Source organism: Lissotriton helveticus, chromosome 7 (genome assembly GCF_964261635.1).
Source record: "Lissotriton helveticus chromosome 7, aLisHel1.1, whole genome shotgun sequence".
Classification (NCBI taxonomy): Eukaryota; Metazoa; Chordata; class Amphibia; order Caudata; family Salamandridae; genus Lissotriton; species Lissotriton helveticus.
Window position 1 is genome coordinate 164,136,845 of NC_136068.1, and position 288,358 is coordinate 164,425,202.

At 43.7% G+C, this 288,358-nt stretch overlaps 1 protein-coding gene across 3 annotated transcripts; it reads right to left on the reverse strand.

Annotated features, from left to right (window-relative positions):
- Nucleotides 1–23,338: 23,338 nt before the first annotated feature.
- On the reverse strand, nucleotides 23,339–217,408 carry LOC144768293 (somatomedin-B and thrombospondin type-1 domain-containing protein-like). Of its 3 annotated transcripts, XM_078651850.1 has the most exons (8): nucleotides 216,767–217,395; nucleotides 174,836–175,027; nucleotides 145,045–145,123; nucleotides 127,788–127,964; nucleotides 44,494–44,682; nucleotides 44,276–44,336; nucleotides 44,053–44,151; nucleotides 23,339–23,594 (listed from the first exon to the last, which is right to left on the reverse strand). In XM_078651850.1, the coding sequence occupies exons 1-7, from the start codon at nucleotides 216,987–216,989 to the stop codon at nucleotides 44,095–44,097; spliced, it is 978 nt and encodes a 325-aa protein (XP_078507976.1). In that variant the 5' UTR covers nucleotides 216,990–217,395; the 3' UTR covers nucleotides 23,339–23,594; nucleotides 44,053–44,094. The 3 variants fall into 3 exon arrangements, 2 of the variants coding, with proteins under 2 accessions (XP_078507976.1, XP_078507977.1); XR_013598522.1 differs by lacking the exons at nucleotides 23,339–23,594; nucleotides 44,053–44,151; nucleotides 44,276–44,336; nucleotides 44,494–44,682 and adding exons at nucleotides 121,588–121,876; nucleotides 121,988–123,007 and having other exon boundaries at nucleotides 216,767–217,402; XM_078651851.1 differs by lacking the exons at nucleotides 23,339–23,594; nucleotides 44,053–44,151; nucleotides 44,276–44,336; nucleotides 44,494–44,682 and adding an exon at nucleotides 121,588–123,007 and having other exon boundaries at nucleotides 216,767–217,408.
- Nucleotides 217,409–288,358: the final 70,950 nt, after the last annotated feature.

The window sequence follows — 288,358 nt, forward strand, 5'->3', positions numbered from 1 at the left end:
GGCAGAATAAAGGTTAGAAATGAGCAGAAACAGGACATGTAAAGGTCAGCAACGAGCAGAAACAGCCAAATAAAGGTGAGAAACAAGAAGAAAGAGGCGGAATAATGATCAGAAGAGAGCCAAAAGAGGCAGAATAAAGCTCGGAAATGAGCTCAAAGAGGAATAATAAAGGTCAGAAACCTGCAAAAAGAGGCAAAATAAAGGTCAGAAACAAGCAAAAAGAGGCAAAATATATGTCAGCAATGAGCAGAAAGAGGCAAAATAAAGGTCAGAAATGAGCACAAAGAGGCAGAATAAAGGTGAGTAACAAGCAGCAACAGTCACAATAAAGGAAATAAACAAACATTAAGATGAAAAATAAAGGTGAGAAACAAGCAGAGACAGGCAATATAGAAATCAGCAATGAGCAAGAGAGGCAAAATAGAGGTCAGAAACGAGCAGCAAAAAGCTGAAAAAGGTCCGAAATTATTATAAAGAGAGAAAATAAAGGTGAGAATAAAGATGTGAAAGCAGAAAGAGGCAGAAAAAAGGTCAGAAATGAGCAGAAAGAGAAAGAATAAGCATCAAAAATGTTCCGGAAGAGGCAAAATAAAGGTGAGAAATAAAAAGAAAGAGTCAAAATAAAGGACAGCAATGAGCAGAAAGAAGCAAAATTAAGGTGATAAATAAGCAGAAAGAGGCAGAATAAAGGTCAAAAACCAGCGGAAAGAGGGAGAATAGAGGTAAGAAATGAGCAGAAAGAGGGACAGTAATGGTGAGAAACGAGCAGGAAGAGGCAGAACAAAGGTGAGAAACATGCAGAAAGAGGCAAAATAAAGGTGAGAAATAAGGAGAAAGAGACATAATAGAGCTCACCAATGAGCATAAAGATGCAAAATAAAGGTGAGAAATGAGCATCAAAAGGCAGAATAAAGGTCATAAACAAGCAGCAAGAGGTAAAATAAAGGTGTGCAACAAGCAAAAAGAGGCAAAATAAAGGTGAGACACCAGCGGAAAGAGGGAAAATAAAGGTCAGCAATCAGCAGAAAGATACACAGTAAAGGTGAGAGACAAGCATAAAGAGACAGAATGAAGGTCTGCAAAAAGCACAAAGAGTCAAACTAAAGGTCTGCAACAAGCAGAAAGCGTCAAAAAAAGGCCAGAAACATGCAAAAAGAGGCAGAATAAAGGTAAGAAATGAGCAGTAAGAAGCAGAAAAAAGGTCTGAAACTAGCAGAAAGGTGGAGAATAAAGGAGAGAAACGAGCAGAGAAAGGCAAAACAGAGTTCAGCAATGAGCATGAAGGGGAAAAATAGAGGTCAGAAATTAGCAGAAAGATGCTAAATAGTGGTAAGAAACAAGCGGTGAAAGGCAGAATAAAGGTCAGCAACGAGCAGAAAGATGCAAAATAAAGGTGAGAATCAAGCAGAAAAAGGTAAAATAATGATCAGAAGAGAGCAGAAAAAGCAGACTAAAGGTCAGAACCGTGCAAAAAGAGGCAAAATAAAGGTAAGCAATGAGCAGAAACAGACAAAATAAAGGTGAGAAACGAGCAGAAGAGGGAAAATAAAGGTGAGAAACGACTAGACAAAGGCAAAAAAGAGGTCATCAATGAGCAGAAAAGGCTAATAGAGTGCAGGAATGAGAACAAAGAGGTGAAATAGAGGTCATAAACGAGCAGTAGGAGGCAGAATAATGGTCAGCAATGAGCAGAAAGAAGTAAATAAAGGTGAGAAATGAGCAGAACAAGTTAATATAAAGGTCAGCAATGAGCAGAAAGAGGAAAAATAGAGGTCCGACACGAACAGAAAGAGGCAAAATAAAATTTAGAAGTGAGCAGAAAGAGGCAGAATAAAGGTCAGCATTGAGCTGAAGAAACAAGCAGAAAGAGGCAGAATAAAGGTGAAAACGATCAGAAAGAGGCAGAATAAAGGTCAGTAATGAGCAGATACAGGCAAAAAAGTGAGCAAGAATCAGAAGGAGGTAAAAGAATGATCAGAGGAGAGCAGAAAGAGGCAGAATAAAGGTCAGACACGAGTAGAAAGAGGAAGAATAAAGGTCATAAACATGCAAAAAAAGAGGCAAAATAAAGGTGAGAAACGAGCATAGAGGCAAAATAAAGATCAGCAATGAGCAGAAAGATGCAAAATAAAGGTGAGAAACAAGTAGAAAGAGGCAGAAAAAATGTCAGAAACAAGCAGAAAGTGCAAGAATAAAGGTGAGAAATGAGCAGAAAAAGCAAAATAAATATGAGAAACGAGCTGAAAGAAGAAAAATAAAGGTAAGAAATGAACAGAAAGAGGCAAAATAGAGGTCTGAAACAAGCAGAAAGGCAAAGTAGAGGTTAGAAATGAGCAGAAAGAGGCAGAATAAAGGTAAGAAACAAGCAGAAAGAGGCAAAATAAAAGTAAAAACAGAGCAGTTGGAGGCAGAATAGAGGCCAGCAGTAAGCTGAAAAAGGCAAAATAGAGGTCAGAAACTTGCAGAAAGTGACAACATAGAGGTCAGAAATGAATAGCAAAAGGCAGAATAAGGGTCAGCAACGAGCAGAAAGAGGTAGAGTAAAGGTCAGAAATTAGCACAAAGGGATAAAATAAATAGAGCTCAGAAACGAATAGCAAAATGCAGAATAAGGGTCAGCGACAAGCCAAAAAAGGCAACATTATTATGAGAAACAAGCAGAAAGAGTCCAAATAAGGTAGAGAATTAGCAGAAAGAGGCAAAATAATGATCAGAAGAGAAGTGAAAGAATCAGAATAAAGTCAGAAAAGAGCAGAAAGAGGAAGAATAAATGCCAGAAACGTGCAGAAAGAGGCACAATAAAGGGGAGACACAAGCAGACAGAGGCAACATAAAGGTCAGCAGTGAGCAAAAAGATTCAAAATAAAGGTGAGAAACGAGCAGAAAGAGGCAGAATAAAGGTCAGAAATGAGTGGAAAGAGGTAGAATAAAGGTGAGAAACAAGCAGAAAGGGAAAATAAAGGTGAGGAAAGAGGAGGCAAAATAAAGGTCAGCAATGAGCAGAAAGAGCAAAATAGAGGTCAGAGCAGAAAGAGACAAAACAGAGGTCAGAAATGAGCTGCAAGAAGCAAAAAAAAGTCAGAAAGAGGCAGAATTAAGGACAGCAAAGAGCAAAAAGGGGCAAAATAGAATTGAGAACCGAGCAGAAAGAAGCAGAATAAAGGTCAGAAACAAGCCAAAAGAGGCAAAATACATGTCAGCATTGAGCAGAAAGAGGCACAATAGAGGTCAGAAATTAGCAGAAAGAGGCAAAATAAATGTTAGAGGTGAGCAAGAAAATGGCAGAAACAAGGAGGAAAACAGCAGAACCCACTCAGGCAACAGTTGAGGTTCATGCCCCCCAATGACCTACAGAAGCTAAGGGGACTTCATCCCAAACCAGTAGTGCGCCAGGAAGCCCCTTTGTAGTGTGGTTATGAAAGAGGGCGGGGTCTCCCGTGAGGTCTCAGCAATCCCACTGTGGGGTACTTACTTCTGGTAGCAATAGGGGTTCTTGGCCCCCAAAGACACTCAGCGGCCAAGGGGAGTTCATCCCCCAACCATTAGTGTGCCAGAAGGAGCATTTGCAGAACTCCAACGAGGTCTCTGCAATCCTATAGTGGGAGACTTACTGGTGTTAACAGGAGGGGTTCTTGGCCCCTAACTACTCACAGCATCTAAGGGGACTTGATTAGGGGTGGCAGAAAATTTGGCTCTGCCCAGGTCCAGCAGAAAAAGGAAAAATAAAGGTCAGCTACTAACACAAAGAGGCAGAATAAAGGTCATAAGTGAGCAGAAAAAGGCAGCAAAAGGAGCAGAGCCCATGCAGGCACTCATGCACCCACTCACAGAACAGCTCAGATACTCACACATCTACTCACACACCCAGTGAGATACTCACGCGCTCATTCACACACCCATAGAGACACTCATGCACTTACCCATACGCTCACTCTCAAATGTTACAGGTTACAGTTAGGAAATAACATTAAATAAACATACAAAGCCACTGAAAAAGCTAAAGGTTACAGGGACATTATAGTTAGGAAACAGAATTTTAAAAAAACTTGGAAATTCATTGAAAAAAGACAAAAAGTTACAGGGAGGTTATAGTTAGGAAATATAATTTAAAGCACCTTAAATAAATCACTGAAAAAAACAAAGGTTACAGGGCTGTTATAGTTGAGTTCAGATTTCCCTCATACAAATCCATAGAAATTCAGCAGTTATACTTGCCTAAGCTAACAATAACTTAAGCCCCCGCAATGCACACTTATAACGTACACATATTACATCACTCATGACATGGTCAGTGACATCACAGATGACATCTCAAATGATATCACTGATGACATCATCCACAGAACCACACACATACCTACTCACACCCCCTTGCAACATTTCATACACACCTGTGGGAGCCATTTATCTGTGTAACGCCATAGAAGAGTTGACACACACACAGGGACACTAACAGGGAGATTGAGGAGGTAATGAAGCAGCAGCACATTTTCGAGCTGCACAGACCACAACATAACCAACAGACTGTGAACACCTGAGCAGGGGAAGCGGTGTGCGTAGTCCAAGGATGGGACTATCTTCTTCACACTTTTCGGTGAGTACCCGTCTCTGCTGAGTATGAGTATGAGTTTGAGGATTTCTAGACATGTGTGGCATTAATCAGCCGTAAGCTGTACTGTGGATACCGTTGGGATGTGAAATCAACGAATCTTTAACGGCAGCCATACATTTTGAATCCAACAGAGCTGACATTGGACTGTAAACGCTGAGCGGTATTATTATCTCTGAACTGCACCAATACACTTAATGCAGCATATCCTGTCTTGAGAGTTTTCCCTGTGGCATAAGGGAAGGTGCTTTACATGTGGCCTTTCTGAACAGATTGGCCTTTTACCCATTTACATCCTGCATGCTATCCTATGGCATAGCTCTTCTCACAAGTGAGACTTTGCCCAGGCAGTGTAACAGCAGTACACAATTGTGCATTCAATCTCTCAGTGTGGGCAGTACACGAGCCCCAACCAACATCCAACTGTATTATAAGTTAGAAAAACCTCTAAAAAAGGAGACCTCTAAATGCTAGGAGGCTGCCACCATTAAGAAGTCTCTCGATTGTGGCAGAATACCCAGAGACCTCAGAATCCTTACTGTTCCATCATATGAGCATCCAAACCCAGAGCTGTTGAAGGAGTGGGCAATACATCTATGTGAATGCTCCAACAGGATGATGAAGACTCTAGTCAAATTTGCATGACTAGAACAAGAACAAATGTTGAAAGTAGTTGAATCTATCAAGCAGGTTTTGCATCACAAAGAAGGCACAGAGGTGTTTGAGAAAACAATGGAAGACATTGGACAAAGAATCAGTAAACATGAAGATGAAATACAATTGAAGTTCCTTTGGGACCAGAAGGAATATAAGGATAGTAGGATGTCGACCTTCAGCCGAAAGTATGATGACATCAAAAGAAACTGGAAAACATCACAGAATCTGGCCACCCTGGATTGTGACAAGTATGAAGAAACAAAAGGTTCAACCAGCAACTTTAGTGAGAGTGATGTTTCTGATGTTGGTTCCAATGCTCAACAGGATGTGCCCACAGCCAAACCTGAAAATTCCTGGGAGGATCTCCACATGCTGCAACAGGAATGGAACCAGCAAAACTGAACAGAAGGACTGAGGGAGAGGATGGGGAAGAGAAAGAGGAGGCAGAGTCAGATGAACAAAATGACAAGAAGAGGAGGTTACAACGCAAACTCCCATGGGAATGACAATGAGTGTACAAAAGATAGAACAATGAAGAACACACCCAACAATGTGGTAAATCTCCTGAATTGCTCTTTATCTCCTACAGAAGTCAAAGTCTTAAAGTTATGGCTTTTCTTTAGCCCAGTCAATGAGTTTGATTATTCTCAAAGCAAGGTGGAGCTGTTCAACTTTACTAGGAGATTGAAATTTAATGGTTTTGCTCTCAAAGGTAACAGCCCACAGGTTAAGCCTGACAGCAGATCCACTTTGAGCAGTTTCGATATTGGTGATTTTAACCTACTCTCCACTCTATGAGTACCACTTGTGGTGACAACTACTTATATCTGGAGGGTCTTTGGATTGATTTTGATCTGAATGATCCCAGCACGTTTAAAACTGAGGCTATGTTTAACCCAACCCTCCCCCATGATGCCATTGTCACTTTTGAGGACTTTGTGAGCCGAGACATCAAGACTCTAGCCAAACACCAGAGATGGCATTATGATAATTTGAGTAAAGAAGAAAGAGTGGCTGAGAGGAGCCTCCAGGAGGACCACAGCATTGTCATCCACCAATCTGATAAAGGCAGGAATGTTGTGGCTCTCTCCAGAGCATCATACTTGAAGGAGAATGTTAACCAGATGAACAATGTTGACTGCTATGTATTAGTTTCCAAAAATGATGTTAAGGATTCTAATTCAAAATTCTATGAATTACTTATAGATTGGACGGAGCGTGACCTGATTGAGAGGGAGGAATATCAGTTTCTTTTAAACAAATTTCCCAAGATACCTATCCCCTATTTTCAACCAACAATTCACAAAACCTCCAAACGCCCCAGGTAGATCTATTGTTTCTTCCTGTGGATCCCTTCTTGAGAATACTTCTAGATATATTAATGTTTTATCTCCGCCCCTTTGGCACTTACCTTCAATTCTATATACAGGATAGTAAGGATTTCCTGAGGAGAATCTATGACATTCCTTGGGAAGAGGAGTATCTTCTCATCACCCTGAATGTATGTAGTCTTTATGCAAGCATTAAACATGGTGATGGCATCAGGGCATGCAAACATTTTCTCAGGGCAAGATCCCTTTCCTTTCTTTTCCATACAGAGATAATTCTTACCATGGTTCCGTTCTGTCTGGAGAACAACTTTCCTGGCTTAACAACTTATACCGCCAGACACAAGGTATGGCTATGGGCACCTGTTTTGCTCCCAACTATGCCAACCTTCTTATGGGTTGGTAGGAGCAGCAGGTGGCCAGTACCAACATTGCATCTTCAATACACATGTCATTTTCTGAATCAGGTATTTTGTCTGCATGTTCCTTGTTTGGAAGGGGAGCAAGGAAAAGGCAGCAGAATGTATCATCAAGCTTAGGAGAATAACATTAATCTCAGATTTGAGGGGACCATGAGCAATACCAGTATAGGCATTTTGGATGCCAGAGTGACGGTGGAAGACAACAACATGACATCCAAAGGCCCATAATGCTAACAGAGAAACACTCTTAGCAGAGAACTTAGGGCCACAAGTTTACTGTACAAACTGTGTGACAAAAATTACGATATTAACATCCAAGATTATGTAGAATTTAACCATTTAGTCATGGCCGCCAGAGATATGAAATTGAAATCAAGACAATGGTAGACCTTTCTTGTTGTTCATTAACATCTCTCCAATAGGAGCACATCAACTGCTGTGTTGCGATATTTGCTGCAAGTGTCATAATCAGTGCATGGTGAAGGCGCAAGTTACAGTTTCTTCAGTTAACCATAACTGGTGTATTTCAGTGCTTTTTAGATTAAAATGTTACATTTTAACTTACATGTTCAGCTAACTATACCGACATATTCAGCTGTTATTGTTATTGTTATTTTAATTTTATATCGCGCCTAATCACCTGCAGGTCTCTAAGCGCTAGGAAAGATGATACAAAACAATAACACAACGGGATAGGAGCAGAGAGGAGACTGAATTATGCTATGCTCAAGCTTCTCCTGAACAATAAAGTTTTTAAGCTCTTTCTAAATCTTAGAAGATTTCCTTCCTCACGCAGCGCTCCAGGCAAGCTGTTCCACAGCTGGGGGACTAACACTGAAAAGGCTCTCCCTCCCTTCGTCGCTAGCCTATAGCGAGGACAAGTCAGAAGCTGCAAGTCCGAAGACCGAAGTGTTCTCACGGGCAGTACAGCTGCAGGCGATCTTTAATGTAGGCTGGGGCCTTACCATAGATTGCCTTGTGGGCTGTACACAAACTCTTAAATTCCACTCTTTCTTTAATTGGAAGCCAATGTAGGCTTTGTAATAAAGGAGTGGCTTTAGACCTCCTCGGGAGTCTAAAGATCAACCGGGCAGCATCATTCATTAAAACCTGAATCCTACTAGTAAGGGTTTTGGGTAGGCCAAGGTAGAGAGCATTCCCATAATCGATTCTGGAAATGATAGTGGCAGCCACTATTGATCGCATCATAGGCTGTGAGAGGATAGGGGATAGCTTCCGCAGTTGCCGAATGATATTTGTACAGCTGCCCACAACCGACGAGATCTGAGGAGCCATCGACAGATCACCGTCCAACTTAATCCCCAAGCTTTTTACAAACGGGCTTGGTTTTGGGGCAGGGCCTAACTCCATAGGCCAGTAGAGATCGCTCCAAGGTGAGGTAGTGGATGGGATAACTAGGACCTCGGTTTTATCAGGGTTGACTTTTAAAAGGTTATCCGTCATCCATTGCACCGTGAACCTCAAGATGTTCTGGGATTGGAGTTGTGCAGCCGTGGTATCGTTTATACTTAACAGCAACTGCGTATCATCCGCGTAGTTAAAGACTTTACAGCCCATAGTGGCCAGCAAAGCAATCAGTGGTTGCAGGTACAGGTTGAATAGAAGCGGGGACAGGGCAGACCCCTGCGGTACCCCACACTCTAAAATCCCCATCTCAGATGTTTCATCCCCCAGTTGTATCTTTTGGGTCCTTCCCGTAAGGAAGGATTTCAACCATTGGAAAGCTAAGCCCTTGATCCCAAAGTCCCTTAATCTATCTAAGAGCAAGGTATGACTGACAGTATCGAACGCCGCTGATAGATCTAACAAAATCAGGGCGCTCGATTTCTTACAGTCAGCCCTGCCTCTTAGTTCGTCCAGCACCGAGAGCATCACCAACTCGGTGCTGTGATGGGCTCGAAAACCTGCCTGTCGATCATGGAGTAGATGGTGAGATTCCAGATAAAGAGACAGGGATTGTAGGACATGCTGCTCAAGGATTTTTGAGAGAAAGGGCAGCTGGGAGATAGGTCTGTAGTTCTTTAACACCGCAGGATCCGACCCCGGTTTTTTCAATAAGGGTCTTACCCGTGCCTCCTTAAGTTCAGCCGGCAGATATCCCGTATCTAGCGATCTATTGAGGAGAGAGATGATACAATCCTCTAATAGAGGGCGCGCAACACGAAAGATCTCATGTGGACATGGGTCAGCTGGGGAGCCAGATTTAATTTTGCCCATCAGCTGTTCCAGGATTAGTGCATCCATCTCCGGGAACACTTCAAGAGAGCAATCAAACACGCTTTTAGATGTTAGAGCGGTGAAAGTCCCTGTTGCCGCCCCGTTCTCTATCTCCTGGATAATGATCTTCACCTTCTCCAGGAAATAGGCCTGGAAGGTGTTACAATCGAAAGGGGCCTTAGCGTTGTCAGGTTTTTTACTCAGTTCGGCCAATACTTTAAAGGTTTCTTTCTGGATGTTCGCTGCCTTGCTTAGACGGGACTCAAGGTAATCCGCTTTCGCTTGAATCATAAGTTTTTTATATTGATGAAGGGAGGCCTTATAGATATTCCTATCCGTGTCCTGCTTGGATTTCCTCCACGTTCTTTCTAGCTTTCTTAGCTTTGTTTTAGTTTCCCTTAAGAGTGGCGTGAACCAGAGAGCTTTCCCCGCTCCCTTTATTTGCTGTACTCTCACTGGCGCTATTTGATCAATAGCCCGAGTCATACTTCTCGTTAAATCAGAGTATTCTCGGTCCAGGTTGCGATCCAACTCTATAACCTGGGGAGATTCCAGAAGTGCCTTGGTCAAAGACATAAGATTGACTTCAGCCCATTTCCGGGTTTTTCTAAAGCCATGTGAGTTACGAGCAACCCCGCTATTGAGGGGGACCTCACAGGAGACCAGGCAGTGATCGGACCAGACACAAGGCGCTACCTCACTAAGGGTTAAAGTGGTATCTGTGGTCCACATAAGGTCGAGAGTGTGGCCTTTTACATGTGTTGGGGCGTCCACAATCTGTTTAAAACCCAGTGCAGACATTAATGTGTCTAACTGGCGCGTGGGTAGGTCCCATTTGGGCATATCCCAATGTAAGTTAAAATCACCTGTTACCAGGATTTTCGTATATCTTGAACTAAGGTCAGATATAATAGGGCAGAATAGGTCAAAGAAGAGTGGAGTTGACTTAAGCGGGCGATAGACGGACAGAATCACCCAACACACATTGTGTACAGTGACCTTCACCCCAAGCAGATCAGTCAGATCAACCGTCTCTGTTAGTACCTTTTCAACTGTCATAGTCTTCCTATAAAGGATAGCTACCCCACCCCCCCGTGAGCCCCCTGGGCGGTTGTGCCACATAACATCATATCCGCTTGGAACGGCGGCAATGATATCAGGCATCGAGTTCTCATCCGTCCAGGTCTCCGAGAGAGTCAGGACATCGATGTCACTGTCCTGAAGCATATTATATACCTCCAAATGATGGCAATGGAGCGAGCGAGTGTTGAGGCTAGCTATTTTTAGAGTAGGATGTTTACCCAGGAAAGGTGTAACCCTAACAGGGCGGGATATGCCGTGGTTTTTAAGCAGCAGCAAGACCGCCTGGTCGACCATGGGCTCACCTCTATTCAAGGATTTAAGCTCCTCCGGGGAGTATATGCGACGCTGACCAGTCGTCCCCGCCCCTGCGCCCGTTCGTGCGCGGACGGGCGCAGACGGGCTGGACTCTGGCGTGACTCCGGCGCTGCTCCGGCGAGCCCGCAGCGCGTGACCGCTGCGCGTCAGCATGGCCAGTTTAAATAGATACCGGTCTAGCGTCCTTATGACAACTAGACCGTGCAAGCTACTCGGCGCTTCACCCCCAACCCAAGATGTCCGCCGTGATGCTGCCTAAAGGGGAAGGGACCCGCGCTAACACAGTGGAGAACAATTATTGTGCAGGTGAGTGGGCGTTTTAAAAACAAGGTATAATAAACAATAATATTTTAAACAGAGATGAAAAAACGGGAAGCTTTAAAATCGCGAGTTGTTTTCTCCTGAGAGCGCAGCGCTCTGTGCAGCGCTCTGCCTTACTCCTTGTCGTGTAGGTTTCCAAATGACAGGCCGCCTAATTTGCCCAGTTAAATAGATACCGGTCTAGCGTCCTTATGACAACTAGACCGTGCAAGCTACTCGGTGCTTCACCCCCAACCCAAGATGTCCGCCGTGATGCTGCCTAAAGGGGAAGGGACCCGCGCTAACACGGTGGAGAACAATTATTGTGCAGGTGAGTGGGCGTTTTAAAAACAAGGTATAATAAACAATAATATTTTAAACAGAGATGAAAAAACGGGAAGCTTTAAAATCGCGAGTTGTTTTCTCCTGAGAGCGCAGCGCTCTGTGCAGCGCTCTGCCTTACTCCTTGTCGTGTAGGTTTCCAAAAAACTATACCGTCAGTTTAACATTTTGTTTTTTTCAGGGAATTTCTGAGATTTTTTTAAATATAAAGTAATATAGTGTTACCATACCTATTATAACCTCACTTAACCTTTGTGTTTTCAGTGAACTTCTAGTTTTTTTTTAACGTAATGTAAAATTTTATTTTCAGACCCAACATTGCCAACCTGCTTAGCACACAGCTATGATCGGTGAGTGGGTGGCCTGGGGCAGACCAAACCTTGCATTCAGCCCCCCCCCCCCTGGCGGCCAACCCCAGCTGGTCGCAGGGCCTCGCCATCAAAATACAAGGGGGCATCATTATAAATAAGGCGAACTACTGGCTTTGTGAAAGAGTCATGTTGGTTATTGGGTTACTGGTTGAAGGGGCTGAAATGCTACTGAAGCAGCAACTACAATCTCTGTCAGGGTGAAACGCAAGCAAACCCCAAGTTAACCTGGGTTCAAAACTCTGGTAGCTTGGCACAACCACTCAGGCTTAACTTAGAGGCAAAATGTAAAGTATTAATGCAGCATTTCAAACAGTAGTAAAGTGACCACGCCACACAAGAAAAAATCTCTGACAGTATATAATAATAGAGTATAATGTAATAAATGATTTGGCACAAAAATGACAAACTTCCAATCAGTAGAACCTGGGATATGCCATTTTAAACATTTAAGTAAAAATTGTGCACTAAAGCACAAGGCGCCAACATTGGTTATGTGGTCATGCTGTAACAGAAAAAGTCACAAGGTCAGGCCGACAGTGATGGAGCAAGGGCTTGATACAGGGACCAAGTTAGGCCCTCTGAACAAGAGTACCTGAAATCCTGGTTGTGAAACGTTGCGAGATCCATCAACTAGGATGCATCTCACAGCAAAGGCGATGGAAAGTCTGGGTGTGGGGATGCGTCATGCAGCAGCTGTTCAGGGAAGCTGCAAGACTGCTACGCGAAGTCCTGCATCATCATCGAGGATCCTGTTGAGGTGGGGCTTGCATTGCAAAGTCCTGTGCCGAAGATGGGTTGTTGACTTGCATGTCCTGAATAACTTGTGGGACTTTGGTTGCAGGGTCCTGCGTCATCGTCGAGGATGCTGTCAACGAGGGACTTGCGATGCGAAGACCTGTGTCAAAGGATGTGTCGCACATCGATGGTTCCGATGAGCTGCGGGGCATACCCAGTTTTTTCTAATTAGGAGTACGGTCATAGGAGGGAGAGGTCACGAGGTTAGGGTGAATCATCGAATCAGTAAGAGTGATTGGGTACACGTGGGAGAGAACATCTCATTATAACAGCAGAGGTGGAGAACATTTGATTGACGAATTGCAAGTTTAGTGTATAGGGAAGCTAAGACTGCTGGTTATGGCGGTTAAGAGGTAAAGTGTAGATACTTGTAATTTAGGAGTGGGATACAGGCGAAGGCGGGTTGGAAAGGGACGTGGGGTGACGGTATTGAGGTAACATGTAAAATAGTGAGTGGGTGTGGAGTCACATCAGTAAATGGTAAGTTTAGTAGGGATTGGTGATATCAGAACTAGCACTTTCTTACACACAGAAATAGTTTTATGTTAGGATGGGGGCGTCTACTGTAGGATGGGCAAGTTGTTTTAGTTTGAACACTAGCATGTTGGTTACGATGAGGTTGGGGTAGGGAATGATGGTGAGGGTGGAGGCAATGGGTGAGTAAGTGGTTAGTTGAATGTAACATGATAGCAATAATGCAGCCATTTGAGTCGTGTTTCTATTTGTTTTAATGAACCTCTGAAGAAAAGCTGCATGGCTCGAAATGCATTGGGTAGTTGAATGAGTTCATTTTATGGAAGCGTGCTGTGAAAAGCCTGGAATGGCAGCAGGAGGCATTTGAAATTGGTGAAAAAAAGAAATCAAAGGAAACATTGCTGTCTCTGTGATCCTTTATTATTTAAGAAGAGCAAAGAAACAATTGATTGATAGAAAGAGGAACTTGAAAATAAGTGAAAAATGGATTACGTTTGGTTTACTTAACCACATGGGTGCTGCTGACGAGCTCAGCTCGTCATGAGGCGCAGCGGAGCTGCATTCATGACGAGCTGAGCTCGTCACGGCCGATGGAACATTCGCACATGGGGCTAATTTCCCCGCTGTGCTGAACGTTCTAAAAACGGGAGTGGCCGTGACGAGCTGAGCTCGTCACCAGCACGGCGGCGCAGTGCGCGCCCCCCCTCCCCCCGCACAGCGGGGGGGAAACACCCCGCAGCAAAGGGGTTAAAGGATTAATTTCCAACATTCTAAAAGTGGTATTTTCAGAATTGTGACATACAATCCATTTTTACCATTAAATAGGGCTTTGTATTACAATTCACTAGAAACCAAAAGCAATATTCGCACCTAGGCCTCATATAGTAAAACAACAATTTAAGAGTTTTTCAGTACCAAGACATGTAAAACAATAAAGTATATACCCATTTTTTAAATACACTGCACCCTGCCCTATGGGCTATTTAGGACCTACCCTAGGGATGACTTTTATGAAGGAAGGTTTGGACCTGGCAAGAGGTTTATCTTGCTACATTGAAATGGCATTTTAAAACTGCACTCACAGGCTGCAATGGCAGGCCTGAGACATGTTTAAGTGAGTGCTACAGTCCCCCTATTAGCATTTTATTTATAGGCCCTTGGCACATGTAGTATCACTTTACTAGGGACTTAGAAGTAAATTAAATATGCCAATTGGGTGTAAGCCAATGCTACCATGTTTAAAGGAGAGGGCACAGACACATTAGCACTGGTTAGCAGTGGTAAAGTGTGGAGAATCCAAAACCAGCAAAAACAAGAGTCTAGAATACAAAAACATGGGGAAAAAACATGTGAAGGATATCAGGTCCAACATGTGTCCTGCCCAGCTGAAAACAAGGAGAACTACCCACCCTCACTGGAGTTCTCATCGATAAGGTGGAAGAACCTGCAGAAACCATCAGCATTGGCGTGGTCAGTTTCTGCGTGGTGCTCCACAATAAAGTTCATTCCTTGTAGGAAGATAGACCACCTTGGAAGTATGGCATTCTCACCCCTCATCTGCATTAGCCATCTGAGGGATATGTGGTCTGTCTGAACCCGGAAGTGAGCCACATACAGGTATGGTCTTCACTGCCCTGGCCATTGCTCTATTGTGCTACACCTCTGTTCCCTGGAAAGTAACCTTCTGCTAATAAAGGCTACTGGTTGATCTAGGCCATCTTTGTTTAGGTGTGAGAGCATGGCCCTATGCATGCTCTGAGGCATCTGTCTGCACGATTAACTCCTGGGAAATTAGGGGCCTTGAGCACGGGAGCCATGCCCATGGCCTTCTTCAGCGTGTGGCACACTTCCCTCAAGCTCACATGTATGGGCTGCTACTTTGAATTCAGCTCTGTCAAGAGACCAACAATGGTGCCATACCTCTTAACAAATCTCTTGTAGAACACAGTGATGCCCAGGAAGGCCTCACCCCAGTCTGCGTCTTGGGGTGGTTAGCAAACCAGAATGGTCTGAACTTTGGCCTTGAGCAGCTGCACCTTGCCTCCTCCCATTTGTTGACCTAAGTAGACCACTGAACCCTGCCCTATCTGGCAATAACTGGCCTTGGTAGTCAGGCCTGCTCTCTGCAAAGTCTGAGGCACTTCTTTGGGGTGTCACAGGTGCCCCCCCATCTGGAACTGACAACCATAATGTCATCTAAGTAAGCAGCACTGAAGTTCTCCAGTCCGGCCAGGATCTGATTGGCCAACATCTGGAAGGTGGCAGGTGGGTTCTTCAACCTGAATGGAATCACTAAGAACTGGAAGTGGCCTTTCGGGTAGAAAAGCAGACCTCTCTTTGGCCCCCTCCGTTAAGGTGATTTGCCAGTATCCAGACATGGGATGCTGGCTGAGAAACTTAGCAGCCCTTACCCAATCAATGAGCACATCAGATCAGTTGATGGGGTGCATGTCATTCTTAGTGACTGCACTGAGCCACCAGTAACCCGCGCAGAACCTGAGCCTTGGTGACCTTGGGGACCAGCACCACTGGACTGGACCAACAGCTGCTTGAGGGCTTAAATAGCCCTTGCTCCAGTATTGTGGAGATTTCCTCAATTATGTTGGCTCTCACTTTGTCAGACAGCCTGTAGATCGTATTCTTCAAAGGCATACTGTCCTGTGTCAGTATCGTGGGTACTCCATGTAGTGAGCCCTGAGGTTAGGGTAAAGAGAGAGGCAAAGTGTTGCAACTCTGTTGCTCCAGGGTCATGGTAGGGGAGAGGTTGAAACCCTCCACTGACCCATCCTGCTCCTTGAAAGAAAGGAGGTCGGGGAGAGGTTCACTTTCCTCCTCCACTCCATCATCTGTGATCAGGAGCATGGTATCCTTGGACATCTCAAAGTGGGGTTTGAGTCGATTGACATGAGCACCTGTAGAGGGTTCCTGGGGGTCTTGAGGACCATCAAGTAGGGGGAATCCCTCTTGCGCTCCTTCACCTCCTAGGGCCTACAAAATAGGTCTTGAAGGGCCTTGGACTCCACAGGCTCCATCACCCACACTTTCTGGCTATGCTAAAACTCGAACAGTGTAGCCTTCAGGTCATACCACTGCTTTTTAACCTCCTGGCTGAATTCCAGATTCTACTTTGCCTTCTTCCAGAAGCACTGGATGGATCTGGGTGTGAAGGGCCAGCATGAAACTGACCACGTCCTGAAAGGCTTTCTTGGGAGCTTGCTCCCAACCCTCCTTCATCATGTTGAGAGTAGGCCTGGTCGTAGTTGGCATAGTTTTGCTACGCGGAACTCCGCGAAGTTACAAAAAACCTACGCAAAGTTCCGCGAGTGGCAGAGTGCAGTGCGAACTGCAGTTTGTGCCGGTTCTCCTGCTGCTTGGGTAGAAATTCTACCAGAGCGGCAGTTCGCGCTCGTGAACTTAAGGTTTGTGATCGCGAGCGGGGAAAAAACTCCGCTGTACATTTCATAGCTGAGTTTTCTGAACTCCGCGATCTCCGCGAAGTGCGGAGAGCAGAAAACGCCGCAAACGGAATGAAGTTCACCGCCCAGGCCTAGTGGAGAGGCCCGCTGACAGGGTGCCCATACAAAAGTTCAAAGGGGCTGAATCTAATGCCCTTCTGCAGTAGCTCCCTGTACACAAACAAAAGGCATGGTAAGAGGACATCCCACTTTCACCTCAAGGGCTCTGACAGGTACATGATCATGCCTTTAAGGGCCTTGTTGAATCTCTCAGCAAGCCCATTGGTATGGGGATGGTAGGATGTGGAGAACGTGTATGTTGCCCAACACTCGCTCCACATGGACTTCATGTACGCTGATATGAAGTTGGTACCCCGGTCAGATACTTCCTCCTTGAGGACCCTACATGGGCAGTAGTGTAACACTAAATGACAACCCCCTGCAGAATGTGATGAGGGGCATCTGAGTCTCAAAGGTATCACAGATACAAGTACAAATTACATACATACATATTCAATAGGCTTTGTCTGAATGTGGCACCTTTGCAGGGTTGGGCCCCTAAAGGATTGGGGTTCCCGCTGTACTACAGGGCTGCAGGGGTGGATGTTACCCCTCTGCATATGGGTAAATATCCAAATCAGTGTCCTGCCCATTGCTGGTGCAGTCACCTTTCTCAGAAGTATAGCCTCTGGGCATGGTCCACCAAGATAGGTTAAACCTGTTGCCCATGGTTGTCTTGGGTTCAGATGCCCAACAAGGTCAATGCTCACCCTTTCAAAGGGGGTGCCAATGGCTGGAAGTCAAACCAAAGGAGCCTTGTGTTTCCCTCCTAACTTCCCAATGGTCTGACAGGTGGGACATGACCTGCAGCATCATCTGTGGCCATCTTCATCCTGGGCCAGTAAAACTCAGTCATAAGACTGCCAAACGTCTTAACTTGTCCTAGATGCCCGTTCCGGAGGAATATCACGAGTCAACTTCAGTAGGAAAGCCCTGTAACACTGGGGGACCACCCACACATGGATTGCCCCGCCTCAGGAACCTTAGGCTCGCTATAGAGGTGATCACCAGAGGTGTTGCCAGCTCCTGAGTAGGGCACTCCTTCTACACTCTACAGAGCTCCTCCCTGAGGTACTTCCTTGTTTCTGGCAATTGGTCACTTCAGGTAAGTCTCCCAAGGAGGCAATGTCCTCCCTTGTAAGTTCCAGGGCTTTGCCCACGGACTCCGCCTCCTCCCAGATTGTTGGAGCTTCAGGAGCGGGTTTTATGAGCTTCTTACCCTTTCTCTTCTTTGCAGCTACCTGGGCCATTCTTCAATGCTCCAGGTCCTCTTGACGAGGCTCACGGGTGGCCAGGCACACCCACTTACGAAAAAGTGACATCTCCAGGTTGGACCGAGCTCCACATCTTACCAGATGGTGTGCTCCAGGTCAGTGCTAAGCAGACAATCAATAGGTCTGGATTGACTCACAACTACCCTCAATGAACCTGAGACACCCCAATCAAAGGACACCAGAGTCACTGGATAGTGACTCTCATGGTTGTCAGCAACAACAACCTGATGGACTCCATTAGGGACTACCTGTTCTGAGGACACCAGATTACACCTGATGTTTGTCATGCTGGCTTCTGCATCTCTCACAGTGTCCACACTCTGCCCATTGATGGTGACCCACTACCTGCACTTTTTAGTGCTGCTAGGCATGATTGGTCATTGGCATCATCTCTCCATCATTAGGCACTCTAGGATAAGCTCTGCACTACCCCCCATACTAACTGGGGCAATCTCCTCCCCAAGCGCTACACTAGTAAGCCCCAGTTTCTGTCCACCAGTTGGGGGCAATGCCTGTTTGGGACTCTTGGTATCCCCCTTGAAAAACCAAACCTGTTGGCAGTCACAGCACTTTGGGTATGCCTTCCTACTGACTTGTCAGTGAACCATTTCTTCATCTCAGGCAGGGTCAAGGTTGAAGTGAGAGCACAATGCGTGTTGAGTACAACAACTGAAGGTCATTTGTAGGGAGATGTTCGCACAGAGGGGGTTGGGAGGAAGGTTTGGTCAAAGGCCATGCAGAGTAGGACTGTCTGCATGTGAAGAGATGGCCATTGGTTCTATTTAGAATGCAATTAAATATCCCACAATTCAATGAAAAAACAAGTTTAAAATTATTTTACTGTGATGATAGGTTCTAAGACCTTAATTTACATTAAAAATACAAAACTTCTCTGGAAAAACAAAGGTTTAAATGACAATATATTTTGGTGCTAAAAGTAGATATGAGCTTACATTTAAAAAATATTAAAAAATATGCAAATTATAGTTTAGACAACTATACATTCCATCCCCATCATTTCAAGAAAGGAGGCTGCGTTTAAAAAAAAAAAGTTGACTTTATTTAAAATGCAATCATAGATGGTTTGGTCTGCTGACCCCTGCAGGCCACCATCTTTTTTTAATGGGATCCAATCATAGTGAGTTGTAATTTATAACCTACCTGATAAATATTGATGCGGTTGGTCGGATTGCAACTTACGACTATTCACAATTTAGTCAACGGTTCCATTAGTACACAGGTCAGTCCACAAAATTCTTTCCAAATCGAAAAAATTTCAGTGCACACTTTTGGCCTCATTTATGAAAAGTGTTGCATCGCTGGGGGCAAGACACCAATGCGACACTTATCATAGTGCCATCCTTGCGACACCATGGATTAGCCGTATTTACTGTACGGAGCTCTATTTCGCAAGGATTTACAGATATGTCAATTTTCCTGACGTATTTCTAGGCGCAAAATTAATCCATTGCTGGAGTGTGTCTGACAAGAAACGCAACTCCAGCAATATGTCCTTTCACATGGGACAAGACCCATGTGAAAGGGCCTGCGTCAGTCTTACGCCTGCTGTGAGGCAGGCGCAAGGATTTGACACAGTGGCGTCCTAGAAGTGGCGTAGTGAAATCTGATAGATTTCACTGTGCCACTTCTAGGAGCCTTTTTTGGGGGGGGACGCCCACCCTGCATACATTATACCTGACTCAGGTATAATGTAGGGCAGGGGTTTACAAAATGAAGCATCTGCTTAGATGCGTCACTTTGTAAATATGTCGCAGTGTGGTGCATATTTTATGCCGTCGTTGCGTCACAAAAAGTGGCCCACAGGCGGCGCAAGGGGCTACTAGCTAAGCCCTTTTGTGATCACTTTTTGTAAATGGAAATTTCGTACATCAGGTCTTAGGGGCCATATGTATACATTTGAGAAATAGCAATTACCTAATTGGGATTTTCTGGGATTCACAATTAGGAAATTATTATTCCATGGGACCACTGCCTGCTCTTACAAAATATTTGTATCAAAATTCACAAAGAGGAAGATCTGTCCATTTGCGAATGGTTACCACCTCCTCTGAGGTGCTGCTACCCATGTTTGAAGTGGGGACCCACCTTTACACCTCCAATAAACTGGTCTAATGCTATGAGGTGTTGGTGAGTCAATGTGCAGAATTCTTTATCTCCCATATACACAGATTACATAGGAAGTGAAATCACAGTGCCACCACTGGTGGCAACACATATCACATCACCGTTTAGTGTGATATGTGAATCTACTGTCCCGATTATAACCTGAAGTGACAATACAAATCACAATAACTTTTCGAGAAGCGGGTGATTGCTCGCTTGATTTTCATGAGGAGATGAGTGAGAGGCAAATGATGTAAAATGTCAGTTTGGTCATCCTAACCTCAGAATCAGGTGTAAACCATGTATACATTAAAACGGTAATTAGACGGTGTGGAATTTGCACCTACGTTTGCGAAGGAGTCCTTATCAGGGTCTACATGGGCTAACCTACATAATGGAGCGCCTAAAAACCAATCATCTGGGTATTTAAAACCTGTTGCCTTGAGGTGGTAATGATAGAGGCTCCCCACCAAATTGTCTCATTGTGTTGTTTAGCTTCCAAGCTCCAACAGCACCAAGTGAGAGCTAACTAAACTTGATAACCACCTCCAATTTGATGGAGGTGGTTTAGGCTCTGCATCCCTGGGGACTGGGAAAGCACCTGAAGATGAAGGCCTCCTTGTGGAGTTATTTGACTTAAATATGATTTTTGGGTTCCTTGTTGCTCACGGCATGTAAGCAAGGACCCCAAATGCAGTACTTGTGATCTTATTCATGGGGTGCTAGGTGGCATCACAAATGTCACTAGTGACATGACATATTACCGGGAAACATCCTTTACAACGCAACTTTTACCACGCAGTGCCTTTACGACGCAACTTTTACAACGCAAACCATTACAACGCATTGCGCTAGGGGGCGCTCTAGGATAGGGAATAGGTTTAATTTACTATCCAACACCTTCCCTACTATCCACGGGGACTGGAGTTGGAGTAGTAAATTAAACTATTCACTATCCAGCGCCCCAAAGCACTATGCGTTGTAAAGGCATGCGTTGTAAAAACAGCGTTGTAAAGGCATGCGTGGTAAAAGCATGCGTTGTAATGTCATACATCCCATATTACCTTTACAGTGCCATTATTGATGACGTCACAATGGCAGCAGCGTCATTCCGTTTTGGGTATTTGTTCTTATTCAATGACATTGCTCTGTTAAGCCCTATTATTTATTGATATAAATACGGTAAGATCACTAACATTTCATTTGGGGTGTGAGTTGTGCTTTCAGTAAAGGTGTGGTCCAAACTATGGGCAAAGGGCGATACATTATCGCCGCTTTTATCAGCAGGAAACTGCCGCTAAAGCGGCGATAATGGGCTTGATAATATGCCCTTGTGAATTCCCATGGAAGCCCAGGTTAACTCCTGCCGATCAAAGCTGCGATAATGTATCGCCCTTCCTTGATAATATGGCCCGTTGTTCCCAAATTAGGAAAGCAGACCTTAAAACAGACAGGGACATTGGGTAAATACCCTGCAATCAGTGTTCAAATCTTTGTCCTTTACCCCAGTGTGCTGTAAGCCCTTGCAATGAATGCAAAGCATGGACGAAGGCCGCACCCCATTGCCCACAGAGCATGGTTATTGGACATGTTCTGGAGATACACACTGTATGGACACTAGGGAGTACCATGGCGTGTGTCATTGTCCTGCACTCAGTAACTGCAGGCCATTGTTAAAGGTCCTGAGAGCACTTATATGAGGCCCAGGACATACTTTAGGCCACGTAGTGCACCAGGTGCAAACGGGACATCCCATGCAAGTATTAAGGACATGCATAATAGGGGTAGGGGGTGGCATGGTCTATAGATTTTAAATCTGGAAATGTTTCATGTTAAATTCCCGGCATCAGGATATTTATGTAAGAATCCACTTAATTTTACTAGAATGATACATCATTTCTCAGTATCTACTCCTTACCCTTTTTAAATAAAGGATTATTTTATATATAATATCTGTCAAACTGAAACCACACTTTAACTTGCGAGCTTGATTAAAGTATGTAATGAACATATTCTGCTTTCTTGGCTTCTGGCTCAGCTATCATTTTCACTACGAACATTAATTTGTTTTACTAAAGCAGCAGGAAGTATTATACCAGCAAAACATTTTGCAAACCAGATTGAACATTTTTTAATGAAATCAGTGGAAAATGTCAAACCAGTATTATAATTCTTGCTTACTGTGCAGAGACCTTGATTTATATCCATCGTTATTCTCCTTATTTCATTTATCTATTTAGTAAGCTCTGTTTACAATAACAATATGTTTAGACAAAAAACAGAAGACTTGAAATGTAGACATAAAATGCAATGTCTCCTTTACTCGGTTCTTGCTTTAATTTACTGATGATGTCAATATGGATGTCACAGAACGTGCTTGCAATACAAACCATAAACCAGATTTTTCGCTGGGCTTGCGTCACAAAGTGACTCAAACCTGCAGAAAAAGGTATTTTTGGATTTACTTTCCAACGCAAAACTTGTTTTGTGCTGCAAATTGGTCTCAAAGTAAAGCAAAAAGTGCTGCAATGTGTTACTGTGCTTCAAGGGAGTGATCTAGCGGTGTACCAACAACAGATACTCCACTACCATATACTCACCTGGGCCCATAAACACACACGATTGAGTAAACTGCTGGAGTCAAAGTTTATATATATTTTCTATAATTTCCATAATAAATTAGGATTCGTTTTTTAGTACCTCTGTTCATCTCAAACTAACCCTTTCACTGATTAAGAAGTTCTTTCCTCTGGTCGATGGGCCTTTAGTTGAACTAGTTGATGGTGACAATGTACATAAGTCTAATCTCTTCTAATTCGGAATAAACTAATCACAAACTCAGAAAGGTTTAAAATATGTATCTAAATTACAAACGCATGTGAACCATCTCAAATACACAGTGCAATCACCATCATTCTTAGGAGAGAAAATTCAATTAAGTCATCGAACAAATATAACACGGATTTACTCAATTAGCAATGTCTAAGGAAAGGAGAGGATAGAGAGAAAAGAACATCTGCGAATAACGTGAAAAAATAGTTAATAAGATTGGTGTGAAAACCAACCCCTTGGCCAAAGGGCTGGTAAGGGTCCCCCAGGATAGGGCAGGAGACAAAGACTTCAGGAAAGGAATCAGGACAGGATAGATTACCTTTTCAGAATACCGACGGTTGCGCGCACCCCTCTCTGACACTCTCTTCCTCCTCGAGATTCTTACGCGATCTTCTTATCTATCCCAATTAAGTAGGATAAAAGGTTTTGCATTCGGTTCTTCATCATCTTCTGACAGCATCTCTGCATCGATGGCTCACAGCATCTGGACTTTTTTTTCTAACTAACTAAAGCTATCTCAATTATACCTTTCGTTCTTCATGTTCTACCCACTAAAGTTTCAATATCGTAAAAATTCGAAAACTAATTGGTCAGGCAAGGGGGGGAATATCATCACACTATGCTTACATGTCAACGAAATCAGTCCAACTATTGTTCGCAAACCCATCTCCTTAATTTTTATTCAAAATTTTAGTTCACACGCATTCACATTTTACTTGCAACAATTTTTATACAGTCTGAATGTGAGTCCACTTCGTTGAACTCTTCACCATCCGTTCCCAGGGTATAACACTTGTGACCTTGGCTCCCGTTCAACTTATTAAGTCATCATTCTGGGTTAACATTTCAGTGGACATGCTCAGTGTTCCCTTTATTCAGCTTACTTCAGTTATACATGAGAGGCTCAAATGTGCACTAGTAATAAAGTCAGAAAGACAAATATTAATTTTACAGACAAAATGGTTTCACTGTATACCACCCATCTCTACTTTATCCCCCTTTACTTATTAATACTTTCCCCGCATTAACATTAGTAAAATTGCTTGTTAGTATTCAACTAAATGGATGCCATGCATGCGAGTCTACAAGACTCCATTTTAGTGTCTTCTGCTCATGCACAAGAATTTCCCTCCAAGCGATAGCTCGTCATACTGCGTAGATGCAATTGACGCATGCGCAGATTAGATTTCCTGTTTAAAACGGTTATAGTCCTTCGTTCATGTTATTCACGTTAGTAAACACATAAGCAAGCTTCACTAACCCACATATTCATGTAGTGCGCATTAGTTTTACACAAAACATTTTTTACAATTTGTTAGTGAGTTAAAGGAGCGGATTGCTTCTGGGCAAGTCTCTTTTCCACGAGTCCTTGCTCCATAAGGAGTATTCCATACTTTTGTACATGGGCGTTCCCATGCAGCCACCCAAGGGTTTTGACCCAAAACCCGATCTACTAACAATGGCAGACTGGGGTTTGCACCCAAAAAAAATTCCACTTTGAAGCAGGCATAAAAAAGAGAAGTGTTTTTATTTCTCCTATATTTTCACACTTTGCATGTGTGTTGCACTGTACAGAACACATCTAAAGATGGAGAAGTACTAAAGTTAGCCTAACCATACTATTTTGTACTGAATAGGTACCCTTCAAATGCTAAGCATTTGCTAGACATGCTGCAGACACCTTTGCACTATGGTGGCGCTATGAAGACTGATTGAGCACCAGCGCTAGGAAGAGTGCAGGACAGTGCTGTATGTTAGTAGTAGATATGACGCTTTCCTTCTCTCTCCCTCTCGCAGTACATAGTGCAGCAACTTTTGTTTGCTGCTCTGCATTGTGTGACAGCTGCATAAATCTGGGCCCACGTGTTGATATAATGGAACTCTTTGTGCCCACTTGCATGCTTTTCTTAACCCTTTTAATAATGTACCATGCCGACCGTTGGTCAAGAAGCCAGTGGTGTGGGAATAACTTTTTATTGCTCGGCACCCCACCTCTCATCTATGCGGCATACAGTACCAGTTGAAGGTTTACATGGATTGTGCAAAGCACCTGATTTGGCGAAGAGCCTGGTAAAATGAGGAATGATCCTGCTCTTCTTCACAGGGATTGAGGTAATCCCAAGCAGATGGCAGCTGGGGGGCAGCCAAGAGGAGGATTTCATAGACAAAGAGACCACAACGAAAGGAGATCTAGAAAGGGCAGTCACTGAGATGAATATCAAAACAGCAGTAGGAGCGGCACCAATAACCATGGGAAGAAAGGGCATGAGTAAACAAGATGGCACATAGGTTCCAGCATAGTAGTTGGGCAGACCAGCATAATGAGACTAGAGAGATGAAGGGAGACACAGACTGGACTGATACAGACTCGTTAACTTTGAGGGGCTCTAGTTGGACGACTGAGACAAAAGACATCTGCGAATGGCATTTTCCCACTGTTAGAACTGAAACTGAGAGGTGAATAAAATTGAGCCATTACTCAGAGGAGTCATACTTGGCAGTATCTCAAGGGTCACGAGTGAGATGGTGCAATGTAGTGTATTGCTATGACCCAGTAACTAAGGTGAGCTGCAAAAGACCAGTCTAGAGTGGCATAACTGTCAGCTGTTTGGGTCAAATAAAAGCGGTGACACTAGATTAATGAAAGGAGAGAGGTGGTAGGGCAAAACAATATAAACATACCGCTATGCATGAGAAACTGGACACTCAGTAGATTAGTGGCAGATGGTGCTGCTAAACCGAGAAAGATGAAAAGTGACTTAGGCGGTATGCCCATAGCATAGGATTACAAGGGGTTCAAATGTGATGGAAAAGCCACCATTCACTCAGAGACAGCAATTGAAACCGGAACAAATCCCAAGATGATGGACCACTGCAAACCACAACAAAGAGCAAATGATGCATACCTTTGTTATCCTGTGCAAAAGGATCATCCTGAAGGACTGAACAGTGAACACAAAAATGTCAAAGTCAGGAGAAACTCTTAGCAAAGATAACCTGAAAACTGCTTGTCAGGACTCAAACTAGATTTTGAAAAGTCTCTCACTGACAACAGAGCAAAACCGAAAGCTGAAATCCCCAAAGACATAGTGGAGATCAAAAGTGACATGCAAAGACTCAAAAAAAAATTCAAGCTGAGGAAAATCAGGTCAGAGTATCTGCCAAATCACCACCACCTCTTTTTGTCATCTGGAATCACAAACCAAATGTGAGAACCTTGAGAACAGGTCCTGTCCTGATAATATATGCATCTGGAATTTCAGGGGAAAAACTGAACGCAACAGCATGACAGCCGGCGCGATGAAGCTCTTCTATAGCATCTTGAAAGAACCACCTGAATTTCAAGAAGGAAATTAACAAACACCTAAAGTGGGCAGAAGACAATAACAATTGTCCAAAAGATAAGGATGTCTAATTGTCCAGCCTCACCTGAAAGACCGGATCACTATGCAAGCTTAAGTACTGTAGATATACCTGTACGTATATATTCACTGTGAAAACAAAAGGTTACAAGTAGGTTAGAGTTAGGTTCCGATTTTACTCGTACAAAACTATTGAAAGCCAGCAGTTATAGTTTACTGAGCTAACTATAACTTATGCCCCCACAATGCACTGCTTATGACTTCACACATGATATCACTCATGACATGGTCAGTGATATCACTGATGGCATTACTGATGACATCTCAAATAACATCACTGATGACATCACCAATGGCATCTTCCAGTGAGTGTAAGATTTTTGTAAACATTTCTGAGACTTAAAGATATATTCTAAGCTAATTCATAACATAAATTACTAATCTTTCTGTACCACTAATGAGTGATACTATTTCTAACATATGTGAAATGAGTGGTTGTGTGAATATCTGTAGCCATGTGTGAGTGGCTGTATTGGGTGTGTGAGTGGGTATGTGAATAGCTGTATGGGTGTATAAGTGGGTTGTGAGTAGCTATGTGGGGGAGTGAGTGGCTGTATGAGGGGCTGTATTAGTGAGTTAGTGGTTGTGTCCGTGGCTGTATGGGTGAGTCAATGGCTGTGCGAGTGGCTGTATGGATAGGTGAGTAGGTGTGCGAGTGACTGTATGGGTGACTGAGTGGGTATCTGAATGGCTGTATGCGTGAGTGACTGGGTGTGTGAATGGATGTATGGGTGAGTGAGCAGATGTGGAAGTGCTTGTATGGATTTGTGAATTTGTATGTAAGTGGTTGTGTGGGTGTGTAAGTGAGTGTGTGAGTGCTTATATGGGTGAGTGAGTGGCCTGAGTGCTTGTATGGGTGAGTGGCTGTGTTGAGAGACTGTATGGGTGAATGAGTAGGTGTGTGGTTATATGTGTGAATAAGTATGTGTGTGTATATGAGTAGCTGTATGGGTGACTGTGGCTGTGCGAGTGCCTGTATGGGTGAGTGACTGCTTGCCTGAGTAGCTGTATGGGTGAGTGAGAGGTTGTATGAGTGGCTGTGTGAGTAAGTGGTTATGGGAGTGGCTCTATGGATGATGAGCAGTTGTGTGAGTACATGTATGGGTCTGTGAATGGGCATGTGAGTGGTTGTGTGCATGTGTGAGTGGGTCTATGAGAGGTTGTATATGGGTATGAGTGGATGTGTGAATGGTAATGTGGATTATGTGATCAGATATGTCATCAGTGATGTCGTTTGAGATGTCATCAGTGATGCCACTGACCATGTCATGAGTGATGCAATATGTGATGTCATAAGCAGAGCACGGCAGGGGCATAAGTTACAGTTAGCTCAGGCAACCATAACTGCTGAATTTCAATGGTTTTGTACTAGTGAAATCCAAGCATAACTATAACGTCCCTGCAACCTCTGGTTTTTACAGTGAATTTCCACAGTTTTGTAATGTTGTTCCCAAACTATAACATCCCTGTAACTTCTGTTTTGTAAGTGAATTTCTAAGATTTTTCAATTTTATTTCCTAACGGTAACCTTTGAGAGTAAATTTGTGAGTGGGTCTGGGAGTGGCTACATAAGTGTCTCACTGGGTATGTGAGTGGGTACATAAGTGTCTGAGTAGGTCTGGGAATTGGTGGCAGAGTGTCTGAGGGGATTTTCACGTGCCTCCATGAGTGTGAGTCAGTCTGTGAGTGAGTGCATACATGTCTGAGTAGGTCTGTGAGTGGCTGTGTGAGCGGGTGCCTGAGTGGATTTATGAGTTGGTGTGAGAATGTCTGTCTGCGTCTGTGAATGGGGGCATGAGTGTCTGAGTGGATCAATGAGTGCATGTGAGACTTTCTGATTAGGTCTGTAAATGGATCTGTGAGTGGGTATGTGAGTGGCTGTGTGAGTGGCTGACTGTGTGAGTGACTGGAACACAAAGGAACCACACCTGCCCCTTTCTCCAACAAGAGTCCACAGTTTTTGCACAAAATATCTACCCAAGTGGAGTACATTCTACTGGTTATTTACTAAGTGATATCTCCTTGGGTAAATGTCCAGCACATATTCCATACTACAGCTGCATTATGGAGTACGAAGAAAGAAAGTTGCAGACTCGGAGGAGCTCTCACCAGTGAACTTCTGTGTGTTTTGGCACTGTGATTGTTCCTGGCGTATCTCAATCCAGAAATATGTGATAACGTAAATCCTCCTATAGTGAAGACAACAACATTACAAAGATGTAAATCACCACCAAACAAGGGCCCTTCTTATTAACTACAAGAAGTAAGTGCTTCTTTGTTTGGTGGAGATGTTCTCATATTTCTCGACATCAACAACTGCTCCCAAATTTCCGCAGGAAAAACGCTGGGGCACCACTACTTAAGCTGTCCATCATTCTTGCAAAAGGCAGGAAGTCCTTTGCATACTACTAAGGTGGGTGAGGCCAAACAGCGAAGCTTCCAAGTGATTAGTACATTTAAATACTCATTGCAATTGAAAGAGAGAACCATGGACTCTGCTCTCACCAGGTAAGGACGTGAAAGAATGCACTGCACAGTCACCACAGACTGCACCCCAATAGATCAACAATGCATTCACCTGCACAAAGCATTCCAGATCATCTTTCAATGTGGAATTGCAGAGAAAATACACTAGCTTTGCCTTCTCTAAGCCCAGGAGTTAGGCTCGTTTGTCTTTTCTAGAAGTGGAGCTTCAGCTGGGGCTCCAGTTGTGTTTATATTTGTAAGTGCATTCTGTTGAGCTTCTGGGCAAGAACAACCCAGGGGAACCCATCTCCCTGGGCCCACCTCCGACTTAATGGGAGAGGGGGGACCTGCGAACCCTTCCCCGGGCTGATTCTAATCCCGTGGACCCTATTCCCTGGGCCTGCCAAAATTCAATCAGGGAGGGGGTCCGCGTGGCCTTGAACGAGTGAAATCTGAGCCTAGTTATAAGGTCCCCGCAACCTTTTGTTTTTTAGGTGAATTGCAAAATTTAAAAAAATTCTAATTTCTAATTATAATGTCCCTGTAACCTATGACTTTTTCAGTGAATTTCTAAGGCTTTTTAATTATAATTACCAACTATACCGTCCCTGTAACCTTTGTTTTTTTCAGTGAATTTCTAAGGTTTTTTAATTCTATTTCCCAACTATTTGAGAAGGTGGCCGAGGCCTCCCACAAACTCTCCGAAATCCCACTGTGTGGGACTTACTGGAGGTAGCAGGAGGGGTTCTTGGCACTCCAGGACCCTCACCATTAAAGGGGCTTCATCACCAACCAGTAGTGCACCAGGAGTCGCATTTCCAGAGTGGTGGAGAAAGGGGGCGGGCTCTCGGAGGAGCTCACAGCAATCCACTATGTGGGACTTGCTGGGGGTACGGAAGGGGGTTTTGGCCCCAAGGACCAATAGCAAGGACCAAAGGACCAATAGCATCAAAGGGGACTTTATCCCCCAACCAGTAGTGCACTAAAAGGTGCATTTGCAGACTGGTGGAGATAGGGGGTGGGGTCTTGAATGAGTGCTCAGCAATCCGGCTGTGTGGGACTTACTGGAGGTAAAAGGAGGGGTTATTGGCCCCCCCCCCCCCAAGGACTCTTAGCAGCCAAGTGGACTTCAACCCCTAACCAGTTGTGCACCAGGAAGCCCCTTTGCAAAGTAGTTGAGAAAGAGTGCAGAGCCTCTGCAGGGGCCGGCCTTTTTTTTTAATGAATTTTTATTAGGGGGGCTGTTTTGTCCAAGGGAACCTATCCCCTGGGGCCCGGCCATTTTAAAAATATATTTTTATTAGGGGAGGTGGGAGGTGGGACACACGGTCTGTCACGGTCTGTCCCGGGGCTGATTTTGGCCTCGGGGACCACACCTCCTGGCCTCTTTATACTGGGTGCCCTGGGGGCACCCAGAGACCTCTGTTGGAGATCTCGGAGGAACCTCAAAGCCCCTGTGGTCCATGCTGGCTACCCGCCTACTGCAGGGAGGCAAGATTGCTCTGACAGACAGGGGGCTTCTGAGAGGTAGCTCCCTGTCTGTCAGAGCAAATGTTTTTATATAATTCACTGCATGTATATTTGGAGACAGGGAAAAAGAAAAAAACTCTGCTTTCTGCAAGCCGTAGCGCCCACCAAGCAAAAGCAAATAGCTACCTTCTGAGGGTGGGCACTTCAAGAGGTAGTGGGTGCTGGCCCTGTGGGGTGCCGGTCTCCTGGGCCATCCATGGCTCCATGAGGGGGGAAGAGCGCCAACACTCTATAATCTACTCCTGGGAGGTGGTGGTTCCCAGCTGGGGGTATACAATGGACCCCCTACATTAATACATTTTAGTCCCCTGATTTTCCCCGGGGAGGTGGCAGTCCCTGGCCCGGCAGAGGGGATAACGTGGGCCCACCATATTATTTGAAAATAATCCTGAGGAGATGGCGGTCCTCGGGGTGTGGACGGGCCCTGCAGGCCCATCTGCATATATTTTAGCTGTCACAGGGAGGTGGCGGTCCCCAGGTTTGTGGGGAGACCCAGCAGACCTGCCTGCATACATATTGTATTATTGTACATATTGTTAATTGCCCTGGAAAGGTAGAAGACCATGGGGCTGCAGGGGGCCATACATTTGCTCCGGAGATGTGGAATTCCCAGGGGTGCGAGAGGCGTGCGTGGGCACCCCCCACATTCATAAAAACCATTGCCCTGGGGAGGTGGAGGTCCCCAGAATTTTCATAAGCCTCCTATTTCACTGGCATACCCCCAGGACCTGGCCCACTCAGAGGTTGATTAAAACAAGCAGGCAGCCTGTGCTTCTTTATTTATTTTTACAGAAAATTCAATAACATCGCGATTTCGGAGCATTTTTTTTATATGCTGTTTTGGCCTATTGAGGTCCAGCTTTATGGGGTCAGGGTATTCCTACCCTGCCCCATTTTCTTATGGCCAAGGGGAAGAACAGGAGAACCCTACTCACAACGGAACCAGAGTACTGGGTATATAAAGGAAACAGCGGTTCCTGTGGTCTAATGCAAATGATTCACGCAATATATAGGCACAATGGCAATATAAAAGGTACAGTAATGTCAGAGGGCAAGAAACCATTTGCACCGAAGGTCAATATACCATATTTTATGATTTTATGTACATTTTTTACAAATTCAAAATAAACTAAGATTTGTACATTGTGTCCCCATGTGAAAAATGGAACCTAAATGTGAGTTACAAAGTGACCAATTATATACAAGGTTTCCATAAGTTCTAAGAACGACCATTCATATATCAGTTTTTCGCAGCATTAGTACACAATGATTCATGCTGGGTAGTGGCTCGTTCTTTGTGCTTGTCAACGGCGTTTCGCCCCTTCTATTGATGCGGGGTCTCTGCAGGACTAGAGATGCATGAACATCTGTATCGGTATATGCGCAGCCTTGGTGAATGTGATGTGCCACAGTGAAGAGTGAAGAAAAATAAAGTGACTCACATGAGGACCCAGCCGGGTTCTCTATGCGAGGCAAGGCATGCACTGTTAATATTAATGGGCCACAGGCTCCTCCAAAAGCACGCGACAGCTGTAGGGGTGCATTCGTTACCTGGTATGGTTCAGTAGTGATGTACTGTATTGTCCGGACCGTGATTCTTCCAGAGCGATCAACGTATCTGGTGAAGGAAGCGGCGTGTGTCAGCTTCTATCAGGCCGCATGAGTCAGCTTCATGGTTCAATGAATTGTAAAAAATGTACATAAAATCATAAAATATGGTATATTGACCTTCGGTGTAAATGGTTTCTTGCCCTCTGACATTACTGTACCGTTTATATTGCCATTGTGCCTATCTATTGCTTGAATCATTTGTATATATATATATATATATATATATATATATATATATATATATATATTCACTATGTGTTTAGTTGCATTCCCGAGGAAGCAGCTGCCATATATCCTGTCCCAATGCCTATTGCTCAAATTGTTTTGATCGGAGATATCAAAGACGGGGCTGATGCGAACTATCAGCCTGATTCATGTAGGTAAATTGCACTCGCAAAGGGCCAGATTCTGAGAATCTGGCCCTTTGCGAGTGCGATTTTTGCATTTGGTATTCATGATACCAAATGCAAAAATCGCTATGTAAGAATTCGCATATTTGCGTGGAATGGCATTTAAGGAATCTCTAATAGAGATTCCTCAAATGCTATTCATGACACAAAACAAAATAGCGATTTTGGACTTTTGGGGCCGCTATTTACCGACAGGTCAGACCTGTCGGTAAATAGCAAAAACTCAGAAAAATGCTTTTAAAAGCATTTTTCAAAGTTGCATGTAGCACACACACATGTCCTTTGGACATGTGTGTGCGCAACACCTGTCCAAAAGTGCATTTTAGGGGTGCTACAGGGCGTCCTTTGGACACCCCTGGCACCCTTAAAATCGCTATCTTAGTTGCAAGTAGCAAATTGCTACTCGCAAATCCCCATTCATTCCTATGGGCCTCTTGGCCCATAGGAATGAATGGGGAGTATTTGCGAGTAGCAATTTGCTACTCGCAAATAAAGAACATGTAGGAATCGCTATTTAAGTAGCAATTCCTACATGAATGCCGTTTTGCGTGTCCTCAATAGCGAATCGCTATGATTCGCTATTAGGGACACGCAAAACGGCATGTACATGAATCAGGCTGTTAGTTCCCGGAATACAGGTCAGAGGCCAAATGCTGGTGGATCGGTTCCAGGCGTTTACACATTTTCGCATTTGAGGTTCCAATTAAGTGACTTTGGAAGGGATACTCAACAGCATGACTCTTTTAAATATACGCAAATCATTTTGATTGTTATGTTTTCCGGTGATACGCAATGAGGGTTTTGGCAGCGCAAAGCATATTTAATCAAATTTCCGACCAGGGCAGAGAGCATGTTTAATATATATTGTGAAATAGACATGCAATACAGTGGAATATTTGCACTATGCAATGTATTATTGAATGCATTTAATGGTTACACTGTTAACATTATGCATAGAAATTTTGTATAGGTAGTACAGGGTTTTCACTGTGATTTTGTGTCTTAAAAGTATGCTCTCTATGTCTATTGAAGCCTTAGGTGGAATGAGCAATATAGACTGCTGTTGTAATGGCACCAAGCAGATTGAAAAAGGCTTCGAGCAAGCCGAAACCCATCTCTCTTTTTTATTTTTGGGATTGAGGCTGATCTGATCAAATGAAACAGATGCCGTATCCTAACTGCCTGTTGTTCGTGTCGCCTTCCATGGATCTCGCTGTGGGAGTTGGTTGTTTGTGTTTCATATATACATACATATATATATATAATATATATATTATATATATATAAATATATATATATATTTATATTCTCCAGCCCGCTCCCCTCGGAAAGGATTTGAGTCGCACACCTGCAGGTGATCACTTGGTATTTTATTTGTTAAAACGATGATTCTTCTTCCTAATGCATTTCGGTCATGCTGTGACCTTCTTCAGAAGTTCGTCACGGCATCTACAGGTTCACGTCTCACTCACAAGCAATTGCTCCATTTTATAATTATTTTCTGCCCCCTGGTATATATATATATATATTCACTGAAAAAACCATAGGTTTAAGCCACGTTATAGTTAGGAATTAGCATTTAAAAAACCTTAGAAATTCACTGAAAAAACCATAGGTTTCACACGTGTTATAGTTAGCTGGACATTTCACTCATACAAAACCATTGAAATTCCCCCGTTATAGTTAGTTCAGCTAACAATAACTCGCGCGCCCGCAATGCATTGCTGATGACATCACATATTACATCACTCATGACATGGTCAGTGACATCACTCATGACATCACTAATGACATCTCAAATGACATCACTGATGACATCATCCTTGTGAAAGACTGGCAGACCTCCTCTCACCCTAATATTACCTTTGATACACACATTCAAAAATAGAAATTAAAATTTTCAAAAAAATGGAGATACCAATACCAGTTACAACAACCTATTCAGTAATTCCAACATCTACATACACCTGTACACGGAATTCGATTTTTACCTGTTGGACTAGTTAGCCGCTAGGGGACCTCTGGATTGAAGAGGAATTAATTACCCAACTTAAAACGCGCCACAGGGCATGTTTGCACTCATATCACCTCAAGCCCTGCCCCCTACCTTCACCACTGTGCAAGCGCGACCTGTAGCGTGTTCTAAGTTGGGGGATTAAGTCCCCTTGCATATTGGGGGTCCCTGGGGGCCAACAAGCCCACCAGGAACCTCCAGTATGCGCCAGGGGGCTGCGTTGCAGAGAGGTGTAAAAAGTGGCATGGCCACATTACATCCTTCTGCAACACAGTCCTCTGGTGCGTTTGCAGAGGGGGAACTAATTCCCCTTGCATACTGGGGGTCCCTGGGGGCCAACTAGCCCACCAGGAACCTCCAGTATGCGCCCCATCTTCTTTGAGAATTTTGTGAAGATTTGGGAACTGGCGCCAAAGTTATTCCAAATAGAATGTTGCGGATTTCCTATGGAAATTAGGTCCTAACTATAACTACCTACTGGCGACCGCCAGTTGGTAATATATATATGTATATATATATATATATATATATATATATATATATATATATATATCATCTCCAAACTTGATATGTGCTGGATATATAAATATATATATTGCTGACAATCCAAAAGGCATGTTTTCAACAGAAGTATTGGTTCCCGACTCGAGCTGATGCTCAAATGATATTCTTTATTGCCATACTCAACTCTGCCAGAACGCATTTCGGCCTCCACTGACTGCCTTGGACGCGTTTGCACCATCATTTTGACGCTTTTATATACCATACGTCATCATGGAAACTCACAACAGAACACACACACTTAACCATTTACTGTCCCAGTGTGATCACCCCAATAAATGTGAAAAGAAATTCATTTTTTTAATGAAAACAACATGAAATTCTTTAATAATTTAATAAGGTTCTACAAAAGGGAAATCATTATTTGATACTCGTTTTTACATTGTTGTGTGGGTTCACATATGAATTGAATTCAGTGCACCAGTATAACCCACCAGAGTTAATATCTGTGCACCCTTGCCTAATATTTTCATCATGGTGATGACATTTATTTCTCAACATGATTGCTCACAGAATTAAGCCCCAAGTCGGCAGTCATTACTTAGCAGGAAATACTTAATTACTTGTGGTGTTTAAACTCAGGTGGGTGTACTTAAACTGGCATACTTTGCACACTATGTTATCTAAAGATTTTAAATTGGATAATTCTTAATGCCCTGCAGGAGAAACTTTATGTTAACCATGATACTTATTATATAATCACATTAAATTAAGTGAAATTTTAAATGAGACAAAGATAACTGAGCAATACACACATTTTTGTGCACTTAATTCATTGTCGTTCTACAGCTAAGTGGTTAGCTGCTCATTTTCGTTAAGCCTGTTAGGGAAATTTGAATCTAGGTCAAGGATATACCTGTCTCTAACCTCCTTTGAGCTGTAACTCGCTCTTCTCCCCATCTGTTTGGTGGCAGAGTCAATGGCAACATATTTCAAGTGCCTCACATCGTTTTTATGGAACTCTAGAGTGTCTCACCCCTAGATATGTCTGGCTGTCAATCGAAATTGCCTGCATGTGTTGCAATATTTGTTTGTGGATTTGTAGAACACTGCTCCCTACATATCGCAGATTGCAGCAGCATGTGAGTACATACACCAAAAAATCAGTTTTGCAATTAAAAGTGCCCATGATTGATTTTGAAGGGAATAGTGTCCATGCTCTTTTTGTGTACCACCTCCTGTGTTCTCTTTAACAATTGTACACTGTATCCCCTCTGCCTGAATCTGCCAACCATCTCCCTCTGGCACACTATGGCATCTGTGTTCACACTCCAATTATGACTAGTGCGCAACATTTCACCATATGGGATACTAGTTATGAGGTGTGAGGGGTGAAAGCTGGAGGCATGCAAAGTAGTATTACCAGCAGTCTCTTTTCTGTGTAGCTTAGTTTCCAATTTGTTGTTTTCACAGAAAACCTCAAAATCCCAAAAATATACCTTAGATCTGCTAATTTGACTTGTAAAGTGTAGGTTCAGATCCTTCTTGTTAATGTCACCAACAAAATTAGTTACACTCCGAACAGACTCTCTCCACACCACAAATAAGTCACTGATAAAGCAGATCAAGACAAAAATATGTTTGTCCCATGCTGTTTGTGACATACGCAGAGCACCTGTTCCTCCTACCAGCATATGTGAAGACATGCATAGCTAGGAGCAAAACTGGTGCCCATCGCTGTGCCGCACAATTGGTGGAGCAGTTGACTGTCAAATAAAAAATAATTATGCTCCAGGCACCACCTTTTAATCTCTAGCAGCATCTGAGTATGTTTGTACAACTTTAGTGCTCAACTTTGCAAAAAATGCTATACAGTATTCAACCCATCATGATGATGAATGCTAGCATAAGGAGCTGTAACATGAAGAGACATTAGTACATAGTTCTCATCCCATAGCACCTCGTATATCAGCTTTAGGAAATTCTCAGTAACTTTAATAAACAATGGTAAACTCCTAATGAAGTGCTGTAAAAAATAGTCAATATACTTAAACATATTCTCAAATAGACCCCCAATCGCCAATATTATTACCTGGTGGTGACACTGGGTCTTTATGTACTTTGGGTATTAGATACATGTTTGGTGTCCTTGGGTGATTGTTACTCAAAAAATATATGCTCATCCTGGTTGAGCAAACCATTGCCCCTCCATTCCATCAGTGTCGACTTGAGCAGTATGTATACACCCAAAAGACAACAGGAATAGTTTAAGAAGAAATGTACTATGGGAAGGAATGCTAATATAGAAAGCGACCAGAACTTAGGAAGTTAAGCGCACAGCTCACACAAGACTAAGGCAATTTCCAGAGGTTCAGAGCATTAATCACTGATCAGTAACAAATGTATACTTACCACTATCTCCATCCCATGTAGACAGACTTCTCCTTGTACCAGCAGGGACCTGAGTCATACACCATGATTGCCTGCCTTTTTTGTATCTAGTTCTCTAGTAAATTGCAGAGGGCACATTTAGGGTTGGGGTATGTCAACCATGGGACCGTTCCCATCTGAGCATAGAATGGGGAGAAGAAGAGTGACAGAAATTCTCAGGGAGAGGGAGACTGCATACCAAGATACTTTGGGATTCTGTCAATAGAACTGAGGTGCGCCAGAGGATACAAAATTATTTTATAGAAAAAGACCTCGTAGACACAGCTCTCAACACCTATTGGGACGCATTTAAGACAATGTTTAGAGAGGTAACCATGGCCCTGTTGGTGTTGGTTACATATAGAAAAGAGGAAACGCTCTTGGAATCTCAACAAAATGAAGGAATTAGAGCAATAAGGCAATTTCCAGAGGTTCAGAGCATTAATCACAGATCAGGAACAAATGTATACTTACCACTATATCCATCCCATGTAGACAGACTTCTCCTTGTACCAGCAGGGACCTGAGTCATATACCATGATTGCCTGCCTTTTTTGTATCTAGTTCTCTTCTTAGTAAACTGCAGAAGGCACATTTGGGGTGGGGGGTATGTCAACCATGGGACCGTTTCCATCTGAGCGTAGAATCTCAACAAAATGAAGGAATTAAAGCAACGGGAGAAAAAGAATAAACAAAAAACTGACATGGAACTAGCAGGAAGAATGTGATGGTAAGGGGCCAGCTTTAAATTCTGAGAATGAATAGGGCAGTACTTACACTAATACGTATAAAACAGATGTTCTACAAAAAGGGAAATCCGGTGGGTGATAAGACTGACAGCACAGAGATCTAGAGCCCATGTCAAAGTTGAGAATCAAAGACAATGTGCAAAGAGGGACTTATTCATCTCTTTTTCCAGAGAATTATAGACTGAAGGCATTAAGAATAAGGAAAGGATTTCAGAATGCTTGAACCCAGTTTAGACGGTTTCACTCCTCTCCAAGTGGAAAGAGGAACTAGATAAGCCTGTCGAGAAGCGATAAGTCCTCCTAGTCATAATGAACATGCATCCAAATCAAGTCTTAATTAACAGGCTGAACATAGTTCTCCTATTTCTAGAATGAAATCAAGCGGGATGTCTGCAGGGAAGCAGGGCAACAGAATAATATCTGGGAAGTCACCCACTTGCTAGAAATGTTCAGTCCAGGGCAAGGACATCCTTGTGCTTCTCATAACTTTAGATGCAGAGAAAGCCTTTTTCGTGTGTGAGCTGGGGCTTCCTTGAAGTAATGAGGAGTAAACTACATTTGTGTCTGAAAATGACTGGCTCATTATTTGCAAATAATCATTCTTCAAAAGCTCAAATTGGGATGAATGGAGCACTCTCCGAAAGTCTGGGTCTCTGGAGAAGAACTCAACATGGTTGCCATTCATCTCAGTACATGTTGCTCTAGTTATAGAGCTACTGGTACCCCATAAACAATTAGACACTGAAATAAAATATATCAATGTTGGTAATATACAACACAAAGTAAGCATTTTTGTGGATGCTCTGCTATTCACCCTTACAGAGGCAGAGACCTCACCACCAGAAAATTTAGCCTCCCTAGAGCACTTTGATGAGATCTCCAGGTCTAAAATTAATATAGACAAAAGTGGGATCATAAACATATCCATCTTACATGAGAGGCAAGTAACACTGAAAGAGATTGCCTTTTTAAATGACTAACACCTAAATCAGATAACAGGCAGTAAATATTACAAAGAAAGTGGGAGCAGGTGGATGGGTGCTGCAGGAAATTGCCCTTTTTGTATGGTCACTCCCCACTTTTTGCCCCATTGCTAATGGTCATGACTCTGAACAAGCACTGAGGCCTGCTGCCCAGGCCCAGGTGTCAGAGTTCTCTCCCTAAAACTGATATATGTGAATTGGTAACCCCAATTGGCAACCCCCCAATATGTCCATGGTAAATGGTACCAGTGGTAACCAGGGCATGGGAGTTAAAGGGGTCACCAAGGCCTGAAGCACTGTTTGTGCAACTGTGAGTGACCCAAGTAAACATATGACATCAGTCCTACCATTGCAGACTGTAGTGCAGTGTAAACTGCTCAAACTTGACCATGTGTGGCAAGGTCAAAGCACTATTTTTTTATATATGCCAGTCACCTCTAAAGTAGGCCTCCTGAGCCCCTGAGGCAGGGTGCATTATATTAAAGGTGTAGACAGGTATGTGCAAGCTTATATGTCCCTATAGTGGCTTTTTCCGTTAAAGACTACTATAAGTGATCAGTGGTCCATAGGATAATACAGGTTGCAACGCGGGCATCCCCGAGGTTGCCAGCTCCATTATGGTATGCTGAAATATTTTGTGTTTGATATCAAACAACGTGTCTCACTACCCCTGGAATGATTCTCATGCCCTAGTCTTTCCTGTGCTCTGGCTGGCAGCCTGCAGTTGATTCCACCAAGGCAGACATCTGCTACCTTGCTAGGAGGTGTGAATAACTTCAGGGAGTCAGAAACACAGGCCTGGATGGGAAGGAGGTGACACTTCCCTTCCTGACAGGATGGCTAGTGAAGGGGCACATCAACTAGTGAAGTTGCACCCAACATTCTATTTTTTTTTTTTTTACTTTATTTAATAATTTTCAAAAAGATACACAACACAAAATATACCAAGTCATGGTTACAATATTCACTAGTATATAAATCTAGGTCAAGACGAGATAACATTTATAAACAAAAAAACACAAAAACAGGGGAGAAAATACAAAGAGTTAAATCAATAAACCTTATAAGAAAATAAGATGCATAATCGAAAAAAGGAGACAAATATCAAATATAGAGATTTTTCACAACTTGGACCACTGCTCTAGAGGAGCCCAAATCTTAGAGGCCTGCACACGCCTTCTTCTCCCCCTTAATAAATACACAGAGGACTCCAGATTATACCAAGCTAACATCCTAGCTCTCCAATTGGAAAATGTCGGAGCTTCCGTACTTAGCCACTGCGAGGTTATACAGAGCTGTATCATTGCTATGGCTATAAACAAAAATGCACTAGTATATCTTGATCGTTCGATAATTCCAGGGTATTCACACCCCATTATGACCAACACTGGTGAGATCTCCACCGGAATATCAAGCACCTCATTGATAAAGACCTCAATATCACCCAAGAAGTCCCCCAAATTTGGGCACGAATAGAACATATGGATTGTGTCTGCCGCTTGGAGTCTTCACCTGGAGCAAGAGTCTCCCTTTCTCCCCCCATTCAGAAATTTTAGCAGGAGTGAGATATAAGTCAAACATAGCCATATAACTTTGCGTCCGTAAGATGCCAGATACTAGGACATAGCTAGCTAATTCCAGCGCAGGTCGCACATCCACTCCTGCCATACCGAATTTCCCCGCCTACTTAATATCCTGAGCATCCAGATCGTCAGGAAGGCCTGATAAGAGATATTGGTAGATAGCACCTATTTTGGCCCTCCTTTTAACAAGTTCAATTAGAACAATTTTATCCTAAATGGTGGGAGTGTTATGATGATATTTATCTAAGAAGCTCCTAATTTAAAGATATTTGAAAAAATCTGTAGTTTGCATATGGAACTTTTCCCTTACAGAGGAAAATGAGGCCAGCTGCCCATCAAAACCTAAATGCCCAATATAATTCAGGCCCATACTCTGCCATATAAAAGTGATATTATCCTGAAATATATATGGCAACACCCCTACTGCATAAAAGGGCATATAGAAATTAACCTTCGAGACAGTGAGCTTATGATGGATTTTCTGCCAGACTGAAAACATAGCGCAGATAATTTTGAAATAACTAGGCTCCAACACACGCATTAAGATGCCGTTAGCAGCTTTCCCCAGGGCTATCTCGCATATGGGTGGCCTAGTACATAGGGGAACATCTGCCCTATCACCCAACAATAGAGACCCAAAGTGTTGTAACAGGGCAGACCAATAGTAGAATAAAAGGTTAGGGACCGCCCAGCCCCCTCGATCCCTGGGGAGGCAAGTCCACTTGGCCGCTCTTCGTGCCCGCCGGTATCCCCAGAGGAACTGAAGACAGATCCTCTCAGACCTGGCCAGCGTTGTCTGTGAAATCTCCAGAGGGATAGTCCTGAACAAGTAGGGAAACTTTGGAAGGACTAACATTTTCAGAACATTACAGCGGCCATACAGTGACAGGTGCAGATGACCTAGCCTCTCCAACTTAGTGTTGAGGGAGTCAATAACCAGGAGGAAGTTTAAATCCGAGATTTCAGCAACTACAGAGGAAATTTTGACACCGACATTTGTTGCTTCCGTGACAACAAACACATCAGAAAGGGGCATGGCTTCCGACCGAATGACCTGAGTTTTTGCAATATTTAACTTATAGCCTGAAAGTGCCCCAAATTGTGCGGCACGCGTCTCTAAGGCGGGGAAAGCAGATCCGAAATCATTAGTTAAAACCACGATATCATCGGCGTAAGCCAGTGTCTTATACTGTACCTCCTTAACCCTTATCGGACAGATGGCTTCGCTCGCTTCAATTTTGCCAAGAAAGGGCTCAATATACAGGGCAAAGAGCAGGGGCGAACAGGGGCATCCTTGTCTGGTTCCCCTGCTGATGTTAAAGTACCCTGACTCTTGCCCAGAAATCCGTATTGTGGCCACTGGAGAGATATATAATGACTGGAGGGCCCGGATGACCTCGGGGCTGAAGCCCTTCCAGCACAACACAGCCCACAGGAACCCCCAGGAGACCCAGTCGAACGCCTTCTCGGCGTCCAACAGGATCACACCAAGGGGGGATCCTGAGGTCTGGGCCCAGTCCAGAAGTGCAATGACTCGACGGACAAGTCTAGAGGATAAAATTCTAGAATAGATTTTACTATCGGTGTTTATAAGTGAAATTGGACGATAGAAAGAAGGATTTAGCTCAGGCTTTCCTTTTTTTTTTAAACAATACCACTGTAGTTTGACTCCAGGAGTCCGGTATCACACCGCCCTGTGCGGCCCTGAATACTGACAGCATATCCTGGCTGATCAGTGCCGAGAACATCTTGTAGAATTCTAGAGGAATAGAATCCGGGCCGGCGGCCTTCCCTTTAGCCAGAGATTTGATTGCAGACGCACCCAACATTCTCCCATTGCGAATCTCCAAACTTTACATTACAGCATGAGCTCAGCTTTTGATAATATTCTTCTTCTAAAACTGCTTGCATTGAGAACCAATTCAAATGGCAATAAGTGGTACACAAATTATCTTTATAAACAAATTTGACAACTTGAGATACATTGGCACAACTGATATGTTAATGAGGCACACCTGTCCAACAAGACCCAGCTGAACACATATATGTCTTGGATATATTAACTTAAAAAATACTAACCCCCTCCGCCGAATCAGTCAAGCTGATGACACTTCTGAGGACACGTTTTGTCATCTTTGTCCCTCCCAATGACGCAAAGGTTGACCCTTCAACTGACCTCTGCTATTTCTTATTAGTTTATTTTAAAGACAATTCTGAAGAAGTATACCAACCATTTGCTTTCCAGAAATGTTATCTTCTGACTTTAACTATGAAATCCTAAACATACTAGTCTGCCCAGGGATGTTTGTCTAGCAAAATATTTAACACAACTAGTTTCAGCTATAATTCTGCCAAAATAGATAACAGCTCCTTTACTCACGGTTCATTCCTCCAGAGCTAAACTTAATTTCACTGTTAAAAAAGCTACATTTGACTCCTAATTCTTGAGTAACTATTACCCGATTTCTAATTTGCCCTCTCTAGGAGAAATAATTGCAAAGGTGATTTTCTTGAGGCACGTTAAGTCTTATATCCTTGACAGGCTGGGTTCATACATTAGCTGCCGTTTCAGTGTTTTTGAACAACCTGCACTTGGTTGCTGAGGATCATGGATATATTATATTGGTGTTGGTCAACTTCTTAGCAGCTTCTGATACAGCCAGCCACCAAGCATATTAGCATCCTTAGGCACTAGAGGTTTATTTAGCTCTAGAATGGATACAATCCTTTTTGGTTGGATTATCCAGTCAGAGTCTCATTCTAATTTTTAATCAGAAATGTGTTCTCTGACCTGCAGGGGTCCACATATTTAATAAAATTGACCTTTACTATGCAATCTAAATGTACTACCTGTGTAACACCTTACTGAGTTGCCTTGTTTACAAACACTTACATATGGCAGTGGTACAGAAACCTTTTCAGGCTTGATGCAACCAACTATGGCAATACAGCTCAGTTGAAAAATTACTTACTAACCATACTTGAGATGATGCAGAAAAACTGATTAAAATGCAATAGCAAGTAAACTAATGTATTACTGTTTGGTGAAGATACAAACATCTGATCCGACAACCTCTGGATGGACTGCCTAATCCTCTATACTTATGTAAAAAACCTTCAAGCTATTAATGGTTCAGAAGATTCTCTTGGCCCACTGTCAACTCAGTCATCAAGTTTTGTCATTTCCATTCAATCTAACTTTTCTCCAGAAAGTGTTCTCTCTTTTGAAAGACCATTTTACAGCAAGTATAACCAATGCAATAATTAATTTTAGACTTAACTATTGCAATGGAATATATGCCCGTCTGCCAGAGTATCAACTTCAGAATGTTAACAAATCCACAACATGGCTGTTCAGAGCTCAGAACTCCTACCATCACCACTTTACCTGTGTCCACTGCAAATAAGGACCAACATTTTTGAGTGAATGTTTAACAACAGTTGTGTCCAGCTAGGCCGCTAGGATCATGTGAATACTGTTTTTTTCTAACTAGAAGAAACCCAACAAGGCTAGATTCAGTGACAGAACTTTATCCTGTATGCTAGTGAAGCTGTGGAACTCTATTCTACAAATCCTAAAGCTACCTGGAGACATTCTGAACTTCCGAAAGAGATAAAAAACTAGTTTGTCACTTGCAAATCAGATTCATTAGTTCTAGAGGACCTTCCCTCACCTCATCCAGGTAGCCTTCTGCGTTGTAGGCTTCTCACGAGTCCTACCAGGTCATCAGCAGTGAGAAGCAGCAGGTGCCGATTAAGCACTTTATAAAAACCTGTAAAGTAACATGCTAGATGAGGCTGGATCATTTGGGTGACTGAAGTTTGAGCAGTAGAAGGACAGCAGATGAGGCTGAAGAAAATCTGACAGGAAGACTTGGATTACATTTGTCAATTTACCTGCTTACATTTGTGAATCTCTGTCTCCACCTCCAATGGAACCAGGGCACTGGTTTTGTATCTTAGGGACAACATAAGAAGAAACATAAATAGAACATTTAAAAAAACAATGCCATAATAATAAAATCAGCTAATCCATTCATTATATCAAACCCTGGTTCCCAACGCTGCAGAACCTGAAGGAGATTCACGAATAATCACAGTATATAAAATCATACCTAAATCTGTTTTCCAAATGTTTTGTAGTATTGGCAGGGTAGGCAACAAATGAATCCATCACCAGATTGTTGAAAATCAAGTTCCAGTTTCTTCTTTGTGCCTCAACAATATATCTGCAACCAGCATCTGGTGTTCTCACAGACACTTCTCGTCTTTGTAAATATACTGTATACTTGAAACTCAATCCCCTGGAGAAATCAAATCAAACAATGATGTGTCTTTTTTATAATCCGAAAAAGCTTATGTGATAGCAAGTGAATAAATGCATGAATGTTACTTTTACAAATACATCTTCTTTCTACGAAGCAGTATACTATGTATAGCTCCCTCAAATATGCAAATCTTTAAACAACATTTAAATGTAAAAAGTAATACTGTGATTTTACTGATATTGCTTTTCACATGGTCAAAGAAGTATTGGAATTACCAAAACAAATACAAATTTTAACCAGGACAGTATCACACAAAGTGAGCACTGGGAGTGCTAAGTCAGGATTCAGGGGCTGATTTATATGTTGGTGGTAAGGATACTCAGTCGTAATGCCAATGGGGTATCCTTACCACTAAAGTAATGGTCCGCCCACCCGATTTAGATACGCGCAAACCATATGCTTGGCTAAAGTGGTGACTACTCCATTATCTCTATAGCAAACCTCTCAGATGGTCCAACTGAGTTAGGATGGGAAGACACATAGCCATTTGTTTACTGTTTGCGCGGTGAGGGACAGTAAATGGCTAATAATGTCCCCTCGCCATGTGAGTTGACTCCCATGGTGAGGGGGAGGCATTACAGTATTTATTTTCAAAAAGAAAATCCATATTTGAGATTTTCTTTCAGACAATAAAAAAAGAAAAGTGTTTGGTGCAGGACTGTGTCATGCTGATGCAGCCCTGCACTAAACAGCTAAACGCATTGGCAGGAACTGAAGTAATGGCGGTTCCTGACAATGCGTTATAAATGAGCCCCTGCTTGGTGGTCATTTATAAATGTGGCAGGTGGTTCCTGCATCAGGGGGACAGAGTAATTTACTCCATCTTCCTGGTGAATTGACGGGTCATCCGCAAACATACAAAGGAGTCGCTTAGAGTTTTGAATACTGTTTAATGTCTATTACGGCGACAGAGTACTTTACTCCGTTTCTTTGCCAGACATCCCATCCACCAAATCTAGAGATGTCGGTCGGCTTCATGGACATCTGTATATATCGAAAGGAACTGCCATCATGGCAGTTCCTGTCAATTTAGAAAAAGTTTGGCGGATGGTACCGCAAGACATTACAGCTGGTGGTCAAACTTTTCCAAAGTGTTTTTTAGTTTTTTAAAGAGTGGGAGTTTGTTTTTGAAAAATAGAAAACGAATGCCCCCACTCCCTGCAAGTTTTTTTCCAAAGTGTGGGGGTAATTTTTTTATTTTTACTGTCCCTCACCGCCAGGCATTACCTGGTAGTGACGGACAGTAAAAAAAGCGCACAAAAAAGGAGATGGGAGGGTGCTTACAAAAAGTTAATCACTGGCAATTGCACAGGGTAGCATTCCAACCAATCATTCTTTTTCCCATCACACTACCTCAGATTAGACCCAGCAATTTGCAAATCAGTCTCAACCCTGCTCCAATAGGTACAGTCCAGCCTGTACTGCCAAGTCTGGTCCTTTCGGAACCAGAACACATTTAACCCAAGACCAGTTTCGCCCTCAGTCAGGTTTTATTGGGGTCCAGAGGCACAGTGAGCAAGGGACCCACATTTGGGCATACCCTTGGATTCCTAGAACAAATACATCAAATAAACAAAGTAAAAGAATGCCATCGAACCATCCACTCTAAATTGAGAGGGCAGTCGGAGGGCTTACCTTCTACAGCACATACTCCGTCAGACTGTTAGAGGAGTATGTAGGCAACGAAGCTTGAGTACTCTCTCTCGCCAGCATAATGCTGGTCCAAAAGCCCAAAATTGGATGGACAGACTGAGAGTTTGGCAGAGAGGGTACGCCATCACTGTTGAGATGGAGTACCATCTCAACTAAGCTCTAAATTGCCAATCAGTTTCTGCCACAGTTTTGGGCTGATTTAAGTCATAAGTAGTTGAAAAGCTGCAACAGGGCTATCTTAACACCTTACACAATGGTAAATGTTTGCTTGCTACAGGAACTGTAAAGGCATGTGTTGCTTCAGGCTGGAAATGTAGCAGCATTTGTTGACAAATGTAAAGTAAACAACAAAACATAACCAATTATTATACACAAAACAGCATACCAGGGCACATCACAATAAAACCGCCAGAATGCAACATAACAAATGCAGTACAATGCAACAAAATCACTTTATAGTAATGCAACACAAGCACAGAGCAGCACATAAAACAGCAGAACAAATCACCACCACAACACAATGCTACACAAAAATGTTATGTTATGTTGTGCAGATTTGTACAGTGCATTATCACCCAGGAGAGTATACTGCCGCTGAGCAGGTGTGAGCACCCAGGGCCTAATGGGACTACTCAAAAAGGCAGATCGTCAGCTTCTTGCAGAATTCAAGAACAGAGGAAGAGATTGTGTGGAGGCAGGAAGTTCCATGTTGTGGGTGCGATAGGAGTAGACTCGACCGCCAGATCTGGTTTTCCGTATGCATGGGGATTCTGCAAGTAGGAATCCACAAGTGGTGTCTCAAAGGTTTGGGAAAGCAGATGCAATTGTTGAGGTATGCTGGACCAGTGTTATGTAGTGCCTTGAAAGTGTGGGTGAGGAGTACGAATTGTGCTCGTTTGTAAATGGAGAGCCAGTGGAGATCCTTCAGGTATGGGATGATATGAATGTGCCATGGAATGTTGAAAGTGATTCTGACCGCTGAGTTCTGAATGGTCTATAGCCTTCTGGTGAGTTTTTTGTTGATCCTGGCATAGTGCGTGTTCCCATAGACCAACTTGCTAGAGACTAGGGCATTGGTGACGGTTTTCTGGGAACTATTTGAAAACCCTCCTTATCATCTTCAGAGTACGGAAGAATGAGGCGGTGGCAGCATTGACTTGAGCGGTCATGTCGAGTTTTCTGTTGATGATGATCCCGAGGTTCTTGGCGTGAGTTGGGGGATGGGTGTTGGTCCTAGCTCTGTTGGCCTCCAGGTGATCTGCTCTTCCCGAAGATCATGATTTTATTCTTGTCAGTTTTCAGCTTTAGACAGTTGGTTTCCATCTAGTACAAACATAATGAACTCCAATATTCTGTTTACATAATATGGTAGTTAAAAGTGTTTGGAGCAAGCATTGCCTTAAATTACCTCCAAATACATCAAATAGCACCAGTCAAAAATGTTTTGTGATCCAGCCCATCACTTACAAATGAAAAGCATAATCTTCACATATTATTTACTAAAAAGATGTTTCCCAGTACATGAACACATTTTTTTCTACACGTCTAAAAGCAGAATTTTGTTGTTGACCTTTACGCTGTTTTGTACCACATTAAGGTGTCAGTGGTGTAGATCTTATTTATTAATATAATCACTGCATGCAGAGTTTACAGGCACTACCATTTAGTGACTAGAGAACTAGTGGCTTTTCTTGAATGAGTTTTGAAGGTCTTAAGGATGTAGGACCATCCATGGAATCAGCAATTAATACTACTTCTTTTGCTGTTCCGAGTTGAAAGCTTGTGTCTGCATTTCGATTTTCAAGGTCAGGTTCTTCCCTCAGGCTGGTGCTCAAGGTAATCCAGAGCCTTGTCCCTGACTTCCCAGAGATCAGCTCCCAAGCATTACGGGGCAGATTTACAATAACTGGCGCATCCCTGCATATCTGCAGGGATGCGCCAGTTATTGTGGGTGACGGCTCCGCCACCATGGATGCGCCGCATTTACAATGCAGTGCACCATGGGGCAAAAATGGACAGATGCGTGACGCATTTGCTGCAGTAAAGGCGGCGCATTGCTTGATTTTTGTCAGAAGTGCGACGCAGCTCCAGCAAGGCCCGAGGGTGCCCTATCCTTACAATGCTCCTTCAATCCTTACACCTGCTTCAAGCAGGCGCAGGGTTTTGACACAGTATGGCCTTAAAAGTGGCTGAGTGAAATCTTGTAGATTTCGCTCAGCCGCAGGACAGCCTGCATGTGGCGCAGGGCTTTACAATGTGACGCATCTCTCAGATGCGTCATGTTGTAAGTACCCCGCACCATGGCGCTGGATTTGCGCTGTCGATGCATCACAAAAGTGACACAACGGCGGCGTAAAAGAGGCGCAAGGGGCTTGTAAATCTGCCCCTTTGTCTTTTGGACCATTATTGTGAAGATCAATGGAACTGTATGGCCAGCCCCGCATCTTTAGGAATGCTGCTCTCTAGTTACAACATGTTTTTAAATACTAAAAGAGAAGGCAGATCCGTTTGTTCATAACGTAGCTAATGTGCTGTAAGAAATTGGGTTATTGGTTGTGTCTGATGGAAGCCCCAATCAGCCAACAACCACAACCCTTGTCGGGACAAAACACAACAGTCACTAAATTAATCTGTGCTTAACCCTCTGGCAGCTTGGCACAAAGCAGTCATACTTAACTTAGAATCAATGTGTAAAGTAAGAAAAATAGATACATTTCAATAAATACAATTATACCAGAACAGCAAAAATCCACTCATTAGGCAATAAAGACATTAGATTTAAATTTTTAAGTAAAAATAACAACTAAAAGCACAAAACGCTACTCATGGCCATCTGGTCACGCTAGACTGGAAAAGTCACAAGTTCAGGCTGAGCACGATGGAGCACAGGTCAGATACAGGCACTAGGTTATCTCTACTGAAAAGTTACTTTCTAAGTCTGGCATAAAGAGTTCCTTGCGCCGTGGAGAAAGCTGGGCATCACGGGTGGTCACTGCAGTAGCGTAAAGAGCAGGTCTGTTGTCCTGGGGGGGCATTGCTGTAGAGAAAAGAGCTGGTCAGGTGTCGGGGATGGTTGTTACCTTAGCATTGGGTTGCGGTCGTTCTGGGCTGTTGTTGATGCAGTGCGAAATGCAGGTCTGAAATTGCTGGTCGTTGCTGATGGTCACTATCAGTGTGAAGAGCAGGTTACATAAGAACTTCTCATTGGCAGTATTCGTGTACTGCAGAGTCTTGGCATGAATGGGTCTTTTCGTGAGGAAGCCAAACATCTGGATTTTCACCTTTTCTTCAGATGCAATAATCTTCGATGCCAGCCAAGGGTCCAGGACCTGAGCAGCCACTTCTTGGCTTTTAGGAACTCACTCCAGCAGAGGCCAGCAGGACTCAGCCAAGACCCGTTGCAGCACATCAGCTGGGCAGTTGCAGCAAAGCCTCTGAAGCTTGCTGTGTCTCTGCAGCTCACACAGGTCAGCCAACAGACTCTTGGATTCATTCTAGTTAGCCTGGGATGATAGGCAAGGAGGTTCAGTCTTTCTTCTCAGGCAGCAAGGAAGTCCTGCAATTAGCAAGGCAGCCCTCTGGCAGCAGGACAGTCCTTCTTCTGTAACTTTTCACAGGTCCAGGAGTATTCTGACTAGGTGCTCTGGGGGTCCAATATTTATATCTGGTGCCAGCCTTTGTGTGGGGGCCTTCTGTCCTATCCCCACCTCCACATCTGGGTCTGGAAAGTTCTTCCTCTTCTACTGTAAACTCTGTACACTGTCTGTGAGTGAAAAAAGGCAAGGCAGGTCTGGTGCCAGGTTCCTTTGTGTGTGCAGGAAGCAAAAACCTTTGAAGTGTAAGTGAGGCTGGGTACAGCCCCTACCGATTCACTCTGCCAGGATGGCCCAACCTGGCCTTACATAAGCCCCTTTATGTTACTGTCTGAGAACAATACATAAACCCCAATAGTAGAGCAATTCCCAATCATGTGACCCAGGACACTGACAGAAGGCACTAATGGTTGAGACACGAAAATTACATTTTCTGACTTGTAACTTAAAACCAGGCTTTACCATTAAAAAGGATTTTAAAGTACAATTAATTTAAGGGTAAACATGACATCTCTATCTGCTCCCAATCGAATGTTAGCAATTATTAAATATAATAAGGTAACCCAGTGTTAGTCAATAGGAAAGTTAGGCCTTATGACAATGAAAAACAGTTTTAGGATGTATTCACTGCCAGAATATGTAAAACCTAAGTACTCATGTCCTACCTTTTAAATACAATGCATTCTGCCCTATGAGCCTTAAGGGCCTACTTTTGTGGTGCGATATAAGTATTTAAAAGGAAGGTTTAGGCCTGGCAAAAGGTTTATGTTGCCAGGTTGAAATGACAGTTGTAAAACTGCACTTCAGGCTGTAGTGGCAGGCCTGAGACATATTTGAAAAGCTGCCTTAATGGGTGGCACAAGGAGTTCTGCTGCCCATTAGCAGCATTAAATGTACAGACCCTAGGTACATAAATTACCATATACTAGGGACTTGCATGTAAATTAAATGTGCCAATTAGGTGTAAGTCAATTTGACCATGTTTTATGGAGAGAGCATAAGCACTTTAGCACTAGTTAGCAGGGGTAAAGGGCACATAGTCTTAATGCCAGCAAAAACAGGTTTAGCAACAGAAGGCAAAACAAATCTGAGGGAACCCCTACAAAAAGCACCAGGTCCAACAAGTGACAACCCACTTGTTGTGCCAAATATGGGTGTATATTTATTAACTTTTAGCACTGTGTTTGCGTAACAAAAGTGATGCAAATTGATCCTAAATCATTTTTACTAATTTACTTTCCAGGGCTAAACTTGCTTAGTTCTGGAAAAGCACATAGCTCTGCTTTGCATTACATAGCGCCAAGGGGGCATACCATGGGAGGTCCATGGGCACCCCCATGCAACCACCCAAGGTTTCTGATGCTAGGTCCTATTTATTTAAAAAAGTAGACAGGGTGTAGCGTGAGAAAATAGTGCCCATTTCAAATAGGCACTGTGTAGAAGAAATGCTTTCATTTCGCCTTCTTTTTCTGACTTTGTATGTGTGGTGCGCTGTACAGCACACATACAAAGTGTGAAAAAGTTTCAAGTTAGTCTAAGCATGGTATTTTGTATTCGAAGGGTTCCCTTCCAGTACAAAACCTATGCTAGATTCACAGAGACACCCTTGCACTATGATGCGAAGGTGTGCTCGTGGCACCCGGCAGCATATTTCTGCACCAGAGCTCGGCAGAGGGGAAAACCATATTTCTGTAAATATGGCACTCTCCTTTTTTTTTTTTTTTTTTTATTTATTTGAGTTTTATATAGAGCTGGCTAGACCCAGAGGTATCAGAGCGCTTTACATAAGGTTCCACAAAATTACAAAATTACACCAATTACAAGTTGCATCAGTTACAAGAGAACATTTCAAGAGCGTCGGAAGATGTAATAAATGGAGCTTAGAAGGGTAAGGAGGTGGGGTAAGATGTAGGAGGGAGAAAGGATGGAGATAGGATGGATGGAGAGACGAAGGAGAGTCCGCCCAAAGTGAGGCTGGGTAGGTGACGGCCGAGGGGGATGTCCACAGCCCATCTCCTCTATAGCTATCAGGTAGCTCCACCCGGCGTCAGTCAGGCGGCTAGGTCTCAATGAGAAAACAATTAGAGAGCAAAGAGGAGGGATAGATGGAGTATAAAGGAGAAAGTGGGTGAAGTAAAAAGGTATGAGGGAGAGTGCGACGGAGAGACAAAGTAAGGTCTGCACAATGTCCAGCTGGGTAGGTGACGGCCGAAGGGGTATCCCACTGCCCATCTCCTCTATAGCTATCAAGTAGCTCCACCGGTCATCAGCTAAAAAACTAAGTCTCCACGGTCTGAGGCAGGTTCACAGATTTAGTATACTCATGGGTAGGCCGGATGGGGGATGTGTTCGAGGTCTGGATGAAGTGCATTTTTTCTCAGAGGAGTAGCTCGATGTGATAGGGAACACTGTGGCAGTCATCTTGGGGTCAGGCAGTCCAAATGAATTTAAACAAGTGATCTTACGATTGAGACGGGGGGCTGGTCGTCATCTCGTTGCGCTTCTGCATCATCGCTAGAGGGCTGTTTCCGCGCTGAGAATTGCAGTTTCGGCTGCTTACCGTCAGTACGGCTCATTGTTCTCCTCCCTCCTTTAAGCTTGATTAGGTCCCATGTAGCAAACAGTGATCTCCTCCAGTAGCAACAAGGACAAGATTGCAAAAGAGTCACAGATAGGCAGAAAAGGGATGATTGTGCTCTCTGCACCAGAGTCTATGTGGTGCCACGCATCTGCCCATCACTCGCAATCATGGGACTCATGGGGCGCAAAGCATATACTGCAGTCCACAAGGTTCACAGGACGTTATCATGCAGTTTGTGAAGAGTTAGTGTGAGTCTTCTGCAGAGAAGGGTTCTCCCATGTTTTAATGACACAATTTGGAAGGTGCAGATGCAATTGGTTATGCATTAGTGGGGTCAACGGGCACTCCCCACAATCCACTGTCGCTGTGCTCAAATCGTGACATGCACTGCTGCCGACACTCGTACCATTAGTCTTGTGAGGTGTCGCCTGCATTCCCTGCACTCCACACCCAACGTAGATCCGCAGTTGTAAGCAGGCTCACGTTTCTGTAGTATGAGCCGGGAGCCCCTGCCCACACAAACACCATGGAATGTCTTGCAGGGGTCTCGGGCCGTTAGTCTATGAGGTAGCACACCACACGCGCTGCTTTGAAGAAGCTGCCTAACTCCGCAATTCCGATGCACTCACGTGTTAGTCCGCAATTTACTTGTCAGATAGATGTGTCCCCCGGCCTCACCAGGCAGAAGTAGCACTGTATGTGGGCGTCAGAGCAGTCACCCCCGTGTCTGCTCCACCAGGAGCGTAGCAGCATTAGGTTGGGCATTCACCCGCGTGGTGGGTCCTGCGGGCAGCGCGTCTGTTTCCTGAGCCTCTCTGCAGGAACCACGGCGGCCGCTCAGTACATCTTCATCTCAACCAGCACAGTATTTGTGGCTGCTGCACTGCGCGTCAATCTAGTAAATCTGTCCCATGGTGTTTTCATATTTACGAACCACAAAACTTTTTGCACCCATCCCCACCAAATATTCTGATATGCTTGGCTGGCTGGCAGTAGATTACTGGATAGAATATAGGGGCATATGTATCAAGCCCTTTTCCCATTTGTGAACGGGAAAAGGCCTATTGTGATGTATCATCCCAAAAGTGTACCGCAAATTAGAGAATAGCAAAATTTGCGATTCTCTATTTTGCGATTACATTTAAGGAATCGCAAATTGCGATTCCTTAAATGAAATGTATGAAGCACCTAATTTGTGCGAATTTGGCATAAGATATCGCAAATTACCACCAACTGACAGTTGTTAATTTGCGAATTCTTTGAAAAAAGCACTTTTTGCTTTTTTCAAAGTGCCATGTGCCACACATACATGCCCTTAGGGCATGTATGTGCACCACATATGCACACATACATATTTCAGGGGTGCAACAGTGTCTCCTTTGGACACCCTGGCACCCTTGAAATTGCATTCTCAATTTTGGCAATTCTCAAATTGCGATTCGCAAATTGAGAACGTCTTCCCATTCATTCCTATGGGCCTCCTAGACCATAGGAATGAATGGGAAGGTATTCCTTAATTGCAATTCGCAATTTGCTAATCGCAATTGAGAAGGCCAAGAAATTGCAAAATATTTGCGAATTATTTATTACATACCGTTTTGCGATTCTCAAATAGCGATTCTCTAAAAGTCGCTATTTCAGACTCGCAATGACGGTATTTGATACATATGACCCATAGTGAGTTGTCAAATTTTTGCACGTATGGTGGTAATTTGCACCAGTAAGCATGGCAAAGAGTATTTTGAATTTGATTTGCCCACATCTGATGTGAGAATGGAACCTCAATAATTTACTGAATCACAATAATCTAGACACCCCAATTTTGACCTCAGGTAGTTTGGCTCTGTGGTTCCTGTTGATCTAGCAGCAGGAGACACCACCCTCCATGACATTAAACCTACTGAATAGCAGAGTAGAAATCAAACAGAAACTGGGACCACTCATTAACTGAGTTCTAGAGCAAACTAAGCTAAGAAAGGTTTTGTACAGAATCCTTAATATAAGCAATACAGAAATATGCATTGATTGCCATAAAGGCTCAGATAAAGGGTATAGTAATCTGAAAAATCTAGAACAATAATTTCTACTTATGCAGTCAAACCTCTCCAAACTCAAAGTCTCAAACTCATGAGTACTGACAGCATTCTAACGGAGGAAAGGACGTCTCAATTAAACCGGACAGAGTCTTGAGAGGAAAATGAGAAATTACACCCAAACCTTCAAAACTAGGGGTTTTTATACACATTTTATGCATAACAAACAGAAAAACTGCAAATTCATCATGACGTGATCATGGTTAGCTCAACAACAAAGCAGAAGCAACAATGAAATAGTTAAATCTCTTAAAATCAATTTCTTAAGGTGAATGAAATCTTCTGCTTGCGTCCTCAGCAACTGTACTCTGGAGAAGAGCAATACAGTATGAAACATTTCTCACACAAAAACTTATAAAACCATGTTTTTCTGCAGGCCTACATCAAAACTTCCAGTGGAAGAGTTTCAAAATAATACATATGGAACTCAATGGAAAGTCTAATTCATAATACATGGTTTTTAAAACAGTTGCCATCTAAGTCAAAACACTCTGTGCTCCATTGAAAATGTGGGGAGAGACGTCTTGCAGTGGGTCATTGATTGGGAGGGGGAAATCAGCAGGAGCAAGATCAGCAGAACACTATAAACTGCATTAATTTTAATAAAATGGCATCTCACATGAAATGGGGCATAACTATACCTCATTATTTATCACACTTCTAAACAGTATAATAAAGTTGTTTCAAGTGCAACATCATTACTTAATCGGTTATGTCCATATGCATCATCAAAATTACTAATTCACACAACTAATTTGTCACCTAAAATAACATATTAACAAAAACTGGTACAGCCTCCGCTCTCTGATTATTTTTAAATATTCACTAAAACACCATTAAGAAACGTTATTAATCAGCCATTAGTTAGTAGACGTTTAGATCTTCTTAGGTAGTCAAACACTTCTCTCCATCATTCTTAATTGATAATATACTCGATCTTTATGATCTTCCATTTCCAAATAAAGTGATCTTTTCTTTATTCTTGATGTATTATTTTAATTCTATTATTATATCTAATAATTAAACACTCCAACAATTTTATTAAAAGAAATAGAATAATTGCAAGAATCATTTTGATGATTATAGGAGTTAAAACTGACTGAAGAACACCAACACCTACAGTACATAGGCACTCATCAACTTCACCAAAACACTTTCCCAACTCACTTAAACAATTAACCTATAGCTTACCATAGGCCAGGATCCTCAAATAATCTAATCTCATGAGTTAAATTAGGCATGTTAGTGATGAAAACGTCAATAGCTCTACTATTATCAGGAATATAAGTACAACACCTATTAGCCTTATAGGGAGTGCTGCAAAATATTGTGATATTTTGCAGCTCTCCCTATGTTGGTTAGAATTGTTTCAAAAATAGGCAGGATTCATGAGCAGAAGGACCCTATGAGGTGAAGCGCTATTCTTATAGATATAGACTATCACTTGTGCGGTTGTAGGGGGCTATTACTGCTCTTCGTGGGGTTTGGACCCTTTTAGCCTTAATTACCTTTCAAACTCCATCTTCTCACGCTAAAAAAATATCTAAAGCAAGGGAAATTTGCATAGCCATACCCTAATTGCTACCATTTCTACATTTCTACATTTACTAACTTAAAAGAACCTGCCGTATTTACAGTAATTCTATCTACTACTGTAAATAACCTAATAGTTATATCATTCATTTCCGCTCCCATAGAAGAAATAATAGCCCTAAATATATCTAAAGCTACTTGCACAAAACTTCATATACCTCTTCTCAAATTATTTTCATCACTCAGCTCATTCACATGATAAACTCTAGAGAAAACTAAACCCAAATAACATGAACCTACCCAATTCTTTTGGCATATTAAAATAAGCAGTCTTCCCAAAGACATAATACATTTCTCCTATATAGGCTCTCCTGCAAACAAAAGATTTCCACTAACTTCTTGTTCTTTTCTATAGAACTGTGGGGTACCACACACATCGCACCTTTTCTTTCCCTCTCCATATTCAATCTAGGATGCAAATCTGGTAATCTAAAGTCTTCTTTCATTTCTTCCAAAGCAATGTCCTGCTCTTCTAAATTCCTTACTACTTTCACTCCTATTTAGTTGTATTCGCTAATAAAAGCAGGCTCCACACTACTAAAAAGACACAAATAATTTGTAACAAAGTTAGCATCATACCGGGCTTGTGTAATCAAACACAACAACTCCCCATACCTGATTTCTCTATAGACTTCATTAATAAGCAAATTCTCTAAAGATACATTAAAATCAGTCAAATAAGGAGAACGAAATTCATCATGATTAAATATTACATTACAGTGCATATGAAATTGCCAACTGGACATAAACTGAACCCTCCCCAGCTAATATAGGAAGCTAAGTGCAAATATAACACTTACTAACCTTCATTATATAGCATACTGCTTAATCATTTTAGTATACACATTATCCTTAAAACCACTAACTAAGGGCTCTCCATGTTCTGGTGTGGACTGTATAAAATCATTATGATCAGTTACTTCTTCATCATTGTATTAATATGATCTTAAACATATCCCACAGGAGTAAGCACACCAACAGTCCAACTAACACTAATAGTGTCATAAACAACAGTGTCATCCCTACAATTTTACAGCATCTGCTGTTTCACATCTTCTATTGAGACAAAAGGAAAATCCTTATTGTGGTAAAAATTAAATGTCAATAATAATCAAAAACAATTTCTTTAAAACAATAATATTTTTCTTTTCTTCTAATTTCATTAAAACACAAATCAAACAAAAAATCAGAGTTAATCTTCTAAGTTCTTTTCAAAGTACACATATTGGGTTTGAAACAATTGGTCAAAAAATTGCACACAAAAAAAATGCTGGTCTTTTTATCAGATTTAGATTCACCTTTTATTGGAAAACGTTTCTGTTTTACTTTCAAAGTATTTCTTCCTCAGTCTCAGTCGTCTTGAGTCACTCTCAAACTTGAATTTGCACTTGTTCATTAAAGAATAATCCTCCTCAAATTCACCTGCTCTTTTTCTTCTGATATTGTGGAAAAATACACCCATTCAGGTAAAGCATATTTTTGATTTTGGAACTCTCCTCCTGGTTGATCTTTTAGAAACTGGTGATTCAATCCCACTAGTTTCAGAATTCAACTGTCTCTCTGAATCTCTTTCTGGTTCACAGTGCTTTTGTTTGTTAATTCTTTTCCTTGGTATATCTTCAGCCTTTAATCTTTCAACAATAGTCTTTATTTCTCTGACTCAAGCTTAATCCTAAACTCTGACTTGAACATAAATTTGCACTTTCATGAGTTTTGTCTTTGTCTGCTCCATTTAGAGTGAACTTCTTTCTTCCCAAAGGGGTCTTTGTAATTTTAATTTTCAACTGTAGTGTGTTACTTTTCTGATCAGCGACTTCTTCCTGCTGCCACTAATGCCTCAATGTTTTGCACTGTAACAGCTCTTCACTGTGATCACTCTGAAACTGGTCTTCAGGAGTTTTAGGTTCTTATTCAGAACTTTCGCTTACATTAATGTCTTGCTTTTGCATTTCATCTTCACTAGTTACAGAAAAATCTTCACCCCCTCTGGATTTATGATGCGAACTCGAGCTTGACTTTGAGCAGAGTCTCAGGAGGAAATGGAGAAGTCGCCACTGAACCTTCAAAACTACTTGGTTTTTATACACATTTTATGCATTACAATTAGCAAATCTGCAAATTCAGCATGACATAATCATGATTAGCTCACATTGGACAAATGAAAAGCAATTCATAAAAGTTAAATCTGTTAACACTAACTCATTTCTTAAGGTAAAAGAAATCTTCTGTTAGCTTCCTCAGCAACTGTACTCCGGAGATGTAGAATACAATATGAAACATTTCTCAATCAAAAATGTATAAAGTTATGTTCTTCTGCAGGCCTACATTAGATTTTATAGCAAATGTCTTTCAAAATGATACACAGAGAACTCGGTAGGAAGTTTCAATCAGAACACACACTGAAAAAGTATCATATGGCTAGCAGTATATCTTGCTTTTTTATACAGACGATTTAGCTTGCTCAAATTGTGTCCTCATACACATCATGTATAAATGTTTACTTGGTTCAAAACAAACACAGAACATACGTTTTTTTACATTTTCTTTGTTACCACTCTGTGATTAGATTTACAATGGAACATCTATATGCCTTATTCCTTGAACATACTTTATAAAGTCTCTATTGGAAGGACAAAAGGTAGAGGAAATGAGACAAAAAGAGTGGATGTTATTTCAGTAGTAGAAGATACTTTCTCTGTATATATTTCAGTATGTGTGATGTTACCTTTTATGGCAAATGAGAGTTCTATTCACAGTGCCAATTCCTTTGTTAAATGTGCTTACCTGCAATTAGATATAAAGCCAGGCGTGGAGACCTCATCACAAAAATCAGTTATGATATTACATGATATACGCATGATATTAAAAATTAGATCACTTCATCATTCTAACCTGTTCTTTTCTATCATGCCATTTCTTTTTTAAATAATCTAGACTGATAATGCACCAACTGGGTGTAAACTCAGCAACTGACCAATATGGTTCATATGACTTAATTTATATAAACAGTAATGTCACAGATCACATTTTCATAGAGAGAAAGAACTTCAAAGCACTTTCTGGCAACCAGATAGTCAAAGTCAAAGGTGCAACTGTGGGGTTTGCTTCGAAAATGACTCACTGGTTTCTCTTATTATTTTATGCAGTATGGCTAGGACCATTTCTGGATGTGTAGGCCAGCTGAATGAGTTTATTTTGGAGTTTACCTCCCATAAAGCTAGGAATTCCATTTGCCTCCACTGAAGCAGAATTAAAGTAAATTGTTCGGAACTCAAAAGCATTATGCCATTTAATAGTGTTTATACTATTTCTCCTTACATTTTGATATTTTTATTGTGTCAATGATCAACTCATCATATAGAGATTATATTGCCTTACTCTTATATATACTATTACATGTTCAATCAGTGTAAGGGTTGATGGTTTATTCTTGAGGGTATCTCATTTGTGAAGACTCGTTAGTTCATGTTCAGTAGAGACCTTCCATTGCTATCCTTGTTTTATCTGCTTTTCATTTTTTTTCTCCATTTTACAAAAAGTGTTTATGTACGTTCAGACGATTACATTGTGAATTTCAATAGTGTATATGCTACTCAAAGACATATGAATAATTACATGCTTACATATATGTATGTTACAACATCAAACTACTGTTGTTCTCCTTGCTTCAGAAAACTATAGCAAAGAATCATTACAAAAAAATCAAATGTGACCTTCGGAACTGATTATAATCTGCCAAACTTTTCTAACATGTGGGACACTTTTATAGATGGCAATGTATTTGAAAACAACATAAAAGAAATGGAAACGTTGGTATTCTGTACACTTCTCATCCACAATGATCTCTTCCCTCATCTACATTTCCTCTCCATTGCCCTACATCTGTTTCTCTCATCCATAAGTTTAAGCAGCAATTGAAATCCTGCTGTATATCTGTGACTAATAGTGTGTTTACATCTAATTCAATATCCTAATATGTTGTTGTTATTTGTCAATAACTGTAGGGCCTGATTGTTTGTTTTGGCTTGTACTGCACAAAGGAGAGATGGGAAGAGTCATAGCACTTAGGGCCAGATGTAGGTCGCCAATTACCGGTCGGTAACGGCCGATTTCGGCCGTTACCGACCGGTAATTGGTTTTCGAGATGTAGGGGCATATATTTTACAGATTCTGTAAATTTACCGAAACGGTAAATTTACCGAATCTGTAAAATACCGAATTGGTAATTTTACCGATTCGGTAAAACCCAGATGTAGGTAGCACTGTTGACAGTGCTACAGGCCTTCAGAATTCGGTATTTTACCACCCAACCCAATTGGGTGGTAAAATACCGAATACAGGTGTGCATGCACATCTGTGCATGCACACCTGTGCCATGTGACACACAGACATGCTCTTAGGGCATGTCTGTGTGCCACATGGCACACATGCCTGTATTTGGGGTGCTAGAGGGTGTCAAAGTGATACCCCCTGCACCCTTGCTGAAATCGGTATTTACCGAATCTGTAAATACCGATTCGGTAATGCCCATTGATTCCCATGGGCTTCAATGCCCATAGGAATCAATGGGCATTACCAAATCGGTATTTACAGAATCTGTAAATACCGAATCTTAACGATTCGGTATTTACCGAATCAGAAATACCTACATCTCCCCCCCTCTATTCTACCACCTCTTAAATACCGATTCGGTATGAATCGGTATTTAAGAGGTGGTAAATTAAAATTACCTACATCTGGCCCTTAATCTGCTATGCAGCGAAAATGTGAAGGAGTTTGAGATTGGAGGCTAAAAGTTATAGTTCCAAGCACCACATTCCAGTGGGCCTTGAACCACGACCAGTTGGAGGAAATCATGATACAGACTAACACCTTTGCTTCCATGCCCGGGAAGGGGGGAACAATGCACTAAAACGAGGTGAAACAGAGGGGTCGCCTGTTCGAATATTTTGGTAGAGATTTAAAGAAATATCATGCCCTAAGCGTCTCTGGGTACTAAAACTCTGGGATACTTCCAAAATGGATGATTGTTGCACTGCTATCCTTAGGCAGCTCAGAGACAGCACATGTAAAGAGGAAAAAGCCTCCATGGGTTGTTTTTGTGCAGGAAGGTAACGCTTCACCAAATTGTGCGCTGGCAAAGGCTGAAATGACAGGAATTCACCATATCTAGTAAATACGGTGCATTCCTGCCCTTTCAAATTGGCATTGGTTAGTGCAGCAAAAATGCTTGAGGCGCTGCCCTACGCCAATTCATTGAGGGTCTCATGTACAATGAATTGGCGTAAGGCAACGCTGCAAGGCTTTTTGCGGTGCTGCCCTACACCAATTCGAAAGGGCAGGAATGCACCATATTTACAAGATACAGTTCATTCCTGTTCTTTCTGCCGGCTCACAATTTGGTGCCTAGGGCCAACGCAGGCAACCTTGCAACCTGGTGTAAAGGGGTCTGCGTTGTTGGCAGGATTATTTGTGTGGCAGTAGGGACGCTTTCCTGCACAAAACCTATCCTTGGAGGCTTTTTACTCTTTCTACTTGTGCTGCAGAATGCAGCACACATAGAAAGAGGAAAAAACAAGGAGAAAGAGAGATATTTCTATTAGTTACGCCTCCCCTCGGGAATCGTACAGTTTTAATGGATTCTCAGTATTACAAATCTGAGAACGTGTCAAAACCCATGAGTTTTACGTGGGTAAACACACTGCAATGCCCCCCTGCTGCAGTGTAAGGCAATGCAGCGACTTGCGCGGTGTTGCCTTACACCATATCTTTGAGGCCATGGAAACCCATGTAAAGTGGCTTGGCGTTGGCCTCGTAGATATGGGTCTGCACTCTGCGCCACAGGAGCGTCATAAAAAGTGACAAACCAGCAGCTCAAGGGGCTTGTAAATAAGTCCTTAAGTGTAAATCTGGAAAACGACAACATTTAATTAAACCTTTTATTCTTCCTAGCAGCTTTAGCTAATTTAAATCTTTTGACTAATTTTCTCATTTTTGTAAAGTTCAAAATGCTGGATATATTTTGCCTGAAAAGGTCTGGTCTTGTTCCATTTGCAATTATGATAATATTGCCCTTTTCAAAATGCACTTGGGTGTAAGTATTCATTTGGGAAGAGACAATAACTTGTTCTCAAATCCGAATACAAAGCAAAATAAGAACATACTGAGATCTTTGCAGTAAAAGCAAAGAACAGATTCATATTTAAATTACATCTTCACTATCCTTTACTAATTACAATATCCAGAGTGGTAAACCCTGATCTCAGTTCTTAGTAATCTGAACCCCCAAACTCAAATAGTCAGCTAGTTTCAGTAGTTAAACTTTACCAATCATTATTTTTAAATGTCATTGCTGATTTGTAAAATTGTGTTCATGGTGTTATTACTAAAGTGCCTTGACAATCAATGTCCGCCCACAAATGATGCAAAGTAGCAAACGGGAACCAGTAAAAACGGTTTCATTATAATTTTAGAAAGCACAAAACTGCCCACTTAGTTCAATCACAATCTAGCCACAAATCCTGATTTCAGGCCAACCTGCCCCAGGTATTGTAACTCCCAGTACTTCAACATCTGTGACCAGACTATATGCTGTGCACTGACGTTTGTGCAAAGCATTCACATGGATTTGCGACATTTTTTGCACTACATTACAAGGTGGACAAAATGTGCATACGCTAAAAAACACAGACAAATTTTGCACACTAAAAACGTATTTGTGGTTGCTTATCAAAGCTGAGGTTTAAAAGAATTTGTGTCTAAGGCACTCATTAAGATACCGGTCGGACAAGCGTCTGACCGACATCGTATCAGGATGGAGAACGCCCGACACATAGTCAGTGGCTCCAACCAATTAATTATGATCCGACTGCCTTTAAGGCGGTCGGAAACATGCATTTTTTAACCCCTTGCATGCTGATGACGGCCCCCAACCGTCATGCACTGCGGTGCTCATGTGCTGATAACGGCTGGGGGCCGTCATAAACCCGCCCACTCACGATTTTGCCGCAAGGGGTTAATTGAGGCTAGTGCTGCTGCCCTGAAAAGGGCCGCAGCACAAGCCCATTTGCAAATGGCATGTTTACAGGCATCCCTGCTTTGTGTGCCAAGCACCATGTTTTGCTTGGTACAGGGTACTGAGCAGGCACCGCTCCTAATGTAGGGATTACAGTCCCACCGCTCCCCAGACAGGCTCCTTGAGCCCGTTGGAAAAGTAGAGGTCGGTCCCTCCGCCCCATGCTTCGGACTGCCAGATCATGACACGGCAGTCGGACTGCTTCTGCAGATGCTGGTGGGCTCACCATTAAGCATGGGCGAATTTTGCGAATCTGGCGTTCGCGAATTTGCGAACTCGCAATCCGCAAAATCCGCGAACTCTCGCGAATTTGCGGATTTTTTTATTTTTTTTTGTATTCGCAAGGGTTTCTGCCAGTTCGCGAGGGTTTTGTACCAGTTCGCAATTGCGAACTTACTCGTCGGCTCGCAACGGTCGCGACTTTGTTGTTTCTACGTCTGGTTCATCATCACAGGTTCACAGCACCCTCTGTTTCACCACTGCCACCCTCTGATTCACCCATGCCACCCTCTGGTACATCACTGCCACCCTCTGATTCATCACTGTTGATTATGGGGGGGGAAAGCAAGCACACCTGCCCTGCTTCAACTGACATGAATTAATTTCTGGTTCATCACTGTAGATTATGTGGGGGGAAAAGCAAGCACACCTGCCCTGCTTCAACTGACATGAATTAATTTGGGGTTGATTAATGTGTCACTGAATTTAAACTTCCTGTCTGGCACCTGCTTCCTTATCTGTAATTTGCTTTCTGTTGCAGTTCAATTCTTTTCCCAGGACCTTTTTGGCCTACTTGTAGCTATTCTATGAGCCTGCTGTGAGGGTCAGAGCAGGGTCATAGAATAGTTGCAAGTAGGCAACTGAACTCTGGAGGGGCCCCTCAGGAAGCACTACAGGGAATGGTTACTAATGATGTGTTTGAACTTTTGCACCTGCTGAGTGCTTTCAGTTTTGCAAAACTCGTTTTTCTGCAGAACAGCAACTGTAATGCCCCAAACAAACTTACTTGTGAAAGTTGATTTCTAATCCAAAAGTGATCCAAAGAAAGTCAAAAAGGCCTCAAATCCAAAAAAGTGCAGGCAAATGTCATCATTTTCAGAAGGTTTATGCTGCTTGCTGGTGGATTTCTTGTGCAGAATTGCAATTTTTTTAATTTCGCGAGTGCGAGATTGTTGCTGCCCGCCGCATCTACATGTTTGCAATTGCGAACTCTCGCGATGCGTCGCCAAACTCCCGCGGGATCCCGCAGCAAGATCCAAAATGGCGCAGCACTCGCAAAATATCGAGAAAAACAACTCGGCAAACGCTGAATGACGGTAAGTGAACGCCGCAAGCCGCAATATTGTACCACCAAGCAAAAAAATCCGCTGCGTGCGAATTTGCGGATTTTAGGTAAATTCGCGAGAGTTCGCGGATTGCGAATTTACCGAAAATCCGCAAAATCCACGAGCGGAACGGATTTTACGCTCATGCTTACTCACCATCGACGACTTGTCGGTGGCGGGCCCACTAACACCATTATGTTTAACTCTTAAAAGTTTTGCATTTTGGCATTCAAATCTTAATTTTAATGCCTCAGTGTTGTAAGCTACTAGCTCCCCCCTATCCCGCCCTCCTGACTCCTCCCACCCACCGCGTCATAGCCTATTTAGGCTCCGCCCACTTTCTTCCGTGTGAAGTCTGAAGCCCGGTGGCAGAGGGCTGAGGGCTTGCGCGCTGAGCGCAGAAACTTTGTTTTTTAACTTACCTCCTCATTGCTGCTGACTACGAGCAGCCCTACACCTTGCCCGTCCCGCTGAGTACGAGCGGCGAACGGTAATTTAAATTTTATTCACTCCCCCCTATCCCGCCCTCCTGACTCCTCCCACCCACCGCGTCATAGCCTATTTAGACGTCCCCCATGTGTCAGCGCAGCGGACGAGCGCAGCGGGCGTGCCGTAGTCGCGCCGGAGTTGCGCCAGAGTTAAGCCGGTCTGCGCCCGTCCGCGGCCGACCGGGGCTAGGGGCGCGTAACTCTGTCCCTCTCCTTACGTATTCCCGTTCCTCCCTTATGTTATGTCACAATCCCGCACTTCCCCCACCCGAGTCCACTCCCAGGTTGGTCTCATTAGGCTTGCTCACCACCCGTAATTCTTTTCCTGAAATAATAACGCCATGTTCTACTCCCAGGCCTCAGGCTGCGGAACCCAGACCCGGCACCCACTCATCGGCAATACCCTCCCACCCCGCTCTCTCTGTGTCATACCTTAATACCCGATCTTTGGTCAGTCACCAACTAGACATTTTTCATCTATTGGAGTCAGAGCAACCGGACATCCTATTCCTGACCGAGACCTGGTTAACAGATGATTCCTCTCCTGATATCTTGGCTGCCATCCCCCCTGGATACTATATATTACAAGCCAACCGTGCCTCTGGCAAGGCTGGAGGGGGGGTCGCCGCTGTTATTAAGCACCCAACTCGCTTTTCTATAGTGCCTACTACCAGCATCCCTCTGATAGATTGCTTGGTACTTAGATTGGAATTGCCAGGGTCCTCTCTTATATGCGCTCTGATCTATTGCCCCCCTCAACCTATGCCTAACTTTCCTGCCCAGTTTGGTGACCTCATCTCCCAGTTTACCATTAACAACTCTAACGTTTTGATCCTGGGAGACTTTAACTATTGGCCATCGGATGCCCACGAATCCCCTAGCTCATTGGCATTCTCAGACCTCATGTCAGGCCTGAACTGCACACAGCATATTCATTCGCCCACGCACATAAAAGGGCACACTTTAGACCAGGTGTGGACATCCTGCCTGGATATATCCGCCCCTCTCGCCCTGCCATGCCTATGGTCAGATCATTCTTTAATTACTTTTACGCTGGGGATACCCAGGCTTACCATCAAGCCTCGAGAAACCAATTTTATGGCCCGTAATTGGAATAGGTCAGACCTAAACGTTTTTAGTTCCATCCTTAGCTCCTCAGTCCCTCCCATCTCTGATCCACCTGTTTCTATTGACGCTCAGTCGTCAAATCTTACTCGTTGGCTTACCTCTGCTGCCGATGTAGTAGCTCCTTTAAAACTAGTTAGAGTCAGACGTTGCCACGATGCTCAAAGGTGGTTCACCGAGGACCTGAGAGCTTTAAAATTAGGCCTCCGCCAAGCAGAACGGCGATGGCGCCGGGGGTACTCCCTTGAGACTAAGGAGGTATTTTCCTCTTTGCTCAAAAAATATAAAACTGCCATAGTCTTGGCTAAATCCACTTATTTCTCAAATAAAATCATGGACTCCACAAATAAATCGAAGGACATCTTTTCAATTGTAGAGGAACTATCCAATCCAGCTAGACTCACATTAGGGCCCCTTCCCTCCCAACTCCTGTGTGATTCCTTGAATGAATTCTTTATCAAAAAAATAGTTACAATCAAAGCTAGCATCGCTGCCCAAACTCCGTCTGTTCACCCCCTGACTATTGAGCTTCCTAAATACCTTAATCCTCATACTCTCACCTCGATCCCCCCCATCTCGACTGTTAATTTCTCCACACTTCTGCACAAAACTTCCTCTGGCTCCCCTCGTGATTGCTGCCCTCCCTCGGTCCTTCGAGCAGCCTTCACCTCCTGCCCTGAACTCCCCCTGGTCCTCATAAACAACTCTCTGGCCACTGGGGAAGTCCCTTGTTCCTTCAAACAGGCCGAGGTGGTTGCCATTCTAAAAAAACCCTCGGCAGATCCTTCCATTTTGAGTAACTACCGCCCTATATCCCTCCTTCCCTTCCTCAGTAAAGTCCTGGAATCGCACGTTACGCAAACACTCAGCTCCTTTATTGAGGACTCGTGTGTTTTAGACTCTAAGCAGGCAGGGTTTAGACCTGCGCACTCCACGGAGGCTGTCATTCTCTCCGTGATGGACGAACTGCGCAGAGGGGCTGATGCTAACACTCGACAAGCCCTCGTCCTTCTGGATTTATCGGCCGCCTTCGACACGGTCGACCATGGGATCCTGGTCGACCGTGTCGGAGAGGCCGGCATCCATGGGACCGCCCTGGACTGGGTTCAGTCTTTCCTGACGGAACGACAACAAGCTGTCAGGCTGTCCCAGTTTTCTGCCACCCAGGTTGAGCTGTCCTGTGGTGTCCCCCAGGGTTCCTCATTATCCCCGCTCCTTTTTAATTTGTATTTAGCCCCGTTACTCCATGCCCTTCGCGGGTTGAGCGTTACCGCGTTCAACTACGCGGATGATATCCAGTTGATTTTTAACATCGACTCCTCCGAGGATTCTATCTCCACCTTTCAAAACACACTCTGCTTCATCAGCAACTGGATGAGCGTAAACCACCTGAAGCTCAACCCCGACAAGACTGAATTGATCCTTGTCGGGGGAGCCTCCAACCCTTGGCAGCCTTCCATCTGGCCTGCCAGTCTTGGAAGCCCTCCCTCTCCAGTCAACTCTGCTAAAAGTCTGGGCGTCATTATCAGTAATGACCTCTCTATGACCCCCCAGATCAGCGCAGTGGTGTCCGCCAGCCATTTCCAACTCAGGAAACTCCGGAAAATCTCCCGCCTTCTTACTACCGAAGCGCTCACGTTAGCACTCCTGGCGTTGGTGATCAGCCGACTCGATTATGCTAACGCATTGTATGTCGGCATTCCTGAGTACCAACTGAAAAGACTCCAGCTGATCCAAAATCAAGCTGCTCGCTTGATTTACCACCAGCCGAAAGATCAGCACGTTCGTCCACTTCTAAAGAGTCTTCACTGGCTGCCGGTATCCGCTCGCTGCAAATTTAAGCTAGGCGGTACTATTTTCAAGTCCCTTTCCGGTCAGGGTCCTTCCTTTATCTCTTCCCTTCTCCATTCTTATATTCCGTCCCGTAACTTACGTTCATCCCAAATGGCCCTGCTATCCGTTCCCAGGTTCAAGAGGAAAAAACACGGGGGCCTGAGGTTTTCTTTTCTGGCTCCAGCCCTCTGGAACTCCCTCCCACTTCCTCTTAGACTTGCACCCTCATATTCTGGTTTCAGATCACTTCTCAAAACTTTCCTTTTCACCACTTCATACCTTTAGATTCTGCTTCACATTCTTTTCACCACTCCTCAGCACAGCGCCAAGAAACCTAATGGTGTTAGCCGCGCTTTATAAATTAATTTAACATAACAATTTAACATAACATTTCTTTTAATAACAGTATCTTTCAGCATCTCACAGTCAAGGTGAGCTCTTAGAAAGTACATTTTGAAGGCCAATTGGTTTGCTTCTGTGAATGTGGATTGTTATACATTTTTGAAAATTTCGTGAAATAACCTATGTTTATTAGCTCAGGACAACTTAGGCCTTTGCAGCCATCTTTATTTTGAAGTTTCAGTCTAACAAGAGATCAGAGCTTCTGTTTATTCTGCGACATAATGAAGATTTGTAGATCTCACAAGCCAAAGAAATAAACTCTAATCTCTATGTAATCAGGATGTGCCTATCCAAGTACAAGAGAAGCTGTGCCAGACTGTACAATTTACTACAAAACATTTCCTGTGCTGTGAATAAATGCTGAGAACACTCGAATTCCATGTATTTAAATCCTGAGAATATCTTCAAATGTATTCTGTTGCAACTGTTTCTTCTTACTTAATTCCTATTGGTTATGACCATGAGAACTGTGTACTAATGTAGCAGATGTGTGAAGCCATTGTCTAAAATACTATGAAAGAGTGTGATTTCTCCACATGAGGTGGAGACTCTTTCCCCAATCTATGAAGGCGAATCTATGCTAGATTTGAAATTGAACTTTGCAAAGCCATACATTCATTGATTTCAATGCCTACTGATGCTAACATTGATGGCCCAGCTTTCTGTAGTTTATATTTGAATTTAATGGAGTAAAGCCTTAAACTAAGACCCTTGGCTGTCATTGTTTATGAGAAATGCTCTGCTCTGGTCTGCTGCGCTCTCCTACATTAGCTAAAGAAGAGGGACTGATCCAGTTGGAGCATTAAATCTGGTACGGACTACACCGCTCGTGGTCCGGAGCCAGCGTGGTAAAGAGAGTAAATAAATGTATGGGTTTGCACGCTGACACTGCACCAGTCAAGAAAGCAATAGGAGTGATCACATTATTGCAATACCAAATCAAGAGGTCACTGCATAGCTATTTTGGCTGTTTGAACTTGCCATTTTGACCTCAGCAATCAAAAATATACCTACACACATACCATATAACCCACGATATAAAACAAAATACCCATATCTAACAAAATCACTGCAACGCAGCTCAGATTTAGGAAAGAGTTGAACATGACCGTTTCTAAAGAACACTACCACACAACGCATTAACCATCCACCACCCAGCTAGGTCCCCTATCACTCGCTCCGTTTATGCTCGTCTTTGACCCTGTACAGCTCCCTGCTGACTTTTGGCTATGTTTGTGTGGTAGAAACACTATATACATGCAGAACTATTTATGAATCATTGAACAATTCCAAAACCACTGATGCTGGATCCTCTTCCAACCTCACAATATTCACATTGAAAGACCTAACAGTTAATGTTTCCTGTCATTGCTATGTCTTACATTGATCTGGCCTACAATTTTCATTTTCTATTTCAGTCCGGAGACCATTTTTGACCATCTGTTTTTATAAACACTCCACTGGACCAAAACTGTTAAGTAAGTCGGAGTTTCTTTGTGAATTTTAATAGTCAGAATGGGGTTCGTAGGGCAAACTTGTCCCCAACTGATTTATTTCGAGCAGACTTTTGCAGTTAGATGTAGAGAAAGGGATGCTTAAGAAATTATGATCCTGCACTCAATTTTTTCCCTGGCTGCTTGACCTTCAGATCAGTCACTCCCACACTCATGTAAGTGTTTTTGAGTAGAATATAAATTGTTTTATAAGAAGTGGCTGTAGACAGATTGAAATATGATTTTCTTCTCATCTTAATTCTATTACATTTTCCTTTTTCCTTTTTGTATTTTATGCCACTAAGGTCCATTTTAGAAGATGGCATTTAAATGTATTGGTCCTGATAATGGTTCAGAATGTCAGAAGCACTGTAACCTAAATATAGAAGATTCATACTGGAATTATCTTGTATTGGGAAAATTAATTTTCAGCACAAGGTATCATGTATGTAGACATGAAATTATATGTGTGCCAGAAAACCAGTCAATCTAGTAGGTGTTTTCATGTTCATGAATATGTGTTTGATTTAAAGCACTCATTCTCTGTCCCTCCAATATTATTTTACTAGTTTCAGCAACTCGTGTGAAAGTTGTGACCATTGTGAAAATAATATTTATTTTCTTACCTTTGAATCGGATATTTGTATTTACATGTTCTCTATTTTCTTTACATCCAAGCATGGTCCAATCCTTTAAAAACTAAGTTGTTCCTTAATGATAGGCAATTTAATTAACATCCCTTTGGAGATCTTTATCTAGGATTCAAACCAACTGTGTAGAACAATTTAAGAAGCCTTGTAAATTTAATTCCCCTGTGGGATAATTAGCTTTGAGATCATACATGTACCAATATCCCCTTTGGTGGTATCAAGATGTTCCATAATAGTGTGACTCTTCCAAAGATTGGCCTAAAAAAAACACGATCCACTCAAATTTTAGATCCAAACCTGTTAATATTATCATAATGAAAAAGCTTTTTAAACGCATGCGCGCTAGCGGTTTTCCCGCTGTGTGCTGCGATTCGCAAAAACCCGCGTTACATGACGAGCTCAGCTCGTCATCAGCGTAGGGCAGGTTACGCTCATGACGAGCTGAGCTCGTCATGAGCGCCGAAGGGGTTAAACAGTGCAATCTTTCTAAACGTAATGTCAACACAGTCCCCTTCAACTATGTTTGGTGAATGTACTATCCAGGCAGTACGCCTCACCACTGCCATATCTTAGACCAGAAATCTCTTTCCACCCTTGTTTTCTTGCGGCCTTTGTGCTTCCTTACATAGTGTTTATAAGTTCTCTATTTCACATTCGGTCCGTTCCCTTTCTCTGAATTGGTAAATACCCAGAACTATGGAGGACATGCAGACTCCGGCTGAAGGTCCACCTTTCTGTAAAGCGGTGGAGGCTTCGACCTACCCCCTCCCTAGCAGAGGACCATTCACCCTATTTAGGGTTCTGTGCTGTAAAAGGAGCCACTATGCCACCCACAGTACCCTCCACACCACTGAAGGTATGCCAAGCGAGCACTATATTTAAAGCACCCACTCAGCAATGTTTTTTGTTTAGAGAAACAAACTCCCAAGGCAGGAGTTGTTTCCTCGAAACAAAAGAACAAATAGCCCCAAAACACAGGTGTTTCTCCCTCATGTTGGGGCCATTCTGCATTTTCTTTGCCTGTGTCCATCATATGGTGAATACAGGCAGGGAAAGTAAGCAACAGTTGCTGGGCCCACAATACCGTGAGGTGACCATCACTGTGACCTCTAGACTCCTTGCTGGGCATGCCACCAGGTCAGAGATTTATATCGGCGGAGCCAGCAGAGTCTCCATTGGTAATAACCAGTGGACTCAATGTAGATCAAGAGAAGACCAGGTTACGAGGGACTGGATCAGTGCTGATTTACACTACTGCTCCTGCTCCGCTAAACTCTAAATAAAATCCTATGCTTTCCAAGGCTACAGGGACAAATTGCTCTTTCTGCTTCCTCTCCCCAAACAATACAATTGCCTGTGGAACTCAGAGTTGGAGAGAGAATATGAAGGAGGAATAGATAGAGACTTATGGAAGACATGGACTTCAGGGTTTTAGGCAGTTACCTTTTTTCGGAGTGTTAATGGACAGATGATGGCAATCTATGATCTTAGGGCTACCAGCCCTACACTGCTAGAGTTTCTCTTCTGGTGATGTCACAGTTTTTCCGATTGTGTAAGCTCGATGAGGACTGTGGACCAATGAGGGCTGTGAACAGATGCAAGAGAATTATAGGTGCAGTAAAGGATGCAGGACACAGAATTATGCTGATTTCACTTCCGAATATTTGCTAGAAAAGTAGGCAGTAACGGAAACTGTGAATCTCAAAGGCAATGGTCTCCCAAACACACACAACCCACCTGGGGCCCTATTATGTAGGTATGCTGTGAGCAAACAGGGAAGGTGTACCCTATTGAGTTGAATGCACTGCCCTCAGGGCAGCCGCAAACTTGTGCTGCCCCACGGGCAGTGCATTCAAGTGAAAAAAGGAGCTGCTGCTTCAAAGCCGTTTTGAGTTTCACTGTGCAGGCAGCATCCGTCTGTACTTGAAAGAGGGGAGGAGATCCCCTTGCAGGTGTGAGTGACTGTACACACCTGCAAGGGAAAGTCTTGGGGGGGTTAACAGGAAACGCTCAACACCGTACAGAGAGCTGCCATCAAGGGGCACACTGACAGTGCCTCACCTTTGTGTGGCACACTGTTAGTGTGCCTCCTGACTGCTTTTTTTAGCTCTGTGCCTGTGTCCAGGCACAGAGATAAAGAGATTCCCTCATTTGCATGGGGCCATGCCTACATATAAATGAGTGAACGCTCTATTGAGATAGCACTGGCGCAATATGTGCACCAGCGCTATTTGTATTACAGAAGGGGCCGAACAAGCATCTGTGGAACCTTCCATAATACCAAAGTTGCCATGGGGCACATTGAGTGGGCACAAATACCCATTGCGCCCCGAAGCACTTCTGTAATATGGGCTTTGGGTGTGAGGACTTCTCCTCAGTGACAGACATTAGTTAAATGGCCTACTGAGAAAAGATGCATGCTCTACGGCTTGAAAAGGCATTGGGTATATGTAGCTATTTCTCCCTTCTGCAGGAATTTTCTATGCCTCTCCTTCTGCATGTAAACATGGTGTATTTATTCTGTTTCCAAATCTGTTTTACAATCTGCCAATGTATGTTGTTGACCTTACCACAGATATTTGTTGATCTTATCCACTGCATTGGAAAGAAGATGTTCATTGCACAGCTACTGAAGGGTCTGTTCATTAATGTAATTTATTTTAGGTCCATTCCTCCATCTACTGATTTTTTGTTTGAATGTTTTTATTGGGTTTTAGCATTCTTTACAACATTATTAAATTCATACAGTGGTGCAATGTTACAAAGGGTATTTTTAACAACAATTCCCCAGTCGCAGATGCCATGTAGAGGTATTGTACTGTCCAACCATGATTGGGATGATTGGTCCACGCACACAAATTACACGTCACTGTACTGTCTATGTCGTGTATTGCGGATGGAGTAGCCACATCCCCTTCGTAGCTCCGCTGTAGTTCCGCGTCGCGGCTCTGGGTGTTATTCGTCGCTGCGGGTGCACCTGGCGGGGTTCCTCCATCTACTGATACCATGAATGAATACATGCTCTTGGCGCAGGCTACATGCCTGCCATGAAGCGGTTACTAGTTTGCTTTATGGGATCAATAGCATGTTCTCCTACATATGATCATGACATATGAAGCCATTGCTTGAGTGACATACGCATACTAATGTTAAGTCCTTCATATCATAGGAAACACATGGTAAGCAGTCTGCATTTTCAAAAATGCAAATCAGCATAGTCTTAAAAATGTCTCACCTTATAAATGAACACCTGGATAAAAAAGGAAAAAGTGATAATAGATCCCACCTCTCACAGCAAGTTGTGGGTAGAAGAACCAATTAGGATATATTGTTTTATTAGAATTAAGTCCCACATTCCTGGTGATAAATACTTGACTATAATTATCATTAGAACATTGGAATGTGGAGAGCTCCATTGAAGACAATGAAGTAGCTCCGATGACTGGTATATGCCTGGAGCTCCGACATTCCAATTTTGTCTTCGTGTTTCTCTGTTTTTTGTTTAGAACATTCTACCCTTAGTGTGTTGATAGTCTAATAGCCTTATAGCCCTTTTGCCTCGGGCTATCCCGATTGTTAAAGGCCCTCACCTTTCTAATAGGTCCTCGCCTGGGGCTCGGACTGTAACTCAGCTTCAGGGCCTTTAACAACCGGTATAGCCCTCGGCAGCAGACTATAAGGCTATATTAAGCTGAGCAGTAAACTTCTTGAAGATGAGAATGTAATAGTATTTCAGGAGGCATGTGGCTATGCAGGATAGGTACAGGCTATTTACACAGGCATTGTCGATTACACTATTTACAGGATTTGAAGTACAGTTATTCTGTATAGTACTTTAGTACAGGTTCACACACATTTTCATGGTTTGTATTTTACAGATCACAAGTTCGATATTATTTTTCTGAGATTATAAGCAGAGATGTGAGCTGAGGTTGATACATGCTGGGGAAAGTCCATGATACGTAGTTATGGGGGAAACAGAAGTTGCCACAGTAGCAATGTTTTTAGATATTTTCTGGACTTAATTCTGTATTTCATTGATAAATTCTGTGGGTCTAAATAGTAACATAAATTGGAGAAGGAATAGGAATGCACCTATATGTAGCGGGAGGTCTTCCCAAAGTGTACCAACACTAATAGACAGTTGATATTTTAGAGGCTCCATGATAGAACTATGATCTTTGAACAAAACCATGTAAAGCTTCAAAAACAAAAATAGGAGGAATGTTGTATGCCTGCTTTGGCCTTCATCCTGATCCAGAGCATTACATATGTTTACATTCCTGCAGGACTCTCTCTTCAATTAAAACACTTCGTTGAGGGCATCATTCTATAATAATAATTAAATCTTTATTCGGACAAAATAAATCCATAAAAGCACAATTCAATCACAGTCAAACAGAAATTTCAATGGTAAATTGTATAAAAAAAACACAATAAAAATGAACAATGTCATAGGGTAACATTTTAAAAGCAGTTGGACGGGCAATCCAAGACATCATTATTTAATAAAGAGCGAAAGTGTAAACAATGTTGACCACATAGTAGGTATAGGGTTGAGTATGAATATAAATATCAGCAGCAGCATCAGATAAAAATAAAGTGCAATGTAATTGTAAACAGTAACCGCAACATGGTGCGTAATAGTTATTTTACTTGCCTCCAGACTTAAGCAGGGCAGCCTTAGTAATGCTCAGATGAGGAAATAATAATTACAGGGCGTCATTACAAAGTCCCTGGTAATGGGACTGGTGATTCCATTCCCCAGAGTCACTGTTATTGGCTGGTAGGGTAACTCCAAGGGAGCTCGAACACTTTGTGCTGCTTAAGAGCAACCAATGTCCACAAGGGAGACTGCCAAGCCTGCAGTGTTTCCGCATTTCTGGTAATCTAAATAAGACTGGTAACTCCCATTACCAGGTACAACAGAGATTATGAGTACCGTGTAACGAGGGCCTAATCGTCATTAATTTATTTGATGCATTTCACCCATGTGAAGCATCATGTAGATTACTCTCTGGAAAGCTAATACGTTATTAATTTGATAGTATTGTTTATAAAATATCGTTGAACAATGTCATCAGGTGAAGTATATCCTCAAAGTACACAGTGAAAAGCCATTTAGCAATCGCAAACATTGTGATTTAGCAAATCGGAGGGTTTGTGATCGCTAAATGGCATAGTAGATCTGAAACAATGTTTTTCAGCATTATATGGAATAAAGTACCCCTCTTTAATAAATACATATCAGTTAGCAGTTCATTGGTGGCGTAGAACGTTGGGCTTTCAGAGGTATGCTTTCAATGGGACAGGACTCCTTTTATTACAAATGTACACGAAATTTAATATCAACTCAGAAACAGCATTATCTTTTTACAGAACATTAGTGTCTAACTCAGGAGGTTCTCAATATATAAAATGAGATTTTACATTCATAATGAAAGTCACAGTACAAAATTAAATGAATATATGCCATTCTTAGCTTATGATATTATTATTTCCTCCTGAAAAAACTTCAATTATCTCGCTGATTGCAGTAGAGCAAACAGACACTGAATTATTTCTGAGATTTGCTCCTAAAGTATTGATGGGCTGGTAGATCAAGCTCTACAGAGTCTATCATACAGTTAGCTATTACTGGAGGTAATTACAATAACTGTACAATCATCTGCAAACATGAGGCAACTTGCCTGTAATGAATAGTGCCATTAACCTTCGTAACGCATCAAATTACAGCAGGAAGGTCACAAATGATGACATAAGTGTATTTCATGCACTTAAATGTTGGGAGATGGAGCTGGAAACAGAAGTCACACAGCCAATGCAATTCTTGGCTGGTGGCAGATTGGCACTTTACTGATGTGCTGCATCATTGCTGATTTAAATAGCTAAAGTACCAGTGTGCACTTCCTCCATCTTACATCTACTGACCTATCTATGCTGCTCAGCCACAGTGCAATATAAACAGGACTATACAGTTTCCATTTTTTTTTTAAAGTTTGATTTATTGAAGAAAAGAAGGAGGGGGGGAGGAGAGGGGATAAGAGTTACAATAAGTAGACGGATGAAATAAGCAAACAATAATAATTTCATGAGAAATAAGCATAACAAGCATGAAAAATTATGAACATATCAAGTGAATACAGTTTCCTATTTTTGATTTCAGTATTTTAGAGCAAATCAAAACGAATCTTCATTTCTGTTTCGCCAGCACTACTAAAAATAAAACAGAATTTGATCAACCAAATGGTCTTTGGTGTCTTCCCATATGTGAGGAATTGATGGACCTTGTGCATTTTCTCTAGGTGACAGGTCCATAATAAGCTAGCAATTGTAAATATTTTCTTGTGCTTGTTTTTTCTCAATAGCTATCACAGGTTCACCACAACAGGTATGGAACCTTATGGATAACAAAGCTCATACTCACTACTAATTTGGTCAGAGCTGGTAGCGTCCGAGTGGTGCTACATGCTGCACCTGTTTCTACTCTATTTGTCTCACTGTGTTTGTGATTAGTTGTGTTTACACAGTGTTGTGCCGTATTTTGACGTACTTCTTTTTAAACTTGCTCACCGCATTTTAAAATGCTTACTTTGTGTCGCTTTCCTCCCCGGTCCACCGCAGCCCGTGCTGATTGTGTGGAGGGGTTCTTTGCGACTTACCCTCCCACTCTCCTCACTTCCGGTGGCACGATTATTGACGGCCATCTTGGAAGGGGCGGATTAGTCTTTTTCTTTGCTGCACAACAGTATAAAAATCAAGCTATGGTGCCGCCACGCAGTGGACGTGCGCAGTGGGAGAGCCGGCGCTGCGCCAAAGGCAAGCCCATCTGTGCCCGTCCACACCAGTTCGACGCCAGACATGCTGCCTTTTTTAGGATGGATATTGTTACTTGCACACGGGAGGACTTGTTGGAGCTTAGGTCTTTGGGGAAGGCTGCGAGCAGGCCGGTGGGTATGTCGCTGAGGCCCCTTTTTGCTGTCTATGATGTGGCTTTCAAGCTACATATACCTTGTCCCTGCATCATCGTCCTTCTAAGTCTAGGAAGCATACGAGTATATTCAGCCTTAACTGTCGCTTGTTAGCTAAACATCACGCTGATATTCTTGATTTGTTAAAGGAGACTTCCCCGGACGTTCTTTTTCTTACTGAGACATGGCTCTCTGATGCCATGACAGCTGAACCAGGCCTTGCGCTTCCCGTGGGCTACAGCATTCTCTCACTTAATAGAGCATTCAGAGGGGGGGTGCCTAGCGATAATTTTTAAATCTTGCTATCCATGCTCTTTTATTACACAGGTCATCACTGGTTGTGAGAGTGCACATTTTAAGGTCCCCTTGAGCCTGAACTATACTATGTCTGGGCTCCTAGTGTATCGACCTCCAGGGCCATCCCCAGGTTTCAGGGAGGCCCTTGTATATACGGTCAATATACTGGCAGTTAATACCGCTAACTTTACGGTTCTGGGCGATCTGAATCTCTACTTGGACAATACTGAGGACACTGATACGGCGAGTTTTGTAGCCGACCTTGCAGCTTACTAACTGCTACAGTTGGGCATAGGCCCTTCGCATAATGCGGGGCATTTACTAGACCCTGTTTTTACTAATATACCCCACATTATAATGCATGGACCCATTAGGATGGGAGGGACGGACAACTTTATGGTATCAATGTCCTTACATGGAGTAATTCCTGCCCAGACTGAGGGTTGCTCGACCTCCTTGAAATTGCCCTGGTAGAAATTCAATTGGGATCATTTTGAGGCTTGTGTCTTGGCCACCCGTCCATAATTTGCCAGGGGACTCTAACAAGGCATACAGGTTATTCTCAGAATGGATAAGGCATCCATCTGACAGTCTAATCCCCATGAAATGGTCAGTCAATCGTAAGACTAAAATAAGACCTTGGCTTAAGAATGAACTTTCCGACATGCACAAGGGATGTAAGAGATTAGAGTGGATATGGAGAAGAGACTTCTGCCCGGCTGCCAATGACATCTATCGGGCAGCAATTAAAAGATATCATAAAGCCATATGTCAGGCACGAGCTGATGTTCTCTCCAACCAAATCCACTAACCCTTTTAAGAGCACGTTCTCAATACTTGCCAGTCTGCAATCCCAGCAAACCAGCGCTGGGTCAACCATCAAGTCCAATAAGCAGTGTGAGGACCTGGCCACCTTTTTTGTTAAAAAGGTGGATGATATTTACAGTTCCTTCCCGACCACACAAAGTAACATGCCGGTGGCACATTGTTGTCAACGACCAAATACTCTTCACACCTTTCCGGCGATCTCGGCAGATCAGTTGCTAGAACTCTGTAGTAGGATCAAGTCGGGGTCTCCCGCTGACCCCCTCAAACCGGATCAATTCAAGAAAGTACTGCCAACAATCTTACCTTTCCTTAATCAGGTGATCAATGGGTCCCTCAGTACAGCCACGGTGCCCAGGGCTTGGAAACAGGCCATGGTAATTCTGCTACTCAAAACAACGGTGCTTGACCCAACCAAACCAGAAAGCTATTGTCCCATCTCTCTGCTTCCCTGGGCGACAAAGATCACTGAGGCATATATGAACTCCCTTCTGTTGGATTTTTTTCTCCCTAAATGATATACTGGATCTCTCCCAAAACTGCTTTAGGCCAGGTCACAGCACCGAGTCAGCCCTCCTGGCCTTGACAGAACATCTTAGGTCAGCTTTGGATGGGGGGCAAAGGTCAGCGCAGATCCTGTTGGACTTGAGCGCCACGTTTGACACAGTGTCTCAAGACATACTGTTGAGACGCCTCGTGGAGGTAGGAATCACAGGTCTGGCACTGGAGTGGCTTGCCTCATTCCTTCATGAGAGGTCATTCTCAGTATCTGCTCCCCCGTATGCTTGTGGCAAACATTGCATCAAACAAGGGGTGCCACAGGGCTCCTCCCTCAGCCCTCTGCTATTTAACATCTATGTTCAACCTTTGGCTGCGGTAGCCATTAGCAGGGGCTTGACCATGGTCTTCTACGCTGACGATACTCAGTTGGTGGTGGCACTCTCTGATAACACTGGGCAGGACGCCCTTAAATTCCGGGGCAACCTTGTGGCAGTGGCCGAGTGGATGCCTGCCTCCAAATGATTTCTAACAAGTCAGAGGTGCAGTTAGTAGGTAGGGACCATTGTCTTTGGAGTGATCGCTGGTGGCCAAACAATCGGGGAAAAAATCTCGGGGTCTGGTTGAACTCATCTTTAAACTATCGAGTCCAAACCAAAAAAACAGCAGGGACCTGCTTTGGACTTCTACAGGGTCTCAGACCATTTCAGGGCTTCTTTGACGCCTCTGCGAACCCGGTTATCATCCAGGCGATGGTTTTGTCCAGACTTGATTATGCCTGTTCCCTCTATCTAGGGTCCAATAAGACGGAGGTCCTGAGGCTACAAAGGGCACAGAAGGCAGCATCAAGAACACTTCTAGGTCTGCGCAAGTTTTGCTCTGTGTCCAGCGCCATCCGTCATCTTCATTGGTTACCTGTGGTCAGGAGTATCGAATTTAAAGACCTATGCACTTCCTTTAAGGTTTTGAAATCCGCCACCCCTCCTATTCTGGCCAACCTTCTTTCGCCATATGCCCCATTACGACTCCTTCACTCAGAGGGCCAGCATTTGGTAGTGGTTCCCCAGATACGGAGAGTTCGCGCCAGTGGCCGCTCCTTTTGCTATAGAGCTACCACTTTATGGAACACACTCCCTGTGCAGATCCGTGGCCTCAATAATTATTTAGAATTTAGGAAGGCCATCAAGACTTTTCTTTTCCCTTCAAATTAGTCTGTGTTAGCTCTGCGGTTATGTTAGTTCTTTCCTACCAGTGTCGGGACAGCTGTTGCGCTTTATAAGACACAATAACATAACATAACATAACACAGGCAAGGTGAAGGCCATTCTGGTCCCTGGATGGAAACAACAAGCCATAATTGAGATACAACAGACCCTTCACACACTTCACCTGATGCCACCGTGCCGGCTTTTTAAATGATTCCTAGTATTGTTGTGTGTGCCAAAACTGACCTTCCCAATCATTCATGAAGCCTTCGGAGACCCATTGTTTTTCATAATGTCTCCCAGGGCCTGCATTCCCGAGGGAAATGACACAGCATTACCACACCCTGAATTACCGATGTTCCAGGGTACCAGTGGTGTAACACAGGCCCCCACAGCCCCCCTCCGGTGTGGGGTGCCCCGAACACCAGGGGCCCCCCTCAGCACTGTAGCCTGACTCCTGGTTAAGTCCAGAGGGGAGGTCCTCCACGGACCTTGCTGGGGGACCCCCTCAAGTTTCGTTACGCCCCTGCAGGGTACAGTATTCCCATGTGACCGATAACTACTTCATTATTAGTTCTGATGCCCAGAATGAGACCTCACATGTGGAAAAGGAGATTTGCATAATGATTTCTGTGGATTTTGCCTATTTTCTAGTTGTTTTCTCTGTTCACATGTCTTCAGATTTTCTCGGTCTAAACATGAACGTCTAGCAATCCTGATTTGGAGGAATCTTCCATTTATGCCCAAATCTGGAGTACAATGGGACTCGGAAAGAGCTCACTGGTGTCCAGATTAGTACCTGAGGTGCAGATATTTGCAGAGTAGTCTGTAGTCATAGGATCAGGCTCTATAGAGTCCTTTGCCATATGATAGTGACTAGCAGTGTTGGACTGGGATAAGACAATCAGGCAGAGCCCGACAGGCAGGTCTGACAGCAGCGCAAGACACGGACACGATCCACACCACATATCACCCCGCACCACCCTTTCCACCCGCCTCACCACCTCTTTATTGTGCCGGTGCGACAACAGTCAGAGTTCTCCAGGACTGTCTCCCATGACTCCCAGCTCTGTCACTGCAACCCCTTGACCTCTGATGACTAGCTAACTTTTAAAAGAATCATTTATTGTTCCAAGTGGTATGGATCGCATCCGTGCCTCCCGCTGCTTCTGAGCTCGAGGAGGGAGTAAGAAAGAAACTTAGGGGAGAGAAGAGGATGTGGCCTCACAGCCAGAGCTACCGAGTTTGGAGCTGAAGGACCAGGTTCGAGCCTCAGTGTCAGGATCACCTCGGCATCCTGTGATTTTGCGCAAATCACTTAGGGGCAGATGTATCAAGCGTTTTTTTGTCGCAAACGCTGCGATTAGCAAAATAGCAGCGTTTGCGACAAAAAAAACGGGAAATGGTATGTATCATTCAAAAAACCTCGCAATATTAAGGAATTGCAAGTTTTGTGATTCCTTAATATTGCGAAGGCATTTAAGAAATCGCAAATTGTGATTTCTTAAATGCTATGTATTAAGCATTTTAGTTTTGAGAATTTAGGCTAAGAAATCGCAAATTACCACCAACTTGTAGTTGGTGGTAATTTGCGAATTCTTTTACAAATGCACTTTTTGCAATTTGTAAAGGTTCCATGTGATGCTCATACATGCCCGTAGGGCATGTATGTGCGCCATATGCGCACACATGTCAATTTCAGGGGGTGCAGCAGGGTGTCCTTGAGACACCCCTGCACCCTTGAAATTATTCTCAATTTACGATTAGCAAATTGAGAATTGCAAATTGAGAATTTTTTCACATTCATTCCTATGGGCCTCCTGGCCCATAGAAATGAATGGGAAATTATTCCTTAATTGCGATTAGCAATTTGCTAATCACAATTAAGGAATTTTAAGAAATCGCAAAAAAATAGCAAATTTCTACATACATACCATTTTGCAATTCTCAAATAGCGATTCCTTAAAAATCGCTATTGGAGAATCGCAAAAGGGTATCTTGATACGTCTACCCCTTAATCTCCACGTGCCTTCCAAAAACATGGATGTGTGCTTCTGTAACTGGTGCTCATGTAAAGTGCTCCAATACCTTTGGGTTGAGTTTGCGGCATATAAATCTGAAAAAAAAAGTAGAGAGAAGGTAACAGTAAAAGGCTTTGAGGTGACATATGGGTAAAGTAATGAAAGGAAGAAGACACTACAGAGAGATGGGTGAGAAATCAAGAGACAAACACAAGGATGTATTTTTGAGAAAGACAAAGAGGGATGAAAGAGACACCAAGAATACTGCGACATAGACAAGTGAAAAGGGATAGATAAGGGAGTAGGAGAGGAGGGAGAAAGGTGAAATAGAGTGGAAAAAGACACAGAACAGTTGAGAAAGGAGATCAGTGAGAGAGGGGAAATCATGTATTATAAGATCAGTGAGAAAGATACATTGACAGGAGAGTCAACAACAGTCAACAACGGCTGAGAAAGACATGACACAATAGAAAAGTTAGACAGATCACAAACAGCTGAGGGTAGGGTGATAGCGTGTCTAAAGTCATATAACATCACTTCCTGTGATGTCACTGAGGTGAAAACATATGATGTCACTTCCGCTACCATTGGCATTTTGAAGATTCAGCACCCATGTTAATTTCCCTGATATTATGACAAACATTGCCTGAGGCAAGCTCCAATCCAGCCAGTTTTCCACACCTCGCAGAACAATTGTACAATATTTTACAAGTTCAAAACTGCCCCATATTTGCAAACATGGTTCGGTTTTCCAGCTATGTAATTCACTAATGGAGGGGCACTTTAATTTTGACACCTGAACCTAATTTTCTGTCTCAGTCCGACCGGTGACTAGTCATGCCTCCACTGGCCATCACGCTGCCAGGATGAGACTTCGGCTTGGGAGATGATGGTTCACCTCAATTCTGCACTGAACCCTTCTCCACTGTCTGTTGCCCTTTAAATATGGTTATCTCCGGTCATCTTGTAGCAAGTTAAACACAAACTAAAAAGTTGAACTGATAACTATTCTCAGAAACTTTTATTCTTTACACAGTTTAACTGTCTTCATGTCCTTAACCTGGCTGCCCCCAGCCTAATTTTGCAGTAGATTAAAAACACATAAATTCATTCCATAGAAAACAAGGAGAATGTCAGTTTCAATCTAAATCCATGAGGCATGATAAACTAGGAAAGACAAGTAATTTTAGGCACTAAAATGTCAGCCTAAATTTGGTGGTTTATCCAGTCAAAGGTGTATATTTTCAAAGATTTTGCCGTGTGTTTACATCACTAGACTGACAAAAAATATTTTCTTCCAATTATTTCTGCAATGTTTAAGAAAACACTTGGATTTTTGTGCAGGTCTAAGCCCCTGTTGTTTATCTTCCGATCATCGGGACCCTCCTTGGAGTAGCTGTGTACACTATAAATAGCATCTTCATCATAATTTCCAGCATGAAACTTGTCTTGCACTGGAAATTCACTTGAAAGTTGCGCAAAGCATCTTCTAGTACTGCTTTACTTTGCACAGGTGCACTGTCCTGCTCTCTACTTCCCATTCAACGCGTCGCAGCATTTTTGGCTGCTGTGCTGCGTGGTGTATGAATTTGGTAAATAGACTCAAAATATTCACCCTCAGGTTTAGAGGTTTTTCCTGGGAGACAAACATTTCTAGCTAGGCAAATCTGAAAGTTGAGTCTAAAAAATACTCCAGGTAGTAAGAAAGATTGATCTGGGAGACTTGCATTAGTCTAAACCTTTGCTCCAAAAAAATCACAGTAGGATAAACTATGTTCTGGAAGTAAGTAGATTCAATACTTTTGATGACTTTCCAATGGTCAATTCACTTAATATGAATACTTTCAGATCTTTTTCAATTCAGAGAAGAATGCCACACACTTATACCCGAAAATGGCTCCCGTGATCAGATTGGCTTCCTGCAAGGTACTGCTGGACCCTCGATTTAGTCAGTAACGTCATTTGGGAGTAGTCAGGGGTCGCAGCTGTGACCTGAAGCTTGCTTCCTGCTACTCCTGGCACTTCCTTTGCGACCCCTGGCCTCGGAGAAGACAAACGTGTTGTCCCCCCCTGAGGCCAGGGGTCGCACAGGATGTGCCCGGAGTAGCAGGGAGCAAGCTAGAGGTCACAGCTGCGACCCTTGACTACTCCCAAATTACATCCATGGATTTAGATGTCACAGATATAGGAATGTGAAAATTTCATAGCTAAACATGCAGCGTTGTGTCTTTATTGGGATGTATGTCATTACCACGCAAGTTTTCCAACACAAGTCGTTACAATGACTTGCGTTGGGGGGTGCTGGATAGTGAGTAGTTTAATTTACTATTCCAACTCCAGTCCCCGTGGGTAGTAGGGAAGGTGTTGGATAGTAAATTAAACTATTCCCTATCCTAGAGTGCCCCTCAGCGCAAGTCGTTGTAATGACTTGCGTTGTAATAGTTGCGTGGTAATGGTATGTCGTTGTAATAGTTGCGTTGTGATGGTTGTTCACCCTTTATTGGGTAGGGTCTAATTAGTTTTCCAGTGCATGATATTTGATCTTTCAAAGTTGAATGCTCTAAAGTCAGTTTCTGCAGCATTACTACCTTGAAGTAATTACTCACATCTTCAGGCCTGGATCCAGCAACCAAACTAAACAGTGTACTAGAAAGTCCAGTGGACTTGTGAAAAGGTATTCTCATACACAGGCAGCTCCCTCTTTTCCAGGACTTTGTGAACACTCAGAATTATCAGGAGATTGTTCCACAGGGACGTATGGGATATTCCGGAAGGACCCTGCCACCTTTAAGGCATGTGCAGGATATTCTAGCAGGACCCCCTGGCACTCTTATACTAATGGGCATAACGCTGCCAGGGTCCTACCTTCAAGCAAGCCTTTAGGCTGAAGGTTGAGACGGGCTCTTAGCTTTCCTCGGCCGGCAAAGTCAGAATGGAGATTCTCTCCTTTCCGAGAAAGTGCTGAAGGAAAGCGGCGTCTACAGTGTACCTGCCTCACACTCACCGACATGTAAACCCTACCCAGTCCCTACCCAATCTCTAGCCTTTTCGCACACTTCCCAATTCCTCAACAGCGCGATATCACCCAACTTTTAAGAAATGTGAGTTCATGTAATCTGGCAAGAATATTTACAATCCCTTTTTTAATGTCATTAAGCTAAAAGGTAACCACACACCCATAATTATGCCACTTCAGAGTTATATAATGTAATTATCTTTGCTGTTGAGAATCTCAACCATTGGTCTACAGGTTATTTTTTTTCCAGCTGAAAAAGTTGTATTTTTGTGTCATGTCCTTCTCATATAAAACTCTTTTTTTTGCCGGTTGCTGACACGTCACTTGTTCTTTAAAAAGCAACGGTGTTACACCAGACTAAAATCACATTCAGCAGATTAACATTCATTTCATTTTCTTTAGGCAGTGCTTTTACTGAAAAATGGTTAAAGTTGTGCTATACGCAAATAAGGTAGTAAGATTTTCACTTACGTTATACAAAACTTGAACATTCACTAAGAAAATAAAGGTTAAGGTGGAGCTATATGTTGGTCATCTCATAATAAAAAGCTACAAGTTTTAAAACAAAAAAAAACACTGAAATTCACCATCTGACCATAACTGACCTAAGTATAACTTGCAATGCTATGATGCACTCATTTGTTTATAAAATAGTAGATTTTGAAGACCTATGCATAACTTCACTTTAACCTTTTATTAGTAAAAAGGTAGGTAGACAGACAGACAGACAGACAGACAGACAGACAGACAGAAATATAGATAGATAGACAGATAGACAGATAGATAGATAGATAGATAGATAGATAGATAGATAGATAGATAGATAGATAGATAGATAGATAGATAGATAGATAGATAGATAGATAGATAGATAGATAGATAGATAGATAGATAGATAGATAGATAGATAGATAGATAGATAGATAGAAAAAACAGCAGTACAACAAAACAGCAAGTACCCAAATAAAACATTAGTTTACATGAGTGCACCAAAAATAGTCATAATTAGGGGTGGGCGTAACTCGTGTAATTCTATGTAGCCTAATCGTGCAGAATTACCTTAAAATTCTCCAAGATTATGCAGAATTATGCAAGAAGTGTAATCGTTCATTTTCTTAGCGCATATATACCCCTTTGCATCCAAAATGGAGGCGAGGATGCATTTAATGCTGAGATATAGCACTGAATGCAACAGAACACGAATAGCAATGCAAGCAACCACTCGCACTCACGAAAAGTGCTCTTGGGGTAGGGGTTTCCCCACCACTTACTCCAGGCATTTAGCACTAGTTTCTTAGCACAAAATGCACCCTCATGTCCAAAATGGATACACAGATGCAATTTGTGCTAAGGAAATGGGACTAAAGACAACATACCATAGACAGGAGAGCGAGCAGCCACTCATTCTCTGTCGATGCGCCCTCAGTCGTTTTTTCCCCCATGAAATACTCTTACTTACGCAAGCGGAAGTAGGCACGTTATTAGTAATTCTGTTTCAGAGACAAATGCAGAATTACCTAAATTACTCCAGTTACCCCGGTGCAATTACAATTACTATCAGGGATAGTCAAAATAGCTATAAATAGTTGAAGTCAACATTAGTAAGGTACATGAAATACATATGGTTTGCAGTAATCACTTGTCCAATAACAGGGAGTATGAAGGACAAGCATGACCATGAACAGCATTTTTTTCCTCGATAATGAAGAAGAGATGGTGGACACTAGAAGAGTACTGATGGAAAGAACAGGAGGTTCCTAATGGCGTCCGCTTCTGCCCTTTGCGACAGCTTTGACATAAGGCATTGAGTGCACTTGCAAGGTAGAAGACAGAGCCATCAATGAAAGGTATTGACAATGCCTGGTTAAGTGAAAAACATTCTGTAAAGACACACTTCCCTTCCTACCTTGTCAAATATATTTGATCAGGAACTGAAAAGTTGGGAGTGACTGTGATTCTGCAATGCACTCTGAGAGAGTTTAATGTTGAGTGATGTCCAATAATTCAATATACCTAAGCGAGCAGAGTTAAAAAGCTCAAATAACCTTTTGTGGATGGTCATGATTAGCCAACAAGGAAACGCTGACCACTACTCTTCGAGAGCAAAAATAACATGCAGTAGCTTTTAAAGGATTCATTGATTTTTGTAAACCTTTTCGAATTATTATCTGCTTTGATTTAAAGCGTTGGCTGTGCGCCCAAAAACATTTTACGTGCATGTTTTATTTTAATAGAGATGAGCCAGCATTTAACAAATGGACTGTGCTCAGAATGTTCTGAGTAAAAATAACGCCAGAATGTTATGTGTTTTTTCCGAGGGCCGTTTTCAAAATGGAAGTCCATTACATAGCTACCAGCTATTCTCGTGCTAACAGTTGAAACTATACGCAGAATAAATAATTGCGGAAGTGCCTGGCAATTTTGCACCAATATAGTTTAATTTTGCAGCAACGTTTGTATCAATTTACCAGTGCAAAGATACATTTTGCCCCAAACGGCAGCAGAAATGTCAATATGCTTACAATCAATTCTTGTAGTTTGAGGAATTTTAAGATTTTTTCTCTAGTTTTTCTCTTCCTGGCCAAGAATTCCAAAGGTGTCTGTGGGAATTTCAACTTGACCGTAACCCACGATGATTTTAGTCAAATTATACTCATTGGAGGATGGAATCATGGAGGAGACAGACAAGATGGATGAATGGATGTAATGGATGGGTGGGTGGGCTTGATTTGGGTGGGTGGAAGGATGGATGGGTGGATTCACCTTATGTTTATTCATAAATTAGCCAATAGGTTGGCAGTATGCCATAAGTAATAACCAGTGGAAATTTGCAAGGTAATTGATTTGTATGTCTGTCGAAATTGATTTAACAATTTCATTCATTCATTCATAAACTTTATTCGACAGTTAAGTCATAAAAGTACAATATACAAATACATTTTTAAAACCAATTAATAAATATTTAAGATGCAATTAAATCATTTAATAACTATCGAATATTAATAAAATAGATTCCACTAGTTCGCTAAAAGTGTGTTTAAAAAAAATCAGTAATTCATTATACAATTAAAATTGTAATTCGAGAAGGGTGCCAAAATCTGACGCTGCTAGGGGAAACACAACACGTAACACTAATAGGCAAAACATCTTATAATACAAAGTCATCATAAAGCTTGGGGTATTATAGGCAGTCAGTCGCTGGCTACTTGGGACAGCATTTTCAGTCGGATAGACCATGCCCAACTCAGGAACTTCGCCACAGCAATAGCGATGGAAGGGGCGGGGTCTGAGCACAGGATTCGCAGGGCAACGGCATATCTTCTAATGCCCATTGCCTGACAGATAGGCTTTATCCACATACTACGTGGTGCAGTATACAGTGGACAAAAGAATCGTATGTGGCCTACTGTTTCACGTTGTTCTGGACACTTGCCACATCTGTCAATACTAGTCCCCCCCCCCCATTTGCAAGTGTATTCCCGTATTGGAAGAGTACCCACCCTAATTGAAAATACAGTTTACGGTCGTAAGGTTTCTCAATCAAGTCCCAATACTTCTCCAACACTGGAGAGGACTTGAATTCGAGAAAGCGACCAGTAAGATGGGTGGAAAGACCTTGGGAACTCACTGCTGTAAATACCAGTTCCCAATACCTTTCTGTCAGGGTTTCCTTAGAGGGAAACACTGCATTTGGGGAGTCATCCCAAAGCTCTGACATCCCGAGCTTCCCTAGCAGGGATCAAATCTCCTTTAGCCATTTAATTCTATGGAATAAATCAGTTTTCATGACATCCAAAAGACCCCCGGCATAATGTGCAAGTTCCTCCGTACACCATAATCTACGCCAATATAATAGAGGGCGAAGATTCGCTAGGTATAACACAGGCTTTTTACCAAGATCCAACAATAATGGTCTGAGGGGAGTGCTTTGGGGGAGATTTGTGACCTTGTGTAAGAACGCATTCTCCAGCAAGGTCAAACACTTCAAATTTTTGAACCCCCACAACTCGGCTCCATATAGCGCCGAGCTTAGGGCCTTCATTCCGTAAATATCCAAGACTAGGCTAATTGGTTTAGTTAGTGAAGTCTTAAATTTTGTTAGAAGGATTCCTGCTTGCTGCTTATGCGTCAAAACAGCCCGGTCAAGTTGGCTGTTCCAACGCATATCCTACTGTAAGGTAACAACCAGATATGTAAAAAACTCAACCTGTTCCAGGGGTAGATTATTCATGTACACTTTACCTCTGAATGATTTATGTTCATTAAAAGACATAAACTTGGTCTTGGCAGTATTTACTTCTAGACCGCGCTGATTGCAAAATTCTTTAAATCGCTGGAGGGCCTTCTGAAGACCACTCGGAGTCTTTGAGATTATTAAAGTATCATCCGCGAACATGAGGATGGGAATATGTGTACCTGCCAGCACCGGAGCGTCCGTGGGGGTCAGGGAAAGATAGTCAACCACCCCATTGACGAAGAGTGAGAACAGGGTAGGCGCCATAACGCATCCCTGTCGCACTCCCCTGCCAACAGGGAAGGTTTCCGTCACTTCACCCTATACCCCCCACCGGACCCGGGCAAAATTATCCTCATGTAACCGGATGATAAGAGACAACAACTCTGGGGCCATCCCCATCTCTCCCAGAACTTGCCATAGTTTATTACACGGAACTAGGTCAAAAGCTGCCCTTAGATCAATGAATACAGCATACAGGGCCCCCTTTCCTAATAACACCGTCCTCCAGTGCAAAGTGATAAAACGAAAAACTTGGTCAATCGTACTGGTTAGGCGGCGGAATCCAGCCTGCATGGGGCTCAGAATATCGTTGTCATCTATCCAGGTCTGGACCTTACACAAAACCAATCTCCCCTTAATCTTCTGCACCGAATCAATTAAACTGATTGGCCTATAATTACCTGCTACAGACTTATCGCCCTTTTTAAACACTGGAACGATTCCTGCCCTCTTCCACGATGGTGGGACATCAGCACCCTGAGCAATTGCGTTTGCAATATGGGCAATATATAATTGGCAGGTTTGTTTATCGTTAACAAAGACATCTGCCGGGATGCAATCCATACCCAGCGCCCTACCCCCGGTTACCGCATCTACTGCCCTGTCAACATCTTCAGGAGTGAAGACCACCCCGTCATAATAAATATGTGTGAGCGGTTCATAGAGCTCATCGTCACTACTCTTAGCACACTGGGGCTTAAAATGATCAACCCATGAATGCTGAGCCACATTGTTCTGGGGACGATCTGGGCAGCCTCCTCTGTCCCATTTAAATATATCCCAAAACTGCTTGGGGTTTTTAGCCACGCAGGCGTCTTTAAGTTCCTTCCACTTCTCCCCATCCCAGCGCTTTTTTGCCTCCAGCTGAGTTTTCCTATAGCAGACCCATGCAGCTCTTACTTTGCATATATCCCTCATTTGTAGGGCCCTGCCGAGCCTAACCCGAGCTAGTCGACATGCCGCATTATACCATCCCTCAGGTTTACCGCCCCTTTTAATCCTACCTGTGCTGGGCTTACAAAAGTACGTTTTTAAACAATCAAAGAGTTTGGTATGGACATCGGTCACAATGGAGCGAGAAACCTCACTAACAATACTAGACCCCAGCACGGCTAATACGTTAGTTACATCTTTGTTAATTGCGGCTAAAATTTCAGGATGTTCAACGATTCTACTCCATTTTAAATGGCGCATATCGTTGGCTAAGACAAGTTCAGGCGCTATTACATCCTGTGGGACTGGTATACCCGCAGCTAGAGACAGGTTAAAAATAGAAGTAAGTGGATTATGGCCACTCTCTAAACGGTTGGTTACCACCATATCCTCAAGATAGGGCCACAGTCTTAAGTGGACAAGCAGATAGTCTATACGACTAGACATGTGGCCATTATCGTAGGTGTTAATTCCTAATCTATCTGATAGAGTATGCCCATTAGCTGCCCTCAAATGGTTACCCATACACAGTCTTTTCAGCTGAATGGCCGCCTCCATCCATTTTTTTATAGGGGCCACCTCGAGAGAGGGGATGCCCCACCTAGAGTCATCCTCTTCTGTAAGGTATTGATCGTCATGCCCTAGGGGCTCAAAGGTTGTATTAAAGTCCCCCGCTACGAGTGGCAAGATATTCGGGGGCGTAGTTGCTAACAGCTCTTCCAAAATAGTTACAACCTCAGATTTTTCCCCCCCTGGGTGACCTCGAGCATAGACATTAAAGATATCTAGGCTGATACCTGAAGGAATACTAAATCTCACTACAAGAATATCACTGTTACATACTGGACATTGCTGAATATTGCATCCTAGTCCCTGCCTGGCCCATATAATTAACCCCCCGGCCGGGCGACCCCTATCTTTTTTTATTGCTGGGACATAAAAGTTAAGGTAACCTACACGGAAGACAGGGTCACCAGACCATGTCTCCTGAAAGAGACAAATGTCAAATTTTTCTATCAAATCGGACCACTCCGGTGAAACTAGTTTTGGACCCAGGCCCGCTAGGTTCCAAGATATCATCAAAGTAGTCCCATTTCCATGAGACAAGCCTCCAACAGGGTCCAGCCTTCCTGGAGGATCACATTGACTATCCATATTACCAGGACCAGATGGAAGGGTCAAGGTTGTTTCCCCCATAGGCAAGTATAGCGGTGTTTCTTCGCATGGATGGGCTAGATTGCTATTGCCTAATTCTAGTTCTATATCAATTATGTTAGCGGCTAGTGTTTCAGTATCGCCATTAGTACTACCTGCAAATGAGTCACTTCCCCTGCTTGAAAGACCCTGGATGGGCTCTAGGCGATATACCCCATCTTTGGGCGGGAGAGACTGTCAATCACAATCCTCCAATCCAGACAGCCTGTCAAAACCATTATACAACCTTATACCTTCTTCACTATTGCCCCTGCACTCTATACCCCTTGCTAGTAACATATTCCTAGTGGGCTGTTGTAACGCTCGATAAAAGTAAGCGAGGGGTAGGGAACGTATTGTAGTTGCTGAACTTGCCACGGGCAATCACAAATATGTTCTGCAGCCCTTCTGTCCCTGAAGTTGATAATTATGCAATCTCCCTCAATAGACTTTTTTTGAGGACCCACCCAGTCTACACACCTTGCAAACAAAATTTCGGCCGATACCTTCACTGGCAAGGGACGATTAGAGTTAAGCCAGTGGATACACTTAACAATTTCAGTGGCACAGCTGCGGCCCGTGCAGGTAAGAGCGGTGGGAAAAAATGTATTATTTATTTCATTATTCCCTCGTGGTCATCTGTCGAATACCCCCCCAACCCAGCCCCACCGCTCTTACCTGCACGGGCCGCAGCAGCAGTGGTGGCTGGCATGGATCAGGGGTGGCGGGCGGAGGGGGTAAAAAAAAAAAGTTACCTCCTCGCCGTGTCTTGTCTCTCCTCTGAGGTCTCTTCACATCTTCCCTTGGCTGGGCCTGAACAGGAAGCAATCAGGCTCCCCTGACCAATCACAACGCTTGTTGGAAATGGGATCCCCGGCTGGCCAGGGCTTTCGCCAAAGTCAGTCAGAGACCACCACACCCAAGTCAGGGCAAGGGAGTTACACGCCAAGATAACCCCTACTCACCCTCTAGGTAACGTGGCGCGAGCAGCAAGGCTAAACTTGGAGGCGATGTAAGTTAAGTATTTGCGCATGCACCCCAGCAATAACTCCCAGGGCCCACCACAAAGGAAACTCCACACAAGGTTATATAAAAATAGCCTTTGTATTACACCAAAACACATTAGATAAAACACACACTTTACAATGTGCCAGAGGCACGGGCAGAATTTACAAGGGATTATTTACAAGACAGGGCCACCTGGACCACTGTCAGGAATCAGAAGTAGCACTTTCAGAAATAGCACTTAGTACATAGAATATAGCACAAAATAGCACACAACCAGTAATCACTGGTAACCAGGACCTCACTAGCACCACCTGTACTAGGGAGAAAACAACCACCTACACATCACAATACCTGTGGGGGTGGAAGCACATACCACATGATGCAATGCATAACATTCATTCAGAGGTGTAAGGGAGGAAAACACATGATGCATCACAATACATTCAGAGGTGCAGAAAAAGTACAGTTGCGCCAAACTCACGTAAGTCACCACCTGTGACTGTCCCTAGGCCAACTGGCCTCTCTGGGGCTAGGACGCCCTGTGTCCAAAGTCAGGGGGGCCTAAACGTAGCAGTTGCCCACAAAGTGCTGGGCAACTGGTGCAACAATGTTTGAGCCTGCCAGGGCTCAAGAACAACAGTGGGGGCTCAAGAGCCTCTCTGGGCCCTTCACAACCACTTTGGCGCCTGGAGCCTCTCTCCGGGCCCTAAGAAATAAATGTGGCCCTCCAGAGCCTCACTGGGCTCTAAACACGAAATGCTGCCTTGGTGGAGCCCCTCACGGGGGACTCAACTTTGCAAATGCCCCCTAGAGCCTCTCTGGGCTCTTAAATTGAATGGGCCAGGGTGGGGCCTCTCTGGGCTCCTTCTTCCACTCTGCTCCCGAGCCTCTCAGGGCTCATGACCAAAGAAATGCCCCTGAGCCTCCGTGGCTCTGGACAAACAAAAGGGGCGGCTTGTGTAAGTCCCTCGTGGACTTGCATAAACAAAGATGCCGCCAGGAGCCTTGCAGGCTCTACACGAGGGTACCCTCGAAGGCTCTACATGAATGTGGCCCCAGATGCTGGAGTCCCCCCTCCGGGGACTCGGAAATCAAACTGGCCCTCGAGCCTCGCTGGGGTGGAGAAGTGACCCCGGGGGCGCCCGCACTCACCGGCTGTCAGGGGAGGCGGCGGCTCCTCGAGGCGTCAGCTCCTCTCTGCCAGGCTTCTGCCCTCTCTCTCCTGGGCTCTCCCTCGCTTTGGGAGCCCGGGGGGGACAAGAGAAGACGCCGGCTTCTCTCTCTTCCTGCGCTGGATCCCGGGGTCGGCTCCCGGCAGCTTCCGGCTTCCTCTCGGCTGAGGGGGGGCGGGACTTCCGGTCGGCCGCGCACGGATTGGCCGGCCGGACAACCACTTCCGGGTCGTCGCGGGCAGCGCGGCGGCCCGGCTCAGGCACTGCAGGCGGGGGATGAATTTACCGAGGGGTGGCCTCCCTCGAGGTAAATTATAAATCCGAAACAGCGGCAATGTCCCGGGCAGGGTGGGCACCTGCCAGGGGACTCTAAAATCAGCAAAAGCGGTGTGGGCAGCCGCGGAAGGGCAATGACAGCGCTCCCAGCGCTTAGCCGATAAATAAAGCGCTTCTAAGCGCTAGGGCCGCAAATGAAGCGCTTCCAACGCTTCAGGGGTACGAGAAAGCGCTCTCAAGGGCTAAGGGCCACAAGGAAGCGTTTCCAAGCGCTAGAGGCAAAGTCCAGGCCCCAAAGTCCTTGTAGGCAGGCAGGGGGGCAAGGCTGGGCCCAGAGCCAGCTCACTGGGTCTCCAGGCAGGGAGACAGCCCAAGTGGCGGTCCTCTGGCCCAGCAGCAGCAGCAACAGCCCCCTCAGGATCCTGGAAGAGAACAACTTCAGTGGGGACACAGCCCCATTTTTATACAGCATTTCCCTTTGTCTGAAGGTGCAGAGTGGGGGCGGAACCAGTCGCAGCTGGTTCTTGAGTACTCTGTTTACCTCAGCCACCCTCTCTATTCACTGGCAGGGCTTGGGTCATTAGACACACCACAGGGGGGCGGAGCCAGCATTGTGTGGGGAAAACCCAGCCCATCCAGGACACAGGTACACTCCTCCCACACATCACTCATGCTAATCTCCCACTCACCACCGGGCAGACCCACCCAGACTTCCTGGAGCCTGGCATGCCAGCCAGCTCCAGCCAATCACACGCCAGCACCCTCACAGCACATGTACAGCCATGTCTAGAAATGATACTTCCCCACTAGACACATACAAGCCGCACATACCGTTGCGCAGCATTCATTCTCACGAGTTCACACATACCAGACTCAAGCCTGTACACCCCACGCATCAGGAACTACCAGGGACACATACATTCCCCATGCATTCCTATGGGCGGGCAGGCCTAGCTCAGCACATGCACTCAGAGTGCGCACGCACTTTCCACTGGGACACAGTGAAAGTGCGCAGAATCCCAAAAATCAACATTGCCAGGTCACCATTTAAAGCAAAAAGTCTAGGGGTGAACCTGCCCTAAGGGCCAAGTCCAACACAACCCCCTTCCAGCCAAAACGCAGGGGAGAACAATCACCACCGTGATGGACTTCCCTGCTTGGGGCGATAGAACACGGACGCGGGCCCGCAACTGCAGGGACACCCTCCTGTTCTACGCCACGGTGAACCCATGGGATTCCATCTCAAACCACTGTCTGGACCAACTGGGCTACCCCACTGGTACTCCCAAGCTGTCCGTGGCCAGGACCAGGCCCTGGGCCACCCAGGTGCCATTGGTCCATGCCAATTCGCAGAGCGGGGGGTAGTAACCCCTGTCACATAGGAGCCATTTTCCACTCTTCCTGTCTGCAAGACAGGACTAGACTGCCACTGGTTCTCCAGCCTAGGGTCTACAACCTCAGGCGGACCAGGAGTCTCAGGGAAGGCTCTCCTCCCCTTACCTCTTCTTCTAGGGTTCCTCCTCCGGCGAGGGGTACACCTAGAACGCCATTCCAACCCAGAGCTTATCCACTCAGGTTGCACCGGGGTCAGAGGTGGGCTCTCCCATCCTCTGCACCCCCTTCCAGAGGTCTGCCCTCTCCCACCTGGAGAAGTTCCTCTGGAAGAAGAACCGGTCAGGACACTGGTTACAGTCGTCCTACCCTTCAGGTCAGGCTGACCCTGAACCTGGCCTCCCAACCTCCGGTCTAAAACCTTTGGTGGAACAATTGCCTGGCACTCCAGGACTTCTGGGGACTCACACACAATCCCCCTGAGGCTAACAAATGACACATCTGTTGTGTGATTGTCTGTCTGGCGCAGATCTCCCGCCCTCTGTCCACCTGACAGTGCGTGACGATCCCCCAGACCAGAAGTGGTGTCACCATGGTCACTACACGGGAACCTAGCCCAACTGGGTAGTCCCTGACCCACTGGTCCTTCCACTGGGGAACTCCCCCAATCACTCCTCACTCTGGACTCCTGTACCCTCCCTACCGGAGCGGTACTGCCAGACTCTAGAACCACAGGAGCTCTGGTTACAGACGCTCCAGGTCCTCTACTCACTAGGAGATCCTCCTCAAATGGACTAACAGGACAGCCTAAGTCCCCAACCTGGTGTTCCCTAAAGAAACCATCCAAGTCCTAAGGCAGGGCTTTGGGCGTCTGGGGAACCTCGGTCTCCCCCTCACTCCTGCTCCACTGAGCCAGGCAGTGAGCCCCTACACCCTCCTCGCTAACCTGGGACCTAGCTGGGCTACACTGAGCCTCTTCCACCACTCTGGGCTGGAAGATCCCTGAACCACTACTTTTGGAGTCACTCACCAATGACTGTAGAGAACCTCTGGCCCTTTCCCAGCGGTCTGCTTCCACAGCAAGCTGCTCTGAACAAGAAGACCCATATTCCAACAGGTGTTGGCGCAACTCTGGACAACAAACACTGAGCAACTGCTCTTTGATAATCATTCCGTGCAATACATCAAAATCATCTTCCGTGCGAACTTGCACCCAATCAATCAGTGTCGCATTACATTCATCCTCAAACTCTTCCCAAGACTGGTGAGACAGTCTCCTAAGGTTCCTGAACTTCAACCGATACTCCTCTTCTCGGGAAACAGGTACCATGCTTGGGGAACTGGGAGTGGGACTTTCTACACTGAGATTTAAATAGCTGCCACCACTGGACTTAACCCTCCCTGGGGAGTCCAGACACTCAACACTGCGCGCAGGGGATAGTCTACCCTCCAGAGCTGCTTTGCCTCTGGTGGAGGCCCTCTCAGCCTCCTCTATCCTTTCCTGCGCTAAGACCCTCTCGGTCTCTAGCTGTTGCTTTCTAACGCCCAGCTGTGCCATAGCCTGGGCATGCTCCAACCTGAGCTTCTCTAAAGCCAGCTGGTGCTCCCTTTCTCTCCTCCTATCTTCCAGCTCCTCTGGGGACAGGGAAAGGGATGAGGCGCTGCCTCCTAAACTGGACCCAGCAAGGGACTCCCTATCTATGGGGTCCTCACTATCTGCTGGCGTCCCCGTGCTATCATCTTCTTCCTCCTCCTCAGACTCTTCAGGGCTCCCCTCTGACCCACCACCCTCATGGTGTGAGACCCGGGCCCTCTCCGCACTGTGCTCACGCTCCCAGTCCTCCTTCTGCCATTGGATTAGGTTACCCCTAAGTTGGGACTGGGTGTCTGACCCATTCACTGCAATGTCTCTCTCTTCGCAAAACTCTCTCAGTTCATGTAAAAACAGACCCCAGACATTAAAAGCAGACTCCATCTTGGCAAGATGCTCACAGACACGTGCAACACAAGGGACCTAGCAATCTGAAGTAAGAGTACACAATTCCAAAACTTCCACACTCTCCTTATCAAAGAGAACTCACTCATGCGTCCAGGAAAACACACCATTCATCCACACACACCCTCCCCTCGGATCGGTAAGGCAGTTTCTACCACCCCTGACTTCTCAACCTGACCAAAAGTGACACAGGTACCAAACTCTGGAAGCAGGGCGGGGGACAAATGTACAGGACACAATCAAATGACACTCTTCAGGAGAAGAAATAATGGAATTTCAAAAACAATAATCCCCAAAATGTGGTTATCTAAAAATGTAGAGCTTTGAAGTGCGGCCAGCCGCTACTGTGGTACAACGCAAACACAAATCCTTATCCCACCGCTGCCACCAATGTTGGAAATGGGATCCCCGGCTGGCCAGGGCTTTCGCCAAAGTCAGTCAGAGACCACCACACCCAAGTCAGGGCAAGGGAGTTACACGCCAAGATAACCCCTACTCACCCTCTAGGTAACGTGGCGCGAGCAGCAAGGCTAAACTTGGAGGCGATGTAAGTTAAGTATTTGCGCATGCACCCCAGCAACAACTCCCAGGGCCCACCACAAAGGAAACTCCACACAAGGTTATATAAAAATAGCCTTTGTATTACACCAAAACACATTAGATAAAACACACACTTTACAATGTGCCAGAGGCACGGGCAGAATTTACAAGGGATTATTTACAAGACAGGGCCACCTGGACCACTGTCAGGAATCAGAAGTAGCACTTTCAGAAATAGCACTTAGTACATAGAATATAGCACAAAATAGCACACAACCAGTAATCACTGGTAACCAGGACCTCACTAGCACCACCTGTACTAGGGAGAAAACAACCACCTACACATCACAATACCTGTGGGGGTGGAAGCACATACCACATGATGCAATGCATAACATTCATTCAGAGGTGTAAGGGAGGAAAACACATGATGCATCACAATACATTCAGAGGTGCAGAAAAAGTACAGTTGCGCCAAACTCACGTAAGTCACCACCTGTGACTGTCCCTAGGCCAACTGGCCTCTCTGGGGCTAGGACGCCCTGTGTCCAAAGTCAGGGGGGCCTAAACGTAGCAGTTGCCCACAAAGTGCTGGGCAACTGGTGCAACAATGTTTGAGCCTGCCAGGGCTCAAGAACAACAGTGGGGGCTCAAGAGCCTCTCTGGGCCCTTCACAACCACTTTGGCGCCTGGAGCCTCTCTCCGGGCCCTAAGAAATAAATGTGGCCCTCCAGAGCCTCACTGGGCTCTAAACACGAAATGCTGCCTTGGTGGAGCCCCTCACGGGGGACTCAACTTTGCAAATGCCCCCTAGAGCCTCTCTGGGCTCTTAAATTGAATGGGCCAGGGTGGGGCCTCTCTGGGCTCCTTCTTCCACTCTGCCCCCGAGCCTCTCAGGGCTCATGACCAAAGAAATGCCCCTGAGCCTCCGTGGCTCTGGACAAACAAAAGGGGCGGCTTGTGTAAGTCCCTCGTGGACTTGCATAAACAAAGATGCCGCCAGGAGCCTTGCAGGCTCTACACGAGGGTACCCTCGAAGGCTCTACACGAATGTGGCCCCAGATGCTGGAGTCCCCCCTCCGGGGACTCGGAAATCAAACTGGCCCTCGAGCCTCGCTGGGGTGGAGAAGTGACCCCGGGGGCGCCCGCACTCACCGGCTGTCAGGGGAGGCGGCGGCTCCTCGAGGCGTCAGCTCCTCTCTGCCAGGCTTCTGCCCTCTCTCTCCTGGGCTCTCCCTCGCTTTGGGAGCCCGGGGGGGGACAAGAGAAGACGCCGGCTTCTCTCTCTTCCTGCGCTGGATCCCGGGGTCGGCTCCCGGCAGCTTCCGGCTTCCTCTCGGCTGAGGGGGGGGGGGGGGGGGGGGGGGGGGGGGGGGGCGGGACTTCCGGTCGGCCGCGCACGGATTGGCCGGCCGGACAACCACTTCCGGGTCGTCGCGGGCAGCGCGGCGGCCCGGCTCAGGCACTGCAGGCGGGGGATGAATTTACCGAGGGGTGGCCTCCCTCGAGGTAAATTATAAATCCGAAACAGCGGCAATGTCCCGGGCAGGGTGGGCACCTGCCAGGGGACTCTAAAATCAGCAAAAGCGACGTGGGCAGCCGCGGAAGGGCAATGACAGCGCTCCCAGCGCTTAGCCGATAAATAAAGCGCTTCTAAGCGCTAGGGCCGCAAATGAAGCGCTTCCAACGCTTCAGGGGTAAGAGAAAGCGCTCTCAAGCGCTAAGGGCCACAAGGAAGCGCTTCCAAGCGCTAGAGGCAAAGTCCAGGCCCCAAAGTCCTTGTAGGCAGGCAGGGGGGCAAGGCTGGGCCCAGAGCCAGCTCACTGGGTCTCCAGGCAGGGAGACAGCCCAAGTGGCGGTCCTCTGGCCCAGCAGCAGCAGCAACAGCCCCCTCAGGATCCTGGAAGAGAACAACTTCAGTGGGGACACAGCCCCATTTTTATACAGCATTTCCCTTTGTCTGAAGGTGCAGAGTGGGGGCGGAACCAGTCGCAGCTGGTTCTTGAGTACTCTGTTTACCTCAGCAACCCTCTCTATTCACTGGCAGGGCTTGGGTCATTAGACACACCACAGGGGGGCGGAGCCAGCATTGTGTGGGGAAAACCCAGCCCATCCAGGACACAGGTACACTCCTCCCACACATCACTCATGCTAATCTCCCACTCACCACCGGGCAGACCCACCCAGACTTCCTGGAGCCTGGCATGCCAGCCAGCTCCAGCCAATCACGCGCCAGCACCCTCACAGCACACGTACAGCCATGTCTAGAAATGATACTTCCCCACTAGACACATACAAGCCGCACATACCGTTGCGCAGCATTCATTCTCACGAGTTCACACATACCAGACTCAAGCCTGTACACCCCACGCATCAGGAACTACCAGGGACACATACATTCCCCATGCATTCCTATGGGCGGGCAGGCCTAGCTCAGCACATGCACTCAGAGTGCGCACGCACTTTCCACTGGGACACAGTGAAAGTGCGCAGAATCCCAAAAATCAACATTGCCAGGTCACCATTTAAAGCAAAAAGTCTAGGGGTGAACCTGCCCTAAGGGCCAAGTCCAACAACGCTGCAATGCAGCGTTGTGATTGGTCTGAGTGCCATGATCCAGTGCTCTGCCAGGGAATGGGAGCCTGGGCCTGTTCTCCATGCAGGCTGTAATGCAGAGTGCCCACCACTCCTCCCCATGCTCTGAGAGCAGAGCAGTCCTGCCCTGCCCCACAAAGACGCCACAGCAAGAACAAATAAAATTATTATAATAACGAGCTAATATCTTTTTATTTTCAAATCAAGTGTTAACACAAAAGAGCTCATGCAAAATATCCCCAAGTCATACTGACAGCTTCAGAACTCTCTGAAACATTTAGGGCCCGATGTAGGTCGGTCGGTAACGGCCGAAAATCGGTATTTTCGGCCATTTTCGGCCGTTACCGACCAGTATCGAGCCCTCGGGATGTAGCAGTCCCAAAACCGGCCGAATCGGAAAAGTTACCGATTCGTTACAATACCGAATCGGAAATTACCCCGAATCGGCAAATATATCGAATCGGTAACAAACCGAATCGGTAAAAAATATGGAATCGGAAAAATCACCGAATCGGTAGAATACCGAATCGGAAAAACACAGAAGCGGGAAAAAATACCGAATCGGTAAAATTACCGATTCGGTAGAATTACCGAATCGGTATAAAACCGAATCTGTGTGCAAAACTGAAGATTGAGATGTAGGAAAGCTCTGAAATACCGATTTAGCGTCAAATTCGTTATTTAAGAATCGGTATTTAACATAGATTACAATCAGGTGGTAACCAGGTGCAACCTATAAAAAAGGACCCAAAATGCATTTCTGCTTGCACCATGGCAGCTTTTTATGTCATAGCAAGACGGCTACGGCTACAGCAGGATGGAGAGAGGGAATGGCAGAGAGAGGAGCAGGTGTATAGAGATCGTCTCACCCTGTCCATGCAGACAGATGCAGAGATCCTACAGAGGTACAGGCTGGACCCAGAGACCATCTTACAGCTCATTAGGGACCTCCAACCCCTGATGCTGCACCCCACCCCAAGGGCACACGCAATCCCAGTGCACGTGCAGGTGCTATGCAGCATACACCTGCTTGCGCCTGGCAGCTTTCAAAGTGCAGTAGCTGCGGTAGGAGGGGTGAGCCAGAGCTACCTGTCCAGGTTCTTCCACAAGTTCCTAGATGCCATGATCGAACGGATGGACCAATACATTTCCTTCCCTGCAACCCATGCTGAACTGGTACAGACAAAAGCAGACTTCTACCAGATGGCAGGATTCCCCCACATCATTGGCTGCATAGATGGCACACACATTCCGATTTGTCCCCCTGCTGACACAGAATACATATACCGAAATCGGAAATCAACGCACACCATAAATGTGCAGGTAATATGTAATGCCAAGTGTGTCATCACTGACGTGGTAGCAAAATTTCCAGGGAGTACCCATGACTCCTATATCTTTCAAAATAGTGGCATTTATGCACGGCTGACAGCAGGGGAATTCGGTGAAGGATACCTCCTAGGTAAGACACAGTGTCAGACCCCCATAACCTAAATAGCAGTGTGAAGTACATGTATGCATGTGAGTAATGTAACCCCATTCTCTTCTAGGCGACAGTGCATATGCCCTCCGCTCATTCATTCTCACCCCCTACCTCAACCCCTCAACACCCAGCCAAAGGAGGTATAACCGTGCGCACAAAAGCACAAGGAATGTAGTTGAACGGACCTTCGGCATCTGGAAAAGCAGGTTCAGATGCCTGCACAAGACCGGAGGTGCTAGACAATATACCCCCATCACCTGCTGCAAGATGATTGCTGTATCTGCCATGTTGCACAACCTTGCGGTCAAGAAGGGCACAGAGGTAGAGTTGTCTGACTACAAGGACCCTGACGATGACATAGCTGTGCCACTAACAGAACCTGCTGGAGTGTCTACACCAAGTGACGGGAGGTACAGACGTGAGGAGATAACAGCCAACTATTTCTGAGTGAGTACAGATGCACAGAGACGTCTATGGATGTTGAAATAACAAAGTTTTACTAATGTTGGCACAAAGTAACTGCACTGATGTGCAACACATTTAACAAAAACAGAATATGTGGGTATAGTAAATAGTCCGGTTTGCATCACCCTCCCTGGCAGTCTTACTTCTTGCTGCGCTTAGCTGACCCACTTGGATGTGGCTCACCCCCTTCTGTGTGTCCTGCAGCCTCTGCGGAGCGCCTGCTGCTCCGGCGCGGCTCAGAAACAGCGCTGGCCGGGCTGCTGCGGCTGCTGCTGTCCCCAGCCTCACCCACATCCAGGGCAGGGTTCACCACCGTATTAGAAATGATTAATGCCTCCATGGCAGTGGTGATGCGGGACATGCCCCTGCTCACCTCAGAAGTGTTCTTGGTGAGGCAGTCCTCCATGTTAGCCCCTCGACGGCATAGATGGGCGGTAGCTACAGCAAGGCGGTTGAGTGACCTGTTTTGCAGCCGGGCATCCCTGCGCCTACAGTGCTCGTGCTCCTCCATCTTACTGCATAGCTGGGTAATGACAGTAGTCATGCGCCCCAGTCCATTAGCAATTACCCTGTTGCTCTCCACTAAACTATTGAACCCCTTTCTCATCTCCCCCATGTGCAGGTTGTGCTCCCGCAATTGGCGATGGCAAGCCAGGATCGACTTGGCCTGCATCCTTTGGATCCGGACCATACTCCCCTCCAGCCCTTGAAATACACTGCCCTCCCGTGCTGGTACAGCAGGGCTGGATGTGCGTGGCCTGCGTCGATTGCTGCTGTCCTGCTGTGTGGGCTGGGGTGCCACGGCTGTTGCAGGGGTGGGTGCTGGATCCTGAGCCGCTGCTCCCTCCATGATGTTTAATGGTGCAACGGTGATCCTCCTGGCAGGAGATGTGGCAGGTGGTGGGTGGGTCTGTGTTGGTGATTTTTCAGGTGAGAACTGCAATGTGGGCGTAAGTGACAGTAGGGGGGAGTGTGGAAATGAGAGGGTATGTCCTGTGTCTTCCTCATAGCCCATGGCACTGCTGTTCTCCTCCTCCTCCTGTGATGGTACAGTGCTGCTTTGCCCTGCCACCGCACTGTCTGATGCTTCTGGAGCTGGAGCTTGTGTAGCTGCTGCTCCACTGCCTGATGGTGCCCCTAGGTATAAAGAAGCATTTGTGAACTGAGTGCAAATGTCTAACAGTCACTACAATTAAAACATTGCACATGTCATTTTCAATACTCTGTTTCATTTTCTAGGTGCATTTCATTTGGATGTGCACTGGCATTTGTTACTACATGCAGCTGACTACATTTTCCTTGATGCATTGCACATGTATGTTGCAAGCAGTACTGGGCTGGGGTTTTGCTGTGCATTGGGGCTGAAGGGGAGGTGTCTGGTAGGGTGTGTCATGCTGCGCATGCTTCTTACCCTTTGCTGTGGCTCTGGATGAGCTGTCGAGGTCCCCAACTCCCACCACACTCTCTCTCTCAATTGTCGTGGACACAAGTTCCTCAAGGTCAGTGAGGGGTGGCGTTGGGTTCCTGCCTCCACCTGCCTGCTTGTGCAGCTCGGCCAGTTTCCTCTTTGTGAGGCTGCGAATGTCATAGAACCTCTTCTTGAGGTCGTCCAGGCTCCTGTGGGTGACACCAACTGCATTCACCCTCCCAGCTATTGCAATCCACAGGTTTCTCTTGGTGCTCTCTGGGACTGTGAGGGACAGCCTCCCAAACAGCTGCCTGTGGACCCTCACCACCTCCTCCACCAACATTTGCAGCTCCTTGGTGCTGAACTTGGCCTTGTGTTTGCGCTCAGCCTGCTGGCTCTCAGAGCTGCTTGCCATTTCCACTCAGTTCAGGATACTGCTACCACTGCTGCTCACTCAAAATGCTCAGTTCCAACTGCCTCTCCAGAAAGTTCTGATGAGTTGCACCTGCCTGGGTAGCCACTCCCTGCTAGGGTGGGGGAGGGTGCTTCAACCTCATTGGCTGTTGTCATTAGTTTCATTTTCACTTTTTTGCCGAATCCGTGTTTACCGATTCGGTATTTACCGATTCGGTAATTGCCGAATCGGCTAAATCCGAATCGGTAAATACCGATTCGGTATTTACAATGCATTCCTATGGGCCTTTTGGCCCATGGGGGTGTATAGCATTTACCGATTCGATAGTTGCCGAGTCGGTATTCGCGGATTCGGTATTTACCGATTCGGCAACTTTCGATTCGGTAATTATCGAACACCGATACCGATTGGTACCGATTCGGTATTTTACCGATTTATTTTACCTACATTTCATTTACCGATTTCAAAATACCGCTTCGGTATGATTCGGTATTTTAAAATCGGTAACTGCGTTTTACCTACATCGGGGCCTTAGTGCATTTCCATGACTTTAACATCTTTGCCTTGAAACGTATTTCCTTTAAAACCAAAGCAGGTGTGTGGTTCTACATTGCTTTTTTTATAGTAATGATCAGACTAACATAAACTGACTATAGATACATCTTTCAATAAAGGTAACTTTTACTTCAACCTAACAACTGGAATAAGTACCCTCACAAGGGAAACAATTAAAAAAAGGCTAGATAATTATTCTACAAATCTGAATATCAGCTTTGTTAGCGTGATTGCTGAGGGTTAGGATTTGCTTAACAGTTTATTCCCAGAGAGCAGCATATAAAATAATGAATAACACTGACATTATGGGAGTACACATGAGACACCGCAAACCTGTTAGATGAGTTGGACCATTGCCAGACTACAAAGACATTTATGTCCTGCACATATCAGAAGCTGGAATCGAGAAAGAGCTCACTTATCCTTTCAGTCTTCTGAGGATCGACAATATGAGTACCGTTGTGTGGTGTAAGATCAACACAAAATATTAAGTATGGGTTTATAATTCCAGTATTAGGAGCACTTTATTGACTACCTCACTGGGAAGAATTAAGTTCAAGGTTGTGTTCCTCGCTTTTACAACACTCAAACATCAACAAATGGCATCTGGGTACACCGCGATAAAGATACTGCACTGACAGCAAATTATCTCACAACACTTAATACTTTTACCAAACAAATCACTAGATGGATCTCCCTGCCACTGTCATTTGCTGGGCATTATCAGCATCATCAAAATGGTTCTTCGTCCGAAACAGCAGCATTTGCTCTTGAATGTCACATCCCTGCTCACCGCTGCATTTTTCACTGCACTGTGGTCTCAGTTGGTTCTCTAGCTTGGGTGGGCAAAGAATCCAGGCTTAAATGGGAGAAGGACATTCCACCGGGGAGGATTTCATTGCAAGAACGGAGACTACATTATGCAATGACTTTTAATTGCAGTTCCAAGCAGCAGCATGAGTCATAATACAAAGGTTCCAAAAGAACACTAAGATAAACTAACAGATAAAACATAGCAACCATCTGCCTCTTTTAAATGCGGCTCCAAGCAGATAAGTAGCTTACTACCTTCTCTGTTTATTTTTACTAATATTGTCTTTTTTTGTCAATAATAGATTGGTATTGGGGGGTTTGCGCAATTGGGTGGCTTTATCCCCGCCCCCTCCCTCCCCCCTCCCCTCCCTATGGTCTGCAATTTATGGAGATCATCCTCTTCCCTTTTTTCCTATGTGCTGCTTAATCTAACCTTTTCTTTCAGGTTCTTTATCCATGTTTTGTTTAATAGTTGACCTGCCTTTATGAGCTTCTATTTAATACTTTACTCTGCTCTTATCAGCCTACTCTCATGAGCTTCTAATCGCCGTGAGCGTGGTTGGAGCGGTTCTACCCCTCCCTCGCTCGCTGACACCCTCAACTCCTCTAGCGCTTAATTACCTCTAGCACTTAGGTGGAAAACGCACGCCCCTCACACAATGCTGAGCCTTTTTCAGAAAAGCATTTTTTAAAACGAGCGATTTCCTCACTTACCCCATTTTGTAGGCACGAGCGATCCGCGCTTTGCCCCCGCTCTTCGCGTTCGCTCGCAGTAGTATGCCAGCACACCCGCGGTGTCTTGGAAAGGATCACCGCGGCGGACCCGTTTCAAGAAGACGCACATTAGAGGAAAGATCCCTGGCAGGAGCCACACTTCATGCGTGCCTCCCCAAGGGACTTTCCTCCTTTACACCGACAGTTGAAAATCAGCTGCTCGACCCTTTTTGCTTAACAGAGACACTTAGATTCGGCATATTATTTTAACCCCTCATTAGTAAATAGGGATCTTTACTCAATTTAACCCTTTGTATTGACAAGTTCAGATCTTGGCTTTAGCTATTGGCAGTAGAACTATTGATTCTAAATAAGCCATATATGTATATAGAACTATTGATTTTAAGTAAGGCATTTATGCATTGATAAATTAAGACCTTACTCTGATAAACCAGCTGTATTTTATATAAATCGAGAAAAAGGGGGTGAATAATTATTATTTAATAATAAAAAAAAAAAAGGGGAAAATATTAACATGGAAAATCTATCTGACTCTGAGCCGGAATTGAATAATACCGCACTCCCTAATTTTGATAGTCAAGAATTCCGACTTCTAATCCATAGAGAGATGAAGTCTTGTATGTTGGAGACCCTTGCCCAGGTCGCACCTTATAAAAGACCCCTTCCCTCTCAGGAAGATGTGTCTGATGAGACTCCCCGCGATGGCTTACCTGTGGGCGGCAAACGCACCAAGAAGTCTAATTATACCACTCCTCATGTCCCAGCGAGCACAGGGGGTCCTAGCACCTCTAACGATATTGGTGGTTTTAACACCTCAAAGCAATTGAGAGGTCTTCGCACCTCAAGTAAGAAGGCTTTACCTAGCGACACGTTACCTTTTGGGTGCCCTTCGCGGCTCAAATATCTCGGATGCCCTTAGCGGCTCTATATCTCATGGGGCTCAGCATTATACAGAGGACTCGAATGACGACAATTCTGACGATCCAGACGAGTATGTTCTGGACCTTGATGATGAGGATGTTGGCCTATTCGACACAGAGGATGAACCCCCTTCTTCCTCGAAAGACAGTATCCTAGATCCCTAAGGGGAAGAGATGTTCTCCCCCCTGAATTTGAAACACCCCCATTCATCACAATGGTCTCCCCAAGAGCATGTCTCGAAGTTCATTAAGAAGTGGATACGATTCCCTCTTGAAAGAGAAACGAGAAATATACTAAGGGCGGAGTGTTCTAGGCCCTCCATTGATGAAAAGGCATGCTATACTCCTAATCTAGATCTGAAGCTAATTAAGTTCCTCTTCAGGCTTGGGCGCGATCCCAGGAAAGGCCTAGAAAAATCGTTCAAAGGCCGCCAGGACCGCCTATTAGATGTCCTTCGGCCCCTTACCAGGATACTTGATTCCGCAGAAGAGTGCCTCCTTCACGGTACCCCCCTCAATACAGATTTGATTAGGAGATTGAGTCAAAGAGCCCTCATCCTTCTAGGCAACGCCAATGCGAGTATTAACGCCGAAAGACGTAGACTGATTATTTTTAAGCTCGATCCTAAACTTTCTGACATGGCGGAAAAAGAACCATCTTCAAACCCAAAAGGTCTTCTCTTTGGGGAAGAGCTTATAAAATTGCTTGGAGAGTACATGTCTACTTTCACAGCACTTGATAAGGCCCAACATAACATCAGGAGAGTGTTTAACGATAATGTTTTTGGGAGGGCCGGAAGAAGGGGCCTTTCTTCCGACCGATTTAACCAGAGGCCCTACCAGAGATCACGTCCCGGAAGAGGCTATCAACAATATAACTACAACACCCCTTACGTCTACACCCGCGGAAGAGGAAACCGAACAAGAGGGGCAAAATCTCGAGCTTCATTCACCTCCAATCCTCCAAGTAAGTCCTGCACCCTTACTTTTTCCTTCTATCCCCTTAAAGGCAGACTCAGGCTTTTTTCGAAAAGATGGGAAGAAATAACCCGGGATCCTTGGGTTCTGTCCACAGTGAAAGGCCTCATGATAGATTTTATTCAAACTCCGTCTCAAACTTCCTTACCAAGGGGCATCCCTGTTTCCCTAGAAAAAGAGAAAATAGTAGAGGAGGAAATCTCCTCTATGCTTCAAAAAGGGGCGATAATAGAAGTCCCTTTGGATTCTTTAACTTTCGTAAGTACACTGTTCCTCATGGAGAAAAAAGGAAAAGGTTGGAGACCGGTCATAAATCTGAAAGGCCTCAACAAATTTCTTGTCTACAGGCATTTCAAAATGGAGGGAATACATCTCCTGAGAGATCTTCTCCAAAAATAGGACTGGTTGGTCAAACTAGATCTGAAGGGTGCCTATTTCACGATTGCGATGGCAGTTATGCATCAGCCATTCCTACAATTTCTATGGAAAAATCATCTTTACCAATTCCAGGCTCTCCCCTTCGGCCTGTCTTCCGCCCCTTGGTGCTTTACCAAGGTTATGAGAGCAGTAGCCTCCTTTCTGAGGGAACGAGGCGTCCGCCTTATTATTTACCTCAACGACATCTTGATAATGTCTTAAGACCTCCATCAAATTATCCTAGACCTGGAAACGGTTATGAATCTGCTAGAAAGTCTAGGATTCATTATCAACAAAGAAAAGTCCATTCTAACCCCCTCAAAATCCCTGGAGTTTCTGGGTTTCACTCTGGACACTTCCAAGTGTCTTCTCCTGTTACCTCCTTCAAAGATCTCGAAGATCAAGAAAGGGATTCGACATGTCTTGAGGCAAGAGGATATCCCTTCAAGGGAGCTGGCAAGACTACTAGGTTTCTTATCTTCCTCCATCCAAGCGATCTTTCCAGGCCCTCTGAATTACCGGGCCTTGCAAAGGATAAAAGGCAGGGCCTTGAGGTCCGGTCTCTAGTACGAGGACCGAATCACCCTAGATTTGGAGGCCAAAGCAGAACTAAACTGGTGGTTGGAAAACCTGGAGGCTTGGAATGGGAAAGCAATTTTTGGTTCAGAACCAGATTTTGTTTTGGAATCAGACGCTTCCCTTCATGGTTGGGGTGCATGCTTCCCAGACCGGAATACGGGAGGGTTATGGTCTCGGGAGGAGCCATCTCACCACATAAATTTCCTCGAACTTACTGCTGGCCTGTACGCCCTTATGAGTTTCAAGCACTCAATACAAGGGAGGTCGGTTCTCCTAAAGATGGACAATGTTTCCACAGTGGCCTACATCAATCGGTTGGGAGATACGAAATCTGCCGACCTTTCCAACCTGGCCAAGAGACTCTGCTTAGAACACAAAATTGCCCTCAAAGAGGAATACTACCCAGGGAAATTAAGCGTTTCTGCAGATTGGAATTCCAGATTCCTTTCGGACTTCAGCGACTGGAAGCTCAACGTCGCTGTCTTCGACTCGCTGAATTCTTGCTGGGGTCCCTTCAAAATAGACCTCTTTGCGAGCCGTCTCACCTCTCAACTAGAGCATTACTTCAGTTGGATGCCAGATCCCGGTGCTCTAGCAGTGAACGCATTTCTCCAACCATGGTCAGGGATCCATGCATATGCCTTTCCCCCATTTGCAATGACCAGAGAGTCTTGCAGAAAGTGAGGCAAGACCGATGCTCTCTAGTCCTGATAACTCCTTTCTGGCCATCACAAGCGTGGTTCCCCACAGTTCTGGAGTTAACTTACGAACTTCCCTTTTTGACACCTTCTCTAGAAGATCTCCTTACAGACGTAAACGGAGATCCTCACCTCCTGACCCTGTCCAGGAGTTTGAACCTTCTTGCTTGGAGAGTGTCAGGAGATCCAACGAAGTCTCAGGACTTTCGACATCAGCTGCTACTCTCCTCATAGAGTCATGGGCGCCGGGAACTCACTACAGATACAATAATATCTGGAAATCTTGGTTTCGTTGGTGCCTGGAGAGGGATTTGGATCCCATACAGGCACCTATCGTTGATGTTGTAAACTTTCTGGCTGAACTTTTTGACAAAGGTTTGAGATATAGATCGATTAATTGCTATAGATCCACTATCTCTGTGGGTCATGTTCTTGTTAATGGCAAGACGGTCGGTAAAAACGTCATTGTTTGTAGGGTTATGAAGAGCATTCATCTCAAAAGACCCCCGAAACCGAAATATGATACACTCTGGGATGTGAATTTGATTCTAGATATTTTCACCTCTTGGCCCGACAATTTTCTTTTGAATAGAAAATTTCTCTCTATTTAACTCGCAACTCTTCTTTGCCTTATCTCTTGTCGTAGAGTTTCTGACGTTAAAGCTCTGGAGATCTCTAACAGGTCCTATAATTTGTTTGGAGTCAAATTTGAGGTCTACAGAAGAACCAAGACCATGTCTGACTCGATCTTTTATCCTCGTTTCGACCCTTGCCCGAAACTTTGTGTAGTTGAATGTATGAAGGCTTATGATCAGACAATGTCTAACCTGCGTCCTATTGATGAGAATCAGCTTCTTATTTCCTTCGTTAAACCTCATAAGGGCATTTCCTCCACTTCTATTGCTAGATGGGTTAAGTCCGCTATGACTAAGGCAGGTATCGATATAACCAAGTTTCAAGCTCATTCTCTCAGAGGTGCTATGGCGAGTAAGTCACTTTGGTCCGGAGGTAAGTTGGATGATATTCTTAAAGCTGCCGACTGGTCTAATGCTAGTACCTTTGCAAGACACTGTTGTAAACCAATTGAACACATGTCTAATGTCGTTTCACAGAGCTACCAACATGCATAATGTAGCCTCCATTCTTGTAATGAAATTGCGATTCTCCTATTAACATGCCTAGAGAATCTAGTTTTCATTAAAGACACGGAGGCTCACATTATCCCGCCCATCCCATTCCCTGTTTTGTATTTGGTGTCTCATTATTATTCTCTCTTATAACCTGATTGGCGTGTTATTTCTGATATGTTTGCATTTGACATGTTTATTTAAATTGTTCAATTCGCTATTCTTGATATGTTTTTGTGATTACTCTGTCCCTTTGGACACAATTTTTCATTGCCTTCTTTCTTTTCAGATAACCCTTCTACTTGAGCTACGTTGGCGGATTTCTCATTGGTTGGTTGCCTTCTTCAACTCTCGTTTGGGTTTCATTTTGAGTTCTCTCCTTTTTACTGGATCTTCTCTTTGCCTGATTTAAAAGAGGCAGATGGTTGCTATGTTTTATCTCTTAGTTTATCTTAGTGTTCTTTTGGAACCTTCGTATTATGACTCATGCGGCTGCTTGGAACAGCAATTAAAAGTCATTGCATAATGTGAGCCTCCGTGTCTTTAATGAAATCTAGATTCTCTAGGCATGTTAATAGGAGAATCTCAATTTAAAGGACCTATTATAGAGCTATACTATTTGTGCGCCCAAACGCACTATGCTTTTCATTGGTACTTCCCCATGCAGTTTCTCCCACATCTGTCAATATAAATAGACAGTAGATCCCCGGTGCCCCCCCTACATTGGGACCGCCACTAGACGATCTACCAGAGATGTATCCATGGCAGAATGCATGATCAAGGCATGGGAGGGGTTATGGATGAGAATTGGCAAGAACTTATTATACTTCCCCTGACCTTCCCTTGAGCTGGCTCCCTCTGCTGTCCACCACACATAAACCACTAGTAGGAGCCCAGGTTCAGGCGTATGGCCTGACCACATGCAGTGGCCTATAAAGACAGGGCACATTTCTATCACTAGCTGAGTTTCTGGGCGACCTCCCTTGTGCCCCTATTGACACATTAATTTATTATCTCCTTTGTGGGGGCTGTAGATTGACCACTTTGGACTTCCCGGCTAAACCTTCTTCATCTGCCACCCTCAACAAACTTCTCACTGCCACCTCTATAAACCATTTAATGACTACACTCTATCAAGCGGCCCCAGCGAAGGATGCCACATTCCCATATAGCAAGGTAGGGCTTGGATGAGGATCTAGGTGCAGAAGTCTTGGATGAGATGTGGTGTTCTGCCTGTACTCAGACAGGCCTGATCTTCCCTAGTAGCCAACTTCAAATCATACACTATAAGTTTCTACTACACTATGGTATGATTGTCAGATTTTGGTTTGAGGGAAAATGACATATGCGAGATGTGGTATGTCAGGTGTGGACTTTCCACATCTGGCCTGGTCCTGCTTCAACATACATCAATACTGGAGTGTGGTCACCTCTGCAATGTCGGAGGTGGTGAACAAGGAGGTACGTCTGGATCCTGTGGTGCCCTCTTCGACTGCATGAGCGACATATCAGTACCAAATAAAAAATGTATGACCTTGGCCCTCTTGTTGGCAACCTTCTAGCAGTCCATACGTCTGGTTGCACCAGACTTCGTGGACACGCTCAGTGATGACAGCCAAACTTTGTAATTCTTGACCTGTACACCTGTGATCTTTCAGTCAACTTCTGTCCTTTAAGAAAGCCCTGAAAACCTGTCTCTGCTCACAGAAGAGTGATTTCTGCTTCAGTTCTCAAGTTACATTCCATTCCTTGACACACTATGTTATGTTAGGTAGTATTTATAGAGCGCATCTTTCACTCCGAGGAGCATCATGGCGCTATAGTTGATTGAATTGCGGGTATAGCGTAACAGCTACTGAGAAACAGGATTGAAAGAGTTAGATCAGAGCTCTGCATAGAGCATCCGAAGAGGTGAAGATCCATGTTTTTAAGGACTTCCTAAAAAGGGTTTCTGACTAAATGAAGCAGAGGTTACAAGGGAGTTGGTTCCATGCCTTTGGGCCCAACACTGCAATGGATTTACCTCCTTTGGAAATACATTTGAAGGTTGGGGTTTTAAGAAGATTTGAGTTGGAAGATCTAAGCGTGCGGAAAGGTACGTAGTGGGTAAACCTAGATCTAATATACTGTTGGCCAGAGGAATGAAAGCTTCTGAAAGTGATTATTAGAAGTTTGAACAGTATTCTTTTGTGGACAGGTAGCCAGTGCAGTGTTTTAAACTACCAATATTGATTCACATTATAGCAACTACCTTTATTTTCTTTATTTATTGTTACACCATTACGCCTGGCTTTATTGGATGGCCCTATATGTGTAACGAGTTAAAAGGTTGCTCAGATGGAAACCAATCACCATAATGCCTGTGTTATTTACTAAACTGCAGTGCAGTAACAGATGTACGTTTCGTCCAGATTTTATTGGGGATGTAAGTAATGGTTTAAGTCCTGGATATAAAAGAAGAAATTGATAAAGAAAGGTGTTTTACATGACATTTAAAAAAAATCCGCCATGTTACACCAGGGCATAAATAATAGTTCAAAGAACTATAGTAGCCAGAAATAAATGTGCCACCATTTTAAAGTGACGAAAAACCATCGCAAAATGAAGATCAGGGTGCATACTGAATTACATATTTGGAAACAGTGATAGACTTTTTACGTGAGATGAGCACAGGGTCTTACCAGGGGGATGGGAAAGAGAGTGGCTCTGTATGGATAGTTCAATTACTTCATTTGCTGAAAAAAGTGAAGGGACCTAAAGTTGTTGCAAAGTTTTGATCCAAACACCGGCCTCTTTCTTCCACTGCTTTCCACTTCTTGTCACTCTACCTAATTCTTACAGGCTCTTTTTCAACCCGATTTCTACCTTTATCAAAGTTGTCCCATCTATTCCTTCATGCGTCCCTCTCTCTTTATGCCATTCCCGTGCTTGTTTTGGGTCAAAGCCTCCTGGTGAAAAATCAGTCCCAATCCTCAAAGAGAGTGCAGGTACCCAGCACCTGTAACTACCGACCCAAATTAAGCACTGGTGAGCTCACAAACACTCTAATATGACGTCTTCAATCTGTGGGGCGCGACCCCCAGGGAGGCCAGAGGCCTGGAAAGGGGGTCACCCATTCTCCAGCTTTACTTGTGCTTGCAATCAAAAATGATTGCTTTCATTTTGGAAAAAGACTGCTGTCCTGGGAAGGGTAATTTAGATCGTTATCAGCTGAAGTTTTATCAATTGAGTCTCTAGTGCTGTGAAAAGCTTTCTGCCAGGGTGCCTGCTTGCCTGAATGAAATGCAAATGTGCCTATCAGTTAATCTGCAAATGTAAAGGGTGCTTGGGAGCAGGTACTGGCTTTAATTGTTCAAATCACTCCAAGCTTTATGTTGTCAGAGATTTGTTTTTAGGTCGAAGCACGACCTGCATTCAATGTGAAGCATTGATTGCAGTGCTTCGACAACTATTGTGATCCGTTTTGGGGAATGTGGGACACGACTCAGACGCGCGCTTTTGCAGTCTCTGTTTTGACCGCGGGAGCGCGCGTCTGAGCCGCGCCTGCGCAGATGAACTCCCAGCCCCTGCTTTCGCGTCGCTCTGCTCGCATGCATTAATGGCACACACACACAGACACAGCCAGCCCCCACCCCTCTGCATGCACACACATACAGGCGCGTGCACACATAGACAGACAGACACACGCAGACAGACACACACACGCAGACAGACACACGCACATACGCGCGCGCACCCCCTCCCCCCACACTTACCGGGGTCTTTTCGTGTGTCCCTGTCTCCCTCGGCAGCCTGCGGTTCAGTCTTGACAACAGGCGGGGCTCTCCACGACCACGGGAGCTCCGCTAGTTCACAGGCAAATCTTCCGGCTGACTACAGAAGCGCGGGGCTCCCGTCCGCTTCCTGTTTGCGGCCCCGCCCCCGTCCCAAAACAAGTTGCCTGGCTTCCGTTCTAATCCGGACTGCAGACATAAAGCTCACAGGTAGGTCCCCGGGTTTCCTTTCACGGGTAATACCTTGTTTTTGTGTTTTAATGGTTTATGTGAAACAGACTAACCTCCACCTCGTTGTTCAGTGTAGTAGGCTTGGGCGAGGAGGAGGGCAAGAGAGCAGTAGGCATTATGTAGACGAGTTCAAGTATTTAAAACTTGTTTTCCCCACAGTGGACTTGGTTTTCCTTTTCCGTAGCGATACTGCACATGACTTGTTAGTGTGAAATGGAATTGCATGTGACATGGTGGCTTTGAAGGAGAACTGTTTGCAGTGGTGTCTTGTGAGCGAGGCAGTAAGACCAGTGAGCGCCAGCCTTGTTTCGCTGTGCGGGCCAGAGTCTAATCTTATCTTGCACTTCCTAAGATACTGGGCAGTAATGGTGAAACGCCACGCTTAGAGGGGATGTCCTACTGTTGGGGTCTACTCTGCTTTTGGTCCAGTATTTATAAATGGCGGCAGCAAAGAAACACATTTATTTAGGTGATATGGCACCATCTTTTAGCAGCTTAGGCGCTTGAGATGCGCAACATCCAGGAATGTAAAAAGGACCAGCGTTCTCAAAATGTCGGCAGGTTCGTACAATGGAGTATGCAAAACACGAAAGATTATCTACATCGAGAGGTGTGCGAGTGCTCGCCTGCGGCATATTCACAAATTGTCTCCGGTGCGAAGTGCGGTGTTGGCGTTGGATTTTACGGCCTATGGACTTTTTGATATCACAGAAGACGCCACGAACACTTCTGTGACCCCTTCTGTAGCATGGATCGCTCTGGACTTACCCCAAGGGAGAGCACTCTTATTTGCATGAGTCTGGCCCCATGCATTTCACGGAATCCATTTTCCCTGTGCTGTATTACAGACCCGGGCACAAGATGAAATCGGCCTTGGGAGGCGCTCGGAGTGCGCGCCAATACGAGGCGGTGCAGTTTGAGAGTCCTCGGGAACATATCTTAGCCGGAGGGTAAAGGTGTTCCAGGGACCTCTAGACCTTTCTTCCCCGGCCCTCACTGTTCAGAGCCGCCTGTCCCTCTGCAATGCTGTACTGTTCCAGCGCAAGCACAAGTCTGAACTGCACCGGACACGGCATATCTTTTATGCGTAATTGGGCACAGACTCCCGGTCTGAGATGCGCGGCCATAATGAAGGGTTCACAAGGCGTAGATGAGTACAGTGCGTCAATCTGTACTTCTGCACCTGGAGTACAGATGCATAACGACTGCGAAAAAAATGGTACCTTGCTTAATGGGGCTGTATTACCTATTGGGTGCACCGACCTAATCTGTGCTGTGGTGCGTCCATTACAGCCCAGGACAATGCCTCTAGAAAGCACCGAGAAAATGTGCTCGCGTAGACGCAAACTCCTAAGCTGGGCAGAGCCCATCAGTGAAACCATGCCTCTGTTTTCACTGCTTACAGACATAGAGGGAGCAGCCTCCTCCCCCTACAGCAGATGTAGTGTGTGATTGCACCCTCAGGCAGTTGCCTTGTGCCGAGCCCGCGCTGGGCATAAGCTGAGTGGGCTGTTCCCAGGGCCCCACAATCAGCCCATCAACACGTGATCTCACCGGCCCTCTTGTTCCTCCTCCTCAGACAATTAAGTTCGAGGCGGGTCTTGTTGCAACTGGGGAAGGGGAGGAGCCCCCACCCATGGGCCTCACTGCTATGGTGTAGCGCTGCGAGGTCCAGAAGAGGCATTCAACCCCCTGCCCCCCCCGCGCAATTGGAACGAACGAGACTAACATTGACCTTAATTGGATAGAGAACAAGAAGAGTGGTGTAGCGGGGGGTGGGGGGGCGGGGGACGGCATATTCGGAAGGTTTGTCCTGCAGTCAGCATTACTCCAGTACACCCCACCGAGAAGCACAGCGGGATGCCCATTGACATGCATTTGGTGCCCGCCTGCTTTAACTCTTTGAAAGTACTCTCTCGTTTTCTGCCCCTTCTGAGCTATGAAAGTGCCGTGGCTGAGGAAGGGGCTGCAGGACAGGAGGGGACCTGCACAGTGCAGCTTAAGGTGTAGTTCATCGGTTGGGAGGCAAAACCAGCCACATGCTTATAAACTGCCCTAAATATGTGAACGAAAACCGTGCTGGGCACCTGCCTTGGAAGTATACCCTTGGGGGCAGAACTGCTAATAAGTCACACAACGTGCTGCAATGCGTTGCATGAGGAGAGGGCAGGAATGCGCAAATATGTACTTGGATATCAGACATTCCTAAATTCTCCCTGCTCTGGCGCACTGAGTGCAGCCTAGCACCAACTCAGGCACTAGTGATCCATGGTGCAAGTTCACCTGCATTGCAGGCAAGCTTGTTTGTGTGCAGCCTAGCACCAACTCAGGCACTAGTGATCCATGGTGCAAGTTCACCTGCATTGCAGGCAAGCTTGTTTGTGTGCAGCCTAGCACCAACTCAGGCACTAGTGATCCATGGTGCAAGTTCACCTGCATTGCAGGCAAGCTTGTTTGTGTGCAGCCTAGCACCAACTCAGGCACTAGTGATCCATGGTTCAAGTTCACCTGCCTTGCAGGCAAGCTTGTTTTTGTGCAGGAATCTGTCAAGGTTGCCCGAGCTCGTAAATTAGGCATGGAAGCGGGTTCGGGTTTCTATTTTGGCACTGGGCTCGCGGTGTGAATTAAACAAACGAATAACTGTGCAAACCGATAAGAGAGGAAAAGTCAGGGAGAAAGCGGAACTAACATGCCTCGCGCTGGCGCGCGCGGTGGATGGAGCAGGTGTGACGACAGAGAACAGCGAGGGAACAGGTCCCAGACAGCACAGTAAGGGTTTTAAGAAAATGGATGCTCGCCAGGCTTCCGGGGGATAAGTTAATACCGCGTCGCAAAAGCCTTAAAGTAGCTAGGACGGGATTGCTGGCAACTGGTTGTGTATTTTACAGAACAGGTTACTTACTCTGTGCTTTCAGTAGAATTGAAAAAGGTGGTGGGTCTCACATGCTAAAAAAGTATATGGAAAAATCTTTTACAAGCTTTGTGGCGTATGTAATGTAGTGCAGGGCCTAAAACATGTGAGCTAGAATCCATTGCAAGATCCAGGGTGCCACCAGAATAATTCAGTTACATCTGGGTGAATTTTCTGCGAGTGCATTAAACTACACCATACAGCAAAAGTTTATACCGAAAACAAGCCAGACCTTGGACTTACCAATGTTTGTTAGTGGAGATTTTATTCAACAATGGAGAACTGAGTAACGACAATGATACTGTTGTAAATAATTACAATTAAAATGCTTCTATTATGAAAATTAGAGATTTTGAAAAATTCTGAAATCATCACACTGAGAGTTAAAAATGACAAAGGTCTAAAAAAGGGGAAGAGTCCTGAGTGACAAGGCATACGCACACGCCCTCCCCATCAGTAAACACTACATTTTCTTTTCCTTAGGCACTGTCAATATTTTGACAGCTGCAAACCTTCTTCACACACTCTACCGTAAAATCATAATTTCATTTTGCACAAATGTGATCATAACTCTGTGCGCTCTGCAGAGAGGCCAAAGATTGGATGAGCATGTAGTGTGAACACCATGTGAAAGTCAGTCTGACAAACTCCTACAACCTTCAGCTTCAAATCTAGAGCTCCCAAACCTACCCATCAGGAAAGCCCTTTAACTCCCTGAGAGGCGACTCAATTCGCATCATGTCGCATGAAAAAACTACAGAAACACATCAGGCAAAAGAAAAAACCGTATAAGCAATAGGGACCATGCAAACTGAGGTAATCATGAACTGCCCTGCTGACTTTGATTCCTTATAGGGTTCTCACACTCTTTGAGTAAAAGATCAGAGTATTTTGACTTTAAAGGACATGACTATAGGGCACAGTACGGTCCTGTTCCAATGTCAGTTTGTATTGGTGACAGAAGTTCGCCTCATACAAAGGGGTCTCATGCCAACTCGTGCAGTGTTTTCTGCACCTATTGTAGTGCTACTGGTGGAGAGGTTCTGAAACCAGGGCCAAAATCAATGAAATTGGCTCTGGATCGCAACACACCATTGTTCACTTTTTTGTGCCCCAAAGCTATTCGGTATAATGGGAGGGGCAAGGGAAATCTGCATATTCCCTTCTGTAATTCCTCATATGCATAGAGGCGTGGCCCAAGACACATGAGGTGGTGCATTTCCGCACACACCTCAGATTCAAGAGCAGAGACAACAAACACTGGCAACGCCAATAGGTCTGCCTTGGCAAGCATGCAATGTTTTATTTACTTACTTTTTTTGGGCAAAGAGGTGCAATAGGCTTTAACATTTTAAATGAAACTAGTAAAATAAATTACACTTTTTAAAGGTGGCAGGTACATATTGGGAAAAAATAAAGAAAAAAACCCCACAACAAAACTAATTTAGAAAAAATATGGATTGAGAGCAGAGATTGGACCAACAGGTCTCGGACTGAAGTGGGATACTTTTTAGGTTGAAGTGCACAAGTAAAATATTGTCATTCACTGCGAAACGATCTGACCCATAAGTATATGTATGAATTAATTAAACCAATTTAGAAAGCACACAGCTACTCCAACGGAGTGTCCCGGTGCATGCTATGGTGGCGGAAGCAAAATGTAAATGACACTCACGGTCAATGAGTGAAGGAAGAGGGCTACAGAAAGCCCGTCTGTCCCTCCGGTGGAACATGGCTCCTTGCCTGGTGTCCTTCTAATGTTCCTGCTTTAGGAGCTACTTTTTAGGTCGAGCTAGAATACGCATGCTTGAATGCGTCTAGCTCGACAACTATAGCCGTCCGTCTCCGAATCTGAGACAGGAGATGGGCACGAGCGTCGACTTTACCTCGTGGGCGCGCACGCCCAGCCCGGCGCCGTGCACATCCCCTGCCTCAGATTCCAACCTAAATACGCAGGCAGGCACACACACAGACGCAGGCACATACACACACACACACACGTGCACCCCCCGCTCACGCGCACATACACAGCCACGCACGCACCCCCCACTCATGGGCACACGCGCACACTCATATACACACACACACCCCCCACACTCACCGGGCTCTTCCACGTGTTCCGTGTCCTTCTTTCCCTCGGCAGCCATTGGGTCAGTCTTGTTTCATTTCGCGCCTGGTACGATCGCTAAAACTCAGCAGCATGCGTGCTTAGAGTTTAACCCTGCCCTCCAGCGCTCCTATTGGCTCCCGGAATGACTCAACATCAGACATCCACAAGTGTCAGGCATCCACAAGCGTCCCTTTCATCAGCTCTCTGCCATCCTCGTTAGCTTCAAATGTTTCTGGTTCCTCACAAGGTCCCTCCAGCTCTCGCCTTGCCCTATTTTACATTGCCACAGTACCACTCAACGCCACAGCACCACTCAGCATCGCTCCACGCCACAGCATCACTCTGCACCGCTCCACACCACAGCATCACTCTGCACCGCTCCACGCCACAGCATCACTCTGCACCACTCAACGGCACAGCATCACTCTGCACCACTCAACGCCACAGCATCACTCTGCACCACTCAACGCCACAGCATCACTCTGCACCACTCAACGCCACAGCATCACTCTGCATCACTCTGCACCACTCAACGCCACAGCATCACTCAGCACCACAGCATCACTCTGCACCACTCAACGCCACAGCATCACTCTGCACCGCTCCACGCCACAGCATCACTCTGCACTGCTCCACGCCGCAGCATCACTCTGCACCGCTCCACGCCGCAGCATCACTCTGCACCGCTCCACGCCACAGCATCACTCTGCACCGCTCCACGCCACAGCATCACTCTGCACCGCTCCACGCCACAGCATCACTCTGCACCGCTCCACGCCACAGCATCACTCTGCACCGCTCCACGCCACAGCATCACTCTGCACCGCTCCACGCCACAGGATCACTCTGCACCGCTCCACGCCACAGCATCACTCTGCACCACTCAACGCCACAGCATCACTCTGCACCACTCAACGCCACAGCATCACTCTGTTCAACCATTCAACAACAACTGGTTCAAATATGTTCTCTCAATGTTTCAAGCTTTATTACAAATGTCACAAAAAGATGTTAATATTTCACTTCTGTTCTTGGATTTTCGTCACAATAAAATACACTGAACATAATCTTCATAAAAGTTATTTTAAAAAAGTTTAAGCTATTGCCATAAATTACAATAACTTATTTAAGTATTAATTATTAAAACAAATTAAAAGCCATTGTTATTTGTAATATCAATACATGTAAGTCACGTAAATACAACACATATTGCATTACAAATGCTATAGGTGTCACGTTTGCGAAAGTTAAAACTATTGGCATTGTAAATGACAAAGCTATTAATTTCGCTATTTTCAAAACCAACACAAATAAAAAATGTGTCATTTACAATACCAATAGCTCAAACTTTCCTAATGCGAGACCTATTGCATTGCAAATGCTTGTTTATAGAGGTAGTACAGAGAGTTAACAACTGGGCTGTGAAGTACTTGCTTTTAATTTTAGCTGCATTTACACAGCTTTTAGTACCTCGAAAGAGGTGTTGAAAGGACAGTTATGTAAAACAAAATTGCGTTACATGCACTCTGATATTACTAAAATTTACATTTTGGAAGCACTATTTTATTGTAAAACAATTTGCACTTTTTGAAGCACTCAATCATACACTGTGTGTAATGCAAGTATAAAATAATGACTTACATATCTGCCTTGTAGCACTGTAAATACATGTCACTATTCTCAACTGCACTAATCAAGTTTTAATTCTGGGGCTCTCTGGTTACACATAGACCTCTGCAGTGCAAAAACGTATAGAGATTTCATAATGTACTACATTGCATTTCCCACTGAGTAACAACTTTATAAATGTATTTTTCATTACGCTGCCCATTATTTTATATGTAGATAACTGATGGTGAAGGATCTAAAAAACTTACAGAATATTTGGGGGTTTATTTATGAGAGGCTTGCATCACCAGAGCATCCCTTTTTTTGTCCTTATGCCTAAAAAAGATTGTCAAGGGGGTCTTAGCATCAAAACGTTTGAACACCTCTGCTCTAATAGCTCATCTGAAGTGTGATGATTTCTCAGTCATTTATCGATCAATGAAATCCATAGTTACAATTCACAACAAGTACGCAACATTCCACTGTTTTAGGAGAAAACACAATTCTTATAATAATTGTATTTCATAACACAGCAGATGATTAACAAGCAAATGATTATTAAGGTTGACTTGGTAGCACGCTACAAACATTTGAGATAAAGAAAAGATCTGATGGTTGAGTTAGACTGACACAGATGGTCCTGGTGATGCTGTAAGCATTAGATGAAGAGGAAACTGTGGACCGAAGGGCACGAGCAGGTGTCCAGCTGCCGCACGCGCCTCCATACGCCTTTGCACCGAGGATTCCCCACCGCTTGAAAGTGAAGCATCTGGTTCCTAACACAAAGTACAGAGGATTATGAATGCACGGATCATGTCACCTGTCAAGCAGTGGGTAGGCTGAATGGGAGCACAGATGCACACTGCCAGCTGCATTAGGCTTGCTAGGAAGTGTATCGTGAAGACAGGACAGGGAAGCACAATATTTCTGATTACTTTAACAATTCTGGACCTTGAAGTTGTCACTCGTAATTAGAAATGTACGTACAAATCAAATACATCTTTGAACACTTTTGTCTGTGCTATATGCATGTGCGCGTATATACAACAATGTATTTTGTATATAGGCGCAACAGTGAATAAATGAGCAGATAAGATAAGGACATACATTCACAGCAGCTGGTGAACTCAGACGGTCACAATAGCAGATGACATTACGTATTCTTATTTATGATTTCATAGCCAAGCCAATTTGTCTGAGAACAAAACCCTTTTCTGCCTCTTCATTTACACTACGAACTGCAGAAGGTAACGATTCCAATGCTTAACTCGGTATAAACCAAATGCTGACCAGGAAAGGAAGTGGAAGGTGCAAACCTCATGGGTACAGCAACCCACACAACCCACAAGAACATCTCTCCGAAGCCCCTACATCTCTTCACTGGGACATTACTCCACAGCCCCTGCATCTCTTAACTGCGACATCTCTTCACAGCGACTGTATCTCTTGACTGTCACATCTCACCACAGCCCCTGCATCGCTTGAATGTCACATCTCTCCACAGCCCCTGCATCTCTTGACTGTCACATCTCACCACAGTCCCTGTACCTCTTGAATGTCACATCTGCCCACACCCCGTGCATCTCTTAACTGGAGTGGAGAAGTGTGGCTCACTGGTTAGAGGAGGCAGACCTGGAAGCAGAGGTCAACCCGGGACCAGGGTTCAATTCCCGGCTCGGCGGGGTCTTGAGTCCTAAAATGTCCATGGACTCGACAATTCTCGCTCCGGTGCCTAATCGATTCACGGGTTCACACTCTATGACTCTGGGCAATAGCTTGCTTAATCTCCACAACGGCCCCTCGCGGCGGGATGCCTGGCTTTCACCTTGCGGATACCCTGCCGGGGTTATCTTACAGGGGAATACCAGGACGGGTTCCCTAAGCAAGCGCTTAGAAACCGCTTGGTGATTTGCGCTATATAAATTCCTGTACATTTACATTTACAACTGTCACATCTCTCGACAGCATCTACAACTCGATTGTCACATCTCTTCACAGTCCCTGTATCTCTTGAATGTCACATCTACCCATGCCCCTGCATCTCTTCATTACTACATCTCCCCACATCCCCTGTATCACTTGATATCACTTGACTGTCAAATCTCTTCACAGCCCCCAAATCTCCTGACTGTCACATGGACCCTAAGCCCCTGCATCTCTTGACTGTCACATCTCTCCAAAGCTCCAGCATCTCTTGACTGTCACATCTCTTCACATCCTCTGCATCTCTTGAATGTCACATGTCTTCACAGCCCCGGCATCTCTTGACTGTCACATCTACCCACAGCCCCTGCATCTCTTGACTGTCACATCTCTCCACAGCCCCTGCATCGCTTGACTGTCACATCTACCCACAGCCCCTGCATCTCTTGAATGTCCCATCTCTCACAGCTCGTGTATATTTTCACTCCCACTTCTTGACAGCAGCCTCTGCTTCTCTTTACTGGCACTTCTCTCTACAGCCCATATACGTCTGCACCATTCTACCACTCCACAGCCCCTCATTTTAATGCACTCTCCTATATTTCACCACACCACCATCACCTCAACATAGCCCAGGACCTCCTCACAGCCCCTATCCACAGTCCCAGCGCGTACCCTCACAGTATTTCGGAGGCTAGGCAGGACAAGGAGAAATGCAGTCTGTGTTCTGTTTCTGGGGTCCAACAACCTCATACTTAAACTGGCTCTATTTGGGAACATGGGCTATCTGCTGCTGTCACTTCCCTCTCAAGCTTCATCCTTGGTTGCTCAGCAGTGCTTCTGTGCGTCCAGACTCTTTATAGTTAATTTACTGCTGCTGTTCCCACCACACCTGTTAGGAAATGTTTAAAGCAAATAATATTCTTTCAGCAAATACACATCCTGTGAGCCTTTTTTGTTACTTGTGAGTGCTCTTGCTCCCTCTTCCTCTGGAAATGCCCTCACAGGAGAAAGCCAAATTTCGGTCATTCCACAAAGAAGGTAGGAGCAAAGATGTGGTCTCACACAAATTTCTTATTTTCGAAATCTTAAATTATTTTTTTCTATAGTGAGACAGTTGTGGAATGTTGACAAGTACACACAATTGTTTTTTCTGTATTTTAGAGTCCTTCTGTAAGCTATTTAACTTTCCTTCAAATGTACGTATTTCATTGCCATCAACCTGCATTCTTGCATGCTGCAGGGTCATGTTCCAGGGTCTCGCTTTTGGTTTAAGCTGAACTGTTCTGTAATGGGATGACTGTTGCTGAATTCATCCAATCAGGGCTGGACAAACCTTTCATTTCACAGGACATTTTCCCAGTGAGCTGGAGACATTGGGCCCGATTCACAAAGGTAAACTGAGACAAATGTTTAACTTTACGACTTTCGGTATTCACAAAGGGTATTTACGAGTAGTAAAGGTAGACTTTTGTCTCAGTTTAACTAAAGTTTTGGTCTTAAGTTTAACTGAGACCAAAAGTCTAGTCTCAGTTAAACTTAAGCCTAAAACTTAAGTTTAACTGAGTCATAAGTCTAACTTTACTACTCGTAAATGCCCTTTGTGAATACTGAAAGTTGTAAAATTAGACTTTTGTCTTAGTTTACCTTTGTGAATCGGGACAGTTGTAGGCCAGTTTAGAGAGTTCAGCGCCTCAGTAACTTTCCATAGATCTTCAAGATTTATAGCAGCAGGCACATGGACTTAAAGAGACAGAAAGATAAAGAGAGTAAGAAAGGGATGGGAGAGGGATTGAGAGATTAGAGAGGGAGAAGAGAGACAGGAGAGAAGGAAAGAGAGAATGGATGGATGAAAGCAGAGAGATAGAGCGAGGAAATGAAGGGAGCAAAGCTGATTTGACCATTTTTGCCAGGGCTGTTTTTGGATCCCCAATCCGGTCCTGCCTCCAATAAAAGAATAGGGGTGGGAGATATATTCTGCTCTGCCGGTGGAATTTTGGCCACTCCTCATGCCTACCGCCGGGTGGTCAGAGTTTTTCTCGTGCGTGGCTCAAAAGCTTAAATTGGCAAGTGTGAGCAAGATTTGGCATTCCTTAGCACAATTTTCAGTGGCTAGGAGAGCACCCAGCGAGATTACACCAATGTAGGCAATCGCGACTGTTCGCAGTCAGAAAGCTGCCACTTGAATAGAAAATCTACTCCAGTGGCAGCAAATTCACGTCAGAGAAGTTGCCCCCTCTGATGCAGCGTGGTGCTGTTTTGCGCAGATTGTTCAGCACGGAACGAGCTCCCCATGCTAAGTCACAGCGCGAGCAGCACAACTTGCCTACTTCAGCCCGTTCACAGAATTCCATGGAACCTCATTGAGTTTTTTGTAACTCTGTGGAGTAAAACTCTGCGAATTCTGCCCAGGCCTATTAAAGAACAGCTCAGCTCAAGTGAGCAGACGTTCGTCCCATTGTGGAATTGATACAGCCTCTCACAGTTCCACTAATGTGGCTGGACCACTGCTCTGCTGCCTGCCTGTGCCCTGGTTGTTTCACTCATTTCACCCTCAACACTGCCCTTCCCCAAAAGTAAACTCAGAGTCAGGCACTTGCATAGATACAAATTCTGAAATGCCACTCTGAAAGGACTTCAATCAATGCAGGGTAGACTTGTTCTTCCTCTCCTCTGATGCCCAGTGCCATTGCAACAGAAAGCTACACCCCTATTCCTGCCTTTCAGTGCACCTCCACACCCACTTGCCATTTGTTGCCCATACTTAGTGTCAGTACTTAATTTTCTAAATAGTAATTGCCAGGCCCCTCATACGGAGGCCACCGCAGCTTGCACCACCCATTACCATGCGAGTGCTGTCAATAACAGTACCAACACAACTACTAACCATCACACTCCTACACGTGTAACAACTCAAACTTTGAATATACATTATCAACAACTAATACCTGCTGCCCAACCTATTCTTATAGCTTTAGTTGGCAGATATTAGTCATTTTAATGTATATTTAATTATTAAGCAACTGTTGTGCTCTTCACAAAATTAGACAAACAGCTCTACCATGTGTTAGGCTGTCATACGTGCCGGTGTTGACAATAAAGTGCCGGTGCCGAGCACCGGAAACCACCGGCTCAAATTAGGCACTGCTTGGTGTAGAGATTTGGAGATAACACCGACTTTGGTTAAAGGAAGGTAAGGAGGTCTACTGGTTCTCTCCTAGGTGCCGACCAAGAGGGTTATTTGTACTAGCTCCCATCCCCGCCTGCTTACAAGAAAGCCAAAGACATCCCTATTACTCAGAGATGCCACTGAGGTAAACAGTTGAGATAGAGACTGCTGGAACTTTATGCAAGTAACACTATGCAGCATTGATTCTGACACTGAAGGTAACAGAGTGTGGTAGTACAGAGGGATAACTACTCGGGCACTCAAAGAGCAGAGACTTTGGCACTCCTGTGCCCTAGAACAAAAAGCGCTGCAATTTCCACAGTCTTTCAACAAATTGAAACCAGTTGATACATTTCTGAAGACAAAATGTAGATCTAAATTTCCAAATCCTAATTTAAAATTGTTAATCTACGAATCGCTGTTTTCTACTATTTAAAAGAAAACCATTCAACTTTAAAACTTACTTTTTTGCTCCTCTTCCATCTCCATAACATCGCTGGCTGCTTGGATTGAGGGCAGGAGGTTGACACTCAACACACACCGTGTATCCTTTCCTGAGGTGCTGCATCCATTGAGTGTATGGACTGTTTGCATGCAGGCAGGCTTTGGTCAATGACTGTAGTTGGAATTCTATACAATACCTACAGTAAAAAAATATGTGACATTTTATACATATTGACTATATAAACAATTTTGCATACTGAATAATAAATTCGGATTTAGAAACAAAGTTCAACAAATTCTACAGCATACAGGGATTTTATTCTAGGCTACAACTTTCACAAACTGTGTCACGTCACTTGAAATTTAATGTGATACTCTGGAAATTCATTTGAGTAGGACATTTCTTGCCAGGAGGTATTTTCTTCTTGAACCAGTCTCACACCAGTATCCCATGTATGTCATTTAAGTGGCTATGTAACGCAGATCTCGATTGCAAGGCGGCCACAAGATATTGTAGAGCCCTCTGCATAAAATCAGGTCCCTCTTAGTGCATTTTGCATCGTGCATGGGTAAGGGATCGTAATTGTTTGATGGTAGTATTGATTCTTGAGCATTACCTTGCCCCACGCTTATCCACACACTACCTATCTCCCATGCTCCGGTTTCCTATCCCATGTACACTGACCTGTCCTTGGAACCTGTCTACCCTTCACTTGCACATCTCTAGTAGACATTGCTGTCTCACTTGCACCTCCTTCGTCTTTCTTCCAAGCACCTCTCCATTCTGCAGGCACTATCCAATGCACCTTTCCCATGATCCTCCCTGGGTGTCTCTTCTTTCTCTAGGCCTCATTATAAGATACTTACTGAGACAAAAAGCTTACTCTCATCCAGTGTCACAAAGATATCACCCAGTCCAATTTCTTGATTATCTTCAATCAGGGCTGGCTTTTTAGCCAACAACAATCACTGTTTCGCTATTGCGCTTTTATTTGTGGGCGTGTGTGGCTGTATTTGAGGGGCATCCAGGGGGCTCTTAAGCAGGGACTTACTTGCACCATAATCGTTATCTTCACCCGCATTTGCGGGGCTTAGTTAGTGTTAGGGCTTCATCTGGGCGCTGTGTGTGACTTTGGCCGCCATCTTAGGTGGGGGTGTTTTCGTTTGGGCCGACTTTAGGCGCCATCTTGCAGTGGGTCCAGTGGTTTTACTCCCAGGACTCCCGCGCACTGGCAGGGTATTTAAACCACTCCCTTACTTTTTTTTGTTAGACCACTTGTATTTATTACGCGCGTGCTCCTCAGCGCTGTAACTGCCTTTTTAAATCACTGTTTCGCTATTGCGCTTTGCGCTTTTATTTGTGGGCGTGTGTGGCTGTATTTGAGGGGCATCCAGGGGGCTCTTAAGCAGGGACTTACTTGCACCATAATCGTTATCTTCACCCGCATTTGCGGGGCTCAGTTAGTGTTAGGGCTTCATCTGGGCGCTGTGTGTGACTTTGGCTGCCATCTTAGGTGGGGGTGTTTTCGTTTGGGCCGACTTTAGGTGCCATCTTGCAGTGGGTCCAGTGGTTTTACTCCCAGGACTCCCGCGCGGGACACCATAAGTAGAGATGTCTAGGCAAGCGCGCAGCGTGGGCGCGCAGCGGGCTCGCCGGCGGGGCGCCGGAGGTGCGCCAGAGGTAAGCCCGTTTGCGCCCGTTCGCGCTTCGGATGCGCTTAGCGCTAGAGACGCTGCTCCAGCACTCCTGACATACTCCAAGGAAGAACTTTGCTTGCTGAACCAACTCCATAGCGCGGGTGAACGCCCAGCCCCTCTACCGGCCCCCCTGGTGAGCGTTAACTGCGGCCTATTGAATATCCGCTCCCTCTGCAAACATCATGCAGAGACGGCTCTTCTTATTGACTCATTGCAGCTCGATATCATGTTTCTTACTGAAACCTGGAGAGTAATGTAGAGCTGGGATGGGCTTGCCCGCCAGGGTACTCTATCAAGCATATCCCACGACCCAATGGGAGAGGCGGTGGAGTGGGCTTTATTTTTAAAGACTCTCTCTCGCTCTCTCATCTTGAAGTCAAACCAGTAAAGGGCTTTGAGCTCATGGGTTTCTCTCTAAAAGATCTGAGTGGAACACTGGTCTCGGGGTTACTGTGTTATCGCCCTCCCACCAGTGTGACATCATCTGTACAAGATCTGATAGATCTAATTTATGATCTATCTAATACCCATGCTAGACTCCTAATCCTGGGTGATTTTAATCTTTGGCCCAGTGGTCCTTATGACCTTGCTTATCGTGATCTGTACCAAGCTTGCAATAATTTGCATCTTACGCAGCTTGTGTCCGCCCAGACTCATGTTAAAGGCCATGTCCTGGATATGATCTTTGCAGCGGAGCCGCTGGTCTCGATTAAGGAGGTCGCGGGCCAATGCTGGACAGATCATGCTTTGATCCACTTTTCTATTCTGCTACCAGCCTAAATTCAGGAGACAATGGGCTTGGCTACTTACGGGCTCCAGTATACCCACATTACTGCCCAGGGCCTTTTCATTGGGTCCGAATGTGGAGGAGAGTTATTCAACTCTCTGTCATCAGCTCCTCGAATCGCTTGATAGGATGATTCCAATGCGTAAGGTGAAAGATAAACCGCAAAAAGTCAATCCCTGGTTTTCCAGTGACCTTCTCCAGCAGAGACTTCATTGTAAACAGGCGGAACGGGTCTGGAGAAGACACTATTCAGAAACAGATAGACTGGTCTATAAAAAAACCCTCCAAGAGTATAAAATTCAGATTAGGTTGACTAAAGCTAAGTTTCTCGAGGCCACACTGGCCAAAGCTGGTAACAAGTCACAAACCTTGTTTAAGTTGGTTAAAAATCTTTCCAACCCAGCCTGTGCTACATCTGCCATTTCGGCCTCGCAGGAACTTTGCGACTCATTGGCCTCGGCTTTTGAGGAAAAAATTAATACCATCTTGGCGGGACTCTCTGCACCCAACCTATCTAGCCACCCTGATTTCTGCTCCTTGGAATTAGTCAGCGGAGTAGCCCGGGAGGTGATTATGGAGGAAGCAGTACAACCTCGGCTGACCTGCTTTCCTACTCCTTCCCTGGAGGATTTCTGTCTGTTGGCGAATGGTGTGTCATCCGGTTCCCCGTTAGACCCCCTGCCACACAAGTTTTGGAAGGTGTTCCAGGCAGAACTCTTCCCGCCGCTCCATTCCATCTGTTGCTAGTCATTGACCACGGCCATGGTCCCGGATAGCTGGAAACTGGCAGTGATTACCCCACTGCTAAAAAAAGCCACCTTGGACCCTTTATGTCCGACCAACTACAGGCCTATTTCACTCTTGCCTTTCTCAATACAAATCCTAGAGAAACTGGTCACTAGGGTCCTGTCCAGCTTCCTTGAATCCAACGACCTTTTGGACGTGGCCCAATTCGGCTTTAGACCGGCCCACGGTACGGAGTCTGCCTTGGTGGCCGTTTTGGACGACCTGCGTTCGCGTGTCGACATGGGAGGAGCAGCGTTTCTGGTACTGCTTGACATGTCGGCCGCGTTCGACACGGTTGACCATGCGGTTCTAATAGGCAGGCTCCGGGAGTCCGGGGTAACTGGCTTAGCCTTGGACTGGCTGGCATCATACCTCTGTAACAGGCGGCAATCTGTGGCCATGCCGCCGTTTCGTTCGGCGGTGAGAGAGGTAAAACAGGGAGTGCCGCAGGGCTCTGCAATCAGCCCGATCCTTTTCAACTTATATCTTCGCCCTCTAATAAGTCTGATTAAGTCTTTTGGCATGTCTGTCATCAATTATGCCGATGACACTCAGCTTATTTTTTCCATCGAGGGCAGGGTCGCGGTCTCCCTGGAATCCTTTCACCAATGCATGTCGGCAGCTGCGGACTGGCTGCGTCAGAACTCGTTACAGTTTAACGGGGCAAAAACCAAAGTTCTCTACTGTTCGGCAGACCGTATGCCTCGCCCTCTGCCAGAAGGACTCTGGCCTTCTTCTACCTTAGGCATTGTCGCAGCGGCAGAATCAGTCCGTAACCTAGGTGTCCTGCTCGGGCCTAGTCTCCAGCTGGACGCCTTCGTTAATAAAACCACGGCGACCTGCATGCTGCTGTTACGCATGTTGCGGAAGATTCTTCCGCTACTCCCTCACTCAGCGAGGACGGAAGCAGTGCGTAGTATCATCCTCAGTAGGTTAGACTACTGTAACGCACTGCTTCTGGGAGCCCCCAGTACTCTAATTATGAAGTTACAGCGGGTACAGAACATGGCAGCTAAACTGGCGCTTTCGCAGCCATGGTCTGCTTCGTCCTCTCTTGCCCTTTCGGATTTGCACTGGTTACCGGTGCAAAAACAGATCTGTTTTAAATCAGCTTGCTTGGTCTTTAGAGCCTTGCATGGGCTGGGTCCAGTGGTACTGCGAGGTCTTTTTTCCTTGTACTCTGCTGCCAGACTCTTGAGATCCTCCTCGGCTTTCTTGGTGACTGTTCCCAAGATAAAAAGGGTGAGGATGGGCGGCCGCTCATTCAGCTTCACGGCCGCCAAGCTTTGGAACTCCCTACCTCTGGCCCTAAGGTGCAAGCAGGATCTCTTGTCTTTTAGAAAGGATCTTAAAACCTACCTTTTATCCCGAAGGCAGTGTAATTGTCATCGGTAGGAATGTCTGTGGTCAAAGCGCTAGGATACCCTTTGGGTGACAGTTGCGCTCTATAAGTATGCCTACATACATACATACATACATACAACACTTTGCACACTAAGGTCTCCATTGAGTCTGGCGGTCCACGGACAACCAGACTCGTGGGGGCACCAGACCGGCCTATTATGATTCCGCCGGTCAGACCACCACAGCCTGCCACAGCCGCCAGGGTACCGCTGTTCCTTAGTGGGGTTGTGGCAGTGTAGAGGCTGCAATATGCTTGGTGGGACTGCCACGATCCTGCCAAGTATATTACAAGTTTCCTCTCTGCTGTGATTTTCATGTTGGTTCCACCGCCTTGAAAACCATGGCAGAGAGGAAACAAAGGGGGCCCTACAGGGCCCTCTGGTGTCTCACGACCTGTGGATGCACACTGAGGGGCACAACATGTGCCCGACGCCCTGTGTGCATGCACAGTAGTTTCTGCACGGCATGGACTTTACAGTCCTTTTTCATGGCTACGCTCTAGGAACGTCAAAAACAAAGCCCACCAGACAGGAGGAAACTCCTAATCTGGTCGGCGGCCTGACCACATCTTTTGTGGTTCGGAGGCAGGGGGGACCCGGTGCCACACCGCCAAAGTTGTATTCAAGCCCATAGATTTGTAGATTCTCTTTATCCCTACAAGCCCGAACACGGAGAGTACTGCTGGTGGCTAAAATAAGACTGACTCACAAAATGAGCCTCATGACAAGGAGTTAGTAGCCACTGATGAAGTCTACTGGCTTGCTTATAGACATCCTTCATGAGTGAGAAACTTACACACAGTATACAAGTCTGAGTTCTGCTTCCTTGGTTTTTACCTATATCCTAAAGCAGTTATGTCCAAACTCGGTTTAATTGATCCATTATTTTGTTTTATTTCATACTGTGCATTTATATTTTTGCTTAAATCTCTGGCTATTACACCTTCTTCATTGTAGGTTCTGGCAAAATTCATATTACTTTAAGAAAATTGTGCGCAACTTGCAATACGCTTTATTTTTGTGAAATCCCCCATGCTTTGCAAAAAAATCACAATTTCCCCTGCCCTAACTCACGGAACCCAGGTGCCCTGATGAGGGCGTTGAGGTTTACAAGCATCCTCTAACCTCTGTGAATGTGAACAATTGGAAGGAGTTGTGTTACAGGCAGGGTATCTGTGTTCCTGTCTTCAATACGCAGACTATCATCTGCTGGTTTTGAGTTTTCCCCAATTCTGATATTCTAAAAGGGATGCCATTAATCTATAGTTCCCCTTTTTTGCTTTATATATTTTGCAAGGGTTTTTATTAATCAAGTAAATAAACGATTATTATTACTATTATTTCTAGTTTGTTGCAACACATTTTCCAGTCCTGCCAATCCACACAAACCCTAAAATTCACCACGTCTTGCAAGTTTAGTAGCTGTGTAAACACAGCTACATATCCTGAAGTTCCAATACTTGAATCAACATGTTCATTTTTCGCTGTCTCTCAATCCTAACCTGTAGCATACACTGTTATCCAGTAATGGGAGAGAAACACAGCTCTAATTATATATTCATGCCTGCCCTGCTATTTCATTACTGGTGTATACATACAACTCTTCCAGTGCATCTTGAGCATACACTGCAGCATTTCCTCCTTTTCCAATAGTGAACACTGATGCAACAGATCTATCAATACACCTCGATCATCCAGGGCCCTCGGGTGTTCTGTAACTGGAAATAATCTGAGGCAGTTCTGCACACAACAATTTTTATCTGCAGCACCCCTGCTATTCTAGCCTAAGAAATGTAAAGATCCAGCAATGAACGTCAGCTGTCACCTACAGCCACTGATGCAGTTCAACACTGGAACCATCCTGACCTGCAGCAGCCCTACTGTTTTAATACTGACTCAGAAACATAAAAATGCCTATGCACCAGTAATCGGACTCACAGAACCTCATGGTTCCAATACTGGTTCCCACCTGGCCGCGACAATGTACTCAGAGCATCCTCTACCATTCCGGTACTGAACCTCACACAGATATGCTTGTATTGCCATTCAATCCTCAGTTGAAACACACCTGCTATTTAAGCACTGTAAACACACAGCTTTAGAAATACACTTTATTCCTCACTTGTACACTGTCACCTATTTCACCTAGCAAACATGGTGGGCTCTGTGGGCAAAGCTCCGAGCTTGGCTGTGGCAAAATAACTCTATAAATTCCCACCAATTGTGATCAGAAGTGCAATATTTAAATATATCAGAATTTCAGCATTTAAGACAGATTGAAGTGAACCCTTCCAGTCTAAGCAACAGTAGGAGGATATTGGTCCACAAAGGAGTTTTCCCTGCCCAGTCTCAGCAGCAGTAGAGAAAGTGGTGGACTCCGGAGGGATTCGATTTACCATTCCAATATACACAACATTGGGGAAAATGTTGGACTTTGAAGGAACTGCAAATACAATTATACTGGCTAATAATTTTCTAAAAAACAAATAAATAAGTACCTTTTAAAACATTAAATATAATTTTAAATAAAATAGAAAAATATATAGTATACGCTTTAAAACATTAATTAATAAATAATAAAGTTAAAAAGTTAAAACCTGTAAAAAGTTAACACAAAGAAATATAACTACTTCCTAACGTAAACAAAACTGTAAATCCTTGAAAATGTTAACTTCCATAAGAACCTAAATACAAATATATTTTTTAAATAAATAAAAAACAACTCTTTAATAGAGTGTATTAAAAATTATTGTTAAAAACAATTAACAGTAAATTAATGAAAAATGCCAACAAAACAATTAATATAAAAATATTTAATTTAAATAAACTTCCCACTCTAGTCACCTACAAACCCACCACACAAAAATGTTAAAATATGAATATACATTAACAAAATGAAACTTACACACATAGCTATTTAGCAAGAAACAATTTACATATTTTATATTACAAAATTAATGAACAATAAAATTAAATTAATTATAATTGAATTTACTTCGCACCCAATTTCCCCACAAACCCAAAAACATGCTACATTATAATCACTGTTAAAAAAATAAACTTTTTTACATTTCAAACTTTAATAAAACAGCTAAAGTAAATATTTTAACTAACATATACTAAAATAATGAAAAAAACGATATTATTAACAACTATATTAAAGTGAACTATATTAAAGAAAACAATGTGATTTAAAAAGATAACACATATCTAAAAAAATTATATTCTTGGCAATGATATTCTCTTTCATGATACTTTTGTTTTAACGATATTCTTGATGACACGATATTAAGGTATTATGATATTTGTAGCTCAATATTTTGTCTACTCACCAATACTCTTTGCTATTTTCCTTTTACATGATCCATTAATCTTCTGCTCAGCTTTTATGTGCTGGAATGTGGGATCTTAAAAAGTGTGGTCCAGATAAATCAGCCTGGCAGCTCCACTCCGCTTATTATGGCCCTGCCTCATAGGCCATGGTACCCCTGTTGTGCCTATAATTTACTCCCCACTTCCCAGTATGTGAGACCTGGAGATGTCACGAGACTTAAGAATAGTGCCTGCTTTAGGGCGGTGAAGTCATAGCCGCTGTATCAGGCACTATGCACATGGGGCACCATTCGCGCTCTATAGGAGGATAGAGCAGGCATGACAGCCGAGACAAGAGCAGCCTGCAGATGACTTTTTGTTGCAAGCAATTTTCAGTGAATATTAATAAAGGCAATGTAACTTTAGTTGTTAATGTACTTGTGGAGAGATCTTTGTGTTGTTTAGTAACAGTTTTAATACATCATTAGGTAGCACCGAGGGATAATTTACCAGCTACAAAGCACCACATGTAACATGCAGATCAGAGATTTGTATTTTATGTAGATAGAGGGTTACTACTATTGTCACAGAGATCCATTTGTTACTTGCAGTTTATAAGTAACAATCCTTGTAATAGAGCTCTGTGAGCTATGAACCAGCATCAAAGAACTGCATGCACACTGTATGGCGTAGGGAGACACTATTGTTTCGTTATTTTATGGTTGCTAAAAAGCAGTAGCGGCTGGTGACATTTGAAAGTGGTGAGCCGTAAACTTTGTGTTGGGGTGCACTGCGGCGAGCGAGCGCAGCGAGCGAGCACAAATATCTTAAGGCGGGTTTGCGGGATCCCCATCAGAGAAAAGTTTGAAAAAGAGTGGATAAATGGTGCATTTTCAAGCAAATTTGAGAAGCACAGAGACTAGAGCTGCAAAAACACATAGAACCCGCTGCAGCACTGACTAGGACTGGTGCCACAAATAGAGCCAGCTGCAGCACAGAGACTAGAGCAGTAGATAAGTGGGAGAACTAGAAACAAATAGAAGTGCCATACATACACTAAACAGAACACCCTTTCAAATAACAGACACCCCAAACAAAGGATGCTCCATACTCAGATGAGTGCAATTGAAAATCAAAATAAAGAGCACACGGAGTATACACATGGAAACAGAAATACTCAAAATACCACACACACACTCAGCAGCAAGCAGAACGTGGCCATAAAATACAAACAAAATGCAGGCCCAAATAAACAAATAATCACAGACACTCCAAAACGGTAAATGTCACATACATATTAAATGGCATAAAGGCCAACTGGCACAAACATACACGCATGTACCGTCTGGAATATAAAGATAAGCAGCAAACACAATAAATGCTGTACGTACAAACGAAATGGAGCACATCCACTTAAATGACAACACCCATGCACCAAAAACTCAAACATACTGCATAATACGAAAGAGGAGACAGAAACTAGTTAACAGATATACAAGTAAATTAAATAAACTCCAAACAGCAAAATATTATTGTAATGCATACAAACCAAAAGGCACACAAGCGACACAATTAGCAAATGAACCTACCAACAGAGGTTTGTTTAAAGTCGCCTACATGCACATTACATGTACATAATCAAATGGTACTCGAATGCAGCTAAAATACCTACTCCGATCATTAATCTGGGAATGAAGCACAAACGATGAAACACACAGGGGCTGGATAAGTATCCGCCCACCAGCGCTTATTAACCGAAGACAAATATCGCTCTGAAATGATTACTTCGTTCCAGGCAGAAGGGATTTATTCAGTTTTCAATGTGAAACAAGGCCCCAATTCTATTCCTCTTAGAAAAGCGCAGCCAGCTCTGTCACATTACAAGGCAAACATATGTTTCTCATTGGAACACGAATGTAAATAAAAATTCCTGATGTCAAGAATATTTTCCAACAGGGCTGGACCTGCCCACTTCCCTCCGGCACCATTTCACACTTCTGTTTCTGCAAAGAACTTGAGAAATCCTCTTTCCCCATTGGTGATGGAAAAACGTAACACCCCAAAATACTAATTTAAACATGCAAACGTTTGAAATGTGCAGAAAAAACGAAACTAGACCGAGATAGCGGGGCCAAAGTGGCAAAAAAACATGTCTGCAAGAGCCAAACATACCCATGGGCTGCTTGAAGTCACATTATTATGTCAGTCACATCATAGCGCTTTAGGGCTTTCACCTTATTCACAACCACTTTCACGTCCCTTACTGTTCTGAGGCACATTCGGGTTCTCTATCTAGACTCTCTGTATTTCTCTCTATCCCATCTCTCTGTGTGTCTCCCTCTCCTCTCGCTCTCTCCTGCAAATACTGGGCAAATACCAATATTAGGCGCTACAAACTACTCACTCCTGCCCTTCCCTTCTAGACATTGGTTTGGGCCTCGAGGCACTGTCCCTGGGCCAGTCTTTGGGGTACTCGTGTACTGAGAACCCTGACCTTCTGCGCTTCAAGGCTCTGTGTCCAGGACCTGTGGCTCACAATGCAGCCTACTGCACCCCCTCCTGTTCCGGCGCCCTCGGGCCCACTGCGCTATCTACATAAAATACAAATCTCTGATCTGCATGTTACATGTTGTGCTTTGCAGCTGGTAAATTATCCATCTGTGCTACCTAATGATGTATTAAAAGTGTTACTAAACAACACAAAGATCTCTCCACAAGTACATTAACAATTAATGTTACCTTGCCTTTATTAATATTCACTGAAAATTGCTTGCAACACAAAGTCATCTGCAGGCTGCTCTTGTCTCGGCTGTCATGCCTGCTCTATCCTCCTATCAGAGCGCAAATGGTGTCCCATGTGCATGGTGCCTGATACGGTGTCTATGACTTCACTGCCCTAAAGCAGGCACTATTCTTAGGCCTCTTGACATCTCCAGGTCTCACATACTGGGAAGTGGGGAGTAAATTATAGGCACAACAGGGGTACCATGGCCTACGAGGCAGGGCCATAATAAGCGGAGTGGAGCTGCCAGGCTGATTGATCTGGACCACACTTTTCAAGATCCCACATTCCAGCACATAAAAGCTGAGCAGACGATTAATGGATCATGTAAAAGGAAAATAGCAAAGAGTATTGGTGAGTAGACAAAATATTGAGCTACAGATATCATAAAACCTTAATATCGTGTCATTAAGAATATCGTTAAAACAGAAGTATCTTGAAAGAGAATATCATTGCCACGAATATAATTTTTTTTAGATATGTGTTATCTTTTTAAATCACATTGTTTTCTTTAATATAGTTCACTTAAATACAGTTGTTAATAATTTCGTTTTTCACATTATTTTAGTATATGTTAGTTACAATATTTACTTTAGCTGTTAATATTGTTACTATAATTTTTTTTAAATAAAGTTTGAAATGTAAAAAAGTTGTTTTTTTAACAGTGATTATAATGTAGCATGTTTTTGGGTTTGTGGGGAAATTGGGTGCGAAGTAAATTAAATTATAATTAATTTTATTTTGTTCATTAATTTTGCAATATAAAATATGTAAATTGTTTCTTGCTAAATAGCTATGTATGTAAGTTTCATTTTGTTAATGTATATTAACATTTTAACATTTTTGTGTGGTGGGTTTGTAGGTGACTAGAGTGGGAAGTTTATTTAAATTAAATATTTTTATATTCATTATTTTGTAATTGTTTTTAATTAGGTTATTGTAATTAACGATGTCGTTTTTTATTTTTATGATTGTTGTTTTAATTGTTTAGTTTTGTTTATAGTACATTTATATGTTGTTTATAGTATATTTATATGTGACTTTTTAAAGAAGTCGAGGTTTCAGTAGTGGGTTGTTTGTGGTTTAGGGGTATAGGGTGGGAAGGTATTAAATGTAAAATGTGTACTTTAATAATTGTTCTTAATAGGTCATCGATTAATTGTTAATTGTATATATTTTTAATGTTGAAGATATTATGTTTCTAATGTTAGCTGTTGGCATTTTTCATAAATTTACTGTTAAGAGTTTTTAACAATAATTATTAATACACTTTAATAAAGAGTTGTTTTTTTATGTATTTAAAAAATATATTTGTATTTAGGTTCTTGTGGAAGTTAACAATTTCCAGAATTTACTGTTTTGTTTATGTAAGGAAGTAGTTATATTTCTTTGTGTTAACTTTTTACAGGTTTTAACTTTTTAACTTTATTATGTATTAATTAATGTTTTAAAGCATATACTATATATTTTTCTATTTTATTTAGAATTATATTTAATGTTTTAAAAGGTACTTTTTTATTTTTTTTAGAATATTATTAGGCAGTATAATTGTATTTGCAGTTCCTTCAAAGTCCAACATTTTCCCTAAAATGGGATTGTGAATGAATCAGTATTCTTCACAATCCCATTTTAATAGTCAGTTGGGATAGTCAGTTCCGCAATTTGGAAGGGACATCAAAATTAGACAACCAATGCATAACTAAAGAGAATAGATGTTCTCCTATGTGTATCTTTTAAAAAGGTTATTTGGGAGTAGGCAGTGGTACAGTGCCAATTTGAAAAAAAGGAAACTTTTTTTTACCACTACCCTATTTCCTTCAAGGAAACAGGCTGCATTTAAAAAAAAATCTCTATTGAGTGGCAATCACAGAAATGGCGGTCTGCTGAACAATGCATGCCACCATCCGTGTAGTGCCTCTAACTGGATTGAGTTATAATTTGCAAGCTACTTCATGAATATTATTGAGGTAGCTCCAGTGCTTCGCTTGTAAAAGAATAAGTCCAGGCCCCAAAGTTTTGCTCAGAAGCCAGCTGCCAGTGCTTTCAAAGGTTGGGGTGCTGAATACCAAGGCTACATAGCTATGATTCCACCTAATGCCTCTTTAATCCATCACCTAACACTCCCTGCCTCCTTACCCCACTCTTGTAAGTTCTTTTTGATCCCTGTATTCTCCCTTTGGCACGGTCTTTCCATAGTTCCCTTATTTCTTTTCCACTGGTATGTTTTTCTCTCTCTTGCTTTGTTTCAACATTTGTTGCTGAGAAAATAAGTGCTGGTGCACACAAGTGGTGCTGGTGAGTCCCACCTGCAGCCACTTGTTCAAATTAGGCACTGGGTAGGTCAGATTGCAATCAACACTGAATCCTATTTCTACATAGGCTGGTTGGCAAAACGACATTCTGGCTGGCAAAATACTGGTCAGAAACTGTAACCAGTATTTTTGACCAGAATGTATATATATATCAGGCTCTCCGCTCCTTATTTGTGTTGGTTGGAGTGCCCTACCACAAAAGGAAAAGAACCAAGGTATTTTCCCAGAGGAGAGGCAGAAAATGGATATTGGGAATTTTACGAAAGCCAAGAAACTTTTAACCTGGTGAGTAGGTGGGGTACCAAAACATCTTAGTCAGAATATCGTCTGGTAACAATAATGCACCCAATGGGGTTAATAAAAGGAACACTACCTATCGGGACAATATTTTTTTTAATTATGTTTAGAACATGATATTTATGCCAGACAATAATATTTTTTTATGATGTTCTGAAATACAATCTTCATGAACATTGCGTATGGATTTCACCTCCAACTGGGGAAAGCCCAAGCACACATATTCTGGGGTGTACTCGAGCAGATATCTCTACATGGCAAAATATTTTCCAGAAGAGACAAAAGTGCAAAGTCTACATGTACTTGTATGCTAATACTAGGGGAGTAAGAGTATGTGGTCAAGATGGCAGCCAAGATAAACGCACTATGAAACACTCTGTGCCTTCCACTCGCTTGAGGATATCCTGCCATGCAACAGCCACCTCCTGAATCATGTGTTCGCCACAACCCACTCAGGTCTCACAGAGAACAGCGCCAAGCTGAAAAGCCGTGCTTTGGTGACGATCAATGGTTGATCGGAGCTGCAGCCTGCAGGAGATTGTGATCTTGTGACCCTTTGGCAGATGGGCAGTAGAGCCATGGGAAGAGTATTCAGCCTACAGAACACTGTGTCGGCAACTCAGCATTGTAGCTGACTGCTTTCTCTGGCTTCCCTGACAGACTCCCACAGGCACCAGGGTGGGACTGACACCAGCGACCGGGGCAGAACTGGGAGTCACCATCCAAGTAAGCTCCTACACCCTGACACTCCTGAGGCAACGTGGCAAGGCACTCTGGATACCTCTGAGCACCCCCACCCACACAACACTGCTCATCCTTGGATAGGCAGCGGCAGGGGGGTGAAATTACAGTGTTGCCGAGCCGGAGTGGCTTAGATGAAAGCACTGCTTCTTCCTTCCCACTACGGGATGTGGAGGTAAAGAGACATCAGCGATACACTGGTACCTGCCCAGAAAGGCCCACACACATGCAGGAGAACTTAGACTTGGAGAAACATGGATTGTCACCAGTTCCAGAGTGGGGGTAACTTGCAGTGTGCGGATATTCCCCGCTGCCCCGCCCTGGAGACCCACAAGGGGTGTTATATTGGGCTGCACCTGCAGGGGAGCCCAACTCTCGCCATCTGGATTTTCTGCCCTGCAGTCATGGTTAAGCAATGGTGCCTAAAGTGGGACCCGGAGTGTGGGTGGGGAGGCATCTCACCTCCCTGCCACTCGCGCACCACAGTGAGCAGCGGATGGCGGTAGGCCAAGGGCCATGCCCGCAAATGCGGAAACATTTGATGAACTCTTACAGGCGCAACTCCAGGCCCTCCAAACAGAGGTGACAGTGCTGCAAAACAGGACGGAGGATGCAGATAGTAGATTGCACAGTAACAATGTTCGCATCGTGGGGCTCCTGGCAGGAGCAGAGAAACCCAACATGAAGCTTTTCATTGATGATTGGTTGTTCAACACTGTGGGGGAAGGGTTCTACCTTCTATTCAGTTGAGAGGGACCATAGAGTTTCTGGGAGGGCACCTCTGTTGAGTCCTTGCCATGACCGGAGGAGACGCGTCTCTTTAATTATGGTGACCGAGATCATTTCTTGCAGGTCGCTCGTGCAAAGAGCCCATGGCAAGTGGAAAACAATATAGTGAACACTTATTCAAACTATACAATAGACGTGCAAAGCCCACGGGGAACTTTCATGCTGATTAAGCAAAAGCTTTGCCAGTTATGAAACCGATACTCACTTATGCTCCCAGCTAAACTGCATTGTGGACCCTGGCTGCTCTAGCTTCTTCCCAAAACCATTAGAGGCTTGGTAATAACTGGAGACCGAGGGTAACACCCCCCCCCCCCACCACCACCACCACGAGACTCACAGAGACCTAGCAGCAGACGGTGTCGGAGGCCCAGGCGACGGCAGCCTGAAACTCCCAGGGACAGACCGTCAGTGGAATAAGCAGTGAAAGATCGAGTCTTGGTGAAAGCTGAGCTGTAATCCTGACATAGTCAGACCGTGAGCTCTTCTGACCACACTGAGGCCTTTGGACGACATTTCCCCGGAACTCCGGGGAAAGCAAACAAAATACAAGAGGTAGCAAACGATACATTACAAGAGGATAAGTGAGGTGTGCATGTTACAAAGGAGGACACAATACAAGTAGATGTATAATACTGCAATAAATAGCAGACTCTCAAACCACAAGAACACATTGGGAAGGCCCTTTTATAGTCATGTAGATCAGAGTTTCCTATAATGGAAGGACTTCCTTCAGATAATAGAGAGGGCGTGAATTAAATTTGGAAGTGTCTTTGAAGGTGGAGAGCTTTGAGGTCAGTTTTGAAGGCCTGGGAAGAGGTGGTGGTAAGGAGCTGAGGCGGAAGTGATAAACTGATGCCCTCTAGAGGGGTGACCATGAACGCACTCCAAACGACTGACAAATATAAGTTAGGCCCAGTTTGGGCAACTATGTATAGTTCTTGGACCAGCATAGCACGCTTTAGTAGACACGAAACTCAACACAAGGGTGTCATGGCCCGATGTCCCACCAAGTGAACAAATGCCGGCACCTGGTACGGCTATCAATGTACCTCAGTAACCTCTGGCACTGTGGGAGCAGTCGAAAGTCATATAGATCGAGAAATGCACTCTATCACTGCTCTAGATGTAAGATGCAACCAAGTTATGCTTGTATATGAATGTGTTTCTGATCTGAAAAATAAAAACGAGCCAGTGTGGCAAAAAAAACACAAGGGGGTAAAACAAAACTTTTTATCACCAGAAAATGTGTTGACACCTGTGATGTTTGTCGTTTCTTTAAGTGCATTTACATGGAATATTGTGAATCCCAGAAAAACATTATGAAAATCAGATGCTTAAGCCTACAGTTTTTTTTTTTTTTGGTGAATAATCTCATAGGAATCTAAGATCCATCAACAATACATAATATGAAACAAGTATAATTATTATTTGGCCCATTATTAGTGCACAAGGTAAAGTAATATGTAAATTGTTCAAATGAGGCATATTTCTAAACGCAAATGAACAAATGTATAAGTTTGCACTGGAAGCAAGCTCAAACCTGAAAGTATATAACGGTATGACGTCAGAACATGCAGGGCAACTTTACACAATTTGGGATGCAACAGACCACTGAGTAATTAACGCTGGTAATTACAATACATCGTAGATGAAACAGAAGTCGTAAGACATTGGGCAAGAAACAATGTACAAAAGAGATCAAAATCAAACCTGATAAGATCAGAGCCTTGTATAGTCATTATGCAGGCACTCATTCGTTTTCTCTTTAATAGAAGACTAAATTCATCAGTTCAAAGCTGCATAATGGAGTTGTGGAATCCTAATTAAAGATCAAGAGCTGTACCGTCGCAGCTGGCGCCCGGTGCGACAATCATTTCTGGCGCCCCACCCCCATAACCCCCTCCTCAGAATCTCTCAGTACCACCAGGCAAAAGGGCCCCTCATCGCAACAATCATAAGTTATTGCTAAAAACAGCACAGCACACCCCCTGAGGTCAGCGCCCAGTGTGGCCGCATAGGTCGGACTGCCCTAAAGCCGACTAAGATCGTGATCCTGTTCTGTGCCTGTGCAGAAGCGCGAAAGGGATCTTAGATAATGTTTTGGGAGTATTGGCGCCCTCTGTGGCGCAAGCAACCCTACCCAACTCCACATGCCAGCAAATGAGCACTGGGCATAACACCTTGGAATCCTGGGTCAGCAAGCACCCCTTTGTGTTTTTGAGCTGCCCTGGCTGCCTGCAGTGTGAGCACTGACTCATGGGTCGAGTAAGCGAGCACGTGCACGGCGGGCCGCACAGTTAAAAGGCGCACAGGATCATGATATGATCTAAGTAGCCAATTACAGCACACCAGAAGAGTTAACCTACTTACCCGGAGTTCCCAGTCTCCTCCACTGCAAGTCTTTTTCTTCTTGCTTTTCCAAAACTTTCTGCAGTTATTAAAGCAGGGACTGTGAATATCAACAAGAAACATTTAAGGAGGTCGCATTGCACTACAACAGAAACACATGAGCAGAAAAATATTTTATTTCTTGAGCATAGAATGTTCATATTATGCCTTTGGAAGAAAAGGTAAGATTTCTATACCCCTCAGGGGTCACATGTTACCAGTACTGAGTAGTAATGAGTACTGTTAGGCAATAGTAGCATCTGTTATACTTTGGGGAATTCAGTATTTTGAATGTAGGTGTTGAAATTAATATTAGTATCCTCAGTAGCAGAATTAGTAACAGCAGGATTCTGGATTTTATTCTTTTAATGATCACTGTAAGTTCTGCTTTTACATCCAATTCTTTCAGACTTGAATGGCGCTTAAGCTGCAATGTATCCAAGCGACTGAACCAGAAGTACGTAACAATCAAGGAAGGAACTGAAACCATATTGGGTTCAAGCTCCAGCACCATCTTCACAGTCCTTTATCTGTTGCAAGAAGAGTCTTTGCCAGAGCCACTGGAATTATGCGGTGTGGGTGGGCTAAATAATGTGACAGGGTTGAGTAAATTATGCGCAAGAAAAGGTACGTTTTGTGATCTAACGCAGCACATTTTGTGACAGTATTGCCTTTGGTTTTTATTTATTTTTGGTGCTTTATAAAGCGCAGACATGACCAAGGTTTTCAGAGTGCTGTACAAATGAATTCTATACATACACAAAGAGCTGAAAACTTAAAAAAGACCAACAAACAAAAATCATAGACCGACATTTAAAAACTCTGATATGGTATGTTGTAACAGAGTTATCGTTAAACTACGGCCATTCGTTTAACCGTATCAATGCGGCCGCTTTTCCCGCTGTACGCTGCAATTTCAAAGTCAAGCTATCCAGGCTGAATGAAGGCTGATAGCCAGAAACCGGTCCTTGGATGCTTGATTCCAGTCTGGGAAAGACATGGCTTGGTAGTTCGGACTGGACTGTTCCCATGAGGCACAGGGTCAGAGCTGATTTGCATATAGCCAGTGTCTAACCCAGGGTGGTGTGGAGTGCAAAAAAACGATGGATTTAGGCCCAGATCCTTGTACTGGGGTGAATGTATGACATTGTTCTACATTCTGTCCATCAACTGTGTTTTTTGCAATTTTCACCCCGAGTGGGCTGGGTATGCTCAGACGTGAGTCCCAGGCTCTCCACACCACTGGAGTCAAGCTATCCAGGCTGAATGAAGGCTGATAGCCAGAAACCGGTCCTTGGATGCTTGATTCCGGTCTGGGAAAGACATGGCTTGGTAGTTCGGACTGGACTGTTCCCATGAGGCACAGGGTCAGAGCTGATTTGCATATAGCCAGTGTCTAACCCAGGGTGGTGTGGAGTGCAAAAAAACGATGGATTTAGGCCCAGATCCTTGTACTGGGGTGAATGTATGACATTGTTCTACATTCTGTCCATCAACTGTGTTTTTTGCAATTTTCACCCCGAGTGGGCTGGGTATGCTCAGACGTGAGTCCCAGGCTCTCCACACCACTGGAGTCAAGCTATCCAGGCTGAATGAAGGCTGATAGCCAGAAACCGGTCCTTGGATGCTTGATTCCGGTCTGGGAAAGACATGGCTTGGTAGTTCGGACTGGACTGTTCCCATGAGGCACAGGGTCAGAGCTGATTTGCATATAGCCAGTGTCTAACCCAGGGTGGTGTGGAGTGCAAAAAAACGATGGATTTAGGCCCAGATCCTTGTACTGGGGTGAATGTATGACATTGTTCTACATTCTGTCCATCAACTGTGTTTTTTGCAATTTTCACCCCGAGTGGGCTGGGTATGCTCAGACGTGAGTCCCAGGCTCTCCACACCACTGGAGTCAAGCTATCCAGGCTGAATGAAGGCTGATAGCCAGAAACCGGTCCTTGGATGCTTGATTCCGGTCTGGGAAAGACATGGCTTGGTAGTTCGGACTGGACTGTTCCCATGAGGCACAGGGTCAGAGCTGATTTGCATATAGCCAGTGTCTAACCCAGGGTGGTGTGGAGTGCAAAAAAACGATGGATTTAGACCCAGATCCTTGTACTGGGGTGAATGTATGACATTGTTCTACATTCTGTCCATCAACTGTGTTTTTTGCAATTTTCACCCCGAGTGGGCTGGGTATGCTCAGACGTGAGTCCCAGGCTCTCCACACCACTGGAGTCAAGCTATCCAGGCTGAATGAAGGCTGATAGCCAGAAACCGGTCCTTGGATGCTTGATTCCGGTCTGGGAAAGACATGGCTTGGTAGTTCGGACTGGACTGTTCCCATGAGGCACAGGGTCAGAGCTGATTTGCATATAGCCAGTGTCTAACCCAGGGTGGTGTGGAGTGTAAAAAAACGATGGATTTAGGCCCAGATCCTTGTACTGGGGTGAATGTATGACATTGTTCTACATTCTGTCCATCAACTGTGTTTTTTGCAATTTTCACCCCGAGTGGGCTGGGTATGCCCCGCCCCCCCGCCCACGGAGTGAAAAGCGGGTGAGGAGCTTGTTGTTGCGGGACGCTTTTGCCTGTTGTTTGCTGGCCATCCTTGTTGCTACCTTCCACTGACTTCTCGCCTTCGTGATTGCTCTTGTGGGGGAGAGAGACCTCGCCGGACCCGCTTCGCGGGTCCCGCTGCGCCGCATACCAAGTGTGTGCTTACCTGGGAGAGGAGCTGTGACCTCGGGGCGCGTGGAGCTGCCGGCAGGGCTGCGAGCTTGGAAGCAGGGACTTAACCTACCAGGAGTCCCTGCGAGCCCTATTCGACACACCTGGGCTGCTCTCCCTGCTGGCCCCGCCCCCCCGCCCACGGAGTGAAAAGCGGGTGAGGAGCTTGTTGTTGCGGGACGCTTTTGCCTGTTGTTTGCTGGCCATCCTTGTTGCTACCTTCCACTGACTTCTCGCCTTCGTGATTGCTCTTGTGGGGGAGAGAGACCTCGCCGAACCCGCTTCGCGGGTCCCGCAGCGCCGCATACCAAGTGTGTGCTTACCTGGGAGAGGAGCTGTGACCTCGGGGCGCGTGGAGCTGCCGGCAGGGCTGCGAGCTTGGAAGCAGGGACTCAACCTACCAGGAGTCCCTGCGAGCCCTATTCGACACACCTGGGCTGCTCTCCCTGCTGGCCCCGCCCCCCCGCCCACGGAGTGAAAAGCGGGTGAGGAGCTTGTTGTTGCGGGACGCTTTTGCCTGTTGTTTGCTGGCCATCCTTGTTGCTACCTTCCACTGACTTCTCGCCTTTGTGATTGCTCTTGTGGGGGAGACAGACCTCGCCGGACCCGCTTTGCGGGTCCCGCAGCGCCGCATACCAAGTGTGTGCTTACCTGGGAGAGGAGCTGTGACCTCGGGGCGCGTGGAGTTGCCGGCAGGGCTGCGAGCTTGGAAGCAGGGACTCAACCTACCAGGAGTCCCTGCGAGCCCTATTCGACACACCTGGGCTGCTCTCCCTGCTGGCCCCGCCCACCCGCCCATAATCTTTCCCCCTTTATTTTAAAAGGAGCTAAACGGGCCGCTGCGCGGGAGCGCGCCCGGGAGAAGCCCGGGACAAGGGCGGGACCGTCTGTGGCCGTCAGGGGCCGAGGGAGGCTGGGCTGGGCCAGCCCTCTGACAATGACTCTAACGGAATATATAGTACCAAGTAAATTGCTGTGTCAGATAAGTGCCTAAGATTAAGTTTTGTAAAAGGGCTGGTGACCACAAGGTATGTCTGTATCCCCAAGTAGTATTGTTTCGATGACCCTACCGGTCGAGTCTGGGCCAGTAGTTATTGGACCTTTAGACAAATTCTTTAACCGCCCGACCCAGATTATTGATAAAGAGATAACGCTTGCAGAGAGGCGTGCTGAGCGTAGATTATCTATTGAACTTCTTAAAAACCCTATAGACAAGCGCTCTGCACAAACCTATCCTGCATTGGTAACACCCTTATGATCAGTAAACCTGCCTGTTGTAGCCGAAATATGTCATGATGTTATCACAAACAAGGAGAACCAGGGTACTGTAGCTGAACTGATTTCATCTTGTGTGAGCCATACTGACTCTATAACATGTACAGCAGAATTATGTGCTCAGGTTTCCTTGTCCCAACCTAAATCTGGATCAAAAAGAAAAAGGACTACTGTATCTAGAAAATGTTATCCAGCTAAACCCCCACACAAACTTAGAAAAGTAAACAAAAGTACGTGCCCCAGTAAGGCTGTCACTGAAGTAAGCCGTAGTAGGGAAATTATACAAGAGGGGGATGTTGTGCTATTAGACAGCCCAGATCCTAGTACTATTAATTCTTCAGTCACTGGCTTGGCAATGGCAGATAAACTGCCACTTCTTTGCAACCTGCCTGACTTAGCAAGGTTGCTACGGTCAATTCTGCTCCCATTAGAGGAACGAATTAGTAAGCTTTCTGACCGGCTAGACCATTTTGAGCAGGTAACATTAGATAACTTTTTCTCAACAAAGGCATTGATAAAAACTCAAGCAAGGCTGGATGAAAGTAGTAAGCTCCAGAATACTACTCAATGTGTACCACAAGACAAGGGACGAAGGCAACAAATTAATTCTCCAATGCCACCTAAGTCAGGTAGTGCGGCTGTGAAGAGACCTCTCAAGCCTCTTGACTTAGCACCACCGGGACCCGTTAAAAATTCCCCTCATATTGTAATCTCAGCTCAGATTGCGGCGCAACAACCGCCGCTTAGTTTAAACTCCTTGGTTACTGTGGGAGCAGGGGGTAATGCGTGTACTAGAACAGGTACTGCTCCACCAACTGCCCCTCTAATTAGTAACCAGCTTTTAGCAAACAAACTTGCACCCCGCTCTGTTCCTATAGTTCCCAGACCGTCCTTACCACCCTTGATAAAGCCACCTCATAAGAAACCCCCCATGAACCTCACCCCAGATTCCTTTCCCTTTGTAGTAGTCCTTATAAATGTCCCACCACTTTTAACGGGACAGAGAGAAACCTTCCAGATGCTTAAAAATAAGGTTATGCACTGGCTAAGGGTGAATCGGCCTCTACCAGGGGAAGTTGATGGATTAATATTGGAGGTAAGGAGAATAGACTGGATAGGCTGTACTACCAAAAGCCTGGGGGGGGACTGTATTGTGGTTAATTTTCAAGATCCAAGGGTGGCAGGATGGATAACAAGACAGGGATGGGGCACAAATAATGGAGGAATTGGCATTGCTGACCTTACTTTCTTCTACCCACGTCCTACTAGTGTTTCGACTAGCCTGCTTAATGAGCAAAACTGCCCTTCCAACCTTCAATGGCCAAGGATTACTACATCAGCTCCACTGCTACAGTGCCATAACCATATCACTGGCCCGAATTATAATCTCCCGGGTGGATGGCAAGATCTAGGGTGGGGATGTTGACAAACCCTTGATCATATGAATACTAGTAGGGGAAGAAATAGCAGGAATCAACAAGGGGATTGTGATGAACTTGATTTAAATGCTGGTCTGACGTTAAATGTTATGAATATTGGCAATGAGATCGTGAATATGGTGGAAGGTTGTGGGGAAGCAAGTGTCAACAATGGAGCGGGGGAGTTACCCACACTAACTGCAAATGTTGACAATGATATGGATGGGGGTGGTATGAGGAAAATCGTGAGACTAGTCGGGAATGATGAAAGCTCAATGAACCACCAATCATGTTCTAATACAAATGCAGCACGTGGGGATGGGCTTAGCTCTAGGAAGTTTTTATCTTGGAATATTGCCGGGCTGGGCAGCAAGTTAGAATCACAAATTTGGTTAGATTTCATTAATGGGTTCGATGTGTGTTGCTTTCAAGAAACATGGGCCTGTGACCCTGTTTTCCTCCGTGGGTATTTAAATTTTTCAATCCCAGCCTCAAGAGGGGCTAGGGGTCGGCCAATGGGAGGGCTTACAGTATGGATAAAGCAGGACCTGGATATTTCTATTAAAGTGTTGGATTTGGGCCTTAGGGACATACAAATGTTAAGATTGTCTTCAGAAAGGTGGGATGTGATCGATCTGTATAACATCTACGCAAGAGGTACCAACTCAGGGAGTTCTTCCACCTTAGAGGCATTGTCCGCCTTCTTAGAAATTAAGTCACTAGGCAACAGAGTAGTAGTAGCTGGGGATTTAAATAGGTGCTTCGAACCACTTGACAGTACAAAAGATCCCCTAGGTCATGATGAGGACATACTCTGGGGAGTACCATCTCTGTGTTTAAATCCTGTCAAGCGGTGGACGAAGGACACACTGCTACTAAACACCATGTGTATGGAGCATGGGTTAAGAGCCCTAAATGGGAGGACATCAGGGGACAAAGAGGGTGCTTGTACTTTTGACAATGGTCACAGTAGGAGTAGAATAGATTATGTAATATGTAGTCTTTCACTCTGGCAGGGGGTTCTTGATATGGTCATCAAGGGTAGATTGGAAAGCGATCACAATCCCCTTTGTGTGACCCACAAATGGTGGAATGTTGGGCCCCAAAACATGCATATAAGAAATGACCAAATCCCAGTAATGGCCAACAATATGCGAAGGTTGAAATGGCCAAGGGTACTAGCAAATGAAGAAACAATGACCTTCATTAGTGTTGAGGTGGATAAGGCTCTTACTTCTATGGAAGTGGCAAAACCTACAATCCCTGGTTCCAGGGATATTACAGATATTCACAACAAGTTTTTCTCTCTCCTAAAACCACACTTTATGCAACTACAAAGCACCAAAGGTAAAACACCTCCTAAAGCGGCCAGGTGGTTTAATCGCCAGTGTAGGTCAGCACGATTGGCACTGGGCCATTCTATCAGAGAAAGAGATAGGGCTGCAATTAGTGCAGCCAGGAAATTGTATAATACAAGCATTTCCCAAGCAAAGAGAAAATGGGATGAAGAGCACTGGGCAGAGTTGAAGGAGGCTTCCGGTAGTAAGGACTCCAGGCTTTTTTGGAAGATTATAAAGTGGGGTAGAGGTGGTACTCCTGATAGGCCTGATAATAATGTAGCTGAAGAAGCCTGGGTCGAGTATTTTAGACCACAATATGCAGAAGTAAAGAAGGTTGGGATAGGGGAGGTGATATCGCCAGTCTTTGCTACTGATAACCTGTTTTCCCTCAAGGAAGTTGAAATAGCAATTTGCTCAGTCCAAGGGGGGAGGGCACCAGGGTTAGACGGGATACCCTCGGATGTCTTTAAACAAGACATGAAGAGGTGGGCGAGGTATGTTTTTTTATTGGGTAACGCCATTGCCAAGGGAGGGGTGGTCCCTGAGCTGTGGCAAGGTGCCGTTATCATACCGATCTACAAAAAAGGAGACCGGTCTCTCCCAGCTAATTATAGGCCAATAAGCTTGATTGCTACCATACAAAAAGTTCTGGGGAAAATGGTTGTAAATCAGCTTATGGACTGGGTGGACGATAACAATGCTCTTTCCCCCTACCAAGCAGGATTTAGGCGGGCCACCAGCACAATCGACCAAGTCTTTCGCTTCACCATTTTGCAGTGGAGGACGGTATTGCTTGGCAAAGGCTGCCTGTATGTTGCATTTGTCGACTTGCGGGCAGCCTTTGATTTGGTCCCAAGGTGTAAGCTATGGATGGTCTTACATAAACTAGGCATTCCAGCTGAACTCCTTACCCTAATCATGCGATTGCATGAATGTAATTTTGCTAGAGTCCAGTGGGGTGGGAATGGCGAGTCATCATCGGATTTCCCGGTAGAAAGGGGGGTCCGCCAAGGCTGTGCAATGGCACCCCTACTCTTCTCACTATTTATTAATGGGATTGTGGGGAGGATGTTAGATGTTGGTGTAGATGCACCTTCGTTAGCGGGCGTCAGGGTCCCGATCCTGATGTTCGCTGACGATACCCTAATTATGTCAAAGACTCCTGCAGGTTTACAGCGTGCCCTAAACATATTTGATGATTTTTGTAAAGAGTATGGCCTTGAAGTAAATGTAGGTAAGACGAAGTTAATGGTCTTTTCCCCGCGCCATAAAGCCCACCCTAGGGTACTCTTGAACAATACTAAGCTAGAGGTGGTTAGGGAGTTCACATATCTAGGGGTCCAAATAGCAGATGGCCTGGGTTGGTCACATCACCTGGAAAAAACGGTATTAAAACACCAGCAAATTTCAGGGGCTTTGCGGGGGGAACATAGAAAATCTAAAACCAAACCCATCAAGCCTGTCCTCATAGCGTATGATGCAAAGGTTATAGGTGCGGCCCTATATGGTGCAGAGTTGTGGGCCTGGGAAAAGTTATCGACCTTACAGACATCAGAGAATAAGTTCCTTAGAGGAATTACAGGCGTCCCCCAGAGCACCCCCCTAATTCCACTGCTTCTTGATCTAGGTAGACGATCAATTAGTGATAGAGCGCGATTGCGCCCCATTCTTTACTGGAGACGTCTTTGGACAACTCCAGAGATTAAGCATTATGCAGATGGATTCCTGGCGATAATTAAGGAAGATAATTTTCATAAGATCAACTGGCTAAACAATTTAAGAGCCATGTTAATTAAACTGGGCCTTTTTAATCTTTGGACCAATCCACAGGGGGAAGTTTTTCCAAGTAAAGAAGCCCTCAAGTCTCACTATTGGGATTGGGTAGATAGCAGCCTTCTGAGGGGCACGAGATCTGATTCTATGGCTGGTCGCTTTTTGGAAGTCAAAATCTGTCCTATTTTAGAAAACTATTGGGACAGTATTACTGCCCCATTGGACAGGAAGTTAGTCTTCCAGTTAAGGTCTGGATGCCTTCCGCTAAAAATATTGACTGCAGGATGGCAGAGTTCGACCTCTATGTGTTGCCCAGCGTGTAAAGCTGCTACAGAAAGTCTAGGCCATTTTTTATTTGTCTGCGATGCTTATTTGTTACCAAGGAGGGTATGGCTAACTCCAGTCTGTAAAAATCTTGGGACACGACATAGTGTAGTGGCTATGAGAATCCTATGCACATCCACTCAAGAGTCGATTGTTCTTGGAGTGGCCAAATATCTGGGGTGGGCTTGGTCAATCAGGCGGAGGTTGATAGGTAGGCTTATTTAATCTTATGTAATTTTTAATGTAGTTCTAATGTAATTTGGTCTTATTTTTGTGTGCAATTCTTATTGTCTAGTATTGTATGAGCTTGCACAACTGTTTTTTAGAATATGTATATGTATAATGATGAATGATTAACTGTTTTTATCTGTATTGTATTTGATTATATGTTGTGCTTTTATGAGAAGTTATCTCGAATAAAGCTTTTACTACTGCATATAACCAGTGTCTAACCCAGGGTGGTGTGGAGTGCAAAAAAACGATGGATTTAGGCCCAGATCCTTGTACTGGGGGTGAATGTATGACATTGTTCTACATTCTGTCCATCAACTGTGTTTTTTGCAATTTTCACCCCGAGTGGGCTGGGTATGCTCAGACGTGAGTCCCAGGCTCTCCACACCACTGGAGTCAAGCTATCCAGGCTGAATGAAGGCTGATAGCCAGAAACCGGTCCTTGGATGCTTGATTCCGGTCTGGGAAAGACATGGCTTGGTAGTTCGGACTGGACTGTTCCCATGAGGCACAGGGTCAGAGCTGATTTGCATATAGCCAGTGTCTAACCCAGGGTGGTGTGGAGTGCAAAAAAACGATGGATTTAGGCCCAGATCCTTGTACTGGGGTGAATGTATGACATTGTTCTACATTCTGTCCATCAACTGTGTTTTTTGCAATTTTCACCCCGAGTGGGCTGGGTATGCTCAGACGTGAGTCCCAGGCTCTCCACACCACGGGAGTCAAGCTATCCAGGCTGAATGAAGGCTGATAGCCAGAAACCGGTCCTTGGATGCTTGATTCCGGTCTGGGAAAGACATGGCTTGGTAGTTCGGACTGGACTGTTCCCATGAGGCACAGGGTCAGAGCTGATTTGCATATAGCCAGTGTCTAACCCAGGGTGGTGTGGAGTGCAAAAAAACGATGGATTTAGGCCCAGATCCTTGTACTGGGGTGAATGTATGACATTGTTCTACATTCTGTCCATCAACTGTGTTTTTTGCAATTTTCACCCCGAGTGGGCTGGGTATGCTCAGACGTGAGTCCCAGGCTCTCCACACAACTGGAGTCTAGCTATCCAGGCTGAATGAAGGCTGATAGCCAGAAACCGGTCCTTGGATGCTTGATTCCGGTCTGGGAAAGACATGGCTTGGTAGTTCGGACTGGACTGTTCCCATGAGGTACAGGGTCAGAGCTGATTTGCATATAGCCAGTGTCTAACCCAGGGTGGTGTGGAGTGCAAAAAAACGATGGATTTAGGCCCAGATCCTTGTACTGGGGTGAATGTATGACATTGTTCTACATTCTGTCCATCAATTGTGTTTTTTGCAATTTTCACCCCGAGTGGGCTGGGTATGCTCAGACGTGAGTCCCAGGCTCTCCACACCACTGGAGTCAAGCTATCCAGGCTGAATGAAGGCTGATAGCCAGAAACCGGTCCTTGGATGCTTGATTCCGGTCTGGGAAAGACATGGCTTGGTAGTTCGGACTGGACTGTTCCCATGAGGCACAGGGTCAGAGCTGATTTGCATATAGCCAGTGTCTAACCCAGGGTGGTGTGGAGTGCAAAAAAACGATGGATTTAGGCCCAGATCCTTGTACTGGGGTGAATGTATGACATTGTTCTACATTCTGTCCATCAACTGTGTTTTTTGCAATTTTCACCCCGAGTGGGCTGGGTATGCTCAGACGTGAGTCCCAGGCTCTCCACACCACTGGAGTCAAGCTATCCAGGCTGAATGAAGGCTGATAGCCAGAAACCGGTCCTTGGATGCTTGATTCCGGTCTGGGAAAGACATGGCTTGGTAGTTCGGACTGGACTGTTCCCATGAGGCACAGGGTCAGAGCTGATTTGCATATAGCCAGTGTCTAACCCAGGGTGGTGTGGAGTGCAAAAATACGATGGATTTAGACCCAGATCCTTGTACTGGGGTGAATGTATGACATTGTTCTACATTCTGTCCATCAACTGTGTTTTTTGCAATTTTCACCCCGAGTGGGCTGGGTATGCTCAGACGTGAGTCCCAGGCTCTCCACACCACTGGAGTCAAGCTATCCAGGCTGAATGAAGGCTGATAGCCAGAAACCGGTCCTTGGATGCTTGATTCCGGTCTGGGAAAGACATGGCTTGGTAGTTCGGACTGGACTGTTCCCATGAGGCACAGGGTCAGAGCTGATTTGCATATAGCCAGTGTCTAACCCAGGGTGGTGTGGAGTGCAAAAAAACGATGGATTTAGGCCCAGATCCTTGTACTGGGGTGAATGTATGACATTGTTCTACATTCTGTCCATCAACTGTGTTTTTTGCAATTTTCACCCCGAGTGGGCTGGGTATGCTCAGACGTGAGTCCCAGGCTCTCCACACCACTGGAGTCAAGCTATCCAGGCTGAATGAAGGCTGATAGCCAGAAACCGGTCCTTGGATGCTTGATTCCGGTCTGGGAAAGACATGGCTTGGTAGTTCGGACTGGACTGTTCCCATGAGGCACAGGGTCAGAGCTGATTTGCATATAGCCAGTGTCTAACCCAGGGTGGTGTGGAGTGCAAAAAAACGATGGATTTAGGCCCAGATCCTTGTACTGGGGTGAATGTATGACATTGTTCTACATTCTGTCCATCAACTGTGTTTTTTGCAATTTTCACCCCGAGTGGGCTGGGTATGCTCAGACGTGAGTCCCAGGCTCTCCACACCACTGGAGTCAAGCTATCCAGGCTGAATGAAGGCTGATAGCCAGAAACCGGTCCTTGGATGCTTGATTCCGGTCTGGGAAAGACATGGCTTGGTAGTTCGGACTGGACTGTTCCCATGAGGCACAGGGTCAGAGCTGATTTGCATATAGCCAGTGTCTAACCCAGGGTGGTGTGGAGTGCAAAAAAACGATGGATTTAGACCCAGATCCTTGTACTGGGGTGAATGTATGACATTGTTCTACATTCTGTCCATCAACTGTGTTTTTTGCAATTTTCACCCCGAGTGGGCTGGGTATGCTCAGACGTGAGTCCCAGGCTCTCCACACCACTGGAGTCAAGCTATCCAGGCTGAATGAAGGCTGATAGCCAGAAACCGGTCCTTGGATGCTTGATTCCGGTCTGGGAAAGACATGGCTTGGTAGTTCGGACTGGACTGTTCCCATGAGGCACAGGGTCAGAGCTGATTTGCATATAGCCAGTGTCTAACCCAGGGTGGTGTGGAGTGCAAAAAAACGATGGATTTAGGCCCAGATCCTTGTACTGGGGTGAATGTATGACATTGTTCTACATTCTGTCCATCAACTGTGTTTTTTGCAATTTTCACCCCGAGTGGGCTGGGTATGCTCAGACGTGAGTCCCAGGCTCTCCACACCACTGGAGTCAAGCTATCCAGGCTGAATGAAGGCTGATAGCCAGAAACCGGTCCTTGGATGCTTGATTCCGGTCTGGGAAAGACATGGCTTGGTAGTTCGGACTGGACTGTTCCCATGAGGCACAGGGTCAGAGCTGATTTGAATATAGCCAGTGTCTAACCCAGGGTGGTGTGGAGTGCAAAAAAACGATGGATTTAGGCCCAGATCCTTGTACTGGGGTGAATGTATGACATTGTTCTACATTCTGTCCATCAACTGTGTTTTTTGCAGCTTTATAAAGCGCAGACATGACCAAGGTTTTCAGAGTGCTGTACAAATGAATTCTATACATACACAAAGAGCTGAAAACTTAAAAAAGACCATCTAACAAAAATCATAGACCGACATTTAAAAACTCTCATATGGTATGTTGTAACAGAGTTATCGTTAAACTACGGCCATTCGTTTAACCGTATCAATGCGACCGCTTTTCCCGCTGTACGCGGCAATTTCAAAATTACCGCGTTACATGACGAGCTCAGCTCGTCATGAGCGCACGGCAGGTTACGCTCATGACGAGCTGAGCTCGTCATCAGCCTGGAAGGGGTTAAGACTGGAATATGTTCTCCAGGCAGGCTTTCCAAAAGTCAGCTTAACGTCTGTTCCATTCTCGGTACCTGGGAGACAATGATTTTGTGGGTCCTACTGGTATGGGTCTGCCTCTGCCCTTTATTGGTATTACTGTCATTGTGCTGGCCACTACACCAGTGGACAGGCTCATTGTAGCTTTATGATAGGAATCTGCTCATTAGGATCTTTTTCACCTCTTTTTTGAAGACGTCGATCGATGGGTTAGAACAAACCTTGGGTGGTAGGGAGTTCCAAATCCTTGGAGCCACTCCAGAAAAGGTGCAGGTGCATGTTCTTTGTTTTCTGAATAGGGGAGGTTCTAGTCTGAAAGAGTTTGCACTTCTGAGTGAGCAGCTATCTCCTGAGATTCTAATATTTTCTGCTAGGTACATTGGTTCGGTACAATGTAAGGCTTTATGCGTGATGCAAGCAATTTTCAGTTGAGTTCTGGCCTCGAGTGGGAGCCAGTTGAGAGACCTAAGCAATGAGGTAATGTGGTTGAAGCATCTAGTGCCTGTTATTTTGTCATGTTTACACTTGTTAACACTGTCTGTGCATTGGCTAAACCTCATTAGTACCTGTTCAACATCCAAATATAGCAATAAACAATGGAAAGGTGACCAGTAAATCTTGCAAAGGCCTGTCCACTGCGCAGCAACAAGTGTTGCTGCACTTTTAGTAACTTTTGAACCGTTTGAGCTAGAAACAATTTCTTTTTTCATTAAAGTCTGCAGGATATGCAGTTGATGGTGGATTATGTGGTAATTTGGCAAATCTATAGTTATAAGACAAATGCAGCCACCACACAATTACATAATTCTAGCGGTCCTGGTCTTCACTAGCTGTCTGAATCTGAAAAGTGTAGGCTTTTCTATGGGCATGTTTTCTAGAGTTGTGGCTCTCCTACAACAAATAATTTTGCTCTAATGTGATATTTCTAGCTTGTTTTTCTCTGATCACTATCAGCGTCACTGATCCTAGTGCCGTATTATGTAACTAACAATCTGTTTTTTTTATCCAGAGTTCTGAGATTTCTTTTGCTAGTGGTACAGCGTGAAATTTGACCCCACCTTTACACGTCACAAATACATAAGATATACATGCATATAGTGCATGTTTCCTGTGTGGCTTAACAACCTTAATAAGATATGTTGCACTTGACTGAGTGCTAATTTGTAATAAACCTTCTTAACTTTAGTCACTTATTCTTTGTCTTTATTGTGAAGCCAAATGGGTTATACCATTAATTGGAATTTATTGATGTAATGTTAATTCTCCTCACCTCTCAGTTGGATAAAAAGGTCCACTGGAGGATGAATGATAAGAGGGTAGGCCCAAAAGGCTACATCACTAGCATGTGATGCATCAGCACCGCCTTCATGTGACAGGGTATGCCCTAGGAACCACTGTAACCTTCCAAAGTGCCTGGGAGATATGACTGATCTTTGCAACTGTATGCATTGTTTGGTATCTTTGAACTATACTGATACAAAGTTACCAATTTGGATGAGCCTTAAGACGTCTGGGTATTCTGGTCTTCCACCAAACTTAGAGTGTAATCAGCGGGCTTTTATTATGGTTAGGGGATGTAGCCTATCTGTATTCTGTAGACCTTGTGGTTTTCTCAAAGGCCAAGACTCCAAATTTAAAAAAAATATGTCTTCCAAACTCACCAGTGGTATGGATCTGAAGTGCTGTCAGGTTGAGACGTTTCACTAACACTTAAATGTTTGGTGTGTCCGGGGATTTAGTTATGGCACGCCAGTGTTTTCACATTTTTATAAAACATGCTGGTGTTTGCTCCTTGTATGTGTTTTCAGTAATAGAAGACTCAAAAGACAGGTCAGAATTAGCATTCTTCGCCACTCTATTTCAGTGTGTTAAGCAGTTCTTGAATTTTAATCATGGAAAGTGTGGGTTGGTTTGGGTGTGTTTGCATGAGTGCGAGCATATGTAAGTGTGTGTGTGTGTGTGTGTACACATCTGTATGTGTATGTACATGTTTGTGGGCATACATGTGTATGTCTATACACATAAGTGTGTGAACACACACATATGTATGTGCACTCACATGTATACATGTGTGCACATGTATGTGGAAATGTATGCATACATGTGTACATGTATACATCGATGTATAAATATACATGTGTATGTGTATATGTACACATACAGGTGCAGGCATATGTGTACACATGTATGTGTACACCTGTATGTGAATGTATACACAGATAAGTGTATATGTACACATACATATACAAGTTTAATTGTAAATGCACACACGCACACATGTGTATGTGTACAGGGACACATACAAGTGCACGTGTACACACACACATGGGTGATTGCAAATGCACATACACGCGTAGACATACACATACATGTATACAAGTACAAATGTACACACGCAAATGTTTACTTACACATGCATGTGTACACATACGCACACATGTGTACTTGTACACTGACACATACATGTGTACACACACACACATACACATGTATGTGTGCAAGTACACATACCTGTGTACACATACATGAGCATGTGTACACATACACATGTATGTATGCATGTACACATGCACATAATGTGTACATGTGTAAACATACAAATACATGTGCACACATACACAAGCATGTGTACACGCAATACACGTCTACACATATACAAGTATGTGTAAACACACACTTTTATGTGTACACATACACATGTATGTGTACATGTACACATACACAAGTACAAATGTACACATGCGCATACACATGTATACATACAAGTGCACGTGTACATATATAAGAATACACATGTACCTGTTCTCTTACACATATGTGTATGTGTACACACAAGTACAAGTACCCATACACATGTACACATACACATGCACATACATGTGTACATGTATACATGTACACATGTGCGTGTTCTCGTATACATGTACATGTAAATGTGCTATACATGTTTAGACATACATGTGTACATGTACACACACATACACTTCTACAATGCCATGTGTGGCGCAGCAGCCAGAGTGGCTGATTCCTGAGCGCGTGGCCCACCGTTCAATCCCCAGCGGCACCTCAGCTCAGCATCATGTGACTCTGGGTAATAGCTCACTCAATCTCCCCTAAGGCCCTCAGCGCCTTGAAACCCTTGAGGGGTGATATGTTTACGCGTTACAAATACGAATTATTATTATAATTATTATGTGAACACATAAACATGTATGTGTAGATCTGTATTGCACTGGATATGCGTGCACATATATGTGTATGTGTGCACATGTATCTGTGTGTATTTGTACACATGTATACATGTGTGTATTTGTACATGCACTCATGTATGTGTATGTCTACAAGTGTGTGTGTACTTGTACATGTGTACATGTGTGTGTGCATATGCATGTGTATGTGTAAGCACACAAGTACACAAGTATGTGTATATGTGTACACATACATCTGTATGTGCATGTGCACATTTGGACTTGTCTGCATGTATGTGTAAATGTACATGTGTATGTACAAGTCCAAGTGTACATGTATATGTATACTAGTGCACATACACATGTATGTGCACGCATGCATGTGTGATATACATGTGTATATGAATGTGTTTATGTGCATGTGTACATGTACACATGCATGTGTACATATTAGTATGTGTACAGATATACGTGTATGTGCACAGATATACATGTATGTGTGAGTGTACACATACATGTGTTTGTGTACACATGTATGTGTGTATGTCCACATGTATGTGTTCGTGTTCAGATGGGTGTGTACATGTGTATGTGTACATGAATGTATGTGTGCATGCTTGTGTACACATAGACATGTATATATACACATATTTGCCCATATGTATGTGATTGCACATGTGTATGTGTAAGTGTAGATGTGTATGTGTACAAGTGTGTTCACATGTGTGTGTATGTGTATGTGCATATGTGCACACATGTATGTATATGTGTAACAAGGGAATTGCAGTGTCTCAAAGAAGAAATGATTTGTCTGGCATGCTGGCAAAGTTGTAGAAACTATCGAAATCAGATGTTCCAAGTTGTGGGATGCAGTATCCCTCAAGAATTATATAGAAATTGGCAGAATACCGTGGGCCTTAAGAATTCTGATTACACCAAGCTATGAGAATCCCCACGTGTTCTCACCAAAGAATAGATGGCTGTCAATACCATGAGTTCTTTGAATATGATCAAGCTCCTCATTAAATATGCAGAAATTGAGAGGGATTCCCTGATTGAACAAATTAAAATCATCAATGATCAAGTGAGTAAAGAGGAAGAACGGATAGGACTTTTCAGACAAGAATTAAAAACTAGGACGGTAAAGTATGAAGACTCAATAAAGCAGAGGAAGGCACACAAATTTGAGAGAGAAAAAATGATTTACCAGAGAGGGTAGATCTTTCCCTTTGCAAGGAGATCATAAACCAAGCACAGATAACTGCTGGGAGAAGTAAATGAACTCAGACAACAGGTATCCCTCAGTTATCTCAGTGCAGATACGGGTTCAGAAGTAAAAGGTGAATGTGATAACCACGAAGGCAACAAAACCCTAAAGGAGCAGAAAACAGAGGAGTGTGGGACAAGGGAAAAGGAACTAATGGAGACTTCAATGGGCGAGTGACATGCAGCAATCAGAAGTGATAAATCATAACAAAATGGTAATTGATTTAACTGATATTCCATAATCCCCAGAAGATGAGGAAATATTATACCTTGGCCTCTCCGTCTGTCCTGTGTCAAATTTTAATTATGTTCAGTCAGGCACTGACTTGTTTAAATTTGTGCACAAGCTCAAACTGAAGAAACACTTTAGTATAAAACCCAAACAGAAACAGGCCATTACTAAGAAGGACATCCTACCGACATTTTGCAAGTCTCAGATTTAGATTTTATGAGAAATCTTTTAGCACTTGAAAGAGAGAGGGAAGAGTCAGACCCCAAAGTAGAGAATATCCAGTTAAGAGGGTATTGGAACTTGATGAAGGGAGAGATACCAGTTTTAAACCCAAGTCTAGATATATTCCACCATCCGTGCATGACAATATAGACGTTTTTTCTGAATTGATTGCTGAATTAAGAAGAATGCAAACTGTGTTTAGACATAGAAGGAGACATTTTGTAAATCAAAATGTAAAATTTAAACGGGTTATACAGAAATGGGAAGCAAAAGATGATTGTGTTGTACAAGTCTCAGATAAGGATGGTAATACTGTACTATGGAAAAAAGATATGTAAATGGAATAAGCCATCTTGCAGCTTAATGATCCACAGCATTACACAATAATTTCAAGGAGAGAGTACACGAAGGTCAAATACTTTTTCAGTCAATTGATGGAATTGAGAGATGCTGAAATATTAAACTGGGATGAATACAGTTTTTTGAGGACTGATGAACCTATTTTGCCATTATTTTCCCTTATCCCAAAGGTACATAAAGATTCAGTAAAACCACCAGGAAAACCCATTATAGCTGCAACAGAGAGTCTTTTTGAGAATACTTCCATCTACATAGAACACGTTTTGCCACTCCTGGTATGCAATCTCCCTTCATACATAAAATAAAAGACACTACTGAATTTTTAAAGATCATTTTTGATGTACCATGGGAGGATAGAATGTCAATGATGAGCTTAGATGTTTCCACTTTTTACACCAGCATAAGGCATTAGGATAGCCTTAAGGCAGTCCAACACTTCCCGAGGGCTAGATCACAAAAATGATATGCACATAACAACATGCTTCCCAAGATGATTGAGTGGTGCCTCGCCAAGAAGATCTTTCTCTTCAATGGCAAACTCTTCAAACAACTACGGGGAACAGCAATGGGTACCTGATTCGCCCCCAGCTATGCAAATGTGCATGTGGGCTGGTGGGAGGAGCATGTACTCAATGGTCCAGAGATCAGTGAATAGATGAAAAAAATCCTATTATGGGTCAGATACATTAATGGCTTGTCTGTACTATGGGAAGGGGATGATTGTTCAAAACAAACATTTGCTAAAGTCATTAATGAAAATACCATCAATTTCCACTTCACATATAAAACTGGTAGGACACAGTTGGTATTTTTTGGATGTAAATATATTATGCCATAGTTAATTTCAAATTAATAGGCAATTGGGAAGCAACTCGCCACTAAGGACAGTTCAGTGATGTGGGGAAGCCCATTTGCATAGTTACATTCAGCCCAGTTGGGCATGATTTAGCTGATATTTTGTGTTTACATAAATATCTTTTGTTTAACTAAAGGTCTTAGAGATAGCGGAAAAACTATACAGCATGCAGCAGTTGCTATCCCGAATTCAAGCATGTATTACAACTGTGAGAATTTGATTATGAGCTTTCAATACCTGAATGGCCAGTTCATAATTCTTATGCAAGCAACTAGACTTTGTAACCGGGAAATTCCAAAAGGCAGTTTGGTGTACTGTATTAAAGAGGATTTGTTAATGGAGAAGGTGGTCATTCCAAAATGGCGCAATATTAGGCATTATGTCCTTTGTTTATGTCATGCAAGTGTCAGCACAGGTTTGTTTGTATATAATGCACACCGTGAGTAACGGTCAGCGTGGTACACGGCGAAACACGTTGACGAGTACTGCACAGAGCCTGAATAAATTTAGAAATGAAAAACTCACCACGTAGTACCGAGACTTTCTTTGAAAATTTGGGAAGTCACTGAGTTCGATTTTAACAGTGCTCTGCGTAGCACTGTCCTATGGCATCACCCGCGTTCAGGAGCCCACAGGCAATACGCTATTCCAGTGTTTGACGTACATGTGTACGTGTCCCCGTACAAGTGTGTGTGTATGTAAGCGTGTATGTGTACATGTGCATACACATAGGTGTGTACGCACGTGTGTGTACATGTGTGTGGACCACTCACTGTTGGTGTCTTCTTGTCCTTGTTAAACAAACTCTTTTCCATAGGTTGTGGGTTAGACTCTAGACAGGTTTATGTCCTATGAACCTCAAGCAGGCCTTGTGAATGTTTTCAGTGGTTCATTGTGCTTTAGCTTCTGCGTGCATGTCAGTACCTCCCTGCCTGTGTCCTACATACTGTTAGCTATCGGTAGGCAGTCTTTTAGTGAATGTTCATAGGCACTTATAGTTATTTTATATTAGTTATTTTAATTTGCATGCTGTTTGTATAAGCCATTTCTAACCACTATACAATGGCCTGACAAATATTTTGGGTATGCTACGTTTAAGAGGGTATTATGTCTGAGATGCACAGTTGACAAAAAAACTGTGGATTAAAATATGGCCCAAGTAATCATCAGTGATATACCCTAAGTACGATGGGTGTGCCCAGTGGGATGTCCCTCACTCACTGTGCCAAAACTGCATAAGGTGCACTTAACTGATGAGGCACTAAGATTCCAAAAGTGATCTAGAGGTGCTTGTGTTCATTCATATTTGCCACGTGGGAAACTCTTAAATATACAACGGTACTTGTGCTCATGTTCAGAATGAGATTGACCTAGCAGTTCAAGTTCCACTTTTCCTATTGGAGTTGCTCGGTTCACGGCTGACTTGCATATCGCTGGATCCTGTCTGAGGCAGCACCATGGGGGAAAAAAGGATGGAATGGGATGTGGCCCCAAAAGTTACTAGTGGCTGAAATTAATTCAGGCATTCCACTCATCAATTTTTTTTAGAAATCTTTCTATTGCATTCACGACAAACAAATGCATTGGAACACAAGTTCAAATACAGTGTAGCACGAAGACACCATCAGGCAAAATCACACTCATCACTTTTTTGATCTTCTCAATGCCATGGCAGTCCTGAGAGGATGTGTGAGAAAGCAAAGCCTATCTCCGGGTAAGACTTGGAATTCACTTGGAACAGTTTATTGTGAAGAAGATATGATTATCAAAATGACATGGTGAAGAGGTGGGTCTATAACGCCCTGAATCTGAGACCGTAATTTTCTAATCTCAGGTCTAGTGCAAAGTCACTCCATAGGCAGGAGGAAAAGATAGAACATTGTAACTCATGTATGTAAACAGTAGGGTCATGAAGAGGGGAAACTAGATCTTCTGATTGGATATAAGGGGCAAACACTTTGTGTAGATGGTAGAAAGCTATTATGTTGACCACACTAATTTTGGTTCAAAAAGGGGGGTGGTGATGGACAGAGTATCTGAATTAAGCAGAATACTCCTACCCAGTCAAAAGATCAGGGCTTGATCCATCACCGTTTTTTAGCTCACTGCACCATCCCAGTTCAGAACCTGGCTACATGCAAATTAGTTTGTCCCTGACCCAGTGCATCATGGGAACAGAGCAGACCAAACTACCAAGCCAATTCTTTACTGGAAAGGAAACAAGCTTCCGGGGACCGGTTTCTGGCATTACAGCCGTCTTCGGCCCGGCTTGCTTGAATCCTGATGGTGCAGTGAGCAAGGGACTCACATCTGAGCATACCCTTCCACACTTGTGGTGGCCAAAATGATTCAAAAAGGGGGGTGGTGATGGACAGAGTATCTGAATTAAGCAGAATACTCCTACCCAGTCAAAAGACAGGGCTTGATCCATCACCGTTTTTTAGCTCACTGCACCATCCCAGTTCAGAACCTGGCTACATGCAAATTAGTCTGTCCCTGGCCCAGTGCATCATGGGAACAGAGCAGACCAAACTACCAAGCCAATTCTTTACTGGAAAGGAAACAAGCTTCCGGGGACCGGTTTCTGGCATTACAGCCGTCTTCGGCCCGGCTTGCTTGAATCCTGATGGTGCAGTGAGCAAGGGACTCACATCTGAGCATACCCTTCCACACTTGTGGTGGCCAAAATGATTCAAAAAGGGGGGTGGTGATGGACAGAGTATCTGAATTAAGCAGAATACTCCTACCCAGTCAAAAGATCAGGGCTTGATCCATCACCGTTTTTTAGCTCACTGCACCATCCCAGTTCAGAACCTGGCTACATGCAAATTAGTCTGTCCCTGGCCCAGTGCATCATGGGAACAGAGCAGACCAAACTAGCAAGCCAATTCTTTACTGGAAAGGAAACAAGCTTCCGGGGACCGGGGACCGGTTTCTGGCATTACAAGCTTGTCTCCTTTCTGGTGAAGAATTGGCTTGGTAGTTTGGTCTGCCCTGTTCCCATGATGCACTGGGCCAGGGACAGACTAATTTGCATATAGCCAGGTTCTGAGCTGGGATGGGGCAGTGAGCTAAATAACGGTGATGGATCAAGCCCTGATCTTTGGACTGGGTAAGAGTGGTCTGCTTAATTCAGACACTCTGTTCATCACCACCCCCTTTTCTGAATCATTTTGTCCACCATAAGCGTGGAAGGGTATACTCAGACATGAGTCCCTTGCTCACTGCTCCATCAGGATTCAAGCAAGCCGGGCCGACGACGCCTGAAATGGCAGAAACCGGTCCCCGGAAGCTTGTCTCCTTTCTGGTGAAGAATTGGCTTGGTAGTTTGGTCTGCCCTGTTCCCATGATGCACTGGGCCAGGGACAGACTAATTTGCATATAGCCAGGTTCTGAGCTGGGATGGGGCAGTGAGCTAAATAACGGTGATGGATCAAGCCCTGATCTTTTACTGGGTAAGAGTGGTCTGCTTAATTCAGACACTCTGTTCATCACCACCCCCTTTTCTGAATCATTTTGTCCACCATAAGCGTGGAAGGGTATACTCAGACATGAGTCCCTTGCTCACTGCTCCATCAGGATTCAAGCAAGCCGGGCCGACGACGCCTGAAATGGCAGAAACTGGTCCCCGGAAGCTTGTCTCCTTTCTGGTGAAGAATTGGCTTGGTAGTTTGGTCTGCCCTGTTCCCATGATGCACTGGGCCAGGGACAGACTAATTTGCATATAGCCAGGTTCTGAGCTGGGATGGGGCAGTGAGCTAAATAACGGTGATGGATCAAGCCCTGATCTTTGGACTGGGTAAGAGTGGTCTGCTTAATTCAGACACTCTGTTCATCACCACCCCCTTTTCTGAATCACACTAATTTTGGGTCAAGGGTAAAGATATCAGACAAATTGCTCTTCAAAGTTATATGCTTTTCCACAGGCGTTGGGGTGTGCTTAGTTCCTCCGGTCCAATGAGAGGGAATGGAGCAAGACTTACAAGGAGAAGGTTGAGTATATCGGGTTAACGGGAGCCAATTGTCTAACATCCTATGTTCAATCTTCAAAATGAAGTGGGAGAAATTGGGAAGGTTGCCATGTTTGACCTGAGAGGCCATGTAAACCTTAAATAGTGTGAGTGACAGACCTGAAGAGTTCAGCATTTGTTGTTGGCTACTTTAAAAAAGAATGTGCTCAATTTGACTTGATGTGTGCGGTTTTGTAAGAATAGCAGTCTTTCAATTAGCACCTGCTCTTCAACTGTTTAAAAAATATCTGACAGGTCTACTAGGATCATTGCAGCCACAAAGTCCTCCTCTGTACCTGAGAAGTGTGAGGCCTGACAAAAAAAAACAGTTTCAAGTGCCTTTGTCGCACAAGGTATGCCCGAGATGGGTTTATAATTGAAGGTTATTAGCTTTATACTGGGCTTGCGGTGATTCCATTTAAGATAGGCGTGATGACTGCATGATTGAGGGCTTGCAGATGGAGACATGGAATACACTAAAGATGTTGAAGGAGGTGCAGGAGGCCTAGGGGGATGGCAGTGGTATAGCACAAGTGCCATGGACCCTAATGCATGGGGGAACAATGGAACTCCCAGGCCCTGGTTGAGTAGTAAAACACAGCTATAATTGGAGCTCAGTGGGCCCCTCACATGCCTGGGTCCCAGTGCTACTTCACTTGCTGCACAACTGGTAGCTATGCCACTAATTGATGACTTTTCATTACAAATATTCCACGAGGTGAGGATGTTTAGAAAGCGATGTGAATTGTGTCAAATTTAGAGATGCACAGAGAGGGCTTGTACATGAGGGTGTGGGAAAGGATGTTCAAAGATGTTACTTTGTGACTCAGTGGGAAGAATGTGAGGCTTGAAGCTTGCATTAAAGGGATGATATAAACCAGCTAAGGAGTGTTGGTGCCCTAAACTCTGCTTAGAAGCCTGCACGCGCCAAGCACAAAAACAGCTTTTTCAGCGCCTCTTTAATCCACCGCCAGACACTTCCTGCCCCTTTGTCTTACTCTTGCTGCAGATTCTTTTTTCCTTCCTTTGTGATGGTTTCTCATCTTTCTCTTCGTTCTTCTTTCCCCATTGCATGTTATTCTCTCTTTTGCTCTCCGTAAATGTTTGATGAATAAAAATAAGTGCCAGTCTCAAAAAAGGAGACTACCATCTTGAATTAAGCCCTGGTCGTCACACACTTAGGAAATTAAGTAGTATGACACCAGAATATCTGTTTCAGAATATCTTTGACATGATTACATCGCCCATTAGCATTAATATTAGAAAATAAACACCCAAGGGGACAATGTTTTTGGAAACAATACTTAGGACATGATATTCACGTCAAAAGATATGTCTGACACCAACAATCAGACACACAACCGTTACGTAGAATAAAGTGCAAAGTATGATAAGTTAATTTTGTCCATTAAAAATAGTGGAACACATTTTCTTATTTTTAGGTATATATTTTAAAATACTAAAATGATAAATGCTGTAGGTATTTTTGGGGAATTTTACTCCAGAAATTAGGCTGACTTGGATACTCTGAGAGAAGACTGAGGCTCCAGTCTACATCTAATCACCTTCTGCCTTCACTGTACTTGTTTTCAAAGAGGACGCTGTTCCAAAGTGTTGGAAAATAGCCTTCTCTGAAGGGACACCGCAAACTCTTTGCCTTCCTCCTCTCCTTTTTGCTGTATTCTTTTTTGTTGGCTTAAGGTCTCTGTGCGCTTTATCACTTCTAACTAGTGCTAAAGTGCTTGTGCTCCCTCCCTAAAATGTGGCAGCACTGGCTTATCCACAATTGGCATACATGATATACCTATAAGTCCCTAGTACAGTGCACTACATGTGCCCAGGGCCTGTAAATTAAATGTTACTAGTGGGCTTGCAGCACTGATTGTGCCACCCACGTATGTAGCCCTTTAAATATGTCTCAGGCCACCCACTGCAGAGCCTGTGCGTGCAGTTTACCCTGCTATGCCAACTTTTCATTTAAAACCACTTGCAAAACCTTAAGTTCCCCTTTGATTACATATAAGTCACCACTAAGGCAGGCCTAGGTAGCCCATAGGGCAGAGAGCTGTGTAATCAAATGGTAGGCCACATACTTTTATGTTTTGCATATCCTGGTAGTGAAAAACATTCAAATTTGTTTTTGACTACTGTCAGGCCTAACCCCTCTCATATGATAACATTTGGGGGTTCCTTATTACTCTTAATTAGTTGTAATTCCTGATTGAGGGGAAGTCGCTCTATCATGTTTTATACCTATGGATTTCTAATATTAAATCATCTTTAATGATAAAGTCGATTTTATCATTACAACTTTGAAAATGCCATTTTTAGAAAGTTGTACAAAAGGTTTTTTTTTAGCTAATGAACTCCTTCACCACCCCCTTTTGTACCCCATTTTTAGAAAGTTGGCATTTTCCTGCTCTTAGCACGTTTTGTGCCTGCAGCCAGTCTCTGATCAGCCTGGGGTGGGTGACAGCTGGACTTTGTGTATTACCTCTAGACAGCCACACACAAAGGTAACTTAGGTGTGACTTGATGGATCTTCCTGGGAAGATGAGAGGGAGGAGCTGGGCATAGCCTCACACTTTTACCTGAATAGGCTGTGGTCTGTCCACACACAAATGGATGTATACCCCCCCTGTAGTGAGTCTAGAGCCAGACACGAAGGGAGGACCTTCATGCACTTCAAAGACCCTCCCTTGAAGTCATTCCAACTTCAAAGGTACAACTGGCTATAAGTAATGGGTCTCTACCCCACCAAGCAAATACACTTCTAGACCTGAGGATACCCTGCCAAGAAGGAGGACTGCTGGCTGAAGCACTGCTACTCTGATGGGATGCTGCTCTGGAAGAACTGCTTTCTGCTGTGCTGAGCTGCTGCCTCTTCCCCTGGGTGAGAAGACTGGATCTCCCTCTCTTGTCCCCAGAAACCAGAGTGATTCCAAGGGTTAGTTAGCTAGTCTCCTGATCTGAAGTCTCAGGGACACAAAAGACTTCAACTCACCCTGTCCTCACACCTAGGACAATTGGAAGTGGGCCAGAGGTGTGCTGCTACAGCACCAAGGGCATCCTTTGCAGAGAGAGCAGAATCTATGCATCGTAGCCATTGCGGGTGCAGGACTCGCGCATCACATTTGAAACCAGCGCATCTCCATTGGAACTGCCAGATCAGAACCACCACATCACCGCCACTGAAGAGAGACGATTGATATAGCTCCTCAACTGTGTGAAGAAACCCAGTGCATCGGCTTCGGAACCATTGCATTTTGAAGCGGCACATCATCTTTGGAACTGGCACATCGCCATGGTTGCATGGAGAAACTCGAAACATTACCTCGAAAGTGGGATCAACACTGACGCATCGCTTGACTGCACCCTGAAACTTCATTGTTGTGACCAGGATCAAGGTACTTTTGTTCAGCGGGCCTTGCAGGGTCCCTGTATCCAGCCCGCTCTCCATTGTGGTTGTCCTCAACTTTGACTTTGTCCCGGTTCAGTGCGACCGGATGTCCCAAATAGGTGCTTAATGCTTCTCACAGCTATTTTCACATTTACTCTTTAAAAATTCATTACTCGACTTCTACTCATTAGATTTTTGTCTATTTGGTCTAGTTTTATTTATAAAATTTTGTTCTATTTTCTAACCTGGTGTGGAGTCTTTTTGTGGTGTTTTCACAGTTTTACTGTTTGAAGAGTCACACAAATACTTTACAAATTTACTATTAAGGCTGACTGCTCTGTGTCAAGTTACCAAAGGGTGAGCACAGGATAATTTCGATATGTTGTGACTTACCCTGACTGGAATTAGGGTTCCTCACTGGACAGGGTGTAAACCTCGGCCAACAAAAAACCCGATTTCTAACACAAGCTTATCAGCAGAGCCTGACTCTGCAGCTTGAGAGCTCGCCATTTATTGTGTATTTTTTTATTCCGGATTTGGGTAAAAGTACTTTCAAAGACCTCTTCCTGTATTCCTGGCTGGCTGGCTGCACGTAGGTGTGGTGATAATCAAACGATAGTTGCTAGTCTCTGATAGGGACACTATCCTGCCCATACCCCAGTCAATCACATGTTCTCTCATTTCCCTGGCCACCAATCTTTGCACTGCCTTTATGCAGACATGCCAACCCTCCCGATTCAGGCGTGAGACTACCGATTTGAAGGCTAGTCTCCCGCCTCCCGATTACTACAAGCAAAAACCCGATTCCTCGTGGGTTTCAGCTGACAGGGCTTGGTATTGTGTAAAGTGCTAATTCTTCCAACAAATAGTGGCGATGCAGGGGCTCTCGAAGGGGTGAAAAACCAACAAAGCGTCATTAACAAGGGAATCGTCTTTTAAAGACCTGCCACAGGGGGGTGGGGGGTGCATGCACTGCCAACAACCAGGCCAGTGCCCAACACTTGCATCACCCTCTCTGACTGCCTTATACTCCATGCTTCTGAAAGGTAAGAAAAAAACGTGCATTTACGTTTCGAATGTCCGATCCTACAGCAGCACACTTCCAAAGTCCATACATGCCGTTAACCCGATTCAAAGTCCCATTCTCCCGATTTATTTTTTTTAAATCTCCCACTTTGCTCTCCTGAAATGTTGGCATGTATGCCTTTATGGGATGTGTTCACTTCAAGCATGGATATTGCCTATCCATGCTTAATGTATTTCTGTTGCAGTGATTAAATTATTAAAAAAAAGAAAAAAAAAGTGCCGGGCCCCCCGTCAGGTGGCCACTGCAGCTTGCACCAGCCACTTCCCCTGCTGGCGATGCCAGTGAGAGTACGAAAACAACTACTAACCTCACACTCATTCAAGTGACATATCAAACTATTCCATGCTGCCCAAAGCTAGATGAATGTCTTGAATAGCAGGTATTAGTCATGTTTAATATATATTAAATTATTAAACAATTGTTGTTGTGCACATTTCAAAATTAGACAAAAGATGCCATCATGTGGTGGACTGTTATAAGTACTGGTGTTGACAAGCGCCGGTGCCAAGAACCGTAAACCACAGTCTCAAATTAAGCAATGTTCTATTTGCTATACTCTTGGCCAGTTTCTGTCTGGCACTGAGTTAGGGAGCCTCGCCAGTTTATCCCCAGCTCACTCCTTCCCTGCAGCCCGCTGCGTGTCCCAAGCCTGATTCTCTCTCCATTCGTTTAGCTGCTGCCCCTCTGCCAGTGTATCTATAATCTATCATTTCCATTAGGGTTTAGACCAGCCGTGGTAAAACAGGCATTTAGTTCGTGTTTTTCCGCTATGCTCCGCATACATGCATTCAATTAAACATATTCAGAAAAGATTTCGCACGTCTCTTTTTATCATCTAGAGGAACACAGGGCCCGAATCTTAAAGCTACTTGAGCACGTAAGGTTGATATATTGCAAATTTAATTTTGTATTAGCACAATTCCGAGATTTCAGTTTTGCACTTCTAAAATTACTTTACTTAAAGGGTGTTTTGCCTATAAGTAAATTTACTCCAGTAGATATGGAGCTGGCATTATTAAGTGACAATGATCTAGGAGTAAGCGGGATTGCACCAGGACAAATAATATAACGGTGGCCCCCATTAGCAAATCAGATAGCTAAAAAAGTGGAACATAGTTCCAAATTCGGCCAGTTTTGAACTTGTAAAGACGTGCTGGATGAGTATTTTGCAAGGTGTAGAAGAAGACTGCATGCATTTGTATTTACTGTAGGCAATATCTGTGGTAAAACGAGGGAAAATAACAGTGAAAACCGGCCCACTTTGCCATAAAACAGGCCCTAAAACTGCAATAAAAAACTACTTACACACTGATCAGTCAGATCTGTCCATCGGGCACTGCCTGATTGCCCTATAGTTCAGTTTGACCCTGGAAGTTAGCGAACACCGATAAATATTCACATTTACAGGTATTCCGAGGTAATATTATGGTCATTTCCTATTGTGGAAGAGTCAGACATTAACTCATTTGAAACAAGTTTTGTGATTTCCAAATAGGCAGAAATATGAGAGGTTAGAAGCCTGAAAGTGCAGAAAATCATTCAATGTGAAATCTATAATTGAGGGAAATTATATTCAGAACAGTGCCGGATTAAACCATGTGGAGGACCCTAGGCAGTCAAAATTTTAGAGCTCCCCTCGCAAATGATCTAATACCCAATGCACCAAACTGACAACTGCCAGAAGATGAGCTTTTAGGACACAAACGTATGTAGATCTGATGTCTCTGGTTTATGTACTTTAAGTTGTTAATGGGTACATTACATTAATACTGTGTTTTCTCTATAGAGTCTTTAATTTAAAGTTTTCGTTTCTTTGAGTGGATTCATTTTTTTCTCTTTTGGAAACAATATTTAAGAAAGCTTGATTGTCATTTTCTTTCAAGATCAAATCAATATTATTTAGATCCTTTGTTGCAGGGCCCATTAAAAGGATTAGGGCCCATAGGCCGGTGCCTACTTTACCTATTTGGTAATGTGGAAATGGTTAGACCCACCTGCTACATACGTACCCCTGGAAGAAAAAAAACAAATGCTGGATGACTGCCTAAAATGACTATTTATATTTTGAATTAGCTGACTTGCAATATAAGTGAATCAAATGTATAAAATAGTGGTTAAAATGTATTTACCAATCTCTTGGCTGCACTCAATCCCTTGCTCGTTCCAGTATTCTAGGCAGCCAGCTTTCTCCACCAAAGGAGGGCACCGTTCACTTCCGGTGGGTCTCTGAGTGATGTGTCGACTGCGCATGCGGTATGTTGATTTACATGGCTTTGAGCAACCACTCCAGCTGCTCCACTCAGACACACTGCATGGAAGACCTGGAAAAAGAGGCGTATACAGTCAGTAACTATCCTACACGCAATGCTTAATCTGCGCCAGTGGTTGCAGAAGGTGTCCACCTGCTTTAATTTTTGTGGGAAGGCATCAATTGTCATCATTAAACTTTATCCAAGGCTAAGAGAGACGGAAAGGGAAAAAAGAGACAAATCATTCCCCTCTTCCGTCCAATTGGGATTTTACCAAAAGTTAGTGGGACCATCAGAATTATAAATTGTGGTGTCTCACACAAAGATTTCAACTAGTGGAAACATTCCAGAATCAGTGTTGAATCACCCAATATTTTTAATTAATCTTCCCCCCACCAAGATTACGAGGACCCCCACTAACAGTAAATCTGGGATGAGGAAAAACTCACAGCCACCTGTAATGAAACCCACATTGTTGACTTTTGTATGTATGGGGCGGCACTCAGCTGTTGGTAAGCCCCAAGACGAAATCATTTTGAGACTGTCCAATCAGCAAAGACATTTTCATGACCTGTCTGCTGTTTAAATTTGGGGAAAATACATATAGATCAAAAACTGAAATCATGGTCTTATGATCAAAATACCCTAAAGATCTTTAGTCAGATTCACTAACGGGCATTTACTTTCTAGAAAAAGTAGCAGGAAGAATTAAAAAAAATGCATTTGTATCTTTAATTAAAGTAGTAGGCGTAGGTCTCCTGCATGTAGATATTCAATGAGCCCGAGTATACATATGCCTTCATTGAAGACCGTAATGTCCATAACATTTCTATACCCGACCCAAAGCTGCACCTTCTTCCCCTTGTGCTGTAGGTCATTTGGAGAAGGAGACCTACCAGATCCAGTAACTTACAGCATATCCCAGAGAAGAGGAAGAAGAACTTCACTGAGGAGGAGACATTGGTGAACTAGAAGGCTCACCTCAGTGTCTTTGGTGAAGTACATGGTCTTCACCTGCACACTGTCAATGGAGTGGAGGAGGAAGCCAAGTGGCATGATGTCAATGAAAGGGCGAGTGTTTTGGGGCTGGAGGTACGCACCTTAGGGACATCAAGTAAAAGTGGAAGGATGAAAGGAGGTGGGTTAAGGATATGCTTTTAAAGATGCAGGTGGAAGTTGTATGCCATGGTGTACAGATCAGGGTCCATCATTTTCACGACACAAGTATTGTCGGGGAATATATGATTATTCAACGATTTCAAGTTCCACGCATGCCTTTACCACGCGAATTTTACTTCGCATGTGTCTTTTGCACGCAGCATTTGACAACGCATGTTTTTACTCCGCAATCATAACGTTACGAAACATCTGACGTCCCATTTACATTTACATAATGATACTGATAGGCTACATGCAGTACGAAGGAAAAGATCGATGTTTTAAACAATAATAAACAGATTCCCTTACATTATATTTTTATTTTTTTCATAATGCGCTTAATTAATACCCTAATTTACAAAGTTTTGATTTATATCTTACCCCTGTACGTCTTTCACCATCAGCCCTTTCTTCCACCGACCACGGAAACAAGCGTCAAAACACGTCTATCAAAACTGATAACGGACTTCTATTATGACGTGCTCTTTTCCTTCAGCGTTTTGAGGCATTGTAGAGCGTTTTTTTTTACGTTTTTGAAATGTTCTTCTTATTTATTTATTAATATCCGCTTGGTTTTTTTTTTTTGGGGGGGGGGAACCCCCCCCAACCCCCCCTAGCCTCCCCCCAGTCCCCCCCCCCAGACCCTTAATCCCACCCTCCCCCCAGCCCCCCAAAGCCAACGCAGATCGTACTTGCAGAACGACGACAGGAAGGAATACCACTCGCGTGGTAAAGACGGTCGTTGAAGGCTTACGCGTGGGAAAGACCTTTGCGTGGTGAGTGACGCGTGGTAAACGTTATGCGTGTTATTTGCTTCGTAGTAAATGATGTTTCCCATTGTCGGGTAGCCACGGGCCCAAAACCTCATACTGTATGCCGGTTACCCCGTGTCTTTACTATCAAAATCACATCATGTCATGTATGTGAGTATGTGTCTGTCTAACATTGAAGGGTTACACTCAAGACCTTAGGTCATGTGGTGTCATTATACATATGTGTATATATTTAGCAAAAGTGGTCATGAAAATGGAATCGATTGTGAAATGCCATCACATATAGAGTCACCAATTTTCTCCAAGAAAATTACCACTTACTTCTTCTTGTTCTGGGGAATGAGAAGTGCAAAGAAATGGACTTTGAACATGAGTTTTTATAACATAGAGCATAATCATTCATAATATTCCAATCTGGCCCCTATTTTCTTTCTTAATCATATAGGAAGAGATAGGTTAGAAAGTTTGCAAATACATTTGTAACTATTTCCACTAGTAATATCTCTTCAAGTGTATAAAGCAAATATTTAACAAATATGTTTCCAAATATTTAAACCAGCCTTGCCCAATAGTTGGGGGGGTAAAGTTGTGGAAATATTGTCCAGGAAGTCATTAAAAATGCATTTTCATGGACATGATGTTACTTGGTTATGTGAGCACACATGCGTGCTGCTGTTTTTGTGTTTCTAGCAGTCTATGATGCTTGATCTCCCTCATCGACAGTGGGGGTAAGCTTAGGGTGATGTTTGGTGTACTAACAAGGGGACCTTCCAAAGATGACCTGGGCCTTCATCCAGGGTCAGGGACTGAAATCCAACCAGTAGAGAGCCTATCCTGCATATTCCGGTGATAATACCCACCCTGTACTGCCTGGTATTGTCTTGCTATATTTCAAGGGATGCATTTAGGCCAGGTGTCAGGTCCTCCTCCCCTTATTAATGAGGGTACCTGTCTAGAACTCCCAGGACGATTATATCGCTTTCAGTACAAAATTGGGAGCCGTCTTGCTTCTCTACTTACCTATTTTGGGGGATCAAAAAAAGGAATTAATGAATCCTCCACTGCTGCATAAACAAATGCGGTACAAAAGGGGGTGGTGATGGATGGAGCATCTGAATCAATCAAACACTCACACCCAGTCAAAAGATCTGGGTTTATTCCATCACGGTTCTTTAGCCCACTCTGCCACCCCAGTTCAGACATGGCTATATGCAAATCAATCTGACCCTGTGCCTCATGGGAACAGTCCAGCCCGAACTGCCAAGCCATGTCTTCCCTGGACCGGAAACAAGCTTCCGAAGACCGGTTTCTGGCATTCCAGCCGTCTTCAGCCCAGCTTGCTTGTATCCAGTGGCAAAGTGAGCAAGGGACTCACGTCTGAGCATATCCTGCCACACTTATGGCGGCCAAAAGCGGTACAAAAGGGAGTGGTGATGGACGGAGCATCTGAATCAATCAAACACTCACACCCAGTCAAAAGATCTGGGTTTCATCCATCACCGTTCTTTAGCCCACTCTGCCACCCCAGTTCAGACATGGCTAAATGCTAATCAGTCTGACCCTGTGCCTCATGGGAACAGTCCAGCCCGAACTGCCAAGCCATGTCTTCCCTGGACCGGAAACAAGCTTCCGAGGACCGGTTCCTGGCATTCCAGCCGTCTTCAACCCGGCTTGCTTGAATCCAATGGCAAAGTGAGCAAGATCTTTTGACTGGGTGTGAGTGTTTGATTGATTCAGATGCTCCGTCCATCACCACCCCCTTTTGTACCGCTTTTGTCTGCCATAAGTCTGGCAGGATATGCTCAGACGTGAGTCCCTTGCTCACTTTGCCACTGGATTCAAGCAAGCCGGGCTGAAGACGGCTGGAATGCCAGAAACCGGTCCTCGGAAGCTTGTTTCCGGTCCAGGGAAGACATGGCTTGGCAGTTCGGGCTGGACTGATCCCATGAGGCACCGGGTCAGACTGATTTGCATATAGCCATGTCTGAACTGGGGTGGCAGAGTGGGCTAAAGAACGGTGATGGATTAAACCCAGATCTTTTGACTGGGTGTGAGTGTTTGATTGATTCAGATGCTCTGTCCATCACCACCCCCTTTTGTACCGCATAAACAAATGCAGCATATATTTTGGAAAACAACAATGACTAGTCAGAGCAAGGGGTGAGAGATGGACAATCGACTTGGTGAAGAGAGTATTAGTAGTGGTGTTATACAGTGCTTATATCTCACAACCGCTGCTTATCTCACAAGTTTACCAATTCTGGATATTTAACTGCATGCGCGCTAGCGGTTTTCCCGCTGCGTGCTGCGATTTCAAAAATCCCGCGTTACGTGACAAGGTCAGCTCGTCATCCGCGTAGCGCAGGTTACGCCCATGACGATCTGACCTTGTCATGAGCGTAGAAGGGGTTAAAGCAAATAGGTGTACATGTATGCACTGTGAGTCTATGAATCGGTTCGAGGATTCAGGAGTATTCAGATTCACATGTGAGTCCATATCACATTTGTAAATGCAACATTCCTCAATGTCGGACATTACGGGTGTAAGCTACCGATATGTGTGGTCCATTCTTACATCCTTCTTTGAAATTGCATAATGTTGTGGGAATCAAAGGAGTCTCAGAATGTCTTGTGTGGACAACAACATTGTCCACCTGTCATCATTGACTGAACACTGTCTTTGCACTCTGGTGCTATAACCGCACTTGCAGCTCAGATGAAGAGTGAAGCGACAAAATGATCACGTACACGCGGACCCTAACATCTGGGCACAAGCCCAACCAGGAGACTTGGATGAGGTTGTGATGCAGGGTATGGGTCTATGTGTAAGCTATGCCTCAGAGCATCTATTATACCTTTATTAAGGAACCATCTTAAAACTCCTGAGGGTGGTGAAAAGATGGCGAGAAAGACCATACACAGCACCACCTACAAAACAGTCATTGGTCAAAGGGTTACTGTTGCCACTCATCTTAAAAATACTTAACATTCCTTTCATGCATTCAGGGAGTTTAATGGGATCTATTTGCCAAGGGTGGTGTTATGTGTACAATTCAGTGTATTGCCGTGCTGCAGTTGCACAGGCAGTCTCAATGTGACTTCATAGCAATGACCTACAACCCGTAAGACACCATGATCCCTGGCAACCAGCTAACTTGAGTCGTCAGCTGGCAGAAGATGAAACGGTCATGTCTTGAAATGGGAAAGGGAGGTGCCACAAAGAAGCTACCTGACAGCTTGCATGTTGATGGAGTGCCAGCGGTGCCAAGTGTTAATAGTGTGCCTTGTGCAAAGGCGGCTGAAGTGCTGCATTTGTGCAATCAATGGCACCTAGCACTTGAGGCAAAAAGGCAATGGCATAAGTGATGTGCCACTTGTTGCCTGTCCTACAGAGACTGAAGCATCGAGATGTACTTCTGTAGTCGTCTGGTGATGTATGCCAACATCTGATGCATGTACCTGGACCGTTAAGCCTGTGAGATGCTAACTGTGTTCCTGTTCATCCTCTGGAATGGTCTAGTGACCAGGATGTGGGGTGCAGCCAGTACTTTGACATGGACGGTAATGACATGGGAGGAAAGCAGTAGTTTGCTACTCAGACATGCGTAAGAGAATGATCATCTACCTGCTCATCCTCTCTCAGCGTCTGAAGTAGTTGTTGAAGGAAAATGCAACAAAATTATTTGCCATCATAGTGGAAATAATTACATGCATGAATGTTGTTTTCTTATGTGGCCCAGCTTTGTGTGCTAGATCATTGGTCTGATCGGGCACAACTGGTGATGTATGTGATGCAGGTGTTGCAAATGACCCCATTCCCTTTGCAATGACTGGTGGGTATTACATGAGATGTTAACTTAAAATAATTTCTTTCTTCGTTCCTTTGTGAATCAATCCAATGTATATTTTCCTTTCATTTACTTGGAGGTTTCGAGAGAAAGAGACAGAGACAAAGAAAGAGAGAGAGTGTGTGTGTGTGTGTGTATGCGTGTACATGTGTGTGTTTTCGGTAAGTTTATGCAAACTATAAGTGTGTACACTGATGTTCCATTTCATTTTTTATTTTTAGCTCTGGTGTTAGCCAAGACGTTTTCATTTTATTAAAAAATTAGGTGTAATATTCTTACTTATAGGGCCTTTCAGACAACCCATTTCATCCATTTATTTGCTATTGTGTCAATTACTAGGTCGAGCATTCAAGACCTCTTGTATATACTTTAGTATATACTTTATGTGTATGTACTTTGTGGGCTCTGGAGATTAGCCCTAGGACTTGTCTGCTTCCGCTTAGGGACTTTTTTTTCTGTTCAAGTGCCTCTATTTAACTGTCTTGATAGAAAACGACCAGCAGAGGTCAATAAAATACCAGAATCACTATAGCTTTTCTCTAGATTCCAATCCATAGAAATTGTCTTCCATGAGCACCCGTAGACAATACTATTTTCTTCAAATCTTGTATTTTCAGTGATATGACCACCGAAGACCCTGATTTTATATTAAAAAGAGAGCTGACTATACCATTTCCCGCTGAAAGGCAATATTCCTGTCCATGTGTTCCCAGACCTGGCATGTCACGCAGTTTGGTGCTTACTTTCCCTCCATGTTAAAGAACAGTAGATGTTTCAGCACCCAGGCTAATGTGCTGCATAGCTAACTACATATAAGGTCCCAAAGGCGAGACCTATTGCATTGCAAATGCTTGTGTTTTTTCGGCCGCCCACTTCAACCATTGGCTAACTTCAATATGAGCAATGCATTCTGCTTTTTCACAAGGAGCACCTCCACATCAAGGTAGTTCCCTTCAGTGCTAGAGACTGATAGTGCATTGTGTGATTTTTAAAATCAAAATATATGTTGAGCTTTTAGCCGCTGATTTAAAAAAATGTGTTTTACAATTGAGGAGAGCCCAGTCACACCCCAACAGTAAAGTGTGGCAAAACTATGACAAAACAAGCACTGAGAAAGCCGAAACGACGGCAGCCCCCAATGGGGCTACTGGCGTTGCCAGTGCTTGTTTTTCTTTGTCTTGGTGGTGTACTTTCCTGACTGCTTTCTGTTTTCTTTTCCCTGTAGCTCATTTGAATGCCCTAGTGTGGTGCATGACTACATTATGGCTGGGATGGAGCCATAATGTAGCCTGTTTATCTGGCAGTATTTAATGTATCCTGTTTATCTGGCAGTATTACTTGACCACACGTGGGTCTATCTTTTGTGAACTGGGACTGTCTTGCACTGGTGTGTGTTTTGCATTAGCACAATATTTAAAAAACATTCGCACTTATTCTTCTCATTATGGGTACAGTGCTATTTTCTTCATTGTTTAGCAATCCTTTCTATCCGGTTCCACAGAAAAGTTAACTTGAGTTTTCTAACTTAAAATACACTCGAAAAAGTCGTGATTTATATTTAACGCTCACCTATTACACCCATTTGCCATTACTCAAAAACTCCTATGTTCAAAAACGTTTTGTAATCATGACAGAACAAGAGTGGCCAGAGCCCAACATTTATTCACCCAACAAGGAATCTAATGTCGTGAAACGCTTGTGTCAACACTTACAAATGCATGCAGGTCATGCCTGACAGATTGCAAGGCAAATACACGGCTTCCCAGGCAACTGCAAAACTCAGTTAGAACATACTGAATTTTGCAACCAAAGGAAGGCCAAATTCTTCGTTTCATGGCCTGTGTCATTCTTAACACTCCTTGTTTAATGACAAATGCATGCTCCCAGACAGCAGACACATCAGAATATTAAAGCCATTATTCTGTTTTTTTGGTCAACACTTTACATGTACAGATTTTTTTTTAGCAGAGATGTACAGGAGCTCAAGATCACAGCCTGGGGGGGGGTCTTAGGGAGTGATGTGATTGCTAAAGCAATATCATGTGGGTGATAAAATGGAGTGCTACTGCGAGGAACGTAAAGAGGGCTATAGACAGCTCTTCTACCTGCTGTTAGGAACAGAGGGGCAACACAGAATGATGCCCTTCCCCTGCAGAATGTACTGAGGGGCACCTGTAACTCCCATATCGCACAGGTATTGATTGGTTTTCGGCTGAATGAGGACCCTCTGAAGTGTTGAGGGCCACAGAAGGTTTGAGCGCCCCCCTTCACCCTTAACTGAAGGGGACTCTGTTACGCCCCTGGTTAGGAAGTGGACTAACTGAGGAAGCATGCTGTTTGGAGTTGATGACTGTCTAAAGTCAAGTGGGAGCAGGTGGGGTGGTTTGCAGCAGTTGTTGAGTTTGGTCATGACAAGGGTATTGATGAGTCTTTGCAAGGAGTTGGAATGAAGGTTGCTTATTTGGTTGTGGCGCAGCGTGGCCGTGCTCTTGATGATAAACGGGGGCAGATACTTCTCACTATCTAAGTGCACTCCTAAGGTACAGAAACATGGTTCAGGTGTGATGCAGTCCAGAGCAATGAGACGAGAGAGATGGTGCTCGTCCTGTGGATTGGAGGAAGCAAATAATATGCTGTGGCTAAGTTGGCAATCAGGTAACACAAGACTGCAAGGAAGAAAAACGAACCATAAATAAGTAGAGATGGGTGGAAGGAAATAAGGTTCACTAAGAGATAGAAGAGGGGTAAAGGGACAAAGAGACTGAAGATGGGAATAGAGAAGAGAGCATTAAATGGATGAAGAAGAGGAGATGAAAGGAGACTGGGTTGGAAATAGGGAGGATATAAGAAAAGTAGAATGAGGAACCAGGCGACCCATAAATTACATTAGTGCAGCAGGTGCACTGACACCAGGGTGCAAGAGTGGGATTGTTACACTGCACCTCATTTATAGCCGTGTTTTAACACAGGCTGGGGCCCAGTTTCATTGCTTGCACTAGTTCCCATGAAGCCAAAGCTACTTCACTGCAAATGAAAGCAGAGACTGGCATTTAAACTGAAGTGTCTGTGTACAAGATGCTGTCAATTACAGTGAAGTGAGCCAATGGCTTAAGGGGGCTGATCCTTTGAGCCATGAAAAATGCTGTGTTGGCTGCAAGCACAATGTGAATGATACTTGAACAGACCAAGGGGCATATGTAGGTAATTCACATTTTGCGATTCTCAAATAGCGATTTTTAAGGAATCGCTATTTGCGAATTGCAAAATGGAATGTAGGTAAAAAAAAAAAATCGCAATATTTTTGCTAATCTCTAAAATTCCTTAATTGCGATTCGCAAATTGGGAATCGCAATTAAGGAATGAGTGCCCCATTCATTCCTATGAGCCAAGAGGCCCATAGGAATGAATGGGGATACATTCTCAAATTGCGATTTTGTATGGAAAATCGCTATTTGAGAAATGCAATTCCAAGGGTGCCAGGGTGTCCAAAGGACACCTGTTGCACCACTGGAATGTGCCTGTAAGTACATGTGGCACACATACATGCCCTAAGGGCATGTCTGTGGGCCACATGGCACTTTGATTTTCTTTTTAAAATGCATTTTGACAGGAAATTGCAAAATACCATCTACTTGAAGTAGGTGGTATTTTGCGATTCCTTAAGCCAAAATCGCAATTTTAAAGGCACCCCTACATAGCATTTAAGGAATCGCAAAATTGTGATTCCTTAAATGCTTGAGCAAAATAAGGAATCGCGATTTTTGCGATTCCTTATTTTGCTAAGTGGCACCTACATACCAAAAGGCCGTTTGCGATTCGCAAACGCCTACCTACATATGCCCCCAAATGATTAAGAATGCTGACAAAAGCCTCTGTGTATAAGTATGTGGGTATGTATATATGTATTTTTAGCACTCATTTTTCGGTTGAACACAAGAATGGTTGATGAGACAGCTGAACCTTTAACTAGGCTAGCCCCAAAAAGCATGATTAAGGAAGAAATAATTAATTGATGTTAGCACGCCATATGGTCCCTTTTATAAAGCTAATGTATTTTGCAGAGTTCGGGTAATTAAAGGCACGAGCTTTGTATGCCGCTCTTTAGCAACTCCTTACAGTCTTCTGAAAAAATGTATTAAAATAATATTTGGCATTAGCTGTGTTTGAGTGTATATTCTATGTACAATCTTGTTTACACTTTTGTGTGATGTTATTTCTGTTTTCTAAAACATTTATGTGTAAAGATGCGTTCCCTGCTAAAAAACCTCCCTTTGGGAAATACATCTATTTGTGATATTTCTAAATATATGCAAAGAAATGTCAGTGATGCAGAAATGGTCTGAAACTATAAACAGCTAAAAGAGGAAGTGAGCAATGTGATAGTCGCCCAGATGGAACTGTTTTTCCATATGCCAGATTGGAAATTGCGGATAATGCCGTTAGGGAAATTCACTACAGAAATTAAGATTTAAGTATTTTTAGCCAAGTGTATCCCTGTCACTGAATTTCACCCATACGTTTCTTATAACAGCCGGAATAAGGCCAATGAGTGTTCAAAGCGTGGTTTGCCTTATAAATTTATACATTTCACAAATATGTTAATTTGTGGGAAGTTCCAAACTCCTCTTCAACCCTTTCCCACTTGGAATTGGTCAGAGATTATAATCCCTTTCCAAAATGGAAGCCGAAACGCATCATCCCTACATTAGGTGGGTGTGTGAATATGAATATGAATAGAATTTATTTAGCGCGATGGCTACCCTGAGGCCTCCCAGCGCTGTGAACTAACGCAGAATGAGAGGAAAGGAGAGGATTAGTTCCACTCATTGAAAAGAACGGTTTTTAGGAGCTTTCGAATTTAGAGCAGATTATGCTTCATCCGCAGTTAGAGTGGGAGGGTGTTTCAGAATTAGGCAGCATTATGAGAGAAGGAGCACCCGCCCCATGTAGCCTTCCTTATTCTATGTGTGGTGACTAGGAAGGAAGAAATAGAGCGGAGATTTTAGGGAGACTGATAGGGGGTGATCATGTATTGGATTGTCACTGGGCCCTTCTTCCAGAAGGCCCTGTGAGTCAGGCGCATGACCTTAAACTGGATTCTTGCCTTGACTGGTAGCCACTGGAGGCTCCTTGGTGCAGGTTTCACAGATTGCCGTCGGGGTACCTGAAGAAGCATGCGAGCAGCACAGTTCTGAATGATCTGGAACTTATGGATGGTTGCTTGAGGGGCTCCCAGTTAGAGGGAATTCCCATAGTCCAGACGAGAGAGGATGTAGGGTAAGTGCTGTCTCCACAGAGGAACCTGTCAAGGAGTCCTGCGCGCAACAGGACAGGAGTCCGCAGGTTGAGTCCCCTGACATTCCCAGTAGTACTCCTGAAAATTGGCTAGATAAGCCTTCTACTGATACTAAGGGTGAATACCAAAAGTAGAAAATGTTCCCTAACAAGCAGACACAAATCTTTAGGTGCAGATTTCCTTTTGAGTGATTCGGGCTCACTGATTACAGCAATGTTCAAAAAGGTAAATCTGGATACTGCACTTGTATGGACCTACACCTAGAAATAAGACTAGGGATGTGTTTGTGCTCTATTTAAAGCATCTGTTTAAGAGCTGGGTCTAGTCTTTTTGTTTAGGGTTGGAATTCCCAGGTTATGTTGTGCATTAAGCCTAATTACTCCAAAGTATCACATAGTAATTCATAAAATGAGGACGAATTTGTTCATACTACCAAGAAATATCCTACACCCCATGAAACTGCTGCTACTGCTTTATCCTACTATTTAGAGATTTTAGTGTGACGTTTTAAATCAGAACACTGCATCAAATTCAATTCATTCAAATCACATGAGGAGAAAAAGCAGTGAGCACCGTAGGTGGTAAAAAGGACACTGGCGGTAAGTGTTCAGCATGAAACACATGGGTCGAGCCCAGCAAGTGCCTGGATCTGATATGCTAGTGCAGGGCTCTCCAAAGTCGGTGCTAGAGAGCCAGATCCATGCCCGATTTTTAAGATAACTACATTTATCTAAATGGGGATGTGCTAAAAATCTGGCATGGATCCGCCCCTCCAGGGCAGACTTTGGCGAACCCTGTACTAGTGGAATAGACTCAGGAAAACATTTTAGTTTGAGACAGTCCTTAGCTCACAAAATCTAGAGTAATTTAGACAAATACGCAAAGTATCGGTAAAATAAAGTGGAATTTAGTGGTAAATACCAGAATTCAGTTTTACAATTTCACAGCCTTAAAATGAAGTCTCTTTAGACAGAATTCCACATTTCTAGGGCAAATACACTGCTGGCCCAATATTACATAACTGATTTAAAAATGTTCCGTTTAGTTGTATGGATGAATGTAGCATTTGCAATGCGGTTGGGGAATTACACTTAAGAATCATCAAATTTTTTCCTCTGAGGAAAGCTAATGTAAATAGCCAGGCCAAAACGCAATTCGGCTTACAAATACACATATCTATATATATAAAAACCAAAGTATGTCCGTTTGTCCTTTATGCATTACTACACCATTCATTCGATCAGCATGAAACTTTAGGAAGTTGTTGAGTACACTCCCGCGAAGGTTTGTGGCTTAAAAAAAAAGAAATAATTTTTTTTTTAAAATTTCCTATTTTTTTTTAAATTGTTAAAAAAAAAAGAGAAACATTTGTTAAATATTGGACCCCGGCCACCCAGGGCCCTCATAATCTTTCCAATACTGAACGTTTACAGTTTACGGTGCGACTCGCTTTTGCAATGACCATCAACAAAGCACAAGGACAATCGCTGCAAGTGTGTGGACTAGATTTGGAGAATCCGTGCTTCTCACATGGACAACTGTATGTGGCCAGCTCACGCGTCAGAAAACCTTCTGATTTATTCGTGTACGCACCAGACAGAAAAACAAAAAATAACGTGTATCCACAAGCACTCGAATAAATAAACAGAATTAAAACAACACTTTAAAATGTTTTCCATATTAAAATGAATAAGTTTCAATAAAAATGACACAATGTAAATTGAGTGCTATTATAACAAGTTTCCTTTTAAAGCGCGAAATGCCGAATGGTAATAAACAATGCATTACAATTAAATGAATGCGATCATAAGAACAGGAGTTACATGAATACACAATGTAATCACCGTAATGAAGTCGCTCACACAATGTCCTTTTGTGAAAATGTATAAAGTTTTTAATTTGCTTTTAATCACTACAAATCCCAGAATGCCTCATTGTGGCAGAGATGGGTATATATAGTGAAAGAAAAGAGGGACTCACTGACCGTGACAAAGGCCATTCAGGCTAAAACGCGTTGGTCGAGTTGATGTGTGGTATGATTAAAAAATACCATTAAGTAACCTAATCTGGAGTGCCGCGTCGTTTGTGGAATAATTAATGATTGTGGCCAGGATCCAGCCATAACGCGGAGCACCCGCTGTGGAGCGCTAAGCTGACTAACCAGGGATCACTTTGTGAGGAAATATATATATAAATATACAGTCAAAAAATTATTTATTTCGGCATGAGCCATAAAAGAAGCAGCAATAATAAACCATTTAGCAATATTTAATAGATTAAAAACCAGGGAAATTCCATTTTTACAAAAGTAATAATAATAAATCATTTAAAAATCATCCCGATTTAAAAATTTCTGACCTTGCCCACCACATACGGCACAAAAATCTGGAGACTGCAAATACAATATGCAAGTCCGTTTTTGTTTCTAAGAGTCTATAGACTTCCTTGCAGTGCCCAGAGCCCAAGTTCCTGCACAAGTTTATAAGCTCGTTTTGACGTATTTTGCCGTATCCTCAGCAGAAAAAGAGCACGTGCAGGTCAGTCTCCTCCTTGGCTGGACAAGCAGGGCAACCAAGGTCCCGCCCGGGTACCCACTGATTTGTGTATGCATTGAGCGGGAGACAACCATATTGAAACTGCAAATAGAGTTTACTAGCCAGGGTTGGATAAATAACGTCAAGTACAGTCTCCAACATGTATGTACATTTCACATCTAGGAATATAGACAGCCTGGAGCCGGCTCTAGGACTGAGATACAAATTACCCATTTGAACATCCCAGTATCTTCTTATCAGGACCTTCCTGGTAATGCTTACGCAGGCCAATCTAGGGTTCTCCCACAAATCACAGAATCCTAGAGCGATCAAACAGTTTTTAACATACATGAGCCATGGAAACTTCCAGTTCTCCGAAGTGCTAAGAATCTCCTCTAGCTCAGTTCTATACACAGCGAGTTCCGGGGTAGCCCATATCCTTCACCAAAAAAGCAGTGGCCTACATCATATAACCTGGATGATTGGTCCTACTCCTAGGTCCATGCGGAGAGGGAATAGAGGGGTGCTCACCGGAAGACCAACTATTTGTCTTAGAAATTTGTTTTCGGTGATCAGCATTGGATTGATATTTGAGTGGCCACATATCTCAGCACCATACAGTGACGCACTTCTCACCTGAGTATTGTAAATCTCTAAGACGAGGTTCATAGGTTTATGATGGCTATCCCTAAAAACTTTGGCCAAGCCCCCCGAGATTTGGGTTAGTCTTAGATTAGCCTTTGTGACCTGGGGCCCCCAGGTAATTTTTTCATTTAGAGTGACCCCAAGGAACTCAAATTCGCTAACCCTCTCTAGGGGTGAGCCATTCAGGCCAGGGACAGAATGAAGCGATCTCCCGGGGTTGAAAACCATATATTTGGTTTTTTGTCCATTTATCTTCAACCCCCTGTCCTTACAAAAAAGTGAAAATCCATCCATTATTCTTTGTAGCCCCATAGGGGACTTAGACAGGAGTAGCGTGTCATCAGCAAACATCAACGCCAGCACACGACCCCGAGCCAACTTCGGGGCATCGATGTTCTTGCATTGGCTCAGGACACGCACCATGCCGTTGATGTAGATACAAAATAAGGTGGGGGCCAGGACGCACCCCTGTCTAACTCCCCTATTAACCGAGATAGGGATGGTGAGATCCCCCCTTTCCCATACCTAATTTTGGCATAGTTCCCTGCGTGGAGCCGAATGATGATCTCTAAAAGATATGGGGGTATCCCCAGCTCCCACAACACTCTCCACAAGGTCTCCCTGGGAACCATGTCAAAGGCACTCCGCAGGTCCACAAAGGCCAGATAAAGGCTCCCCCTCCTCCGCTACTACTGATTTCCAATGGAGGAATTGGAGCCTGAATATCTGGTCCATAGTCGAAGTTTTGGATCTAAACCCAGCCTGAAGATGGGACGTTATTTTGTTTTCCTGCAACCAGGTCCGGACTCGATCAAGAATGATCCTTGCGAAGGCCTTTTGAGATATATCTATTAGACGTATAGGTCTATAGTTGGAGGGCTGAAAAGGACAGCCCTTCTTAAAGACCGGAATTACCTCAGCCCCCAGCCACGATTCAGGTAGGTTCATTCCTTTTAGAATGGCATTAACAATCAACCACAGGTAGGGGGCCCAAACGTTAGGCTCTTTTCTATATAGCTCTCCAGGAACATTGTCAAGCCCTGCAGCTTTTCCTCTGGGAATTTTTTTAATTACAGTTTCTACTTCAGCCAGGGAGATTTGAGGGGAATCTATATCTACGGTAGGGAGTGTGAAGGGAGATGATGCTACCATGGAACCATTATCAGGTGGTATAGAGTACCGAGCTTGGTAGTGAATAACCCATATATATATATAAATATATGTGTGATCATGGAACTTGCACCTAACTGAAAAATAAACGTCTTCACTGGGCAAAATCTATTGAAGTTGTCCGTATCTCTGTGAGTGCGCGAATGCACGTTCGAGCGATAATTGGATATATATATATATATATATATATATATATATATATATATATATATATATATATTCACTGAAAAAACCATAGGTTATAGACCATATATAGTTAGGAATTAGCATTTAAAAAACCTTATTTTACTCACACAAAACCATTGAAATTCCATATATAGTTAGTTGCACTAACTATATATCGCGCACCCGCAATCCACTGCTGATGATGTCACATATTACATCATTCATGACATGGTCAGTGACATCACTGATGACATCACTGATGACATCTCAAATGACATCACTGATGACATCACTGATGACATCATCCAGTGACTGTGTGTTTCTGTAAAGTTTAAATATGTTTTACATATTGAAGAATGAGTAGATGTAGAAGTGTCTGGATGAAGGATTTAGTAGGTGCGTGACTGACTGTATGAGTGAGTGATTAAATGTGTCTCACTGAGTGCATGGGTTAGTGACTAAACTGTCTTAATTTGTGCATCATTATGTCTGTTGTTCTGTAAACTGCTGCATGTGTTGATCAGTAGCTATATGAGTAACTATATGGGTTATTGATTGATTGCCCAAATATTTGTATGGGAGACTGAGTGTGTGTGTGGCTGGCTGGGAGGTGTGTGACTCTGTGCAGATCAATGTGTACTTGTATCAATGATTGTATAAGAGAGTAATTATGTGTTAGTATATGTTTCAAAATGTAAGGTGCTCTATGTTTAACTGTATAGATTAGAAAATGGAAGTGTGATTGATTCTTTACAGGACTGACTAGGTGTGTGAGTAACTCCATGGATGAGTGACAGAGTGTGAGAGTCTGTATAGGTGTATGAGTGCATATGATAGTGTTGTAAAGATGAGTGATTGTATGTATGAATGATTGTATGGGTAAATGAGTGAATGTGTGTGTAAACATAGGAATCACTGAGTGCGTATGTAGTAACTAGTATTGGTGTGTCAATGGTTTCAAAAATTATACTCTGTATTTAACACTGGGTGTAACAGAGGTTATATTAAAGTGTGAAGAGATGCATTGTATTGTCACATGAATGATATCATCAGTGATGTGGTCATTGATGTCAAATGAGATGTCATCAGTGATGTCATCAGTGATGTCATTTGAGATGTCATCAGTGATGTCATCAGTGATGTCACTGACCATGTCATGAATGATGTAATATGTGACATCATCAGCAGTGGATTGCGGGTGCGCGATATATAGTTAGTGCAACTAACTATATATGGAATTTCAATGGTTTTGTGTGAGTAAAATAAGGTTTTTTAAATGCTAATTCCTAACTATATATGGTCTATAACCTATGGTTTTTTCAGTGAATTTTCAAGGTTTTGTAAATGCTAATTCCTAACTATATATGGTCTATAACCTATGGTTTTTTCAGTGAATTTTCAAGGTTTTGTAAATGCTAATTCCTAACTATATATGGTCTATAACCTATGGTTTTTTCAGTGAATTTCAATGGTTTTTTAATAGCAAATATCATAAGCTGTCGAATGTCAAGTACGTGGTAAGATTTTTTTTTTTCGTGTTTATGCACACTGATCTGCTTTGATTGCTGCCCCCCACCCCTCATTTCTATTAGGAGTACTCTCTCTTTGCAGATAGTGAAGGGTAGTTAACGCAGCCCTTTCCCCCTTTGTAATCCGTCGTGCCTGCTTCTCTCTCCATTTGATTGATTGTTCTCTTTGGTTCATTCTCTATTTACAAACAAGCACAGAGTCGCAATACTCTGTTTAGTCTTTGCAGATAGCGAAAAATCGTGTAAAAAAACAAAAGGAATCGAGCAAAATCAGTAGGCCACTAATGGGATCTCTTTTGACCTCGCTAAAATAGAAACATTAGGAACAACCTGTTGAAAATAGCAATGCGTATGTATATAAGCGGCGTTCATTTGTGTTCACAGTACCCCTTGTTGATTGTTTCAATCGAGCATTGAATTGTTCGAAGTTAATTCTCTTAACGATCTTCTCTACCTGCAAACGAGGAAGAATAGGAATATTCTATCTCCCTTTGCAGATAGTGAAGGGTAGGTAACGCAAGCCTTTAACACGTCGTACCTATTTCATTCCTCATTGATTGATTGATTGTCCGAACATTGACTGTTTGGGAATTAGTTCTTTTTGGAGGTATTCCCTGTTTGCAAATAAACGTAGGAAAATCTTTGCAAGTAGTGAAAGGGTACGTAATGCGGACCGTTCTCCCCCGTTGTAATCTGTCATGCCTATCTACTCCCCACTGATTGATGCACCTTTTTCACCCGGACCATTTACTAGAGATACGTCATCTGGCCCGACCAGAGAGCACCCCTAGTGAAAAGGACATATGCAATAATAACGAAGTGATCACTGTATCCTGTTAACAGAAACTTTACCATGAAACAACCTGGAAAGAAAAAAATAGGAAAACGAAAATCAGTAGGCCACTGATGAACATGAACTTTTATTAAACAACGAACAAAGAAACGATAACATAACGTAATGATAAAACCTATTAATGTCCTAGAAACAAGAAAACGTTAAAATATGCCAGTGGTGAGAGACCAGAAAAACAGTAAGAGAAACCAAATCACCCCTCGCTGTCCCACCGCCTGCCACGCCAAAAAAATCGATAGACTAGGGAAAATGCAAGTCAGTAGAACATCCACCCCCACTCTGGAAACTTCCAAGGTGGGGCAGGGTTCCGGCTACGCCCAGCCGGGAGCAGCCCATATAAGGCAGGTCCTGCTGCCACGCCTCGGCCAGGAGATCCTAACGTAGGGTGTAGCCGGAGGAGAGGCCGAGACCAGCGGGACCCGGCCAGGGGATTGCCTTTACAACGCTGAACAGTTGCAGGGGGGGGAATGTCTCCTCGACTCTCCCCTCTCTCTCCCAGTCCGGCCGCGGTGGCCCTTGAGAGTTGCAGGTAGTCCCGCCACATGCTCTTCCGGTCCGACCACCAACGGTCGGGGGGCCGAGGCCGACGGGATCCGGCTGCAGCCGATAAACCAAGAAACCCGTTCATGGGGCCAGAGCCAGGGGCGTCCGGCCGACATCCACCGGAAGCCCGGCCCGAAGACGGACGGGACACTTCTTTCTTTTATAATGGCTGCGACAACACTGGGGGGGGGATGTCTTGCACATGCCTCCGACCCCCCCCTCGTCCTCATCGCCTGGTCCGGCCATAACAAATCTCAAGCGAGACGCCGTGGGGTGCACTGGGAGGGAGAGACGGTGCGAACAGGCCTCTCCCGCCTCCCCAGGTGGAGACTTCCCAGCTGCACCCTCAGCGCTCCAGGCGGTGGCATCCTAACAACTACAGTGCTGCACAGTTTCGGAACGACCTAGATAACGGTTCTTCCACTGTGGCCATGCTGCAACGTCTCGCCCGGCAGGGTGGAGCCCGTCCGCTCATGTGACCCCGCGATCGCCGGTAGCTGCCGAACTCTCAAAATGGCGGTCGACCTGGCAAGAGCGGGCCCAACATAAAGAAATGGCCCGGTCACTGGTTGACTCCACCACCGTAGTCCTCCACGACCTTGAAGATTCTAGAGGAGCCGCGGGAGTCTCCGACCCCCGATGGGGAATGACTGCCATGATCGCCCGTGGAGTGACGAAACTGTATCCGCGGGACGTCGGCGCTCCCATGCTGGCGCCAGCCTCACTTTGAATTACTACAATCCTGCAGACCTCACTTCCGGTGAAAGCACAGTGTGACCCGGTAGGAAAAATTATTGCACCCCCTCCCCTTTTTGACTGATAGTTCAAACCACCGATCCTTTCCTTTGCCCTTTTAACGGAACTTTGGACTGCCTCCCCCTCTTTTACATTTTCTAGAGAAAACAAAACATTAACCACTACATTAGCATAGCAGTTGACACCAGAACTGTTTTCAAATTGAAAACCAACAACATCTTCAACAGAATCCTTTTTGTTTCTGCTGTGACCCTGCTACAGCACAGGCATTGTCCCCAGCAGTAATTCTGCAATGCCGGTAAGAATAGCTGTGGTGCCTACTGGACTCACTCACCCCCGCGGCGCCCCACGCCGTTTTTTGCTGGGCGGCAACTTACTAGACATCACTTTCGTGCCATCTAGATTTCAGCGCGTTCTGCTGCCTTGGAACTATTCGCACAACAGACCGCTACTGACAAGAATATTTCATTATTGGTGCTGTCAATTTCAATAAATCTATTGGATAATTAAAAAGAAATTGCCACGGTCTCTTCGTTGTTTAAATGTTTTTACTGTTTTTGTTTTGTTGTATATATTTATATGTTATTAAAGTTTTATATTCCTACTACTTTGTTGGAGTGCTATATATTTTTAATGTGACACATAATTGTAAAAACTTTGATGTACAAAGAGTCATTCCTGGAATCTTCCGCTTCAGGCTCGGTCCCCTCCCCAATCACAATACAGGATGGTTTTCAGATAGTAGGAACACGTGTGGTGTGACGGATCTCATCGAGTGTGGGCCTTGATCTACTATAACTCCTTTGAAGAGGGGTGATTCTTTACAGCTGGGGCCATAAACTACATCTGCAGGGCTAGCTGATAGCCTGGACAATCGGACACAGAGAAAGAGGAGTGTCAGAGGGTGCGGTAGTGAATAGGGCGAAAGGGAGGTGTCGGGCGGGCACAGAGTGTGATTCTCAGGGAAGAGCAGCGCAGATGGGGGGAGGTTTATTGCCCATGCATAAGACAGAGAGCGGTGGTGACCAGTGCCTGGGGGAGATGCTTACGAGGGTGAGGAGCCATGCTACGAATCGACAGCGTGCAGAGAGTGGGTCTGGTCAAGACATCTAAAATGGCTGCCGTGCACGACAAAAGTGTGGCATTTCAAAAAAGGCAAGATGGCGCAGACAATGTTTTTCAACACTTCCTCATTTCCTTCGAATCGAACGTTAACAGACGTTGGGGCATATTACCAAAGTTAAGCGATATTTATCGCTAACGATGCTTACCAACCAATTTTTTACCACTAAGCATCGTCAGAAATTATCGAAGATAAACCTTACTATTATCAAGGTTTATCGCAAATGCGATAATAAACGGCCGCAATGCATGAATATCGCTAAAAACTCAGCGATATTCATGCATTACCGAGCTAATACTCTTAGCCATGTTATCCACCTCCCATTGGATAACATGGCTAAGAACTGCTTAGGGCAGGTGTTACTTTTTGGAGATATTCGCGCTTAGCGCGAATATCTCCAAAAGTTGGTAATAGGAGATAGATATCTTGCATGTTGTAATGCAAGTTATTGTGGTATATGGAACTCATACCATAATCTCTCAGGAAAGCAGAAACTGATCCTTTTGGGACCGCCTAAAAAGGCCTAGGGGGTGAGGAGTACTCTACTTTGCCCCCTTTTCACGTTCCGAACTATTTTATTTTACTCTCTTCTGTAATTACACAAAATAGCAGCGATAAGATGCATCGGAGACACACAGTGAGAGAAAGGAGGCCGGAGATGAAGAAGACATGTCAAATACACATTGGAGATAATATAGTGGCAGAAGGGAAGTAAATATGAGTAAACTTACCATGTAACATAAAAATGTTGCACTCTATACTATAAGTCTCATTTTATACTACAATCACTTCGCTACAACCTCATAAATTAAAAATAAAAATGAATAATGTCTCAAACAATTTTTGATTTCTAAATATAAATTTATTCTTCAGAATTTTCTAAATTTGAAAGAACTAGTAACATGTCCTCATCAGCAATGTCCTCATTAAAAGTCTCCAATGATGATTCTTGTAACTCTATGGTCTCCAAACACTCGATAAATTCGCCATCAAGAGATTGATCAAAAAAATCATTCAAGTCATCTCCTCCTTCTGACAATATTTCATTATTGGTGCTGTCAATTTCAATCAATGTAGTGGAATCATTCAAGTCATCTCCTCGTGACAATATTTCATTATTGATGCTCTCAATTTCAATCAATGTAGTGGAATCATTCAAGTCATCTCCTCCTTGTGACAATATTTCATTATTGGTGCTGTCCATTTCAATCAATCTAATGGAATCATACAAGCCATCTCCTCCTTGTGACAATATTTCATTATTGGTGCTCTCAATTTCAATCAATGTAGTGGAATCATTCAAGTCATCTCCTTGTGACAATATTTCATTCTTGGTGCTGTCCATTTCAATCAATCTAATGGAATCATACAAGTCATGTCCTCCTTGTGACAATATTTCATTATTGGTGCTCTCAATTTCAATCAATGTGTTGGACAATTCAAAAGAAATTGCCACGGTCTCTTCATTGTGAGCCATTTTATTTTGAAATTGCTTGCTGTAAATTGCAGAAAAAAATAATCACTTTCATTTATCGTCTTTAGTAATACATAATATAAAACTAACTTTATCAAGTATTTAGTATAACAGAAGGACTGCAAATAAATAACAGAAAACATTTTTCAAATTATCTTCAAGTGTACAACATAGTTCCCCATACAAATTAACAACTCACCTTTTTAAAAGTAGCAGAAGTGTTAGTACTGTGTAAATCAAACACCAGAAATTCACCACCAAAAATTCCTCACAAATGTACCTCAGACAGTAGTATCACAAAATGGCTGTGGTTTCCTCTCATTTGACATATATACATAACCAATTAACTTTCATCACACACAAATACAAAACCAAAGTAACATTTTAATTGGTTCTAAATTTCAACACTTTCAAATGTGTTTTCCCCATGCAATTTTCCATAGGACATTTACATACGTCTACAGCCTGAATGGCTGAACGGAATTACACCAAACTTGGCAAAATGGTACATCAAACCTAAGAGGTCAGGAAGGATCTACTATGCCCCCTTATGGTCATTTCCCCCTTCGCTTTGGCCTCCTCTTGTCTCTCAATCCTACCGAGGGACAAGATGGCGGCCGCTACGGACTGTTTGGAATGTTGACAGACGCCGGAGAACCAATCAGCTTCGCAAAGCTCCGTAACGCGAAAAGTACGCGAAGCGGAGCGCTGTTACAGATATATATCTTTTTTTCAACGTTAATTTCTCAAAATCCACTGGAGCACATATATTGAGACCTAGCAAAGGCACATCGGGCTACCAGTCCCTAATATTTTGCCAAGTTTCGTGCAAATCCATTCAGCCGTTCGATTATTATTATTTTGTTTTTTTTTTGCCCCGCGGGGCCCTTTTAAAACCTCCACATCAAACCTAGGGGGTCAGCGAGGATCTACTATGCCCCCTTATAGTTATTTCCCCCTTTGTTTTGACCTCCTCTTGTCTCTCGATCCTACCGAGAGACAAGATGGCGGCCGCTACGGACTGTTTGGAATGTTGACAGACGCCGGAGAACCAATCAGCTTCGCTTCACAAAGCTCCGTTGCGCGAAAAGTCCGCGAACCAGAGCGCTGCCCGGTCCGCTGTTACAGATATATATCTTTTTTTAAACGTTAATTTCTCAAAATCCACTGGAGCACATATATTGAGACCTACAAAAGGCACATCGGGCTACCAGTCCCTACAATTTTGCCAAGTTTCGTGCAAATCCATTCAGCCGTTCGGGCTAAAAGTGAGGCCAACCGCCCTATGGAAAACTCAATGTTAAAAACACGTTTTGGGACCCCCCTTTTTTCTCGGCCCCCCCTTGACGAACCCCCCCCAAATTTTCAAGGGCTGCTCAGAAACAAAATGTGCCATTTTCCTGAAAATTTCAGCCAATTCCGTCCACAAACGCCAAAGTTATTAGACATAGAATTTTCAAAAAACCCATAGAGAAAAAATCCTAACTATATATACCTACTGGCGACCGCCAGTAGGTAATATATATACATATATATATATATATATATATATATATATATATATATATATATATATATATATGCCGCTCCAAGTCTCCCCCCAGCCGGGAAGGAAAAAGGCAGCACTCACGGGGTGTTTCGTCAGTAGTTTCCAAAATGTATTAAGCGCTTCTCACAGACGCGTTTCGGGTCAAGCCCTTTATCAATGTGTCAACACAAGTGTTGCACCGAGGCCATTTTTAAATGCAGTGTACAATCTCATTCATATATATATATATATATATATATATATATATATATATATATATGCCGCTCCAAGTCTCCCCCCAGCCGGGAAGGAAAAAGGCAGCACTCACGGGGTGTTTCGTCAGTAGTTTCCAAAATGTATTAAGCGCTTCTCACAGACGCGTTTCGGGTCAAGCCCTTTATCAATGTGTCAACACAAGTGTTGCACCGAGGCCATTTTTAAATGCAGTGTACAATCTCATACAGAAAGCGAGGTAGGACTACTCAATGCTATTTCATGAGCGCCATCTTGGAATGTGCAATTTAGGCAAAACCATATATAACCAATTCATAATTAATGGTGAAACTTTACAAAATGTCAAACATTATACATGTATACAAACACATTGGCTAATGTTATATTAAGCCGTGAATCGGCATAATCAAACCGTTGATCGGCCAGATTTGTTGGACATTCATTACACTTTATAAAAGGTGCTGTTGAAGCATGCATGATTATTCACAATTCAGACCTCAAACAATATCATTATTGTGTATCTTTAGCACCACATGATTTTAAGATGTTCACATTAGATGGAAATGTATAATGGTATGGCCTAGTATCAAGCACATCCTTATTAATCAATCTTGCCGTGGATCGGCTATGGCGGTTCCTGTCACTAGTCAACCTTTATCGATCACTTCCTTTTTCAATCGGTCTTGACTCTATCCTCTTATATCAGGGACACTAAAGATTTCATTGTACATTTGGAAGAATTAATCTGGGACCCCACTTATGTCCTAATTGTTATGGACATCACCAGTCTCTACACTTGTATTGAACATTCTCAGGGTCTGAAAGCAGTCGAATACTTTATGAACAAAAGACCATTGAAATTTGCAGGACATAGTACCATGATTCTGGAACTGACTGAATTCTGTTTACTGAATAACATTTTTCTATTTCAGGGGGATTTATTCAGACAGATCTCCGGGAACGCGATGGGCACCTGCTTCGCCCCCAGCTATGCGAATTTATTCGTCGGCTGGTGGGAGGAGCAGGTGGCCTGGTCTGCGGGAAACCGTGAGTGGACTGCGAATGTGGTAAAATGGCACAGATACATAGACGATCTCTTCCTAGTATGGAAGGGATCGAAAGAAAGTGCTAAAGATTACATCTCTCATCTGAATAACAACAATGTTAATTTACAGTTTACTGGCGAGGTTAGCTCAGTGGCAGTGAGCTACCTCGATCTTCAGATAACAATTAAGAACAATCAGGTCTCTGTATCGAAAGCCAACCGCTGGAAATAGCATTTTACATGCTGAGAGCGGACATCCCACGAATTTGAAGAAAAGTATTCCTTATGGGGAGCTATTGCGCCTTAAACGTAACTGCTCACAGGAGGAAGACTTTCAAAATGCAGCTAAAGATAGCATTAAAAGAATTAAAGCAAGAGGCTACAGTCCATCCCACCTGAGTCAAACATTAAGAAAAGTAAGCAGAATCCCAAGGGCTGAGCTACTGAAACAAAAGAATGACAAAAGAAGTGAAGATGGAAAATTCCGTCTGATCACCACCTTTTCCGGTGATGCCGACTTTCTGAAATCAACTTTACGGAAAAACTGGCATATCCTGAAAACCGACCCCATTATCGGGACAGACATCCCAAACAGTCCCTTTGTGACTTTTAGGAAAACGAAATCTCTTAAAGATCTCTTAGTGCATAGCCATCTAGAGACACCCAAATTAAGAACTAATACCGTGGCAGAAATGAAAGTTTTTTTCCCTTGTGGAAAATGCAAGTCCTGCGCACACAGCAAAAAAGTTTTAGGCTATGAAATACCTGGTCTCAAAAACCGCAGGTCCATAAACTCATTTATGAATGAATGAATGAATTTGGGTTTTATATAGCGCATGGCTGCCCGGGAGCGTCCCAGCGCTGAGATTGCAAGAAACAACTGAGGTAGAAAGTGGGGGAGTAGGGAGGTAGGCTATAGGGGGAAAAGGTAAGTCTTGAGAAGTTTTCGGAATTTCATGTAATTCGGCTCGGAACGAAGTTGGATTGGCAGAGTATTCTAGATGGTAGCGGCCATGACCGAAAATCGACGTGCTCCAGTCCGGGCTTTTTTAGTTCGATGTACCGTGGCCAAGTTGCCTTGGGCTGATCGTAGGGGTCTATTGGGTTTGTATAGGGAGAGCATAGTTTTGAGCAAAGGGGGTCCTTGATTTTGCAGGGCCTTGTGAGTGGAGCATAGAGCTTTAAATTTAACCCTTTCCCGGATCGGCAGCCAATGTAGTGCTTTAAGGGCAGGTTTGGCTGATTCTCTGCGAGAAGTCCCCGTGAGGATCCTTGCCGCGGCATTTTGTGTTCTCTGCAGAACATTAACCGTAGCTTCCGGAGCAGCCAGGAAAAGGGCGTTGCAATAGTCTAATCTTGATAGTATTAGACCTTGAATGAGCATTTTTCGGGATGGAGCTGGGAGTAGAGGGAGAACTTTCCTGGTTGACCGTAGCAGACCCACACATGTACCGGCTGTTTTTTTTGCCTGTGTTATCATGGAGAGGTTCTGTTCCATCCAAAAGCCCAGACTTTTAATCTCAGTTTTGAGTTCTGGGATGGGTCCTAGGCATGGTGGCCACATGGTAGGGGGAAGGGAAGGTACTTGATGTCCCAGCAGCATGAGCTCGGTCTTTGAGCCATTTAGCTTCAGCCTTGAGTTGGACATCCAGCCATGAATGCCTTCTAGGCAGTCGTGGAGGTTTTTCAGTTTGTCAAGCGAGAATGAAACAACCATTTGGTTGTCGTCGGCATATGTGACGGCTTTTATCCCAAAAGGGGTGACCACATCCTCCAGGGGGGCCATGTAGGTGTTAAAAAGTGTAGGGCTCAATGACGAGCCCTGGGGAACCCCACACTGGAGGGGAAGGATGTCAGATCGTATGTTCCCTTCGCAGACCTGAAAGGTGCGGTTTTCTAAGAAGGATGAGAGCCAACGAAGTGCCGTGCCCCTCACTCCCAGGCCGGATAATCGTTGGATTAAGATTTTGTGGTCAACCGTGTCAAATGCAGCGCTTAGATCCAGGAGGATCAGTAGAACCGATCCCCCTGAATCCAAGATGCATCTGGTCTCCTCGACCACTTTCAGAAGAGCAGTCTCGGTCCCCTGCCCTGGACGGAAGCCCGTCTGCGAGGGGCGAAGGAGATTGTTAGATTCGAGAAAGGTTGACAATTGCTGATTGACCGCCCTCTCTGCAATCTTGCTTAGGCCTGGTAAAAGAGAAATTGGGCGAAGGTTGGACAGATCTGTGGGGTCGTGGCCTGGTTTCTTCTGTAGTGCCTTAACAATTGCGTGTTTCCAATTGGGGGGGACTACACCTTGGCTAAGGGAGGCGTTAATAAGGTTAGTGGCCAGGTAAGCGATAGTGGGTCCGATTTGTTTAAGGATACGGATGGGGGCGGGATCGTTGGGGGAACCACTTTTTAAGACTGAGAGGGCTTTTAAAAAGTCCTCATTGGACAACAGATTAAAGCTATCCAGTGTTGGACTGGTGGTGGAGGATGTAGAGGCCACCAGGGAACTGTGATCCGTTTTGGGTGGGAGTGATTGCAGGATATTGGTAATTTTGTTTTGAAAGAAACCTGCTATTTGGTTGCATCTAGCAACCGTGGGTTGTTGATTAGAAGGGGGGTTAGGTATTTTGAGGAGCTCTTTGACTATTGTATATGTCTCACGAGTTGAATTAGATGCTTCTTTAATTTTCTTCTCAAAATAAGAGGATTGGGCTGCTTTACGCGCTGCTTTATAGGACCTCATTGCTGTTTTGTATTCTGCCTTGATGAGAGGATCCCAATTTTTCCTCCATTTCCTCTCGTGGATTTTGCAAATTTTCCTTAGGTTCCTAAGTTCTTGTGAATACCATGGAGATTTGAATTTCTTACTTTTTTTCTTTAAGTCTCTCTTAGGGGCGATTATATCCAGGGAAGAGGTAAGCCAACTAGTAAAGTTGTTGTCTGCTATTGCAGGGTCTAGGTCTGCCAAAGGAGCGGAGCGTGTTAGCTCCTGGGTCCAGTGCTCAAATGAGAGTCTGGACCATATTCTATCGTGTTCTTTGGGGATAGGTATATGAGAGGTTTTTAAGGGAGTTTGCCAGGTGAATGGGATGAGAAAATTATCTGACCAGGGAAGGGGGAGTGAGGATAGGGCTTCAATTTTTGGCAGATTAGTGAAAAGAGGGTCTAAAAGATGGCCCTTGCTATGGGTTGCATCTAAGTTGATTAAATGAAGATCCAGTGCTTTTAGTTCGGAAATTAAGTTGGCGGCAATTTTATCTTTGCTGTCCTCAAAGTGCAAGTTTAAATCTCCGAGCAGGATAAAATTTGGGGCCGAGGTACAGGCTGAAATAGAGGTCTCTAGTAATGAGCTCACAAAATTTCCTAGGTTACTAGGAGGTCGGTATATAAGGATACCTGTAAGAGAATTGTTGGGATTTAATTGAATTGCGAAGTTGATGCTTTCGCAATCCTCAATTCCTCCTGCTTGTATCCTGCAGGTGAAGGGGTTTCTATAGATAATCGCAAGTCCACCTCCTTTTCCCTTCATTCTATTCTGATATTGAATGAGGTAGTCTTGAGGAAGCATGTTGACAATGTCGGCTTCGGAATGAGACGTTAACCACGTTTCCGTTAGGAAAAGAATATCAATTTTTCGGTCTTGAATCACAATTTTAATTTCAAGTGCATGCTTAGGGGCTGATCTACAATTCAACAGAGCCAAGTTAATACCAGTAGGTAACTGGTGGATGGATGACCCGAAGGACTCATCTTGGGGCGTAGATGAGTGGTTGGGTGTCGGGGATGAGGCTGGCGTGCAGAATTGTAACAGATAGTCGCGTGAGTGTTTGATCCGGTGACTATGAGAAACGGGCATAGTGGATGGCCCTGTGCCCGGCCTGGCCCGGACGGGCCCAGACGGGCTTGCCTCTGGCGCGCCTCCGGCGCGCCAACGGCGCGCCCGCTGCGCCCGCCCGCTGCGCGGACGGGAATGAGGCTCCATTTTATAGTGGGTTGGGCCCAAATCGCCCAGCCACTAGAGCGCTGTCCAGGCCCCGAATCAAGATGGCGGCCGTGGATTCCTTGCCTCGAGGGGCTTGTTAGTGTGACCGTGAGCCTAGAGGATGGCTTCGTGCCTTAGAGATATAAGGTACAGTGAGAGCGGCACAATTAGGTTTCCTGGGGAAATTTTCCAAGGGGATTTACAAAGAACACAAATACACAATAAAGCAGTGGTAGCGATTCAATTTTTAAAAAGCGCTGTGCTAGAGTAAAGTGCAGTGCATTAAAAGAATAAGATAACAAGTAATCTGTTATTTGGCGAGTTAAACCCCCGGCTTCCGCCTCAGGAGTGTGGTGCAATCAATCTACAGGGCTTTCAGTGATCGGCTCTTTTATAGTGGGTTGGGCCCAAATCGCCCAGCCACTAGAGCGCTGTCCAGGCCCCGAATCAAGATGGCGGCCGTGGATTCCTTGCCTCGAGGGGCTTGTTAGTGTGACCGTGAGCCTAGAGGATGGCTTCGTGCCTTAGAGATATAAGGTACAGTGAGAGCGGCACAATTAGGTTTCCTGGGGAAATTTTCCAAGGGGATTTACAAAGAACACAAATACACAATAAAGCAGTGGTAGCGATTCAATTTTTAAAAAGCGCTGTGCTATAACATGCCTAACGCCATATGTAGTATACTGTTTGATGTGCCCCTGCAAATTGAAATATATAGGGAGCACCATCAAAAGTGTCAAACTGAGAGTTCTTGAGCACATGCGCGCTATAGCGAATAAAGATATGACATCACCTGTAGCCAAGCACTTTGCTATCAAACATCGAAGCAATAGAGACGAATTACAATATTTTGGGATTGATCAGGTACCGGAACACGAAAGGGGTGGCAATAGATTAACTAAGCTCAGACGCCTTGAATCCCGATATATAATCGACCTGCAAACTAAAATTCCAACAGGCCTTAACAGTGGGGAAGAATTGGCCATTCACCTAGGAAAATAAGGCTATAGAGACATTTCCAGGGCCGCCATAACCAATCTCTACTAAACAGTATTGCCAATTGAGGCATTACCATGTGAGGGCTTTTTTCAGCGGTTCCGAGTGACAGGAACCGCCATAGCCATTCCACGGCAAGATTGATTAATAAGGATGTGCTTGATACTAGGCCATACCATTATATATTTCCATCTAATGTGAACATCTTAAAATCATGTGGTGCTAAAGATACACAATAATGATATTGTTTGAGGTCTGAATTGTGAATAATCATGCATGCTTCAACAGAACCTTTTATAAAGTGTAATGAATGTCCAACAAATCTGGCCGATCAACGGTTTGATTATGCCAATTCAAGGTTTAATATAACATTAGCCAATGTGTTAATATATATGTATAATGTTTGACATTTTGTAAAGTTTCACCATTATTATGAATTGGTTATATATGGTTTTGCCTAAATTGCACATTCCAAGATGGCGCTCATGAAATATCATTGAGTAGTCCTACCTCGCTTTCTGTATGAGATTGTACGCTGCATTTAAAAATGGCTTCGGTGCAACACTCGTGTTGACACATTGATAAAGGGCTTGACCCGAAACGCGTCTGTGAGAAGCGCTTAATAAATTTTGGAAACTACTGACGAAACACCCAGTGAGTGCTGCCTTTTTCCTTCCCGGCTGGGGGGAGACTTGGAGCGGCATTAATACACGGTGCACCACCGTGTTAGCGGCACCCACCGTCAGTGCCCCGTTGCTGTTGGTGCAAACTGGAGCTGGATATATATATATATATATATATATATATATATATATATATATATATATACACACACAGACATACAGACACACACATACATACACACACATATACATAGGCTCCAGCCGAAACGCGTAGGACTTCTTCTTGCACTGTTGGTGGATTCATTTTGTTTTTAAAAAGGACTACTTACAACCTACTGTGCCTGGCCGTGCTGCTTTTCTTCTACACCCTGGGAGTGAGGGGGCCGTTGTTGTAAGAATTCTGATATATATATATATATATATATCACCACTGTACATATATATATCTACACTTACTTAGTTTTTAATATTTTATTATGGATATATTGTCCTTATTATCGTTTCCCATCAAAATTCTGTTATTGATATTCAGGGTTCACACCTTTGAAACTCCCTCCACAAGCAGGTCAAGCAAGCTCCATCACTCCGGTTTTTAAATTAGGAACTGAAGATACCTCAGTTCAAGCAGCACCTCAATCATGTGTATCCATCCAAATGATCGAACCGAGGAGTAAGCATCACTGCCCTGCTGGCATTATCTCTGTCATGCACATCATCTGGATTCCTGCTCACTGCCCCCAACTATGTGCAGTGAGTGTGGGCAGTGTTGTACTGGCCTATAATGCAATCAGGCAGAGCCACATGGACTGATCTGACTGATCAGTGTGTAGGCTCTTTTTTAGCAGTTTGTGGGCTTGTTTTAAGGCCAGGTGGGCCATTTTTTATGTATATTTCCCTAATATTACCACAAGCTTTCTTTAAAATACAAATATAGCTTGTCTTTACAAGCTCAAAACTGTCATGATTGGCTAATTTGCAAATGTGGCCCAATTTTTTTAACTATCTGTTTTGCGAAAGGGGGTCACTTTTATTTTGAAGCCCGGGCCTAGTTTTTGTTCAAGTCCCACCCAGCATGTGGATCTAGAATTAATTTTGTGTGGTCACCATTTCATGACCAAATAAGAAGGGGGAAAATATTGACAGATAAGTATGTATAGAATTCCCATACTTAACTCCACCTAAACATAGCTGATGCTACATATCTTCAAGGTACATAGACATGGAGTTAATAATAGTAAAACTATACCTCGGTACTTTGTTTAAGCTTTTGTGACCACTCGATAACCCTTCTGCAATATTCCAGCGTACACTCTGCAATGCTCTGTGGCCTTGTAGCTAGGGTCGAGCTATATAAAATCCCTATACATACAAACATTGTAAAATGATTCTTATACAACTAAAGGTGGCGTGGGTGGACAGTAAAGGTGAAATCCTCGTTGCCTTTATTGTGGTCAGATCTTAAGGTACCGGATCCCTGCACTCCATCCAAAGCACTATTTAAAGCAGTGAGCAATGCTACCATACTCTGAAAAAGATAACTTCAGTTTTCATGCATATATATTTCAATCCATGCATTGGTGTGGCTATGTCTTAATTTATGATGAATTATATCTGACTCGGTGCTGCATTCCCAGAATTGTAATACATTTCCCGTTCACGGAGGTGGCAACCTCAATTAAGATTTGGATTTATTTTACATTGACCAGAGGGATTTAATCAGGCTGAGTGATAGTCCCTGGCCTAAAATTCTTCTGCTTTGATGCATGTTTAGGTGGACTGGGAGTTTTGTCTATATTTCACAGTCTAAAAGAGATTGCAGGGTGAATTATGGACTAAAATTAAACTAAACTGCTTCATTAATTGGCTCCAAACTGGGAAAACTCCAGTTTTTGACGAACCGATGAAAAATGTTTCTATTTAAAATTAAAGATGTATCGAAATGTTATAGAGGAAGTTAATAATGAGAAGATTAGTAGTTTAAAATAGAGAATATCATGTTATATGGCATCTCAGTAACTGTATCACCTGCCATAAGTTTACTGACGTTTGAAAATCTGGTGAACATTGTGTTTAAAAAGACATTTTCTAAATGAGAACTCAACCCTCGTTTTCCTGCCTCTGTGTTTTGTGGCTGTCAACACCAAGGTCTGATAAATTTAGTGTGAAGATATTGTGTGTGGTCTCTTTAAACAAAAGTAAAAAAAAACTATGAAAACCCTTCAAAACGTCTAAAAAAACAAGAGACAGAAGGCATAAAAATAGAAATAGTTTACACAGTACAAGATCAAGTGTTTAAAATGCCCGTTGGCAAGGAAACAGATTTCTGAGTTTCATCATGGACAAATATGGCTGCCTCTTCTTGCTTCTCAAATGCCAGTCTCGACGTTTTAATTCCACTTTGTAAGTAAAAAGTTGTTGCTGTTGTGAACTGCAGCTTTTTTATGTCTGGTGGTAAACTTAATTTTGATACGATGCAATGGCCCTTACAACAAGATTGTAAAGATAAGTGGTGAGACGCTGTTCTGCTCATATGTAGCCTAACTTATAGAAGTGGCTTATAGTTAATACCAATTTTAAAAAACACTGCATTCTTTAAGAGTTTTTCAAGGGGCTACTAACAAGTGTGAGTTACCCAGCTTAATGGACTCCTTTTATCAATCGCAAATAGAGAAAAAGTTGGGTAAAGGTGCCAGGATTTAAACTGTGATCTGCAGTGGTTGTATGTCAGAATAAAGAGTAAACAATATCTGTAAAGATATCATATCTAAAATATCAGCAACCACAATTTCATGAAGGTAAGTATAGATTTACTATTTTTCACGCCCTTGAACATGTTCACCGTTTCTAGATGTAAAGTTAAGAATAGGAAATCTATACTGAGCTATATACAGTGCCGCTGGCATTGTGCAGCAGGGGAGGACCACATTTTGTAGCAGGGCTGACTAAATAACACGGCAAGAAAAGGTAAATTATGAGGCATAATGCTGCACATTTTATGCTAATATTACTTTATTATTTTGTCTTTTTTACAGAGGATAACACTCCCTGGACAAAGGTATCAAACCATTAGTACTGGTTTAACACCCAAATACACAATAAGCAACAGCAAGGGGACCAGTCAACTTTAGCACAGAGCCTTTCACTGCGCAGCAACGCGTGCCACCACACTTTTAGTAAATTTTACTCCGTTTGAAAAAAAACACATTTTTTAATTGCTAAAATCTGCAGATTATGCAGCGGATAGTGGTTTATGTGGCAAATGCGGCACATTCATAGTCATACCTAAAAGACTTTGGATGCAAAATCACATAATTCCATTAACCCTGTATATATATATAATATATATATATAATATAGTGGAGTGGTGTGGCTCACTGGTTAGAGGCGGCAGACCCGGAAGCAGAAGTCGGCCCGGGACCAGGGTTCGATTCCGGACGCGGCAGGGTTGTGGACCAGGGTCAGCAGACTCGATAATTCTCGCCTCGGTGCTTACTCTAACCAGGGGTCCCACCTGGCAACTCTGGGCATTAGCTTGCCTAATCTCCACAATGGCCCCATCAACGCTGGGGATGCCTGGCTCCACCTTGGGGATTCCCAGCAGGGACCATCCCACAGGAAAAGCCAGGACGGGTTCCCCAGCGGTATACAGCGCCAGGACACCGGCTGGCAACAGTGCACTTTACAAGTATACACATTATATATATATATATATATAGATAGATACATAGATAGATATATATATATGGTTCATGTACCAGTTTTTAGAGGTGGTCGACTGAAACCAGCGAGAAGCACTTATTGGGTGTTCTTAAATTGTGTTAGATAGCAGCTGGTAAAAGGAAGCCATTTAATTAACAGGTATGATGCTGGTTTTAGAAGTGATATTTTATTTCTTTTCTTAGTGCTGCTTCTGTGTTCCTATGTTGATAAGAGTTGTCATTCTGCACAGCACCGTTGATGTAAAATTGTAGTCCTTCTATTTTTGCAAAAGTTCCCGGTGTTTGGTTCTCAAGATCTGGTCACCCTAAAACTAGCTTGCATTACTGCCTGAAAATGGGTACCCTCTTAGTCAGAGCTAGCCGGCGTGGGTGGAGAGAAATGTGGCGCCTTTGCCGATGGTAGTCAATTAACCCCTTCCATGCTCATGACGAGCTGAGCTCGTCATGCAGTACAGTGCTCCTGTGCTCATGACGAGCTGAGCTCGTCATGACCACACCCGTTTTTATTGCTGTCCAGCACAGCAGGGGAATCGCTCTAGCAGCGATGCGGTTAAATGAAGCAGCAGGGGGTCCCTTTTGTGTTCACTGATCAGTGCCGTGATGAGCAGGGACTGGTTCCTGAGCACAAACATCCCCGGACCTCCTCCAGCTCGCCTAAATCACCGCTAGCTTAGCTGCCTCATGCAGATGATGGTTTTGTTGATGTGTGCCAGCAAAGATCCGAGGGTGAAGGGAGGGCACGGAAAGGTGCTAAAGGGGTGTTAAAATCATCTGCCATAGACCACAAACAGTGTGCCTATTACTTACGGTGTGGAATGTGGTATTGTCAAATTGACTAGACACAGAACAAATGTACATTTTGAGTAAAAAGGCGGTGACCGATTGGACTTTTTTGATTTGCCTTCTCTCTTTCTCCCCTCTTTTTTTATATTTATTACTGCTTTTTATAATACAATTTCAATGAAACGTTTGAAAGAAAATCATCTGCCATACGATAATGAAGACTAAAACCACTTTAAACTGGCAAATCAGACACAAACGAACAGGCAGGGACAAGGTTGGAGCAAGGTGGGAAGGGCGCTACTGCTGGCATCACTTTAATGCACACAGCTCCGTGGGTCCCTCAGAAAATTGGCGCTTTGGGCCTGGGTTCAGCTCACCCACGCTAAAGGCCAGCCCTGCTCTAACTCAGATCTGGCTTTAGGACAGCGCGACCTGTATCGCCGCACTGGGCACTGACCCGTGGAGGGGGTGCTGACCTCAGGTGGGGCGCTGTGTTTAGCAATAATTTATTATTGGAGAGATAAGGGGCACTTTTGCCTGGTGGAAGTGAGAGAATTGGAGGAGGCGGTCGTGTGGTGTGTGGTAGCCATAAATGATTGTCGCACTGGGCGCTACCAGTGCTAAAGCCGTCTCTGCTCTTTTCTTTCTCCTAGCGCCACACATTCTTGATGTTTTTCATGATTCTAGTACTCTTCATATTGACAGCATGCCTTCATACTTAGTTTACCATTTTGCACCTTTCTGAGGCTCAAGAGGTTATCTTTAATTTCACAGTTTAGATTTTGCCCTAAGTCGCATAATAAATCGACTTACTAAGTATGACAGTTTCACCAAGTGTGTTAGAACATCTGTCTCTACCTGTTAGTTCTTAGATGTATGTATAAGTTATTTGTATGTGCCGTACTTGTATAATTTTACCTACAAAGGCAGACCTCCACAGCCTTCTAAGAAGACCAGGAGAGAAAGGCTAACTGGACAGTGAGGAAAAGCTGGTTCTACTCTACCTTCTTCTCTCACAAGCTGACCTGATAAAACAAGGCCTGTTGCCTAGTCGGAAGTGCTGGACTACCACATCCTTCCTCTAGCTCAAGCATCGCCCCTTTCCCCCGCCGCGCCTACCTGATCCCAACAGAATGGATATTTTCACTTGTCTGAAAGCAAAACAAAGCCATAAGTTTCGAACAGCGGGAGGTCCTGTCTCCCCAATATTTCCCATACATTCATCATAGAGAGAACTGTTTTTAGGTCTTGTGTAGCCTCATACTGTATTTCATGGGTAACAAATGGAGAGTAACTTTGGGTAATCCCCCTTAAGCCACTGGTAAATTCGATTCCCCCCTCATTCATTGCTTGAAGAAAATGTTGTTCAAGCTTCACACTATGGGCATAAAGTGGATCCACAGATGCCCCTGTACACAGCTTGCTGCTGACTTGCCTTTATTAAATACTACATTATGAGCCACAAACATTCAGGAAATTGCAATCCTCAAAGGTACAATGCGAGGAGTCGAAAAGGTGCTGTATCGTCGTCATTCCCGTATATAGAGGCAACGCTTGAGCGCCGATCCACACAGTCTATTAAGGCTCGGCGTTGAAACTCTTTACAATACAAGCAATGCGCCTGAGCCCCGCTGATCTTCAAGGCAATGGTGTCGGCGTCAAACCTCGTGGTAGGGACCTGTATAGCAATTGAGCCGTGCAGAGATATCCTCTGATCGGCTCGGCACTGTTTTGGCGTCGAACAGCACTGCGTTGGTTCCGATCGGAGCACAGTCGTCACTGAGCAGATTTTAGAGCAAAACAGCTGCAGAACTCACTTCTGAGGCCCAGGACTGGAGAGGAAAGCTCAGGCAATGGTAAGACTCACAGATGGCAGAGTCCACCAACATCAGCAGAATTGCAAGGAGTCTTTTATGGCCCTGATACTTCAGAGAACAGGAGGCCAGCCAGCAAGCCCTTGGGGAAACGTGGGTTCAAGGATGTAGAGAACATGTCCACTCCAACTCACTCCCAGGCAAAAAGCAGCAGGCAGCAGGCTAAAACAGCAATGCAATTAGCAAAGTGGCAGTCCCTCCTAAAGCACAGCAGCTCTTCTTCCGGCAGAATGTCCTTGATTCCACTAAAGGTTTTATTTGGTGGTGTCAGGGTCCAGTACTTAAACCCAAACGTGCCTTTGACGTGGGGGTGACTTCAAAGAGGCCTTGAAAATCACAAGGTTCCTGTCTTTCCTGCCCTGGCTTCAGACTCACTACAGGGGTAATGCAGCTCTGGGTGTGGAGACAGACACAGCGCTATTCAGGTGCACGTGTCAGCTCCTCCCTCCCAATCTACCTCAGGAAGGCCCTTCAGCCTGGTAATGGGCCATCATAATGTAAATATCAGGCACCCTTCTAGAGGGAATGCACAAAGCACAGCTGTCACCCAACCCAGACTTGTATTCAGTCTTACAATTTAAAAATCTGACTTCACCATAAGTTGTGATTTTTAATTGTGAGTCCATGGACACCAAACTTCAAAGAAATATATATATATATATATATTTTTTTTTTTTTTTGAGTGTTTATCTAAGATTTATTTTTCCAAACATGTAGTTATGACGTTAAAGTCATCAGCGTTCTATATACATGCTTGGTAAAGGCATGAGTGCTAATGTCATACATGCCACTAGGGTGCAGGTACATACCTGATTGGTGGCCCTCGACCTACTCAGGTCTCATGGCTCCAGCCCTCCATTCATATGTCTGCTAAACGGAGACCTGCGGTGTAAGATAAATGTATGATGCATGACTGCTGGAAAGTGTTGTCTACTGAAAGCTAGATAGCTCCTGCGCAAATAAAGGGCAAAACGCATGGCAACAGAAGAGGTGGTTCCTGCAATGGACCTCAAAGTGATAACAAGCACAGTTGTGCGTGCTCCTAAAATGACCGTCATGTGACATCATATGCCACTTAACATCATCATTCAACCATTATTAGGGCCAGAGGTGGCATCTGCAATGCAACTCGCCTTTGCCCTGAATAGCAATTTGCTGTAGTTCTGTAAAAAAAAACACTGTACTACACAGAATATTTCGGAACACAGATTTAACTGTGGTGATTCCCAAATAGCTCCCATGACAAATTGAAACTAAGCCAGACAGGTGTTTTATTCCACCAGCATTTTCCCATTGGGCTGGAGCCAATGGAGGCTGATTTTCAAAACCCAGGGCCACTCCTGGAGCCTCTACCACTTTCCCCAAGGTTGATTGCAGAAAGCACATGCAGGATTCAATAGAGACAGAAAAAGAGAGGGACTGAAAGCTAGAGAGAAAACAATCAGAGAGGGCAAAGAGAGAGGAGAGGAGGCGAGAGAGAATGGGAGGAACGAAAGAGAGAGATAGGATGTGGAGATGAAGGGAGCAGACTGGTTTTAGATTTTTTGTCAGGGCTGCTTTTGGTTCCCCAGTCTGACCCTGAACCGAAACATAAAAAGTGAGATGCAGGTTGGCAAACAGGTGATGCTAAAACACTCCTTGTACATACAGACACTCCTCAGTGTATGTGCCTGGCTTGTTGCCAATAATCCATTCATAAAATTGGCTGCAAGGAGAAGTGCCACCGAGGTGCAAAGAAGAAGCATTTGCAAAAACGACTTGTTGGGCTTTAGAATACCAAGAAAATAAACACAAGCATGGGTGCACACTGTTTGTATGTGTTAGCGTAAGAAAGGAAAACCTATTGCTTTGCTAATACTCATGTGGGAGCCGAGCCCAATAATCTCCTGAACCTCAATATTGTATGAACCCCAAATTTACCTTTGCAGTTCAGCTCGTTGAATCTTCTTGTTGATCTAATAAAATTAGTGCTAGATCAAAATTAAGTTTAAAAGGTTTAATACAGAATCGTTAATAAATTATTACAGAGAAATTGCACAGTTTGTCATAAAGACTCAGATGCAAACTACAGAATCATAAAATTATAATGAAAACCCTAGTTAGCTAATGAGAACTCTCTAAATTCTAAGTGTAAAACTCATAAAGAGTACTGACAGCATCCTAAGTGAGAGAGAAATTCTCAAAATAATTGGACAGAGTCTCAGGAGGAAAATAGAATGTCGCCCCGATCCTTCAAAACCAGGGTTTTTTATGCACAATTTAGGTATATTAATTAATAAAACTGCAAATTCAGCGTAGTATGAACGTTCCATCGCGCTGGCAAAACAAAAACAACTTTGTTTCAACCCATTTCTTAAGGTACGAGAAATCTTCCACTTGTTTCCTCAGCAACTGGACTCCAGAGATGTACAATCCAATAGTAAAACATATCTTAACAGTAGCCCATATAATTATGAGATAAGTATACCATTTTAAGTGCAAAATCATTCATTCATTGGTTGCGGTCATATGCATCATTAAAATGACTAATTTACACAAATAATGTATTATTCACATATGCACATCAGGAAAATCTGTAACACTTGTACTTTATTATGACAGCATGATGACACAGTAGGTCACCTGGCATATATACCTAATGAGAATATCTGGCCCACTGTTCCTTACCATGGTACTTTCCCCTTACATGTTATAGGGCCTACCTCATCCTAAAAATAAATTAGAGGTCAGTATAAGATTTCTGCCCCTCCATAAGCACAGACTGGTGACCTGCGTAGCTTCTTCCTCCTTGGGGAAACAAACACTCCATAGGAGCATTCGGTGACCCGCTAGCTTACCCCAGGATGGATAGGTATTATTTCAATATTGTATGAATACATATTGGGCTGCTCCACTCACAGCCCATCGGTGGTAGAGTAGCAAGGATGCTATTGGCCTTGGTGCAAACAATGATAATGGCCCCTTTGTCCTCTGTTTGAGTTGTAAAATACAGCAACTGTCAGGGTTCAATGGGACCCTCATAGTTCTGTGCCCCAGTGCCACTGAACCTGCTGCACTAGTGGTTGCTACGCCCCTGTCCATCGGCCTAAGCCAGGGGTGTGTGATAGCTTATGTCTCCAGCCCTGAACACTGCAAAAGGAGACTCAAAAACAAAATGGGGCACATCTTTTCATCCCCTTTGATTAGTAAGTCGAGGACCGGGTGGTCATCAAGATGGGCTCCATGATCTAGGCCTGTAGAGTATGCAAACTCCGCAGGCCTGAGCTCCTGCTCCCATCCTTTTGGCAAAGCTCTTTGCCCTTGACTGGGAGGACAGGATTTCATTTCATGGGTGGCCACATCTGCTAAAATTCTGCAGGTTTACTCATGAGACACAACACAAAAGATAGTATTTACAATTGTAAAGGCCAGTGTGTGCAATGTTAAATTATACTACATCGCACACGCCCCTAAAAACTTTAGTAAATGTGAGCTCATGTAGTTTGAAGTACAGTATCTTTTTGGTGGTTATACATTTTAATAAAACAATGGGATTTAAGTTAGCAAGTAAGTTAAAGAAAGGAGCTGGTCCTCGCATATCTAGGACCTTGCACCTCTCACCCCTTCAAGGAAGAGAACCAGTATCTGAGCCTCCATGACTTGTGTTTTAAGGTTGAGGCCCATATGTATTTTTCTGTATGCAAGTCTTAAGAGTGGTAAATGCCTGAAAATCTTAATGCAAAGCTGACCTGTAAATGGCAATGTCAGTTGTGTCACTTACACATGCAGGAAGTCCACTATGCCAGTGGTGTTCTGCCTTCTGTGGCATCCAGAAGAACAGTTGTACGGAACACCCACAAAAATGTCAGAAAGGAGATCAGGAAAATGCAATGCAAATGAAGTGAACAAATACATTCACAGTCGTAACCGGTTAAGTATTCACAAACATTTATAATGTTTTTTCCTCACATATCTGCACTTCCAAACATATTGAATGATGTAGGTGTAAGTCGTGGTGTAACGTAAAAAGATATACCCTGCGGTTTGCAGAAAGTGATGTGTGGCGGTCGAGACTCCAATATCTCAAGGATATTCATTTATCTTGAGCTTAATGGGAACCCCCTGAAGGGTTACTATGAGCCTAGGGTAGCAAAGGGACACTGACCATCATTTCACAATAGCATCATATTGCACACAAATGTGTCAGTTTTAAAGTTCTATCAAAACAAAAATCCTGAAGTTGCAAAGTCCAAAACTTGAAAGCTTTGCTCACGCCTGTGCCTTTTTGAGGTTGAGTCTGGGCAGCGCATGCGCAGCATTAAGTAGTGGAGTATGGCTTTGAAGCCCCGCCCACTCTCTGCCCATATTTTTAATTAGCTTGTGTCAATGTCCTTCGTAAACTATGGCTTCAGAGTCGTTAGTAAGGTTGTTAGTCTCTCCTTGGTACCACCTTGTCTGCATTTGTTACCTCCCATAACGACTGGACCTTTTACTGTTGTTGTTACATGGTCTGCAATATAAGTTGGTTAGCACTATTATCTTTTATGCTATTACCCTATTTTACCCACAACATCGAAGCACGCCCCAGGCTTTGACTACTGTATTCATTTAAATTATTATGCGGTCCACTTTAACTATAGCGGCCGCGCTCATTCAATTATTTTCTTTGCGGCGCAGTCCGCTTTCAGTTTAGCAGCCGAGCTTATTTCATTATTTATTTTACAGGCGGCTGCTTTCACATTAGTGGCCGCGCCTATTTATTTTATTAATTAATAGCGCGGGCTGCTTTCACTTCAGCGGCAGCGCGGAATGTTTCTAAATTATTTTATTTTTGCTTTGGGTGACACCGCACCATATGCGGTTTCACTTTAATATTGTCCGTGCCCCTATGTTTAGGCGCTGCTCACTGTAGCCTGAATACGGTGAGCTACCTCTAAAGAAAGGGGCGCGGCCAACATTAAAGTGCATCGTCTAAAGAAAGGGGCGCTGCCAACATTAAAGTGCTCTCGCATTTGCGAGAGTTTGAGCTATTGGCATTAAAAATAACAATGCCTTTAATATATGTGTTGGGTTTAAAACACATCAATAAAAGACATATGTCAATCGCTTAAACGCTCGCAAAAGCGAGACCTTTTGCATTGAAAATGTTTGTTTCAATTGTGCTTTCTCACTATGGCCGAAACTCACCTGTGCATGCTTCAGCATAGTCTTGGCAGCAGTCCAGGGTCCTAGGGCAGGCCTGATCACAGAAGCAGGTCCCGAAGGACCTATCCGGTCTCCAGCCCGTGGAGGTGCAGGACAGGTTTCTGCCGCTGCAGCAGAGTCCAAGCTCCAGGCATCCGGCCTCCGCCTGCTTGAGGTAAACGGCGACCCCAAGGGACACGGCCACCAGCGTCGCGCCGACGTGCATGTTATTTGTCCTGCGCAGGTGGTCTCGTGCTGCCTCGAAGGGCGGAACAGGGCGCGCGCTTACCAGAGTTCTGAGCACCTGTCGACGAAGAACAAACCGGAAACCAGATGAAAGGCCTTGCCAAAATGGAGGCCAGTGCCAGGTTTTTAAAGCAATTAATCTGTAGTATTTTAGAGTAGAGGAAAGAGTTGGAGAGCTTCAATTCCCCCACGTCCGAACGAAATTAGCACCGGTTAAAATAAAACGTATTCTATAGAACAAAAAATAGAAAGTGTTTCCTGGAGGTGTCCCACAGAGTTCAGAAAGAAAATCTCTACTAAGTGTCTCCTCCCACAGCAATGTTTACTGAAATTCAGCACTATTGTTCTCGCCTCTATTTCCACCCCGCGGATCCCGGGCTCACCCACTTTAAAGCGACCTTTAGACCGGCTCATTTATTTTAATTGGACAGGTTATCGTTTACTGTGCAGGAAGTATTGCTAAAAGCAAACGTGCTTGCGAAACCCAGCAGTAAGCAACAATGAGGCACTTTACAGAGAATAGTTGCGTTGCACCAGGCAGGGGCCACTCACACCTAAAGTGCTTTACACTGTGCACTGAATAGTTCTATGCGTGCGGGATAGAGGATGCAAAGGGACATGGGGTGTACTGGGACAATATCTGGGAAGGTTGTGACTGTACTAGATGGTACCTGCACAGTGGATTTTATAGCACATATTTCTATATCAATTTACAGAATTAAACCATTTACAATCAAAGCATCAAAGATTTATTTCACATTTCAGCAAACACTCATAAAGTCAAGTAATATAAATTCGTGTGCAGTATAAGTGACATCGAGTCTGAAGAAGTTTCCGTATAATGATTACAAATTTGATTAGCAAATTTGTAATACAATCTCTGAAATAGTAAAATAAATAATGACATTTATTAAAAGCTGGTTATAAAAGATGGAATTGCATGGGAAGAAATCATCAGAATGTAGGTTTACTTATTTATAACAGATCTTGGTGAAAAAATCGGAGTTCAAGTAAAATAAAATTCCTATTTTCCTACATATCACCCCTTTAAGAGTTTCAAGGCGCTGGGGGCCAACGGGGAGATTAAGGGGCAGATTTACAAGCCCCATGCGCCACCTGTGCATCACGTTCCGTGACGCACTGGTGGCGCAGCCTGCTAAGGGATATTTACAAGCACAGGTAAAGTCACCCTGCGTGACTTAACCTGTGCTTGTAAATATCGCCCCTGTTCACGCAACACTTTGCTTGTTAGGGGCGGGACATGGTGTTGCTGTGGGTGTTCCCACGCAACACCCATGTCCACTGATGCATTCACAGATTTACGAGAAATCGTAAACCTGGAAATGCGTCAGTTTGCTGCGCCACCCATGGGGTGGCGTAGCCAAGCAACGAGGAGAAATGTTTTAATTTCTCCTCGTTTTTTCCTCTTTCAATGCGTGCTGCATTCTACAGCATTCATTGGAAGAGGAAAATGCCTGCCGTGATTGCTTTTGTGCAGGAAGGTGCCCCTTCCTTCACAAAAACAATCTCCCCATGGCGCAGGCATCCTTGCATCATAGTGCAAGGATGCCTGCGCTGGCGCATGGCTGCTGTTTCTGCGCCAGCGCTGGGGAGAGCACAGGAATGCAACATATTATTGTAGATATGTCGCATTTGCGCATTCCTGTGCTATGAAAGTGCCGCAGCGTGGCGCACCCAAAGGGCTTGCGGTGCCGTGCTGCGGCACTTTCTTGTACATCTGCCCCATAGTCAGCTATTGCAGAGAGTCACATGATGCTGAGCTGAGATGCTACCGGCGATCGAACCGCGAGCCCAGCAGTCAGCTGCTCTGGCCGCTGCGCCACAACTCCCCCATATATATATATATATGTGGCTCACCAAACCTCAGCCAATGCTGGTCCATGTTACATGATGGCTGTCTATGCTTTTAGGGCCAGATGTACAACGCAATTTTGCGACTCCAACCATACAAAATCACAGGTTTTATGACAGCAAAATGACCTTTCCTTATGTACAAATCCGTTTTACTAGCCGGAAAAGTTTGTATGGCTTACATCGCTATTTGGAACGGGCATACAAGGGGCATTATTTCTAAATTGCAATTCAGTAAGCAGTGTATCAACGGTGAATGACTGCATTTCTGTCTCCAAACCATGGAATAGTTACGCACACCTTAATGAAGGTGGCTACTGATTCGCTAAGCGGGCGGGGTCCTCCACCCCTTCTCTTTTGGTAACCATGTTGGTTCCCTCAGGGGTAACAGAGAGTGGTCACGGTACTACTGCCTGCCTTCCCTGATATTCTCCGAAACTGACTTTTTTAATTTTTTTAGCACACCACTAGATATTTTAGGGACCATGGATTGCTTACCTTTTATACAACATTTTGGAATGCAGACACAGGCCACCATCCCTGTGTTTGTAGCCAATCACCGAGGGTCACAAACTGTGACCTACCTAATCAATATTCGTTACGCAGGTCGGTCTATGACCCCCTGCTGTTGGTCATTTTGCAACGTTACATAATAGTACAATAGGTTTCCTCGTAAAATACTGTGGGGTAGAGCTACAAGAAAGTGCCGCAGCGTGGCACCGCAAGCCCTTTGGCTGCGCCACGCTGCGGCACTTTCTGCAGCTGCCAAGCGCAGGCACCCTTGCACCATGGTGCAAGGATGCCTGCGCCATGGGGAGATTGTTTTTGAGCAGGAAGGGGCACCTTCCTGCACAAAAACAATGACTAAAGGCTTTTTCCTCTTTCAATGTGTGCTGTAGAATGCAGCTTGCATTGAAAGAGAAAAAAACGAGGAGAAATGAAAACATTTCTCCTCGTTGCGCCTTGCTACGCCACCTCTCGGGTGTCGTAGCATTCTGGCGCATCTCCAAATTTACGATTTCTCGTAAATATGGAGATGTGTCTTGTTCCATGGGTGTTGAGTGGGAACACCCACAGCAACACCCTTGAAACGCCCCTTCAACTCAAAGTGCTGCGTGTGAAGGGGCCGTATTTACAAGGAGAGGAAAAGTCACGCAGGGTGGCTTTTCCTGTCCTTGTAAATGTGGAGGAGCCCCCTGAGCCACCAGTACGTCAAGAAAAGTGAAGTACTGGTGACGCAGGGGGCTTATAAATCTGCCCCAAAATTGGGCACAAATATTTATACCTACTAGTCTGTTTCAACTTGTTATTCCCCTTAACCAATAGACTAACCTTGTGAACACTCCCCTGGCTTGTTCCACCAGTAGCTAATTCCCTGATACTTCCATAAATTGCTTTAAACTGATGTGCATTTCTGATGACCCTGCCCAAAATTCAAATTTTAACAACTTCTCCTGTTATTTGCAATTGTAACTTTTGTGCACCACCTGATCCCTCAATACCTAGTTGCGAAAAGATGTATAAGTACATGATGAAACAAGTGTTTGTGAGTCGGTAACATGCCTATCAGTCAGCTCTCCGGGCCATTGTCCCAGCCCTAATACCATTCCTTTCCACAACTTAAATTATCTTTTGATATAATTTTGATTCAATTGCTTTATAGCAGAATGAAATTCAACTAGCTGAAATTCTTTGCCTTCTTCTTCACTAGACAGAGGTGGAAGATGTTTCTAAAGCCTTCGGCCTTTAAGCCCATAAGTAATGTTGTAATCTTTAAGTGACTGCCAGCTTTCATCTTGTGGTAAACATTTCGTCACCAACTGCTTCCATGTAGGCTTCAAATGCTATCTTTCAGTGGTCCAAATCAAGTATTTGGCTGCCATGATATTGTTAGCAAAATAGTGGTACACTCGTACTTTACATCCTAATGCTAAATTATAAATTCCTGATTCTTATTTATAAACAAATTTTAGAGTGTACGCAAAAAATGATGTTTTTTACTGTATATTAGTTGTAGAGCAGCGCACAATCTTGCATGCAAAATGTGATATAGTACAGCTTATATTTCTATCAATTTCTACAAGTCCAGATCCCCCTATATACTCGACTAGTGCCAAGCCATTCCTCCTGCTTCCTTTACACAATGGCTCAGTGCAACCTGTGGACTAAAAGCCTCGACAGTTGACTAGGATACCTGTACCAGCGTGTTGTTGTGTACCTAATGACAGATGCACGACTGACATCACTTCCAACCATACCGACATTATAGACATTGCAGCTTAACTCTCAAGCACTATGTCGAAGATGCCTCCAATAAGCTGCTTTGACTGAGGACGGTATACAACCATTACAACGCAACTTTTACAACGACCTACCTTTACCACGCAATTTTTACAACGCAGGATCCATTACAACGAAGTACCATTACAACGCATGTATTTACAACGCAGATACCTTTACAACGCATACTATTACAACGTAAGTATTGGTAAGTATATAATTTTATTAAAAATATTATAGGTTTGGGTTTTTGGGTAAAGGGGTATGTTTAGGGTTCAGGGCAAGGTTTGGGTTTTTGGGTAAAGGGGTATTTTTAGGGTTCAGGGTCAGTTTTGGGTTTTTGGGTAAAGGGGTATTTTTAGGGTTCAGGGTCAGTTTGGGGTTTTTGTGTAAAGGGGTATTTTTAGGGTTCAGGGCAAGGTTTGGGTTTTTGGGTAAAGGGGTATTTTTAGGGTTATGGGTCAGTTTTGGGTTTTTGGGTAAAGGGGTATTTTTAGGGTTCAGGGTCAGTTTTGGGTTTTTGGGTAAAGGGGTATTTTTAGGGTTCAGGGCCAGTTTTGGGTTTTTGGGTAAAGGGGTATTTTTAGGGTTCAGGGTCAGTTTTGGGTTTTTGGTTAAATGGGTATTTTTAGGGTTCAGGGTCAGTTTTGGGTTTTTGGGCAAAGGGGTATTTTTAGAGTTCAGGGTCAGTTTTGGGTTTTTGGGTAAAAGCGTATTTTTAGGGTTCAGGGTCAGTTTTTAGTTTTTGGGTAAAGGGTTATTTTTAGGGTTCAGGGTCAGTTTTTAGTTTTTGGGTAAAGGGGTATTTTTAGGGTTCAGGGTCAGTTTGGGGTTTTTGGGTAAAGGGGTATTTTTAGGGTTCAGGGTCAGTTTTGGGTTTTTGGGTAAAGGGGTATTTTTAGAGTTCAGGGTCAGTTTTGGGTTTTTGGGTAAAAGGGTATTTTTAGGGTTCAGGGTCAGTTTTTAGTTTTTGGGTAAAGGGTTATTTTTAGGGTTCAGGGTCAGTTTTTAGTTTTTGGGTAAAGGGGTATTTTTAGGGTTCAGGGTCAGTTTTGGGTTTTTGGGTAAAGGGGTATTTTTAGGGTTCAGGGTCAGTTTGGGGTTTTTGGGTAAAGGGGTATTTTTAGAGTTCAGGGTCAGTTTTGGGTTTTTGGGTAAAGGGGTATTTTTAGGGTTCAGGGTCAGTTTTTAGTTTTTGGGTAAAGGGGTATTTTTAGGGTTCAGGGCCAGTTTTGGGTTTTTGGGTAAAGGGGTATTTTTAGGGTTCAGGGTCAGTTTTGGGTTTTTGGGTAAATGGGTATTTTTAGGGTTCAGGGTCAGTTTTGGGTTTTTGGGTAAAGGGGTATTTTTAGAGTTCAGGGTCAGGTTTGGGTTTTTGGGTAAAAGGGTATTTTTAGGGTTCAGGGTCAGTTTTTAGTTTTTGGGTAAAGGGTAATTTTTAGGGTTCAGGGTCAGTTTTTAGTTTTTGGGTAAAGGGGTATTTTTAGGGTTCAGGGTCAGTTTTGGGTTTTTGGGTAAAGGGGTATTTTTAGGGTTCAGGGTCAGTTTTGGGTTTTTGGGTAAAGGGGTATTTTTAGAGTTCAGGGTCAGTTTGGGGTTTTTGGGTAAAGGGGTATTTTTAGGGTTCAGGGTCTGTTTTTAGTTTTTGGGTAAAGGGGTATTTTTAGGGTTCAGGGTCAGTTTTGGGTTTTTGGGTAAAGGGGTATTTTTAGGGTTTAGGGTCAGTTTTGGGTTTTAAGAAAAATTAAAATTAAATTCCATTAAATTAAATTAATTAAATTAAATTAAATTAAATTAATTACATTAAATTAAATTAAATTAATTTAAATTAAATTATAATAATTTTAATTAATTTACATTTTAAAAAAAATTATATACTTACCAATACTTACGTTGTAATGGTATGCGTTGTAAAAGTATATTCGTTGTAAATACATGCGTTGTAATGGTACTTCGTTGTAATGGATCCTGCGTTGTAAAAATTGCGTGGTAAAGGTAGGCGTTGTAAAAGTATGCGTTATAACGTCATACATCCACTGAGGACACGAATGTCAGGCGCACCCCACCTACACAGGGTTTGATGTCTTGAACATTTGGGCCCTGACTCTCATTCGTGATCTCTCACCTTGCCATCATCTGACTCCATCTTCTCCTCAGTCTGGCCCACTTGCATTACCTTTTAATGTCTCTCCCATACGTCCCTGCAGTTCAGAGAGAACGGCAACAGGTCGTTCTCTCTGGGTCTAGTCCAGCTTCTCTAGAGGTATCTTACACTTGCGCCCCATACTTAGGGGCAGATTTACAACTTCTGGCGCATCTCTGTAAATCAGCAGGGATGCGCCAGAACAGATGTGTCACGTAATCCCCCCCTTGCATTTACAATGCGGCGCACCATGGTGCAAGGAGGGGCAGGTGCGTGACGCATCTTGTGGCATACGGGCGGAGCATTGCTGGAGTCCCCTCACCAGCGTGACGCAACTCCTGCAATGCACAGGGGCCACCCTTACTTAACGTGGTGTGTCACTCCTTACGCCTGCTTCAAGCAAGCGTAAGGATTTGACGCAGCAGGGTCGTAAAACTGACACAGTGAAATCTTGTAGATTTAATTGCCTCAGTTTTACAGGGCTTTCCTGCAAGGGAACACCCACACTGCAACAGAATGCCCATATGAAACCTGATGCAGGTTTCATGTGGCGCAGGGCTTTACAACGTGACGCATCTGCCTAGATGCATTACGTTGTAAATAAGTCGCAACGTGGCGCATGATTTATGCCGCCGCTGCGTCACAAAAGTGATGCAACGGCGGCGTAAAAGTTTCGCAAGGGGCTTGTAAATCTGCCCCTCAATTTGTTTCTGCTCTTCACTAGTATGATGACTAAAATTCCAATTACAGTTTTTAGGTATTTAGTCATTTGAGCAAATAGGTTGCCCTGTTTAGGATAGGGAGCACCCCCAACTGCCATTCAACAAAATGTTCATTGGTGCTTGAACAACTCTTGAAATTCTTTATTGCACAATCTCTAACACACTAGCACATGCTACTCAAAATACAAAGGATAGAACAGAAGTTATTAGTTCACTAGCCCAGTCAATTAAGCAATGTCAATAGTAGGTTTTTCTGGAATTTTGTCTTACTAGAAGTTTTTTCTGGGTGGCAAAGCTCTCATGTTCTATTATGGGACTTGGTAGAAGCAGATCTTAATACTTTAGTCTTTAAAGTATTTTATTGCACAGGAATTATATTCTAAACCAATTTCCATTATCTGAATGCACTTTTTGCATTTTCTTGTTAAGAAATAAGAACTTTGGAACACTGTTGTTGAGATATATATCCATTTCTCCTCTAAAAAGCAACCATCTCATATATTTATCATAAGGTACTTTAGCTTTAATGTAAGTTTGCTGCATAATATCGAGACAGCTAACTAACTGACTGATGATATTTCTCTGGCCCCTCAAATGTACCTGATGAATAATTTTACTTCAGATGTTTGACAGCATTTTTTAAGATTTTGTTTTCTGTGGTGCCATTTAGAGAATTTATTACGCATAACCACAGCCAGAATTGGATGAATAATTGATGTAATAACCACAACCAGACCAGGATGAGTTATTGGTGTTTGTAATTATGAAATGGGAGGCCTGATGCCTATTCTCTCTGTATGCCTACCTTACCCAGCATGAAAGAGAATGTTATCGAAATCAATGTTTCTTGGAAATAATATTCATACTATAGCTTATTCGATTAATATCTATCATATAGGCCAAACAGTAGTGTCTGTAGATGGATTGCTATTTTTCTGTACACAGATCTGTGCGTTATAGATAAGTCTTAGGGGCTAATTACGTGTACGGCAGACCCAGGACCGACCACCGCCACCACTGTAGGTCTGTCCGCCGTATTGTGAGTGTGGTGGTCGGACTGCCACAGGACCTCACCCTCTGCCGGGATGCTGGATCGTGCAGCAGCGGCGGTGCTGAAATGGGCAGGAATATGCTGGCATATTCCACATTGCATTTCCACCCACCATTTCATGGCGGAGAGCCCACCTAAAAAAGGTGGCAGGAATGCAAGTAAGGGCCCTTAAGGCCCCCTGCTACTTCTGTGCCTGAGGGTGCATGCAGGGAGCCACATGATGTACCCTCCTGGAACTGCACCCCAATTCCTGCAGGGTGTGGCATGCATGACATGGTGTATGCCATACCATGCAGGAACGTGCTTCAGGCGCTGTCACAGCGGCGGTCTGCTGTTATGGCTCTCCTATGAGCCTAACACAGCTGCTGTCGTGAGACTGCCGTAGCCCGCCCGCCTGCCCTTGATTCAAGTTGAAATCTGGAGGGCGGGTGCACCACAGGCTTTGCGGTCCATCAGGCAGCACAGTGGTGGCTGTGCTGCAGGAGGACCGCCAAACTCGTAATCAGCCCCTTAATCTTTCCTGGTTGAGCCAATGGCCATGAATAATCAGATTTTTGTTTCTGTTTCAATAAAGCCAGCCTCAAGTTCTTTTGATTGTCTGTAATAAGATGTATTATTTAGTACTCTGGTGCTTGTTTGAAATGTGTTCTTGTATTGCAATAATTCTATGTAGTCAAACAATAAACCTTTATGTATTATAAGTCATCATCCTCAAGGCAGTTGCAAGCACAAACGGGCATCTGTAAAGCCAAAAGGTCTCGATCATGATAGATGGGAGAGTGGGTCAATGTATGAACAAGTCCATGGATGGAGGAATGGATGCCTGAATGCCTGGATGCATGACTGAGTGTGTGCATGATGAATCACTATGTGCCTAAACCCATCTCTGAATGATTAGGATCTTTTAGTTATAAGCCAAGCCTATTGACTTTAGCGACGCTTGTTTGTGGAGTCAGACATTTGTAGACCAATGTACTTGGAAATAATGATTTGACTTTCAGTAAGACGTTTTAGTTTCAGGGTTCATATATGTTATGCTAATCCCTTTTGAGCTGTAATTGTGACACATTTACTTGAAATGTTCATGATCTGACATATATATTTATCGTAAGTTAAAAACAATGCAACATAATATTGCACCCAGATAATCATGGTGTCAATGGTATTGCAGCTGCATTGCCAAATGAGTGTAACAACCTCATAACATATATGTATATTAAGAATTCAGAATAAAATCCACAGTTCCCTGATGGACTGCTCCAAAGAGATTTATTTACAAATGGCCAATGACCAAGGGCCACATTTAAGGAATTTAGGCTTATGAAAGTGCAGGAAAGCACCTTGCTGTGCTGCCCTATGCCAAAGTAAAAGGGCAGGAATAGACCGGGGCTTATTTATGAGAGCCCTGAATCATTTTTGCACCACGCACATTGGTACATGCGTGACGCAGGGCTCTCATAAAGATTTATGAAGCCAAGCAAAGCCAACCTGCATGGCTTTGAGTGGCCTCATAAATCATGAGTAAGGCGACGCATCGCAAATCGCGGTGTCACCTTACTCTGCACCCAGGAACGTTCCATGGGCGTTGCTATAGGTTTTCCCATGTAACACCCGGAGAATTTGACGCTGCCCTACATTTACAAAAACATGTAAACCTGGTGAAGCACCAATCAGTATGCCCTCCGAGATGAGGCGTAACAAGGAGATATACCTTAATTTCTTCAAATGTTTTCTTTCTTCATTCCATGTGTCCTGGATTCTGCAGCACACATAGCAAGAGGAAAACACCTCTCAGGACTGTTTTTGTGCAGGAAGGTGCCACTTCCAGCACAAAAACATCCCTACCTGCAACGGAGGCATCCTTGCACCATGGTGCAAGGGTACCTACGTTGGTGCTAGCCAGCGCAGGCAAAAAGGAAAGGATTGTACAGTGTTGCTTAGATACGGTGCATTCCTGCCCTTTCATTTTGGAGTAGGGCAGCGCAGCTAGGTACCTTACGTCAAAATGCCATAAATGAGGTCCACCATATTTAAGCTATACGGTGCATTCTTGTCCTTTCTGCCTACTCTGGAACCGTTTCAGCAGCCTAGCGCCAACTTAGGCACCCTTTTCTTCTTTCACAGCATGGCAAATAAATTCAATGTGGTCTCCAAACTGGAATGCATCCCTATTGAATAGATCAAGAAAAGAACAAAGTATTATGTTGCCAAACGAGCACAAGGAGCACATTGCAAGATGCCCATATTGTGTGTGCATGTCTCTTTCTTTAAAGGTAACACAGCAGAAGGACTTCTGTTCCTCACTTCACTGGAGGCTGCCATCCCTGCAGAATATGCTTTTTAAGTAGCCGCCTTTAATCTGTAATGTAAGAAAGGCTTTAAACAGGTTACAACAATCCCAGTAAATTATTTAAACTTCTGTGGAGGTTTATACGATTTCCTGTAGATGGTGTCATCAAAGGAAGTCACTATAAAATATTTAATTGGAACATATGTCATACGCTAATGTTAAATAAACAGTGATCTGTGAAACCTGAACACTGACATGCAAGATTAGACCAGTCCTCTCATGTGTTTTAACACTTCTAAACACTGCCAGGGGGGAATTAAGGACGAAGCATTAGCCATATTCCAGTCCCAATTTTCTGACATTTATGTTTTCTACATATCCAGTTATGTTTAGGCAGATTTATTTTACTCAATTTATCATAATTTATACATATTCATTTCTTAGTCGCTGATAAAAGGAACTTATAAGAATGCCTTTCCACATTGATTTAACAAAGAGCTGTAATCAGAAGCCACATTAATCCCGGCTCCCTGATATACCTCCGTAAAACAATTGTTGGCCAGAGATTTTCATTTTGATTTGTGTTTTTGGATTATTAGAAAAGTAATTTAGTTTGGATATACATTGCTGTTCCAGGCCTGATTTTTATGGATGACATTTTTAAAAATGGTAGATGTGTTGCAGTGATGATGTAATATTTCAGGAACCATGAGAGCTATGTACTTCATTTTGGTGTCAAAACGTAGGTTTTGGGGGTCAAGTAGTCTTTTAGAGACAGGTAATAACTCCTCAGAGCAACCCTTCCACCATTTTCCAAAAAGGCGGCTATAATGGAGGAAGAAGAGATATGTATAGAAATAAAACATATATAATAATGGGTTTTAATCCTTTCATGTACTCACCAAACAATGTTTATGATCTGAATATGAAAAAAAATGTAATGTTAATCACTCCTGTTTTAGACACATTTTCATAGTTCACTTTATTCATTTGTTTCGCCAATCGCTTGTGGTTCATTTGCAGGATCTTAAACATTTGAGAAGAGCATATGGACAGGGACATATTTTTGAGCACAGGATTTGCAAGTACATGTATGTTTAAGTTATGTGGGTAGAGGCTTTACAAATTTCGTAGTTTTAAGCACTCCATCAATATCTTCCCAACCAAATTCACATAGATCTTTCCCTACATATGCATGATCCAAAACATTTACACATTCTCTGATCAAGTAGAACGATCTTTTAATGTGGCCATGCACAGAATATGATGTCAGTGGATGGTCACTTAGCCGGACTGATCACTTGAACTCATTGTACCGACGATCGTCAAATGTGTGACAGACAGAACTATTTATTTATTATTTATTATTATTTATTTAAAACATTTATATAGCGCATCTGTCACCTGGCAGGTATCCTGGCGCTGAGAGATTACTCCTGAGATGAAAGTGAACGGGGGGCTAGGAACGAGTAACGGTGAGGGGTTTAGGGGAAAAGCCAGGTTTTCATTTGCTTTCTAAAAGGGAGGAGTTGTGGGATTTGGCGGATGTCGACCGGCAAACTGTTCCAGAGCTTAGCGGCAGCCACTCTGAAGGATCTTCCCCCCGTCCTTACCTTATTGAATCTGGGTACCACAACAAGGCAGGCTGAGGCGGATCGGAGAGTTCTAGTGGGGGTGTACCAGGAAAACATTTTTTGTAGGGATCTGGGGCCAGTTCCGTGTAGAGCTTTAAAAACAAGACAAAGTGCTTTAAAAGCTATTCGCTGCTTCAGTGGGAGCCAGTGTAGCTCAGCTAAGGCTGCTGTAGCCGAGGATCTTCTGGTCCATCCGAGAGCAAGTTTGGCTGCGGCCGACTGGACTCTTTGGAGTCTGTCCAGTAGAACAGCTGGGGACTCTAGCAGAAGTGCATTACAATAGTCAAGGCGACTAAGAATAGTACACCTGACTATTAGTGCTCGTGCCTGTGAGGGAAGTAGTGGCATAATTTTGCGTAGAGAACGCAATAGGGCCGAGCAGGTGGAAACTGTTTTGATTACCTGCGTTTCCATGCTGAGTTTGTCGTTTAACATGACGCCCAAATTACGGACACTAGTCACCGGCTGTGGTTTTTCTGGGGTTTCCGGGGGCCAGAATACCGTGGGAAATAGACGAGGAATCCGGCTCCCGGCACAGAACAATACCTCGGTCTTTGATGAGTTGAATTGCAAAGAATTTTTGTGTAGCCAGCTGGCTGTGTCTCTCAGGCAGTCGTGGAACGATTCCATGGGAATTGAGTCTTCCCCCTCCCAGGAAAGGATAAGCTGGGTATCGTCCGCGAAATTTATAGTTCTTAGACTGTGGGATTTAATCAAAATAACTAATGGTTTCAAATAAACGTTAAAAAGGATCGGGCTGATGGACGAGCCCTGGGGCACCCCGTGAGGTACCGGGGAAAAAGCGGTTTGAAAAGGGGGGAGGGACACAGCCTGTTTCCTATCTCGCAGGTATGAGTGGAACCAGAGCAACGCGGTGCCGTCAACCCCTGCCTCTTTGAGTCTTTTTAACAGAATCGCATGGTTGACCGTATCGAATGCGGCAGACAGGTCCAATAAGATCAAGGCCACTGCGTGGCCCCTGTCTGCACGCATACGAAGTTCTTCCATGGCTGTAAGCACCGCTGTCTCGGTGCCATGGGCTGGGCGAAATCCAAACTGGAAATCGTCCAAAATGTGATTCTGCTCCAGATGTATCGATAGACAGGGGCTAACCCAGCGTTCCACAACTTTCACCGGGAAGGGTAGAAGCGATATGGGCCGAAAGTTGGATAAACACTCAGGGTTCAGTGAAGGTTTCTTCAGCAGTGGGGTGATAAGTGCTTGTTTCCAGGGGGTAGGGACAACTCCGCAACACAAGGATTGGTTGCAGATCCTGCGGAGGGTGTGGAAGAGTTCAGTTCCGCACGCTTTCCAAGTTTTTGGAGGCAGCGGGTCAAGGGGGGATCCAGAGGTAATTCCGTGTGCCATTCTCTCAAAGTCTGCTTCCGAAATAGAGGGGAGGACTTGCAAACATTCCCTAGGTAGGTGTACTGGGCTCAGCGGACACCCGGGGGCATAGGAATTATTTTGCGGAAGGGTGGTGTTTAGTTTGTTGATGATGGTCTCGATTTTTTCCTTAAAAAACAGTGCGAGATTATCGCAGAGTGCCTGTGTAGGAGGGATGTTTTTTTGGGCACAATCGGGGTGAATGAGGTTATCAAGGATCTGGAAGATGCTTTTTGGGCTATTTGCGGCATTAACTATGGTGGAGCAGTAGTAGGTGGCTTTGCTCTCAGCGATGGCAGACTTATATTCTAGGAGCTTATTTTTCCAGATAATTTTGTTTGTGTCGCAATAGCCATGTCTCCACTTCCTCTCCGCCTGTTTACAGGCTAATTTGAGGGTTTTCAGGGAGTCATTAAACCATGGGGCAGATGTTCTGCCTTTAGGTTTGCATCTTTTTAATGGAGCTAGAGATTCCGTAGTGGATAATATCCTCATGCAGAAGGTCTTGTAGTTGTCTTCGACCGAGTTGATAGGAGAGAAGCTGTCTACCACGTTAAATACGGTGGTGATAGAGCTCAATTTTTCCAGAGCTTTCCAGTCTCTGTACATAAATTCTGATGGAGCGTTATGATTCATTAATCTAGTTTTTGTGCTAGTAATGTAGAATTCAAGAAGAGAATGGTCCGTCCAGCTCATGGGCAGAACGGCATTCAGATGTACTAGTTGAGAACTGGAAAAAATGAGGTCAAGTCGATGGCCTGCTGAGTGGGTGGGTTGCTTAACCAGTTGGTAGAATCCCACACTTTCGCAAGAGAGCAGGAGGTTTTCTAGACCAGTGTCAAGATTACCGTTTGGCCAAAGGTTAAAGTCTCCTAAAATAATTAGTTTATTGTGGGAGGTTGCCATATTCGTGAAGGTGGTGAGTAGTGTTTGCTGTTGTTGGGAAGTGAAAGCCCCTGGAGGACGGTAGCAGACAATTGTCGTAAATATTCCTCCAGAATGGCAATTTATAGAGAGGCCAAGGATCTCGGTGCAGGCAACTGAGTCCATGTCTATGATGTTAACGTGCAAGGAGGCTCTGTAGATAATACCTACTCCACCACCACGGCCTTTGGGTCTGGGAAGGTGCAAAATTTTAAAGTCCTGAGGACATGCCCATGCTAGTTAAATATCACAGTCTGCATGGGTCCACGTTTCGGTTAAGAAAAGGACATCCAGATGATGGGCTTCAATAAGTAGATGTATTTCATTAGCATGTTTTGGTAGTGACCTGACATTCAGTAGGCCTCCCAGAAGCAGACCTTTATGTACGAAGTCATGCAATGGAAAGGCGGTGTCAGCAAAGATGGGCTGACCTTCGTGTGTAAATTCTCGAAGGTTGAGCAGGGTTTCACGCGTATAGCGCGGGGGCCGTGTGAAAATTTGAGCAGGGTCGTCTGCGCTAGTCGCGTCCTCGTCGCGGACGAGCGCAGACGAGCGCAGACGAGCCTGCCTTAAGCGCGCCTTCGGCGCGCCCGCTGCGCTCGTCCGCTGCGCTTCTGGCATAGGCTCATGCTTTATCGTGGATGCTCTGGGCGTCGGAGGGGGAGGCGTGGCCAACAGAGGTGGGCGTGTCTCGTGGCTCCCTCGAGCAAGGCAATGGCGGCAGAAAACGAGCGTTTTGGCCAAAGACAGCAATTTGATCTGCTGCTCGGCGTAGATGGAAAAAGGTGCCAGGGGTCAGTGCAATGTGCAAAACAGTTTTTAAAAACACAAAATACAATTGTTAAAACGAAAGATTTCAATGTCCCAGCTCCCGTCTTTTCGCCTCAGGAGTATCACATTCAATAGAGCAGCGCTAGCGATCAGCGCGCTCTGTTTATACCTGTGAGGGGGGGGCGTGGCCAACAGAGGTGGGCGTGTCTCGTGGCTCCCTCGAGCAAGGCAATGGCGGCAGAAAACGAGCGTTTTGGCCAAAGACAGCAATTTGATCTGCTGCTCGGCGTAGATGAAAAAAAGGTGCCAGGGGTCAGTGCAATGTGCAAAACAGTTTTTAAAAACACAAGATACAATTGTTAAAACGAAAGATTTCAATGTCCCAGCTCCCGGCTTTTCGCCTCAGGAGTATCACATTCAATAGAGCAGCGCTAGCGATCAGCGCGCTCTGTTTATACCTGTGAGGGGGGGCGTGGCCAACAGAGGTGGGCGTGTCTCGTGGCTCCCTCGAGCAAGGCAATGGCGGCAGAAAACGAGCGTTTTGGCCAAAGACAGCAATTTGATCTGCTGCTCGGCGTAGATGGAAAAGGTGCCAGGGGTCAGTGCAATGTGCAAAACAGTTTTTAAAAACACAAGATACAATTGTTAAAACGAAAGATTTCAATGTCCCAGCTCCCGGCTTTTCGCCTCAGGAGTATCACATTCAATAGTTCAACTAGTTTTCCACACACGCACAAGGTATTTTTCTACATCTTAAAAGTCACATTCTTCTTCTGTATCAACAAATTCTTTTAGAAACTTCACAGGTTCAGCAGTGAAAGCTCCAAGCTTTGTTGTAATGTTGCTCATAGTGTCATCACCCATAAGGATATGTGCCTTGATAAGAACACTGGGCATTTCTTGGTCAAGTTTCTTGTACATAATATTAAGCAGGATTAAGTGTCTTTTCCTGCCTGTTCCATAATGCATCCATAACTATGTCAATCCTAGACTTATTACCATTGCAACAAATCTAAGTAGCACAATACTAACACCTGTGTCATATGACAGTACAATGATAAGAATATAACCATTTCGAACTGCCCACTCAACATGTGGCACAACACAAAGGTCAGCTTTCTCCAATTTGATCTTAAGTTTTTGAACAATATGGCCCGTACCTTTTAAATATATCTCTGCAGGCACCTACTCCTCCTTGACAATCATCCCACTTGCAACAATTGGAAATTCAGTGTTCACTGAAAAATCAGCAATGATTTGGTGAGTTAACATCTCCAAGTTCATCTTGTTTGATGTTGATGACCGGAATGTATCAAGTTGCACAGGTATAGGTGATGAATTTTGTTCTGTGATTGGGGGTGAGTCCTGCCATCATCTCCTTGTGTTTGCTTTGTTCGCCCTAAGTTGGCAGGGTATGCCCAGACGTGGGTCCCTTGCTCACTTTGCCACTGGATTCAAGCTAGCCTGGCTGATGAGGGCTGTTAGCCCGAAACCGGTCCCAGTATGCTTGTTTCCAGTCAAGGGAAGACATGGCGTGGCAGTACGGGCTAGACTGTTCCCATGAGGCAAAGGGTCAAGACTGATTTGCATAAACCTGTGTCTGGAATGGGGTGGCGAAGTGAGCTAAAGAACAATGATGGATTCAACCCAGATCTGTGACTGGAGGTGTCTGAAAAGTTTCAGTGCTCCGCCCATCATCTCCTTGTGTTTGCTTTGTTCGCCCTAAGTTGGCAGAGTAGGCCCAGACGTGGGTTCCTTGCTCACTTTGCCACTGGATTCAAGCTAGCCTGGCTGATGAGGGCTGTTAGCCCGAAACCGGTCCTAGGATGCTTGTTTCCAGTCCAGTGTAGACATGGCTTGGCAGTTCGGGCTGGACTGTGCCCATGGGGCACAGAGTCAAGACTGATTTGCAGATAGCTGTGTCTGAACTGGGATGGCAAAGTGAGCCAAAGAACAATGATGGTTCTACCCAGATCTCTGACTGGGGTGAGTGTCTGAAAAGTTTCAGCGCTCCATCCATCATCTCCTTGTGTTTGAATATTTGACGCAGGCAAGGTCAATTGTTCCACTTGTAGACATTTGTCTGATTCTCTCACATTCTTTGAAAGGTAGTTCAAGATAACTGTCAAAGACAATGTGCAGTTCTTGTAAGGTGCACACTGACTTTGATATCTGTAGAGCAGTCTGGCCGACCTCTCCAAAGTTTTGCATGAAAGAAATCTTGACCACTCGCAATTGGGACACATAATCCACAACACAGCAGTTTTCAATGAGAACAATTTTTCTAATTGAAATTCTTGTATGAGTTTGTGCTTCACTGGTTTGGATGAAGCATCACCATCACATAAAGCGTTTGTTGGAAGAAGATCATGTGACAGAATGCCCTTGATAAATTCACCCCTTTCTTGCTACAGCCATCTCTCTATGTGCTTGCGAAAGTTATTTTTTGTAACCAGTTTGGTAATAGCTGGTTGGACGAAATTCTTACTATGGCAATTAAAGTGTGCAAGTTTAGCTTTAGTGATTATGTCCAACAGCTTTTTGTCTTTCAATACAAATCTCTCCTGCTTCAGTTCTGTGTATAGTTTCGATCCATGTTTCAGGCCATCTAGTAGACGTGACTTTATATCCTTATCCACATATTGTTTGGTCATGAAGTTGTGTAGTCGCACAGGCTCAGTCATATCAAAGGGGTTCCCTTGCTGCTGCATAAAAATGAAGAAGGTTGTCAACACGTTAATTAAAATGTTCCCCTCTCTTTCCCACAAGTTCGTGGTGAGGAACAGTGTTGCGATGGTCCATTAATTTTGAATTTCTGATCTCTCTGAAATCATTGCAAATGGTAAGGACTTGATAGTAAACTAGCTGCCATTGAGCAGCATATTCACTTTTTCGTGTCTGACCAACAATTCCCTTGGAACTTTGCTGTGATCTCCCGATCGTCTGTTCCAGTTTCACATCTGAAGCCACAGCATTGAACCTTTCTTCTCAGTCTTGTCTTTCACCACAAAATGTCTTTAGATGAATTGTCTGTAGAGGTATGGTTTTTCCACCTCTAGCTTCTTCACTCTTTTCAAATAGGGAGGACCCAGATCTCAGGTAGTTTATGCAATCAACAGCAGCGGCCCATGCATGTAAGAGTGGTGGGGTTAGGTGCGGGGGGATTAAAACAGACGACCACAAGGGAAAATTCATTATTTATTTAATTTTCCCTCGTGGTCGTCTGTCGAATCCACCCCCAACCCAGCCCCACCGCTCTTACCTGTCCGGGCCATGGCTGGCAATCGAATTTGCGAAACACAGTAATCAGTGACTCCAGTCTTCATGTGTAGCTCCCAATCACCTTCCTGATCAACGTGTACCAAGTTTTTCACTAGAGCTATCATGTGTAAAACAATTCCCCAGTACTTGCAAAGTTCTGATTTTTCTTCACATTCTTTGACAAACTCTACAAACTTGGTTTTCTGATTTTGAACTGAGTGTATTGAACATTGTGTGGCTTTGAATGAAGTGCACTCTGTGCCTTGTTTACATTTGAGATAATATATGCAACATTTAATTTGTCATTCTTGTTCCAGAGAGCATTCCAATGCAATGTTTCTATAACCTCACATATGATGAGCAAACCTTGTAATGAACTAACATGAAGAGGTCCGCTCAATACTGACTGGACAGTTATGCTTCCAAAGATTTCAGCCTCAATAAGTGCATCGCTAATGCCAAATCCACTAAGATAACTTCCTGCACAAAGCAACGCAACTTTTGTCATGGGGAAAATGCCCATCATTGGCTAAAGATCATTACATTCTACTGACTTGTTCATAAAAATGTCTGCTACATTTCGGAAAACACCTTCATCACAGAAAATTGGCAGGATAGGCTGGTCTTCAAGCTGAGCACATACATTTTGGAATATGTTTAGAGCTGTGTATACTGTTGTGTAGTTTGTGACTGGAGATGGTATAACTGGCAAAAACCCAACCTTCTTCAGTGGGATGGTATTCTGGGAGATCAGAGCACGAATTCCAGCACATGGAAGAACTGGCTTTTCTTCATCCTTCAGTCCACACCGAATAAGCAATATGATAAATTCAGCTAAATCAGCTTTGCAGACCGCAGTATCAGGTAGAAGAAGATCCATGCTCTCAGGATGTTTGAAACTTTCTGGTAGACTGGGACGTGTTGATAGCGTGTAGTGATTTTGCACACATTGGCAAGACAGTTGGGTTATAAGCTTGCAGCTACGTTTGTTTATGCCTAGAGCAGACATAGCTTGCTTTACAGAAACTACTTAATTGGTTCAGTCTTCAAAAAGCACCATGGCAGTATCAGATGTGCTGGTTGTTTCAGACAACAAAGAACTGTCTTCAAAGTCAAAATTATCAAGAGCAGCAATTTTAAATCCTTTCCTGGTGAAGTGACTTGGAAGTGGTGTGCTGTCGGATTCACAAGATGTTACCGCATGAGCTGCTAACAAGTTCCTGCTCCGTACTATGTCATTATATCTTGTTGATACATCAGTCCTATTCATTGAAGTGATTAGCTCTCTACTTTTGCACTAAATTGTGTGGGCAGTCATCATATGTAGCAGTTTTCTTTTTGTTATATTGTAATTCCTAAAACATGATTTGGAAAATACAGTACATTTGTACAGCATAAGCCTGTTGGTTCATGGGATTGTCTTCCACTTTTTTGCCTATATCTTCAAAGCCATCATCAATGTTGAGACTTCCATTCCAAACTCAAGAACTTTAGTTTGTAACAGTTTTGCTTTGCTGATATTACACAATGATGTACAAAATGTTAAGACAACATCAGGCATTCTTGTTGCGTCCCATGATTTGCAGAGCTCTAGAGCATCACAAAATGTGTCATTAAGTCCAAAATCTAATTCTATCTGGACCTTTCGTAAAATGGTTCCAGCTAATTTTAGTGCCTTCTGTGATCTTATTTTGGCAACAAGAACTTCTAGAGTCAAATCAGCTGAGAACACAACAAGTGGCTTATTCTTTTTGTTAAACTGATATAAACAAATTCTGTCATTACACATTCTCACCAGAAAAATCTTAATTTCATATAATGGATCAATACAGTTTCATCAATGTTTATAATTATTTCTTTAATCTCACTGAGTGTGAAACTGTATCTAGCATCCAAGAGTGGCTTTAAATCTTCATTTGCTTTTTTAAAGAGGGCAAATTTAACTGAAGGCTGGTGGTTACGTTGCTGCTGGGAGCTCATTGTGCATTAATTTTTTCGAAAGTAAGCATGCATGCAGTTGGGATGGGCATCCAAATCCGCTCCAAATTAATTCACCGTACTGTTTAGATCAGCTTATGAACAGAAAACTTCATCTTGGGAGAAACTAGCTGGACATAAAAACAAGTTTGCCCTTCGAGACTCACATACTCTATACTTTGTACTTTCATCAATCCCTTTGGTTCTGGCTAAACCACAGATAACAGATTGAAGATCCTCTATTTTCTGATCAGTTGTAGGAGGTGGCAAAGGGTAACCATCTAGCTTCTAAATAGATGGGCACTGGGTCTGGTTGTCATCGCTTTTTCAGAAGACTCACATTCTTGTTGTGATTCACTGGTTTCTGCTATTTTTTGTCTATTTATTTACAGGCTTTTTTCCATTGTATACGAATTGTACACTTGTTGTTACAATGATAAAATATTTGATCCTCCTCTCCCATCAGTTTCAATCTTGTCTGACTTTGCCTTGCTGCATTTCTGCAGCATCTCAAACTATCTTCTGTCGAACCGCTGTTGGTGTTAGCTTTTCTTTCGGATTAGTCTGGCATATGACACATTTTTCTTTGTTGAAGGAGTCCTCAGATTTTGCAGTTAGCAACAATCTGTCAGGAGGTAAATATTCTCTGCTATCGCCTACTTCGCTCATATTTACGAATTTGAATCAACGGAAAACCTGAAACAAAAACAATATTAAAATTAATTACCAATATGATGGCTAAAACATGTCATTATAGAGCCGCCCTTTTTTAGGGCCTGACTGGCCGAAGCGGTCACCGGGTGTTTCCCCGGTGGGCCCGAAAGGTGGGGGCCGGATTTCGAAAAGTACGGGCCGGATGTGTTACAGGGGGCCAGTTTTGCAGCGGTGCTGCAATATCTGCCCCCTGTAACAAAAGCGGCAGCATTGGTGGTAAAGTGGCCAGCAGCAGTGCTAATGCCGCAGCACTGCTTCCTCACTAGCACACTCCCCCTCTACCCCCCTGCCCGTCGTGGTGAATTGCCATGGCTGGTTTGTGCTCCCACTCCGGCCAAGCCATTTTGGAATATGGTGGAAGGGTTGGTCTGGGGAGTAATTTTCTGTCTCTATAAGACAACCTGACAGCCAAAACCTATGTTTGGACACCAAAATGAGGTATATAAGTCTCATGGTTCTTGAAATATGACATCATCGCTGCAACACATCTGCCATTTTTTAAAATGTAATCCAGAAAATGTCAATCCAGATTAGCAATGTCTACCCAAATTAAATGACTTCTCTAATGGTACAAAAACACAAATCAAAAATGAAAATCTGTAGACCATTTTTTTTTTTACTGAGGTATATCAAGGGGCCAGGACTACAAGGGCCTTATTATGACTCTGGTGGTCCTCCTGTGGCAGCGCCACTTCTCCATTGGCAGGCGGACCGCCAAGGCCGTGGTGCACCTGCCGTCTGGATACAGAGTTGAATCCAGGTCAGGTGGGCGGTGCTCCAGCGGTCTCACGGCGGTAGCTGTTTTAGGCTCATAGAAGAGCCTTGACAGTAGATTGCTGCTGTGGCAGCGCCTGTAGCGCGTTGCTGCACGGTGTGGCATGAACCATGTCGTTCATGCCCCACCATGCAAGAACAAGGGTGCAATTCCAGGGGGCACAACATCCCCCCCTCATGCACGCCCAGTTCCAAGAACGGCAGTGGGCCATAACAGGACCCCCTCATTTGACTCTCTGCCACCTGTTTCATGGCAGGCTCACTGCCATGAAATGAGCGGTGGACAGGCAACTCGTAATATGCTTAGCAGTGCTGCAGCAGCAGCGACAGTATATTGCTGCCCCTTCCACAGCATGACCGCCGTGGGATCCTCGATCCCTGGCGGACATGGTGGTCCTGTGACAGTCCGACCACCACACTCATAATACTGCGGGCAGACCTGCAGGGGTCGGACCGCCACCGTGAGTACTGTGGTTATATGGACCGCCATAATTGACATAAGGCCCTAAGTCTTTTATTCATAGCCAAGCTTTCTAAACTCTCTTCTGTGCTGAAGTCCTATCACAATATATTATCCACGTATTAGAATTAAAAGGCACAGCCACGGAGAACTAAATCCTGCTGACATTCAACCAATCCACTGCAGAAATCCATCAGTTTTGAGTAATGCATAAAGCAGTGCTATTTAAATGATTGCTAAATATCAGAATTAGCAGTGTAGACACTGAATTAACATAGTGAAATTGCTTCACCTCCAGTAAACACATAATTCCAGTCTGGATGATTATAAAGTAATTCTGTGGGGTGATACCGAGCATTACAGCAATCCGTTTCCTGCCCCACCTTCTCCTGCCAGCCAAGTAATTTTTTGGCCCATTAGTTATGTTTGTGTAGTTTTACTGAAAAGATGCCACTGTGAATGGAGCATAATTCAAACAAAGCCTCAGGCAAAAATAAACTAGCAACCCAGCTAATTCTTGCAAGTTATTTTGCTCTATGTACACAAGTTTTTTCATTTCAATATTTTTTTTATTGTTTTTACAACATAAAACATATGATCATCAACGCATTGTTGTTACAAGGGAGATCTTTTTGGGAGGTTAGGATGACAAAAAATTAGGTTTGTGCTTCTTAGGCCCGGGTCCCTATCCAATTACCACTTCCGGAATGAAATCACCCTACGTTTATCGGGAACTACTCTGTCCCACTAGGGAACAGTACTTGTTGAGACAAAATGTCTCTTGCATGGTGTAAAGCCATGTTCCCGGCCTCCTGTGCCCAATTATGAGTATCTGGTATCCTCGTTTTTGGTTTCTTGGCCCCACCCTCATGCTAATCTAGTCTGTGTGTGAAGGTCTTGGCCTGTCCCATTGAGTTGAGTATGATTTCAATCTGTGTTAGACCCGTAGGGGTGCAGGAAGCCCAAGATCCTACCCAAACTGTTTCTAAAAGTGCAGACTGAGAATGCACATCTACTGTTGGCTGCACCTGTATAAAGTTGTGAGTTGTTGACCCACTTATTCCAGCTCCTCCATAGTCTCTCGGATCAAGGAGTGGGCACTGCACTGAGTACCTAGAGGACTACTGCTCAACCAGTGCTGGTGTCTGCCTTTGAGCTGGCATCAGAGGTGAGGGTGCATCACCTGGAGTCTGATGTGAAGGAAGGACTGTCTCCCTGTCCTTGAACACCTGGAAGTGAACTGCCTGACAAAAAGAGGGAAAGAGTGAGCCAGGCATGCAGGAGGAGCCGACTCTTGTGTGGACAAGAGCCATTGACCCCGGAGCTGAGGGTCTCCCACCAGAGACTCCCAAGAGGGTGACCAGTGAGCTATCGGTTTGGAGTCTGTCACCCTAAGCGGAATCAGAAGCTCTGCGACACTGAAGAAGTGTTCCCGAGTTAATCATCCTGGCAAAACTGGCTGCTGCTTGCCTATTGCACTTGCCCAATGTGTGCCCAATCTGACCTTTGCCATCATAGCCAGTGGCACTTGACCAAGTGTGCCTGAGCGGACTCTGCCACAAAAAACTAACTTTTACCCATACTGTGGCAGTGCCAGTACCACAGAACAGAGTTTGTGTTCCTAAATGTTGCCATTCTCTTCACTCAAATAAAAACACGTTTAAGGTTGCAAATGCTGCCAAAGCATTTCAGACATGCATATTATACATTTTTACTTTACACATCTTAGGACTATACGGGGATACAACATAATATGCCCTGGAACAAATTATACACATTTTAAGTTCTATTGATTCACTATACTCTTGTCTAAATTCATCAATAATGCTATTACACTGCAACCATTTAAACCTCAGCCAGCAAGCCTTTATTTCATACCATCATTGAACACTCACTCCATGCTGACTGACACTTATTCAATATCACCATTTTACAAACCCCATGCTTCTCTTCAGGGTTAATGTGGAAGCTGTCATCTGCATAGCCAGACTACAATCGCCTATGTAGCTTCTATAATGTAATGCCCACTCTACGACGTTTAGCACGATCTCCATTGTAGCACACCACAGTGCTTTCTCAAGAAAACATGTAAAATGCTGTTGTTCACTTCGATGTGCTCTCATTTTATAGAATGTCCATCCACCAACATTGCCTTTGTCACAGTCATCACATTACATCCCCCCTCATGACAGATATTCTGTGACTTCACATACCTGGAATCTTAACAGGGAGATAACAGACTTTGCTCAAAAAATGTTTTGTGAAACTTAAAAGGAAAATCTGAAATCGAATGTTGGACATGTGTTCATTCAATCATAGCCTTAATGTACTCTTTATGGGTTGTCAGTGTTATTTGGGCAGTTTAATTGCACAATTGATTAGTTTATGGAATTCTCAGGGTTATTTTCCTGTCTAATTGCCTTAATGGCAGGTGTTTGTGTAAGAGCTGTTGTGGAGAATGTTCTAGTACCAGCTGGTTGTTGAAGCACTAACGATGTCATAAATGGAATGCTGAGAGCACGGGCGTAGCTTGGTTTGTGAGATTGGGAGGGTGTGAGCTTCTGAATTCCCAACTTTCATGCTGGGATATCTTATTAAAACACATTTTATGAGAAACAGGACATAATGGGGGCTTAAGAAGCAGTAGAAAGAGAGAGGAGAGTGGATTGTTAGGGGCACTTAAAACACAACATTTTTAAGGCCTTCAAAACAGAAACAAGAGATTGCATGTTTGTCAGTATGGACATGGAAAAAGCCCAGGTGAAATCCGACAGACACTTCACCACTCCCAACTGAAAGCACATGTACCCAACTATTTACTATGGAATTATTTTTTTAGAGAGGTGTAACATCTCAAACAACCCCTTTGAAGATACGTCCCTGGTTGAGAGCTAGTGCTAATGTGAAGAAAAGTTACAATCAAGGAGTTGTGAGTAGGAGGTAGGAGGCTTACATGATAGAGTTAGGAAAATATCATAGATGGGGTGAAGGCCAGGAGCTATACTTTATATACTCTTAACCAGATAGAAGCCTTTCTACACCTGGGGTAGCACATATTTTGACAATTACCAGAGGCCTGTCTCTGTTTTGTCGTAAGGCAAGGCCCGGCTTGATGAGACTGCAAATGTGTTTCTGTGAACAACCCTCCCTACCTGGGTGTAATAGCTGCAGGATGTGAGTAGGACACTGGAACAAATAGTATTTCAAGTAAATGCCTGACTTCCATACTATAGTAGTGCAGCACTGAGGGAACATACTTATTCCTTGTGTGCCTGAGGGTATTACAGATCAACGAAAACAAGAACGACCTTATGTCCATGCGAACAAGGGTATCAAGTGGCCTTGGAACAAGTATTCACAGGGAACTCATTCACAGACTTGGCCACGAGCGAATACACAGATTGGCTCAATGACACTTTTAAGGCCACAGTGCCCATTTGTAAAATTTAAGGTAATCATAAACTTCCCTCTGCTCCTTGGTTTACAGAGGCACTGCGACAGGAAAAACAAAAATGTCGTAGATTACAAAGTCTATGGAGAGCACAATACGATAAACTAGAAAAAAAGTAACTATAAGTCTACACTGGCTAAGTACAAGACGATGTTGGTCATGGAAAAAGGAATATTTTTTACCAGACAGATTGAGAGTGCTAAGAATTCAACAAAAGATTTGTTTGGGGTAGTAAAAAAGCTCACCACCCTGCCTAGTAAAAAGGCCACAGAAAGCAATCAAGGCTTCTGTGATGATATTGCCAATACTTTCAGGAACAAAGTTAACAATATCTATGACTCTGTTAAGGCCATCCTCACACACGAACTAATTGAAGAAACCCCTATCACTGACCCCTGCAGAAATACACATGAGGGCTTCTCCTGGGCAACTAGTGAGCTAGTGAAAACACTCATTAAGGAAATCAAATCCGGGTCCCCTTTAGACCATTGCTCCATGCACTAGTGAGAGGAGTAGCAAAGGAGGTCAGTCCTACTCTAACGGAAATTTTAAATACCATGTTTACCCCGGGAAAACAAGCCTGGATGCATCTGACCCATGCAATTATCATCCTACCGCCAGGCTGCCTTTTCCAGCTCAGACAGTGGAGAAAATCATGAATAAACAATTAGCTCAATTTGTTCAAGAAAATGACCTACTCGACTCCTCTCAATTCGGGTTTCATCCAGAACACAGTACGGAGATGGCCTTTATTAAGGCTACTGAGGAGATTGGGACTGTAATGGACAGAGGTGGTGCCGCTGCCCTGATACTTTTGGATCTGTTGGTGGTAACACTGTTAACCATAGTCTGCTGCGATTATGTCCGGAAAAGTTAGGGGTAAAGAGTTGGGCTCTGTCCTTGTTATCATCTTTTTTGAAGGAAAGAAGACAAACATAGACCCTGGATCACTTTAAAACGCCCCCCTATGTTCTACCATGTGGGGTCCCACAGGGCTCATGGCTTAGCCCATTGCTTTTTAATATCTATGTGTCCGAACTGCCTCCGCTGATCCAGCATTTCGGCTGTAGCTTAACATCGTATGCCGATGATACACAGATTGTGGTAGCTGCGTATAAAGATCAAGCCTCCCCTGTATTGCAATTTCAAAAATGTATGCTGGAAATTAACAGCTGGATGGGCAAGCACTATCTTTAACATAATTCAGAGAAAACCGAAAAAGTGATTTTTGGCAACCTCCAATCTAGATGGGATGGCATTTGGTGACCGGCAGAGATGGGGGAATTGCCAAAACCAGTAGAAAAGGCGGAAAATCTTGGGATATTGACTGACAATACATTAACATTTTCCCAGCAAACTAATGCTACTGTCTCTGCCACTTTTTACTTGCTCAAGAAACTGAAGAAGGTCCTTCCTTATACTCCTATGGATTCTAGGAAGACAGTGGTGACTGCATTAGTACCATCAAAATTAGATTATTGCAATGGACTGTACTTGAACATGCAGAAACAACATTAAAAAACGGCAGATGGTGCAAAATGCAGATGCTAGACTCCTACTAAATCTGGCTAAGTACTATCAGATTCGAATGAAATCCGAAGATTTCACTGGCTTCCTGTAACAAGTTGCATCAAGTTCAAGACGCTATGCTTAGCATATAAGGCCTTGAATAATATGTGACCTGTGTTCCTAAAAAACATCTTTTCCTGGTATGATCCGGGTAGACAGCTTCGCTCTACTTGTATCAAGCTTATGATGATACTAGGATTCGTATCTCTAGTTTGGGGGATGAAGCATGGGTTCTGGCACGGCCAATCTATGGAATACCCTTCCAATGCATATTAGGTCTGCAAGTTCACTAGCCTCATTTAGAAAGACTCTTAAGACTTGGCTATTCCAGAATTAGTGTGTGATCTGTTTTGGGCTTACTTTAATTCTATAGCGCCAAGACACCTCCGGGTATTCGTGCGCTCAATAAGTTACATTAACATAAAATAATACTTAAGTGGCATATAATTTTGTCAATTGTGAGTGTCATATGTTAAAAGTGGGATATTTAACAGAGTAAATGAGTATTCTTGGCTGAGGTATACATATCTGAGTTAGGTAATTAGCCAATTACATGCTGAAGCAACAGTACAAACATCCTAGATTATGTACAATGAAGACAATACATACAATGCAGAAATATCATGCACAATATAGACAAGGCATCTTCCTGGGAGAGACATCCCGATGATATTCAAAATGATGTACGATGAGGACAATATAAACAGTATAGACAGAACACGGACACTAGAACCAGTACAGACAAGGTATCATTATGGGAGGGCCCATCTATATATACAAAATTGTTCTGTCGGTGGAGGCAAAAAGTGATCAGTTCAGCAATGTTTTTTTTGTTTTTTTTATTTGAACAAGAGAGTAGTAAAACAACGAATAGACATTCAAAACACATGGCATCATCTAAATTACACATAATAAACAGTAATAATATTTATCTGAGTAGTGGCACAATCAGTACTATATTATAACCATAATACAAACAGAGAAAGTGAATATTGAAAGTGCAACACTCCTAATTTCTACCCTGAAAGATATAGACCAGCATAATGTGCTTAAATTAGATAAAGACAAGAGCTATTTAAAGTGCATAATGCAAATAGCAACAGTTTGTTATTAAAATACCATACAGAGCCAGCATAAAAGCCTTATATACACCATATAGACCTTCAAATGATTACCACCAGTTCTTAAATAAAGTGCTTATTTGGCCTCCGCACAACTATAAAGTTCTTTTAACATTCGTAAAAAATGTGACGGAAACCCAAATTTATCCAAAATAAAGAATAAAGCACTCCAATCTACTAGATCAAAGGCCTTTTCGGCATCTATCATCATGAACACCGCATCCGTCTTATTAGTGGAAAAATAGTCAATGGCTTGTGCTAAGAAATATGTATTAACTGCCATCAATTGCCCCGAGATAAAACCATTTTAGTCCTCATGTACCACCTGTTGTACACATGGAACTATTCTTTTTGTCCAGATTTTCATGAATAATTTATAATCCGTAGTTAATAGACTAATTGGGCAGTAGGAAGTAGGATCACAGGGATCTTTATCTTTTTTAAGAAAAATTACTAAAAACCGATTCCTTAAAACTTTTTGGAATATCCAAACCCTCCTTTATCTGGTTAAACAATGTTCCCAGAAAAGGGAGAATTTCTTCCTGAAATGCCTTAAAAACTTCCACTGGGATTCCATCTGCACCACCCGCCTTAGCATTGGGCATACTTTTTAACACTGCTAAGATTCCTGTAGTCCCAATTGCGCTATTCAATATCTCAGAAGCTTGTGAAGGTATCTGAGGTAACTCCAAAAATTCAAAAGAATCCACCAAATCTGCTACATCTACCCCCTGTGTTTCTGCATATATTTGGTTAAAATGTGCAAGAAATATCTGGGAAATAACTTTTTGATTGTCAACTAACATACCAGTTGAGGGATTCTTAACTTGGGCAATTATTTGGACTGCTTTCTGATTTTTTGTGGACCAAGCCAAGAATCTCGCAATCTGTTGACTTTCTTCATAAAGTTTCTGTTGATAAGCCCTACTCCCCGATATTTCTTCCAATTAAAAAAAATCCTTCAACTGTTCCTTAACTTTAATTAATTCCTGCTGATGTATCTTAAAAGTGGACTCAGTAGTATTTTCTAAATCGACATTTCGTCTTGCTTTCTCTACTTCTGTCTGTAATTCTTGAATCTTTTCTTTTCTTCGTTTATTTATTCTAGCCTTATATAATATTGTGTGACCTCTAAAGGTCGCTTTAAATGCTTCCCATAACATAAACATGGATGCAGAATTTTCATTGCGCTGGAAAAACTCCTTTATAAATACTTTGGTTTTTGCTATCCAGGAAGAATCTTGTAGTAGGGATCTATCGAATTGCCATCTAGGCCTGTTTTTCAGAGTAATTTTTATCCTTAATATAAATGAGACTACGGAGTGGTGTGAAAAGGAGTTGGAAGTATTTCTGTAAGTCCGTTAGAGAATAATTTATCTACTAAGAAAAAATCCAGTCGAAAAGTGATCAGTTCATCAATGGGTTTTAAAAAAAAATAATTTTTTGAACAAGAGAGTAGTAAGACAACGAATAGACATTCAAAACACATGGCATCATCTAAAGTACACATAATAAACAGTAATAATATTTATCTGAGTAGTGGCACAACCAGTACTATATTATAACCATAATACAAACAGAGAAAGTGAATATTGAAAGTGCAACACTCCTAACTTCTACCCTGAAATATATAGACCAGCATAACGTGCTTAAATTAGATAAAGACAAGAGCTATTTAAAGTGCATAATGCAAATAGCAACAGTTCGTTATTAAAATACCATACAGAGCCAGCATAAAAGCCTTATATACACCATATAGACCTTCAAATGATTACCAGCAGTTCTTAAATAAAGTGCTTATTTGGCCTCCGCACAACTATAAAGTTCTTTTAACATTCGTAAAAAATGTGACGGAAACCCAAATTTATCCAAAATAAAGAATAAAGCACTCCAATCTACTAGATCAAAGGCCTTTTCGGCATCCATCATCATGAACACCGCATCCGTCTTATTAGTGGAAAAATAGTCAATGGCTTGTGCTAAGAAATATGTATTAACTGCCATCAATTGCCCCGGGATAAAACCATTTTGGTCCTCATGTACCACCTGTTGTACACATGGAACTATTCTTTTTGTCCAGATTTTCATGAATAATTTATAATCCGTATTTAATAGACTAATTGGGCAGTAGGAAGTAGGATCACAGGAATCTTTATCTATTTTAAGAAAAATTACTAAAACCGATTCCTGAAAACTTTTTGGAATATCCAAACCCTTCTTTATCTGGTAAACAATTTTCCCAGAAAAGGGAGAATTTCTTCCTGAAATTCCTTAAAAACTTCCACTGGGATTCCATTTGCACCACTCGCCTTAGCATTGGGCATACTCTTTAACACTGCTAAGATTCCTGTAGTCCCAATTGCGCTATTCAATATCTCAGAAGCTTGTGAAGGTATCTGAGGTAACTCCAAAAATTCAAAATAATCCACCAAATCTGTTACATCTACCCCCTGTGTTTCTGCATAAATTTGGTTAAAATGTGCAAGAAATATCTCGGAAATAACTTTTTGATCGTCAACTAATATACCAGTTGAGGGATTCTTAACTTGGGCAATTATTTGGGTTGCTTTTTGATTTTTTGTGGACCAAGCCAAGAATCTCCCAATCTGTTGACTTTCTTCATAAAGTTTCTGTTGATAAGCCCTACTCCCCGATATTTCTTCCAATAAAAAAATCCTTCAACTGTTCCTTAACTTTAACAAATTCCTGCTGATGTATCTTAAAAGTGGACTCTGTAGTATTTTCTAAATCGACATTTCGTCTTGCTTTCTCTACTTCTGTCTGTAATTCTTGAATCTTTTCTTTTCTTCGTTTAATTATTCTAGCCTTATATGATATTGTGTGACCTCTAAAGGTCGCATTAAATGCTTCCCATACCATAAACATGTATGCAGAATTTTCATTGCGCTGAAAAAACTCCTTTATAAATACTTTGGTTTCTGCTATCCAGGTAGAATCTTGCAGTAGGGATTTATCGAATTGCCATCTAGGCCTGTTTTTCGGAGTAATTTTTATCCTTAATATAAATGAGACTATGGAGTGGTGTGAAAAGGAGTTGGAAAGTATGTCTGTAAGTAGTCCGTTAGCGAATAATTTATCTACTAAGAAAAAATCCAGTCGAGATGCTGATCTAAATCTAGCTGAGTAGCAGGTATACTGCTGAAATCCGGGATGTCCCAACCTCCAGGGGTTCAATAAAGAAAAATCTTCAGTTAATCTACTTATTAATTTTGTGGTTTTGGGCTTTAACTGATGCTTTGCCTTATTTGATGTATCCAATACCAAATTCTGGATAAAGTTAAAGTCCCCATCCAAAATTAGTATACCTTCCATTTGTGCTATCAACTGATAGATTTGCTCTAAGGCCACTGTGTCATCGTCTATTGGGCCGTAGTAATTAACCAGGTTCAAGACTGTTTCGTCTAACTTAACTTTTACCCAGATCCATCTCACTTTACCATCCCGTCGTACCTCTTTAACCTGCCAATCCAGTGCATTAGAGAATAAAATCCCTACACCTCTTACCGCTAGACTGGCAGATTAGAAGTAAGCTTGCGTATATTTCTTAGGAAGGGATATTTTCAGGGTATCAGAGCTAAAATGAGTTTCCTGTAGAAATATAATTTCTGGGGAAAGAGAATTAATCCAATTTAAACAAGCCACACTTTTTCGTGGATTCAATAATCCATTAACATTGCATGAAACTATTTTTATATTCTGCAAATTTGGTTCCATTTTTGATTCCATCCTAGATCTCCTCCTAAATCACTAATGGTTATTTTCATCACCAGGTTCTTCCTGCCTTTTGTTACACCCGTCGGGAGGATATCTCCTAGGTATTTCTGGTGCCACCCTACCCTTATCCAAATGACTATACTGCTTTCTTGTTCATTGTTTCCCTTGCTAAACCCTTGCACCCCCCACCCTGAACTCCCACCCCAAAACTCCCAGCAAAGGGGGAATTGCCCACCATACCCCCTGCCTTCTCTTAGAGCTGCCCCCCCCAACTGGGTGCCATGTTATTGCACCCTATAGTGACCCTGGCCCCACCACCGCTCTTAGTAGAAGCTAGAAGCTTGAAAAGAGAAAGCTTAACTAACAATATCCTGTATGCATTATTTGCTCACAGTGATTTTCTGCAGAAGCTCTTGGGCCTCTTTTAAATTTGCAAACATATGGAATTTGCCTTGCACAAGAACACGCAATTTGGACTGTTGGGCTATAGACGCCGGAGCTCCTTGTGCCTTAAACATATAGAGAAGTTTCACAAATTCCGTTCAACGGCGGGCTGCAGTAGCAGACATGTCGGAAAAGATACAACAGCTTGGTACTTCTCGAGTTGAGATCTGTCGCATTTGGATAGCCTGAGATAGTACCCGCTCCTTAATTCTAAAATCTGCAAAATTAACAAGAATAGTTCTGGGTAATGTCGAATTCGGAAATGGCTGGGCTGGAACTCTGTGTGCTCTTGTAATAGTTAGATCGCCAGAGAAGCTCGAAAGAAAGCTATTTTTAATAAATGTCTCCACCCACTGAAGCATTTGTGTCCCCTCACAGCCTTCTGGCACCCCCACCAATCGCAGATTTGAACGCCGGGAGTGGTTCTCCAATTCCTCAATTTTAGTCTCTAAACTAAGTTTTTGTTTTTTATCCAAGTCCATTTGTTACTGAATCGTCATCATCTGATCCTCAAGTTGGGATATTCTTGACTCGGCCTCCTGCAACCTAACTGGCTACAGCTTCTTCGATTTGTGCCAACCGATGGTGCAGGGCCGCAATCTCATTTGCTTGAGTCGTTTTCATTTCGCGAATCTCATCTAAAATAAGGTTTAACATAGATTTAATATCACATTTAAAGCTGGCCCCATCATCCAATTGTGAGGTCCCAGATGGTTCCACAGCGCCTGCCTGTGTTCGATCTTGATCTTCTGTTTCCGTGTTTTTTTCCAGCAGTGAGGTCGAGGGAAGGGCCTTTCCACTCCTCGGATCCTTTCTTAACTGATTTTGCTGATTAGATGGTCAGACTGATAGTGAGCTAGTGGCTGTTTGAATATCCAGTGAACCTTCGGTTTGTAATCCTACCACTTGCTGTGGTCCTTGCTGGAATGTTTGCTCTAGTTCAACTTCTTGAAATGGTTCATCACGAAGGGTCTGAGCGGATACGAGCGGTATGAGAGGTATTTTGGTTTTTTGAAAGAGGGGATACTCCTTCGCTTTTATTAAATTCATGCTGGTCGTTTCTTCCCTTGCGGAATCTTGATTTTGACCTATTTCTGCCTCAACTGGGGCTCTTACCACATGATCATCTTCCTGAATAGTGGGCACCATGGACGGTGGGCTGCCCTGTACCAGGTCTACTCCCTCAGCTGTGGCATTTTCTTTTATTTTGCCTGTGCTTGTGACCTTGGCCAATACCGGCGGTGTGTCCTTACTGGTTCTGCTCTCGAGCTCACCCTTCTCAGAGCTCGATCTTCTAGCTGAGCCCTGCCGCGCTCTCAGCAGGCGTTCCGCCCTTAATGTTGACAAGGTTGTCTTCCTTTGGGTTGAACGGGTCTTAGATTTTTGCCCACCACTTGTGTCTACGTGATTTAACCCGTTGGGGGAGCTTCCAATGTTTTCCCATATTGAAATCGCTTTCCTTGTCGACCACAGAACTGTAGTTACATAAGATTTTTGTAAATGCACTAGTATCTCTAACTAAATAGTGTCTGGAGGCACAGTAAACCTACGTCTCACAACCAGCGCACAATATAACGTTGTTTCAGCAGCCACAATGTCTCCTAGGTTGTATAATTTTGCAGAAGGTAAAAAAAAAATACTCTGTCCGTTTTTGTGCTCCCCTCAATTCATCCCACTCTTTCTATTCCTGATTCAATGAAGTCTCCTGTACCTCATACCCTCGCACCGCACAAACAATACCAGCTTTTTACAATACCTTCACTTTCCGGGGTTTTTAAACAAAGTCTGTCGATAAAGTGAAATTCAGCTTTTCCTTTTCCTCCTTGTCCTTGATTATGTGTTACTTGACAGCCAGCAACCAGAAGCCAGCAGTCAGCAGCCCGGTCTTATCTGCAAGCGTCATGCTTTATTTACGATTTCCAGCTGTCTCCCATTGTAGAAGCAGGATTGTCGGAGCTCCCGCAGCAGCTTTATGCACACCACAACCTTATCCTCGACTTTGCCCTTGAGCTGGGGTTGAAATCTGATCGTGTTTCAATGCCGTAGCAGGGCCCACAGCACAGCCAGAGACTGAAAGTTGTCTCTCCTCTGGAGCCGGTCAACAGCAGGTACGAACGCCTCCTCCATTGCAGAGGGAGGGGCCACGGGTCACCTGAGGCTACTCGCAAGCGGGTTTCGCAGTAGCCTGCGTCCCATCTGGACACATTTTCTTCTTTAGGATAGATCAGTTCATCAATGTGATAAATTTACGCCGTTCCTCCATTGTGTTTAGACTGTTCTCTATTGAGTCACATTTATCTATCCATTTGCATTCCAGTATTTGTAGCGTGTATGCAATGTCCCCACCTCTCAGGAGTTGTATGGCTTTCTGTATGATTTGCCATTTGTTGTTGTCCGCTGTGTGTTGTTTCTCCAGGAAGTGCGGTACCATAGGAGCAGTAGCAATTGCATAATGAATCCTGCTCCTGTGTTGGGAAATCCTTGTTCTGATTTGTTTAGACATCTGGCCTAAATAAATCAGACTACACGGACACCACACACAATATATCACAATTTGTAGATGCACCATTTGGGTGTTGCTGTAAAGTAATCTGGGTGTTACCATTTGTGAAGGTTTTTGTGTTAGTGGTGTACTGGCATGAAACACAACTTCCACATTTGTAATGGCCCCCTAGTGGGTTCTAGCCCGAGGTGGACAATATCATGCTTGCCTCGTATATTTATAGTTTTTAATCATTCCCATTCGCACCGTAAATAAAGGGATACCTTGGGGTGGGTGAGAAATTCCTATTTAATAGTATATATACCCCCAAAAATTAATATTTCTTCAAAGAGCTCCTTAGAATATGTTATCTGTAGACCACTCCTCTGCTCGGGAGAGCGTTGCATTGAGGGATCTATCTCTGTCCCATTACGGTGAGACCTTAATACAGAACCCATCACTATTTGGAGTATGTACTCCTACAATTTTTTATTTTTTTATTACTATATTTTTTGTAATAAATCCCTAATTCATCCAACAGGGTTACAACTAATTGAGCAGATCGTGGCATTTTCAGAATTTTTCAACCCTTTGCTGTGAGTCAATTATTTAAATACTTACAATTCTTTACAACTGTTTGTATATCCAGCCCCTATTGTAACTTAGTCAATAACTGCCCTCTACAAACAGTTTTTTATTTCCACTATGTAAGCATTTTCAAATTACATATTGTCTCTGTGAAATGGCCACACTTGCCACCTTCTCTGCCCGTCTCAATTGCAGGAGTGTACTTACCCTGGGCTAGGATTTTTCTTGGTCATCACACCCACAGTTGTCCTTAAAGGAGTGAATAGGACCTCTCAATTTTCAGCCAGTGTGTATTTTTTCTCATTACATTATTTCATAATTTACCTCCCTTACATCTACTCTCAGCCATTCATCCTAGTAATTTCATACATCTCCTTAGTCCCCAGGTTACCACAGTCCTGGTGATACCCTAATATTGGATATAGGGTTGAAACGCCGTCGCCACACAAAAATTACAGACTGAATTTTTGTATGGGAGGACAATGAAAAATCGCTCTGTACCTTTCATTGTTTTAAATATAATTGACTGTCTTTAGTACCCAATATACCTCAGATGTTCACAAACATTGTGTTTTCTTTCTTGTTTCTTGGCGGTTTTTCTCACTTGGGGTTTGCTTTTCGTCTTCAAAAAATCTTCTATGACTCTCATCATTATGAATGTTAAGACTGCATAATTGTCTTTTTCTTTAAAAGAAAAAAAATTTGGGTTGGCTGAATCAGATTATACCACAAGATATGGGCTATTCATTTTGAATGAATGTCTACATTGATTACGTCAATACAAGAAAATTCTGACACAAACATTTTAATTTAAATACTCGTACAGATTCAGTCCACAGAGAAAATTTGTTGTCACTAAAATATTTTCTTGAAATGAGTTCCATGTGAATACGTCTTCCAAGGTCACTAGATACCCTTGTTCACATTGACATTACGTCACTCTTTTTTCCTTGATCTGTAGTACTCTCAGGCACACAAGGAATATATCTGTTGCCTCAGTGCTGCACTATACTATGGGAGTCTGGCAGTCACTTGAGATACAATTTGTTTCAGTGTCCTACCCTCATCCTGCAGCTACTACACCCAAGTAGGGAGGGTGGTTCACAGAAACACATTTGCAGTCTTATAAAGCTGGACCCTGTCTCATAACAAACATCTGAGACATGCCTCTGGTAAATGTCAATATATGCGCTACCCATGGTGTAGAAAAGCTGCTAACCGGTTAAGAGTTTATGAATTCTACCTCATGGCCTTCAACCCATCTCTGAAATTTTCCTAACTCTATCATGTAAGCCTCCTACCTCCTACTCACAACTCCTTGACAGTAACTTTTCTTCACATCAGCACTACTTCTCAACCAGGGACGTAGCTTCAAAGGGGGTATTTGAGATGATACACCCCTCTAAAAAATAATTTTGTAATAAATAGTTGGGTACATCTGCTTTCAGCCGGGTATGGTGTAGTGTCTGTCAGATTTCACCTGGGCTTTTTACAGGTCAACACTGACAAACACACACACTCTTGTTTCTGTTCTGAAGGCCTTAAAAATGTTTATCAGTTGAAAAATATTGTTTTTTAAGTACCCCTAACAATCCGCCCTCCTCTCGTTCTGCTGCCTCTTAAGACCCCTCCTCATGTCCTGCTTCTCATATAATGTGTTTTAATAAGATATCCCAGCATGATTGTTGGGAAATCAGAAGCTCACACCTCCCCAACCCCCAATATTACTTACCAAGCTACGCCCGTGCTCTCAGCATTCCATTTATGACATCGTTAGTGCTTCAACAACCAGCTGGTACTAGAACATTCTGCACAAAAGCACTTACACAGACACCTGTAATTAAGGCAATTAAACAGGAAAATAACCCTGAGAATTCCAGCTCCTATTCCATAAACAAATCAATTGTGCAAATAAACTGCCCAGACAAATAACACTGACAACCCATGAAGAGTACATTAAGGCTATGATTGAATGAACACATGTCCAACATTTGTATTCAAATTTTTCTTTTAAGTTTCACAGGTCATTTTTTGAACAAATTCTATTATCTCCCTGCTAACATTCCAGGCATGTGAAGTCACATAATATCTGTCATTGGGAGGAGGATATGTAAGGCAATGTTGGTGGATTTACGTTCTACAAAATGAGAGCCCATAGAAGTGAACAACAATATTTTACATGTTTTCTTGAGAAAGCACTGTGGTGTGCTACAATGGAGGTCGTGCTAAACCTCGTAGAGTGGGCATTACATTATAGAAGCTACATAGGCGATTGTGATCTGGTTATGTTGATGACAGCTTCCAGGTTAACACTGAAGAGAAGATTAGGGTTTGTAAAATGGTGATATTGAACAAGTGTCAGTCAGCATGAAGTGAAGAGTTCAATGATTGTATGAAATAAAGGCTTGCTGGCCGTGGTTTAAATGGTTGCAGTGTAATAGCATCATTGATACATTTAGACAAGGGTTTATTGAATCAGTAGAACTTAAAATGAGTTTAATTTGTTCCAGGGCATATTATGGTAAAACCCTGTATAGTCTTAAAATGTGTTGAGTAAAAATGTATAATAGGCATGTTTGAAACGTTTTGGCAGCATTTATAATGTTAAATGTGATTTTATTTGAATAAAGAGAATGCAACATTAAGGAATACAAACTCTGCGCTGTAATACTGGCACTGCCACGGGCTTGGTAAAAGTCAGTTCTTTTGTGGCAGAGTTCGCTCAAGCACACTTGGCCAAGTGCCACAGGCAGAGATGGCAGAGTTCTGATTGGGCACACGTCGGGCAAGTGCAATAGGCGAGCAGCAGACCTGTTTTGCCAGGAGGATCCACCAGGAACACTCCAGCAGTGTAGCAGAGGTGCCGCTTCCGCTTGGGTAACAGACTCCAAACCAAGACGTACCAGTCACCCTCTTGGGAGTCTCTGGTGGGCAGACCTCAGCTCCAAGGTCAGCCACTCTTGTCCACACAGGAGTCAGCTCTTCCTGCATGCTTGGCTCACTTTTTCCCTCTTTTTGACAGGCAGTTCACTTCCAGGCATTCAAGGACAGGGAGACCGTTCTTTTCCCACATCAGACTCCAGCTGATCTACCCTCACCTCTGAAGCCATCTCTAAGGAAGACACTAGCACTGTTTAAGCTGTAGCCCTCTAGGTACTTAGGGGCCGATTCCGATGCCATCGCATAGGCAAAAGGGACCGCCCGCCATAGGTGCGGCAGTCCCGCAATACAAATTACGCTCCCGTATTTTTACATTGCAGCGCCCGCCACAATGTAAAAAGACATGTATTGCATATGTATGTACAACGTGACAGGCACCGTGCGGTGCCTGCCACCTTGTACATGCATATGTAGGGGGATACCATAGGTACCACTCACGTGCAGCACCCCACCCCCCAACCCCCCCTGGGGGCACGCAACGGGCCCCCAAAGACATTCACCGCCTGTCTTTTTGCGGCGGAATCGCCGCCAAAAAAGACAGGCATCCTAATGCCCATGGTAGTGCCTGCACGGCACCACCACCATAGCCCCATTGTACCATGTCCCACAAAGCGGGCGGAAAAAGACCGCCTTGCGGGACCATGGCGGACGGTCTTTCCGTCCTCCGTGGTACCTTTCCCATTCCCACCGCCATCCTAATTTGGCCGTGAGAATATTCAGGGTGATGGCGGGCAGTCCGCCACTGCTGGGCCGGCGGTCCTCACCACCGGTCCGGCGGTGGCAAACCGCCCACCATCGTAAACGGCCCCTAAGTGTGGCACCCACTGCTTGGTCCGAGAGACTTTGGAACTGAAATGAGTCGACAACTTACATTTTGATAGGGGTAGAGCAGACAGGAGATGTGCATTCTCAGTCTGCACTTTAAGAAACAGTTTGGGTAGGATCTACTTACGTGTGTCCTTCAAAGCTGTCTTCCAGACTCAGTCTTTGTCTACACGATGCTCTTCACAGCAGGGTCATCTCCAGGTTTGAGCACCCACAGCAGAGGCACAAAGAGGAGTAAGCATTGAACACCTGGCTATTAATAGCCACTACTACAGTGATCAGGAAGGGAGACAAATGACTTGCCTATTCTAAAGGATCCTTCACACTGAACAACAGAGACCACCATCTCACCCTACACCTAAATGCTGTACTCAGGAAGACTACAGTGGCCCTTTGCAGCAAAAGGACAGTTTGAATTGCTAAGGGGTAGCCTGTCTCCTCTTTCCCACTTCACTATCTAGGTTCCCTACCTTCAGTCCCAGGAATGTCAGCAATACACTTCCACCATTTTTCAACGTAACCTCACCTCTAACTTGTACACATGAAAAGGCCAGAGGCTTCTAATTTTTTTTCGCTCTGGTTCACTCAAAAACTCATGCCATGTGCATCACACAAACTACACACACATATATACAAGCATGCATGCACTGGGATTTTAGAGAAATGATATGGGTCTAGTGTATAGCAGCAAAACTTTACACCAGTGAGCCAGAAGACCACCACTCCAATGACCCATATAAAAAGTCTGATCATGACTACATGATCACTGAAACCTGGTATGCTACTAAAACTGTTCTACAGGCTCATACTGATGACTGAGATGGTAGCCCGCTGTCATTTAAGAGCTTGGGCTTCCTGCACCCCTACAGGTCTAGGACAGATGAAAACCATTGTCAAATCAAGGGACAGGCCAATGCCTTCACACACAGACTAGAATAGCATGAGGATGGGGCCAAGAATCCAAAAACCAGGATACCAGATAATCATAATTGGGCGCTTGAGGCATGGAACATGGCTATACACCATGGAGGAGACATTTTGTCCCAAAAAGTACTATTCCCTAGTGGGACAAAGTAGTTCCAGATAATTAAAGGGTGATTTCATTTTGGAAGTGGTAATTGGAAAAGGATCAGTGCCCAAGTAGCACAAACCTTTATTTTATTTCATCCTAACCTCCCAAAAAAAATCTCTCAAAAACTTGTGTACATAGAACAAAATAACTTCTGTGCGAGACTGCTCTGGGCGGCTAGTTTATTTGTGCCTGAAGCTATGTTTGAATTGTGCTCCATTCACAGGGGCATCTTTTTAGTGACACTACACACACATAACTAATGGGGCAAAAATTACTTTACTGGCAGGAGAGGGAGGGACAGAAAAAGGATTGCTGCAATGCTCAGTCTCACCCCACGGAATTACTTTAGAATCACCCAGACTGGAGTTATATGTTTACTGGAGGTGAAGCAATGACTCATTGTTAATTCATTGTCTACACTGCTAATTCTGATATTTAGCAAACAATTAAATAGCACTGCTTGATGCATTTTTCAAAACTGATAGATGTGTGCAGTGGATTGGTGAACAAGTTGAATCTGAGCAGGATTTATTTCTTCATGGCTGTGTCTTCGAATTCTAAAACGTGGATAATATTTTGTGATAGAACCTTAGCACAGAAGAGAGTTCAGAAAGCGTGTCAATGAATAAAAGACTTAGGGCCTTATTACAAGTACGGCGGTCCAGAGGGGCGCCATACTCACGGTGGCAATCCAAACACCACCACCACTGCGGGTCCACCTGCAGTATTATGAGTGTGACGGTTGGCCCTCCACAAGACCACAGCGTCCTCGGGGGAATCCAGGGCCTTCTGCAGCTGTTGCACAGCGGAAGGGTGCAGCAATATCCCATGACAGTCTGCACTATAAAGAGGAAGGCTAGGATTCAGTGTAAGGTAGCTGACCGATAAGTAGTTAGAATATTTCCTACATGATCGTACCTTTCAACAGAAGTGCATTAGCCCATGTCATTGTCATGATATATAGCTCCTTTGAGATCATCTTATACAACAACTCAAAGGTCCCTCCCTGTGTTTGGATTCTATAGAATCCCAATCCATGACCTGCACTAACGTCAGTGCTCTGGCTGCACAGCTTTGTACCTAGTTGTAATAAACAACAGATGCATAGTCCAAGACAACTGTTCCAGCTTTTTAAATTGCACATCATTTCTCGTCACTCTCTCTGTGGAATCAATCTCTCAACTGCTTTTTCTGTCATCTCCGAATAGGACCTACCTTCTAGCCTTACATCCCAGCCCCTAAGAATTCAGGCATGAATGTGTTGAACACTGGACGTAGGAGTAATCACCTAGCTATGCTAGGCAGCATTAATTTTTCTGCAATTGATTTTAAAAGTGTAAATTGGCCTGTTAGTCCAGAATGATAGACTTCAAATACATAGGTTGCTTGTCATAAAAATAGGAGTAATTTTTCACACTTAGGGGCCGATTCCGATCTCGGTCGGAAGGGCACGAATCGGGTTCGGCATAAGCGGATCCGATTCGGAGGCTGATTTTCCGTCCGAGTCGTACATGGGTCTGGATGTCGAAGTACCATGCGAACAAGCACGAAATCTCCGTCCAAATCGTTTCCGGGTCCAAACCGCTCCGTACGACTCGGTCACAAGCAAACCGTGGCACGCAATGGAGACGTTTCACGACCGAGCTAGTACGATGCTCGATTCGGACAGCCGGATTGAGTCAGAACGTCCGGCTCGCAATAGCTCCCCGGTCAGACTGCAGGAGTCCGGGTCGGTCGGAAAACACCCCGGATCCGGCTCGGTTGGAGTGCTTTCCGACCCGGATTGGAATCGGCCCCTAAGATGTAAATCTAGGTACGGGCGCAGATTTGCTACTAATATTCCTACTCGTAAACATAGAAAGGTGCGCCAGGTTCAGGTTTCCAGGCGGCTACTAGGAATGCAATGTGAGATTTCTTGTGCGGTCTTGTTCCTTCTGTGAAGAATTCTACATAGCATATAATGACTCACAGGTGCAGTGGTTCCTTTATGCAACTGCTTCCTTGCAGGGAAAACATTTTTCTCCAATGAAGAAAGTCCTTGCCCTAAATCATCAAGAAATCTGGGACTGATCTTTTCTCCTTCCCATTCCTGGAAAGGGTGTTACTGTTGTGGTCCTGTAGTAAATCTACAGCCATTTCCAGGTTGGGAATGGGTTGGATCGGAGTTTGGGAATGCCCACAAGCATAAATCTTTGAAAGACGGAGGTAAACTGTGCCTTGAATCACCTACTTCCCACCCCTTGGGTGCATTTACAACTTCATAATTCTCTGCACATCTCACTGCCAAATCTGCAGTAGTAAATTAATTTACACCTGGCAGGAATCTCATTGTAAATTCCTGGTTGTCACAAACAGCAGCATTTTTGGTCGTAAATGTATTTTCACAGTCGAAAATACCTCCATGAATGAAGCCAAAACCTTTAAATTACAGGCCACTGTTTGAGTGGATTTTCAAAGCCACTTTGAAGTTGCACAATGACATTTTCATTCTTTTTATTGATAAATGTCCCCTTTTCTTGTTTTAGAATTAGAAATTGCTTTAGCAGCAGAACATTTAAGCAACCTTAAGTTTAGCCCAGCATTCAAGAGTATCAGGTAAGAGAAGGTGAAACCAAGGAACCCTCGCCTCAGAGGATACAAGCAGTTTATCCTAGTTAATTACCAGCATGTCTCCAATGTAAAGGTCCCCTGTGAGCTCCTTTCTAAGGACAATAATAAGTGTTTTTCTTTCCTTTCTGGTGTGCTTTTGCATCTATCTCAGGCTAAATGTTGATCTCATTATAAAGGCAATTTCCTAAAGTTAACATTTGAAATCCAAGCTTTATAATTGAGTTGATCTTCCGTCTCCAGATGCCATCATGCAATGTCCTGACCTCTGCTTACCCTTGTGTTTGAAGAAAGGGCAGCCAGACTAAGGAAGACATTTAAAAGGGAAGAGTGTGAGTGCTGATTCCAATGGCTAAATGTGAACATTCAGTCTCATTGTCATGTCTTTGGACAAAAAAGAAAACTGTGCTAAAGTCAAGAAGTCTGCATAAGCGCGCAGAACTTTTAATAATTTCGGGCAAGCAGACCTAAATAAAATCAATCATATTTCAATCAGATATCTGATCAGTGTCACTTTGAAGAGGGTCTGCAATCAGGCTGAATGTGTTTATTTGACGGGTGCAAAATTATTATGGCGTAACTTTCCATAGTTCTTGAATTGAGAGGGATAATTAGATGAGATTGAACCCCAGCCCCAAAGCCAAAGCCTTATACAAGAAATTTCGATTTGGGGTTTTGCCTCCGCGGTCAGCCACCGTCAAGTGGCTGCATATATCTAATAAATCAGATGGGATTTGGCCCTTTTGTCCTGAGGTACTAGAGGCCATTGACCATGTTGTAATGTTTTACCCATCTTATCCTGGATACACAAGGAAGTGGATCTTACCACTATGTCACAGCTTGGGGTTTAGAGACCATAGAACAACAGTGCGGGTCCTTAGAAGTGATGTAAGACAATTTATCGTATTTGCTGTCTATCGTTTTTAATTGACTATGTGCAGGCTTAGGAATGAGAGGTTAGCCTCCTGATGGTTGTGTTTTATTATGGTTGTGCCTAAAATTATTTTTGGCTTCAAAACTATGGGACTTACAGTTTTGGGGATAGCAACCACTTTGGAGCCCTGACGTTTTACACGTTCCATATGGACCATGGATGGACTGTGTTTTTATTGTATTAACTATGTTATTTTAGGCATTTTATTGTTATCTTACCCATGGTTTTCATGCTTTTATAGTGATGATGTAGTTAAAGCATTTATGTGACCGTACATTGTATGGCTATGCCTCAATTATCCTAAAAAGATGATCTCAAACACTTTAATTATGTGAATTTTGCACACTCGTTACAAGGACTACAGGCCACAATGCACTCTTTGACAGATAATCAAATGTTTTTTAACTTGGTATGCCTTTACTCTGTATATTCTGGTACTGTATTTGTAGCAATTGTGCTGTACTATAATGGATTTGTTTTAATCCGAATAAAGACATTTTGAATGATCAGGTTCTTGAATTTCGCATAACGGGAAATGAATAAATTGTCACCATTTCTCAGAACACAAAAAATATTCACCAATGGATGTTTTCTTCTCAAGGTATTTTTATCCTAGAACAAGGGTCCTGCAAAAGTTGCTCGGGGTACTGGTAAAATGTATTTAACATAACACATCTGCTTGTGCACAATGACGCATATTTTCTTTAGAAAATGTTGCACATTTTCTAAACTCCTAGGGTTTCTGTCAATATTACTACTGTGTCTTCTGCTACTGTTAATACCTCCATTGTCACCTCTACTATTATTACTCCTACAACTACTAATAATAATACAAATGATAACAATAACAATCATAATAAAATATAGCATTATACCTCACTGCCAACGGCTACAACAGTTGCTAAAGTCCCTAAACACTAGCCACAGGGGACAATCAGTTTAAAAGTTAGAAACTGAATGTAAAACATTGCAATGTTGGAAAAGAAGATTTGTACCAGCCTATTACATGTGGATGTGGGGTTACTGGAAAAACTCCAGTCCAAAGAATTAGCTCCATTGAATGTGCTTTAAGTTTATTTAATGATACGTGGTATTCAGATCTTTGTATGTCTTGACTCTATAAGGGCTCTTCTTAGTTGTCTTGATAATTCTTCATTTCATCTCTCTATAGGCCTGGCCCCCAGGCGGACCGGATAGGCTCAGAACAGGGAAGTGGCATTTAAGTACTTATTATTTTTCTGCTTCCTCTTCTACTTTTATTTTCTTCTGTCCTTTTCTTTTTCTTGCTCTAATTTTGTCTCCATTTATTCCACACACTCTGATATTTTTTCTTACGCTTTTCTTTCCTTTTATTATATCTGAAGTCTAATTCCTCTGGCTCCTCTTCTTATCTTCTCCTTTCTTCTAATCCCTCTGGTAATCTTGTTATGTGGTGTGAATAAAGAACTAAAAGAAACACGTAAATGTAAGCAAAACTAAAAAACAATTTTAAGACGTTCTGTCCTAAGGGGCAGATTTATAAGCCCCTTGCGCCACGTTTGCGTAATTTTTAACATGGGAAAAATTACGCACAAGGGGCTTGTAAATCTGCCCCTAAGTCTTTATGTAACCGGAACCTAGGTTTGTAAGAGCATCTCTTCCGTTTTTTATCCCTTCAGTCACATGCTTCCGCTCCCTCCCTTAACCCTTTCCCAAGTTTTGAACGTTGTTAAGTGTAAGCAATTTACCTGTTCCTGTTTCCTATACCTTACTTTGAATATTTTCATGCACCAAGAAAAGACGCTATTTCAGATTCAAGAAACGTGACACATTTTTTAATTAACTTTTGAAAATGTTAACACTTTTTCCCTATCTTTTGAATTCTTCCTTTTTTTCTACCATAAAGAGGGGTAATTGGTGTCGCTTCTAACTCTACGCTACATTAGTAATGTCTGGACCTTCCATTTGCAATATACAAAAGTAGGAAATACACTTACAAATGTTTCCAACTATTTAAAAAGTTACACCTAAGTGGTTTTACACCACATTTATTTGGGCTTTCCATGACTACTCCCTTTACATGCCACTTGGGACACCCAAAAGTGAAACTTAAGAGAAAACATAGGAGTGCATAACTCAGTGAACATGTTGGCTATGCACACTTATATCACTGACTTAGTCCAGGTTTTTAAACGGTACAATTTAACTTATGCATATCCAAGTTACTCTTTTTAAAGACATAAGTCAGTCATAAATCTGAAAATCTCCTTTGTAAAATGGGCTTTAAGTCTGTAGATGTACAGTAAAGGTTCACATTTTTCAGAGGGTATCAATATGGTTGTTGAAAATTTGCCCACCTTTTTGCCTTCTTTAACTGAACTCATTTTGGTGGCCATAGAACTCAGCGCACTTTACCCCTGCTATCTTGTCATAAAGTGCTGGTGCTCTCCCTTTTAAACATGGTAAATTTGGAACGCACCTAGTATGCACATTTAATTTACTTAATATGTCCTTGGTATTTGGTAGTACATGTACCCAGTGCTTGTAAATTAAATGCTAAAAGTTGGCTGCAGCTCTCATTGTGCCACCTACTAAAGGAGCATGATATAACATGTCTCCAGACCTGGCCTTGCAGTCTGTGGGTGCACTTTTAAACGTACATTTCGTTCTGGTAAACCAAAGCCTCTGCTAGGCCTAAACCTTCCTGTTTACTACTTATAAATCATCCCTAAGGTATGCCCTAAATGTCTATAGGGCAGGATATATGATATTTAAAAAGTAGGGCATGAATATTTAAGGTTTTTATATCTCCTGGCAGTGAAAAACCTACAAAGTTGTTTTTTTATTGCGGCAAGGCTAGCCCTCCCATAGAAGAACACAGGTTTGACTATAAAACCCCATGGTGCTTAATTTCAGTTTGGGAGACGCTAGAAAGTTGATTCAATGCCTCATTTTAATAGTAATTTGAAATGCAACTTAATGGTAAAGTCGAAATTAATATTGCTATTTTGTAAATGACACTTTTAGAAAGTTGTCATTTTCCTGCCTAAACATGAAAGGCAATACTTCCAATGTTCAGTGTCACCTCACCACTGATGGCTGCCCTGTAGTGAGAAGTGTATTGCTTCCAGACAGTGGACAAAGGACCATGGGAGTGAAGAAAGGGACTCCTCACTTGACAGGATCTTCATCGCCCTTTCAAATGAGAGAAGTGCAGGTAATCAGTACCCAACAGGACCTGTATCAATGGTATTGATAGCTTGGCCACTCTTAATACTTAAACAGTAACAACTTTAATGAGCTGATTTACTTGAATGTCATGAATTACCATTACATTCATATTAAGAGCTACATAACAATAAAGCAATTGAACAATACTGTTGTTCAAGGCAGGAAGGCAGTCATATTTCCAAGCAATTAACCAGTAAATTTTGTTTCTTCCCGTTTCTGAGCTGTCATTATCTAGCGCCGAGACGCCTTCGGGCATTTGCCTTGCGCTTTACAAATTTCATTAATAAATAAATAAATAAATAAATGTCTGGCTTCTGTAAACATATATTGCGTTGCCTCCATTGATATCTTGTGAATGGCACCTGCTAACTGTATGGTAAGCATTTTAGATAAAAAAAATTGATGGTGCTAGCTAGTGCCCTGAACAGAGCAGACTGACAAGCCCTTCTCCAGTGTTCATGCAGATTCAAAGGTATGAGTGTCAGTGAAAGGCAAGGTCCATCTATAGCCAATAAAACAACAGAACTACATATCTATATTTATGACATGCATGTGAGAATAAATGTGGCCCAATAACACATTATTTAGAGAAATATAGTAATAAAAAAGCATGTATACATTTATTACAAAAGTGGTTAGATTACCTTAGTAGAGGGAATGTGAGAAAACAAAGCTTACAGCCTGACAGAATACACATTACAATGACTTTACGTAGGACACCACTTTGCTAATAGTCACAAGGCCTATTTAGTGTGGTTTTTATCTAGATTCCCTACATTAAGGCTTTGACTGGTTGAAAGCACTACTTCAGGAAGACAGAAACCATTTATGCAGGTCTGCTTAATATATTATGCAATTTATTATCATTGTCGAGAGAGGTGAAGGGTAATATGATCCACTCATGCAAAATCGGGGTGACGATGTAGACTTACGGCTAGAGAAATCGACCTCGAAGTTGGGGAACGGGGTTCGAGTCTCGGCAACGACGCTCAACATCCTGTGATTCTGGGTAAATCACTTAATCTCCCCATGCCTAACAAAAATGAATGTATCCATCTGTAACAAAACTGGTGCACATGTGAAGCACTCTGATACCTGTTATCTTCAGTTCTAGTTTGCGCTATAGAAAACTCTTTAAAAATTCTAAACTTTCTCTAGACATGGCCAACCACCCATTGAATAGACACTGAATGATGCAAGTAAACCTATGGCTGGTTGCATTTTCACAATAATCAATAAATATCTATCCATATTTGCATATACTTCATTTGATATGCTACTAAAATAATAATTTATTGCTGCAAATATTGCAATCAAATTTTCTTTGATAAAATCAGGGTTCAATAATTTGACTCGAGTTTTTTCAGTTTAGTACATAAACATATCACATGTGTCATTACTTCTCTGCCACAGTCAAACAAGTGACAATGACCCACTCCTCCATTTTAATGCAAATAGAGAATTCAAGCAGCTTTGGATACTACGGGGGTCAAATAGGGTTTGTTGTAGTGGGAGAAGTGTTGTAAAGTAGAAGTTCTTCTGTCCCGCAAACCCTGAGGATCTCCAGCCTCATTTTGAGGCAGGGGAGCTACCTTGGTTCTGATGGTGGCACCCTGGATTGCAATTCGGTGTGACACCAATTTGAAGGAAAGAAGGAAACAACTAAGGAAGAAATGCTTTAACAAGGTCTTTGGCAATGGAAAGAGGGACCAGTCATCAAAGAAAGATGGCACACATGGAATGGAAACCCTAGTATTTTGGTAAAGTGAGGATAATATTTATCTGTGGTTGAGGGCTAGTATGTGTAAAGAGGGACGGAAGAACCAGTAGGCATAACTGACCTTGGATGTACACTTTTTTTGAGGTTTGACTCATATTAATTTTGAATGGTCAGGTTAGCATGACCATTCCCACCATCATCATTGTACTTGTTAAAGACGCTCAGCAAACTGAAGCTCTGCTGGGTAAATCAGAAGTTATTCAAATGGATGAAATATGTCAAGGAGTTGACCTTTGTGGTTTTTGTCCCAGAGGAACATGTAAAAGAGGTAACCATTGACTGTGTTCAGGACCTGGATGACCAACATTGATCCACAAGGACCAAATTCATGCCAGACATTTAGACAATCTAGATAGGCTTAATTTGCATACAATTAATCTAAATGGCAATCATTTACATACTCATTGGTTTTCCTAATATGCAGTCCCACTTGGTACAGTACTGGGTAGCCCTGTTTTAGTCAGTGCCTTTGTTTTTAATATATTCATCCCTGATGAGTAATATTGTCCAAGAACCTTTTTCCAACTCTTCACCCTTTGAATGATCCTACTTTAATTATTTTAATAAGGAGGATAATAAAACGCTTCATGTTGCCTTTTGCATACTTCATAGCGCTGTAGGAGAGTAATGTACTGACAGGCTCATGTACAGGCCAGCAGGTGGCCTGCCAGCCTGCGAGGTCAACAGAAGCTATGGCCTCCAGTCCCCGGGGGATGACAAATCACCCTAACACGAGAATCCTGCCTGAATGTTTGTTCCACCACTTTAAATGTGGCTTGGGGAACCAAAAGTCTAGTGGTAGGCTGCCCTGCACATTTATGGAGGTTCAAGAGCTGCACCACATCCTACATAAACCCATTAATTATTGACTTGGTCGTGAAATGGAGTTATGTCACATCGGTGCAGGGTGGTCCTGGTTTGACATTCTCCATCACTGCTGTCTCGTTATAATGAGATCAGGTAAAGAGGGTCTGACAGTTCCGTTTTTTGGTCTTCACTGAATCACACATAGGGGCAGATTATGATGGAGGATTATCTGCATCCTCCGGGCCGGCGGAAGCCACTGCCGGCCCGGAGGATGCGGATAAACCTCTGCGGAGCCTCAAAAGACCCAACTCCATATTAGGATGGCAGTGGGTCTTGAACTCTGTCCGCAGCTTTTCCGCCGCGGTCGCCTTCCGACCGTGGCGGAAAAGCTTTAACATGGCTGGCGGTGTCTATCAGACACCGCCAGCCATATTAGGATGGCGTAAGATGTATGCTTTTCCGCTGCGGCTTTTCCGCCGTGGAAAAGCATATGGACCTTCACTTCGGGGGCCCTTTGCGGGCCCCCTGGGTGAAGGGGGGGTGGGGGGTGCACATGGGGGGTACCTATGGTACCCCCCTGCATTTGCGTGCACAAAGCGGCAGGCACCGCGCGGAGCCTGCCGCTTTGTGCATGCAAATGCACAACTTTCATTTTTAACATTGCGGCGGGTGCTGCTTCAAGCAGCACCCGCCGCAATGTTAAAAATACAGGATGTGACCGCCAGGGTGGCGGTCACATCCTAATTTGCACGGAGGGACCGCCGCTGCCCCTGCGGACGGTCCCTCCTACTCTATGGTGGCGGACGGACTCAGGTCCGTCCGCCATCATAATCGGCCACATAGTTGGGTCCTGCCCTCAGTGAATAACCCTCAGGCAAAGCTCGGAGTTTAATGCTTTAAAGTGAACTCATGAAAACACTACTGTTTGTAATTTCAAAACAGATTAGAACAAGTAAATATAGAATGTGGTGACTGAGAGAATTATAAACCTGAAAAAAGTGATGACTTTTTAAACTAGTTTAAGGAATTTGAGACACTAAATAGCAGACAGCTAGTTGAGTGACACCTGGCACAAATGGCATATCTCTTGACATGTGACAGCATTTTCCAAACCGAAGTGCTCTTTCACCCCAAGGGTGCCTCGAACTTCTCTTCTTAGGGAACGGTCACCTCTTCAGATGCAGGGCTCCAGCAAGTACGATTTGACTTTGTCAAAAAAATTTAAGTTAAATCAAATAGATTTAAGCTGGTGGGGCATTTAATGAGAAATCTATTCACTTTGTTGACATGGTTATTTAGAAGTAATCCTGTTTATGTTGTTGCAGCAATATATTTGGATTCAGAAGCATAGAACATGGATACACCACCACAGGGCTAAGATTGACTGATGAAGGTAGACATTGTGCTATACTATCGAAAGTCAAAGTAGACAACAAGTTTGCATACTTCGTACATCATAGTAGTGGTAAGTACATCCTGCATTGAGTACCTTTGAATGTCATTTATGTAGAAAATTAAAATTTTAAAAGCAATCATCACAAAACATTAGTAGCATGTGAAGGGACTGTTCACACAAACCTTTAGATTGATAAATGGAATAGTTACAAACATGGACGTCATTGGAGGTAGTCAGGGGTCGCAGTTGTGACCTCTAGCGTGCTCCCTGCTATGCCTGGCACTTCCTTTGCAAACCCCTGGCCTCAGAGGAGGCAAATGTGTTGCCTCTTCTGAAGCCAGGGGTCTCAAAAGAAGTGTTGGGCATAGCAGGGAGCAAGCTAGAGGTCACAGCTGCGACCCCGGACTACCTCCAAATGACGTCCATGGTTACAAAGCATTTTCGGGCCATGAAAGGGATTATCATGCAGCATTTTTGATTTGTACACTGAATTTAAACATCATTATCGGCTCTTGACAAGACTAACAAAGCATTTTGGATTCATAAATTGATCAATTACATAGGATTAGTAGCACATGATGGTACTGATCACGCAGTATTTTTGATTCATAAATGGATTAATTACAAAGAATGTTCGGCCCATGAAGGGATAGGCCGAACAACATTTCAGACAAAAATACTGAATAATTACCCAACATTAGTGGTCCATGATAGGCCTGATGGCACAATATTCTGGATTAGAAAATGTGGTAAAGAAACGGTATGTTCAGTCTATGAGGGGACAGATCAAACAACCTTTTAGATTAATAATTGGAACAATTACACAGCCTTATCAGCTGTATAAGGTATTGCTCATATGACATATTAAATCCATGAAGGGAAAATTACTTGCTCTTTATGATCCTTAATCAATCAAATTCAATTTATTAATGGAGTACGAAGAATTTAAAAATCTCCGTTGCCAGAACTGTGGTTGTATATGAAACATGACAAAGTTAATGAGGCAAACGTAACATCAGACTTAACATTTGTGGCATTATTGACCATAATCACTTTCCTACACCTGTGCCAAGGAGTAGGTTTGGGGGAAAATGCCCGTTTCAATGGGTGAGAGGGCTGCATTGGTTAGTGGGATGAGCACTTTAGTATGAGACAGGTATAAAGGGTAGTAATAACCTTGTCAAGGACAATGATGAAGAAAGTATGTTTTGGGGAGGAAAATGGAGGGCTCAGAGAATATCCACATATTTGTTTTTCACTAATGAAATATGCAAAGGCTTCACAGCTTCCATCAAACGGGGGCACATCAATAATGTCAAAGGGACCAAAACTGAAGAAACAGCTTCCGCTATAAATGCAACAAATTTGAGTTTTTTTGGTCACACTTATTTTATTTATATACATTTTGCCTACTGCATTAGTGTTAAGTTTTGTTCCCTACCACTGATCCAGCTTTGTTCTCATTTGTTTCCTGACCCTTGGGCTCCTAAAAACCATCCAATTGCTTTTTAGACCTGGCATTAGCCAAGACCTTTTGATTTTACTGAAATAATATGTATAATCTACTTACGTAAGGGGGTGTCAGCCACCTCTCCTCATCCATTGTGTCATTCACATTTTCTTCCCCACACTACAGTCACTGGATATCTTCGCATTGAGTGACTACATTTTTCCCAATGAGCACATCCACACACTAGGTAGTTCCCTTCAGTGCAAGTGTTTGTGTTTTTACTTTATGATTAATTTAGTGTTGACTTTGTGATAGCTGGGATGCTTTCTACCAGCTCTTCATGTGAGCACAGGGTACATTCCAGATTTATCAGTTCCAGTCTGCTGCGAATGCTGTTTTAAATTCCTTTGGAATTGTCATTTTGTAATCTGATGGCTACTATTGCACAGCATGATGTATTGTATTACTTGGCTCGGTTTCACCAATAGGACTTTAATAAACTTTCCCCAGGAAGAAAACAAAACTATTCGGTTTAATTTGCAGCACATTTCTAACACCTTTATTTAAATGTGGGTGGGGTGTAATTCTGGTTTTAATATCCTGTATTGTATACTGTGAACCCTCTTCCCTCCATTTTATCTTTCGTCTTTCTTTTCCTCTTTCTTTCATTCCTTCTTTCTTTCCCTCTTTCTTTCTTTTGTCCTTTTTTTTTATTCTTTTCTTACTTCTTTCTTTCTTCCATTCTTTCTTTTTTATTTCCTTCTTTCTATCCTTTGTCCCTTCTTTCTTTTTAGCTTTCTTTCTTTCCTTCCTTTCTTGTTTGCACTCTTTCTTCCCTTATTTATTTTTGTATTTCCTTTTTTCTTTCCTTCTTTCTTACTTGCCTTCTTTCTGCCCTTCTTTCTTTCCTTCTTTCCTTTTTGCCTTCTTTCTTTCCTTCTATTCTTCTTTGTTCCTGCCTTCTTTCTTTCCTTCTTTCTTTGAGTCTTTCCTTTCTTTTTACTTCCTTCCATTTTCTCTTCCTTTCTTTGACATTCTTTCTTGTATGCTTTATTTCCCTTTTTCTTGTAATTTTCGTCTTTATTTCTTGTTTCCTTTCTTTCTTTTCGCTTCCTGCTTCGATCCTTCTTTCTTTTCTGCCTTTTCATTTTCCTTCCTTCTTTCATTTTGCCTTCTTTCCTTCTTCCTTTCCATCTTTCCATCTTTCTTTCCTTTCTGTTTGCCTTCTTTCTTACTTTCCTTCTTTCTTTTGTTTTGCCTTCTTTCCTTCCTTTTGCCCTTCTTTCCTTATTTCATCTTATTTGCCTTCCTTCATTGCTTTTTGTCTTCCATGCTTTCTTCCACTTTTAGTTTCCTTCCATTCTTTTTTGCCTTCCTTCCCTACATTTGTACCATCCTTCCATCCTTCCTTTTTGCCTGCTTCTTCATTTTTTACTCCCTTCCTACCTGCTTTTTATCTTTCTTGCCTTTTTCTCAAAGGCAAGAGGCTGGCAACCAGTATCAGATGGAGTGGCTTTTTTTTTAGGTCTATGTTAGCCCAGACTTTATCCATTATTCTGTTATTGCGTCATTCATATTTTTCTTCCACTCAATCCAGCATAAATCAAGGGGCAATGCGTCAGCCTACTTCAGTATGAGTTACAGCATGCTGTCATTTAAAAAACTATTTACAACAAGGGGTGGTGATGGACAGAGTCTCTGAATTAAGCAGAACACTCTCACCCAGTCAAGAGATCAGGGCTAGATCCAACACCGTTTTTTAGCTCATTGCACCATCCCAGTTTCAGAACCTGGCTGTATGCAAATTAGTCTGTCCCTGGCCCAGTGCATCATGGGAACAGGGCAGACCAGACTACAAAAGCCAATTCTTACACTGGGAAGGAAACAAGCTTCCGGGGACCGGTTTCTGGCATTTCAGCCGTCTTCGGCCCGGCTTGCTTGAATCCTGATGGTGCAATGAGCAAGGGACTCACATCTGAGTATACCCTTCCACGCTTAGGGTGGACAAAATTATTTGCAACAAGGGGTGGTGATGGACAGAGTCTCTGAATTAAGCAGAACACTCTCACCCAGTCAAGAGATCAGGGCTAGATCCAACACCGTTTTTTAGCTCATTGCACCATCCCAGTTTCAGAACCTGGCTGTATGCAAATTAGTCTGTCCCTGGCCCAGTGCATCATGGGAACAGGGCAGACCAGACTACAAAAGCCAATTCTTACACTGGGAAGGAAACAAGCTTCCGGGGACCGGTTTCTGGCATTTCAGCCGTCTTCGGCCCGGCTTGCTTGAATCCTGATGGTGCAATGAGCAAGGGACTCACATCTGAGTATACCCTTCCACGCTTAGGGTGGACAAAATTATTTGCAACAAGGGGTGGTGATGGACAGAGTCTCTGAATTAAGCAGAACACTCTCACCCAGTCAAGAGATCAGGGCTAGATCCAACACCGTTTTTTAGCTCATTGCACCATCCCAGTTTCAGAACCTGGCTGTATGCAAATTAGTCTGTCCCTGGCCCAGTGCATCATGGGAACAGGGCAGACCAGACTACAAAAGCCAATTCTTACACTGGGAAGGAAACAAGCTTCCGGGGACCGGTTTCTGGCATTTCAGCCGTCTTCGGCCCGGCTTGCTTGAATCCTGATGGTTCAATGAGCAAGGGACTCACATCTGAGTATACCCTTCCACGCTTGGGGTGGACAAAATTATTTGCAACAAGGGGTGGTGATGGACAGAGTCTCTGAATTAAGCAGAACACTCTCACCCAGTCAAGAGATCAGGGCTAGATCCAACACCGTTTTTTAGCTCATTGCACCATCCCAGTTTCAGAACCTGGCTGTATGCAAATTAGTCTGTCCCTGGCCCAGTGCATCATGGGAACAGGGCAGACCAGACTACAAAAGCCAATTCTTACACTGGGAAGGAAACAAGCTTCCGGGGACCGGTTTCTGGCATTTCAGCCGTCTTCGGCCCGGCTTGCTTGAATCCTGATGGTGCAATGAGCAAGGGACTCACATCTGAGTATACCCTTCCACGCTTAGGGTGGACAAGAGACTCTGTCCCTCACCACCCCTTGTTGTAAATATTTTTGTCCACCCTAAGCGTGGAAGGGTATACTCAGACATGAGTCCCTTGCTCATTGCACCATCAGGATTCAAGCAAGCCGGGCCGAAGAGGGCTGTAATGCCAGAAACCGGTCCCCGGAAGCTTGTTTCCTTCCCAGTGTAAGAATTGGCTTTTGTAGTTTGGTTTGCCCTGTTCCCATCTTGCACTGGGACAGGAACAGACTAATTTGCATACAGCCAGGTTCTGAAACTGGGATGGTGCAATGAGCTAAAAAACGGTGTTGGATCTAGCCCTGATCTTTTGACTGGGTGAGAGTATTCTGCTTAATTCAGAGACTCTGTCCCTCACCACCCCTTGTTGTAAATATTTTTGTCCACCCTAAGCGTGGAAGGGTATACTCAGACATGAGTCCCTTGCTCATTGCACCATCAGGATTCAAGCAAGCCGGGCCGAAGACGGCTGTAATGCCAGAAACCGGTCCCCGGAAGCTTGTTTCCTTCCCAGTGTAAGAATTGGCTTTTGTAGTTTGGTTTGCCCTGTTCCCATCATGCACTGGGACAGGAACAGACTAATTTGCATACAGCCAGGTTCTGAAACTGGGATGGTGCAATGAGCTAAAAAACGGTGTTGGATCTAGCCCTGATCTTTTGACTGGGTGAGAGTATTCTGCTTAATTCAGAGACTCTGTCCCTCACCACCCCTTGTTGTAAATACTTTTGTCCACCCTAAGCGTGGAAGGGTATACTCAGACATGAGTCCCTTGCTCATTGCACCATCAGGATTCAAGCAAGCCGGGCCGAAGACGGCTGTAATGCCAGAAACCGGTCCCCGGAAGCTTGTTTCCTTCCCAGTGTAAGAATTGGCTTTTTTAGTTTGGTTTGCCCTGTTCCCATCATGCACTGGGACAGGAACAGACTAATTTGCATACAGCCAGGTTCTGAAACTGGGATGGTGCAATGAGCTAAAAAACGGTGTTGGATCTAGCCCTGATCTTTTGACTGGGTGAGAGTATTCTGCTTAATTCAGAGACTCTGTCCCTCACCACCCCTTGTTGTAAATATGTCATTTAAAAAACAGCACATCCACACACACAGTAATTCCCTTCACTGCCAGGGGCTACTATAGTAATGTGTCCTTGTCAAGATCAAAAAACATACTTGCCTTTAACAATGATTTTTCAGATTTGACCCAGCAGCTCCCCGAATAATAAAGCTTTACAAAAACCATGATAAAACAAGAACTGTGAAAAAGCTGGCGGCCAACCACAGACCTATTGGCTTTTAAAGTGCTTGTTCTCTGAATATATGGAATTTGCTTTCTGTTTTTCTAGCCTCTTTCACTTCTCTGTTTTGTTTGTTTAAGTGTTTATCCATTTCTTTCTATTGTGAGTCATCAGCAGGTTCCATACAGATCTGGCAAATAAGTTGACACCATAACATTTTCTGTAATCCACAATTTGCAATATTATTCAGACTTCAAGGCAATACAATTAGGATGTTATAATGTGTAGACTGGCTTATCCATTTGTCCACCTGTGTTGCAACATTAATGGAAGACTGATGTCTGTCCCAAATGTATATTCTCCTCTGTCTCGCCAGACCCCCACCTCCAGTGAACACCGGCTTTAGTGCAGTGCCAGAGGTGCTACTGCACTGGGCGTCACGCTCAGGGGAGTACCATTTGTGCTCTCACTGGAGGGGAGAACACAGCAGAAAGATCAGGCATGTCAGACGAGACAAGAGCAGCCTGCAGAGATGTTTGTCTGTCCACCAATTTTCAAGGGATAATAATAACAGCAAGATTACTTTGGAGCTTAATGTACTTACTGGAAAGATCTGGGTTTTGTCTAGTCACAGTTTTAACTCAACAAAATATAGCATAGAGGATTAATGTACCTGCTACAAAGCACAATGTGTAATATACAGATCTCGGGATTGTATTTTATGTAGATAGCTCAATGGTTTACTACTTTTGCCACAGAGATCCTTTAGTTACTTGAAGCTCATAAGTTGCAATCCTTCTAATATAGCACAGTGAGCCATGACCTCACATCAAAGAGTTGCATGCTGACTCCCAAGGCACAGGTTTAGATCCTTACTTTTTTTAATCTTTCATTTTTCTAAGGTTGTGAGGGGTTCCTTTTGGTAGTAATACATTTGTATTTGGATAGCCAATCTAAACTGTAGTGGAATGGTTTAAAGCATCCCAAGCACTCTGCACATATAAAGCCTACAAGTATGGATGGCATGTGGCTCTTACACCTGGTAGCCCTCATTGTCTTATATAACATTTCCTATACATTGATTTACAAACTTGTATGATTGATTGTCTCTGTATAATATGTGTGGGATTTAAACCGCTCTAACACCCTACTTTGGGATGAGCAGCGCTATAAAAGAAATTAAATTTGAGAAGGGGCCTTTGGAGGGATGAGGAGTGCAGTTAAAGAGTGGCAGGACAAGGGATTCATGGAGAAAGCTGGTATGGGAGGGGGTGCCAACAAAGACTGTCACACCGGGCACTACTAACACTAATGCTGGCTCTGCCTCCGGTGTAAGGTAGTAGGTAGGAGCTGCAGCCTTCAGGGTTCAGGCCTGCTGCTACAGCATTGAAATTAATTTTTTAGCCAACTACATAGGTCTTATTAAAAAATATTCCAGATAATTAAAATTTGGGATACTCAAGGTACATCCACGGTGCCGCATACGGCCCTCCTGGCCTCAATGTGTGTCCCCCTTGTCAGCAGCAGTACTGGGCTGTGGTTTTCTCCTCTCAGCACTAACATTAAAAATATGCTAAATAAGCAGGCATACATTTATTTAAAGGTTAATTGCAGTAAAATAAAGGAACAAACCAGGGAGTCCTGTGCTGCTTAACTTTAGGAACACCTTCCTTTATAATTTTGATATTTGATATTTGAAGGGATATTTCTAAAGCGCAACGTTCGCTCCGGAGGGAGCATCATGGCGCTGAGATTCCTGAAACCCAGTGTAAGAGGTTGTCGGAAGCTAGATGGCAGCTTTAGCCCAGTCATCGGGTAGAGAAAAGATCCATGTTTTTAGGAGATGTCTGAAGGGTTTTTCCAGGGTTTGATGTCTCAGATGATTGGGCAGGTTATTCCAGGCCTTGATGGCCAGGAGGCTTAACGTCTTTCCACCTTTTGTCTTCAGGTTGTACCTTGCAGGGGACATGAGGTTGTCATGTGCAGAACGAAGGAGACGAGTTGGAACGTAGTGGTGGAAACGTCTGATTAGATATTTAGGGCCAGAGGTGTTAAACGAACGGAAGGCGATAACAAGCATTTTAAAAAGTATTCTTTTATGCAGAGGGAGCCAATGCAGAGATCTGAGAGCTGCATAGGCAGAAGATTTACGGGGTAATTTAAAAACCAGTCGGGCAGCAGTATGAAGGACACTCTGCAGTTTGGCCAGAGTGGACTTTTTTTTCCTGCCAGGAGGCCGTTACAGTAGTCCAGGCGCGAGAGTATGAGGGCCACTGTGACAGTTTTCCTGGCGGTCAGTGGTAAAAAGTCCAAAAACTTTTTTAGGGATTTTATAATCCCAAAACATTTGCCGGCGACATTCCTGGCGTGCTGGTCAAAAGAGAGATCCGAGTCGGAAAGCACTGCGAGGTTTCTGGCTGTTGTTACGGTCTGGGGGGGGGCAACAGAGTTATCCGGCCACCACAGAGCTGGACAGAAGGAGGTGTTCTTTCCGATGGGGAGGATCTCTGTTTTGTCAGAGTTACATCTAAGATGATTAGAGTCCATCCAGTGGAAGACCGCTGTTAAACAGTTTTTAAGATTGAGCTCAGCTGAGGTTGAGTTGTCCTGTAGGGGTACAATTAGCTGTGTATCATCGGCATACGAGGTAACCGGTATGCCGAATGATTCTATCAGGGATAAAAGAGGGATGAGGTAAACATTAAAAAGAAGGGGACTAAGGATGGAGCCCTGGGGTACTCCTGAGGAGACCTTTTTCTCTTTGGATTGAAAGGGGCCAAGAGCAACCGTTTGGCATCGGTCAGTAAGGAATGATTTAATCCATGCTAGGGCAGTGTCTGAGATTCCTATGTCCTTCAGTCTGTTGATCAGGATGGAGTGGGATATGGTGTCGAAAGCTGCTGTGAGGTCAAGAAGGATGAGAATAGCCTTCTTCCTCTGATCCTGTAGCAGCTTAATTGTGTCTGATAGTTCAATCAGAGCTGTTTCGGTCGAGTGTTTAGGACGAAAACCCGATTGTTGCGGGTGGAGTATGTTGTGAGCGTCCAGATAGGTTTTAAGTTCTCTATGGACCAACAGTTCTGTTATTTTTCCCAAAGCCGGGAGAAGAGTGATCGGGCGGAGATTTGTCAGGTCCATCGGGGGTTTATTAGCCTTCTTCATAAGAGGTTTCACTATGCCTGTCTTCCAAATGCGGGGTACAGATCCGGTACTGAGAGAGGAGTTAATTATGTCGTTAATAATGGGATTCACCACATCTATGAGTTGGTGGAGAATCTTGGGGGGGCAGGGGTTGGCGGGGGAACCGGATTTACAGGATAGAATTGCTTCTCTGGTTTGCACAAGGGTGACAGGGGTAAAGTGTTTGAGTCCGTCAACTGAGGAATCCAGTTGGACAGAACTAGAAGGCCCTGAGGACGTGGATGGGGGGGGAAAGTCATTTTGAATGGAGGCAATTTTTTTCTCGAAAAAGTCTGATATCTTGTCACAAAAATCTTGGGAAGGGGGAATTTCAGGTTGAAGTGCTTTTGGCTGAGTGAATGATTTGACTATTGAAAACAATGTTTTTTGTTTATTGCTAGCTTGATTAATGGCGTTAACGTAAAAGATTTTTTTGGCTGATTTGATGTCGGAAAAATAGTTTTTTCTTTGTTGAATAAAGGAAAGGCGGTCGTCGGTGTCGTAAGATCTGCGCCATTTACGCTCGGCTTTCCTGCAGAGTAGATGGGCGGTGGCTACAGCAGGAGTAAACCAAGGGGCGTTGATTTTTTTTTTTTTTATGGGTTTTACAGGGGTGGTTGGTGGGGTCCTGTGTTTTGATTACTTGTGTAATCCAATTATTAAAGAGTTTTGCGGCTAGTTCAGTGTTACCAGATAAGACGGGGGATGGAGTTTGGGGGATGGGATTAAGAGTGAGATTTTTTTGTACTGTTTTCCAATTGACGGAATCGACGCAGAGTGGCTTAATTCTGTTACTGGTTTGAGGATGTACTTTGGTGATATGGAAGGGGATTAAACTGTGGTCTGTCCATATCATGGGGAGAGGAGGTAAGGTGATGAGTGAAGGGAGATTAGAGCATACACCATCAAGGGTGTGTCCTAGTGAATGGGTTGGCAAAGTGACACTTTGTTAAAGATTAAAAACTTCAAGGGTCTGCAGGAAGCTATTAGTTTGAAAGTCCGATGAGGATTCAAGGTGTAGATTAAAATCCCCCAGGAGAGTGAAATGTGGATAACGGAGTAGGAAGTGGCCCAGTGAGTCGCTCAGGGAGTCTAAGAACTTGGAAGCATTGCCAGGGGGACGGTAGATCAAACCGCCTGAGAAGGAGGAGGATTGACTAATTTTAATTGAAAAACCTAAACCTTCAGTGCTGGTTAGGGGGTCTAAATTAAACGTGTGACAGGTGTAGGTATTTTTCAATATAATTGCGACGCCTCCCCCTCTTCCTTTCGGTCTATCTTGTCTAAAAAGGGAGTATCCCTGGGGTAGGAAGTTGGCTATGTCAGGATTGCAGTCATCCGTAAGCCAGGTTTCGGTGACCAGGAGGCAGTCGAGGTCAGAGTCAATGATGAGGTCATGAATGTCTTGGCTATGCCTGCACATTGACCGGGCGTTTATCAAACCGCCGGTGAAGGGTGGAAGGGAAGCTTTAGGAGGGGGTGGGGGAGTGAGGGAGTGGGTTGGGTATGAGGTAAGGGACCAGTGACAGTATTTGCAGCTGGTCGAGCCAGAGACAATGGGCAGGTCAATTTTGCATGAGCAGTAGTTCTTACCTCGCAGTAGGTGGAGGGCGCTGGAAGGGTACCTGATGTGCGTGGTGAATTGGGCAGAGTTTCCTGCGCCTGTCGCGGTCTTGGCGCGGACGGGCGCAGACGGGCTTGCCTTAAGCGCGCCTTCGGCGCGAAACGGCGCTCCCGCTGCGCTTCCTATGCATGCACATTTGTATAACAGAAGGGGGCGTGGCCTGTAGGGGGCGTTGTCAGCGCGCACGCCTGTGCTGATGGCGGCCGCTCAAGAAATGCCAAGCGCTAGTAGAGTAAAGATCGTCTGTGCGCTGTAGAGAAGGTCAAATTGTGGCGTTTTTTAAGCACAGAATACAAGTAAGTGACACCACACAATATTAAAAAAGCAGTTGTTTTTTAAAAAAATAAAATGAACAAAGTCCTCGTACCACCAGCTCCCGGCTTTTCGCCTCAGGACTGGGAAAGCAATCTACCAAGCGCTAGTGATTCAGCGCTTATGTAGGAAGGATTATTAGGGGGCGTGGCCTGTAGGGGGCGTGGCCTGTAGGGGGCGTTGTCAGCGCGCACGCCTGTGCTGATGGCGGCTGCTCAAGAAATGCCAAGCGCGAGCAGAGTAAAGATCGTCTGTGCGCTGTAGAGAAGGTCAAATTGTGGCGTTTTTTACGCACAGAATACAAGTAAGTGACACCACACAATATTAAAAAAGCAGTTGTTTAAAAAAAAAAAAATGAACAAAGTCCTCGTACCACCAGCTCCCGGCTTTTCGCCTCAGGACTGGGAAAGCAATCTACCAAGCGCTAGTGATTCAGCGCTTATGTAGGAAGGATTATTAGGGGCCGTGGCCTGTAGGGGCGTGGCCTGTAGGGGGCGTTGTCAGTGCGCACGCCTGTGCTGATGGCGGCCGCTCAAGAAATGCCAAGCACGAGTAGAGTAAGGATCGTCTGTGCGCTGTAGAGAAGGTCAAATTGTGGCGTTTTTTAAGCACAGAATACAAGTAAGTGACACCACACAATATTAAAAAAGCAGTTGTTTTTTTTAAAAATAAAATGAACAAAGTCCTTGTACCACCAGCTCCCGGCTTTTCGCCTCAGGACTGGGAAAGCAATCTACCAAGCGCTAGTGATTCAGCGCTTATGTAGGAAGGATTATTAGGGGGCGTGGCCTGTAGGGGGCGTTGTCAGTGCGCACGCCTGTGCTGATGGCGGCCGCTCAAGAAATGCCAAGCGCGAGTAGAGTAAAGATCGTCTGTGCGCTGTAGAGAAGGTCAAATTGTGGCGTTTTTTAAGCACAGAATACAAGTAAGTGACACCACACAATATTAAAAAAGCAGTTGTTTTTTTTTAAAATAAAATGAACAAAGTCCTCGTACCACCAGCTCCCGGCTTTTCGCCTCAGGACTGGGAAAGCAATCTACCAAGCACTAGTGATTCAGCGCTTATGTAGGAAGGATTATTAGGGGGCGTGGCCTGTAGGGGGCGTGGCCTGTAGGGGGCGTTGTCAGCGCGCACGCCTGTGCTGATGGCGGCCACTCAATAAATGCCAAGCGCGAGTAGAGTAAAGATCGTCTGTGCGCTGTAGAGAAGGTCAAATTGTGGCGTTTTTTAAGCACAGAATACAAGTAAGTGACACCACACAATATTAAAAAAGCAGTTGTTTTTTTTAAAAATAAAATGAACAAAGTCCTCGTACCACCAGCTCCCGGCTTTTCGCCTCAGGACTGGGAAAGACATCTTGCAGCAAACATGTAAAAAGTATATTTCATTAACCTGCAGAACTGATCCACTTTAGTAAATCACATTACATCACTGCACTGAGAAGTATTTTTTTTTATAGTGATAGTTTTCAAACATGAATTAAGAAACAGTCATGCTTCCACCCCACACGCTGACAACAATGCCAATAGTGAAATAAGAGGCAAGTGGCGTGTTATGTGCACTCTATGGGTGGCCGGGGTTGCTATCATACACGGACAATATTGTAGCTTATTAAATTAAACACAGTTGAAGGTTTGTACACGGCACATCCTGAGTTCATGCTTTTCAAGGCCTCTTATATGTGAAAATCAAGCAAAAAGGAGGAAAAGCAAAGTAAACAATTGCCTTGGCTCACACAATTTAGTGAAGTGGGAAAGCTGGAATAGATCCTAGATTTTCTGGTTCCACATTGTGTAAATCAATTCAGGGACTGGATGTACATACTTTGCTTTCCCTACACCCAGCTTAAACCCCTCCCCCGACCCCCCAACTCCCCTGCCAACCACCACTCTGCTGGCATCAGTGCATCCCTTGGTCACACCACCCACCAACCTTTTTGGCCCTGGTTAAAGCCAAACACTCCAGGATCTAGAACACTTTTTTCTCAGGCCTGTGCTTACACAAGCCATGCAAAACCTTTTCATATGAGACCTAGATTGCTGTAGTTTCAATATAATGGGGCATATTTACAAGGAGATTACGCCTCCCGGACATAACTTTTTTGACGTTCCTCTGGCGCAATGCCCTGCACCATGTATACAAATATATACAAAGTGGCTTTAAACCACATTTTGCGGCGTTAAACCACTTTTGCGGCTTAACTCTGCTTTGTAATTATGACACCCTTTCACGCAGATATCTGTGTGAAAGGGCGTGCAAAGGGTGTTGCTGTGGGCGTTCCACAACAACACCCATTGCTGTCTGACGCTGCCCCAGATTTACAAGGAGATGTAAATCTGAGGAAGCGCCAAAACGAATGCCATGCAATATAAGGGCTAGAATGGCGCAACGAGGAGAAATACTTTTATTTCTCCTTGTTTTTGCTTTTTCTATTTATGCTACATTCTGCAGCACACATAGGGCAAAATGCCATAATTGATTTTATTATGTGCAGGAAGAACACCTTCCAGCACATAAACAATCATTCACTGCAATGCATGCATCCTTGCACTATGATGCAATGGGGTCTGTGTTGGTGCCTGGCAGCTATTTTTAGCACCAGCACTAGGGAAAACAAAAGTGTGTGCTGTATTGTTGTAATTACGACGCATCCCCACGTTTTGCAAATGGCGGAGCACTGCATTGCAAAATTTGCTGCAGTTCTGCTCTTCGTCATTTCCTTGTAAATATGCCCCTATGTTGTTACTGGTCAGCACATTAAACTCAGATGTTAGGTGATGCCTGTGTCAAGAAAGCACAACACAAATCCAGTAGCTCACGCCAGGAGAAAGTTCACCATACAGTATCAAATATTAATTCACAAGCCAATTAAAAAGATGACCATTTTTATTTGCTGAAGTTTGTAATTAGATACAAATGTACGAAAATTAATGTAAGTTGTTAATTATTACATTGTTGACAGATATTACCTACATACTTTTCTAGTTACGTCAAATAACCTTCCTTGGTTTAAATTCCCATTCCGTATTTGCACAAAGTCAGGGCCGGACTGACCGTAGTGGGCACCGGGCAATCCCCCGGTGTGCCGCATGGGTGGGGGCCGGTTTGGGGCCCCTCGGGGCCGTTTTTGCAGCATAGCTTCAAAATCGGCCCTGTAACAAAATCGTCCGAAAAACGGCCCTGTCAAAGAGCTCGGAGGCACCCCTAACCCCCCGGGGGGGAGGGGGGGCAGGGGGCGGCCGAGCACTTTGCCAGGGCCGGTTTTGGTTCCCAGTCCCAGAGGTTTGGTGTCCTTTACTTTTTTCATGGCGCACTTAATGTCAGCTGCAGTTTCCATTAACAAGTGCCATGCGATGCTGCTCCAAACACTGCCAGCGGGGCTTGTCCCGCTAAGCAAATGCCTCTCTACAAAGCGAAATACGGTCTTGAGTTGAAAATAATTAGCACATTTTCATTGGTGATCTCAGCTGAGATACCGAACAGGGGCGACGTTTCCATTGGTGCAGCAAGTGCAGTGGCACCAAGGACCAGAGGCTTGAGGGGCCCCCGAAATCTGATTTTTGCTGTATTTTACAATTCAGACAGTAACCAGAGGGCCCGTTTCCTTCCTTTCAGTAGGGCCCACGACCCACTGGTTATGCCACAGATACCGAACATCTATTGAGTGCGTAACCTCTTCCACTGCTCACTTCCAATATTGAATCAAATAAGTCTTCAATGTGATGAGGTGAAGGTCTCCTTTCTCGACTCTTTAAGCTCCTCCCTGTTTCAGTGCCTCCTGTAAGTGAAAAAGAATGTCATAAAAGTGTCTTTTAAAAGCAGCTAAATATGAGCTATCCAACTAGGCAAGTGTGCCTTGAGCATGCGCCCCAATGCACAACTTATAATTCGGCAACTAATAGTTAAGAGGAACATATATATCATTGGCACTTCCATTGTTTGTGCTGTCCTTAGTTGTGAATTTACACAAGTATGTACACACTGAAATATATGCGTTTTTACGTAGTCAGAAACACTTATTCACAAACACATACAATACCTACATATACAATAGATGGCAAAGGAGGAACGCTATTGTTAGACGTGTCAGGCTTATGGTGGTCTTCCCCCAAAACTTTTTGTCCTACCTCTCCATATTTTTTGTTGGTCTTAGGACTCTGTGCACTTTGCCACTACTAACCAGTGCTAAAGTGAGTGTGCTCGCTCCTTAAAACATGGCAATATTGGTTTCTGGTCATATGGTATATTTAATTTACTTTTAACTCCCTGGTAAAGTGGTACTACGTGTGCCCAGGGCCTGTAAATTAAATGCTAGTAGTGGCCTTACAGCACAGATTACCTTTAAGCATGTCTCAGGCCTGCCATTGCAGCCTGTGTGGGCAGTTTGGAACTGACATGTCGACCTGGCAAAATAAAGCTTTTGCCAGGCCCAAACCTTCCTTTTTAATACATATAAGTCACCCCTAGGGTAGGCCCTAAACAGTCCTTAGAGCAGGTTCGCAATATATTTAAAAAGTAGGCCATGTAATTTTAAGATCTACATGACCTGATAGTGAAAAACGTTTGTTTTTAACTATTGCATGGCCTGCCTCTCCCGTAGGATAACATTACGGTTACCTTATTACATTTAATAAGGATAACTTCCAAATGGAAACAGGTGACCAGTTCATGTTTGGTGTCTTTGAAATTGTAATGAAAAATCTTCTTTTATGGTGATGTCGGATTTTGAATTACTATTTTGAACATGCCACTTTTAGAAGGTGGCCTTTTCCTGCTTTAGCCATTTAGTGCTTGCAGACCCTGTTTGTGTACACCAAACTCTAAATTAGGCCTTTAGAATGCAAGGATGCATGATTGGAACATATTCTTGGACATCAGAATGAACAGATGGCCACCAAAAAGAATGTAACGCTAAATACAAAGTATCACTCACTACTCTAAGACTAGAAATTACTCATGACACATTTATATAGCAGCTAACTGTAAAGCTGTAACAAAAATTTGGACTGAAATACAATGTATCTCATCAAGCTAATAGAGCCTTTATATCAAGATCTAATTCCTTTGGAGTCATCTGTCCTTGAGTCATCTTAACTTAGGGTCTTTTTACCAGTTTAGCCGTCCTCCTGTTGGTCTGACACCGCCGAGCTGACAGGAGGACCACCAAGTCCGTTGAGTATCCACCCACCGGATTTCACCTGTAATCCATGGTGAGCGGTGCTGCAGCAGTCTCGTAGGTGAGCCTGAACTGCAGACAACGCTGTGACAGCCCCTGCAGGACGTTCCTGCACAGAGTGGCATGCAACCCCCCCCGTATGCACCCCCATGCCCTGTTGGAGCCCCCTTAGTTGCCTCTACACCACCCTTTTCATAGTGGCTTCACCGCAATGAATAGGGAGGTAGACAGGAAACTCGTAATGTGCACTACAGTGCATATTGCTGCCCCTTTCCACGGCGCAACCTCTGTGGGATCTTGGATCCCCGGCAGATGAGGCATTCCTGTGGCGGTCCAACCGCCACACTCTGAATACAGCGGGCAGACCCCCAGTGGTCCTGTGGACTGCTGTACTCGTAATAAGGCCCACAGTCTGAAAAAGTGTGAACTATTCCAAGCACTTGTTGAGATGGAATTATGTGCCGACCATAAGTAATCGATGATGTAGGATAAGGAATTCACCAACACATGTTTTGAACTAAGAGTATGGGTGATGATAAAATCAAACTAGGCAAAGAAATATGCCAATGTAGCATGACAGCGATTTCTGCAACAAAGATTTACCAAACACTGTAAATTCCTATGATCAGTTTGAATTTCAAATGATTCTGTAGCATCTATCAACAGAACTTTCTATTCAGTATAAGCCTTCTTTATGGCCAAGAGTTATCCATCATGTACTTAGTAGTTCCATTCCAATTCCGACAAAACGTGAGATTAATAAAAAAAGGATTTTTTTGTCCATCGTCTTCTTCTTGTTGCAACAGAACCACCCCAGCTGCTCTTTCTGGGTGTCTGTTTCAAAGGTAAACTTCTTTGAGATATTAGGATGATGTAATATTGGACCTACTAAAAGCCTTTAGAGCTTGATTGTTCCAGCAAAAACCTTTCTTCATATCGTCTTTTTTTTTTTAAACTCAAGTAATATTACTAGTCAGCTCAGCAAAATTCATAATAAATGTACCATAAAATTGTGCAAATCCAACAGAACTTTGAGTTTTAGCATTACTAGGTGAATGCAAATCCATAATAGTTAAGACCTACTTGAGAGCCATAGAAAGGGTAAAAACATTCAATCCTCACAGATTGAGTGATGCAGTGGTAGCATAAACCATGCGCCACGTTGTGACTTATTTACAACATGACGCATCTAGGCAGATGCGTCACGTTGTAAAGCACTGCGCCATATAAAACCTGCATCAGGTTTCATGTGGACGTTCCGTCGCTGGGTGGGTGTTCCGTCGCAGGAAAGCCTCGTAAAACTGACTCCGTGAAATCTACAAGATTTCACGGAGTCAGTTTTACGACGCCACTGCGTCAAACCCTTACTCCTGCTTGAAGCAGGCGTAAGTAGTGACGCACCACGTTAAGTATGGGCGGCCCCTGTGCATTGCTGGAGTTGCGTCACGTTTGCGACATAACTCCAGCAATGCGCCGCCCTTATGCCACGAGATGCAACATTCATCTGCCTATCCTTGCGCCACGGTTCGCCGCATTGTAAATGCGATGCATCTATGGTGGCGCAACGGGAGAATTGCGTGTCGCACCTATTCTGCCGCACCCCTGCTGATTTGCAGAGATGCGCCAGACATTGTAAATATGCCCCCTAGTATATTGGTTGAAGGGGGTGAGAAACCACTTCAAATTATAATCACAATACTTATTAGTGTGAGCCACTAAACTCATTAAATTAACCTGAGCTCAATCTCAGGTAGCTATGGCATAAAGCAGACAGGCTCTAACTTAACTTAAGCAATGTGTAAAGTATGTATGCAGTACTCTAACAGTAATAAAGTGAAAACACAACACAAGAAATATCCCAGCCAATTTAAAAAAAATAGAGAATATTTCAGTAAATGCAATAACATGAAATTGCCAAAAATACAATGAATAGAACCGCAGATACTAATTTTTAAAGTTGAATACAAAATAGCACCACAAAGCGCCAACCATGCGTACATGATTTTTTGCTAGACTGACTCAAATTCAAAAGTTAAGGCTGACTTCGATGTCTCACCAGATGTTTAAAGGGACCAAGTTCGTTCTGTTGTAAAGTTTACCTTCTGACTCAGGAACTTTATGGAAGAAAAAGTGCTTGGTGTCCGGCCTAGTGAAGCCTTCAACAAAGGTAATGGAAGTCGTTCAGGTGCTGCTAGGCATCCTGTTTGGTGAGCCTGCAGATCGGGTGCTGTTCAGCGTGAAATCTGGTGAAGACATCAACAAAGGATTTTGGCATGGATGCTCAGTGTCGAATCTGGTGAACCATGCACTTAGACAGAGGGTAGTACACTTGGGTATAGTACTTGAGGGTCAGGACTCACTCCCACAGAGGACAGGAAAGGGACCCAGTCAGGGCCAGTTGGATTGGTCAGATGGAAAGCAGGAACAAGCATCCAGAAGCTTGTAGTTTCCCTAGAGCTCAAACAGGTCAGTCGATTTCTGGGGTCCTGGGTTCAGGGCAAGTAGGTGGTCCAGTCGTCTTTCTTCTGGTTCTTTGCAGGTCAATGAGTGTCCTGAGGAGAGATCTGTGGGGTCCATTTGTATACCCAGTGTCAGTCTGGTGGTAGAGGGCAAGACTTTGTCCACTCCCAAAACCAGTTCTGGTCAGTTCCTCCACTCCTATTGGGATTAGAGCAAGCCTGACTACAGAGACAAAAGGGAGGCAGGCTTAGGTGTGAGCTTTATCTGCCAAGGACTGGATAGGCATCATTTGAACCTCAGGAAGAAGCTGCACACAGACCTCACATAATGTCCCATCATGTCAAAGGACTTATAAGCATTAGAAGGGAAGGTTTAGGCGCGGCAAAATGTTTATTTGGTCAGGTCAATATGGCTTCACACCAAGTCTGCAGTCTGACTCTGCAGAAAAGACAAATTTCCAATCCTTCTCCAACTCACACTTCTCAGGTTTGCTTGATAAATGATGTTGCTGAAGCCATGATAACCTGAAATTCACATGCTCTTGTCTTGTCTAGTCTTTAACATTAGAATGTTGTCTAAGTACAGCTATAACATTTATTTCATGAATTCATTTAAGGCAACACAGAATAATTAATTCAATAAAGCCATGGAAATCGAAAGGAGCATTACACAACTCAAATGACATTACACAATATTCAAAATGCCCAACTAGTGAGGAGAAAGTCATTTTCCACAAGACACTTTCCTTTACGTCCAATAGATAGAACCCCTTAGATCAAAACTTGTGTGCCATGAAATTGCTCTAAAATTACCCTTTTAAGTGGCAAAGGATATCTATCCGTGATTGTAACCCCATTTAAGCCTTTATAATGAATACAAGGTCAGAGAGCTTGATATTTCTTGGGTACAAAGATAAAGATGCCTCAGTAGATTATCAAGAAGATACAATTAACTCATTTTGAAACTTCTCCTGTAAATAAGCATTTAGGGGCAGATTTATGATGACTGGCGCATCCCCAGGGATGCGCCAGTCATCCTGCGCCGCTGCTCCGCCACCCATGGTGCGCCACATTTACAATGCGGCGTACCATGGGGCAAAAACGGCACAGATGCGTGACGCATCTGTGGCGTAAAGGTGGCGCATTGCTGGAGCTGCATCGCAAGCGCGACGCAGCTCCAGCAAGGCTCGGGGGTGCCCCATCTCCACAATGCTGCGTCAAGACCTACGCCTGCTTCAAGCAGGCGCAGGGTTTTGATGCAGCATTGTCCTGAAAGTGACTGAGTGAAATCTCATAGATTTCACTCAACCACTTTTAGGAGGCGTTCCTGCGCAGGAACGCCCCCCCTGCGCAGGAACGCCTCCTTATGGCGCAGGGCTTTACAACGTGACGCATCTCCTAGATGCGTCACGTTGTAAATAGTGACGCACCGGCGGCGCAAGGCCTTCATAAATCTGCCCCTTAGTATCTCCTTTTTGACAGTTAAAAAATAAATATGCCCAAAGGGAACTATAGCGTCAGGATTGATTGGTCTAGTCCAATCATATTACATATGAGGAGGAAGTAAACAAACTTTAGGCTTAGTAAAAACTGGAGCAAATGCTAAATTACTAAAGGCTGGCCATTATTAAATTGGATAT

What these genes read in the sequence shown, in the direction of transcription:
- LOC144768293 (XM_078651850.1), bottom strand. Translation starts at nt 216,989, where the DNA reads ATGCACGTCGGCGCGACGCTGGTGGCCGTGTCCCTTGGGGTCGCCGTT. An exon ending in CTATGCTGAAGCATGCACAG is followed by an intron (nt 175,028 to 216,766) that starts GTGAGTTTCGGC and finishes CTCTTTTTCCAG; the next exon opens with GTCTTCCATGCAGTGTGTCT. An exon ending in TGAGTGCAGCCAAGAGATTG is followed by an intron (nt 145,124 to 174,835) that starts GTAAATACATTT and finishes TGATATTCACAG; the next exon opens with TCCCTGCTTTAATAACTGCA.